The sequence below is a fragment of the Pelodiscus sinensis genome, chromosome 4, assembly GCF_049634645.1.
Source record: "Pelodiscus sinensis isolate JC-2024 chromosome 4, ASM4963464v1, whole genome shotgun sequence".
Lineage (NCBI taxonomy): Eukaryota > Metazoa > Chordata > Testudines > Trionychidae > Pelodiscus > Pelodiscus sinensis.
In genome coordinates this window covers 129,791,003-130,077,585 of record NC_134714.1, presented here as the reverse complement: position 1 = coordinate 130,077,585, position 286,583 = coordinate 129,791,003, and the positions used below count along the sequence as shown (strand labels likewise).

At 47.3% G+C, this 286,583-nt stretch overlaps 5 protein-coding genes and 2 long non-coding RNA genes across 24 annotated transcripts; 3 read left to right on the top strand and 4 right to left on the bottom strand.

The window, feature by feature from the left end:
• Positions 1 to 16,686: 16,686 nt before the first annotated feature.
• LOC142829368 (uncharacterized) lies at positions 16,687 to 73,756 on the bottom strand. Of its 8 annotated transcripts, XM_075929085.1 has the most exons (11): positions 64,583 to 73,063; positions 43,936 to 57,201; positions 38,524 to 38,605; positions 37,850 to 37,876; positions 35,572 to 35,607; positions 33,923 to 33,973; positions 32,094 to 32,183; positions 30,239 to 30,322; positions 28,687 to 28,749; positions 25,470 to 25,697; positions 17,860 to 24,070 (listed from the first exon to the last, which is right to left on the bottom strand). In XM_075929085.1, exons 2-11 carry the CDS (start codon positions 44,124 to 44,126, stop codon positions 24,056 to 24,058), a joined length of 867 nt encoding a protein of 288 aa, XP_075785200.1. In that variant the 5' UTR covers positions 44,127 to 57,201; positions 64,583 to 73,063; the 3' UTR covers positions 17,860 to 24,055. The 8 variants fall into 8 exon arrangements, with proteins under 8 accessions (XP_075785205.1, XP_075785200.1, XP_075785206.1 ...); XM_075929090.1 differs by lacking the exons at positions 17,860 to 24,070; positions 25,470 to 25,697 and adding an exon at positions 16,687 to 17,846 and having other exon boundaries at positions 64,583 to 73,756; XM_075929091.1 differs by lacking the exon at positions 25,470 to 25,697.
• Positions 73,757 to 94,472: 20,716 nt separating this feature from the next.
• LOC106731849 (uncharacterized) lies at positions 94,473 to 111,255 on the bottom strand. Of its 4 annotated transcripts, XM_075928943.1 has the most exons (6): positions 111,145 to 111,255; positions 102,940 to 110,406; positions 101,711 to 101,811; positions 100,369 to 100,486; positions 94,749 to 99,324; positions 94,473 to 94,655 (listed from the first exon to the last, which is right to left on the bottom strand). In XM_075928943.1, the coding sequence occupies exon 2, from the start codon at positions 110,401 to 110,403 to the stop codon at positions 108,067 to 108,069; it is 2,337 nt and encodes a 778-aa protein (XP_075785058.1). In that variant the 5' UTR covers positions 110,404 to 110,406; positions 111,145 to 111,255; the 3' UTR covers positions 94,473 to 94,655; positions 94,749 to 99,324; positions 100,369 to 100,486; positions 101,711 to 101,811; positions 102,940 to 108,066. The 4 variants fall into 4 exon arrangements, with proteins under 4 accessions (XP_075785058.1, XP_075785057.1, XP_075785056.1 ...); XM_075928942.1 differs by having other exon boundaries at positions 100,369 to 101,811; XM_075928941.1 differs by having other exon boundaries at positions 94,749 to 100,486.
• Positions 111,256 to 115,721: 4,466 nt separating this feature from the next.
• Positions 115,722 to 127,078, top strand: LOC102449119 (uncharacterized). Of its 4 annotated transcripts, none has more exons than XM_075928983.1 (5): positions 115,722 to 116,062; positions 116,578 to 118,286; positions 119,242 to 119,464; positions 122,525 to 122,572; positions 126,420 to 127,078. In XM_075928983.1, the coding sequence occupies exons 2-5, from the start codon at positions 117,462 to 117,464 to the stop codon at positions 127,076 to 127,078; spliced, it is 1,755 nt and encodes a 584-aa protein (XP_075785098.1). In that variant the 5' UTR covers positions 115,722 to 116,062; positions 116,578 to 117,461. The 4 variants fall into 4 exon arrangements, with proteins under 4 accessions (XP_075785098.1, XP_075785097.1, XP_075785096.1 ...); XM_075928982.1 differs by having other exon boundaries at positions 115,725 to 116,062; positions 117,354 to 118,286; positions 126,417 to 127,078; XM_075928981.1 differs by having other exon boundaries at positions 115,725 to 116,062; positions 117,201 to 118,286; positions 126,417 to 127,078.
• Positions 122,138 to 133,726, bottom strand: LOC142829381 (uncharacterized). The gene is made up of 3 exons (XR_012903765.1): positions 133,520 to 133,726; positions 126,389 to 128,462; positions 122,138 to 124,272 (listed from the first exon to the last, which is right to left on the bottom strand). It is a non-coding gene; the product is annotated as an uncharacterized LOC142829381 (long non-coding RNA).
• On the top strand, positions 132,001 to 142,178 carry LOC142829359 (uncharacterized). The gene is made up of 4 exons (XM_075928970.1): positions 132,001 to 132,137; positions 133,720 to 133,802; positions 137,596 to 137,693; positions 138,486 to 142,178. The coding sequence occupies exons 1-4, from the start codon at positions 132,129 to 132,131 to the stop codon at positions 140,189 to 140,191; spliced, it is 1,896 nt and encodes a 631-aa protein (XP_075785085.1). The 5' UTR covers positions 132,001 to 132,128; the 3' UTR covers positions 140,192 to 142,178.
• Positions 142,179 to 145,398: 3,220 nt separating this feature from the next.
• On the bottom strand, positions 145,399 to 272,867 carry LOC102448644 (E3 ubiquitin-protein ligase rnf213-alpha-like). Of its 5 annotated transcripts, none has more exons than XM_075928853.1 (72): positions 272,742 to 272,867; positions 269,372 to 269,505; positions 267,133 to 267,217; positions 266,489 to 266,625; positions 264,251 to 264,347; positions 261,961 to 262,038; positions 260,708 to 260,779; positions 260,177 to 260,286; positions 257,855 to 258,034; positions 252,930 to 252,996; positions 250,445 to 250,484; positions 248,386 to 248,565; positions 246,164 to 246,384; positions 244,405 to 244,658; positions 242,942 to 243,162; positions 237,852 to 238,046; positions 234,076 to 234,274; positions 232,327 to 232,400; positions 230,078 to 230,273; positions 226,384 to 226,506; positions 226,155 to 226,253; positions 219,937 to 220,065; positions 218,912 to 219,116; positions 217,672 to 217,851; positions 215,908 to 216,039; positions 213,307 to 213,890; positions 211,765 to 211,930; positions 210,523 to 210,740; positions 208,329 to 208,466; positions 207,198 to 207,389; positions 203,735 to 205,205; positions 202,027 to 202,220; positions 201,242 to 201,397; positions 196,538 to 200,170; positions 192,215 to 192,348; positions 192,005 to 192,100; positions 187,458 to 187,573; positions 185,858 to 185,989; positions 184,502 to 184,566; positions 182,978 to 183,128; positions 181,274 to 181,415; positions 180,263 to 180,436; positions 178,163 to 178,296; positions 176,480 to 176,637; positions 175,667 to 175,870; positions 174,376 to 174,569; positions 173,257 to 173,377; positions 172,232 to 172,332; positions 170,727 to 170,900; positions 170,444 to 170,619; positions 170,061 to 170,157; positions 169,853 to 169,967; positions 168,410 to 168,596; positions 166,908 to 167,113; positions 165,390 to 165,491; positions 164,747 to 164,962; positions 164,381 to 164,462; positions 163,699 to 163,733; positions 162,978 to 163,072; positions 161,270 to 161,420; positions 160,939 to 161,104; positions 159,805 to 159,896; positions 158,549 to 158,797; positions 157,959 to 158,100; positions 156,579 to 156,662; positions 155,611 to 155,779; positions 154,281 to 154,476; positions 152,972 to 153,049; positions 152,251 to 152,451; positions 151,174 to 151,263; positions 149,743 to 149,903; positions 145,399 to 148,170 (listed from the first exon to the last, which is right to left on the bottom strand). In XM_075928853.1, exons 1-72 carry the CDS (start codon positions 272,845 to 272,847, stop codon positions 148,002 to 148,004), a joined length of 15,621 nt encoding a protein of 5,206 aa, XP_075784968.1. In that variant the 5' UTR covers positions 272,848 to 272,867; the 3' UTR covers positions 145,399 to 148,001. The 5 variants fall into 5 exon arrangements, with proteins under 5 accessions (XP_075784968.1, XP_075784970.1, XP_075784969.1 ...); XM_075928855.1 differs by having other exon boundaries at positions 252,930 to 252,993; XM_075928854.1 differs by having other exon boundaries at positions 257,855 to 258,031.
• Positions 258,712 to 272,974, top strand: LOC142829387 (uncharacterized). The gene is made up of 2 exons (XR_012903773.1): positions 258,712 to 258,804; positions 272,646 to 272,974. It is a non-coding gene; the product is annotated as an uncharacterized LOC142829387 (long non-coding RNA).
• Positions 272,975 to 286,583: the final 13,609 nt, after the last annotated feature.

Genomic DNA, 286,583 nt, shown 5'->3' with positions numbered 1-286,583 from the left:
GCCCTATGAAATGCATTCCCACCAGATCCCAGGGCTCACTGACCTTTAAGAAGAGGTACAGGTGACAGACATATGGTAGGGCTACAGCAAGAAATCACTAATAAGCAATACCCACCAACGTGACAATATCTATGTAACCTCAGGAATCACGGCCCAATTTTTTATGAATGGGATTTGGATTAATTTGTTAGTTAGCCTGTAAGAATTGTCTTAGGAGAATCTGTTCTTGTAACTTTTTTTGGAACTTTTTAAAAACAAAAACCTGTAACTGAAACCTCATTTTACACTTTGCACTGCCTTAACTCTGTTTAAAGTAAATGTGTGTGTGTCTCTGTACAAGCGTGAATGTGGATTTGCATGTAAATAAACAGCCCCTGAAGCCAGCCTGTCTGGAGACCAGCTGCCAGCACCTCCTTGATGGCTGAAGAACAATGCAATTGAGCCCAGCAAAAGAACCCACCCAGGAAAGAGACAAAAGCTCCATCAAGAAAGTCCCTTTGTGCTGTTAACTGGTGACTCATGGTCAAACCAGGCCCTGGGGCAGCTGAACAGCACAAGACCTATGGACTAACTGAAACAGTGTTTCTTAACCAGTGGCACAAGTACCCTTAGGGGTACTCGGGGGAAGTCTGGGGGTGGTGTGGGTTGGTACGTAAGTCAATAAAATACAACTGAAATTTGGAGCAAACTGAATTTTTGTTTTAAGTTTTACAATGCTTTATTATTTTTCTACTTTTTACACCCCAACATTTCATCACCCACCTGGCTGCGATTAAGCTGTTTAAACAAATGTGTTGCAATGGTAGAAAAAAATTGTGTGGGTCTGAAAACTGTAGATACTGGGGGTACTTATGTTTTTTTGAAAAAAGGGTACTTTATAAAAAAAATGTTGAGAAACACTGAACTAAAACATATAAAAAGCTGGGTGCAAAACTATAGAATTGGGTCTTTCAGTTCTGCAGTCATTCTCCAGGAGCATCAGAGTGCAGGGATACTGCTCAACTTCCCTCCTCATGTCTAGGCCGCCTGGTCGGTGGACTAGCAGGAGCAACTGAGGCTGGTAAAGACCCCATCTGTAGAAGTGGATATGTGAGTGTGTGTGTAGCAGGTAACGTTAGTAGTTAGGGATAGTAACTGAGTTCTGCCTTCACAATAACTATGGCATGTTGCCGTATCCTCCTAACAAGATTCTGCTAGTTCTATAGGTAGAACAATATCTCGGCTCTCACTTATTAAAGGTCTCATGTGTAGTGAGCAGAGAACCCACGAAGGTGCTTTCCACAATCCATCAGAGTCTCATTTCTAATTTTTAAAAAGAGAATGAAAAGATACAAAGAAGCAAACAAGCGAAAATGAAATCCGGGAATGGAGGTAGGAAAAGTGACACTAGAATAAACCTGCAGAAATATGCCATGCCAGGGCATGGACCAGCGTGCCGTTTACACGTACTGCACTCACTAGAGTAAATTCAAGGCCTTGCCGGGTAATTTTTTTTTTAAACAAGAGAGAGAAACAATTATCTTCGACTCTCTCTTTTCAAGATTTGCTTTGTAAGGAAGTGAGCAACGCTGATCACACATATTTGCAGTCTGCCCTAAAAACATTCCCAAGGCACTGACAGTGGAAAGAAAGCTTCAGAGGGGTAGCTGGATTAGTCTGTAACTGCAAACATCTTAAAAAACAACGAATAGTCTAGCAGCTCCTTAAAGAATAACAAAACATGTAGATGGGCTCATGAATTTTCTTGGGAACAACTCTCTTTATCAGAAGCCTGGAGTATTAACAGTCCTGATCCAGGAATACATGAGGGAAGTTCATGAATCCATCTGCATGTTTTGTTTTTAAAGTGGAAAGAAAATTAGTGAAAGCAATTTTAGAAGGCAGAGCAGATGTCTAAGCATCCAAATTTTACCTGTATGCTTTTCAAGAAGGCTAGCAGATTTGATTCCTCTCCCACTTCCTGGCACTCTGGACACTGCTTCATCTGGTTTGGATGAAACAACATGAACATTCGTCTATAAAAAAATATTATTGCAAGGGAAGGGAGTTCACATTTCCGCACTAGATGTATCAATATCGTTCTTGTCACTGTTATTTTCATGTGTGCCTTTCAAGTTCATGCTGAAACAAAATTCAGGACTATGCAGCGCTTTAAAGACTAACAAGATGGTTTATTAGGGGATGAGCCTTCGAGGGCCAGACCCACTTCCTTTAAAGATCTGATTTGAGGAAGTGGGTCTGGCCCACGAAGGCTCATCCCCTAATAAACCATCTTGTTAGTCTTTAAAGTGCTGCATAGTCCTGTCTTTTGTTTCAGCAAGACCAGACTACCACGGCGACATCTCTATTACTATTTCAAGTTCATGACGTCACATACCCACGTGGAGATGTCCTGAGTCATGCCCGGCCAATAGTATCTGGAGGTCAGCCCAAACATCGTGTTTGCTGCTCCTTGGTGTCCAACCTCCTTGGTGATATGGTGCTGCTCAAAGAGCTGTCGGGCTCGAGTCACGGTTTGCACAACTCTCACCTTCCTTCCTTTGGCACAATAGAAAAGTGTCCCCTCTGCTGAGCAGAGATGGAGAGGAGACGAGGACATCAAATATTATCCTTATGCAGTTATCAGTTATCACAGAGTTCTTAGAAAGCATTTGCATATAAAGATATTTGGAGGGGTCATCTCCGCTTGAGGGGAGGAAGGGTGAATTTCACTACAGGGTTTTAGTCTGAAATGATTTTTTTTTTCCAAAAACAAGAAATCACTGCGCAATGAACAGACATGAATGGTTGTGGCTGTCTGTAGGATAAACTGGCTAACACACTTGACTTAAGTTAAATCATAGGAGGTTTGGTAACATAGTACCTCTATTATGTAGCAAGGAGATGTTATTGTTATGGCAAGATTTTGCCAAACTTGGGCCCTTTGAAGGTTTGGTTTACACTCAAAAAAAATCCCAGCCTTAGGGGGAGATGAGGACCCTTTCTTATACGGTGGAGATTTCACTGTAGTCCCTGTGTTATTACAAGAGAATAAGAAGTACTGCTTGCCTTCCAAAGAGAAGTTGGCAGAAAACTGGTGCAGCTTACGTCTCTGCGTTTTATTCTTTCCCTCAGGATAGCTGTTGTTCTTCTTATAGGCCAAACGTGGGCAATTTTTTCCTCAAAAGATTTTTCTGAGTATAGTTCACAGAAGAAAACATTTCACACTGTTAACATTTACATAATTGCCAACATAAGTATCTACCCCTGTAGCCATCAGACTCCATTCTGATTTGTGACTTGTGACGTGCAGATAGAGTTGCCAGGTATCCAGTTTTTAACTGAACAGTCCAGTATTTGAGCTTTCTGTTTGGGGAAAAAACTGAGAAACTATGTGGGTATGTCTACACTACCACCCTAGTTCGAACTAGGGTGGTAATGTAGGCAACCGGAGTTGCAAATAAAGCCCGGGATTTGAATTTCCCAGGCTTCATTTGCATATTGCCAGGCGCCGCCATTTTTAAATGTCCGCTAGTGCAAACTCCGTGCCCCGCAGCACGGACTAGGTAGTTCAGAATAGGCTTTTTATTCTGAACTACCTAGTCCGTGCCGCGTGTAGCCGCGGGGCACGGAGTCCGCACTAGTGGACATTTAAAAATGGCGGCGCCTGGAAATTCAAATTCCGGGCTTTATTTGCAAACTAGTTTGAACTAGGATGGTAGTGTAGACATACCCTAATTGAGTAAATAGAACTGTCCAGTATTTTCTCAATCAGATGTAATGTCGATTGTGATTTAATGTCAAGTGTGTCCAGTATTTTTGTTGAAACCATCTGGCAACCCTAAGTGCAGACATACAATCACGGAAAGCTAAACTCAGCAATGCAGGCTTTGTAAGTGAGTCATCATCCGTGACTGAAGTACACTGGAGCTACTTGGACAAGGTTGAAGGATCTGTGGCTTACAAAATCTGTAATGAAATCAAATTTCATTTGAAAGACACATGGCCCATCTATAAGATTTTAACCATGTAAAGTCCTAGTAACTCAGCACAGGAAATGTAACAGACCAAAAAACTGAATTTGAAAAAAGCACAAGAGGGGGCATTTGAAGAGAATGTGAGATAAATTTTAAAACAATACAAGCCGTATAGAAACCCTCTCCTTACCCGCCATACTGATGTTTGTTACAGTGATTCTGTGTGTGCACCGGGGACAGTTTGCGGCCGGGGAGACTTCTGTAATTCTGAAGAATCTGAAATAAACAAATCCATACTAATGGCACCTTTCACAGGCACAAGCAAACATTTAAACTTCTAAAATAATTCATACATTTTGTGAGGGCCCTCGACTATCACACACTCAGGCAGGACTCCCTGAAATCTCGGGGGGAGGGGGTCAAGATTTCTAGTGAAGGGTGCAAAGTCTTGAAGGAGAAGCGGTTGTGGCAGGATAATCCTCTCCCTGGATCATGGGAAGAGGAGCCCCGAGAGGTATTACTGAGGTAAGAAGCATGGTCAGCAGGGCACCATGTGGCCCCCCAGCCTGCCTGGATCCAGACCCCAAGGCTCAGGACTCCCCTCCCCACTGCACCCTCTGGGATCTGGTGCTGGTTCTCCAGCCCAGCCCCCTCCCTCCCAAGGGGCACCGACTCCCCACTGCAGGAGAGGGCAGAGCTTCGCCCTGCAGGCCAGAGTCAGACAAGCCAGGCTCCGATTCAAGGCATGGATGGGGGAGGAAACTACTTCTGCCCCCTCCCTCCTGTCCAGACCCTCCACCACTCTGCTCCTGCATCCTGCCTCCCACCCAGCCAGCTTTTGGACTCAGACTCACCGCCCCCTTCCTGCGGGGCCAGCCCAACCATGAGGTAAACTGAGGCAGTCACCTCAGGTGCCAGATTGGAAAGGGGGGAGAGAGGAGGGCCCACTAGGACCCAGAGTGTAGAAAATTGGGTCTGCTGCTGGTGCATGTGTGTTCTCTCTGCTCTAGACGCACAGAGATGGTGGGGTGCTGTGCTGGACGAAGGAGGCCACAAGAGACATAACAGGCAGAAGAAAAGGGGGCTTGGGGGTGTCTTTTGAGCTCCCCGTCTCAGGTGCCAAAATGTTGCGGGCTGGCTCTGCACTCCTGCACCCTCCCCTCCTGTCCAGATCACACACCCGCCCCTCCATACATCAAACCCCTCATTTCTGGCCTCACCCCAAAGTACAGTGGGAAGGGGGGGGGGACAAAAATCTATCTGCCTAGTCCTCCCCAGGCTCTGGGGTGCGAGGCGAATGGGGGGAATGTGTCTTTCTGCTTCTCAGTCAGGAGCCATGGCAGTGAGGTTTCTTGTTTCTCACTGTTGCATGGCCCCATGTTTGTGGGTTCCCACCCCAGACACTGAAAAATGAACCTAGTGCCCAGGATGCTTAGAGCTCAAACATCACAAGTGACACTTTAGCTTTACAACAAGCTGCAGCATCACCACGCCACCCGTTGGAGAACACTAGGCAAAAGCAGCAGATAGGACCCGGCCCACCTTTCGGTGTTCTCAGGACTTTTCAGAAAGCTGTCGCCACCGTTCAGTTCCAGAGTGAACGTCTGAGGGTTTATATTAAAGTTCCTGCACTGCTGAGTAGGCCCTGCCGTTTGCTGGTATAGAAACACCGACTGACCCCCAAACACAGACCAGAGCGCACTGCCCTGGGAACAGCACTTGCAACCCTTAGGAATTCATTTCAACACAAGCTAGTGGGGTGAGTCTGCCCCCCTGCTTCACACACATGTGCCCCCCCCCCTTTGTTATTCCTGCACATTCTGAGCGAGGTTCTGAGGTAACACAAAAATGACCCTTCTCGATGTCGGTGCACAGGTCAGCACCTTGCTCTCTGGGCTTGTCTTAGAGACAGTGTCTGGACTCCTTTCCCTCACTGCCGCAACGCAAGTGCCTTGTGCTCGGGGCCTTGTTACTGCAGAAACGCCCACCTGACTGCAGGGCAGGAAAAAATTCTTTTTCTTGCAGTGAGGAAAATACCCAGGACTGTATGATGCGAGCAGAACATTCCCCACACACCTGGCTCCTTCCCTCTTGGGAACAGCACCACCTCCTCCTCCTCCTCCTTCCCTTCACAATGTCCCCATTGCTGCCACCTCAGGCTGCCCCACAGTAGAGACCTTCCTGCTCCTGAGGGGGAAGAACCATATGTTGATAGGTGTGGTAAGACACCTAAACATTTCCTACCTAGAGACTCAGTAGCCTCCATGACTAAGGCTGCGTCTACACTGGCATGATTTTGCGCAAATACTTTTAATGGAAGAGTTTTTCCGTTAAACGTATTTGCGCAAGAGAGTGTCTACACTCCCATGTGCTTTTGCACAAGAGATGTGCTTTTGCACAAAATATCTGTGCCAGTGTAGACGCTTTCTTGCGCAAGAAAGCTCCAATGGCCATTTTAGTCATCGGGCTTTCTTGCGCAAGAAATTAACGTTGCTGTCTACACTGGCCTCTCGCGCAAGAGGGCTTATCCCTGAGCGGGAGCATCATAGTATTTGCACAAGAAGCACTGATTTTGTACATTACAACATCAGTGTTCTTGTGCAAATACTGGCGGCCAGTGTAGACAGGTGACAAGATTTTGCGCAAAAGCGAATCTTGCCAGTGTAGACGCAGCCTAAGTGAATAAACAAGGGAGCTTCCGTAACAATAGCTATGTATGCAAACCACACAGAGACCCCAGAAAAAAGAAGAAAAAGCAACCTGCTAACCCCTACTTCTAGAAGTTTGTACAGTATGGCCAGCCCTGCTTTCAGCCCATGTGCAGAGGTAAGGTTGGCAGTGAAGTCCAGCCACCCCTTTTCCCGCACCTTCCAACAACCCAGCTCCCATAGAAAAGTAGCTGGAGACCCAGAGTTTAGTCTGCAGGATTTCCTGGCTGAAAATCTCAAGACTGAGCTCTGAGTCTCCAGCTACTTTTCAACTTTCCATATTCAAGTCCCCAAATAAACGAAATCATTGTATTTTATTCATTAGTGGTCTACAGTCTTATGAAGACATACGTTATCTCATTTCTACAACAGCTACTTCATAACCTTCACCTCCCCCCTTCTCCCAAGGAGCGATCGCTCCACTAGGGACTTCATCCTCACAGTTACAAACAGAAGCAAACAGCCAAAAGTAAACTCGGAACAGTTCAGCCCACATAAAACAAAGCAGAAAGAAACTCAGGGATCCCAAAAGCTTTAGTCTCTTTGGTCACCAAATTAGCACCGTGTAGTGAATTGAATCATCTTCTCTGTACCTCCTCCAGTAACCCACAATGGGAATCCAGCCAGACTCTTCCTCCCCTGTGGGTCACTCACCAGTCAGCTGACTGATTGGCCAGTCACTCAGTAAAGGCCTGAGCATGTGGATGTAAAGAAAACCCTGCTCCAAGAAAACACAAAACGCTGAGAACAGGACAGAAACAACGCTCTCCCCATGGCTCAGGAAAGAAAAGCTGGAGGATCACACCAGGTGGGGAGGTTCAGAGGGGTAGCTCTGTTTCTTTTTTCATTTTTCCAATTACAGACTGAGTCCTGCAGCACCTGAGAGACCAACAAAACACGCCAATGGGATCATGGGCTTTTGTGGGCACAGCCCATTCGCTCAGGCTCCCACCTACGCGCTCTGTCAGTCTCTACGGTGCTGCAAGACTCTTTGTGGTTTCAAGTCTTTACTGGCTGCGGAAGGCGGCTCAGCTCAGAGCCTGCAAGGCAAAGACGTGATTTCCCCTCCCCGTTTGGCTCCAGTCAGCATTGCCCACCTGCCCTGTTTGAGGGGCAGCATCACTCACCGGCTGCGGGAGAGGGACCCCCGCCTGCTCTGTTCAGTGGCTCCCAGGACACACAAGCCTTCGGATCTGCTCGCCCTGGAGTCTGATCCCAGCCGCAGGGTGCAGGGAGCCCTGGAGCAGCTTCTCAACTACCCCACCCAGTTCCAGAAGGCTCTGGGTGTGGACAGCTAAACCCGCCTGGCAACACTGACCCGGACACGACTCACCTCCCCCCTCCTCCCAAAGAGCCACCCTCCCCCGGGCTATGGGGGCAGGGACAGTCGTCAGGGAGGAGAAACCATCCCCTGTAGGACCCCTCCAGCATCTGCCCAGCACTGTGGCCAGGGGAGAGGCTGCAGGTGAGGGGCAGGGAACGCTTGGGGGTAACAGAAGGCTGCAGCCAGGCCAAGGACACCTGCTGCCCCCGAAAGGCTGGGAGCAGAGAGGCCCCTAGAGAGCCCGGAGTCCCTCAGTCCTTCCTAAAAGCGTCCTGACTTGGCAGGGAGGGATTTCCCTGCATCTGGTCTCCAGTCCCTGCACCTTAGCAGGGCCTGGCTGCTGGACAGGAGCCGCTCTGCACCCTCAGCAGGGGGCTGATCCCATGGGGGTCATCAGTGCCCCCCCTCCTGTGCCACCATCAGCACCTCCCCCCATGGACTTAACCCCCACCCCTCATTTGGCCCCACAGCTCCCCCTGCCTCCAGCAGCTTGACCAGTTTCCGATTCGCCCCCTTTGGCCCTGGCAGGAAGCCACAGAACCTGATCCAGCAGCTGGTGCAGGTGTCGGTCACTGAGCCTGGCACTGGGAGCAGCTTCTGCCCCCTGGAGCCTGTAGCAACAGCAGCAAAGGGTCCAGCCATGGATCAGTGTGATGGGAGAGACCCAATGGAAGCCCAGCTCCCTGTCCCCCCCCCCCCCCGCACAGACCCCTCCCTCTTCCCAGCTCGGCATCGCCCTAAGACCCTCAGCATAGGCCTGCATCCCCAGCCCCCTAGCACAGAACCCTCCCTGCCCCCACTCATCAGGGTTCCCTTCCTGTCCCCCAGGTGCCTCCCCCCCACATACTCCCCTACGGGTGTGGCTGCTCAGCTGTCTGTTGCTCAGCCCCATTGGAGGGAGGGGGACACAGGTGGGGCAGGCAGCCTGTGGGGTCAGGAGCCTGGTAGCGGTGACCCAAAGGCAGCCCTAGCCCAGCCCTGCAGGACCTCGGGGCGAAGGAGCCGCTGAGCTTAGGGCTTAGCAAGAGCTGGTCTCACCCTCCCCACTCTGTCACAAGCATCAGGGCAGGACTGGGGTAGGCTCAGCACTTGTGTGGCTGCTCTGGCTGAGAGGCCACACACAGTGGATGGGGCAGGGGAGAATTGTCCTGGCCTGCTAAGGTTGCCAGACGGGTTCCCAAAAAAATACTGAAGACACAGGCGAAAAATGTGTCGAACAAAAGAAAAAGAAACCCGCACTGAAGAACACACATCCTTTATTTAATACTTAACAATCACCAGTCTGCAATGATAAACAATCAGCAGTCTACATCCTCTTTCACAACGACTGGGGCTCCCCTGCCTGGCTTCTGCACACAACCACAGGCTCCCAGCTGGGAGGCAGGGCCAGAGTGGTGCTGGGAGCCTGTGGTTGCAAACAGACGCTGGGCGAGGGGAGTGACTGGGAGTCCCGGCCACTCTCCCACCCGGCTTCCAAATGGTGCCCAGCTGGAAAAATCACAAAATACTGGACATTGCATGTGTCTGGTATTTTCTGATTTTTTTACCGGACTGTCCAGTAGAATACCGGACACCTGGCAACCCTATGCCCTGCATAGCCATCAGCACCGGGGCAGCAGACAGCAGCACCCCCAGCTGCATATGGCTATGCAGGGCATAGGGTTGCCAGGTGCCAGGCACCTCTGTCCACAGCTGCTGCTTCTTGTCCATCGCCAGCAGCCCCCTGACCCTAAGGGACTCGGGGCCTGCACTGAAAATATTTTTGAGAGAAACTAGAAACTTTGAGTTAACAATCAGGAGAGGTTCCCCCCACTATCAAATCAGGGCCGTGCTGCTGTTCCAGGGAGAGTCGGGCTCAGGTGCAGCCCTGAGTGGACTGTGCTAGGAAGGGTCAGAGGGGATCCCAGCAGGGCAGGTCTCTGTGGCAGAGGGGTCTGACAGGAGGACACGGCTGGTTGAACTATAAAGTTGCCACCAACTCCCAGAGGTGGGGGGGTTCCTGGGGTAACTGAAAATGAACCCCCCCCCCGATCCTTCTGGAAACAGGAGTGTCATGGGAAGGGCCAGACTCAGCACCTGTGTGGGAGAGACCAGGAAGAGCCTTCAAAAGCTAAGGTAGGGCCAGGGGTGCCTAAGAGGGAAAAAGCCCAGAGAGGAAACAGCCATTTCCCACCTAGCCCCTCCTCCCGCAGCCAGAACAGCTCCCCAGACCTTCAGGGTGGGGAGGGCCCTGCCACCGGGGACAGTGCCCAGGGCAGGGGGAGGGGTGGTGGAACTGCAGCCCAAAGGATCCTGGCGCGAGGGAGCTGGGTTATGGGGCAGGAGGGGGCAGATTAGGGGCCTGGCTGTGTTGAGTCAATTTCTGCTCCACCCTCTCCTAGTAAAATCCAGGTTGGCACCACCAGGCAGAAGGCTGGAGGTTCCCAAGTGGGGGGGGGGGGGGGGGGGGCGGAGTTACGGGCATGACCATTAACGTTTATTCATCACTAATTGAACGGACAGAAAGTGAGACAGGCCATTTCCTCTCCTGCCTCCCATTCGTCTTCTGACAGGTCTGCGGCCCCTGCCTCAGGCTCCCTGCCGGCAGGAGGCGGTGGCGAGGAGGCCCCACGTTCAGCTCTCCTCCTAGCTCGCCGCAGTTGCTGCTGCTTTTGTGCTTCAGCCATGTTCTTGAGAGCCAGGGCAACGTCCGCCGCCCTGCTCAAGGTCATCCGCCGCATGTAGTCCTGGTAGAAGTGTTCATCTGGCAGCGTGTAAATTACTCGCTCCTCAGACTTACGGGGCGCCTTGGACTTGGGGGGTTCCTCAGACTTGGGTGGCTCTTCGGACTTGGAAGTAAACAGAAAAGGCTGGATTGACGAAGGGAAGTTGCACCAGACAAGCCCACCTGAGAGCTCCTGTTACTTAGTGCACTTACCGTACCGTCCTCTTCCTCTTGATGTGGGAACCATGGGTCAGTGCCATACAGGAGTCGAAAGGGAGTCATTTGTGTGGCCGGGTGTGCGTGAAATCGCAAATAATACAAAATGGGATTGAGACATTGATCCCACTCGTGCCCAGTCTCAGCAGTGATCCTCTGCAAGGCCCTGCAACAAACGGCGGGAAGGAATGGTCAAGAAAAAAAAAAAAAGTCAACGCCCAAGACGGGCTCAATGGAATTCAGGAGAAAGCTACCACAGACTGGATGTGGCAGGGATTATTTTGCATGGCTCCCAGGGTACAGTAGAAAGACTTGCAAGGTAAAGTCAGTTGCCTTTCAAGATTTAGAAGCCACTTGCAGATTCTGGCACTGTGCATTTGCCTTGCCTTCAGCCCTGTCCGTCCCCCACCCCTATGGTACATCTAGACCAGTGGTCTCCAACCTTTTTATACCCAAGATCACTTTTAAATGACAGACCAAGCCAAGAGCTACTGCCCCGCCCCTTCCTTGAAGCCCCGCCCTCTCTATTCTCCTCCTCTCCATCACTTGCTATCCCCAATCCTTATACTGCTACTTTAAAAAAAAATTCCCACCATTCCTCACAGCTACTCACCTGTGCTGTTGCTTGGTGAGTAGCTGCTCCTCAAATGAGGAAATCTAATGTAAATGTACTGCGCAGGCGCGCAGTTCAGAGAGGGCTCAAGAGCTACTCTTAGAGCCTCCGAGATCTACCGGTAGATCGCGATCTACTGGTTGGTGACCACGGATCTAGACTGGGAGTTTTTCGGGATAGATACTTCTGCTATCCCCAAAATACTCCATGTCTGCTCTTCTGATTTTTTTTGAGGAAGAGCAGATGTGCTCTTCTGGAAGCCCTGTCTTCCTTGCTCCACAAGGAAGAAGGGATCTTCCAAAAGAGGAGGTTTTTCTGAAATTTGACACAGCCTAGATGGGCCAAATTTTAGAAAGCATCTTCTGACAAAAAAAAGTAGTAAGCAAATTACAGAGCACAATATGCACACCTGTTTCCAAAAAACCATCATAATGTAGACATAGCTGTAACATTACCTTTGGATGAATGTGCAAGTGCTCCGAGCAAAGTCATTGTTTAGTGGGTGAAGTGGGCGGGTAAAGATCTGTTCTACGTTCCATGCTTTGAATAGACCCACCTTAAGCTGAAAAAAAAAAAAGTTACACTATCAATTTCTTTGGACAGGTCTGTATGTATGTTCCTGCCTCTATTTGCCATTGATTTTACATACAATTATTGTAGTTCACTATCCAATCTTTAAGCATTACTACCTGGAGGAATACGTTGGGGATATTTTGGCAGGAAATGACACCCTACTCATCTACATCGTAGCAATCCAGATGCGATGAGCAACTCCAGTGTTTGCAAGAACAGGGTGGTTTCCGAAAAAACGTGTCACCCATAACTTACATTAAAAAACCTCACAAGAACAAGGAAGCCCATGTTCATGATCAGCTATGCAGGACCTGGTGGCAGGGTTGAAGAAATAGGACAAATAACTGCAGAAACAATTCTTTACCTTGATATTGAATTCAGGGCTGCGATCTGTCAGTATCTGTGCTGTACATGCATATAAAAGAAGAAAATCACGTATTTTCTTTCCCACTACCAAGGGGGACTTAGTTTTCAGTGGAATTGTCTCCACCCATCTTGAGACATAATCCGTGGCGGTCAGTATGTAGCGGTGTCCCTTCTTCGTCACTGGCAGTGGTCCTATTAAGTGCATTCCCACCAGAGCCAAGTGCCGATTCACCTATATGAAGGGTTACAGGCATACTTTAGTGCTCTCCTATTGAATGGTCTTAATGCCCATGTGTGGTAAGCAGAGGAAACAGCTGTAATGTGTTTACAGCTGTAATCTCATTTCCTTTAAATACAACGAAACAAAAAACACAGAAAAAAGACAAAACAAGAAATACAAGAATGGGGGCAGGAAAAGTGATGCAAGAATTAATTCTGCAAGACTCTGCCACACTGCACTCCAGTGTGCCACTCACACCGCACTTGCTGCAAAGCCTCAGTGTGCAGCAATCATACAAATAAATCATGATAAACAATTCTGACTCTTTCAAAGATTTTTGTATTGCGATGTACTCAAGGCAGCCTTGAGATCGTGTGGATGCTGAGTACCCTAAGAACTTTCTGAATGTACTGACAGTGGAAAGAAAGGAAGTAAAAGAAATTTCAGAGGATACGGAGCAGATGTCTTGGAGTCCAAAGTTTACCTGTATGCTTTTCAAGAAGGCTAGCAGATTTGATTCCTCTCCCACTTCCTGGCACTGTGGACACTGCTTCACCTGGTTTGGCGGAACAATATTAAACATTTGTCTATTAAAAAATATCACTGCAAGGGAAGGGAGTTCACATTTCCACACTAGATGCATCAATATTGTTCCTGTTATTTTCATTTTAGTTTCATGACATCACATACCCAAGTGGAGATGTCCGTAGTCATGGTTGGCCAATAGTATTTGGAGATCAGTGCAGCCCTCATGGTTGCTGCTTCTTGGTGTCCACCCTCTGGACTGACATGATACTTCTCAAAGAGATCTAGGGCTTGATTCACAGTGTGCACAACCGTAACCTTCCTTCCTTTTGCATAAAAGGAAAGAGTCCCTGCTGCTGACCAGAGAAGATGAAGAGATGAGGACATCAAATGTTACGCTAAAGCAGTTATCAGGTATTTTCAAAGTCAGACTGGTTATAAGGAATTTGTGTATCAAAGAGATCTGTATGGGGAATGGGTCATCTCAGCATGGGGACCAACACAAGGGACCAATTTCTTTACGGGGTTATCATTACATATTAATGTCTTTTATTTAAAAAAAAAATATCAGAAATCATTGAGCAATAAATAGACAACGACCCATGTTTGTAAACTACCCTGCATAACGTACTTGATTTCTCAAGTTAAATCATAGAATTTTGGGTAATATTTATACTCCTCATCATGTCATGGAGCCTCTATATGTAGCAAGGAGATTTTCTGGGAAATGTAGGGAACAATAGAGAACCTAACCCAAGGCCCACTGAAGGTTTGGCTCACGCTCAGAATAATCACTTTTTTTGGGTGGGGTAAGGAGAGGGAGAGAAAAAAAATCAAAACTATTCCTTATTAAGAAAAGTCCATTATAATCCCTGTCTTAGTTCACAGAAAAACAAATATTGCTTGCCTTCTAAAGAAAAGTTGGCAGAAAACTGGCGCAGGTTACGTCTCTGTGTTTTATTCATTCCTTTAGGATAGGTGTTATTCCTCTTATAGGCCAAAACATGAGCCATGTTTTCTTTGAAAGATGTCTCTGTATTGTTCACAGAAGAAAAACATAGCATTTACATAATTGCAAAAGTGAAGTATTTACCCCTGAACAATCAGACTCCATTCATAAGTGACCAAAGTAATTTGGAGCTATGTGCACAAGGTTGAAGGATATGGGGCTTACAAAAAACTGTCTGTACTTGATCAAGCAGATCAAATGTGATTTGAAATAATTTAATTCTGATAGTGCAAAGAAAACACAAGAAAAAACCAATTGAATAAAAAAAGCATGGACAGGGATATTTGAAAATTCTGACCAATATGTTCAAAAAATATGTATTTAGAACCCCATTTCTTACCTGCCATACTGAGATGTATTGCAGTAATTTTCCCCCACTACAGCTTTTTTTGAGGGAGAAAAATGGTCTTCTGTAATTCTGAAGAATCTGAAACAAACAAATCCCTATAAAAATATACTATCATGGGAACCTAGGTGGTAAGACTTCTAGGGAAGGATGCTGAGTGCTGATAAGAGGCTAATGACCATCTCACTGGAGAATGGGAAGGAGAGACTTCTGAGGTGATTACCAGGAGGTAAGTAAGCAGTCAGCACGGCTAATTTTTTATGAGTGCACCAAACTTATCACATACAAAAACGTTATGCTCATTCAGGAGGCTGATTCCGCAATCATCACAAATGACACTTAAGTGTTATAACCAGCTGCTGCATCACCACAATGCCTGCTGGAAAACACTAATAAAAAACATTCTGTGGGAAGAGAGGGCCCAATGTTTCCAAGCCTTTTAGAAAGCATTCTACACAACTCTCAGGGCTATTGTATGTAAAACCCTGCGTGAAAGGCTGAGAATTTCTATGCTAGGTCCTACTTTGCACTGCAAAAGGACTCAGTACAGCGATTAGGTAAAGAACCACTGAATTCCTTTGAATCCAAGCTAGGGGGTAAGTGTGTCCCTGTGTTTCACACACGCCCCTGGCTAGAGCAAAGTTTCAGCATCCTAATGACCCTTCTGCACCACATCTTAGCCCATGAGCGTTCCTGTCTTGTTTTGGAGACAGTCTCTGGACGCTTTCCCCCTCATTGCTACAGTACAAGCACCTTGTGCTCAGGGGCTGTTATTGCAGAACAGCTCCAACAGCCCTGTGACTGCCAGATGGGGAAAAACCCTCAACTTTCTGTGAGCAGCGAGGAAACGGCCCGTGTCTGCGTGTGAGCAGAACAGCCCCCTACAGCAGAGACCTCCCTGGGGTGGGAAGAACCTTAAAGTCCTGGCAGCTGGAGGAGCCGGTGTCGGGCGCTGGCCGGGCCTGTGCCTGGAAGAGCCCAGCCCGGGATTCCAATGGGAGCAGGTGGTCCTGAGAGAGGGGACATAGAAGAGCCCCCGCTGCCCTCCCCCGCGCAGCACCCACAGCAGGTGGCTCAGCCCATCGGGGTCACCGAACCCCCGCCAGCACCAGCGCCTGCCCCATGGACGTGACCCCGCCTGCTGCACCCGCCCCCCTTGCCTCCAGCTGCGTGAGCAGCCCCGGCTGCCCGCCCCCCCATCACGGATCCCTCCCCCTCGACTCCCCCCATCACGGACCCCCTCCCGCTCCCAGTCTGCCCAGGGCTGGGCGCGGTGCTGCTGCCCCTCGACTCGGTCTTGCGCTCGGCTCCCGACGCCTGAGCGCAGAGCTGGGGGGGGGGGGAGCCTGGAGGGAGCGACCCCCCCGTCACGGTACCCAGCCCGCAGCGCGCTCGGGGGAAGGAGCCGCGGGTCCCGGAGCACGGTGCCCGGCCCGAGGGCGTCCCACTTGCCCGCGCCCCCTCACTTGCCCCCCTCACCTGCCCGTCATCTGTCCCCCCCCTCACCTGCCCCACGCTCCCACCTGCCCCGCGTCTCTCGCCTGCCCGGGCTGCTGCACGTGGCTGGGGGGGACGCGCCCAGCACCTGGCTCCTTATCCCGTAGCTGGGTGGGGTCGGGAGCTGCCCCGCCCCCAGCCCAGGGGCCTCAGGGGTGGGGCTCCCCCCACCAGTGTTGCTGTGAGATGGGGGGAGGGGCTGAACACCCATCAACTTTTTAGGGGGAGGATGAGAAACTTCTAGGGCTGCAGATCAGGCGCGGGTCCCCTCCCCCCCGCAGCTATAGGGGGGTCCCCTCAGGGCGCCTCTCTGGTCAGATGGGGGGGTCACTCTTGGGGGTGCCTTGGCCAATAGGCGCTGCCCTTGCTGCTGGCCTGGGGGGAGGAAAAGGGAACAGAGGCAGGCGGGGCGGGGGAGGAAGGTCCCCAGTTACTTGCAAAGTGACACCCTAGGTGGGTCTGACAGCCCCCGGCCAGTTCCCGGCCAGTTTTACCTGCTGTAACGCCCAGGAGCAGGGCCCCGGCCCTGGCAGCGATTTGGGAGCCTTTACTGATGCTCCCATCACACACAGTTGGGTGTCAGCCTGGGCCCTGGGGGGCTGGAGGCTGAAAAATCAGTCAAGCTGCGCACCAGTGAGATGCCACGCCCCCCATCTTTGTAGCTCCTGACTGACCAGACACTCTCCACATTCCCCTCCCACCCTGAGCCTGGGGGGACCCAGGCTAGTAGATTTTGTGAGCTCCAGCCCCATAGCGGGGCAATGTGTGTGTGTGTGTGGGGGGGGGGAAGCACCACTATGGACTCCCCAATGCTTGGGGAGGGGGCCCTGAATCTCATCCAGCCAAGCAGAAGGTTGCATATAGCCCCCCAGGCCTGAGGTTCCCCACCCCTTGCCTAGAGCCTGGTGCATTTGTGTCAGGCGGATAAACATGCTTATTTTGGGACCAGCTGTGCCTGTGTGTTTTCTTGATTGAATTTTTGGTGCATATTGAGCAAAAGACACAACCCTCATTGTAACTCTTTTTTTGTGACACGGTTAAACAAGTGGTGGTACAGGCTGCTGACTCCTAATTGGTTGGAGAACCAAGAAGGCATAATTTGTGTAAATGGCATAATTTGGAGATGTCCATTTAATTCCTGTGACACTGTTTCCATAAGACCGGCCCTAGTGGACACTGGACAGGGGCTGACATTGGCCAGTTCTATGGGCTCCCGTCTCCTTGTGCTGGCTGGGAGCCGGGCTGCACCAAGGCTCCCCAAGAATTGGGAACTGCCCAATGGGAAGCCAAGAGCCCAGGGAGGAGCTGTCCGTCTCCTGATGGGGAGCAGAAACTGGGGAGCTGGGGTGCAGCCCAGGGAGAAGCTGGGAACCCAGGCAACAGCCCGGCTTGCAGCAGGCAGCCCGAGCAGCACCTGACGTCTCTGTGGGAAGTGGGGAGCTGGGAGCAAGAAGCCGGGGGGCAGACCAGCTGTTAGTGGGGAGCTGCTCACAAAGCTGAGATGAAGAGTCACACTTCTTGGAGGTGGATGCCTGGCTGGATACAAGAAACAAACCAGTGGGGACGGAGGTGGGGCACTAAGGTGCACTGGGGAGCTATATGGTCTTCCAGACACTGTCTTCCACCACCGGGCCCTCACTGTGCTGGAGGAGGATTCAAGGAATTTGCATCCGAAAGGAGCTGGAGCACCCTCGGATTGCTCTGTCTCCACTCCAGACAAGAAGCTCTTTCACTCTTTGGGCGCGCCCCTGCTCAGTCTGGGATGGGCTCTGCTGGGGTAAGTGGTCAGCTGTGAAAACAGATAACAGTCCCTGAGACAGGGCTGTGCCTTCTGCTTCCGACCCGATCCCAGGGGTGCAGGACCCGATCCCAGGGGTGCCCATAACGTCAGCTCAGGGACTGAGAGGTGACGGACCAAACCCCATGACCAGTGCAGGGAGACCTGTTGTCGCCAGAAGGGTGGAGAAAGGAGATGGCCAACAATCAGAGACAACAGGCCCTAGGACAGGGGTCAGGGGCTGCTGACCCACAGAAAAATCAGTCAGGGGCTGCACACAACTGAGAAGCAAAAAACCCACAAACCAAACACCCCTCACTGAGGCGGCCCCCGACTGAGAAGCAGAGACACTCGCCACATTCCCTGCACACAGCGGGGCCTGGGGGAGCTGGGCTAGTAGATTTTTGTGGCCCCCCCAGACTTTGGGATAGGGCCAAAAATGAGGAGTTCAGCGTGTGGGAGGCAGCTGCTGAGAAGCAGGCTGGGGCTGTGGGGGCTGGTGGATTTGGGAGGGTGCAGGAATGGGCTGAGGGGGAGCTAAGGTGCGGGAGTAGGGAGGGGGTGCAGCAGAAGGCTGGAGGTGAGGGGGCTGCAGGATGAGCACAGCAGCACTGGCTCTCCAATGCTGGGGGTGAGTCTGAGCCTTGGGGGCTGGATCCAGGCAAGCCGGGGCTGGATGCGGCCCCTGGGCTATAGCTTCCTCACCGGTCCTAGATGGAGCAGGGCCTCACTGAGCTGAATTCAGGGCAGGCATAGAGACCAGCAGCTGGCTGTACCCAGCCTGGGCCAGACCTCCTCATCCGCTCTGTGCAGGCCAACCCAGATCCTCTGGCGCCCCTGGGAGCTCCCCCTGAGCCTTGCATAGTGATGTAGCCTCCCACCTCCCCAGCCACATGAGGCTACTGGGTTCTTCTCCTTTCACAAGTCACATATGCAGGAGCAAGGGGTCCTAGATCACCCTGGGGACAGATACTCTCAATTAGAACGTCACTCCCCCCCAAAGCTTATCTTAAAATTTTCCTGATCCTGGAAGGAGTTAAAAGGCATCACTCGGGCTCCTCCAGTTTCTAAGGGATATAAGCACATAAGAGCGTCCGTACTGGGTCAGACCAAAGGTCCATCCAGCCCAGTATCCTGTCTGCCTACGGTGGCCACTGCCAGGTGCCCCAGAGGGAGTGAACAGCACAAGCAATCATCAAGTGATCCCTCCCGTCACCCATTGCCAGCCTCTGACAAACAGAGGATAGGCGCTCCATTCCTTCCCAGCCTGGCTAATAAGTTTTGACAGACCTAACACGCCATGGTCTAGACTGGCGTGATTTTGCGGAAATACTTTTAATGGAAAAGTTTTTCTGTTAAAAGTATTTCTGCAAAAAAACGTCTAGATTCGCACAGATGCTTTTGTGCAAAAAGTGCTTTTCCGCAAAAGCATCCGTGCCCAGTATAGACGCGCTTTTGCACAAGAAAGCTCTGATGACCATTTTAGCCATCGGGTTTTCTTGCGCAAAAAATTAAGGTGCCGGTCTACTCTGGCCCTCTTGCGCAAGTATTCTTGCGCAAGAGGGCTTATCCATGAGCGGGAGCGTCAAAGTATTTTCACAAGAAGCACTGAATTCTTACATTAGAACGTCAGTGCTCTTGCACAAATTCAAGCGGCCAGTGTAGACAGCCGGCAAGTTTTTGCGCAAAAGCACCTGCTTTTGCGCAAAATCTTGCCAGTCTAGACGCACCCCATGAATTTATCTAATTCTCAACTAAATTAATGTTTCACACAAAGAGATCAGTAAAAATAAATAATAAAGCAACCCAGAGAGCGAATAAAACTACAAACAAATGACACCAGTGAAACTATGTAGGGAATAATTCTGGACACTCTGGGTGCAGGTGAAAACAAGCAGAGGATTTTTTGTAACCTGGTGAGGACTACATTGAATTATATAGGCAGCAGATGGGTGGAGTGGAAGCAATTTCATAGGGTCTAGCAGCAAGACGAATGCGCACATAATAAATTATGAAGGTTCACAATATCTCTGCCCATTGCCAGTTAAGCATCTTATCACTAATGCAGGTAGTCATTGCTAACAAGCTGAATGAGCCAACATAAACAAAGACATGTTAATAGCAACTTTGTCTGCTGGAAATATGCTGGATCTACTACTGGGGTGATAATGCCTTGAGTAGCACGGTCCTTGGGATCCAAACTTATTATCTAGGAATAAAGCAGACAGCGAAAACAACTCCCAAGTGGTTTGTTTTGGTGCCATCCAGGGCCTTATCAGAGAGAGACCCTCTTGGAATATGGTTGCCAGGGTGACCAGGGTCACGGTAGCTGTTTATGCTGTATATTCTCAGGCCTCAATTTTAGGATTTGAATGACAGATCTCAGCAAGATACCATCGACTGCCTCAGTTTACCGCTACAGAATACAAAGGGGAAATAAAACAAGTGGGCAAGTTGCAATTGTGGCAGCCGTGTTTATACAAATGAAGCGGGGAAAATTTAAATCCCCGCTTCATTTGCAATTGCGACGTGTCTAATCTGCATCCCTTTTCCAGAAAAGGGGTGCAGTGTAGACACAGCCGTGGTGGGTTATGTGTATTTTACATGAGTATTTAGGACCCACAATCTGTGCAAATGCAACAGAGCCCTGTAGGAAAAGGCAAAGTTTTCCTGGTTTAACACAGTGCTTCCTTCACCAACTTAAAGAATCAGAGGAAGCTCATTAAATTTTCACACACACACACACACACACACACACTTTGGGGGTTACATTCCTGCTTCAAAGAGCTTGCATATAAAGTCTTCCTCCTACAAAGCATGACACTAAACCTAGTGTTCTTAGCAGTGACTGAAGTGCCCTGCGGAGCCAGAACTACATAGATCACAAAGAGCCGGCGTCTGGCCTTAATGGGTTTCATTCCTGTCCCCAAACAAATTCTAACCCCTCATGGAAACCACTTGTCTGGCTGGATTCCAAGTGATTTCCACTAAGTTTTAGACATTGATTGGGAAGAGGCATCTCCCTGGCCAGGCCACTGCAGGCCCTGCCCTGGGCTCAGACAGGACAGGCTGAAATACCAGAGTTTGAATTCCTTTTAAAAAACAAAAGTTATTCTCCAGCCAGGACCTGTCTCTCTCCTCCCAGGCCCCCACACCTCCCCTAGGGCTCCCAGGGAACCCCTCTCCCCTCTGCCTGTCCTCCCAGCGCTGCTGGAGCTGGGACTTTCAGTGTCCTTCACCCCCCAAGCAGCCCAGCTGGGGCTGAAATGGAGTCAGAGGCTCCTCTGCCTGCCAGCTGCCACTATAACGGGGACTTTCACCGCACTCAGAGCTATTTGTGAGCAGGATAAATTTTGTTCTGTGCACCAAGGCCTGTGCAGCTGTGCCCCGCCAATAGAAACACAAGTTGTTGGCCCTGGGCGCTGCAGGAGCTCTGCCAATCAGCTGGGCAGCATTCGACTCTCTCCTTGACACCTGCCCAAGCACTCAGCTTACAGTGAACGCCGGTGCCTCCTGTCCTCTGCTGGGTGCGGACTGGGATCCCCGTGTGAAGTCACCTGCGCACGACTGAGCAGCACAGCCACAGCCTCCGTCTGTTCAGGCAGGGGGGCTGTTCACACCCCTCCATGCTCTGCAGCGGGACACACCACGGCGGTCGGGCCTCCAAGCAGCACCAAGGGCTGTGACAGTCCTTCGCACGGCGACTCATCCGTGCAAGGCTTCACCCGTGTGACACGATTCCAAAGGGTTTCAGTGCCAGCTCAGAGGTGCAGCAGGCCCCTCCCAGGGGTTTTGTGCATTGCACTTTCCACTGGGAGCAGCTGTGCCCAGCGATGGCTCCGAACCCGGTTAGGATCCCTTCTAGGTGGGCCCAGGGCCAGACAGAGACCCAGCCTGGTTGAGAATGGAATGTGTGAGGCTGCATCGCCACCTAGTGGCTGCAGGAGAGATTACTCCCTTTGGGCCTATGTGCTCACCTGTACACTGGCCCACTCTTCACCTTCCACGCCTGATAACTCCTTTTATTTGGCACTGTCTCTCATTGCATCATTTCTAAGGTGAGGTTGCAAGCTCTTTGCGGGAGGAAGAGGATGTTACTCACCTTGGTGCAATAATGATGGTTCTTCAAGATGTGTGTCCCTTTGAGTGCTCCACTGTAGGTGTTGGGCTGGTCCTGGTGCCGCAGAGCGGAGATTTGTTAGCAGTGGCCTATGCTAAAAGTTATTGTGAGTAATCACAGGTGGCAAGAGGATCGAAGGAAGGCTTTGTTAAAGCTTCCAAAACTAGGTCGAGGTTCCACGATTTGGGAGGTTTTCTGTACTGTGGAAAAAGGTTCGCTAGGCCTTTCATAAGCCTCCTAATGATTGGGCGGATAAAAATCAAATAGCTATCTATGGGAGGTTGGAAGGCTGTGATTGTGGCTAGATGTACTTTAATTGAAGAAAGTGTGAGGCCAGTGTGTTTGAGATGAAGGATAGAGTCCAGGATGTGATGGATGGGGATGGATAATGGATCAAACTCATTGTCTGTACAGCAGGAGTGGAATCGGCACCATTTGTGAATGTAGGTGGATCGAGTCGTGGATCGTTTGCTATGTATCAGAATGCGCTTAACTTCCTAGGAGCAGGTTATCTCTGTTTGGTGGAGCCAACTATGAGCCATGCCATGATACTGAGGTGGTCGGGCTGAGGATGCACCAAGGTTCCTTGGGCCTGTGTCAACAGATCGTGGTGCTTGGGGAAGCGATATGTAGGGTACGGTGACATGTGGAACAGGTAAGGGAGCCATGTTTGATGTGGCCAGAAGGGGGCTATGAGTACCACTGTCCCTGACTATTTTCTCCAAGACTCTCGGAAGTAGAGGAATCGGAGGAAAGGCGAACAGGAGACGATGACTCCAATTGAATAGAAAGTTGTCCCCCAGAGACCCCGGTCCTATGCCTGCTCTGGAACAGTAGTAACAGCACTTCGCGTTGTGATGTGTGGCGAAGAGGTCTATATTGGGGAGTCCCCATCGCGAGAAGAGCGCTCACAACACATTGTGAGATAGTTCCCATTTGTGTTGTGTTAAGAAATGCCTGCTGAGGGCATCAGCCATGATGTTGTCCTTGCCAAAGAGGTATGTCACCATGATCAGGATGTCATGGTGGATACACCAGTTCCACAGTCAAAATGCTTCTGCACAGAGGGAATGGGATTGGGCCCCTCCCTGTCTGTTTATATAGAACACCGTTGTCATATTGTCAGTGAGTATGTGGATGACACACCCACAAATAAGAGTAATGGAGGGCTTGCAAGCATTGAATACAGTTCTCAACTCGAGGAAGTTGATATGCAGTAGGGTCTCTTGTGTGGACCATCTCCACTGGATGCAACAGTCTTGGAGGTGAGCACCCCATCCCACTAGGGATGCATCTGTGGTAATTTCCATAGTATCAGAGGGGTAGCCGTGTTACTCATGGAACTTTTTGCCAGGGATATAGAGAAGCAAAAATTATAACAAAAAAGAACTAGTCAAGTTCGTAGAGTATAGGTCCTTTAATGGCTATGAGCCAGGTTGGGGATGGATGGAACACCATGCTCTGACTGTTCCTAGCCTCTGTTTGCCAGAGACTGGGAATGAGCGACGGGATGAATCAACAATTCCCTGTTCTCGTCATTACCTCTGGGACATCTGGCATTGGCCACTGTCAGAAAACAGGTCACTGGGCTAGATGGAACTTTGGTGTGACCCAACATGGCCGTTCTTACATCAAAATTAATTATAACAATTAAAAAGTTTTGCTAAGTCTCGAGATAGTGGTGATGTGAGATAATGACCCGGCAAATGATGCATTTTGAAAATATTGCCCAGTAGGAAATGAGTATTTATAAAAGTTTCCCAGTCTAGAATTCTGGAGCAAAGTCACTAAAACATAATCCAACAAACAAATGTTCTGGCTGCTGTTGTTTGTTGCGCTACTGCTCACTCTACCGCTCTGTCCCCAACGGGCCTGCACTGTCACCTTCTGCCGCCACCTGCCACTGTGACCTCTGCAAGTCGGTCTCTTGAGGTTTCAAACAGCTCTCAGTGATTTCGACTCTCAGAGGGGGAACCTCACCGTGAGGGCAGGCTGGGCTGTCTCTTCTACAGGAACGCTGTCCCACAACCGGTCTAAGCACGTAGACCCGATTATCAGTGATCTCAGCTCTAAGGGTCACTTCAAGAACTCTCAGTGGAGCCTAGTCAATTCTTCTCTAAAAAGGGGAGAGAAGCAGGTCAAATAGTGCTGGACACAGGTAGAGTCCAAACCACCAAGCAAAACACCTGAGCTCCCCCCCTCTTCTCACCTAGCACTGGCACCCAAATCTCCTGCTTAGGCTGTGCAGTTCAGTTGAGGGTGACCAGTGCTCATTCATAATGGAAAAAGTGCTGGGGCTCAGGCAAATTTGTTACTTTCATATCTGATGTGGAGGCCTCAGGGCAAATCCTAGCACCCATCATGGATGGAGATAGCCTGCCTGAGGAAGGCTAAGTCCATTTCTGCTGCCCTTTACTCATGCAATAAGAACAACTTTTCAAGATCCTCATAGTTAACATTTTTATTAGAGCTCATGTGAAAAATGTAACTAAAGTGACTTGTAGCCCAACCCCAGCCAAAATCGATCTGTTGGACAGCACAGCTGTCTGCTGGGTACCTAGGCAGAGTAGGTATGTTCTTGCAAATACTGTCTGCTCCCAAATGCTTTTCAGCCACCCCCGGCTCATCACAAGCTGTCAGGGAACGCATTCAGATCTTGCTTATAAATCATCATTTGAAATTATGAGGTAGACCAATATAGCTGAAACAAATGGGCCAACATCGCTATAAATAACAGCTGTAAGAGTAAACTCAGCCAGGTTCAGACTTTCTAAAACCTTCCTGTGTTCTCAGGTTCAAGTATTTTCTCACTTACTGTGCATGCTTTTAAAGTGCATGTGAATGGTTCAAATTCCATTCCAGTTTCCAACCAATGACTAACTTGGCAACACTGCCTGTAATGGGGAAGGGAGGGAGCGGTGTTGGGGAAAATCAAGGGAGTGTACTTTCTCCCTCAGGCCCAGCCAAAGAGACTGCGGGGCCCAACATAGTTGGTAGCACCACATGCCCAGCCAGGGCAGCAAACAGATGGCCAGGCTGCCCACAGTGGAGGGCCCTGAAGGCATGGGCCTGAGGCAATGCCTTGCTCATCTTATCCTCAGGGCAGGCCTGCCCCCCTTGGGGGTGTGTTGGGAAATCCCTGGTGATTAGCATGCCCCTGACTCATTCACCACATTTCCCACTTTCAGCCTGGCCTCCCCTCCTCCACCACCAAAACAAGGAGGGAATAAATGTCTGTAAAGCCTTCACTCCCCGGCTGTGTGCCCTGTAAGCTGAGTGTCTGTGAAATTCCACAGGAGAATTTCAGGTACCACCCAGCTGATTAACAGAGCATCCATAGCAACTCACAGCATGTTTCTACTGGTGGTGCACATCTGCAAATGCCTCAGTGCACAGAAAATTTATTCTGCACATGGATAGAAAAAAATAGGAGGACCACTGTTCTCTGGTATACAAATGTTTCCCCTTCTCCTGTAACCTGACTCATAGGAATTTCCTGCATCAAGGAGGTATACCAAAGCAGTGCGTATGAATAATTTGACTTTTTTCTTCTTCATTTCAAGAACATTCCTCTTTTTCTCAAGTCGATTCCTCTTCTTTTCAGTCTCATTCCTCATATTTATGAGCTCTTCTTTAGATCCAGTCTTTATTAGATCCTTCTGAATCTTCAACTTCTTGTTTATTTCTTTCAGGTCCTTCTGGAGCTTAGCCTTTTCTCTAGTCAGTTGTTCAATGACATAGAGCTGTGTGCAATGAAATCAGTAACAAATTCTACTTTACAGCAGGCCAGCCAGAACCAAGTTTCATTATACACCTACCCTTTAGTTTTTCTATAGTAAGAGAATATTAAGGTTCCTAAGTCAAGCACTCGAGGATGTGACAAAAGGAAATGGCTAACCCACCCTCCCCCTCCAAAAAACAAAACAAACAAATGAAAAAAAACCAACCCCAAAACAAAACCCAACCCAACCCTTTATTCACACAGAGCAAAGGTTTCCTGTTGGTATCTCACACCCTTGTAAAATGCTGAGTTCAGCAAAACTCTAATGTCTGAAAGCCCAGAAATACAGTCTCTGGGAATTATGTACATGAGCGTCAGCTGCACTCACTGTATTAGCTATAGCTATATTAATGGTGGAGGTTTGATTGTAAAATGAAGTGATCTGGGAATAGTTTGAGGTGCATCATAAAGCTGCGACTGTGATAAAAGGGCAGCTGGGTTTGAGTCCCATCACGTACGCCAGTGTTTCCCAACTTTTTTTGGCCAAGGAACCCCTTTAGAATTTCAAGGAACCCCAGCCAGGAAAATTGGTCAAGCAAAAAAAAAAAAAAAAAAAAAAAGTGATAACTGTCTCTTTAATGCGGAGGAGTTCCAAGTTCTCGCGGAACCCTTACTTTCGCTTCGCGGAACCCTGGGGTTCCATGGAGCACTATTTGGGAAACACTGATGTACGCTATCAAAGGAAAGACCCCTACAGTAGAAATTTAAAATGCTTTGCTATTGAGCCACAGACTTGGGAAGCCCAAGTGAAAGATTGTTCAAGTTGGCGATCCAGTCTGGAGCCAGACACAAAACAAAACAAAAAGACAACGTAAAAAATGGATGATCAGCCATCAGTACCAGGAAAACATCTTTTGATGCACTTGGTGTGATAAAAATCTGTTTGTCTAGAATTGGCTTTTATAATAATCAAAGAGCTGCAAGATACAACTGTGACCCCCCGTCTGCAATACCAAATGTCTGTGCATACATGTGTGGGTTGTGGCAGTGGCAGGGCCCTGGGGTCTTATTGCCATGGGTGTGGTCAGTTGTGAGGTGGGAGATATCAGAGCAGTCTGTGGCTTTAATGATGGGTATAGTAAAGTACATGTTTGGGTGATACCCTGTAGGGAAGGGGATATAAAAGGACACAAAGTGGTTGGTAAATTTTAAATGTGTGATAATGCGTTGCGTAAGTACAGGCAGTCCCCGGGTTACATGGATCCGACTTACATCGGATCCCTACTTACAAACGGGGTGAGGCAACCCCGCACTAGCTGCTTCCCCCCAGCAGACCAGGGAGACACAAAGCTAGCGCCCCCCCGCCAGCAGACCAGGGAGACGCGGAGCGGCTTTTCTCAGCAGATACCTCAGCTTGAGAATAAAGGACTGAGGGAAGTGAGGTGTGGGAGAATAAAACTGAGCTCTGGAGAAATGTTTGGCTAGAGTTTCCCCTACAATATGTACCAGTTCCGACTTACATACAAATTCAACTTAAGAACAAACCTACAGTCCCTATCTTGTACGTAACCCGGGGACTGCCTGTAGGATCAATGTTTGAGTACAAGGCAGATGCAGGCAGCACCATTCCATTACACTGTATAGGCAGACTGAGTGTGGATGCTATGGGTGTACTGAGGCATCACTCAAAGAGGGCAGACTCAAGGTTATGTGGACCTTATCTTAATTCTTTTTCCCGGTTTTCAGACATTTGAGTTTTGCAGAATGGGACAGTCTAGAAAGCCACATACAACGGCTGAGCAATTTTAACTCTGCATTAATGATGGTTTTTCCCCCATTTAATTTCCTAGATTTTCATACAGAAAGAAATTTTGGGGACCGAAGTTCATGGTCACTTAAACAGCTGTAGTCCTCACTTAGGTTTGCAGGTGATATGCTACTGTGCCTAGGTAATAAACAAAAGCTGTAGCTTTTTGTTGTGCTTTTCATCAGTAGGTCTCAAAGAACTTGACACCCCCCCCCATTTTACAGATGGAAAACTGAGGTACAGAGAGATGAAATGACTTGTCCAGGGGTCACCCGACAGGCCAGTGGCAGAGCTATGAATAAGTGTAGTCCAGACGTGGGCAATAATTTTTTGCAGAGGCCACTTCAAAAAATTTTGAAGTGACCCCAGGCTGCATTGGAAGGGGCAGGGCCTCAAAAGGAAGGAGGCGGAGCCAGGATTATTTGGGCTTCCTCATCCCCAGACCATGATTGAGCCAGGATCTGGGGAAGCCCTGCTCACTGGACAGTGAGCTTGGAGCAGGCAGGCTGGGTGCAGGCCGTGGGAACACACGGCTGAGATGGGGTGAGAAGCTGAGAACGACCAGGCTTGGCACATGTAAGAAACACTTCCTGGGGGGAGGGGAGACGGGGACACCCACTGACATGAATGGGGGGCTCACACAACTCAGAGCTATTTCTTCAGGCTGTTCATCTCCATGGGCAACTCTCTTTCGGCTGAGACCATCTCACTGAGATGAATGAGCCTTAACCCCTCGCTGAACCCTCAACTTCAAAGTTTGAAAATGACCTCAACAGCAGTCATGCCCCCTCGGACACAGGCCCTGCCTGCACCCTGAGCTACACCCTCCTGGGACACAACCACTAGCTACAGCCTGGCCTGAACCCGGAGAAGTTTAGCACACTCGCCTGCGAGGTGGCAAACCCCAAACTGGGATTTAGGCACCTACATCAGGGGTTCAGGCACCTAGCTTTGTGGACCTGGGTCTGTCCCCCAACCAATTTTTTTTTTATTTTTTGTTCAGATTGCCCCTGCCTAGCAAAAGGGAAATGGCGGATTTCCCCACTGGCGACACTCACTGATCCTACCCGGGTGGCTGTCACAGAGGAGGGTGACACAGAGAGCTCCATTCCCTGAGCTGTTTACTTCTCCCCTCTCAGTTGCTTCTTCCCCCCAGTCTTTCACTGTCCATTCACATCTCAGATAGACAGATACTCGTACTAACCCAGGTGCCTGGTGTTGGCAGCGTCACCTCTTCAGTCTTCTTCAAGGTCTCATCCGCTATTTTCTGAGTGGAAACAAAACGTAAGACAATGTTACAACATTATGCACACAGGCCAGATTTCCTAAGGGCTGGGGTTTCAAGTGCTCCAGATCCACAGGAAGAGCCAGGCTCCCTAGACAGCTCGGGTCTTAATCTGTGTGAGCTCCCCTGACATTCTGGCCCATGGTGCCTGGACTTACAGCAGAAATGGGGACCCTGCCTCTTCCCACTCCGCCCCTTTTCCCAAGCTCCCACCCCCGCAGTTTGGCCCCCTCCACACCTCTTCCCGCCTCTCCTCCACTCCCACCCCAACTCTTTACCCACGTTGCCATGCCCAAGTGATGTGGCCCAGGGGACTAGCGTAGGCCTGGTGCTGGCAGCAGAGATCAGACTCCCCCCCTCCACTTACTGGTGGGTGGGAAGCCGAGTGATCTGGTCAGCCAGCTCCAGGACCCAGGCTCCCAGCTGTATTGCTCCACTTTCCACCACAAGGGAATGAGATCCCTGCTGCTGGCACCAGGCCCTCTGCTAATCCCCTGGGTCATGTCATGCAGGGGAAAGGGTTCGGGATAAAGGGTGGAATTGCTCTGTGCATTATCCACAGTGGGAAGTGGCACAACACTGCTGGGAGCCGGCTTCCTGCCACCTTTTTGTTGGGGGGTGGGGGGGCGGGCATGTTACCCCTGTATATGTGCCATGTGCTAAATATTGGGGAGTTTTTTCGGCTAGTAATGTCTGTTTTGGTTGCACCTGCACCCAGAATGCCCTCCCCCCACCTGTGGGCAGTAAGGGCAGGGTGGGCTAGGCCTTCAGTTACTAGCCCAATCCAGGATCCCAGAGCTACAGGATTCCCTGGCAGTGCTGGAAGGAGTGAGGGTTGTCAGATCAGTGTGCACAATACATCTCTAGGATCCACAATTACTGTACGATAAGTCCCCATTCTTTCTCTTTCAAGTCACTGTCTACAAGGATCCCACTTCTGGTGACCAGCCAACAGCTACCTCCTGGCTTGGAGGCGGGAGTGAAGAGACCAATATTATCTCACTGTTTCCTTCTGCTCTCCGTCTGGCTTTCTGCATCTGTTCTCTCTTGTCTCACACTTAAATTGGAACCTCTTTGGGGCAGGGATTGTCTTTGTTTTGTTTTTGCACAGAACCTAGCATAACGGAATCTTAGTCCATGCCTGGGGCTCTTAGGTGTTACTAAATTACACTTAAATAGCAATAATTATGGCAATTATAATAATGTAATATCTAGTCTCTAAGAATGACCAGAATCAAATATTGCGGATGAATATTTTAAATCTTTATAGCCAACTATATAGAATCCTATGAGGTCATTGGTGGTTGTTTTCTCTCAGAATTATGATAGTGGAAATTCCTTGTGCATTAGCCAATTATAATAAAAATTAACACATAGTGATTATGCAAATCCCCAACCACACTCTTGCAGTGAGAGAAGCTGGGACAGTGCAACCTCAGCGTAATGTGAGATATAATAGACACATACTAACCTGACTCTGGCAGAGCAGATACAATATTCTAAGCTCCTTCACTACTTTTGCTTCTTGTTTGCTGACAGTTTCATTAACCTGTGACTGAAAGACAAAGACAAAGATGTGCAATTCCATTGTTTATTGTCATCAATTTCAATTATTAATATGTTGAATAGGACTGGTCCCATACAGACCCAGGGGGAACACCATTGGTTACCATTCTCCATTCTGAAAATTGACCATTTGTTCCTAACTTTTATTTCCTGTCTTTTAATCATGTATTTGTCCATGAGAGGACCTTCCCTCTTATCCTATGACAGCGTATTTTGCTTAAGAGCCTTTGGTGAGGAACCTTGTCAATGACTTTCTGGAAATCTAAGTCCACTTTTAGGAGGATTTTTCTCTCAAACAGAAACCCGTCTGTATTTGGGAAGAGAAGCCCTGTCTGTGATTTCACTCACTAGCCACAATCTCTACCCTCCTACCATTCCAAAAGGTGACCAGAAACAGGGGACACCGTTCCACTGTGTCATAGCTGACTTTAGTGCCAGGATATAGGACAGGGGGAAAGTAACAGCAATAGAAAGTTTGCGAACTAGGAAGTGAATACTTAGGGAGATTCAATCCCTGCTTGCAGTGGGGGCCTGGGTATGGTAGCTGAAGCCAGGCTGGGAAGGGGAAATATAGTGAACAGGTCAGGGATGTGGGGGAGCAGGGGGAGGGGTGATGTGCCTAAGCAGGACTGATGTTGCCCTGGTAGTGGGGTGGGCTGTCTGACTATGCAAATTGCAGGACCTGATTTGGCGGCATTTGTCACTAATGTCACTGCTGCTGCTGCTGCTGCTGCTGCTGGGGAGACTTTTAGCAGCTCACTCCCAGGCCTTGTTCCTCAGGTCGCAGCTGTTTCAGCTGCCACTCATTCCTGGCAGCGTCTTTGTGTCAATGCTGCAGCTGCGGCTGCTGCTGCTGTTACTGCAGCTGAGGCAGCGTCTCTGCAGCGTTCAGGAGTTTGCCCCCGCAGGGCTCTTCTCAGCAGTCTACGCTCTTTCCAGCAGCTTCTCTGAGCACCCCCCAGCTGCCCGCCTAGACTGCAGAGTCCCCCCCATACACAGATTGAGCTCTCTACCGCTGCCGCCACACGCTCGCCTTATCAAGGGAGCCGTTTGAGGAGGCCAGGGGTGGGGGTGTTGCAGCAGCCATGCGTACCAGGACGCCACTTGCTTTTCTTCCCATTCCCCTGACTATTGCAGAGCAAGGAGAAAGTACAGAGGTTTCATGAATTACTCCTCTGTCCCCTCTCTTCACCAGCCAGGAGTAAGAGGCCTGCACAGAAGCTCCCTGATAGGGGAACAGGAAGAAAAGCAAGTATCCCAGGACGTGTGGCTGCTTCCCCCTCTCTCCGCTTCTTAAAATGGCACCCTTGATCTTCATACAGCTGCCACAGGAAAGCAGGCTGTCACAACTTGTTGTGAGCTGAAACCCACTAGTACAGTGGCTCTTAGCCATTCCAGACAACTGTACCCTTTCCAGAGTCTGATTTCTCTTGTGTACCCCAAGCATCACCTTGTGTAAAAACAACTTGCTCACAAAATCAGACACAAAAATACATAAGTGTTATAGTGCACTATTGTGGAGAAGTTGATGACTTTTACTTTTGCCCTGTCATTCTGAAATAAATCACAACCCCCCAGGTTGAGAAACACTGATACGGTACCTAGAGCCATACAAAAAAGTCATCGTTTGTACTGGCCTCACTAGTGATTTTATGCAGCTGGTGTAAAACCAGGTAAATATCTCAATGAGTTGCTGCTCCCCTGGAAGATCTCTGTGTACTCCTAGTGGAACATACGTGCCAGGGTGAGAAAGCTCTTACCTCGTCCTCTTGATCCTCATCACACACACTCCCTTTTGTATTGAAATTCTGTTGTGGGACTAACAGCGCTGTCCCCAGTGATACCACAGTCTGAGATGAAAGAAAAAAATATTAGAGTGAATCAGAAAACCACATGAACAGTGTCCTGAGCTATCATCAGCATGAACACTGACGTACTGTCCTCTTTACAGCCCCAGACCATGAAAAGCAAAAGTGGCAGCACCTCCAGCTTCCCCCCCTACACACACACACACCTGACTAACCTGCCTCACACCTGCTCAGGAGAGAGAATAATGAGGGCGCAGAACTCCACAGCCATTCATCATTAGCCTATCTACTGAGAATGCCAACAAGAAAGGTGGGGCCAGTTTTTCAAAACAGCTCAACTCCCCTTTAGTTACATGTGGAATCCAGCCAAAATAAGATTGATGGAAGTGAGTCTCATCATGAGATAAAGACAATGATACCACTGGATGTGATGTCAAAGGCTCTGATGACACAGGAAATAATGACACTACACCTGACAGGATGAAGTATTAGGGTGAAACATTTGCAATGTTGTTTTATTGGGTACAGCATCATTTTTTGTTATATTGTACCTGGTGACCAAAACTACAATCCTAATAGTTCCCTTATCACTGGGGCTTTCAGACAATTAAATAAATCAATCATAGTTATTAATGAGATTAATAAAATAGTCACATTTATCACAGTTCTAATCTTACTGTTAAACAATATTAGAAAACTAATTTACATTTATTGTTAATATTTTGGGAAGTTTTTCTACATTTTCAAATATAATAATTTCAATTACAATGCAGAATGCAAAGTGTAGAGCTCCCTTTTATAACTTTTATTACAATTATTTTCACTGTAAAAAATACTGCACATTCCACAAGTTGAAATATGAAAGCATATGAATATTTAGCAATCTGACATAAATACGTCGCTACACTGGCTACAATAGTGCCATGAGAATGCCTAGTCTCACTTTCTGGTGACACTGTAAATAATAAACAGGCAGCATTATCTCTGGTAAATGTAAAGAAAAGTGTTTCTTTCAGCGATTGGCTGAACAAGTGATAGAACTGAGTGGACTTGTAGGCACTAAAGTTTTACTCTGTTTTATTTTGGAATGCAGTCATGTAAAAGCATTAATTCTACTTTTGTAACTGGCACTTTCATGATAAAAAGATTGCACTACAGGACGTGAATGAAGTAAATTGAAAAATAATATTTGTTAATGTTTTTACAGAGCAAATATTTGTAACAAAAATAATATTTGTATTCTGTGCTGTAATGGAAACCAATATATTTGAAAATTTAGAAAAATATCTACAATACTGATAATACATTTAGTTTGGTATTGGTCATAAACTGCCAGGAATGGGACATGCTTACATCAATACCAGATGTCTCAAGCTCATCCCAACTGAAGAAATGGGATTTGCCCACAAAAGCTCATAATACTTTATGTTTATTAGTCTCTAAGGGCATGTCTAGACTACATGGCTCCGTCGATGGAGCCATGTAGATGAGTTTACTAGACATAGGAAAATGAAGCGCGATTTAAATCACCACTTCATTTATATCAAAATGGCCACCGTGCTGTGCCAATCAGCTGTTTGGTGGCACAGCACAGTAGTCTGGATGCTCTGCGGTCGACAACAGAAGCCTTTGTCGACCGCTCCGTTATGCCTCATGGAATGAGGTTTACCGGAGCAGTCGACAAAGGCTTCAGTTCTCTCCCTTAGGCTGGAAACTGCCTCTTCCTGATGCATCCCTTTCCCCCTTCTGTAGCTCCGCACACGCTCCTGCTCAGCACTCACCAGTAGGAGAATTTTTCTTCTCTTCTCTTTCTTCTTCAGGGTTCCTCCTGCCTAAAGGAAATGGGAAGGAAGAACTGAGGAGAGGTGATACACGACTCTATGGAAAATCCAGGCATTAGTGAGGTCTGTACTAAGACAGAATAGCAATGTAGGAAAAAAAATATTGATCTTCAGAATAATACCTCCTCCTCCTTGCCCTTTCATGCAAAACCCCCCCACTTCTTTCACCCTTAGGCACTGCTGCTTCCATCTATGCCGCATGTCCTGGCTGTGCATTTCCAGACATTGCTATATGGGACTGTATTAAGTGTCAGCTGGTGTGTGAATTTCAGGGCCAGGCGACAGCATTTTGGCACCTGAGGCGGGGAGCTCAAATGACGCCCCCATATGCGCATATGCACCAGCAGCAGACACAATTTTCTACACTTTGGGGCCTAGTGGGGCCACGCCCCAGTCTGGCACTTGAGGCAGCCACCTCAGTTAGCCTCATGGTAAGGCCAGCCCTGGTGAATTTACTGCGTTTAGCTACGCTTATACTTAAACTTCTGCAGTGACACCTCTGCAGTGCTGTCGTTGTGTCGCTTCTGTGTGGTCACACTCCACAATGGGAAGCGTGGGGAGGATCGCTGTGGTAAATTCCAGTAGGCAGTATCTAGGTCTATGCTAGAATTCTTCTGGCAACCTGGCAGTATCTTCACTGGGGGTGAAGTCAGCTCAACTACATCACTCAAGGAGAGAGATTTTTAACACCCCTGAATGACTTAACAGGATCCGCTCAGTATTTAAGTGTCACTCTTTGACTTTAGGATCATTTCTACATCCTGCGCCTGTAGTTTACTCTGAGCTGAGTTCTGTTCCTGTGACGTGGGCAAACTAGGTGCCAGCTCATGTGAAAGCCCCGGGCCCATTCGCCTGTGTACAAAGGGATTGTTAAATGGATCGGAATGTATTTGGTGTTTAAACTTTATGATACCCACGGCTTAGTCCAAGCACTGGTTTTACTGAGCTTGTCGCAATGTAATAGCAAATATTGACATTGCGTATTTCCCAGAAATAAAATGGCCTAGCATACGAGAAGAAGCCTTGTGTTATGAAAATGAATAACTTTGATGGAAAAGTTTTTTCTTCAAAATTTTTGTCATCATGTTTGTGAGGATTAGCAATGACAGACTCTAAACACAGGCCTCTCCTTATCTGTCACTTAAAGAGCCCAAGTGGGTGGTGACCCTGTCAGCTTGTTTTCTGCGAGAAGTATATGTGACGGGTTCGGTCATTGGGACCCTGTGGGGACTGTCATAGAATCATAGAACCATAGAGCTAGAAGAGACCTCAGAAGATCATCAAGTCCAGCCCCCTGCTCGAGGCAGGACCAATCCCAACTAAATCAACTTGATGTGCTGAAATACCACTGAGTCCACCTACCTGCCCTCCCGGGCACCCCTCAACTCGGCCTTGTTGAGTCAGGCCCTCCAGCCTCAATTCAAAATCTTTCAGAATATTGTATTTGAACACACCTTACTTAAGGCCTAGTTTTTTCCTGTGTTCAGGGGTGCACACAAGAAACACTATTTTGGGGCATCTCTTTGGGCTGGGGCCTGATAATTGGGGCATTAGTAAAGTAGAATTTATAACTTTGATGTTTTACGTACCTTTCCATGTTGTGTCGAAACACTTACTAGTTTTGTCTGTAGAGGAAAAATTAATGGAGATGGGTATATGGTAATGAAACAGGGTTAAAAGCAAAGGGAGTGACTACCTCCTAACTCTGTGCTGTAGACCATCAAGTCATAGTTGGGGTTAGTTTCCTTTGTCCTTTGGACCTGTACCTTCACATTGAGAGGACCAGTGATTTTCAAAAAGGACTTAATAGAAAGCAGCAAGAGGAAAGGAACAATGCCAAAGGCCACTTCATTTCATGTGCCTCTCGCCTTCTTTATCCCATTTAGACCCTGCTGCTTTCCAGAGCTTCCCATGTCTGGTTTTGCCACATGTACCTCAACTGGCGAATTTAATGGGTTTATATAATTTGGCTTTGGGGTAACGTAAATCACTCAAAATCACTGCTGTGTCCCCACAGCCATAATTCCATAATAGGAAAATGTTTGGTCTGAGAAGTGCCTTAGTTTCTTAACTAAAATCTCATTCATGCTCACTAGATCAGAAATAAAACGGGAATGTGACCATATGATGTTTCTAATCATTTGAAGATTTGAAGTTGTGACCAATAAAGAAAAGTGGCTTTTGAGCATGGGTGTAGGTGCAAAATGCTTCTCTTTAAACAAGTGAATGAAAAGACAAACATTGTACGTAAGGTTTTTATAGAAACGCACATGCCTTTTAAAAATTGTGTTAGCTTGATTTTTAAAGTTTGACCTGAAAAAAATTGTTCTAAAACATATTACTCATAAACCGGAAACAAAACCTTAGAATTATACAGTTTATACAAAATACACCCAAGCCAACGCAAAAGAAAAAAACAGATTATGTAAACCAGCTGATAACATTTTTACTAGAGAGGAGGAGAAGGCAATTTCAATGCTCTGGTTCTTGCCTAACTTTTTTTTTTTTAAATCTAATGCCATTAAACCAAGTCCATTTTTAACAAGCAAACTAGTGACTCACTAACCAAAAGGAGCTTGCTGTAGCTTTCTTTATTTACAAAATTCATGTCAATTTAGCAGACAAACGTATTCGGTTTTAGTTTTGTATCAGGAATTGAATGACTTCCCTTTACATACAGTCTTTAGCCTTTTTCTTTCACAATGGCAGAAAGATCCTTATGGGTATGTCTACACTACCCCCCTAGTTCGAACTAGGGGGATAATGTAGTCATCCGGAGTTGCAAATGAAGCCCGGGATTTGAATTTCCCGGGCTTCATTTGCATGAAGCCGGCCGGCGCCATTTTTAAATGCCAGCTAGTTCGGACTATCCTTGCTATTCCGAACTAGCTGTACACCACGTGGCACGAGGTGTACAGCTAGTTCGTAATAGCAAGGCTAGTCTGAACTAGCCGGCATTTAAAAATGGCGCCAGCCGGCTTCATGCAAATGAAGCCCGGGAAATTCAAATCCCGGGCTTCATTTGCAACTCCGGATGACTACATTACCCCCCTAGTTCGAACTAGGGGGGTAGTGTAGACATACCCTCTGAGTGTATGTCCTGTGCTTAAGAGCAGAGCACACACTACTGGGAATGGGTTGGCAGACGCCTAACTGTAAGCAGGGGCATGGTCCGGCTATTGTGGAGACTCCTGGGAGTGGCTGGCAAGTACCTGTCGTCCCTGAGTGGAAGGAAGGGCATTCGGGCACTGCCCCCACAATACCCACTGGCTGCAGTCCATGGCCAATAGGAGCTGAGAAATTGGCACTTGGGCTGCACGCAGAGACACCAGCCCCGCCCCCGCCCCCCCTTGCCTGGGGGTCCGAAGGGAGGGGGGTGTTGGCCACTTCCCAGAGCACTGCAGGACCAGGCAGGCAGGTACCGGGAGCCCGACTTAGCTCTATGGTGCTGCTGGACTGTTAGTGCTTAAAATCTCCTGGCTTGGCTTCAGTGGTAGGCAGGTGAAGAAGAGCGGAGAAAGGTTCCTTCAGAGACACTCCCACGGTGTTTGGTAGGGATGTGAGCTCCCACCCAGCTCCCTGCAGCCCAGGGCTTCTCCTGGTGGGGGAGCTGACTCCCAGGCCTGCCAGGGGTGTCAGTGGGAGCAGGTCCCAGCTGGCTGCTCTGGGGAAAGGTCGGGTTGAGGGCTATAGGGAGACCCCTGTAGTGGGGTGATGAGAGACCCAGGAAGGCAGAGGCAGGAGCCTGGGGCTGAAGGCGAATAGGAGAGCCTCAGCGTGTACCCAGCAGCCTCTCCTAGTTCTGCCTGCACCTCTTCCCCTCTCCCCCCCCAATAACACAATCCCAGCCCAGGCTCCGGTACGTACCTGTGATACAGCCTGAGATAAGTCTTCCTGCAAGGCAAAAGAAAGGACAAAGGACACAGTTATACACACAGTAACTGCAATTATAGCGGCCCCTGGACACCCCCCTCCTCTATTCATTCCCCCCTTCTCTCTATCCTCCAACACAAACCCTCTCTCTATTTGCTCTTCCCCAAAGTATTGTCCCGCTCTCTGCTTCTCCCTGTCCCTCTCTGTGCCCCCTTCTCCTCCTCCATTCCCTCTGCCCTCTCCCTGAGCACCCTCCCGTTCCTTCTGCCCCCTCCCTGATGCCTCCCCACCCTCTAGTTCTTTCTTAACCCCAGATCCTCTCCGTGTCTATACTATCTGTTTCCTCCCCCCCCCCCCATCATCCAATTCACTTCACAGGTGAAGACCAGCAGAGCAGGTTCCTTCTGAGACACTGACGCTGGGTTTGGTAGCAGGGCTGTGAGCTCCCACCTGGCTTCCTGCAGCACAGTCTGTTCCCTCCTCTCTCCCTTACTTCCCTCTCCTCCTCTACCCTCCCGCCTTTCCCCGTGTTCCCTTTTCTCCCTTCCTGCGCTGTCTCTTTCTCCTGGTCTTGCTTCCAATTCCCCTTGCCCCTCCTCCATCTCCTTCTCTTCCCCCTTTAGTCCCCTCCCCGCACTATTTGAGATCAAACCAAACTAGGGAAATACCGGCAGCGTGTGACTGGCCTCTGAAACTCTTTCTTCTCCCACCAAACCTGCAGCGGCAGAGTCCTGCTGTGCGCTGCCCATCCTAGGAGAGAACGGAGAGGAGGGGGAGGGTGTAACTCTCCGTCTGTTAATCTGCTCATTGACCTATGAACCTCAGTCAGTATCTGCTGGTGCAGTCACTGCCCGCCCAGGCAGGCAGAGCCTTGGGCACTGGAGAGACGTACAGCCCCCATCCCATGTCCTACTGGAATCGCACACGCCCAGCAGGGCTGATGTGTCAGCCATTGGACTCAGCCCCCATGTGCATCTCCCCATCACTGCTCCTACCCTGCCTCACCCCACAGGCTTTCGGACTCTCCCACACCCAGCAGGGCTGGCATGTTGGATGCAGGCCCCGTGTTTCCCCATCTCCCATAGCAGCCCTGCGGCCATCTTGCACTTCCCACAGGGGTGCAGCCAGGCAGCAGGGATATCCAGAGACTCATCCCCCTGGCTGGACCAATGGGCACTCATGTGGTAAGAGGGAAGGCAGGAGACTAGCTCTTTGACCGCTCTCAGTGACCCTGACTGGTTCTCAGCCTCCATGGAGCTTCCAGCTGCATCGGTGCCTTTCCCAAAAGCTGCAGGGGAACAGGCTGTGGGTCGCATTTCATGACCATTTTATTGGCTTTAACTTGTGTTTTAAAATCATTGCACAAAAGGAAGTCGGCTACGCAAGCCTACGTTGAAGCACGACATCTCCATCCTTCTTGGGTTCCTCTTGTAATTTTGCGCAACTCAGCTCACGAACTTCTCAAAGACAGTGTGTTTGTCTTGTGGCTTCTTGTGTGTCGGGTGCTTCCAGTCCTTCAGTCAGGCCTGTCCCTGCAGCACCCCCTCCCAAGTATCCCAGGCCACTCCCCTGCGTAGGCCCCATCGCACCCCATCTTTGCTCTCTCCCACCCCATCCTGCCCCTGCTCCACTGCTTCCCCAGGACCTGCCCTTTCCTTGTTCCGCTCTCTTGCCCCCTTCCCTGAGGAATGCAAGTCATGGGATCCAGAGCAGCCAAGCAACTTACTCTGCCCTCTGCTAGCACTAGAGTGCTCTGCTTTCTGCTGCCGTGGAGTGCAGCCAGCTGGGAGAGGACAGAGGCATAGGCTGTCTGGCTGCTCCGGATCCCTCCATCACAGTGAGTGCATGGCAGCTGCTCTGTGCCAGGCATTCGTAATTCTGTGGGTCCCTCCCATCTATAGGATGGCTGAGACAGCTGCCTCAGGGTCTGGCCCAAACTGTCTTATGGGCGGGATAGCTCTGCCTTCAGCTGACATGCTCATTCATTCATTCACGTGATCCGCAGAGGGTAACGTCTTTCAGAACTCAAAATTCTATTCAGTGATCATAAAGAACACTGACTGTAGACACGCGGGATGAATTCCTACTTTCTTTCATCCCAGGAGATCTAGCACAAAGACTGGGGCAAGCCACTAGTGATGCTAGCAAAGAAGTTGAAATCAAATCTTCATTCATTCGGTGCATGACATTCTACCCATATTCAAATTCTCTATTCTGTCCTGATTGCATGGCAGACTCACAGCTGGTAGGGCCTCCTTCCCCATAACTGTTGGTGTTTTGTAAGACTGGCATTTGTAAAAACTACCCAGAAATTCAGTACAATCCAGAAATCTCTACTGTAGATTTATAAGAATCAAGCCTGGGTACTTTCCCAAATGGCTTAACCAACACTTAGTGTCCTCATCACTTAAGTATCCAAGATAAGTGCTCTCATTAGTCAACTCCTGCACTGAGATCTTTACTTCCTCCAGTACGTTCCCAACAGATATCTCGCTGATTGATCCAAGTGTAGCTTCTAGTGCTAGACAAAGATCTATTACTGTTGTAGCAGAGGCCTGGATGCCATTGTTTAATGACTCCAGTGTTTGCAACAGTAGATTTGCAAGAAAGAAAATGGCGATTGTATGCTCAGAACATAGTAATAAAAGTAGTTTACCGGGCTTACTACTTAGTTCTGTCCCAACTTAGTAGATACTTTCCAAAGCCAGTAAGAATGGTTGCAGTAATGCTTTGACAAGAGACAAGGATTGCTCATGAAAAAGCTAAAGGGTATTCCCAGTTTGGACTCATTTGAACTTCAGATCCAGAGCATCTTCTGTTTTTTTCTAAAACGTTCAGTTTTTGGACTCTTTGTGGGGGAAAAGTGTATGATAAAGTCACACAATGTATGGCTTTTTTAACGTCTTCGGAAGATTCTGCAGCTCACACTACTGCTAGCTGAGTAAATCATAGAAACACAGGACTGGAAGAGACTTTGAGAGGTCTTCTCATCCAGTCCCCTGCACTCACGGCAGAATTAAGTATTATCTAGCCCATTCCTCATAGGCATTTGTCTAACTGGCTCTTAAAAGCCTCAAGTGACAGAGATTCCACAGCCTCCCTAGGCAATTTATCCCAGGGCTTAACCACCTGGCTGGGGAAGTTTTTCCTAATGTCAACTTCAGCCTCCCTAGCTGCAATTTAAGCCCATTGCTGTTTGTGGTAGAGGGGTAGCTCTCATCACTGCTGCGCCACCTGTTGGCCATCCTGGGAATTAGCTCACGTCAATCAGCAGGGCGCGCTCCTCCAGTGGTGCCATTACTCCCGCTCTGCTTCTAATGGCATTGGAAGCTCCTCTTGTGCCTTCCCCTGGCCATGGCCTTCCCAACACCTGTCTCTGGCTTAGCCCCTCCCTTTGGGGCTAGCATGGGCCCTGAAAGTCCTGTATGAGCACTCGCTTCTGAGATGCCCTGGCTTCCCATAGGCCCAGCACACCCATTGCCTTCCTGTTCCTTTCCTGGGGGACGGGACTTTCTTGGACTCCTCTGTTTTCCTATTTTCCAGGTGGGGCATCCATTCCCCATCCTGGATGGGGCATTTCCGCCTGAAGTGTTCCTGTTGCCCACATGCAAAACGCTGTCTCTGGCCAGACACTGGCCTCCAGTCCCCGATGCTTGGCATGTGCTGTCTACAGCCTCTCTCTTGCAGCAGCTCAAACGGCCACCAATGCTGCTTGGTGAGACGGGACACGCAGGTTTTCCAGTTGTCTGAGCCCATGGTCTTCACCCTCACCGTTTCTCAGTCTCTCTAGTAGCCAAAAGTTCACCCAATATTTTAGATTCCCCTCGTATTGGGGTGACTGTGTACCTGCCTTCTCCACCATATGTAACAGGGTCGGTTTCACGTCTGCAATGCCTCCTGCTGAGCATTCTGGGAATTAGCTCACATGAATCAACAAGGCCAGCCACTCTGCCCCTGTGCCACTCCTACCAGCTGCCCTGCTAGCCGTGCTGCTCCTCGCCTGCCAGCCGGCCACTTGTGCGCCTCCTCGCCAGACACCCTGCTGCCCATACCGCTCTTCTCCAACCACTCCTCGCCAGCTGCCCTGCTGCTAATGCCGCTCCTCTCCAGTCACTCCTAACTCCACCAAAGGGCGTGCAACTCCTCTCAGCCTGGCATCTTCTGCACATTTTATAATCATACTCTCCACTCAGTAATTAAAGGAAACATTGAATAGCACTGGACACAGGAAAAACCTTGGTGGCACCCTACTAGGTACATTCTTCCAGTTTGACTTTCTAATCTTTCTAGACATAACTAGTCTGAGTATGATCTTTAAACCAGTTGGGCTCCTACTTAACAGTAATTTATCCCAGACCATGCTTCCCTAGCTTGTTTACAACAGTATGTGGCACTGTCAAAAAGTTTATTAAAATCAAGATAAGTCACAATTACTGCTTTACTGCATCCATTCGGCCAGTAATCCTATCAACAAAGGAAAAGAGGCTGGGTGTGTATGATTTGTTCTTGCCAACTCTGCCGTATAGTCCTTTGATCCTCTAGGTGCCCATGTTTTGTCCAATCCAACTCTGAGTCCCAGGCAGTGAAGTTCCTGACTCTTCCCCTAAAAAGATCATTCCACAACCTCATCAAACTTACCTCGTTTAGAGTAAATAATAGTGCTAATGCGTAACTACTCTTCTCGGTCAGATCTGATTGACTACACACCTTAGTTAACACATCGCTACCTCTGGTTTCTATTACTATCTTAAATCAAGTCATACTTTCAAAAGCCTTACACAAGGAAATTCACTATTAAAAGTAAACCCCATAATCTTTACCTTTTCCTTCCAACAGTTCAAAGGGCGGCAGGTCCAAGAGCAAGGGGCATGGGCAGGCTGGTCAGAAACCAAATCTTGTGGGCTGGTGAGATTCCCTGCCTGTGCAGAGCTTTATAAAACAGGGTATGTTCATTCGGCCAATGGCAATGCACAAATTATAATCAACTGGCCTACCAAGTGTTGCTTTCAAAGGAACAGTGATCTGATTGCCGGGTGCTACTAGAAAAGGGAGGAGTCCAACACCCAGAATACTCCTACAGAGGACTCTGCTCTGGGAGTGCCCATTTCTCCCAGCTATCATAGATGGGCCACTCCTAGCTTCGGGTGATTCTGCTTCCAAATAGTCACAGTTTCTGTAAGTGTGAACAAGTCTTATTTTTCAGGGAAAGCCTGACTGCTCTGTTAATCAGTAGCAGAGTGGATGATGACGGAGGGCGATTGAGAGGAAAACACATCTGCCGTTTCCAGGTAGGAACACGCAGCCTTACTAGAGACGCACCAACCTCTTTACACTTCATCATCAGTTGGAGCCATGGGGACAATTCAGAAATGCAGCTGCCTGGGGATTTCAGATGGGGCCTCCCTTTGCCGTCTAGTCTCTTAGGCCGTGTCCAGACTCAGGGGTTTTTTCGGGAAAAGTAGCCTTTTCCCGAAAAAACTTCCCCTGCGTCCAGACTCAAGCCGCGTTCTTTCGAAATTATTTCAAAAGAACGCGGCTTTTCTTTCGATGGCGGTAAACCTCGTTTCACGAGGAAGAACGCCTTCTTTCGAAAGAAGAACTTTCGAAAGAAGGCGTTCTTCAATGTAAATAGGGCTTCTTCAAAAGAGAGCATCCAGACTCGCTGGGTGCTCTCTTTCGAAAAAGCGGATTGCTCTTTCGAAAGATCCGCCTGCAGTCTAGACGCGATCTTTCGAAAGAGGCTCTTTCGAAAGATGCTTTCGAAAGAGCCTCTTTCGAAAGAAGCCTGCAGTCTAGACATAGCCCCACAGGAGAAATTCAAAGTTGTTCTAGTCTTCTGAGGCCAGAGAGTCTCACCCAGGTTACCACAGATTGAGGTTTCAGGAGCTCCCACTTATCTAGCTATTAAATCAGAAATAGGGGGCATTAATAGGGGGCAATGCAGGGGGGGGGAGGGAGCACGCCTGCACCATCTGTTCCCAATTGGCCTCTCAACTCTTTCTTAAATAGCGAAGTGTTTAAGTCATTCTGAAGTATATTCACAACCAACACATAACCAGCCACCACCTGCCCATACTCACCAGCCACAACAGCAAGTACCAGCGCTGGCTGGAAACGGGGCAGGAGGGAGCCTACTGGCCAAGAGGAGGCACACAGCAGGGTCTTCTCTGATGGACCAGCAGGGGAAGTGGCCAGCCTCACACATTGCTGCTTTGCCTGACCACCAGCCTTGCACCTCCACCCCCATCATTAGCCATCTAACCCCCACCATTTGCTGTTGGTAGGTGGGTGGGCGGCTGGCAAGCAAGGGTCTGGCCAGCAGCAGGACCGTTGGGTTTAGTAAGATGAGGGCCTAAAACCAAAGCTTAGGTAGCACAGGCCTGGTCTGAGGCCTGAGGCCTAGCTAACAATGGACAACACTTGGCTAATACAAGCTGTGAACAAGAGGCAGGCCTGTAGAGTGTAAAACACTAATTGGTAATAGGCCCAGGTGTAAACCTGTAATTGGTACTAGGAACCGACTGTAAAACAGTGTGTACTGTCAGGTAAGATTATGTACTGGGCATAAGTTAAAAGCACATTCCAAAGGGCGGCAGCACCAGCTCGTTAAAAAAAAGACCTTGGTATCCACAGATACCGACCAAGTTCAGGAAAGGGTCTGAAACATAGAATCATAGAATCCTAGGACTGGAAGAGACGTCAGGAGGCCATTGAGTCCAACCCCCTACCCAATGCAGGACCAACCCCAACTCAATCATCCCAGCCAGGGCTTTGTCAAGCAGGGACTTAAAAACCTCTAGGGATGGAGATTCCACCCCCATCACAGTGCTTCACCACCCTTCTAGGGAAATAGTTTTTCCTCATATCCAATCTAGACCTCCCCCACTGTAATTTGAAACCACTGCTCCTTGTTCTGCCCTCCATCACTACTGAGAACAGCCTCTCTCCATCCTCTTTGGAACCTCCTTTCAGGAAGGTGAAGGCTACTATCAAATCTACCCTCGTTCTTCTCTTCTGCAGACTAAATAAGACCAAATCCCTCAGCCTCTCCTTGTAGGTCATGTGCTCCAGCTCCCTAATCATTTTGATCACCCTCCGCTGGACCCTCTCCAATGCATCCACATCCTTTCCATAGCGGGGGGGCCAGAACTGGACACAATACTCCAGATGTGGCCTAACCAGAGCCGAATAAAGGGGAATAATCACTTCTCTAGATCTGCTGGCAATGCTCCTCCTAATGCACCCTAATACGCCATTAGCCTTCTTGGCTACAAGAGCATATGGTTAACTCATATCCAGCTTCTCATCCTCTGTAATCTCCAGGTCCTTTTCTGCTGAACTGTTACTTAATCAGTCAGTCCCCAGCCTGTAACAATGCTTGGGATTCTTCTGTCCCAAGTGCAGGACTCTGCACTTGTCCTTGTTGAACCTCATCAGCAGGGCTTGACAAACAGCGGTGAAATCCGCTCGCCAGCTCCACACTGCGTATGCAGGCAGCCTTCTGGTTATCACCATCCACAGAACAGAAAACCCTTCAGGTAAATCCTGACACAACAAAGGGAAGGTATAGACAGAAAGTATGGGACAATTTGCCCGTTTTAAAGTAAGGACACCTGCAGGAGGACTTAAATACAGGACTGTCCCTTTAAAAACAGAACATCTGGGCACCCTAGTGCTGCAGGCTTTAGCACATGAGTGCAGGCTGAGGGAGGCAGACAGAGCACAGCACAGTTTGAGAGGCTGCTTGTGGCCACAAGCCTGCCCCAGCCAGTGCCGGCACCTCCATAATTCCCCCCTCACACTGCTGTGTCTGCAGCCCACGCAGGCTTGGGACAATGCTGGGTCAGGGAGGTCCATACCACAAGCAGGGATTACTACCTGCTACAGTCAAATGGACCCTGGGCATTCGCCTACCCCAGTTCAGCTGCCACCCTTGTGTTCATATTGTACCAGAAAAAGCGAGAGGACACCAGAGGGACAGGGGACAACTGCAGCTAGTGACTCACAAACTGCTCTGGTGGCAATAAACATAGTTTGCATGTTTGCACTGTTGTCTGCTTCCTCTCTTCCCACGCAACTGGGTGGACACCTTATGCAAGGGTTCCCATACGCAGACGTGACTGAACACCTGCCTCTCTTCTGACATCGCACACGGGGAAACAGCTTCCACTGATTATGCATTTACTTCTCTGTTATCTAAGGTGAATGTCCCGTCTCCCTCCTGAGCTTTTATACCACACAATAGACATCCTAATCTACTCAGGATAAAGCTCAAAAGCTTCTAGGAATTTTTGTGGTCTATTTCTTGCAAATTGTTCAGCCTTCACTTTCGTGTCTGTCCCCCGTGTTTTAGAGTGAATGGTTAGAATGTCATTCTTGGTATAAAAAACAGGACTATGTAGCACTTTAAAGACTAACAAGATGGTTTATTAGGTGATGATCTTTCGTGGGCCAGACCCACTTCCTCAGATCAAATAGTGGAAGAAAATTGTCACAACTGTGAAAGTAGAAAGAATTATACTGTTAGAGAAAGATGAATTATGCTGTAATAATTGAATAAGTTGAAGGAACACTGTTTGTCTCTGAACAGGAAGAAGAAAATGTATGTTAATGTTGTTTGTAGGTATGCAGATCAGAGTGCTAGCCAGGTGGGCCTGAGATAATAGGAAAAGGAACATTAGGTGTTAGGCAGAAAGTAATTGAGATAACCAGGGAGATATGGACAGGAGATTGCTGTGTGCTTAATGTGGAAATGAAGATACTCGACTAGCCTCACACTAATCATGTGAAGTTTTGCCCCTCTTTTAATCCTGTTAACTTGGCTTTCCTTTGACTGTATAAATCAAGGAGTTTGAAACTTGTGGGGTACTCACATTTTCTGGGTGCATTTAGCAGAGCGGTTTTGCTAATAAACAGAGCGGTCTGACAAATCTGTGAGTTCTGTCTGACTTTGACACAACCATATATACCAAAGGATACAATTAAAAAAAAATGAACACATATGAAAAGGACAAATCAAATTTCAGAACAGAAGAGGGATGGGGGGGGAGGTAAATGTCTGTGAGCTAATGATATTAAAGGTGATAATTGGGGAAGCTATCTTTGTAATGGGTAAGATAATTAGAGTCTTTATTCAAACTTAAGTGTAAAGTGTCGAATTTGAGCATGAATGACAGTTCAGAGGATTCTCTTTCAAGTGTAGTCTTAAAAGGCCTTTGAATCAGGATGCAGGTAATCAAGTTGTTGAGACAATGTCCTTTCTTTTTGAAATGGCAAGAAACTGTTTTTTCTTTGTGATCCTGTCTAATATTATCTGTTTTGTGGGCATTGATCCTTTGGCGAAGTGTCTGAGACGTTTGTCCAATGTACATAGCAGACGGACACTTTCGGCACATGATCGCATTTACAGTGGGCACATGCGAAGTCTGGCACCTTGCATGAAATAGGTGCATTCGGACAGTAGTCCTAGGCGGTGGTCACTGGGAAATTTTGCAGTCCCTGGACCATGGACTCATTTGCTAGAAAGCGAGTCCTGGGAAGGGAAGCCCTCGCCACTATTGAGTCCAAGTTAGCACCTATGAACTCTATAACTGGGGTAGGAGCAGGGCCGGCCGGAGTCCTTTTGGTGCCCCAGGCCCAGGCACGCGGTGCTGCCCCTGGGTGCTAGGCAAATGTGTGGGCCCGCCCCCCCCCCCCCGGGACACATGGGCCTGCCCCCCCGGGTCGGATGGTGCATGCGTGGCCCAGAAATGGCTGCTGGCGTGCAGCCCGGGGCCCGCCCCCAGGGCACACAGCGCATGCGCTGCCCAGCCTGGCCTGGCTACTGTTGCTGGTGTGCGCGCCAGGCCATGCAGGGCCCCGCGGCCGTAGGGGGAAGGGCGCTGGTGCCTGGTGTTGTGGGCGCAGCGCCGGGCGCGTGGCGCCTGATGGCAGCTGTAAGGGACACCGCGCGCCCCTTACAACTGCCATCAGGCACCCCCCATCGGTTGGTGCCCCGGGTAGCTGCCCAGCTTGTCCATGCCTCAGTCCAGCCCTGGGTAGGAGTTAGAGTTGATTTGGCCATGTTTAGGAGTAAGCCTAGCTCCCCAGAGATTCCAAACCACAGTGATGCACCCACACCTGATCTTTGGATCGTCCTCTCAGGAGCCAGTCGTCCAGATAGGGGAACTCTTGGATGCCCCTTGCGAGCGGGCCAGTGAGGTTCCAGGCACATATGCTGCTGGTGGCTGGTCCGGTGGAGCCCTGTTTCCCGATGGTCTCGGGGACGCCTGACCTGGGGGGAGTGACTGTGCCGACGTAGGAGATCAAGTCAGAGGAGTCACCAATGGAGGGGCCTGAGGTCCTGAGATGACTGACCCCGACTTCGAAGGTCCCACGCCCTGGCTCTGGTGGTAGGCCCCGGGGGTCCAGAAAGGCCACTGACTAGGTGATTGTGGAGGCCAGGACTGTTGCATCACTGGTACCAGAACCAGCTGTGCCCAGTGCTATTGTCGGTGGTGGGCAGAGGCGCTGGGGTGCCACAATCAGTGCTAAGAGTGGGACTGGTGCCGGGAGCGGGGTCTGGAGCCCCTTGACGACCAAGTTGACTCTGCCTCCGAGTCAGTTGAGTATTCTGAAGTCAACCAGGGTGGGGATGTCGAGTTCTCTGCCAATGTTGCTGTCTCCGGAGCATGTTGAGCCATTGACTCGTGTTTCCCGCGGTGCCAGGAGAGAGACGGGGGTGGCATGGCTGTGCCCGGAGTCAGTAAGCTGTGGCTGGGAGTGGGAGCCACGGAGCTGGGTGCTGTGGTCGGTGCTGACGAGGGGCATCGTGTCAGTGCCGACTGGTGCCGTATCCCAGGTTGTGTCCCGTGCCGGGGTTGAGGCAGCCACCAGTGCAGAGTTTGCTGCCGGAGCTGCAGACTGCACCGAGTGGTGTTTTCTGGCCTCTTGGACTACACTGTTGGGTGCCCTCAATGTTGTCCAGTGCTGGCTGCTCCCCTGACCCCAACGGGGGTCGGTGCTTGGGGAGGTGAAGGGGATGACTCAATCAAGTCTCTGGCCACCTCGAAGGCCTCCAGAGTGGAGGGTTCTGGAAAGTCCCCCAGTGGGCGAGGCTCCCAGTGCAGGGATAAACATCTGCCCAACTATGATGGTCCGGGCTCGGCGCTCAATGGTGCCCCGTGCCCCACTGAAGGGCTCATGGAGGGCATGCGCAGTGGAGGCAATCTGTTAGACCTCTTCTTCAGCGGTACCGGGGACTGTGACTGGTGCCAAGGCCTGCGCAGTGCTGGGGAGGCGAGAGATTGTGCCGACACCTCCTGCACCAAGGCCAGTGAGCTCTGGGATGCCAGTACCGGATCCAACACCAGTGCCTGTCTTAGGGCTGCCTCCACGAGGATAATTGTGAGGCACGATTCTCTCTCCCGCTTGGTGCGTGGCTTGAATGCCTTGCAAATCTTGCAAGCCTGTGAAAGGTGAGCCTCTCCCAGGCACTTCAGCCAGGATGAGTGTGGCTTTCCGCAGGGCATAGGCCGGAAGCACTTCTTGCAAGGCTTAAATCCTTGCTTAAAGGCTTAAATCCTTGCAGTCTGGGAATGCCGCAGCAGCAAATGAAACACAAATAATTACTCTAACAACTCTTAACAGCTAATTAACTGATAACAAGGACAACAAAGGAACAACTCAAGTACTAGAAAGGTGCTTGCTAAGAAAGAGCTGAGGAATGCTCCAACGACAGTCATGGAGGTAAGAAGGAACTGAGAGGGTGATAGGCCAGCAGGGGTATATATCGGCTAGTATACAGGCACCACTCCAGGGGGCTCCCTGCTAGCTTGACGGGTACCGCTGAGGAAAAAATCTCCGACAATGCGTTCACGCTGCACACACACATCTACATGGAATGGACATGAGCAATCACTTAAAGAAGAATTAACCTTCTTAATGAAGACTGAAGCAAACTAGGCATTAAACACCTCCCAGTCCTGTTCATGATTAGCTCTCCTTCCCTGGTCCACACTGCATACATGTCTATATAACTGTATCACTCAGGTCTATGGGTTCTCCACATACCAAGAGACCTAGTTATACCACCTCTCTCCAGGTATAGGCAGCTCTATGTTGGACAAAGGGCTTCTCCCACCCATACAGCTACCACCTCTCAAGTAGGTGGAGTAATTATGCCAGTGCAAGGTGGTCTCCTCTTGGTGTAGTAATGTCTTCACTAAGTACTTCAGCACAGTGTACTGTGGAACTCCTTGCCAGGGGATGTTGTGAAGTCCAAAAATATAACTGGGTTAAAAAAATAGCTAGATAAGTCTATTTAGGGCAGGTTTATTAATGGTTATTAGCCAAGTTTGGCAGGGACACAGCCCCATGCTCTGGGCATCCCTAACCCAGCTGGGACTGGATGACGGGGGCAGATGACCTAAACTCTGTGCACTCAGACCTGTAGTATCTTGCTCCATGTGGGCTGGAAATAGAAACATGCAGCTTGAGCCAGCCCACACCATGGCTTCCTGAGAAACAGCAAGCATCCAGCCACCCAGACCGTCCCCATGTCAAGGGCCACAACATGGTGAGAAAGCAGCCCATGACAGTCCAGCCTCCAGCTTTTGCTGTAGGTGGAGAGTTCACTCTGGCTGCTCACCTGCGTGGGGGAAAGGGTCACTACACAGCTGTGTCTACATTGGCACCCCTTTCCAGAAAAGGGATGCTAATGTAGACTTCGGAATAGCAAAATACGCGGGGGATTTAAATATCCCCCGCGGCATTTGCATTAACATGGCTGCCGCTTTTTTCCGGCTTGGGGATAAGCCAGAGAAAAGCGGCAGTCTAGACGTGATTCTCCGGAAAATAAGCCCTTTTCCGGAGGATCTTTTGTTCCTACTTTCAAGGATTTAAATCAATATTTAAATCCCCCGCGGATTTTGCTATTCCGAAGTCTACATTAGCATCCCTTTTCCGGAAAGGGGTGCCAATGTAGACACAGCCTGAGAGGCCAACAGCAGTTCTGCCAGGCCACGTGCCAGCTCCCCATGGCCCGAAGTTTCACGAGCCCCCAGAGCAGATTTCTAATCAGCACAGCTCAGCCTCTCCATAAGCAATGTCCAAACCCTGCAGGTCTCCAGATCTGCTCTGAGCTAAACTAGTTTCTTATCTACCTCACCAAGCAGGAAACCAGCTGTAGACCAAGGTAGCAGGGGGAGGGGAGAATGAATTATGAATCAGTTGCAGGAAGTTGCCTTGTTGGGAAAACTGGTTTTAGGTTTCTAATGCTCATAAATTTTACAAGATAGATACGTAAATAAATGAAACGCAAGAGCCCCAGAAGAAAGCAACACCACCCCTTGTCAGAGGGCAGGCTTAGAGATTGTGGGAGAAGCGCTCAAGGCACTGAAACATATCCTTCTCTTCTGCATTTGGGACTATGGATGTGAAATTAATGGGTAGCAGGTTTAAAACTAATAAAAGAAAGTTCTTCTTCACACAGCGTGTAGTCAACCTGTGGAACTCCTTGCCAGAGGAGGCTGTGAAAGCTAGGACTATAACAGAGTTTAAAGAGAAGCTAGATAATTTCATGGAGGTTAGGTCCATAAAAGGCTATTAGCCAGGGGATAGAAATGGTGTCCCTGGCCTCTGTTTGTCAGAGGCTGGAGAAGGGTAGCAGGAGACAAATCGCTTGATCACTGTCTTCGGTCCACCCTCTCTGGGGCACCTGGGTACTGGCTACTGTCGGCAGACAGGTTACTGGGCTAGATGGACGTTGGTCTGACCCAGTATGGCCGTTCTTATGTTCTTATGACTATTCTAGAAATTCTGAGTCTGTGTCCTTTCTCCACCCTTGCAGACTAACCGACTGGAAAGTGGACACGTGCTAATACTGTACAGAAAACTCACTCCTGTTTAGAGAAAAGCAAGGAAGAAATTCTAGCCAGAGACAAGCAAGAGGCTTAACAAGAGGCCAGAAAAGCAATAAGTGGACTGGCAAGAGGGGAGGGGGGGGGGTTAGGACCATGTATGACCCCACCAGCACCAATCGCTTTGCAGACACTCAATGTCATTCGCAGCTGTCGGTTTCTGTTTGTAGCCCAAGGTCCAGTGTGCTTTAGCAGCAGCCCTGGGAACTACAAGTTGTGGACTTCATACTGCGGCATGTTGGGAGAACTTCCTGGTTTCTGCCAGGATGTGCCCTCTGCCCCCAGCAGGGTCTCAGCAGGGATGGTGCTAGAAGCAGCACACAGGTTGTGTGCTGAGAGAAGGGGCTGCTGAACTGTTTTCCTCTTCTATGTTTTTTTTACAGAATACAGCCTGTTCCTGGTGGTTTGTCTGAGTGGGTCTTGTCTGAGGTGCGCACACACAATACACAATGCTGAACACACCAAGCAGCCTCAGGCCTAGCCTCCCACAGTGGTGTAAGAAGTCGCAAGGCTTCCCCTGTGCTGAATAACCTCACACTGGGCTAGCCAACAGGAGGGGTTACCTGTTCTTCATCCTGTCTTTTGCTAGGGAGATTGTCATGCATTTAGGGTGAGAATGTTCCAGCCACAGCCCTTGTAGGCTACTCGGGATGTTGGTGCCCAAACCCATGTGTGCCCAAAGTGGGATGTGAGCTTGGCTGCCTCTGTGTGGGAATAGCAAATGGAAATAAAACACAAAGGCCTTACAGGGGCAAAGAGGGCCGTATAGGTGTCCATATTTGGGAGATACTCCACTCTTTGTAGCTCATCCCATCTCTTTGGCCTTGTGTGGGCTCTAGCCATTGAACTGACAGGACCCAGCCATGGCAGGATTTCAAAAGGCTCTGTAAACTGCTGTCTGGTGATCAACTTTGCACAGGGCTTTCGTGGTCAATGTGTGGCCTTTATCTTACCTCCATCTTAACATTAACACCCATGAAATTTCTCCCAGTACTTCCACACTGTTACCTGTGTGAGATGCCTGTATCTCTCTGGGAAAGCTCTGGTCCTCTCTCAGCTGTTGCTCCCATGCAGCAGAGTATTCTAGTAGATGAACATAATTTGTTGGGGCAAAGTCAACATGGTTTCTGTAAAGGGAAATCATGCCCTACTAATCTACTAGAGTTTGTTGAGGGGGAGTCAACAAGAATGTGGATAAGGCGGATCCAGTAGATAAAGTGTTCTTAGATTTCCAGAAAGCCTTTGACAAGGTCCCTCACCAAAGGCTCTTAAGTAAAGTAAGTTGTCATGGGATAAGAGGGAAGGTCCTCTCATGGATTGATAACCAGTTAAAAGACAGGAAACAAAGGGTAGAAATAAGTGGTCAGTTTTCAGAATGGAGAGAGGTAACTAGTGGTGTCCCCAAGGGTCCCTACTGGGATCAATCCTATTCACCCTATTTATAAATGATCTGGAGAAAGGGGTAAACAGTGAGGTGGCAAAATTTGCAGATGATATAAACTGCTCAAGATAGTTAAGACCAAAGCAGACTGTGAAGAGCTTCAAAAAGATCTCACCAAACTAAGTGACTGAGCAACAAAAGAGCAAATGAAATTCAGTGTTGACAAGTGTAAAGTAATACATATTGGAAAAAATAATCTCAAGTATACAAACAATATGATGGGAACTAATTTAGCTATAACTACTCAAGAGAGAGATTGTGGTCACTTAGGATCGTTCTCTGAAAACATCCACTCAATGTGAAGCGGCAGTCAAAAAAGCAAACAGAACGTTAGGAATCATTTAAAAAGGGATAGAGAATAAGCAGAGAATATCTTATTGCCTTTGTATAAAACCATGGTATGCCGACATCCTGAACACTGCATCCAGATGTGGTCGCATCACCTCAAAAAAGATAAATTGGCATTGAGAAAAGGGCAACAAAAATGATTAAGGGTTTGGAATGGGTCCCATATGAAGAGAGATTTCTAAGATTTTTCAGCTTAGAAAAGAGGAGACTAAGGATATGATAGAGGTCTATAAAATCATGACTAGTGTGGGAAAAGCGAATAAGGAAAACTAGAAGTCACCAAATGAAACTGATAGGCAACAGGTTTAAAACAAACAAAAGGAAGTTTTTCTTCATGCATCACACAGCCAACCTGTGGAACTCCTTGCCAAAGGATGTTGTGAAGACTAGGGCTTTAACATGGTTCAAAAAAGAGCTAGATAAATTCATGGAGGTTAGGTCCCTCAATGGCTGTTAGCCAGGATGGGTAGGAATGGTGTCCCTGGGCTTTGTTTGTGATGATTACTTGTTCTGTTTACTCCCTGGGTATGTCTAGACTACATGGCTCTGTCAACAAAGCCATGTAGATGAGTTTACTAGACATAGCCCACAGAACTTTGGCTCCCACCAGCCTTGGTTATACTTCAGAGTGAACCCCAACACTCTCCCAGTCTGGATTCTCCCAACTTTATTTATGTCCTGTACTGCCCAGCCCTTTCCTGAACCCAGAATGAACAAAGAGCAAAAGTAGCATTTTTATAACATTTACACTGCACACTCCTTATGGCGAGGTATGTACACTACATTCTGTACACATTCCTAGCACGGGTACAAATAGCAGACATTGCTTAGGTAAGTTACGGGTTAATTCTTAGGGTACGTATTGTACAGAGCTCGAATCTCTACACGTCCAAGCAGTGCTCCCTCCTCTACCCTAGTTTTAGCAAAGTAGTTTTACCCTAATTTTAGCCCCGACTCCAGTGCTGGGACAGCTGGTGGTGGCCCCTCTGATGTGCCCGGGTTAGGGCCCTTAGCTCCCAGCTCGCTGCCCTCTGGGCTGGCGTGGACCACCCTGCCCCCCAGGATTCAGTCGAGGGCGGGGAAGTAGGGGCAGGTATCAGTCCCTGCTGTGGTGCCGCCCCTGGTGGCCCTAGTGTAGCCTGCCGCAGCTCCTTGACTTTGAGGTGCACCTGCTTCTGGGTGCACTTGTGTCCCTTGCAGGCCATGGTGGCTGCTATGCAGCAGTAGACGGCCGCATTCCTCTGCCTAGTGCGGAGATCATGGACATTAGGGGCCTCCCCCCAAACCTCAATGAGGTTCATGATCTCCGCACTAGTCCACGAGGGCGCATGCTGTCTACCGCCCCTGACTGGCCCTGGGTGCTGGAGGACTGGGTGCGGGACGGCTGGCTGCCACTGTCTGCCATTGTGCGGCCACTGGATGAGGGTCTGCAGCTGCTGGCAGGCTTGGCTCTGGCACGTGCCCAGTGGCCAGACTCTACCCCTTTAAGGGCCCCGGGGCTGGGGGAGAGGAGAAGAGTTTTCCTGGTTGTGCCCAGAGTGGCCACAAGGGGAAACTGGGAAGGGCTGGAAGCCCCCTATTTTGAATTAAGTGTCTACACAGCACTTAATTCGAAATAGCTATTTCAAATTTGGCATTATTCCTCTTAGAATGAGGTTTACCAAAATCGAAATAAGCGCTCTGCTATTTTGAATTAAATTCAGAATAGCGGTTTGCATGTGCAGACGCTATTGAAGTTAATTCCAAATAACTGCTGTTATTTCGAATTAACTTTGCAGTTAATACCCTTAGGGATCTGGGGCAAATCTGTCAGGGATGGTACTTGGTCCTGCTGTGAGGGCAGGGGACTGGACTCGATGACCTCTCGAGGTCCCTTCAGTTCTATGAGAGAGAGGTTTTCAGGAGCTGATCTCATTTGCATGGGCACACCCACCCTGCCTAGGTGCTCAGCATGATGGGATTGCTTGCCCAAATGATCACTTTTGGATGGTGTTGGATCTCCAGTTTCCTTCTTATTGGGACAGCAATAATAAAGGGATGTTATCCTTGCTGTGTGAATCCAAGGTAACAAAGCTATACTTGGCATACCCTAATGGAGGGTCTCAGCTTCCACTAGATGACACTTACTAGGCAGGGGACATGCAAGAAGACTGCCCATTGTTTACCAGCAATGAGGATCCCCCATTACCAGCTGAAATCAGTGGGTGTTGTGTTAAGTAGTGGGCCCTGAAGACATGTTAGTGCATGGATGGCTGGTGCTGAGGAGTAGCCAGCAGGGTGGCTGGCAGAGAGGGCTGGTACAGAGCTCCACAGAGAGGCACTGCAATCAGCCAGTGTCTGAGCAGTGGAGTATATAAGGTGCCTCCTTATCTCCCCTTTCCACCCAGTATGGGAGGTGAGCTCTGCAGATAAACCTTGGAACTCTATGGCTGCACTGACCAAGAACAACAATTACACATGGGGTGCAGGGAAGGGAAGGACTTTTGGGGTCACTGAACTTAACCACCTGAGGGGAAAAAGACTCTGCCCAACTTACCTGGGAGTGGGTCTGTTAGTCATGGTTTATGTTTCTGAACATTAACAGAGGAGTTTCCCTAAATAATGCTGAATTATTTCCTCCTTTTATTAAAAGGCTTTTACTACTCTGCGTTGCTGTGTTTGCGAGAGGAGAAACCTTGCCCAGGGTGTGGTGTGTAATTGTCCCAGGCTGCTGGGTGGGGACTCAACCCAGTTTTGTGTTGTATGGTTGAAAAAGAACCCTCTGGATACCAAACCTGTTGTTTCTGCCAGCTCTGCTTGTTTAACTGTCCAGCTGCTACATATGGCAGGGGACAGCCATTGTGCAAAGAGAACTAAGAATGTTTTTAAACAGCCAAAAAGAAAAAAAGGTACAGAGAAGAGAAAAACATCTCTCTGTATGAAAACTGTTACTGGCTAAAAGGGAGAAACTCTGCCCTGGGCGCTTGCCACAAACCAGACCTCCTTGGCTAAACCAATCAGAAGTTTTTGTTAATTAAGAGGCCTCTTGGAGAATCACATTTCATAGGATACTAAAATAGATTAGCATTTCCCTAAGTAACTCTCAAGGCCAACATATGATTTTTGGGTCTCTACACAGCCCAAGCACCTGCACCCTGTCCATCTGTGAGTCTTTTTGTGCAAGAACTCCTCCTAAACGGTAAGAGCTAGAACCACCACATTTGGAAGGCAGTTTCCACTTCTCCTACATTAAAGCAAGGTTGGGGTTTGGCTGTGTCAAGGAAATGGAAAGTGCTGGGAAGGGGACTGTTTTCCATAACACGGAGAGGAAAGGACACAGAGAAGAGGGGTATAATGGGAGGGGCACAGAGGAGGGACGTGATACTGAGAGCGGCCACTGGGGGCAGCTGCATGACCAAGACAGTTCCTGACAGGGCTGGGACTCTGCCATCTTGCCTGCCACCAGACTCTTGCCCCAACACCCTCCCCTATCCGAGCGTTTGACCACAACACTTGGGGGGAGGAGTGGGGAGTAGAGTAGACCTCTGCCAGCCAGTACGGGGAGAGGAAGCCCTTTCCTGAGACCCTCCTCACCCCCCACAACCCTCAGTCTCACCCTTAGCTTTGCAAACATATCCATCCATGTCGTAGAATCATAGAATACTAGGACTGGAAGGGACCTCTAGAGGTCATCGAGTCCAGTCCCCTGCCCTCACAGCAGGACCAAATACTGTCTATACCATCCCTGATAGACATTTATCTAACCTACTCTTAAATATCTCCAGAGATGGAGATTCCACAACCATCCTGGGCAATTTATTCCAGTGTTTGACCACCCTGACAGTTAGAAACTTTTTCCTAATGTCCAACCTAAACCTCCCTTGCTGCAGTTTAAGCCCATTGCTTCTTGTCCTATCCTCAGAGGCCAAGATGAACAAGTTTTCTCCCTCCTCCTTATGACACCATTTTAGGGTATGTCTACACTACAGCGCTAGTTCGAACTAACTTAGTTCGAATTAGTTAATTCGAACTAAGCTAATTCGAACTAACGCGTCTAGAACTAAAAACTAGTTCGAATTAGCGTTTTGCTAATTTGAACTAGCAAGTCCACATTGAGTGGACTCTGAACAGGGCTTAAGGATAGCTGGAAGCAGTGCCGACAGGACATCAGAGGAGGACTTAGAGCGTGGAGATGCTGTCTCAGGCTAGCCGAGGGCTGCGCTTAAAGGGTCCCGACCCCCACCCCGGACAGACAGTTCTAAGGGGTGCCCCGCTTGCAAAGCAGTCCTGGCTTGGATTGCCCAGAGTACCCACACTGGGCACATCACACCACTCGGCCATCAGACCGGCTGCACTTGCCGCAGGCTGCCATCTGGGGAGAAGGGGCAATCGGGGGGGCTGCAGGAGAGCTTCCACCCCAGAAGCCCGCAGAGCCAGCCCAGTCCTCCCCATCGGGGGCTCATACCCCATTCCTCCCTCACCTCCTTCCACTTACCCTTCCCTAGCCCCCCTTCTTATTGATGTACAAAATAAAGATAACGTTTCTTCCAACATTGACTCTGTCTTTATTGAACAAAACTGGGGGAGACTGGGAAAAGGAGGTGGGAGAGGGGAAGAGAAAGGCTGGGAGAGGGGAGGGCAACTAACATGATCAGGGGTTGGGAACAGGTCCCAGATGAAGAGAGGCTACAGAGACTGGAACTGTTCAGCTTAGACAAGAGGAGACGGAGGTGGGACAGGATAGAGGTCTCTAAAAGCAGGGGTTGGGTGGAGAGGGTGCATTCAGAAAAGTTCTTCATGAGTTCCCATAAAGAAGGACTAGAGGACACCAAAGGAAAGGAATGGGTAGCAGGCTTGAAACTAGTAAGAGAAAGTTCCTCTTCACAAAGCAAATAGTTAACCTGCGGAACTCCTTGCTGCAGGAGGCTGTGAAGGCTGGAACTAGAACAGAGTTGAAAGGGAAGTGAGATCAAGTCATGGAGGTTGGGTCCATGGAGTAGTCTTAGCCAGGGGGTAGGAGTGGTGTCCCTGCCCAAAGTTTGTGGAAGGCTGGAGAGGGATGGCACGAGACAAATGGCTTGGTCACTGTCTTCGGTCCATCCCCTCCAGGGTCCCTAGGGTTGGCCGCTGTCGGCAGACAGGCTACTGGGCTAGATGGACCTTTGGTATGACCCAGGACGGCCATTGTAAGCTCAGGGTCGGGGGTCTCAGTGGACCCCCTTGATTTTCATGCACACCTGCTCCTGGGTGGCCAGGCTGGCAGCTCTCCTGCCCTAGACGGCCACTTTCCTGTGCCTAGTGCGGAGATCGTGGACGAGGTCCACGATGTCCGCACTAGCCCAGGAAGGTGCCCGCCTCTTGCGGTCCAGGGCAAGCTCCCGGGAGCTGCCAGCCTGGTCCCGGGAAGAGGGGGTGGGCTGGGGGACATCGGGTGGGTGGCTCTGTGCCGTGCCAGGTGCAGGGTCTGCTGGCTGGGTGCTGGCAGGCTTGCACCTGGCACGGGCACCGTAGCCAGCCCGTGCCCCTTTAAGGGGTCCGGGGCCGGGAGGGGGCATAGAGTTTCCCTGGTGTTGGCCAGAGTGGCCACCAGGGAAACCTGGGGAGGGCTAGCCTCCCACTACTTCGAATTAAGGGGCTCCACAGCCCTTAATTCGAACTAGCTAGTTCGAACTAGGCTTAATCCTCGTAAAATGAGGTTTACCTAGTTCGAACTAAGGGCTCCGTTAGTTCGAATTAAGTTCAAACTAACGGAGCGCTAGTGTAGCGCCTAGGAAAGTTAGTTCGAACTAACAGATGTTAGTTCGAACTAACTTTGTAGTGTAGACATACCCTTAGATACCTGAAAACTGCTATCATGTCCCCCCTCAATCTTCTCAAACAAACCCAATTCCTTCAGCCTTCCCTCATAGGTCATGTTCACTAGACCTTTCATCATTCTCGTTGCTCTTCTCTGGACCCTCTCCAATTTTTCCACATCTTTCTTGAAATGCGGTGCCCAGAACTGGACACAATACTCCAATTGAAGCCTAACCAGTGCAGAGTAGAGCGGAAGAATGACTTCTCGTGTCTTGCTCACAACACACCTGTTAATACATACCAGAATCATGTTTGCTTTCTTTGCAACAGCATCACACTGCTGACTCATATTTAGCTTGTGGCCCACTATAACCCGTAGATCCCTTTCTGCCATACTCCTTCCCAGACTGTCGCTTCCCATTCTGTATGTGCGAAACTGATTGTTCCTTCCTAAGTGGAGCACTTTGCATTTATCTTTATTGAACTTCATCCTATTTATCTCAGACCATTTCTCCAATTTGTCTAGGTCATTTTGAATTATGACCCTATCCTCCAGATTAGTTGCAATCCATCCCAGCTTGGTATCATCTGCAAACTTAATAAGCGTACTTTCTATGCCAATATCTAAATTGTTGATGAAGATATTGAACAGAGCCAGTCCCAAAACAGACCCCTGCAGAATCCCACTTGTTATGGCTTTCCAGCAGGATTGTGAACCATTAATAACTACTCTTTGAGTAAGGTTATCCAGCCAGTTATGCACCCACCTTATAGTAGCCCCATCTAAGTTGTATTTACCTAGTTTATTGATAAAAATATCATGCGAGACCGTGTCAAATGCCTTACTAAAGTCTTAGGTATACCACATCCACTGCTTCTCCCTTATCCACAAGACTCATTATCCTATTAAAGAAAGCTATCAGATTGGTTTGACATGATTTGTTCTTTACAGATCCATGCTGGCTGTTCCCTATCACCTTGCCACTTTCCAAGTGTTTACAGATGATTTCCTTAATTACTTGCTCCATTATCTTCCCTGGCACAGAAGTTAAACTAACTGGTCTGTAGTTTCCTGGGTTGTTCTTATTTCCCTTTTTATAGATGGGCACTATTTTTGCCCTTTTCCAGTCCTCTGGAATCTCTCCTGTCTCCCATGATTTTCCAAAGATGATAGCTAGAGGCCCAGATACCTCCTCTATCAGCTCCTTGAGTATTCTAGGATGCATTTCATCAGGCCCTGGTGACTTGCAGGCATCTAACTTTTCTAGGTGATTTTTAACTTGATCTTTTTTTATTTTACCTTCTAAAATTACCCTCTTTCCACAAGCATTCACTATGTTAGGCATTCCTACAGACTTCTAGGTAAAGACCGAAACAAAGAAGTCATTTAGCATCTCTGCCAAGTTTCCTGTTACTGTTTCTCCCTCTTCACTGACCAGTGGGCCTACCCTCTCCTTGGTCTTCCTCTTGCTTCTAATGTATTTATAAAACGTCTTCTTGTTTCCCTTTATTCCCATAGCTAGTTTGAGCTCATTCTGTGCCTTTGCCTTTCTAATCTTGCCCCGGCATCCCTGTGCTGTTTGCCTATATTCATCCTTTGTAATTTGTCCTACTTTCCATTTTTTATATGACTCCTTTTTTATTTTTAGATCATTCAAGATCTCGTGGTTAAGCCACGGCAGCTTGGCTTGGACTCCATTTTGTGGATAGATACCATCCTGAATGGGTCAGAGGATAATAAGGACTCCATTGTGGTAGCCCTTCACTATGGACTTTGGCAAGTCCTGAAAGGCTGGAAAAGGGAAGAAGGCTCTGGAAGAATCCAGAGCTTCAGAACTTTTACACCACTGAGTCTATCGAAGGGCACTGCATTACAGCAACCATGACTGAATCACAGAATCATAGAACCATAGAACTGGAAGAGACCTCAGAAGGTCATCAAGTCCAGCCCCCTGCTCTAGGCAGGACCAATTCCAACTAAATCAACCCGACCAGGGCTTTGTCAAGCTGAGACTTAAACACCTCTAGGGATGGAGACTCCACTACTTTCCTAGGTAACCCATTCCAGTGCTTCACCACCCTCCTAGTGAAATAATTTTTCCTAATATCCAGCTTGGACTTCTCCCACCACAACTTGAGACCATTGCTCCTTGTTCTGCCATCTGTCACTACTGAGAACAGCCTCTCTCCATCCTCTTTGGAACCCCCCTTCAGGAAGTTGAAGGCTGCTATCAAATTCCCCCTCACTCTTCGCTTCTGCAGACTAAACAGACCCAAGTCCCTCAGCCTCTCCTCGTAGGTCATATGCTTCAGCCCCCTAATCATTTTGGTTGCCCTCCGCTGGACCCTCTCCAATGCGTCCATATCATTTTTGTAGTGGGGGCCCAGAAATGGACACAGTACTCCAGATGTGGCCTCACCAAAGCCAAATAAAGGGGAATAATGACATCTCTGGATCTGCTGGCAATGCTCCTCTTAATGCAACCTAATATGCCATTAGCCTTCTTGGCTACAAGGGCCCACTGTTGACTCATATCCAGCTTCTCATCCACTGTAACCCCCAGGTAAGGCAGCCAGTGAATAATCACTTGGTGTGGGCATCGAGGATCATCAATACTAGCATCACTTACCTGAAGGACTGATCCTGAGCCACAACACCTGTGCTGATTCCATGTTCCTCCTGTCCAAGCTACATTGGTGCAGTAGGTCTGGAGCTCATCCACGGTCATGTTCCAGTTAGCAGCAGCAGCTGTCCATCTTCAGCTTGCCTTTGCTATCAGGACCTGCAAGTATGAAACGGTTTAGATACCCAGAATGTCACTAAGGATGGGAGCCAGGCTTCATGCCTGCCTGGTTGAACCACTGAAGAGTTTATTATTTGATTATCTTTTCTCCTGGGTTACCCTGCTTGCTGTATACTTCCTTCAGTAAATCATGGCTTGTTTTGCACCTTATTCTGGGTTAAGTTTTTACTCACCTGAGGGAGCGGGGTCAGGCTCTAACTTACCAGATGATTAGATCCCAGAAGCTGGGGATGAATCATCATTCTTCTTGGCACTTATTATAACATTCTCAGTGCAACATGGCAACAGGTAGGAAGTGGCCTTTTCTCTTTTGAGCAGAGGGTGAAGCAAAAATGTATATTTTAATATTGGTTATAAGATTGTAAGTATGATGCATAATGATTTGATGTAATGACTTGCTTATAAGTTCTCTTTCTCTGTCTCTCATGATTAGATAATGTTACTGCAAGGCCTTGCTTCCTGTTAGTATTGCAAATTAAGTTGTACTCCTAGTAACTATTGATCTTTTTTCCACATTCACCACAATGATGGAGTCTCCCCTGTGTGGATTCTCTGGTGCAGAGTGAGACCTTTTGGATTACTGAACATTTTCCCACACTCAGTGCACTGAAGGGGAACCCCAGCACAATGGATTCCTTGGTGTCTCCTGAGGCTTTGAAGGAGACTAAATTTTTTCCCACACACAGCACAGCAATGGGGCTGCTCCCCAGTGTGAATCCTTTGATGTCTGATGAGATGATCTCATAGGCCAAATTGTTTCCCCATGCTCATGGCACAGGAAGAGTTTCTCTCCGCTGTGGATCTTCTGGTGTCTAGTAAGATTTGATGTGAGCTTGAAGCCTTTCCCACACTGGTCACAGCGATGGGGTCTCTTCTCTGAGTGGATTGTCTGGTGATTACAAAAGGCTGACGAATCCATGAATCTCTTTCCGCACTCGGTGCAGGCAGAGGGTCACTCTCCTGAGTGGACTCTCTTGTGGATGGTAAGAGCTGAGATGTAGAAGAATCTCTTTCCACACTCAGCACAGCAATAGGGTCTCTCTCCTGTATGCATTCTCTCATGGGCAGTGAGGAGTGAAAACTGGGTGAATATCTTCCCACACACAGAACAGGGATGGGCCCTCTCCTTTCTGTGGACTTTCCCGTGTGCTTTGAGTGCTTCCTTTTTCCTAAAGCTCTCCCCACACTCGCTACAGTGATACAGATTCTGTCTCCTATGAACTGTCCAGTGGTGGCTTATCAGGTCCCCCTGCACCTTGAATTCTTCCTGGCAGGTACGGCAGGTATACAAGCTCTTTCTGGGCTCACCTTGTCCCGCTGTAGGAGGCTTTAGATGTGACCTGGATTGCCTCTGATAGCTGCCTTGGGTTGCTGGCTCCTTCCTGGTCAGGTTCTTCCCCTGCCTTTGTGGCCCACACTGCCTCTTGTGGTGTCTTCTCTGCTCAGATTTCTGGGCATGGCTCTCTCCTGATGTCCCTGGGAAAGGTCTGGGTGACTCCAGATTACCAGGCCCCTCCTCAGCAGTTTGCCCCTTAGCTCTCCTCAGGGTCCTTGCCCCTGCTTGGCAGAGAAGAGAATCCAGATGTTATTGTCTGTGCCGCTGACAAAAGGAAACCATGAATAGTCCCAGCAAGGGGTTGTGCCTGAGGCATCCCCACATCTCTCCCATCAGAGCAGGGCAGGCCCTCGGTATTTTGACACCAAACTCCTCAAAGCCCCAGTGCTGGGCAGCAGGTCAATGTCCCGCAGGCCTTGTTACTACTCCCCCAAGTTAAAGAATGTGAGAGTCAGCTCCCATGATTCGCTCCCTACTCTGAGGACCATCTCCGCTGGGAGAACAGCATCGCCACAGACTCTCTCCAGAGAGACCTGCATAGAGCACCCCCACTGGGATAGGGGCCAATGGCACAGGGGCAGGGAGGAAGGGACTGGAGGACTCTGCCTAAGTCAGGCCCTATCAAGGTCTGGATCGAGGTGTACAGATAGTTCGGAATGGCTTGCTAGTCTGAACTATCTAGCCCGTGCCGCGTGTAGTCGCGCGGCACGGGGTTCGAACAAGCCGGCATTTAAAAATGGCGCCGGCCGGCTTATGCAAATAAAGCTCGGGAAATTCAAATCCCGGGCTTCATTTGCACGTTCGGTATGCATACATTACCCCGCTAGTTCGCACTAGCGGGGTAGTGTAGACATACCCTCAGTAATCAGATATGATTGACTAGTGCAATAGTCAAACTTGGAGCTGGGACGGGAGTGCCTGGAAGTGACAAAATACTTCTCCAAGCACCCCTAGTCCGGTGATGCAGGAATACAAGCTGTCCTCACTATAAGTCCAAGATATGTTTAAAAAAAAACTTGGACTTATAGGGAAACAGCTTAAAGTGGGGGGTTCCCCCCCTCCCATGACTAACTTCCATTTGAGCAATTTTTTTCCACATGACTTAAGTGAGGGGAATGGAGGGACTTATAATGAATTGGTTCCTACAAGCATAAATGACTTTAGTGTGGAATGGATGTATACCGGGGTGACATAGCGGGGATGGCCTGTATGCCATTGCTAGAGGAGAAACTCCAAATATTAGACCCCTTTCAACTTTGTTTCTCATTTGACAGTAGCTACAGCACTGTCTTGTGGTGTTGTCTTGCCTTTTTATACATGACATCAGCCAGGCAGGACAGGAACGCATGGTCAGGACAACCTCAGAGACCTCTGTGGCTTTGCTTCAGGGAGTCTCCTTCCTGAAATCTCTCTTTGAGGACTCTGACGGGGATGAGTATTTAGGGGCCATACTGGGCAAGCCGTTCACCATGAGCTCCCAGTGGGATGCTGTGGTAAAGAAGGTTAGGCCAGCCTTAGATATATGAATCAAGCTGTGAGTAGGATGGGGAGGTGACACACAGCATCAGTGAAACTGAGACTGGAATAGTGCATCTAGTTTAGGTGTTTACCTTTGAAAAAGATGTTGAAAAACTGGAGATGGGACAGTAAAAGTCACCACATGTTTTAAGAGCTGGAAAAAAAGCCTTCCAGTGAGTCTTGGCAAAAGCTCAACTTGATTAGTTGATAAAGTTGGAGTCCTTTCATGGAGAGACACTATTAATCCAGCAGAGAAAGCACCCGCAGGCTGGAAACTGCAAAGAGATCTATTCCTAGAAATTCTTTGAAATAAGGCACAAATAGTCACCACCATCCGGGGGATTCCCCACTAGAAGAAATGCCCAAGAGCAGGGGTGGATTCTGCATCTCTTGATATCTTGTAATGAAAACTAGATGTTTCTCTGGAATGTGATTGGTCAGCAACTAGCTCCTGTGCCATGCAGGAGGACTGTGATATGCAGACGGTCAGATGAGCTGGTCTAATGGTCCCTTCTGGATCCAAAGTCTCCTAATTGATGTGTAGCTGAATGTAGTATAAGAACATAAGAACAGCCATACTGGGTCAGACCAAAGGTCCATGCAGACCAGTAGCCTGTCTGTTGACAGTGGCCAATACCAGATGCCCCAGAGGGAGGGAATTCATAAGGTAATCCTCATGTGATCCCTCCCCTGTCACCCACCTCCAGAGAAAGAGGCGCTAGGGATACTGTTCCAACCCATCCTGGCTAATAGCCATTGATGGATCTATTCTCCATGAATTTATCTAGTTCTTTTTTGAATCCTGATAAAATCCTAGCCTTCACCACATCCTCTGGCAAGGAGTTCCAGAGGCTGACTGTGAAAGCAGCATGGGGAACAAGCCTCTGGTGTTTTACCCTGTATTTTGATGGATTTCCAGAATCAATAGTAATTGGGTGGGGTGATCCACAAGGAGCAGCTCAAACATCCAAAGGGGCTGGCCATAAGCAAGACATTAGCCCTGCAGGAGAGAGGTAGGTGTTGCAGTGACATCACAAAGGCCTTTAGCAAGACCTCGACGTATTGGGCAATGATGGTGGTGACCTCACAGAGAGTCCATGACATCAGCCAGGCAGGACAGAGATGCATGGTCAGGACAACCTCAGAGACCCCTGTGGCTTTGCTTCAGGGAGTCTCCTTCTTGAGGTCTCTCTGAGGACAGAGAGAACATTCTGGTTCATGAACATGAGTGCTTGGAGGAACCTCTGTCAAGTTTTCTCCTTCTCTTTGCCTGGTTTGACTAGAAAACAGACATCCCTGTGGAGAAGGTAAGAGCCTCTGAAGGTCTGGAATCTGTTCAGTCTGATCCACTTGGTGCCAGTTGAATTCTAGGCAAGGAGAACACTAGAACTCTAGATTGAGGTGGCAGAATTTGATTTCCTACTTAGGACTTCCTGCCTTAGAATCACCTGGAAAATGGGGGTTTCTCTATTTGCTTTCTTTTTTCCTTCCTCCTTCCCTCATTACTCTTCTTTTCTTGCCTCTGTCCTCAGGACCAGACGGAGGCATGGGTGAGTCGGGCAGCTGCCCAGGACGCCAACCGATGAGGGGCGCCTGATGCCAGCTGTAAGGGGCATCCCTTACAGCTGCCATCAGGAGCCGCGCACCCAGCTCCCGCAGCACCGGCCCCACAGCATCAGTCAGCAGCGCCCTCCCCCCCATGGCTGCGGGGCCCTGTACGGCCTGGTGTGCAGGCCATAATTTGGGCCCTTGCAGAAAAAATAATGCATTAAATTGGATGGCTAAATTAGCCCGCACAAATTTAACCAGTGATGACATGCTAGTCGTCCTCAGGGAGTGCTTACTTCCTGAGGATTTTATAGCATTTCCTGCAGATCTGGCTAATTCTATCAACCCTGACTTTAATGCTATGTACAAAGCTTTGTACAATGTTTTTTATCCTAATGATGACATTAGAGGCCATTACTATTCAGATAAACAAAGAGAAGGGGAGCGTCTGGAATTGTATTTTATCCGGAAAGAATTACTCCAATGTTTAGCTGGTCTTGGAGCAGGAATTGATGGGAATGTACATGACACTCCAGAGTTTAGGAAGTCACTCTTCCAAGAACTCCTTCCATCAATTAAAGCGGCTTTAAGTGGGTTGAGCTATGAAAGCACACCGCTGGATGTAATGAAAGATAGAATCAGAGAAGTTTTTGACTGGCAGCTCCAGGCGGGACTAATTAAAGTGTCAGTACCACCAAGGAAAATTTCTGAAGTAAAAGATATCAAGCCTCCAATACCTGCAAGAAGAAGAATTCCTCCTCCACCACCCTCAAGCTTCAACTTCAGGTCGGTTTGTCCCAAGACAAAGTGTACACCAACAACCTTCACAGATACCATTCCAACCTACTAAGATCTTTAGAGGGAAGCGAGAAGAACTGGCTGCTACTAGACAAGTCTTAGCCAATAGATTAGCTTATCATCTCCCATGGGAGAAGGTTAAAATGATGGATATTGATCAGATTTTCTGAGAGATTCCAAGGACAAGTTGCTATGGCGATGGGCAGCCTTCAGAATGTTCAGGTGCCACCTACAAGTAATCTGAACCCTCTATACTGATGGAGCCAAAGCTGGCCTCAGCCCCTGCATGAAATTGCTAGAATAGACTATGATGCATTTGGAAGACCTACTGTTCTAGTAGAATTAAAAGGCCAGTTCGGGGCAACTAGGCAAAGGATGCTAGTGGATACAGGGGCGTCCACAGGCATTATATGCACAAAAACCTTTCCTATGACCAAGAAATCTAAGTACATTTATTCCAAAACTTTACAATCTTATAACGGGAAGAAATCAACAATTCCTTTTGCTTCTGACATCAAGTGCCGGATTGGAATGATGGTAGCCAATATATCTATCGGGTTGCAAGATTTAGATGGCATCGGCATTATGGGAATTGACATGATGAAAGAACTCGGAATCATCGATTTGCCAAATCAACAAGTTCTTCGGGCGAAAAGACATGATGCAGATGCTACGACAGTTGTTTCGAATGTGTATCGCCTAGGTGCAATAAAGGCAAGTGAAGAACTGCAAATGCCTTCCTGGGAGGATGACATCCGAGAAGCAATTAGCGATCATCTAGCAGTGTTTGCTAAACACAAGCAGAGTTGTGGAAAAACTTCGGAAGTCGTAGATGTTCCTGGTCCTGACCCGAAGCCTATGAAACAGTATAGGTACCCAGTGGAAGCAGAGAATGGCATAGAAGAAACTATTAACAATCTAGTTTCGCAAGGAGTCCTCATTAAGACACAAAGTCCATGTAACTCCCCAATTTGGCCAGTCATCAAAGCCGATGGAAAGACCTGGAGACTAACAGTGGACTACCGGGGCGTGAACAAGGTAACCCCGAGGATGGCTCCTGTAGTGGCCAAGTTCCCAGAAATAATGGCCCAGATTGCCGAAGGTGCCAGATGGTTCTCAGTCTTAGATATTTCCAACGCGTTCTTTTCAATACCAATTGCCTCCTCTGCTTGGCATAAGTTCGCATTCGCATTCAGAGACCAGCAGTACACCTTTACTAGGCTTCCTCAGGGATTCCACAACTCGCCTACAGTGTGTCACCGCATCATCAGAAAGGTTCTCAAAGATATCTCATATTCTAACCACGTGATATCCTATGTCGATGATATTTTAATTGTGACCAAAGATAGGCAAACACATCTCAAGGTGCTAGAAGAAGTATTGAAAGCTTTAAAGCAAGCTGGATTTTTGATTAATCCGCAGAAAGCACAGCTTGTGAAACAACAGGTTGATTATCTTGGCGTACATCTCAGTCAAGAAGGAAGGAGACCTGACCAAGCGAGGGTAGAACTGATATCAAAATTACCTGCCCCTACAGATGTACACAGCCTTCGTTCGTTTCTAGGCCTTACCGGATTCTGTAGAGACTTCATTGAAGAATTCGGTAAGAATGCCAGACCACTCTATAAATGACTGAATAAAAGACAAGAGTGGAACTGGGGCCTGGAACAGCAACAAGCTTTTCAATACCTGCGCACAGCTTTGATGAGAGCACCAGCATTGGCCTATCCCAATCCAGATAAGGAGTATTATTTTACCCTTACAACAGGCAAAGAAGCAATAGGTGCGGTTCTTCTTCAACATCAAGGTACATCTCTCAAGTCAGTAGCCTATGGCTCCTGAACACTATCCGGTGTAGAGAAACAATACTCATCTTGTGAAAAGGAAGTGTTGGCGTTGACATGGGCGCTAATCCATTGGGAATATCTCATTGGAAAAACCCCCATTGTCTTAAGAACCAGTCATAGCCCAGTAAGTTACATCATATCAGGCCAAGCTAACAACGGTAGAGTTAGTCACCCAAGGCTGGCGAGATGGACTCTAGCCTTGATGAACCACAACATCAAGATTGAGCCCACTAAGTCACAGTCATTGGTTCCTACAAGTCTCTCAGTACCAATTGGTCCTGACCAATGACACTAATGTCCAATACCAGATCAAGTGGAAACGACAATTAAATCCCCATTTGAACTATTATCCAAATATGAAGATGTGAAGAATAGAGCTACTCATAACATCTGGGTAGTTGACGGCAGTTGTTACCGCCGTGAAGGCAGTGTAGTTACAGGTGCTGCAGCACTCCATGCGTATATTGAACGAAAGATTCAGAAGCCTGTGTCTTTGCCATCGGCACAAGCCGCAGAGATTATTGCAGTCATCCTGGCGCTGGAGAACACTAATACAGATAAAGATCTAGCTATCTGTACTGACTCCGACTCGGTGCTATGGTCGTTTATCGACTGGATGGTCATCTGAAAACAACAAGATATATGCACCAATGACAGCCGACCCGTAAAGTATGCTCAGTTACTTAATTATGCTTGGAGTCTTGCTGAGACAAGGAAAGGGAAAACCTATCTCTTTAAAGTTTGAGCACATAGAAAGGACCATCAAGAGATTTCCTTGCTCAACAATCAAGTGGACCAGTTAGCTAAGCAAGCTGCCACCTTGGATAAGAGGTTATCATGGAAATTACCACCGCAGTATGATGAAATCCATGCTGTTAAAGTCGTTCCACCGCTAAAAGATACTCTAGATATTGTTAATGTACAGAACTCGGACAGAGAGCTTATGAAATTGTTGGATAAAAAGCAATGTAAGAACTTTGTAATCGAGAGAAATCTACAAGGACCCATAATGGCTCAAGAAGTCATTGATGGCCAAAACATAGGAATACCCCTTCTAGTGATGCCAACTGTTTTAAGACCTGACTTAATCGAACTAGTGCATGCACAGGGTCATTTTGGCCTGGAGAAGACCATCTCCCGTATTAAATCAGTGGCTTGGTGGCCTCAGATGACAGCAAATACTGAACATTATATTAACAGTTGTTTAAGGTGTGCTCAAAACAATCCCAAACCTGTTAATAATCAGATTCCAATGAAACATCAGTCTATTGATGGACCTTGGAGAAGATTACAAATTGATTTCATCGGACCGTTACCAAGGACAGGAAAGGGAAATGAATATTGCTTGGTGATCATCGATCCTTTCACCAAGTGGACTGAGGCCATCTCCACGAGAAACTGCACGGCCAAAACAACGGCTCGTGTGTTGTTGAACGAAATATTCTCAAGATACGGTTTACCATCAGTCGTAGATAGTGACTAAGGGTCATATTTCACAGCTGAAATCATAAAACAACTATGTGTCGCGCTAGGAGTTAAACAGCGTTTTCATATTGCAGGACATTCACAGTCATCGGGACTGGTGAAGCCTTCCAACTGTGTCTTGAAAACTGCTTTAAGAAAGGTTGTAGAAGCCTCCAGAAAGCAGTGGGATATACATCTCCCACTTATTCTGATGGCTATAAGATCAACGGTAGGGTCACACAGTTATACGCCCTACGAAGTTCTCTTCTGCAGGCCAATGAAAACACCTGAGATTTGGTGGGTCGAAGGAGGGATGCCACCCGAAGGTTTTCATCCTCGAATAAAAATAGCAGAATATCTGAGGCAGTTATTAGAAACGCTGTATAACATCCAACAGTCAGTGGCTGTCACATTAAACAGCAACATGCAGAAGATGGATAGAAGACTGGCGGAAGAACTTAAATTTCATGAATGGAGTGTCAGAGATAAAGTCCTGTACCGACACTTCAGTGAAAAGAGCCACCCGTTAAGTCCAAGATGGATGGGACCTTGTTACATCATCAACAAGGCAGGCCCAACTGTGTACCAAATAGAAATTCCAACTAAAAAGAACCAGAAGATTGTAAAATGGTTCCACTCCAGTCAATTAAAAGAGTGGAAGGGGAAGTAAATAGGAGAGCCCATAGATAGCTAGGAGGGGTAAAACATCAAACTATCAAAGAAAACTACTAACTCAGTATCTTGTTATGTTTTGCAGGGCGAAACAACAATGGCAGCAGTATTGTATCATGTATTATGAGATATTAGCATTAGCCAGTTCATGGACCGTTATATTAGGCAGTGATAAACCTTACACTGAGGCATTGGTATTAGGGCAAGATGAGGTGTGGAGATGTCGTACTGGGGATATTCCTTTAAAATATTGGAATATCAAGACAACTGCCCAAGATGAGTCTCCTTTAGATCGTTATGTCTGGACAGAAATGTCATCTGCAAATCCCATCTTTAACATAAAACGCATCGAGACCTTTAACTTTCAACCAAATGATGAAAGATGGCAAGATAGAGTACCAGTGATACTGGTGTACGCTCCCCAACGTATCACTCTCAGGGTTATTCAGGACCATAGGCGTTGTCACCTAGAAATCTGAGATGAGAGTGAGGGTAACGTTATAGCCTATTTTGTCAAGCACTATGATACGACCAAGTGGCTTGAAATTAATGTCTCAGGTTGGTTAAACGCCACGGTTTATACTAAGAGGGGAAGGCGCTGATGGGCTTTTACAGGCGAAAATTTATGTGCCGACAACAGGACAACTAGGTGTCTGACCGCTTGTACAAAAATACTGTCTGGTTGGTCAGGACCTGCTTGTATTTACATGGACATGCTGTACACTCCAATAATCAGAAAGGGGCAAAATCAAGTGACATGGGTTATAAAATTATATCATGGCCATAATGTCACAAACAACTTTCCAGCAGTAGTGACATCCCCCAGTGGAGTGGTTACAAACATCTTCCTAGGTTGTGACAAAAATTCAAGGTCCGAGGTATTGCACCATTATGAAAGGTCCCCTAGTTGTGAGGAGAATCCACAACCTGCGACATTTGTCTGTGTGGGCTATTTCGTTGCAAACATCACAGAATCTGGCACCTGGGGGGTATCGAGTATTTTTGGCATAAAATATTATGTCAAAATGCTGGTAGCAGAACCTCCCCAGGAGTATGAGATGGGTCCATACGTAATAAAAACTAACATTGCCAGACAAGTGTTGATTGAGCCAAAATATCAAATAAAATGGATACATGTACCCTTGCAAGTTACTACCGTTAGTATAAAACCATCCTGTCAAAAGTTTGTAAAACCTCTGATGGATGGGTGGGAAATGTGGTTGTTACAGATTTGCCTCCTCCAAAACATCTCGTATTCGAGGCAGACGTGATCTAGCAGGTAAAGTGCTGGGCGGTCTTGGTACCGGCCTAGGCACAGTATCTACTATAGATAACGCAAGATTGGCTAAAAACCTTGCCAAAGTTGCCTTAGAGGCACAAGATATGGTCCACCCAATAGAGGAATCAATCCAGGGATTAGATAAAGTCCAGCTCAACGTAGCAGAGCTGCTACCAATGTGGATAAGATCTCAGGAAGAGGATCATTTAAAATTGATCCAAGCCATGCAGGGTATCCAAAATGAAACTGCGTTGGCCTTGGCTTGTGTCCAAATTCAAAACATACTTCTAGAATTAGTCTGAAATATAATACGTGAAGCACTCACAGGCCGTCCTCCTCTTGAGATTGCCGCACTGGTCAAGAACATGTTCTCTCCATTTGAACAGGAGAATCCGGATTGATGGACCATGTTACATTCACAGTTTGATCCGTATTGAGTACCTTACATCTGATGATGTTAACAATTATAGATGCCCGTAAAGAATTAATATTCCCACTAGCCACTCTGGATATGTTTGTCAACGGCTTGATACTCATGCCAACATTGGATCGAGCATGGGCATACGAAACCAGTGAAGGTACCTTTGCTACAGTTAATATGCAAGCATGCTTTGAACATCCGAAAATGGGCTATACCTGCACGACCGGTTTATGGGATCAGGGTAACTTGTACCTAAATTCGTACGAGGGAGAGTGTACTTATGAACTCTGCCCAATACCACTAGAAAACAATATTACGGTAGTAATTCAAGTGGATCAATCATGCTTCTATATTCGCAGTCTATGCCGTAAATGCACAGTCAACAGGTTCTATACTGTGAAAATGCCTAAAAGAACGAATCTGTGTCTGTGTAAAGTATTTGAAATCAAGGGCTGTGATGTTAATCTAAAAATGACAGAGACCTCTTATCAAGAGATTACGGCCAGGTATGCCATTATTAAGACGGTGACCCCAATCTCTTTGGGTCCGAGTTTGGAAGCAATAAAATCCATGATGATCCACTCCAATTTGAAAAATATCATCAACAATATTCATAATGTCAGCGAGAGGGTACATGTAGTGGTTCAACACGCTGCAAACAAAATTAACATTGGCAAACGGATGCAATCCAAAACCACATGGTGGCAGACATTATTTGGCAACATCTTTGGCGACATTTCTAAAATCAGTATGGCGTCTCTGCTAACTAACCCCCTGGGCATTTTATATATCGTTGTGGCGTTATTGATCATATATATATATTGGTACTTACTATCTACATCTGCTGTCCACACCAAAGGTCTGCACCTATCTTTGCATTCAATCCAGTGTGATCGATGGACATCTACGTTTCTCCTCCGACGTGCATCGAGGAGGGGAAATGTTACAAATTATGCAGTGATTGAATGCTTATATAATGTATCATCATGCTTATACCAATGTATCATCTGTAACAATGAGCATAATGTATAACTTGGTCTAAATTGTCATCGTTGTATCTATCATGCATTGCTGTATCATGGCATGTCTTGTAATGTAACTGTCAATCATTCTCAGAAACCATTAGTGCCTAGTCACCTGGCACGTAGTGTCCAACTGACTGTATAAATTTGAAGGTGTATGAATATTCATCAAATGACTGTTGCTCATGAATATGTAATTTCCAAAGTGTGTCATCCAATCATTTTAAACTTATGTAAATAGGCATTCCATCTCCACCAATCATTTCAAACCTGAGCCTGCATGAATATGCATAAGCCTAATCTTTATAAGACCGAGCAATGCCCGTTTCTGTTGTTGTGTCGGGCTGCTGTAGCGTCGGGTTCTAGGTTAAGGTGTGTGTGAGACATCTAGTCTTAGTCCTAGGTACCTAAAGAGTGAATGCATTAATTTAAACTTCCAGGTGGACTCAATTGTGCAGCCTCAGCAAACATTTTTTTTTAAATTTTTGGAGGGGGGTTGTATGTAAAATATTTCACAGTATCAAGTTTCCTTAGCCGCAGCATATCAGCTAGGGAACAGCTGCCTTTTCTAAGTATTGGGATGCACTGTGCCTTGAAGAACATCACCCTGGGAAGCCTGTACTGAGCTGTTGGAGGGGGACGTGACTCCTGCCCTCCCTATTTTTCCAGCTACCATAGCTGGCTCACTATTTGGAGTAACTGTTATCCTTATGTTATGCCCCTCCCTATCCTTGGTTTTCCTGTCACTGTCTGGCAGCACCTTATCCCTGTTCTCAACCCCAGCTCCTGCCCTGTCCCTGATTTTGCCCATTGGGCCTCTCTCCTTCTCCCACCTCCAGCTGTTGTGGACAGTGTGAGGGCAGTGACTTCAGATTTTACTGAGCCTGATCAGGAGCAGGACAGTAGCAAATTGGGCAGCAGCAGTTTGAGACAGTTTGCTTTCCAAGGCTCACAACTCCTCCCTCTCCTGAATGGAGCTGGGGCAGTGTAAGAGTAGCCTCAAACTGAGCCCATAGTCCCAGCCTGGTGGCAGCTAGGTGTTGAGCTGCAGCAGCATCACCATGGCCTGGGCAGGCAGGGAGCTGGGCCCAAACACGGTGGGCAGGGGGGTCAGGAATGGGCCTGTCTCTGCTGAGTGGGGGCAGGGAGCTGTGGTTACAGATGGGTTCCTGCTCGCCCATCACACAGTAAAATCTGTGTTGGAGCTTTTGCTGCAGGCTAGACATATACAGCAGGCCTTGCAAGAGCAGGGGTGGGAAAGCCCCAGCTGGAATAAGGTCCCCCTTCCCCCAGGTTTCCCATTCCAGGAACTCTGCATCTTCTATTCCAGTTATCAGTAGAGCAAGAGTTGCAGCTCTCCGTGAAAAAGGAGGAGCAGGACCAGCAAGCCCCAAACCAGAGGAGGGGGCAGGAAAAGCAGGGACCATTGGGGAGTTACTGAGATGGGCAGCACCAGGATGGGTCAAGCGGGAATCACAGGAGCCAGGCATACTGCATGGGGATGACACCCACATAAAGATGCTGTGTCAACACTTTAAACAGTTCCATTACCAGGAGGCCGAGGGTCCCCAAGAGGCTTACAGATGCTTCCAGGCGCTCTGCCATTGCTGGCTGGAGCCGCACAGCTACACCAAGGAGCAGATCCTGGAGCAGTTCCTGACCATCTTGTCAGAGGAAATGCAGAGCTGGGTCTGGGAATATGACTTCTTCTGAAAGAGAACATCTACACAACAAAAGCATATTGAAAAAGCGATTTGCTTTTTTGAAAGATAGTGTCTACACTGAATGGATGCTATCTCACATTTAAACTTTGATTGCTATGGACAGAGTGACCACCAGACAACCTGTGGTTTTTCCTCTTTCCTCTTCTTTCTAAAGTACTTCCTCTTCCTCGTCCACACACACCTTTTTCCGAAAGAGCTCATTCGGAAAGACTTCTTCCTCACAGAAAGAGGTTTACCGAGATTGGAAAAATCCCTCTGTTCTTTCCATTTTTTCCCCAAAAGAACATGATTGCAGTGTGGGATGAAATGTGAAATTTTTTCAGAAAAATGGCTGTTTTTCAAAAAAAACTCTGCAGTGTAGACATACTTTTGGTGAGGGATGGGGCTCGGAAAGGGAGACAAGATGTGCTATATCTGTGCAAGGGATTAGGATAAGCCCATTTCTGTAGAGACAGTTCCTCGCCTCTGCCCTCCCCCTGACTGCCCAGCCGTATGGAAACTTCTCAGGATGGGGAGGACACACCACTCCTAAGCACTTGATGAATGTTTTGTGCCATTTCCCATCTCAGGTCTGACTATCCGCAGAGGGTGCCAGCCACAGCACCACACTGACATGTTTGACTTGTCTCCAGGTCATGGTGCATGTGAAGGTTGAGGATATAACCTCAGAAAAGATGTTAGCCCCTCGGACAGTATGGGAATCCCATGGCTCCCAACTTGGAGCAGCTGCAGCCCCATCCTGAGTGTGCATCCCATGAGAAGATGGGGTAGAATAAACACTCAAGATCCCAGTACAAACTGCCTGTGTCCCCAAAGAAGAGTACTGGCCCCTCCAGGAAATGGATATGACTATAGGGTACAACAGGGTAGTTGTGGGGGGATGCTGAAGGGACAGCTGTGAAGGGAATGCCCAAGGCTGGAGGGGAGGGAAATAGTGGCCTTCTGTCCCTGCCATGGAGCCTTTACTGTTTTTGGGTGTTTCCAACCCCTTACTTTGGTTCCCCTCTAAAGGGGCATGCAGCATCTCCTACAGGGTCTTTGTTCATCGAAGTGCTGGGTGCTCTTTCCTGAGGGAGGGAACTTCATATTCTTGAGGCAGATGCTCTCCTGCTTGTTAGGGTTACTTCTGGCCCAGGGTTGAGTGACTTGTGAATAAAAATGTTTCTGAGATGCAAAAGCTGGTTCAAGCCCAGAACACTCCTGATGAGAACATAAGAACGGCTGTACTGGGTCAGACCAAAGGTCCATCTAGCCCAGTATCCTGCCTGCCGACAGTAGCCAGCACCAGGTGCCCCAGAGAAAAACTGGGATAAAACACAAAACTCCTGGATTAAATTACTCGAGAACAAAAGTATTGGTGAGTAAATGTGTGAAAAGGAATAAAATGATGAAGATTGGCTGGGAGCCTTTCATCTTGGGAGCCTTTCATCTTTGGGTTATCAGTGCAACATCAACCAGACCTAGTCAGCAGCACCTGTCGTTGGTGTGCAAGGCTATGCATGACATGGGGAGGAAGGTGTCCAGACATTTGCTAGTGGGCAGGTATCTCTGTCGGCTCCCAAACACTAATATCCCGTTGCTGGGTTCAGTAGAGACTGAAACCTCCTCTCACTCCTCGGGGCGGCGTGATGAGCCAGTCACAGCTGGGGCAGCCCAGGAAAGAGCCCATGGCCAAGGGGGAATTTAGACACCAGCAGTGAGTGAGTCACTAACAGCCCAGGACAGATAACCAGCCCTGCCCCTATACGGGCCAGACACCCCCCAGCTGCTCCAGGCACAGGGAAGGGCTAAAGTAGGACATGTCAGCCCCCCCCGCGCTGCCAGTCTCCAGCGTAGCCCCCTCCCCAGCATGGCCCCCAGCCACAGGGCCTGCGCTTTGATGTGGAACCCCAGCCCCATGGCCCCCCCTTCCCTTAGTGTGTGTGGGGTGGGATTTGTGCCCCAGAGGCAGCCACTGCTGAGGGCGTTGCTGCCCCTCCCTGTCTGAGGGGAAGGGGGAACAACCAACTGCCACTCTGGGCTTGGAAAAACCATTCATGGGGTGGGGGGGGGGGAATTATCCTGAGGCTCAGGATTTTTATCCCCCAGATAATGTGATGGGAGGGTTTTTTAATTCTAAAATTACTGACAGGAAAAAGAATTACCCAAATTAACCCCCCCCCCCCCACATATTTTAACAATTTTCCTAACCAGAGAAATGGTTACTTCCGGGGGGGGGGGAGGGGGGGGAGAGATTGGGAGCAGCCAGCTGATGGGATAAACCACTTGGTAATAGAGGGGGGAAGAGGGTGTTATAAGTGCTCAGCTTTGAAGTTTCATTTTTGTTTCCTGGTCACTGTAAAGCCTTTTTTTGTCTCTTAATGAAGGGGGACATTTTACTAAAACACCAGATTTGGGAATTGTGTCTAATGCCCCCTTCCCCCACCGAATCAGTGAGAATGGGTCCTTCCATTGAGGCAGTTATGGCAGTTGGGGGGGGGGGGGAGTGTAGCAGTTATTTCTAAGGGCTACTTTACTCCCCTTAGTCTGGGGCTATTCAGGGGCAGCTGCCTCCCCAAGCTACTGCTGAAATGCCCCTTTATTCTGTCTTGGAAATTCACAGACTGCAACACCTGCCCCCCCCACCAACATGTCAGACACCCTACGACATTGTCGGGGACTCGAACCCGGCCGGCCTCTGTTCGTTGTCTGACCGCAAAGAGACAGGCAACACCAGCAAGATCCAATCACAAGCTCTTTATTGAATGGTGCACACAACAATAGAGAGCGGCCCGTCTCCAAAGAGAACCAGCCACGATTTCATTAATGGATAGGCTTGTATAGACAGTTCTGTCACATCATAGACTATTTGCCCAAGCAACCCACCCTCCTTTATCGGTTAGAAACTTTTAGTATCCATGCATACCTGGCCAACTATACATCATGGCCTTAAGCAATTCATAATGCATCAGCAATTTCTTATCAGCCCAAAAGACAGGTACTGGGCAGCAAGGAGACAGTTTGTTATGGCCAAAGGAGAACATAAACAGGGAGTTTGGAACAAACAGGAGGAGAGCAGAAACAGGGAGTCTCCTTATCAGTTCTCAAAACAAACTGTTCCTCATCACAGCAGGTACAAAAATGCAGCTTCTTACTTATCTCATTTTGCAACTTGAGCAAGCGTGTAGGGTGCATCTCTGCTTGAACCTATCTCCAGTTCTGTCCAGGGACTACCCAGAAACCTTTGTTACATCTGCTTTAGCATAACTGCACTAAGCCTAATTTTCTAGGGCCTAATAACATGAGTAGCAAATAATTCCATCCGATTGTTGGTCCCATGATTAATGGCCCCACAGTTAAAAACCAAGGAGTGTCACTGGTCAGAAATTAAAACTGGTCCAGCCATGGGCCACCACTGTCTGACTCATTGGCAGGATTGCAGGATGTTCCTTCTCTTGGACAGGGAGAGGCAAAAAAGCATCCTTTAAAAAGTGGAAGTTAAAGCCTGTTAAGGGAAATAGAAAAGAGCAAAAACTCTGGCAAATAGAATGTAAAAATTAGGGAGGCCAAAAAAAGAATTTGGAGGCTAGTCAAAGAATAATCCCTAGCAAAAAAGATAGGAAACAGCTCTGCAGTATGTGGAATAAAAAAAATTCCAATTCCATTTCTGAGAATGAGCTTGTATTTGCTTACACAAAATAAATAAAAGGTACATCTCACTGAGAGTGAGGTGGGTGCTCAAACGCACAGGCCTGACAGTAAAAGTCAGATGTACTACCAGCTGCACTATCCAGGCTCTGCAGCACACATCCCAATAGCAAAATATTCATCTGTGCAATCAGTTCTCAGGCTGGGTGCTGGTCTTGAGGCCCATTTCTTTGCACAGATCAATGGACAGCCTATTTCAGATGGCTGTGTAACCCCCAAGGAGATTACTTAGATTCCTGGGGCCTTGTCTGCTGGCAGCTCAGGGAGAGGCACTCTGAGTTTGCCTTGGCTCCCCCTCCCTCCCAGGGCCAGAGTCTGCTCGGCAACCCATAGGAAATGAGATGCCCCTCCCAGGGAGTTCAGGAGGGGAAAGAGGAGCCATTGTTTGAGGAGTCTGGACCCAGCCAGGGCAAGGGGAGGGCTGGCTGTGTGGGAGCTAGTAAGCCCCAGGCCTGCATGCAGGGTTCCCCCTGAGAACTAGCCTCTAGGGACCTGAAGGCAGCTGGGTTTTATGTCTCCACTGTTGATTCCCAGTTTGTGGAGTTTGCTGGGAGGTTTCTCCAGCCAGGCTGAGTTGGCTCTCCGGCTCCCTGGGTGAGACCAGTCACCACATGGTCAGCTCTGCTCTAGCGGTGAGTTCAGGGCTGCTGCCTGCTATGTGGGGATGATTAGGTCCAGTACAGCCCAAAGGACTCACAAATGGGAGAAGGCAGCACATCCCTCCACAGGTTTAAATATGCTTCAGGTAATAAAATCCCCAAACAAATTCCCTGACTTACTAGCTAAAAATTGGTGCACTCACACACTCCATGAATGAGCCTCAGGTTGAGAGATGACTCAGTCTCTGCAGAGGGGCTGCTCTCTTCTGGCAGGGATCTTCTTCAGGCAGGAGTCAGGCTGCTTCAGTCCCAGAATTTCCCCTCACCACAAAGGGGTGCAGGGCTCAAGGTGCAGGCCCCACAACTGCACCAAAATTCAAACTATAACCTCCTATCCCAGCATTCAGACCCACACAGCAGGCAGCAGCCCTGAACTGGCAGATCAAGCCCAGCTGACCATGTGACTGGTCTCACCCAGGGAGCCTGAGAGCCAACTCAGCCTGGCTGGGGAAGCCTCCCAGCAAACTCCACAAACTGGGAATCAACAGTGGAGACATAAAACCCAGCTGAGGGATCCTGCCATCAGGTCCCTAGAGGCTAGTTCTCAGGGGGAACCCTGCATGCAGGCCTGGGGGTTACTAGCTCCCCACACAGCCAGCCTTCCCCTTGCCCTGGCTGGCTCCAGACTCCCCTCAACAATGGCCTCTCCTTCCCCCTGGGAGGGGCATCTCGCTTCCTATGGGTTGCTGGGCAGACTCTGGCCCTGGTAGGGAGGGGGAGCCAAGGCAAACTCAGAGCCTCTCCCTGAGCTGCCAGCAGACAAGGCCCCGGGAATCTAAGTAATCTCCCTGGGGGTTACAGCTGCATACAGGGTTGGCACAAGGAAAGTTGGTGGGATATGGCTTGTGACTCCATGACAGGGACATCTTTGTGCTATCCAGCACCCTCATCCCCCAGGAACCAGCCAGATCTTGGCTGCTCCTCACCTGCAAATGACAATGATCTTAGCAAGTCACACACCTTTTCCTGGCCACAGGAGAGTCAACTGTCTCACTGGGCCCCTGGCCAAGGGATGGGGAGCCCAGCTCCATGGTTCCGGAAGTGTCAGGGAATCGGACAGGGCAGGACTGGGGCATCCAGCCCTCAGTGCCACCCAGATTGTGTCATTCCTCCCCGCACCAGTGCCATCTGGAACGCACTGCCCAACGGTCGGCAGTGTGACAAGTGGGGTTCTGGAAGTGATTTAAAGGGGCCGGGGACCTGGCCATTCCTGATATCACAATAATGGTGGTAGCTGGAAGCCATAGGCCCCTTTGAATTGCTGAGCCCTGGGACAGTTGCTCACTTCCCTCCATTGATTAGCCTGCATTGGTCATGACGGGGCAGAGCTGTAAAAACCCATCCAACATCAGGTACCTTTATAACATGCCCAAAAGATGGCTTCTACTCATTACTTTTACAACATATTCCCTACATGCTATAGAACATTAACACCGCAGGATTGACTTCTCCATTCTACTTGATGGGAAGGGATCTGACAACATATTGTTTCTACTGAGATTCATATTGTATCAGAACCAAAGAAATAAAAAAACCAAACAAACCTCATATATCTTTAATACATCAAACTTGTTGACATACAACTCAATTCAGCCATGTGTATCATTTCTGAAACTCTCCAACCAACTCATCTTCCATGATTTATAGATATAAACCACATCGCTCATCCTTACATCAGATTAATATTGGCAAGCAGCTTAGGAAGGTACCTGCTAACCCAAGCTTGGCCTTGCTTAACTTTCGTCACGACACTGTGATCGAGGCTGCCGTGGAGGGATGCCAACCCCCCCTTCCTCTGGGTTGCCCTGGAGTTTTCAGGAATTAGAGGTTAATCTTTAAAAATTATATCATAAAATGAAAACTCCAGGAATATATCCAACCAAAACTGGCCACTTCACTGCCATGAACATGACAGTGGAGTCTCTGTGGAGTATTGTTTGGAACCAATCAGTTCCTCATCACAGACTCTACTGCTTGCCTATGACCTGCCACATCACCACTGGATTCTTCTTATCTGATTCTGGACTGGGCAAGGCCTATCTGCAGACAACCACCACTGTTGGAGTCTTTGAGATAATCCAAGCTGCAGCTGTGGCACAGATCAAACAATGATAATACTTTCCCTACTGATCAAATTCAGTGGTAGTCCCTGATAATAACATTCTTAGTGGCCAAATGGAGCTGCTTGGCTCAGCAAATATACAAATACTAAAGCAGTAAATACTGACTCTGAATAGAGATCTAACAACTTCTTTATATGTAAAGATTCATTTCTGTGCTAGGTGAACTACAAGGATAAAGCAATTTGTTATTGTGACACTAAATTGAAGGATTACTGAATCTTATATAAATTGTAAACTTGTGCTTCCTGATATTAAAGGCTTGGTTTCCAAGTCCAGGTCTAAATGGTAGAAGTTTATTCCTACCGAAGATGAGAGATGATGATCATCTGTGAATGTTACTGTGGGAACACAACCAGGACATATTATCTACAGTCGCCCATCAGAATAATTCATCTTGCTACCAACTACTGTTGTACTTAAAAGAAGTATTCGGGATCTTTTTCAGAGGGATAAGGCAACACACCACATTTATTTATCACACATAGAATAATCAATACTTGTATCATATGCATATGATACATCACACTCATGCACTCACACACACACAAACACACTCCATCTTGTTGTTACCAAAAGTTGCTCCCCCTAACTGCATTGGCCAGGTGAGTTAGATGGGGGAGGGGGTGGAGCCGGGCTTCTGCGGATCCGGATGGATGCTCCCATGTTGACAAGACGAAAACCTGGGGTCCCTCTGCAAGATGCCTCCTATTTATCCCTCTCATGCAGCCAATTAGTCATCAACTGGCCTTTCTTAATGCTGCTTCAAAGAGAGTTCTTCCAAGGGCAGGCACTTGCTGCTTGACTTCCAAGGCATCTGTATGTCCAGTCTTCTTAATGAGCTCACTTTGCAGGTATTGTCTTGGATCTGGCTCCGGCTCCCAGACCTTCTCCACCCTTGCAACTGCTGCTGGAGGTGCTCACCTTTCATTCTCCATTCACACCTCAGTCATTTCAAACAGGGCAATCAAGGAAAGGGGAGAGCTCAAAAGACATTTTTTTTTCCTTACAAGATCTATATATCTTAATACAAAGTTATAGGAGAAATGTTAGAGATTCTATAAGAACACATAAAGATGTATCTAAAAGGACAAGATCTTAATACAAAATATAATATTACAGGGATTTATCCACACCACTATAAAAACCATGAACTGAGCAAGAGGGACTAACATGTTGTCCATCCATTTAGGATAGTCATGATACTTCCCATATGTAAATGTGATTTGTATTTAATTAGCTGGGGAAACATTAAATACTAGACTACATTTTAAACAAGACCCACTGGAAAAGAGATAAAAGAAAATGTATAATCTCTGCTTTATTTCAAACCAGAGACCTGTCATATGTTAGACCAGTGGTCCAACCTTTTTACACCCAAGATCACTTTTTAAATCTCAGAACAGGCGAAGATCTACCGCCCCACCCCTTCCTTGAAGCCCCGCCCTCTCTATTCTCCTCCTGTCCATCACTTGCTATCCCCAGCTGTTACTTACACACTCTGATAAACAGTTTATTTTTAAATTATGCAATACATACAATTAAAATCGTGTTTATAGTTATGAAATAAATGGTCTTTTATTCATGCTATTTAAATCTAAAATGAAACATTTATAATTATACATTTTGTGGGGACAGAGTTCTGCGGCTGGGGGTAGGGGAGAGGGAACAGGGTGCTGGGAGGGCAGAGGACAGGGTTCTGCAGCAGGGGACAGGGTGCCAGTGGGGACAGAGTTCAGGGAGTGGGGACGGGAATGGGGACAGAGTTCTGTAGCTAGGGACAGGGGAGTGGGGACAGCATTCTGTGGCTATGGAGTGGGGGCTGGGGAGTGGGGTGCCAGTGGAGGCAGAGAGTCCCCTGCATATCTCCCCCCCCCCCCAGGGAAACCAGGGCATGCCTGCCCTGGGGCTGACCCCCCCGGTCTTGGGTCTCCATTTTTATTTAATGTCAGAAAAGACTTTTGTTGCAAATTTTTTGATTTGATCTCCCCTTCTCATATTACATGGTTTCTTTTCTTTCAAAGAAGGATGTGTGGTTGGCTGCTAAACTGTATCACTGATTACCCTACCATACAGCAAAACCCCTTAAACATAGGGGCAATGTCTACACTGGCATGATTTTGTGCAAATACTTTTTAACGCAAAAACTCTTGCGTTAGAGTATTTGCGCAAGAGAGCATCTATACTGGCATGTGCCTTTGCGCAAAATATTTGCTTTTGCACAAAAGCATCTGTGCCAGTGTAGATGCTCTCTTGCGCAAGAAAACTCCGATGGTCATTTTAGCCATCGGGCTTTCTTGCACAAGAAATTGATGTTACCTGTCTATACTGGCCTCTTGCGCAAGAGGACTCATCCCTGAGTGGGAGCGTCAGAGTAGTTGCGCAAGAAGCGCTGATTTCACAAATTAGAACGTCAGTGTTCTTGTGCAAATACTCGGACAGGTAAGCAAGATTTTGCGCAAAAGCAAGTGCTTTTGTGCAAAATCTTGTCAAAGTAGACAGCCTTGGATTGTAGTTTGCTCTGTCTCTGAAACATTACACTCCTCACAAAACCATCTGTGACTTCTCTTTAAGACTCTTTGAAAATTCACCCTGGCTGAGCTCTCCCGATATGAAATGGGGTTTGGATTATTTTGTGTGTGTGTTAGAGTAAGTCTACTCTGCAACACTATTTCAGAATAACTAGCACTATTCTGAAATAACTTAGTCCGCATCTATACAGCGGACAGTTATTTCGAAATAGTGTCAAAATATTATCAAGCTGGAGGACTTCTTACTCCAACTTCTGTAACCCTCATTGTATGAGGAATAAGGGAAGTCAGAGAAAGTGTTCTGTTTCAAAGTAAGTGCTGTGTAGACACTCTATTTCGAAATAAAGTATTTTGAAATAAGCTATGCAATTGATGTAGCTCAATTTGCATAGCTTATTTCAAGATAACCCCGGCAGTGTAGACACACCTTTAGTTACACCAGAAATAGAAATCCAAAAGTGCTCCACAGTTTAGTGGTGCATTTGAATGATTTTTCCCCCCATAGGGGGCATTGCCCTCAGCTTCCATTTGGCCCCAGGTGGGAGACTGGCTGGCTCAGGGCACCAGGGAGTGTGACATGGAGGCATTCCTCTCTAGGGGATGCCAGCTTTAATCTATCCTTAGGGCAAGTGATTTGCAGGCTGAGCAGAGTGGGGAGTAGACAGAGAAGCTTTCTTTTCCGGGAGGCGGGGAGGGAGGGAGTTGTCGAGTCACTATTCAACAATTCAATAAGCATTTGCTTATCGGGTAATCGACTAGGCACTTGCATCTCTAGGCTGCAGATACTCTAGAAATCAAGGACGGGGCTCCTTCGGTGTAGTTGGGTGCAGGATGGTGGAGGGGACTATAGTGGGGTGCTCAGAAGTGGTTGGGGCAGAGTGACGGAGGGAGCAGTAGTGGCAGGCACAGGAGCAAGGTGGTGGAGGGGACAGTACTGGAGGACACAGCCTTATTCAAATCTTCAAGCTCTTCCAATTCCCCATTGGTGTCCACGTCCCCTGCTTGTCTGCAGGTCTGCTGGAAGTCGAGGACGGGGCTCCCTCTGTATTTATCGGGCGTATCGCACACAGGGCTGCGGGGATCGTTCTCAGTCAGCAGCCCATCTGCCCGCTGCTCCTGCCTGTAGACACTGAATTCATTATCAGAGATCCAGCCCTGCAGATAGGCCAGGTCACAGTCACAGCGCCAGGGATTCCCTGCCAGGAAGACATAGGGGAACATGTGCTCCTCTGGGAAGAAGCCACTGGGCAGAGTGCGAAGCTGGTTTCCTGACAGTCGCAGCGTCTCCAGTTCCAGCCCAGCCAACAGCCCCTGTGGCAGCTCCTCCAGGGTGTTATCGGACAGATCCAGGTCCTGCAATTTAGCCAGGCCCTCAAAGATCTCTTCTGGCAGTGTCTGCAGCCGGTTCCCCCGTAGATTCAGTTCCTTCAGCCGCTTCACATCCCGGAAGTGCCCTGGCGCCAGCTGTGTAATATTGTTGTGAGCCAGGGCCAGGTGGGTGAGAGCAGGCAGGCCCCGTAGTGAGGGTAGCACCTCCAGCGCATTGTGGGACAGGACTAGCTCCTGCAGCAAAGGCATGGGGGTCCCAGTTTGCAGTGCGCTCAGCCCGTTGTATGACAGGTCCAGGTCAATCAGCTCAGGGAGGTGCTGGAAGGAGGCAGTGGAGACGGATGAAAGGAGGTTTTTGCTGAGCAGCAGGATGCTGGTGTTCTTGGGCAAGGGAAGAGGCACTTCCCTGTGCCCTTGCCCGGAGCAGTTGACCTCCAGTCGGTCCTTGATCTTATTAATCCCAGACGGGCACAGCTCCCCCAGACCCACAGCGCCAGCCACGGAGAGCAGGCTCAGGAGGGCAAGGAGGGTTGGGGTGGGGCACGGCATGGTCTGCAGGGGAGGTCAAGAGCAGGCTCAGGACAGACATCACAGGACATTTCTACACTACAGCGACCATGTGAACACTGACTGTGGCTTATGACCCCTCAGGCTGGAGTGCTGAGACAACTCCTGGAGGATGTACCTGCCTGGGGCCCACAATGGTCCCATCCACAGTAACCCAGCTAGTACTGGACCCAGAGCTGTGTTCCCTGAGCAGGTCCTAGCTCTAATAACATGAATTCCTCAGAGCAGTCTGTCCCAGCACCTGCAGCCTGGCTATACTGGGGACCATCTACACTAACCCAGATGATATTGCAATAATGTCAGAGAGCTGCCATTGGCACTACTTCCAAGGAATTGATTCCCTCACACCTCCAGGCTGGACAAACCTCAAAAGGTTTGGATCAATCCCTGTAATTACCCTTCTACCGAATTCATCATCTTCCACTCTCCTTATATCAGGGGCAGCTGGGCCATCCAGGAGTCACCATTTGCCCCCCCCCCCCCCCCCCCATGTAGTTAAAACTTCCAGACACAACCTGCCTGTGTCCCCTGGCCTTGTTTCCACCAGCTCCTCCAGTGCCAGCTACATGAGGGGAGAATGATTAAAGCATTTTGCATTGAGTGCCTTCAGCAATGGCTGAGTGCTCACTGTACATCCAGCCCCGTGTGGCCCACTCCAGAGGTAGCACATCCCTGTATCAACAACCACCCCACCCCCAAAGCTCCCTGTTCAAATTGCTGCCCCACCCAGGATATGGCTGCATCTCACTGATGCTTAGCAGGACTCACTTGAGCTCTCTACTGGACTTACCAGTGTCACCCACACTCCTAGCTGTGGACTGAGAGTTAGCTCTGGGGGGCAGCTTTTCCTAATGTGCTGATTCATTAGTATAAACAGCCTCCATCACCCAGTGGAGAAGCAGCCTTGTCCCGGCTCTGGGTGGGGGATCCCAGCTCTACAGCTTCTCAGTTTAGCATCTCAGCAGCTTATGGGGGTTATTATTATTAACTATGGAAGGAGTGACTGGGGTCTGGGCAAGGAGATAAATGGGGGCAGGAAGGGATTGTCCTTTGTCATCCTTGCCACTCAGTTCCTCTAGCAAAGCCATATGTCCCATAGGGCTGTTAGTAGCCCACACAGTCTGGTAGCTGCAGCCCTGTGTGTGATTCCACTTGGAGGAAATAGCTAATCCTTAGACATGGGTCTGGCTCTCATAAATGGGTGATGAGCCTGGCACATATTGAAAGGTAAGAGGCTCAGGCTCCCCAGGTTTTAGAACACACAAAGAAGGGAAGAATATGGGGCTGACTGGACCTGATCTCCTGGGGTATGTCTAGATACATGGCTCCATCGACAGAGCCATGTAAACTAGTTGGCCTGACATAGTCAGTGAAGCAGGGATTTAAATAATCCCCACTTCATTAAAATAAAAATAGCCGTCACACTGTGCTGACAGTCAGCTGATCCAGCATAGCGTGGCAGTCTAGACATGGATCGGTCAACAAGGGAAGCCTTTGTCGACCGCTCCCTTACGCCTTGTGAAATGAGGTTTACAGGAGCGGTCAACAAAGGCTTCCCTTGTTGACCGATCCGCGTCTAGACTGCCGCGCTGTGCCGGATCAGCTGACTGTCAGCACAGCGCGACGGCCATTTTTATTTTAATGAAGTGGGGATTATTTAAATCCCCGCTTCACTGACTATGTCGGGCCAACTAGTTTACATGGCTCCATCGATGGAGCCATATAGTCTAGACCAGCATTTCCCAAACTATGGGCCGCGGCCTAGTACCAGGCCGCAGGAAAAAAATACCGGGCCTCAGCATGGCTGGTGGCTGCCAGCAGGGCCAGCCTTAGGCCAATTTGGGCCCCGCGCCCCTGAACCTGGAAGTGCCGGCGAGTTACAGAGCCGGGGGCCCTGCTCCACCGATACATGGAGCTGCGTCTCTCCCCCAGCTCTGCCTGGAGCGGGCCCGGGCCCCTGTGCCAGCCCCCCTGCGCGTCCTCCCACCCCACCCCCAGAGCGTACCCATCATACGCGGCTCCTCCTCACCGCCTGCTGCTGCCCATGTGCGGCGTTGCACGTGGGCACGAAGGACACCCGGGTGTGACGTGACGTCACGGCCCGGGATTTTAAAAGTCTTCGGAGGCATGTGGTGGGGCCACGCTGGCTCCGGTGGCCTCCGGCCCCGCAATGTGGAAGGCGGAAGGCAGAAGGTAGGGAACGGGATTGGGTGGAAGCAGCAGTGGCAGCGGCGGGCTTGCGGAGGGGGAGGAGTGGAAGGAGAAGGGGCTTGGGAGGGGAAGGCACCAAGGGACAGGGTGCAGGAGAGAGACACAAATGCCAGGGGGCCAAGTGCAGACAACGAGGAAAAGGGTAGAAGGGGCGGTGTCAGTGGGAGGGGGGACAAGGTGATGCTGGGAGAGGAGAGGAGAAGGGCATTGGGGGCTGGAGGAGGTGGTGCTGGGAGAAGGCTTGAAAGAAGGGGTGGACGTGAGAAAGGTGAGGCTGGAGCAAGTCATGTGTGAAGGCACAGAGGGGCAGGAGGGGATGGGGCAGAGAGTGCTGAGGGGGAGGGTATCAGGGAAAGAGAGGGCAAAGGGGGCAGGGGCAGTAACGGAATGGGGAGACACCAGGAGGGTGCAGGGCTAAGGGAAGGTGCAGGTGCCAGGGGATTCTGGGGTGAGGAGGAGGGGAGAGCTAGCCAGCGGAAGCAGCACTGGACAGGGGAATCGGGGCAGGCTGGGGAGATTGGGGGGCCGATGGAAGCAGGGCTGCCGGGGGGTGCGAGGTTGGGGGCAGGGAGCTGGCCGGGGAAGGGTGGGGGGAGAGAAGAAGTGGCCACTGGAAGGAGGGCTGGATGCGGGCAGCGGGGCTGACCAAGGGAGATTGGGAGGAGAAGGGGGGGACCTGGCTGCCCGGGAGGGGGTTGGGGGAAGTGGGGCTGGCCAGAGGCACAGCGGGGGGAGCAGGGGGAGGAATGAATCTGCCTGCGGGGAGTGGGACTGACCCGGCCATATGTAGATCTTGGGACACTGTTCCCCCTGTTTCCCCCTCCCTCCCACAAAGCACAAAGCATGAATTAGTCCGGCCTGGGGATTCTATTGTGCCCCCCACACACACCCCTTGCGTAGGTGCGAACTGTCTGGCTGGTAGACACACTCATGCAGCCTGAGCACATTTACCAGCCAGGCAGTTCGAAACTACAAACTGATACATCTAGTAATAATACAACTTACCTAATGAGAAAATACAAGATGTGTTCTTTGTCTAGTATTTTCTGTTTGTTTTTTATGTGTTTATATTTTTGGGCTGCAAAAAGCAATATTGGAAAAAAAAAAAAAAGGGTTCCAACTAAAGTAAAAAGTTTGGGAAACCCTGGTCTAACCAGATTTCTGTCTGTCTTACAGTCATAAGAACGGCCATACTGGGTCAGACCAAAGGTCCTTCTAGCCCAGTATCCCGTCTGCCGACAGTGGCCAGCACCAGGTGCCCCAGAGAGGGTGGACTGAAGACAATGATCAAGCGATTTGTCTCCTGCCATCTTTCTCCAGCCTCTGACAAACAGAGGCCAAGGACACCATTTTATCCCCTGGCTAACAGCCTTTTATGGACCTAACCTCCATGAAATTATCTAGCTTCTCTTTAAACTCTGTTATAGTCCTAGCCTTCACAGCCTCCTCTGGCAAGGAGTTCTTCAAGTTGACTACACGCTGTATGAAGAAGTACTTTTTTATTAGTTTTAAACCTGCTACCCATTAATTTCATTTGGTGTCCTCTAGTTCTTCTATTTAGGGAACTAATAAATAACTTTTCTTTATTGGCCCTCTCCACACCACTCATGATTTTACTGACCTCTATCATATCCCCCCTAAGTCTCCTCTTTTCTAAACTGAAAAGTCCCAGTTGCTTTAACCCATCTTCATATGGGACCCATTCCAAACCCCTAATCATTTTAGTTGCCCTTTTCTGAACCCTTTCCAAGGCCAAAATATCTTTTTTGAGGTGAGGAGACCACATCTGTATACAGTATTCAAGATGTGGGCGTACCATAGTTTTATACAGGGGCAGTAAGATATTCTGGGTCTTATTTTCCATCCCTTTCCTAATAATTCCTAACATTTTATTTGCCTTTTTGACCACCACTTCACACTGCGTGGAATTTCAGAGAACTGTCCATGATAATTCCAAGATCTTTCCTGATTTGTCGTAGCCAAATTAGCCCCCATCATACTGTATATATAGTTGGGGTTATTTTTCCCCGATGTGCATTACTTTACATTTATCCACATTAAATTTCGTTTGCCATTTTGTTGCCCAATCACCCAGTTTGGTGAGATCTTCTTGGAGTCCCTCACAGTCTGCTTCTGTCTTGACTATCCTAAACAGTTTTGTATCATCTGCAAACTTTACTACCTCACTGCTTACCCCTTTCTCCAGATCGTTTATGAATAAATTGAACAGGATTGGTCCTAGGACTGACCCTTGGGGGACACCACTAGTTACCCCTCTCCAATCTGAAAATTTACCATTTATTCCTACCCTTTGTTTCCTGTCTTTTAACCAGTTCTCAGTCCAAGAAAGGACCTTCCCTCTTATCCCATGGCCATGTAATTTACACAAGAGCCTTTGGTGAGGGACCTCGTCAAAGGCTTTCTGAAAATCCAAGTATACTATATCTACTGAATCCCCCTTATCCGCATATTTGTTAACCCCTTCAAAGAACTCTAATAGATTAGTAAGACATGATTTCCCTTTACAGAAACCATGTTGACTTTTGTCCAACAAATTATTTTCTTCTACATGCTTCACAATTTTATTCTTCACTATTGTTTCGACTAATTTGCCCGGTACTGAAGTTAGACTTACCGGTCTGTAATTGCCAGGATTGCCTCTAGAGCCCTTTTTAAATATTGGTGTCACGTTGGCTACCTTCCAGTCATTAGGTACGGAAGCCGATTTAAAGGATAGGCTACAAACCACAGATAATAGCTCAGCAATTTCCCATTTAGAACCCTTGGATGAATGCCATCCAGTCCCGGAGATTTGTTAACATTATGTTTTTCTATTTGTTCCAAAACCTCCTCTAATGACACTTGAATCCGGGACAGTTCCCTCAGATTCATCACCTACAAAGGACAGTGCAGGTTCGGGAAGCTCCCCAACGTCCTCAGCCATGAAGACTGAAGCAAAGGAATCATTTAGTTTCTCTGCAATGGCTTTATCATCCTTGATTGCACCTTTTATAGCTCGATCATCTAGGGGACCCACAGGTTTTTTAGCAGGCTTCCTGCTTCTAATGTACTTAAAAAACATTGTTATTTCTTTTTGAGGTTTTGGCTAGCTGTTCCTCAAAAATCTTTTTTTGCTTTTCTTATTACATTTTTACACTTGATTAGACAGTGTTTATGTTCCTTTCTATTTCTCTCACTAGGATTGGACTTCCACTTCTTGAAAGATCCCTTTTTGTCCCTCACTGCTTCATTTACATGGTGGTTAAGCCATGGTGACACTTTTTTAGGTCTCTTGCTATGTTTTTTAATTTGGGGGGTATACATTTAAGTTGGGCCTCTATTATGGTGTCTTTAAAAAGTTTCCATGCAGCTTTCAGGGATTTGGCTGTAGTCACTGTGCCTTTTAATTTCTGTTTAACTAACCTCCTCATTTTTGTGTAATTCCCCTTTTTGAAATTAAGTGCCAGTGTGCTGGACTGCTGAGGTGTTCTTCCCACCACAGGAATGTTGAATATTATATTATGGTCACTATTCCCAAGCAGTCCTGTAACGGTTATTTCCTGGACCTGATCCTGTACTCCACTCAGAACTAAATCGAGAATTGCCTCTCCCCTTGTGGGTTCCTGCACCAGTTGCTCCAAGAAGCAGTCATTTAAGCCATTGAGAAATTTTCTCTCTGCTTCTTTTCCTTAGGTGACATTTATCCAGTCAGTATGGGGGTAATTAAAATCCCCCATTATTATAGAGTTCTCTATTTTGATAGCCTCTCTAATCTCCCTCAGCATTTCAATGTCAGTATCGCTGTCCTGGTCAGGTGGTCGGTAATATATCCCTACTGCTAATTTCTTATTATTGGAGCATGGAATTACTATCCATAGCAATTCTATGGAACATGTTGATTCACTTAATATTTTTATTTCATTTGACTCTACACGATCTTTCACATACAGTGCCACTCCGCCACCCACCCGGCCTGCTCGATCCTTTCCATATATTTTATATCCTGGTATGATTGTGTCCCACAGATTTTCCTCATTCCACCAGGTTTCAGTGATGCCTATTATATCAATCTCCTCATTTAATACAAGGTACTCTAGTTCACCCATCTTATTAGTCAGACTCCTAGCATTTGTGTACAAGCACTTTAAAAATTTGCCACTGCTTATTTGTCTGTCCTTCCCGGATGCATTGGATTCCTTTGTATGCGGTTGTTTGTCTGCTCTGGCCCATGGTTTGCCCTCTCCCCTCCTCTCTTTCTGACTACAGCTTAGAGAATCTCTATCAATGGATTCTCCTCTAAGAGAAGTCTCCCTCCGATTTACGTGCATCTCCGCATCAATCGGTCTTCCCCCATCTCTTAGTTTAAAAACTGATCTACGGCCTTTTTAAAGTTTAGCGCCAGCAGTCTGGTTCCACCCTGGTTTAGGTGAAGCCCATCCTTCCTGTATAGGCTCCCCCTCTCCCAAAAGTGTCCCCAGTTCCTAATAAATCTAAACACCTCTTCCCTACACCATCGTCTCATCCACACATTGAGACTCTGAAGCTCTGCCTGCCTACCTGACCCTGCGCATGGAACTGGAAGCATTTCCAAGAATGCCACCATAGAAGTCCTGGATTTCAGTCTCTTTCCTAGCAGCCTAAATTTGGCCTCCAGGACATCTCTCCTACCCTTCCCTACGTCATTGGTACCGACATGTACCACAACCACCGGCTCCTTCCCAGCTCTACACATAAGTCTATCTAGATGCCTTGAGAGATCCACAACCTTCGCACCAGGCAGGCAAGTGACCATACGGTTCTCCTGGTCATCACAAACCCAACTATCTAGGTTTCTAACGATCGAATCACCCACTACTAACACCTGCCTTTTCCTAACTGGCATTCCCTCCCCCTCAGAGGTATCCTCAGTGCGAGAGGATACCGCAACATCCTCTGGGAGGAGGGTCCCAACTACTGGACGGTTTCCCTCTGCTCCCATTGAATGCTCTGTTCCCTTGAGACTTTCATCCTCCTTAAGAGCACTGGGGCTCTCAGACTGGAGGTGGGACAGTACGACAGTGTCCCAGAAAGTCTCATCAACATAGCTCTCTACCTCCCTTAGCTCCTCCAGTTCAGCCACCCTGGCCTCCAAAGCCCGAACTCGGTCTCTGAGGGTCAGGAGCTCTTTGCAACGGGTGCACACATACGCCACCCGCCCACAGGGCAGGTAAACATACATGTTACACTCGACACAATAAATAGGATAGCCCCTGCTCTGCTGCTGGGCTTCTGTCTCCATTTTTCTAATGAATAAGTTTAAGTGTAAACTGGGATTCTTTTTAAACCTCTGAAATATAGATTATTCTAAGAGTTATGTTTTAAAGAAGGTCAGAAGTCACTAATGCCCTCTAACCTCCCCCTCCAAACTCTCCTGTTAGCTGTTCCTGGTCGCTGAGTCACAGGCTTATATAGCTCTGGTAGCCCCTCCCCCTGACTGAGGCACAGCCAATTGACAGAGGCTTCTAGATTTCAAACCTTTTAGAAGCTCAAACAAACAAACAAACCAAACAAAAACTCAGCACACAGCAAATAACTCCCCCCCACACAAACACACACTTCAGACAGCTACTTACCACAAGTGTCCTGTTTTTACTCCTCTTTTACCTGGAGAACTCCCTCTCCAAACTCTCCTGTTAGCTGTGCCTGGACACAAGTTCCCTGGTCGCTGAGTCACAGGCTTATATAGCTCTGGTAGCCCCTCCCTTTGACTGAGGCTCAGCCAATTAACAGAGGCTTCAAGATTTCAAGCCTTTTAGAAGCTCCTTCAAACAAACAAACAAACAAACCAAACAGAAGCTCAGCACACAGCAAATAACTCCCCCACACACAAACACACATTCCAGACAGCCACTTACCACAAGGGTCCTGTTTTTACTCCTCTTTTACCTGGAGAACTCCCTCTCCAAACTCTCCTGTTAGCTGTCCATTATCCAATCCATACTCCTTAACTTGCTGGCAAGAATATTGTGGGTGACCATATCAAAAGCTTTGCTAAAGCTGGCACTGGAGCTTTTGGGAGGACCAGAAACAACTTATTTGAATATTCATCATTTGATTAATGAATATGCAAATATGCAAATGAACATTACTGGTCCTCCAAAAGTTTGTGAATGGATTTACTGGTCCCCGTGTCAAAAAGTTTGGGAACCCCTGGTCTAGACATACCCCTGCTGCTATTCTCTCCCACTTCCTCTGCCACTCCCCCTCTATATTTCCTGTGGAAGAAAACAAGCCTTCACTCTGCGTTGTTTTTAAGCAACAAGTAGCCAGAGGCAGTTTTATTACGAGCTGCAGCAAGGGAAAAACTGATTCGGACGGAGGAGAGGCCCCCCCCCTTCCGAGGCAGAGCTTCGAATACAAGCAATTATGAAGCAGTTTATATTCTGTCTCTCAGATATAATAACAATAACAATTAGTCTCCTTCCCATTACAAACACCAATGGCTAACAGTTATTTAGTTCCACCCAGATGCTCCTTATCTCAAGGTCCTGCCAGAATCAGCATTCTATCCTTATCTTCCTATGGAGGCAAGAGGCAAAGGCAGCGTCTAATTACAGATCTTGTGTTGTCAGGCCACAGACTTAGCCTGACTCTTGCTCTTTTGTTAACAAGACCAAGATGGCTGCACACAAATTCCCTTATTCCCTTTTCCTGCCTCCACAATCCCCCCTTTTGTGCATACAGCACAATTACCTTTCTAAACCTTTATTTTCATTAAACATTACATAATTAGTACAAACATAAAAGCTATTTCTATTACTACATCTTTTACAACAACAATCAAATATGAAACTTTTAACAAGCAAAAGCAATATAATCATTAGTATCCCTAATATAATTCTATGATGGGGCTGTTCTATAATTGTAGTAACATAACACAACATATCATAATTAGTACCCAAATTAGGGAGGGCAGGTATGTGCTGATGGTACCTGTCCATAAGCACAGAGTCCAGATCAAAAGGAGAAACCCAAACTACTCCTACAAGTTTTTCCTTGGCAATATACAATACTTCGCTTCTTTCACCAAGGTCAGTTCTTAATGTCTTTTTGTAGTCAGAAATCTTTGGGCTTTGACGGTGTCAGAGGAGAGGACTTTTCCTCTTTTTTTTTCTTGAAACAATCGTGGTTCAGCATCATGCAGGGGAGAGGTTACCAGCACATCACCCTGTAATATTTTGGTTCTTCTGGTGTCCAGCAGGTGGGAAAGCAGGACCAGAAGAGAGAGGCTTATCAGCAATCGGGGTAGGATCATTTCGAGATGGAGGGATCTTTTTGCAATGAGAAGCATTGGCCAACAGTCAGTTCTTGGCACATCACAGCGGTGTTGGTGGTTAGCAAAACTTGGTAAAGGTCTTTCTAGAGCAGTCTTTCGCTGATGGACATAAGAGTCTCTATTCTCTGAGCTAAAAGCTAGCTAGATCCTTTGGAACTAAGGTTATTTCCTAGGAATAAAGCAAACCGTAAAAACAATCCCGCGCGGTTGTTTGGTACTGGCCTTATCAAAGTGAGGCCCTCTGGAATGTGGTTGCCAGGGGAACCAGGGTCATAGTAACTGCTGTACTGTATGCTTCTCAGGCTGACCTAATTATTTGAGTTTGTCAGTTCTCAGCAAGATACCATGGACTGCCTCAGTTTACTCCTATAGTTCCTTTCTCTTGACTTTAGGGTTCTCCTTAACCCACCAGGTTAAATACAACAATTTAAGGGGGTTTAATTTACTCTGGAAGTACCAGTACAGCACCAGCACTATTATAAATGTTATAATCGAAACTTCCCACATAATTTGGCAAACACTATTCAAATCTATCCCTAAGATATTTCGTTGCCTTACTGGCGCTGCTCATGATTATAGGTTTGACTTCTACTGCCTGGTTGAGTGCTGCAGAGGTAGGTGTTTGGCATGGTCCACGGTGTTTCCTTATCTGTGTGTACCTCAGACGGCCAGCTCCGATATATCTTTGGGCATTGGTCACCAACTATTCGATCTTTGCCTGCAGGGCCAATAAAAACCCTCCTCTAGGTATTTACTTCCGCCATGCCACTCAGGATCTCATGTTAGGTTACCCATCACTGCCGAAGTACGATAGAGCCGCATTCCATTAACGGTCAGGATCATCCGGCGAGGGGCTGTTATGCACACAGACGGATATGTAGAGGGGCAGGATGGAGTGATCTGTCTGGGTAGTCAAACACCAGTAGGTACAAAAACCAGCTCGATGTTTTTGTTTCTCTGAGACAACCACATCAAACCTAGACAGATTCATCATGATGTTAAATGGGCAGGTACATAAAATTTCCTTATCAAAGTAGGTGCAACAATCCTTTGGTACAGGGAGGCTCCCACACCTTCAGAATAAGCAATGTCTTCGACTCTATCTATATGCTCTTGCTTTGGTACAGGCAGGGAGGTTACCATTCTGATCTGATCCGAGTGAGGAATCCCCAGAGGGGCCAAAAACAAATGGTTATACTATGGCCTGTCTAGGTGGGCCTTTGGGTCCTCATGGATTCTCTACTTCTTCACTCCCATGGGTAGGCATGGGAGAGATGGGGACTCACCACCATAAGGGCTGGGTGGTCAAAGCTATCTTACTCTTCAATACTGGCCTTCTAATTTCTTTAATTTAGTTCTATTAATTAACAATCCAATTAGTCTCTGGTCCAAATATCTGGTTAAGTCTAGTGAAGTGGACACAGAGCTGGACAGATCCTTCAAACTATTTAGGATCACTTGATTAGCTTGGCTGGTGTCTAGGCCTTTACGGGCACTGGATATTACTGCATCTACCAGCCTGGATTCTCATACAATTTCTGGGCTGTTACATAAGTGTTGCTGACAGGGTTTCTAGGCCTAAACTAATCTGCGATTGTATCTGCTAAGCCTTGTCGTTGCCTAATCAGGCACTTGCCAATTTGATTAGCCAGTATAGCACACAGCTGGTCTATACCAGTGTGGAAAATCACCAAGGTAAGGACCAGTGACAGTTGTCCTGTTTTTGGGACAGGGGTCTGTTCAGGGCATGATGCACAATCAGGAGGCTCTATTTTGTCCTTAAGGACCTGGTTAGTAATATCTAAGTGAGGTCAAGTTAGGGTATGTCTACACTACCCCCCTAGTTCGAACTAGGGGGGTAATGCAGTCATTCAGAGTTGCAAATGAAGCCCGGGAATGAGGCGTACAGCTAGTTCGGAATAGGAAGCCTAATCCGAACTAGCTAGTCCATGTAGCCGCGCGGCACGGGGTCCGAACTAGCCGGCATTTAAAAATGGTGCCGGCCGGCATCATGCAAATGAAGCCCGGGAAATTCAAATCCCGGGCTTCATTTGCAACTCCGAATGACTACATTACCCTCCCTAGTTCGAACTAGGGGGGTAGTGTAGACATACCCTTAGCAATGGCCATTGTTTAACAAATGATAGCCATGCCTCAGGGGTTACCTTTGTTTGGGCTTTAAGTGGTAAGCCCCAGTGGGAGTCAGTAGGTCTAACTTCAGTGGCCTGATGTTAGTGTTTAGCTTCTTTCTCACAATATTCCATACAAACTTTAACTCAGAGGACTGTGTATTCTTTGTCCTCGTAGTGTTCATGTTGTTACAACAAAATAACTATGTGTGAATGAGGGGTGGCCCAAGGCCTTGTATTCTCTATTGCTATTAGCGTGTATTTGTTCTATGTATGTGACTTGAAGGAGGTTACGTTGACTAGAGTCACTGTTTCTCTTATAGGACCAAGCATGGTTCACAGATGTTTAATTGTTAACCCATGCAATTCCATAATTCTTGAGGCCTTTTGAGGCATCAGGCACCAATGAGTAGCAGGGCAAGTAGCTGTTATTGCAATGGTGAGGTTACTAGTTTCCTCATTGTTGTGGGCATCTTTACATAAATATCCTACTTGCCCATGTTGTTTCTTATTATCTCTGGCTAAACCACTTTTATGGTTGGTGTGCAAATCTGAAGAAGCTAAATATTTAATTTGTGTAGCCATTAAAGAAAAACCAATCTGGTGGGGGAGAGGGCTGGTACCCCACTCCCAGTCCTTCTGTTCACGTGATGCACTCCTTGCTTCTTTCCAGTTCTTTTTTTCTTTACCTGTGGAGACATTGTTAACATTCTCCTAGCCTAAACAATTGCTAAACTATTATCCTTTCACTGAATTTTAAAGTTGCTAATTGACTAAGTTTAGAGTTGCCAATTGATTGGGCCTAATTATTAATTTTGTTGGTTTAAATTAATGCTTCTGCTTTACTCAAATGATCATTTCATTAAAACAATATCCTGCACACAACAATATTTGCAATACGTATTACAATTAAGACACACAAGACAAACTTGGACAGAACACAAACTTTTTTGTCATGACACAGAACCATGTTTTTTGTTGTTGTTTGTTGTTTTTCTTCAGCTGGCACCGGCACTTTCTGATGATCTGAAAGACAAGAAAACATTTCTACCCCCGTCGGGGTGGCCCATTATAACTTAAAATATTGCCTAAGATCTGCTAGGGGAACCGGTTACAGCTAGTTCCTTACCACTTCCATAGGCGAGTGAGCTGCAACTTTCCGAGAACAAGGGCGCTTCATCGGTACTTGTGACCTTCCACTCCCTTGAATTACCTCTGAGCTGCTAGCCCTCCCTAACAGTAGCATGCCTCAGATTCCCTCTTGTACTACAGATTAGGCTTAATGTGTGAAGCTATAATGCTTTTCCTTAGCACAAGGTGTTGGTTGGTCAGTTACTGTTCTAGCAAGCAAAAAGCTTTTATTTTCCTGAAAAGAATCATATGTACAATGTTACAGGCTTATTTATGAGGGACAGTTGGTAAACTAAATCTACACACTCTAAAGAAGGGGTCTGCTGGGTCTAGAGTGTTAGACCTTATCAGCAGCTCATGAAATAAGGGGAGTCGTCACTCTGTCACATATCCGCTCAGTATCGAGGTTCGGCTGACCCCCTTTGCGTTCAGAACTCCCTCGTGGGAGAGCCCTGGTGCAGCTGGAATCAGTTTACTTCTCAGAGACCTGGGCAGCGGCATTCACACTCCACTCATTACATTCACACTCAGCATGCTTTTCACACAGAAATTTTCCTACTTTTAGATACATCTCTCTTTATGGACCTTGTCCATATTTGGGGCAGCAAACAACACTGTTCCCTCCAGAGGCGGCAAACAACACGTTTCCCCCCAGAACCACAGCAGTTCCTAGCCCTGCATGAACCTAGCTGCTTTATGTCCTGACGCAATACAATTTTCTTCCCGTTCCCGGGGCGGCACCACCAAAACCACAGCAGTTCCCAGCACTGCATAAACTTAGGTCTACTCGGGGGTAACAAAACAACCTCCCCGGAACCGCTTTGCGTCTGACCTTGTTGCAGATTCAAGAAGTTCAGATGGCGTGAGCCCACAAGAAGCAGACGACCCTACAGGCAGTCCTCCTCCACACCCCAGTAGAGATTTCAAAAGGTCTCTTACCTCTTGTTTGGTGCCATGAGGGTGAAGGGGGACGGTCTGCAGCCACTGTCACTGTCTTCAATCGGGCGTTGCCATCTGAGTCACGGTACCAAATTGTGGAAGAAAACAAGCCTTCACTCTGTGTTGTGTTTAAGCAACAAGTAGCCAGAGGCAGTTTTATTATGAGCTGCAGCAAGGGAAAAACTGGTTCGGACAGGGGGGATCCCCCCCCTTCCGAGGCAGATCTTCGAATACAAGCAATTATGAAGCAGTTTATATACTGTCTATTAGATATAATAACAATAACAATTAGTCTCCTTCCCATTACAAACACCAATGGCTAACAGTTATTTAGTTCCACCCAGATGCTCCTTATCTCAAGATCCCTGCCAGAATCAGCATTCTATCCCTATCTTCCTATGGAGGCAAGAGGCAAAGGCAGCGTCTAATTACAGATCTCGCGTTGTCAGGCCACAGACTTAGCCTGACTCTTGCTCTCTTGTTAACAAGACCAAGATGGCTGCACACAAATTCCCTTATTCCCTTTTCCTGCCTTCCCTGTGTCCTTCCTCCCCACCTGAGCCCCCCCCCGCAAACTTTCTCCCCACCTCATCCTCATTTATCCCCCTTCCCACAATACCCACTCCCCTCGGTGTAACCCCAAAAGTCTCTCTTCTATTCCCCTCACTCCTCTACCCTAAAATGCCACCAGCCTCAGATCCCTGCTCAGCACAGACAGACCCCTCTCTGACTGCCCCCTGCCCACCCTCCCACATAACCAAGCTCTTTGGCTCCACTCAGGATAGACAGCCCCTCACTCTGTTGCAAAGAGTGGGGTGCATTTGGGTCCTTACCTATTGTTAGATGTTAGAAATAGTTTAAGTAATCATGTAATCACAACAAATCTCAATGGTGCTCCTGGCCCCACTTTCGGGGAGCCCCCTGCCACCGCCACTGAATTTATTTTTAAATTTTATAGGGTTCACCAGGAGGGCACACCTGAACCATCTGCCTTTCCTGGTGGGTATTCCTGCAAGAGGTGCACATGTGGCCCCTTTATGAAAACCATGCACTGAACCTTAAATTTAGACAGAGAGGTCAAGCAAAGGGCCTTGTGGTCCTGACCATTTTCACTGTATTTTTATTTATCTTTCTGGTTTGCTCCCTCTTTCTTCCTGTGTCTGGATGGTCACTTCATTTTACTCCACCAACTGTCTTGAAATCAAAGTCTCCACTTCTGAAAATGTGGATACTTAGCCTGTGAGTTCTGTGGAGGCGGTGTCCTTATCAGTGTCACAGCCCCTAGCTGTACCGTTCCTGGGGCTCCTCAGAGCGCTACTCGAATACAAATAATAATACTTACAAAAAAACACTGTACAAGCCTGTTACATAGGCTCCAAAATGCTGGCTTGTACGCACAGCCTTAACTTGGTTCTCTTTGGGTGTGGGATGAGGCAAGGAGTCCTATGGAATAAACAGCATGTGATCAGGTACCACACTGAAGAGTGCACCGTCATGACTACCTGGGCTGCCTCTGCCTGGGCTCCCTATGAAAGCCTACTCCAGTTGGATTCAACCATGATAAAACTTGTAATATGCTCAAGCCAAATGAGTCCTGTTCCACCCACAGAGCTACCGGTTTCACTAGCTGTCATGGCTCCTTCCCCACTCTGGCATGATAAATGCAGAAGTGGGGGCCAGCAAGTGTACCCCAAAGCCTTATCTATCAGGCTTTGGTATAAAACTTCCCCCAAAATCTTAAAACCTGGATCTTGGGAATAAAACTTCCGCTGCCACCACCCAAATGTTGATAAAGAAATCAGGGGAAAGATCATTTGGGAAATCTCACCCCTAAAATAAAAATCAGGGCACACAATTAACCACTGCCAGGTTAATAAAAAGAAAAGAAAGAACTTTTATTATTACAATAATATTCCTGTTGCAAGCATAATGACTAGATAGGAAGGTAACAAAATATACTCATGGGCTGTGTCTACACTGCACCCCCTTTCCGGAAAAGGGATGCAGATTAGACACTTTGGAATAGGCAAATCCGCGGGGGATTTAAACATCCCCCGCGGCATTTGCATTAACATGGCTGCCGCTTTTTTCCGGCTTGGGGATAAGCCGGAGAAAAGCGCCAGTCTAGACGTGATTCTCCGGAAAATAAGCCCTTTTCCGGAGGATCTCTTATTCCTACTTCATCTAGACGTGGAATAAGCGCCAGTCTAGACTTCGTAGGAATAAGAGATCCTCCGGAAAAGGGCTTATTTTCCGGAGAATCACGTCTAGACTGGCGCTTTTCTCCGGCTTATCCCCAAGCCGGAAAAAAGTGGCAGCCATGTTAATGCAAATGCCGCGGGGGATGTTTAAATCCCCCGCGGATTTGCCTATTCCAAAGTGTCTAATCTGCATCCCTTTTCTGGAAAGGGGGTGCAGTGTAGACACAGCCATGGAGAAACTCCATGGGCCTAGAACTTAGTTACAAAGAAAAGCCAAAACATCTTTTAAACAGTGCCAGACCTCAGATCCCATACCCAACCCTTAAAACAATAAAGCCTAAAGAAACTACCTAAACTTTACCCTACTTACAGAAAATGAAGAATGGTGTCTTGGAGAGAGAGAGAGAGAGAGAGAGAGAGATATGCTTGTCCCTCTCTGTAGCTGCAGAGAACACACCCAGAGAGACAAAAGGGGAAAGGAAAAAACCCAAATTCCTTTGTCCCAGTTTGAAAGTCCCACCTACATTCCTACTGGTCACTCCACCTGGCTAGGTGTAGTTAACCCCTTAAACCCCAGGCTACTGGCTAACCCTCATAATCATGACACTAGCAGCAACACTCCCAGCCCAGACACTCCGCAAGCTTGCAGATTCAGCCCCTCTGAATGTTTGATGCTACTGAAAAGCGCTGCCATGGGGCACAGATTCAGGGGCTCCGTAACAATTTTAATGGTGGGGGTGCCGCTAAACCAAACTGTAAGTGCTGTATATCATGGAAACCACTTCAAGTTGGGGGTGCTGCGCGATTCCAATTGGCGGATTCCCTCTAGCAGAGCTGCTGCCCCAATCCTCAGCGCCCCACGCTGCCAATGGGAGGAGAGTTACTTCGACTCTCCGAGCAAGGGCAGAGCAGGAGCTAGCGTCTGAGGGCAGGGCCCCGCTCCCACAATGCCACACTCTGCCTCCCAGCTCCTCCACCCAGGCTCGACTCCACGGTGACAGACTCCCTAGGACCTCCCGAGAATCAGACTCGATCCACGAGGCGCTTCTGCACCTTGTTCTGTTCCCGTGGCAGGGATCATCAGTCCTGCCAGATTCCGATCGGCCTCTGAGCGTGCCCCTCCCTCCAGCAGTCAGCAATAGCAAGGGGAAGTGAGAGTGAAAGCGGAGGAGGCAGGAAGAAACAATTTAACGGTTCCAGGATGTGCCTGCGGGAAGGGAAAATCTCAGGGTTACATCTAGACACGCCCCGAGGGCTGATCGTCCAATTTGAAGAGTTCTTGCTGATACCAGGTAGTGGGCAGAAGATCTCCCGGGGATTGTGGTGGTCAAAATCACAAACCCTAAGAGGCTCCTAGCTAGCCAGCCATGCTATTTCTTGATCAGCCAAAAGATGATATCTGACAATGGTCTGTGAGCACGCCCACTTTTGTCAGTCTCAGGGAGTGACCCCAGAGCTGCTGCAGCTGCTCAGAGGGAATAATTATTCTCCTCACCTCGCCACTTCCCCATGTAACAGCTCCCAAGATCACTCAGATTTGTACACATCAGACCTGTTCAACAAACACAAGCCCAGGGCTGGGTTACTCCCAGACTTTGCTGCGAAGGAGGCTTTGCTGATTTGTGCTGTGAGGTTTGTCCTGAGGGCAATGCGTGTGGTTCAAACTGTACTCAAGAGGGCAAAACTCTGGCAAGTTTCTCCAATGCCAGGGATAGTGTCAGAGAGGTTAGAGATTAAGGGCATCGTTTCACAGCAGGGACTGAAACGGGGATGTTTATTTCTCTTGATGTTGTTATTTAGAGAAACCGGTATTTTTAAAACAAACACAAAAAAAAACCCCAAGATTAAGAAGTCATGAAATTGTCTTTGATCAGCCAAAAACATTTGCTGCCACCTTATTTTGCTTCAGTAAGTAAAAAATCCAGACTGGCCTGTTCTCCCAACTAGCCCAGTGGACTGGAGTAGCTGGCAGCTGCAGCTCAGGATACAGGTGTGTCAGCAGAGTGAGGTGTGTGGAAGAATCCAGCTTTTGAATGTGTCTGAATTTCCCTGAAAGGCACTAGACTGAGAGCAGGGGAAGGTGGCTCTAGCTCTGGACCAGAGCTCAACAGAGTAAGGTTTACATAGAGGGACATTTTAGGTCTAATTCATAAAGTGCTCAGTCACCAGTAGGCATGAGCACAAAGTACTGTCTTGGAGAAGAAGGGAACATTCCCACATGAATGGGAAGCCCGCTCTTGTGCAGCAGAGGTCTGAGGGGTAGGAAATTTGTGTCCAGATTACCCCCACACTGGGCTAATCAAAACAAACATTTTCAGAAGATGGTAGAGATTGAAAGCACATGCCTTGCCACTGGCCTGTATTTCCCACATTGCTTGAGGTGTGTAGATCCTTAAAACAAGAGTGAAGCAGCCACCTGTTCTGCCTGTGTCTGTGCTGGGATTGAAGCCACTTCTCCATCAGCAGGTGCTGCATGAGCAGTCTGCCCTAGCATGGGCTACCTATTCATCGCATCAGTCCTTTCACTAGCAGTGCTGTTCAAGGCAGGAGGCCCCCTGAGAGAAATACCCTTGAATAACCTTTCCTCTGCCCTGGAAAGATGTTTAAAATTGCATTTCACTCTTTGAGAAATAAATGATTCTGTCTGAGAACAGAGAAGAGAAACTGAGTGCATCCCTTTTCACTATCAATGTGCAGACTGGCAGCCTGTTGCTTCCTTTTCCTGATGTTTTGATGCCATCATGTAGTTATTTCATGGCACTCCCTTTTATTAAAAAATGGTGGGGGTTTTTACAGAAATGATCATTTCCCTTTAGAAACACAGAAGCCCTTTATTTAATTTACAAAAGTAAAAAAAAAAATCTTTCTTCTGATGCCACAGGTTAGAAGAGAGGCTGAAACACATACACACAGAATGGTACAACTTCCAAACTACAGACAGAGCCCAGGGTGGTACGTCACTTTGAGAGAGAACAATGCTTTTCTTTTTCTCCCAGGCAAAAGGAGGTGGTTTGGGGTTGGGGTAGTTTAAACATAGACAAAGATATTTTAGAGGATTTCTCCATTTCCCCCCAGAATTATCCCTAGGAAAATAGATAGGAAATAGCTCTGCATTATGTGGAATACAAAAATATCCAATTCCATTCCTTAGCGGGTGCTTGTATCTGCTTTAACAAAACAAAGAAAAGGAACATCCTATTGGGGGTGAGTTTAAACCCACAGGCTTGATAGTAAAAGTTGCATGAGCTACCAGCTGCATTAACCAGGCTCCACAGCACCTATCCCTTTCTAATGCTAAAGGCCTAAGGTTCATTGCGGACAAAGGGAATCAGTTCTCTTCAACATGGCCAGTTTTCCCCCTCTCACGTTAGCCAAGAACACTCTTGGGGTTTTATAAATTAATTTATATTTCAAATCATGCCAAATTGTGTTCACCCTCCAGGTCATTCACAGATGCTTTACTGGGCCACTGTTGTTAATTTTCTTAGCCACTGGCTCCCTGGGGAGAGTCACTGTTACCGATGGTTCATCCCAGGAGACTGGAGTGTAATCACTTCTCACACTGAGTGCTGGTCTGAGTCCTTCACCCTCATTCCTTAGGTTATGGTGCCACCACCTGGTCATTTCATGTCCCTCTTGGATTTTACAGAAAAATACCATTTTCCATGTACAGATCAATGCACAGCCTATTTCAGATGGCTGCCCACAGGGCTGCTGCAAGGGATGTTGTTGGGAGGTGGCTGATGTCTCCATGACAGGGACATCTTTGTCCTATCCAGCACCCTCATCCCCCAGCAATACCCCTTAAAAGCCTGGACTGTAATTTATTCTGGCTCTGAAACTGTAAGGCAGGAAAAACAAAGGAAAACATTACACTCCTCACATCTTCACAAAACCATCTATAATTTCTCTTTAAGACTCTTTGAAAATCCACCCTGGGCTGAGCTCTCCCTATATGAAATGGGGTTTGAATTCATTTGTGTGTGTTAGTTACAGAAGAAATAGAAATTAGAAACTGCTCCAGTCCCAGTTTAGTGCATCTGGAAGATTTCCTCTCTACAGGGCACTAATCTTAGCTCCCATCAGACTGTCTGGCTCAGGGCACTGGCGAGTGTATCACAGAGACTTTCCTTTCTAGGGGATGCCAGCTTTGATCTAGCCTTAGAGCAAGTGATTTGCAAGCTGAGAGGGGTTGGGAGTAGGACACAGGGTCCTTTTTTTCTGGAGGACACCAGTTCCAATCCAGCTACAGATTGGCTGTCTCAGAGGGCTGCAAGATGGGACATTTCCCCTTTAGGCAGCTCTGGCACTCATATGATCCCAGAGTGGGGATCTAGCCAGATCAGGGTGGTGGGGATTGGGATATGGGTATTTTTTCACTCTAGAGCAGGGCTACTCAACATTCGGCCTACGGCCCATTTGTTTGCTGCCTGAGGTCTGGTTTGGGTTCATGCGGGGCTCAACATGCGGCTCACAGGTGGGATCCTTTGAACATGGCCTTCTCTGGGAACATGCTCTAAAATGGCGTGGCATCTCCCAAGTGGGGTGAGCATTGAAAGGAAGTGCCGAGAATGCCGGTGCATTGTGGGAAGTGCTGGCTGCTTAGCCTTGTGGACAGAGCCTGAGAGGTGCTGACTGGCTCACATTGGTCATATTTGGATCCAGTACCATGGCTTAAGGCTTAAACTTGGTGTTCATGCCCGTCAGTGTGAAAGAAGCTATTTGCACATATTTGCATGTATATTTGCATTATATGCAACCTCACTTAAGTTACAGCCCTCAGCATGTGCTGCAAGTATTATTGTGGCCTCTGGGGCTTTCAAAATTGAGTAGCCCTGCTCTAGAGCTTGCTGTTTCTGATCCGCCTAGAAATAGGATATGGGGCCTTTGCCATTTAGGAGGTGCCAGTTCCAATTGATAAACTAAGCACTGTTAGTTACCTCTGGCAAGAACTGCAAGCGGCCCCAGTGTTTTTGAACCGTGACCTATTTTAAATGCACCCAGGGAAAATCTTTATTCTGTGATCAGCCAATGGAACTGCCTGCCACAGGATTCAAGACAGGCTAGATATGTGAAGCATAAGAACAACGAGAGACCCCATATAGAACAGAGGAAATATCTACAGGGCTCTGCCAGGCCAGAAGCCAAGCCCAAATTGCCCTATTTTGGTGGGGGAGGGAAGAAACTGCTTTTCTGGACAATTTTTCCAGACCTAGCCTCCCAAACAGATGTATGCATTGGGGAGATAGAAGGGCTCATTGGTCTGAAGGGGGAGGGATACCTGGGAGTCAGGACTCCTGGGTTCTACATGGGTTAAGGGAGCATCCCAGCTACTGCAGCAGTGGGCGGAGTCTTGTCCCTGGTGCAGGTGAGGTCACAGCAATGGAACTGGAACTAGAACCCAGGCGTCCTGGCAAGAGGCACCCCCTGTCCTATCCCAAAAGGACCTTCCTCCCCAGGACTGGCATTAGAACTCAGGTATCCTGCCCCCTTGCCCTTAGAGGGTGCTGGTTGCATATCTGACCCTGACAGCCCCAATAGCTGCTTCCCCCCTGTCTAGGCTGTAGGCAGAAGGGGCCCGCCAGGGGCCCAGCCCCACCACACTCAGCAGCCTCTTGGTAACACGTCGGAAGGAGGGTACAGGGGGGTCATGGTGGATCTGCAGCTCCTTGGTGGTGCAGAAGGTCTGGGGCTCAGTGGGGCTCTTGAAGTTGCTGAAATGCATCATGGGGGGAATTGCCTGCTCCTCCTTTCTCAGCAGCTGGTACCGCACTAGCTTTGCCCCTGGCGGGGTCCTCGCAGCTGGGCGATACCAGCTCAGACATACCCAGCCCATCCAGCCCACAAGAGCCAGCGAGGGCAGCAGCAGCAGTAGCAAGGAGGCAAGGTAGAGCAACAGGTGCAGCAGACAGCAATGGGCTAGCACCCACTGGCCCCACTGTGGGCCCTGCCTCCCCTGCTGACGCCCAGCCATGGGCAACACTAGGGGTGGGGTGGGGCATGTGCAGAGGGGGGGATCCCCCATGAGACGGGGTGGCTGGTGGCAGGGGGTGATTTGCAGAGGGCTGGTATGAACAGGGGATGAGGGCATAGGAGTGGTGGTGGGAGTCATGGGGGTGCTTGAGGGCCAAGGGGGTGCTGGGGATGCAGATTCTGGGGCAGTGGGGGGCAGGTTGGTGGTGGGGGCTGTAGTGAGGAGCTCAGAGGTGGTTGGGGGCAGAGTGGTGGAGGGGGCAGTAGTGGCAGGCACAGGTGTAGTTGGAAGCAGGGTAGTAGAGGGGGCCGTAGTGGCAGGCACAGGTGTAGTTGGGAGTAGGGTGGTAGAGGGGGCCGTAGTGGCAGGCACAGGTGTAGTTGGGGGCAGAGTGGTGGAGGGGGCAGTAGTGGCAGGCACAGGTGTAGTTGGGAGCAGAGTGGAGGAGGGGGCAGCAGTGGCAGGCACAGGTGTAGTTGGGAGCAGAGTGGAGGAGGGGGCAGCAGTGGCAGGCACAGGTGTAGTTGGGAGTAGGGTGGTAGAGGGGGCCGTAGTGGCAGGCACAGGTGTAGTTGGGAGTAGGGTGGTGGAGGGGGCCGTAGTGGCAGGCACAGGTGTAGTTGGGAGTAGGGTGGTAGAGGGGGCCGTAGTGGCAGGCACAGGTGTAGTTGGGAGTAGGGTGGTAGGGGGGGCCGTAGTGGCAGGCACAGGTGTAGTTGGGGGCAGAGTGGTGGAGGGGGCAGTAGTGGCAGGCACAGGTGTAGTTGGGAGCAGAGTGGAGGAGGGGGCAGCAGTGGCAGGCACAGGTGTAGTTGGGAGCAGGGTGGTGGAGGGGGCCATAGTGGGGGGCTCAAAAGTGGTTGGGAGCAGAGTGGTGGAGGGGGCTATAGTGGAGGACACAGGGTCTCCCTCCTCTATCGTTGTCTCAGCCGTATTCAAATCTTCAAGCTCTTCCAATTCCCCATTGGTGTCCACGTCCCCTGCTTGTCTGCAGGTCTGCTGGAAGTCGAGGACGGGGCTCCCTCTGTATTTATCGGGCGTATCGCACACAGGGCTGCGGGGATCGATCTCAGTCAGCAGCCTATCTGCCCGCTGCTCCTGCCTGTAGACACTGAATTCATTATCAGAGATCCAGCCCTGCAGATAGGCCAGGTCACAGTCACAGCGCCAGGGATTCCCTGCCAGGAAGACATAGGGGAACATGTGCTCCTCTGGGAAGAAGCCACTGGGCAGAGTGCGAAGCTGGTTTCCTGACAGTCGCAGCGTCTCCAGTTCCAGCCCAGCCAACAGCCCCTGTGGCAGCTCCTCCAGGGTGTTATCGGACAGATCCAGGTCCCGCAATTTAGCCAGGCCCTCAAAGATCTCTTCTGGCAGTGTCCGCAGCCGGTTCCCCTGTAGATTCAGTTCCTTCAGCAGCTTCACATCCCGGAAGTGCCCTGGCGCCAGCTGTGTAATATTGTTGTGAGCCAGGGCCAGGTGGGTGAGAGCAGGCAGGCCCTGTAGTGAGGGCAGCAGCTCCAGTGCATTGTGGGACAGAATTAGCTCCTGCAGCAAAGGCATGGGGGTCCCAGTTTGCAGTGCGCTCAGCCCGTTGTATGACAGATCCAGGTCAATCAGCTCAGGGAGGTGCTGGAAGGAGGCAGTGGAGACGGATGCCAGGTGGTTGGTGCTGAGCAGCAGGATGCTGGTGTTCTTGGGCAGGGAAAGAGGCACTCCCCTGAGCCCCTGCCCGGAGCAGTTGACCTCCAGTCGGTCCTTGATCTTATTAATCTCAGACGGGCACAGCTCCCCCAGACCCACAGCGCCAGCCACGGAGAGCAGGCTCAGGAGGGCAAGGAGGGTTGGGGTGGGGTACGGCATGGTCTGCAGGGGAGGTCAAGAGCAGGCTCAGGGCATAGACATCACAGGGCATTTCTACACTCACCAGTTCAGACTGCAACACTACAGCGACCATGTGAACATGGACTGTGGCTTATGACCCCTCAGGCTGGAGTGCTGAGAGGCAACTCCCAGGGGGATGTACCTGCCTGGGGCCCACAATGGTCCCATCCACAGTAACCCAGCTAGTGCTGGATCCAGGGTTGGGTCCCCTGAGCTGGTCCTAGCTCTAATAACATGAGTTCTCTAGTTCCCTGGGGCACTCTGAACCAATACCTGCACCCTGGTCATAGTGGGGACCATCCACACTAACCCAGCTGATGCTGCAACAATGTCAGGGACCTGCCATCGGCACCACTTCCAAGGAGTTGTTTCCCCCACACCTCCAGGCTGGACTAATCTCAAAAGGTTTGGATCAATCCCTATAATTTCCCTTCCACCCAATCCTGTATCTTCTGCTCTCCTGATATCTGGGGCAGTTGTGCCATCCATGAGTCACTGTTTCCCTCCTCCCCCCTTGTAGTTAAAACTTCCAGACACAACCCCCCTGTGTCCCCTGGCCTTGCTTCCATCAGATCCCTCGGTATATCCAGCCCCTGTGTGCCCCATTCCAGAGGTGGCACATCCCTGTATAAGCAACTGTCTTGCCTCCAAAGTTCCCTTTACAAATTGCTGCCCCACCTAAGATGTGGCTGCATCTCACTGATACTAAGCTAGACTCACCTGAGGTCTCTGCTGGACTTTCTCTCCCTCCAGTGTCACCCACACTCCCAGCTGTGGACTGAGCGTTTGCGCTGAGGGCAGCTTTTCCTACTGTGCTGACTGCATTAGTCCAATTCCCATATCAGCCTGCACAGCTGCAGGGGTGGTTTCCGGTGACATCAATCAGAGACACTGCCCTCCTTCCCCTGTTCTTACACTCAAGGCATTAAAAGCCCCCTCTGATACACTCTCTAAGGGTACATCTACACTACAGAGGAAGATCAAAGCTGCCACTGTTGATCTTCCAGGGTTCAAATTAGTGGTTGAGTTAAGACAGCTAATTCAAGGTGAGGGGGTGCTCCTGGTGATGCCAGTAACCCTCATTTCATGATGAATAAGGAATGTCTAAGGAATCATTTTCTTCCTTTGTCTTCCTGCAATGTAGACAGTACAAGTTAAGCTACTTCAACTTCAGCTACGCAATTAATGTAGCTGAAGTTGAGTATCTTAATTCAACACTGTCCTGTAGTGTAGACAGACCATAAGCTACTAGTACACCCTAGAAGCTGTATCTGAGACCTGGGTGAGGGATCCCAGTACAAATAGCTGGTCCACTCCAGAAGGGGGTGGCTAATGCAGGCAAATGATGATTGCACAAGTATCTTCACTGCACCACTGGGCAAGAGCTAGTTTTATAAACATCCTTTGTGCCCTTCCCCAGAGGTGGCTGCATCTAGATGCCTAGATTCCAAGGCCAGAAGGAACCATTGTGATCATTTAGTTTGACCTCCTCTATTACACTGGCCAGAGAATTGCCCCAAAACTATAAATTGTCAGTGATGGAGAATCCAGCATGGTCCTTGAAAAACTGTTCCAGTTGTTAATCGCTCTCGCCATTAAAATTCCAGGCCTTATTTCCAGTCTGAATGTGTCTAGCTTCCACTTCTAACCAGTGGCTCATGTTGTACGTTTCTGTGCTAAATTGAAGAGCCTGTTATCAAATAGTTGCTCCTCATATAGATACTTCTATGCTACGTCTACACTGCAGGCTTCTTGCGCAAGAACTGTTTTTCTCAGCAAAAATTATTGCACAAGAGCGTGTCCACACTGCCATGTGCTTTTGCACAAGAGATGTGCGTTTGCACAAGAGCATCCATGGCAATGTGGACGCTCTCTTGGTCATTTCAGCCTGTTGCCCATCCACACTGCCTTCTTGCACAAGAGCTCTTGTGTAAGAGGGCTTAGTCCTAGAGGGGAGAGGAATAACTCCTGCATAAGAAGCCTTCTGTTCCGATGCTTTACTGTAAATTTACTTGTGCAAGAATACGCATGCAGTGTAGACACCCCACAAGTTTTTGCACAAGAATGGCCATTCTTGCGCAGGAAGCCTGCAGTGTAGACGTAGTTCAAGAGATAATCAAGTTACCCCATGACTGTCTCTGTTTGTCTCTGGGTGTAAAGGAAGGGATCTCTCTCTAAATATTGTTGGCCACCCACAGCAAAGGCAGCTGTCTTTCAGTATAGAGGCATTCCCTTATAAAATAGCCCTTTTTCCCTATAGATCCAGCTTCCAGCCCCTGTCATCGCCAGGAGTGGGAGCCCAATATAAACAGCTTCCACCACCCAGTGGAGAAGCAGCCTCGTCTCAGCTCTGGGTGGGGGATCCCAGCTCTATAGCTTCTCAGTATGGCATAGATTAACTGCATCAGGAGCTTATGGGGGTTGTTATTATTAACTACGGAAGGAGTGACTGGGGTCTGGGCAAGGAGATAAATGGGGGCAGGAAGGGATTGTCCTTTGTCATCCTTGCCACTCAGTTCCTCTAGCAAAGCCATATGTCCCATGTCCCATAGGGCTGTTAGAAGCCCACACAGTCTGGGGGCTACAGTCCTGGAGTCTTGTGTGTGATTCCACTGGGATTAACTATCTCCTCCCCCTTAGACTGCTCTATGGCCTGTCAGTGCTGTGAAGTTTTGGGAGCAGGGGTTAGGGAATCAGTGGTCAGCTGGGACTCCCTGACTCCAAACTCCACATGGAGGGATAGGGTGAGGGGCTATGTGAAGGAGTGCATGGATGTGGGTCAGGCTTTTATAAATGGGTGAGGATCCTGGCCCACATTGAAAGGTGAGAGGCTCAGACTCCCCAGGTCTTAGCAAACACTCAGAAGGGGAGATTATGGGGCTGACTTGACTTGAACTCCAGCTGCTATTCTACCACAGTTTCCCTGCCGCTCACCCCTTATTCTCCTTTCCCTGTGTAATTCCCCCTCACTAGAGCCCCCCAAACGTTCTCCCCACCTAATCCTCATGTATCCCCATTCCCACAGTACCCACTCCCCTCAGTGTAGCCCCAAAAGGCTCTCTCCTCTCTCCCCCTCATTCCTAAAATGTTCTTCCACAGCAGGCGTTCACATCTATTTTTTTATTTACCAAAATACTTTGATTACTCAATAAAATAGAGTACCTCTCAATAAAATAATACAAATCCTGGGCAGTGATAGATTTTTTTCTCCAACTTTTTCCAGATTTCTGCCATAGGTAGAACTTAAAAGGCCAGGGGGATGGTTGGGTCCAGTTTAAAAGCTTACGGCGTTTGGATTATCCTACTGCAATTAAATGTATAGGCTATAAACGCTGTCTGTATATTCTCAGTGTACTGTATTTGATGTGTTAGCCAAGACATAGTGACATACCTCCTGCAAGAACCAAACTCCTTGGCTGAGAAAGATTAATAAAATGGAGACTATTCAGCTTGGAAAGGAGATGACTAAAAGGGGATGTGACAGGGGTCAATAAAATCATGCATGGTGTGGAGAAAGTAAATAAGGAAGTGTTGATTAATCCTTCTCATAACACAAGAACTAGGGGGTTACCAAATGAAATTAATAGGCAGCATGTTTAAAACAAATAAAATAAAGTAGTACTACATACATTTCATAGTCAGCCTGTGGAACTCCTTCCAGAGGATGTTGTGATGACCAAGGCAATAACAGGGTTCAGAAAAGCTAGATAAATTTATGGAGTATAGGTCCATCAATGGCTATTAGCCAAGATGGGTAGGGACAGTGACCCTATCTTCTGTTTGCCAGAAACTGGGAATGGGCAACAGGGGGTGGATTACTTGTTCAGTTCTGTACCTGGCACTGGCCATTGTTGGAAGACAGAATACTGAGCTAAATGGGCCTTTGGTCTGACTCAGTATCACTGTTCTTATGTTACTACGTTCATAATGGTCTGGACAACCTGGAGAAATGGTCAAAAGTAAATAGGATGAAATACAATAAGCTACTCCATTTAAGAAGGACAAAATGGGAAATGACTGTCAAGGAGTACTGTGGAAGAGCATCTGGCAATCATAGTGGATCACGAGCTAAATAGGAGTCAACAGTGTAACTCTATTGCAAAAAAATAAAAATAAATAAATAAATAAAAAGGATTCTGAAATGTATTAGCAGGAGTGCTGTAAATAAAACACGAGAAGGAATTCTTCTGCTCCGGAGTATTGTGTTCAATTTTGAGCCCGATATTTCAGGAAGGATGTGGACAAACTGAATAGAATCCAGAGAAGAGCAACATGAATCAGGTCTAGAAAACATGACCTATGAGGGTAGATTGAATTGAAACAGATCACACAAAAGCCCAGGAGAAACTGGTAACTGTGTTAGCAGAGCAGGGGGTGGATGCTGGGTAGTAAATAAGGCAAGGATATTATTGAGCAGCTATCCACTCAGTGAACACAGCCCACCCTGTGCTCTAAATAAGGCAGAGGTCCAGTGGAAAAGACATTATGTGATTATGTAATTAAAGACTGTAATCATAATGCATACACACTAGGGAACTGAAATAAGACTGCAGCAGCAACCTTAGTTCTAGTATTTCCAAATCTTTTAGGGTTTGACGTTGCACTTCTAACATTCCTTTAACATAATTTATTTGGATGTAATGTAGAAATGCCTAGAACTCCAAGATCAGCGCCCCACTGTGCTGGGCACTGCACAGACACACAGTCACTGAGAACTGCACCTCGTTTTGTCAGGTGTCAGAGAACCTCCCTTTCTGGAAGAGTTTACACATTCAATAGATTTGATAGATATTGAATGGGAGGGGAAACAGAGGCACAGAGAGGAAATGAGAAAGTCAGTAGGAACAGATGCCAGGTTTCCTGGATTTTTGTCTAGCTCCCATACCCCTCCTCTGTCCAATTGCCTCTTCTGCACCTCTCAGTCTCTCTCAGCCTCAGTTCTCCATTGCGTGTTTTAGATGATGCAGGCCAGATTAGATAAGAGATCACTCCTGGCTTTCGAATCCACACATCTGTAGATGTTCTCCCTCCAACCCTTTGCCTGTGCAGACTACACCCAGTCCAGCACAGGAGGAATTGCCTCTCTGTGTGTCTGCACCGCAGAAAGTGCAGTCGGTGGGTTAAATGTCTCCGGGCCAGACTGTTGCGGGAAAGTCTGGTCCAGGGAGGTTCGTGCAGCTCTCACCTCTCTGTATCACAGTGGCTGTGCGAACAGGAGGCTGCCGCTGTCGCCGCGGGGCGGGGGACGAGGGAGGGCTTGAAAGCTGAGCGGGGAGCGCTGGCAATTCAATAGTCCCCCCCATGATCCAATCCCAATTAGGGGCTGGCCGGCAAGGCAGGGGAGGGATTCGCCGGGACTGACAGCAAACCCAGCCAGTCCTGGTTTTGCAGAGGTGGGATTAACCCTTCTCCAGGATCCTTGTCACTTCCTAGGTAGGACCAGCCTCTCAGCATCGTCTAGGGCTCCCCCACTCAGGGATCCCCCCCCCCACTGCCCCAGCTCCGCAGCACATGGGCATCTGTCGGCTCCAGGGGACCCCCAGACACGGGGAGAGGGGGACTCAGCATTTGCTGGACACGCAGAGGGAACAGGGAGTCGGAGTTGCTGGACCAGAAGAGCAAGAGCCCCCGACCCCAGGTATGTCCCCACTGCAGAAACCGCAAGGGAAAAGGGATCCCTAATTCCCCCTGCCCTTATCCATCCCCACCCAGGATGTGTGGGGGGAGGGGCATTCTCTTTGCAGCTCCTGCTGAGACCTGAGGAACACAAAGCTCCCACCTCAAGAGGGGGGCGGGGGGGAGCTGTCTGTACCTTGGGGCAGGGAAGTGAGGGAATAGCGGGGGGGGGGGGGGGTCCTGGAGAGACTTGCCTGTGCTGAGTGAGAGCAGTGAGTTGGGAGTACAGGTTGTGACATTAGCTCTCACTACAGTTACTGCAGGAGACTCTGGTGGTGACCCTTCTATTTAGGTCACCAGACATTTTTAATGACAAAAAAAAAAATTCTTGCAACTTTTTCTTTAAGGAATTCCCATTCCTCAGCTCTCTGCAGCAGCTGGAGAAATGCCTCTTCCTTTCCCCGGGAAATTTGGTTCAGGTTTGGCTGAGTTGTAAGATGCTACCAATCACCAATTCCTGTCTCTTTTGTTTCTCAGGAAAACAGCAGCAGCTTGGCAAAAGAATCGCTTTATAAGACTGGGCTGTCAATGACCCAGTAGCAGCGGACACTGGACTGGGAATATCTGGGAGCTGCTAGAGCAGCTGTAGCATAAAGCTGGGGTGGGCTGGGCTGCCTTCATCCCCATGGTCTGACACGTGGCTCATAGCCCTTGTGGTGCTCCCAGAGAGTGGCACAAGCATCTCACTTCTTGGAGTGGGTGAAGAACACCAGGACCGGCAGGGCTCCCACTCTATCAAGCACTTTCAAACCTGGGGGTTCACTCCCAACTCTGGGATAGCAGCATTCTCCAGCTGCTGGTTAAACACAGAATGGTCTGTAGCTCAGGCAGTAATAATCTGTTGTTTCCCTCCCTCCTCCCCCATTGAGGGTTTGAACTCTACTTATTACACTTGTTTTTTTGTTGTTGTGGTGGGGTTATTTTTACACTTTTTAAAGGAAAAATACTTAGGAATTACATGCCAAAAACTCTGCTAAAAGGACATTATTTACATAGCTAAGTTAAGCACACACAAGTTAGTAAATAACAGTTTCACATTTGCCTGCTTTGCCCATAGGCATTAATTTAATTTGATAGTTATATACTATTTTTTTCCACAGGACACGTTTAGGGCACCAGATGGATGCCCAAGCAGGCAGAGTTATTGTTGAAGGGGCCACCATAAATCTTGGAATCTGCTAACATGGAAGTGCCTGGCTTTGCCAGCTCAATAGCATACTTGCAACATGTTTCATATGGATCTTTTGCTGCAGGGTGTGCAGGAGGCTGGATGCTCCCAACAGGTCCCATACATGATTATTGAGACTGGCATCTGAGAGTGCAGGTCCTAGCTGGAAGTGCAGCCACTCCTGAGACAGACCATGGCCACAGAACTGGGTACAAGTGTGGATTTGGGTCTCCAATTACAGGTGCCTTTAGAGCAAGTTGTGCAGCCCCCAGTAAAAAGGGAGGAACAGGACCCAGCAGGCCCCGAGCCAGGGCAGGGAGGGGAGCGTGGAGAGAACCTTCCCTTTGTTGTCTGTTCTGGGACTATCGGAGAGTTACTGAGATGGGCGGCTCCACAACAGTCCAGGCCTGAGAGGCAGGATGAGCCGCCCCAGCGCTGGGAAGTCCAGTGGCAGGAGGTGCTGCAGGCCCTATGGACCCCTCCTGAAGTTGTGCCGACCCCGGTAACACTACAGTTGCCTGAGCTGGCTCCCGGGGATGATATTGAGACCTATCTGGCCAACTTTGAGCATGTGGCTAATGCCTGCCAGTGGCCGAGAGGAGAGTGGGTAACACGACTCGTGCCGGCACTCAATGGAAAAGCTCGACAGGCCTATAGCAGCCTGGAGGCTAGAGACAGCAGAGACTATGGGAAGGTGAAAGCTGCTATTCTACAAGGGGAGGATATCCGTCTGGAGACACGGCGCCGGCGCTTCAGGCAATTTCACTACCAGGAGGCTGATGGTCCCCGAGCGGCTTACAGCCGCCTCCAGGAACTCTGCCATTGCTGGCTGGAGCCACACAGCCGCACCAAGGAACAGATCCTGGAACTGCTGATCCTGGAGCAATTCCTGACCATCCTGCCAGAGGAAATGCAGAGATGGGTCTGGGAGCGTGGCCCTGAGACCTGTGCCCAGGCAGTGGCTCTGGCAGAGGGGTTCCAGGTGGGGCAGCAAGAGGCTGGATTATGGGAGCAGCAGGTAAGAATGTTTTAATGTGATAATCTCAGTGGAGACTGTTGTATCTGCAGGGGCAGGGGGAGTGCTAGCTGGAGTTAGCAGCTGGCACTGTAGGGACTCAGGGCTGTAAGGGTTTATGAGCTAGAGGGGAAAAGGGATCAGTCATACCTTTGGAAGGAGAAGATTAAGATACTTCTCAGTATCACAGAGAAATTGAACTGGGATCTTTTATTTGGCCCTTCTTCTATTACATGAATATGGGGATAGAAAGCTGCTAGGCATAAAGCAAAATGTAAAACTTGAACAGGAAGTCACTTCAGGTCCATTTCCACCCAATGCTATAAGCCATGTGAGGCCTAGAAGGGAGCAGCATACAACAAATGGATTGGATATAGTTATGGATAGGAAGACTTTTCAGGATTATACTACCATATATTCAACTTCACTTCCCTCATCTGACCTCTAGATACTGGGAATCAGGAAGGCTCTTTCCTGGGGACAAGATGTTCCTGTAATAATGGGGTCCTTACATCTTTTTCTCAAGTATCTGGTGCTAGCTGCCGTCAGAGATGAAATACTGGGCTAGATGGACCACTGGTCTCATTCAGTCTGGCAGCTCTTGGGCTCCTAATTGCACAAGCCTCTGACAATCTGTTTGTCTGGCCTAGCAGAACCTGCCTGTGTGGCTGTCACTTTGTACAGCTTATTATTATTATAATTAATTTGCTATTTGATGTGATTCCTCAGGCACTGCACAGGGTGTGTTCAAGGGGCATCCTTTTTCTTATGGGCTTATGTTGGTGTGAGGATGTCTGTTTTGTTAGGTGCCCTCCACTGAGCCCAGAAATGGGTCTGTGGTTCCTTCCCCCATCTCTGTGTCTCTGGAGGATGTTCCCTGCAGTCTCCCCCCTCAGATCCCTCTGTCCCCAGCGGGTTCCAGAGACTAGCTACACTGTGATGTTTGGCTCATCCACAGGTCACGGTGCGTGTAAAGGTTGAGGAAGTGACTTCGGAGAAGATGGCTTCCCCTGAGATATTATGGGATGCTCCCGGCTCCCAGCTAGAGCAGCCACAGCCTCGTTCCGAATGTATATCCCAGGATGAGGCGGGACGAGCTGAGATCCCAGGAAACCAGTATGAACCACTCCGTGTTCCTAAAGAGGAGCCCCAGATCCTCCAAGAAATGGGTACTAAGCCAGGTATGAGGCAGGCTCTGGGGCACTGAAGGGGCAGCAGAGGGGTGAGCCCCAGGGCTGGACATTTGAGAAGATTTGGGGAGGACTGATTTGCCTGGGGGTGCGAGCGATGGAATATGAAATCCCGCTGCCACTTCCAGTGTGGGAGAGAAATAGAGGGGGTTCTCAGAATACACAGTGAAGTTTATAGAAATACAATTTTCAAAACAGTGTGTTTTTCCTTTTTCTGTCCAAATATTAATGGAAAAATATAAACAAAAGATTTCTAACTGAAAAATGTCACTGATATTTTTTTCATTAAAAATAAAGGGGAAAGCAGAAAGTTTTGAATAAAGCGAAACTGTTAATTTTCTTTTAACATTTTTCACATATACCCCTCCCCAAAACATGTTTGGCCAGCAGCATCCTTAACATTATGCAGTTGGGACAAAGATAGATGGAAGTTTATAAGAACAAGTTCCTGTCAGGGATCAGTTAGGATATTGAATCCTGCCTCTGTACCAAAAGGTTCTGTGGTAGTTGGGAGAGGGGAAGGGCAGTTATTTGGCAGTTGGGCGATGAGGCTGGAAGATTCCGTGACAGTTGGGAGAGGGCAGCAGCGGGGGAAGGGACATTGCTTAACAGTGGAATGATGAGGGTGGAAGGTTCCGTGGCAGTTGGGAGAGGGCAGCAGCGGGGGAAGGGACATTGCTTAACAGTGGGATGATGAGGGTGGAAGGTTCCGTGGCAGTTGGGAGAGGGGAAGGGCACTTGTTTGGCAGTTGGGCGATGAGGCTGGAAGGTTCCGTGACAGTTGGGAGAGGGGAAGGGCAGTTGTTTGGCAGTTGGTCAATGAGGCTGGAAGGTTCCGTGGCAGTTGGGAGAGGGCAGCAGCGGGGGAAGGGACATTGCTTAACAGTGGGATGATGAGGGTGGAAGGTTCCGTGGCAGTTGGGAGAGGGCAGCAGCGGGGGAAGGGACATTGCTTAACAGTGGGATGATGAGGGTGGAAGGTTCCGTGGCAGTTGGGAGAGGGGAAGGGCACTTGTTTGGCAGTTGGGCGATGAGGCTGGAAGGTTCCGTGACAGTTGGGAGAGGGCAGCAGCGGAGGAAGGGACATTGCTTGCCAGTTGGGTGATGAGGCTAGATTAGAAGGTTCTGTGTCAGAGAGGGTTGCCAACTTTCCCAACTAGATGGACCAGACACCATTGCCGCAAATGGTTATGATCTATCCAGCCAAGAAAATTGGCAACCCTGATAACAGGAGAGGGCATCCATGGGGAAACAACAGCAACAACAATCAAAATGGAACCTGAATAACAAAATGAAGGAACTAAAACTGCTGGTGACAGAGGTGAAATGAGATATTTTAGGGATAACAGAAACATGATGGACTAGTAGTCATGACTGGAGTATAGGGATTGAAGGGTATGTGCTATTCAGGAAAGACAGAAATAAAGGCAAAAGTGATGGAATAGCATTGTGTGCTAGTGATGAGGTACACTGTAAAGAAATTAGAAGCGATAGAGTGGATAGAAAAGTCAGTTTGGGCCAAAACTGATTTGGGAAAGAAGGCTTCTAAAGATTCCCCTAGGATAGTGCTTGGGGTGTGCTACAGACCCCATGATCTGATTTGGTTATGGACAGAAACCTCTTTAATGGTTTTAAATACACAAATAAATAAATAAACAAACAGATAAATACATTGTGTGATCGTGGGAGACTTCCACTTCACAGAACTAGATTAAAGGCTGGTGGATCCGACCCACATGCTCAGGCTCTAACTGATCGTCATATATGAGACTATGAAGGATTTTTCCTCCTGATCAGATTGGCAGAGATTCTGGGAGTTTTTTTGCCTTGTTTTTGTATCCGGTCACTTGCAAGTTATAAGTAGTGTAAAGTAGTGTAAATGGTAAATTTCTCTGTAGCTTGAAGTCTTTAAGCCATGATTTGAGGACTTCAGTAACTCAGCCAGGGATTATGGGTCTATGACAGGAGAGGGAAGGCAGGGAAGGGGGGAAGTGGTCTTCAGTGTATAGGAGGGCAGACTAGATGATCATGATGGTCCCTTCTGACCTTAAAGTCTCTGAGGGGTTTTCTATAGATATTAAAAAATTAGAGAGAAATGGCAAAATCTGAAGGGAAAATTTAAGATTTTTCCATCAATAACTGATGATTAGAGGGAAAAGGCTGGAAACCAGTCCCCTAATCTCCCATCTCCCCATGAAGATTAATCAATAGCTAGGAAGTTCCTACCATGCTTTGGCAGTGACATTGATATGGGCAACAAGGAGCCCTGTGCTTTGAGAGATGTTTATTTGGGGGGAGGTGAGGGATGCATTGAAGAATCATAGAAATGTAGGGCTGGAAAGGGCCTTAAAAATTCTGGAAAGTTCTGTGGCAGTTGGCAGGGGCAAGCAGAGAGGGATGGGCAAGTTAGGGGTTAGGGTGGAGAGTTAGGATGAGTTGGGTTGTTGGGGTGGGGGTAGCAGCTAAAATGGATTAAGCAGCCGGAGCACCCAGGCCCATTAAATCACTGCCAGAGCCCTCAGCAGTGCACTCCAGGTGGAGCTGAAAGACTGGCGGGGGAAGCTAGCCCCAAGCCCTGCCCCTTACAACACAAGCCCCACCCCACAGAACTAAGCCCCCGTCCCCCTTTTCTATCAAGACTTAATAATTAGACAATGAGGGAAAGTTGAGGAGATTTTAGGCTCAATATTTGATTAAGGAAAAAACATCAAAAGCCTGAGAGCTTTATATCACTATTCAAAATTGAGAGAGGAAAAGGTTAAATCCTGAGGGAGAAGCAATTGCTCAAACCAAACTCCCAGAGGTGACCACAGCTTCTGACATTGGAAGCTAAGCCTCCAACATGCTGACCAGAGATTTACAAGCAAAAAGACTCAATGCAGGAATCATTGGGTGAAAGCCTCTGGCCTGGGTTATGCAAGATGACAGACTACTAGATAATCATAACAGTCCCTCCCAGCCTTAAAATCAATTAAGCTATAATTTGTCCTCATGCATGGACATTATGATACATTCTTTAATTATATTATTACATACTGTTTTTTCCCACAGGTTCCCAGCTCCATTCAGAGCACTTGATGGATGGAGCTCACAGGATAGGTAGGCTATTTAATATTTCTTTTTAAACTTCCTTCAGAGTGTGGCATCACTGCCTGTCATCAAAGCCCTGTACTGAATAGAGAATTATTAATTTCAGCATGGACGTTTCTATGCTGCTTTTATCATACATCTTGGTTCTTTACAAACATGAATTAAGTTCTCTTCTCTACACCCTTCTGAGGTGACATGGCATTACCCTTACTTTACATCTATGGAATGAAGGCCAAAGTTGTCAAAAAGTCTCTACCAATTTTGGATTTCCAATCTGAGATTCCCAGGCCCAGAGTATTTAGCATTTTTATCGCACTTGCTGTGATGCAAGAGTAGCTATTGACCTCAGTTGCAGATGACAGTGACAGCAGGCAATAATTACTAACTGACAATAAACACAAAGATTCTAAAAATTAAAGCTTTAAAACAGTTAGAACACTAATCATCAACATGTATCATAATATACAAAGTAAATATTCTTAAACCAATCTCTAGTAAGTTCTCAAGCAGCATTTTTCTGTCTACCTGTACATTTTGGTTATTCATTGATGAATATATATTTTAGGTGGTTTATATATGTATGATGAAATCAACCTTTACCGACATTTACCAATAAAAATGTAATAGTTGCAAGCTTAATCATAATGCAAACACACAGGGTAACCAGTTTAAACTTGTACAACCAATCTATATTCTGGCATTTCCTAACATCAGAGTGTTGGATTCTGCAGTCTTAATGTTCTTTAAAGATAGTTTTTGGGATGCAATTTCTTATGCTTTTTTAGAAACTTAAAAATTGAAATGCTTTCATATGGAACTATATTAAAACTCCCCCCCCCCCCCCCCAGGTTGTCAGAAGTATTGTGATCCTTAGATCCACAGTGCTGTTCTTTATCACATAAGCTAATGGAGTAACTGGTATATTAGAACGATGTTTTCTTTTATGTGGACACACCATTAGAGGTGGAAGGAGACATACACTTTTCCAATGGATTTTACAACTGTGTCCTGACTGTACAAGAATGTTGAGACTCTAGAAAAACAGGCTCAATTCTAGATTCTGAAGGGGAGTGTGTTCTAGTGGTTACAAAATCTTCTGCTTATGTACATCACCAACCTCACTTTGTCTCATCCCTAGGGCCTTTTCCTACCCCTACCCCTGTACTTTTCCCTTCTTCACCCCTCTGAATTTGAGTCAGGATGTTTCCTCCTTTTCATTTGTGCTGGCTGAGTGCAGCAGGGAGTCATTGAGTGAACAGGAGAGAACAGGTCCCTGATCTAAATTCTGGAGCCTTCCCTAATCCAGACTTTGACAGCCAGGTGACGCAATTGCAGGAAAATCTTGTATGATCCTTTGAGTCACAGAACAAAGTGTGTTGAGTTACTCTGTGGGGGTGGCACATGAGCAGTAGGGTCACTTGGAGGAGCTGGGGTAAGAGCAGACAGAACCTTGGGAGAATTTATCTGCCAAACTCTTTAACAGCTCTCTACCAAGCATGCTGAGATTTTTCAAAGGTCTGTGACTTCACCAGTTCTGTGTGGATTTCATAGCAATAATAAAAGATACATTCTTGATTCCAGGGGTGAACCATCTTGTCAATGTAAGGAGGTAAATCTTGCTTCCCCACTCCCTGCATACCCTTTATCTTCAAGGTCAAGTATTCAGTCAGTCTGCAGAATTTTTTGACTTCACGTAAGGGGTCACAACCCTGAAAAGATTAAGAAAAGCTAATCTAGACCTTCTCAACAATATGGCGGGAAGAACATTTTTAATGGCGAATAGAACACTGTATTTCCCCCTAAATTCATGCTCAGAAATGGTTGAACTCATCTGGCAAAACATAAAATCAATCAATCAATCAGCCTGAGATGGAAATTTTCAGAAACAGTTATTTGGAAAAAGTTCTGAGAAACTAAAACAGGGTATTATAATGGGAATAGTCGGGCAATCTTAACATTAGGCAATACTGGGCCTTTCTTAATCCATGAGAAGCATAATAAGTAAACATAGTCCATGTGTGCCTACATGGGGAGGAAATTTCTGACACAGAGATTCTAATCTAGTAAATAAGGCAAAGTCATAATCAGAATGGGCTTTTTGGACACCTACATTAATATTATACAATAAAAAAACTGAGGTGCTCTGATATTATAGTAATGGGGCCAGATGAGTAGGGTTTCTTCTCACAGGGTTTGTTCTGAAGCAGCTGATTCTGCCTCTTGGGTTACATCTATACTATAGCCCTATATACTCTGAGATTGATCCACCAGCAGTCAATCCAATGGATCTCGTGAAGACCTACCAAATTGACTGCAGATCACTCTCCTGTTTACACTCCTGTCATCTGAAGAAGTGAGTTGTAGCCACAAAAGCGCATGATATCATCTACATGTTTTGTAAGTCTTTCAGGTGCTACTTTAGACTTTTTGTTGTTTTTTAAGAAGAGTAAAGAAAGTCAATGGGAGAGTTTCTCCTCTTAACTCCACCATGGTGTAAACCCTTCAGCAACTCGACGTAAGGTACTTCGACTCCAGCTATATTAAAGAATAATGGATGTAGGGAGTGGAATCCAATTATCTTGGAAGTGAGGGAAAGATTTAGGCTCATGGGGTGCCAGCCAAAGTCCCTTGGAAATATATTCTAGAACTTAACCACCTTTATAGTTAAAGAGTTTCTGAATAGCTAACCTAAATTCTCCTTCATGCAGATTAAGCCCGTTACTTGTTTTCCATGTCCACTGAAGGTAGGACAAGAATTGATCACAGTTCTCTTTATATGTCATCTAATTCCGCTCTTTCTTCTTTTCTCAAAAGTAAACATGACCAGTTCTTTAACCTTTCCTCAAAGGTCTGGTTTTCTAACCTCTTTATCATGTTCTTTGCCCTTTTCTGGACTCTTTTCAATTTGTCCACATCATTTCTAATGTGTGGTGCCTAGAAATGGACACAGTATCCCGCTAAGGCCTCCCAGTGCTGAGTAGAGCAGGACAGTTACTTTCAGTGTCTTACATACAAAACTCCTGTTGATGCAGTCCAGAATAACACTAGCTTTTTTGCAATTTCACTGCATTGTTCATTTGTGTTCAATTTGTCATCCTTTATAACCCCCACATTCCTTTCAGCAGTGCTACTACCTAGCCAGTTATTCCCTGTTTTGTAGTTATGCATCTGATTATTGCTTCCCTAACAAAGTATTTTGTACTTATCTTTATTGAATTTCATCTTGTTGAATTCAGACCAATTCTCCAATTTATTAAGGTTGTTTCAATTTTAAGTCTGTCCACCAAAGTGCTTGTAACCCCTCCCAACTTGGTGCCATCTGCCAATTTTATAAGCATACTTTCCCCTCTATTTCCAAGTTAGTCCTCAGAGGAAGTCAATCACCCACTGAGTTTTTGAATAGCTGAATCACCCCCTTCTCTTTGGAAAAGGGTCCATATGTGTGCAGTACAAAGAAGGGAATGAATGAGACTGAGAGTTTGGCTCTAATTGTCAGATCTTGTTAGCAGTTACAGTCCCCTTCACAAAATCGCTAACCTCAAGTGTTTAAAAATCATGGGTTAACCTCCGCCCCCTTCCCCAAATCAAGCGAGCTGCTTAAGAACATGTTTTTTAGAAATTACTAATACCTTCTGGGTTCTGTTAGCTCTAAATCCAGAAGGTGAACAATTAGGGGGTTCATATTTTCCAGCTTTTCTCCTCAAACAGTAGGGCTAGAAATTGGCTCACTTAAAAATGAAGATTTCCCAATAATCACATAATTACAGAAACTGTTTTGAGAGCAAATATCATGAAAGTTGGCAACACCTGTCCTCCCCAACTCACCTCTGGATTCTCTCTTCTCTCATTCCAGCAGATGACATGGTGCTGAGCACAAGTCCCCGGCTGGAAGAGACAGAGATGGCAGAGCTACGCAGGGTGTCCCAGGGAAGATACAAAGGAAAGGCATTCCGGACTCAGCGCAGGGTGGGGAGGCAGAATGGGAGCTCCATGGGGAAGAGGCAGGTGGAGCCAGCCCCTCTTCTGCCAGACTTGGGAAAGCCAGAAGCTCAGCCCAGGCCTTTCAAATGTGCTGAGTGTGGGAAAACTTTTTGCCGCAGCTCTGACCTGCTGAGACACAAGCGAATCCACCGGGGGGACCGTCCCCACCACTGCACTGAATGCGGGAAAAGCTTTGTCCGGAACTCCCACCTCCTGATCCATCAGGTGATCCACCGTGGTGAACGGCCCTTCACATGCAGCGAGTGTGGAAAGAGCTTCAGTCAGAGCTCCACCCTAACAAGACACCAGCAGATCCACACAGGCGAAAAACCCCACCGCTGCCACCAGTGTGGCAAAAGCTTCGGGCGCAATTCCAACCTGACAAGGCACCAGAGACTCCATGAGGCCGAGAGGGTTTACCGGTGTGCGGGATGCGGGGAAGCCTTCCGCAGCAGGGGGCTGCTCATTTCTCACCAGCGATGCAGCAAGAAGGAGAGACCAGAAGCTTGCAGAAAGCGCACAGTGCCGGCTTAGTTGGAGACAAAAGGGCAGGGTTTGCTATAACTATGGGTTGTGATACAGCTGGGGGTTCCCAGTACATGTCAGATGGGGATGGCCCCAGCTCCACAACTTAACATCAGTATTGCAATGCAGAGATGATGGCACTATGGCATTGTTCTCCCTGATAGGGAAGGAGAAACATTACCCATCTCCAAAAACTACTCTGTCTGTTTCACCAGAGCATTTTTCTTCTATCCAACTCCAGACCCGTCTTTCTAATCATATGCACTGCCCACTCCCTCTCTCCCCCCATCCACTGCTCCTTATACAAACCATCCCTCTATCAATCTAACCATCTCTCCCCATACATCTCTCCTCTTTACTTGTCTGACTATCCAACCCCTAACAAACTGCAGGCATTCTCCTGCCCTGAGTCTCCTTCTGGTCATTCTGCCACATGTGTAGATGAAGCAGACTACAAACTTGGATAAGAGTCTAGCCCAGTGCACCAAAGGGACTGTGGTGGGATTTGTAAGAGCTTTGGTTTGCTAAGGGCTTCTACAACTGAGTAGGTTTCTGGAGGTTGACTGGTGGCAGACTTACTTTATGACTGCAGTTATTTATAGTACAGTCGTGCTTGAAAGGCCCCATGGAGACTGGGAACCTGTCATGTGAGGTCCTGCGAAGGCATATCTATCTAAGGGACATATGGCCCCTTCTGCCCCCACTGCCCCCACTGAGTGCTTTGTGTGGTGCAAGATATCAGGGCTTGGCCATGCTGAGCAGTGCACAAGCACATAACAACCAAGGGCTGCAAAGTACACAGTGAATGAGCTCTTGGTTCTGTTGCTCCTGAGACATACTGTGGCCAAGATGAAGGCCTCATTGTTCCTGATGCTGTAATGACACACAGCAACTGAGTTGAGCCCCCTTGCTGCATAGACCCACAGTGAGACACAGTTCCTGCTCAACAGAGCTCACTGCCTCAATAAACAGAGTGGGCCATAGAGAGCATTCGCCCAAGGTTATTTAGCAGTTCCTTGGCTGAGCCAAGAACAGAACTCAGGTCTCCAGTATCCCACCTAGTGCCTGATCTTCTAGGCCACTAGGCCTTTCACTTTGGATGATATTTATCAGCAGGTTGGTGTGGAAAAAGCTGGCGGGGTGGGTAGAGTCTAGCTGTCAGGAAGAGACAAGGAAAACAACGTTCATACATTGGGAAAATAAATGTAATAGTTCGGAATACTCACAGACACCCCTCCTGGGAAATCCCACTTGTCTGATGGTTTGGTCAATGCCCCCAACACTCCTGATTGGCTGCATAAAAACTGTGACAATCTATAACAAGGACATAAACAAACCTGAATGCAGACTCCGAGGAGGAGGGCTGAGCTTTACACAGCTGTATTTTCACTTCCTGTGCAAGGAAAGCAAGGTTAGTACAAACCCTAGAGGTATCCTTCCCCAGACAGACCATGTTGGAACACCTGCTGCATAGGAGTCACGAAGTGATGGCCTCCAAGCTGTCTTGTTTTTCTTACTCAAAATATCCAGCAGTTACTGATATCTGTGGCAAACTCAAATGTAATAACTGCAGTTACCATCTGTGAGCCTCATAGCACTTTACAAGGAGTTTTGTTGTCCTTGTTCTTCTGAAAGGGAAATGACTTGCACAAGCTCATGGTCAAAAGCTAGGACTCCCTGATCCTACTAGAACACACTGCCTATCTCAAGTCAGTGATCGATGCCAATAATCCTGAGTCCTAGTCCAGTGCTCTGGGACTTACCTCTTCTTAGAGCAGGGATGGAACCCAGCTATCCTAGCTTGCCCCTTCTTCCTCTGTTCTCACCCACTAGATTCTGCTGCCTGCCTTGAGCCACAAGTAGAAACTACTTGTGGTCTATAAGGTGCCACAGGACTCCTCGCCGCTTAAGTAGAAACTAGGAGTCCTAACTCACTTGGGGTATGTCTACACAGCAACATTATTTTGAAATAACTAGTGTTATTTTGAAATAACTTAGTCCGCATCTACACAGCAGGCAGTTATTTCAAAATAATGTCGAAATGCTGCCAAGCTAGAGGCCTTCTTACTCCAACTCCTGTAACCCTCAGGCTGTGTCTACACTGGCCACTTATTCCAGAAAATCAGCCGCTTTTCCGGAATAACTTGTCAGCTGTCTACACTGGCCCCTTGAATTTCCGGAAAAGCACTGATGATCTACTGTAAAATCATCAGTGCTTTTCCGGAAAAACTATGCTGCTCCCGTTCGTGCAAAAGTCCTTTTCCGGAAAACTGTTCCGGAAAAGGGCCAGTGTAGACAGCACAGTAGTGTTTTCTGCAAAAAAAGCCCTGATCGCAAAAATGACGATCGGGGCTTTTTTGTGGAAAAGTGCGTCTACATTGGCACGGACGCTTTTCCAGAAAAAGTGCTTTTCTGGAAAAGCATCCTGCCAATGTAGACGCGCTATTTCCGGAAATACTTGTAACCGAAAACTGTTCCGTTTTAAGCATTTCCGGAAAAGGGTGCCAGTGTAGACATAGCCCCATTGTATGAGGAGTAGGGAAAGTCAGAGGAAGAATGCTCTATTTCAAAATAAGTGCTGTGTAGATGCTCCCAATTTCAAAATAAGCTATGCAATTGACGTAGCTCAATTTGCATAGCTTATTTCAAGTTAAGCCCTGCTTTGTGGACACACCCTTAGACAAGGAAAAAGAAACCAGCAGATCAGTATTAGGGACACACAAAAGCAAAACATTCAACTGATACCTAGATATTTATTTCAAAGCATGGGTTCAAATTCCACTTGAGATATGTTGGAGTTGTCACTACTCCACATGTTAGAATTTCTGGGTTTTTTATTTCAACTTTCTAAAAAAATCTAGGAAACTTTGTATCCTCCAGCTACTCTTCAAAACTGTATTAAATGTATTTTCTTAAAGTTGCAAAGTCAAGCATTCAGAAATTGAGAAATATGAGAATTAAGGTTGTCCATGCAACCTTAACTCTGCTCCAATAAGGGAAAAAGTATGTGATGCAATTAGTATGTTATTAATATAAAAATGAATGTTGATTAACAAGTAGGTCTGATAAAAATATGTTTTAAGGAATGATGTCAATTTTTTGGTTTCATATTTGAAACTGCTCTAATTTAATTGGATTTTTTTTGCAATTTATTACAAATTCTTTACCTTTTAAAAAAATTACTGAAATTAGTATCAGAGGAGTAGCTGTGTTAGCGTGTACCCACAAGAACAACAACTTTAACAGATTTATTTGGGTATAAGGGTTAGTGGGTTTTTAAAAGCCCATGAAAGCTTATGCCCAAATAAACCTGTTAGTCTTTAAGGTGCCTTAGGACTCATTATTATTACTGAATTCATTTGTTTATTAAATGCCTGGTTTTTTTTAATAAAGTGGTTTTGATAAAAATATTGAAATAATTTAAAAATTAAATACATGGAATTGAAAAACACATAAAATTGTGTTTTTCACCAAAAATAATTATTTTGGTAGCATCAGTTTTTCATAAAATATTTAGTATTTCCCAAGGCAATTTCTAACAAAAAAAGGCTTTTACTTAAAAACATCTGAACTATTATTATTGGTTTTATTTAACGTTTATATTGTGGTAATTCCTAAAACTCTCGATCACATTGGACTCCGTTATAATGATTATTTATTAGTTGCATTTGCACTAGGTGCTGTAAAGGCAGATGATAAATGACGTTCCATGTCCAGGAAATATAAATGAGACGAGAGCGCCTTGGAGAGATTGCATTTTAATGCATACGCAGAAAAGGGCAGAGTTAACATTCCGGGAACCTTAACTCTGGCATTTCCTAATTTTTCTGTATATGACTTTGCAGTCTTAAGACCATAGTTTTAATGTGTGTTATCCGAGACATTTGATATGGTCCCATTTCACCAAAGTAAATCTTTAATGTATTTATCTACACAACACTCTTTTGAAGTAGGGAGCTATTCTCATTTTTCCAGATGGAGGTCAAATATACAGCATAAACTTTTGCTGGTATAGTAACACCAGTTATAGTGCACTTAAAAAAAATCTATACTCGCAAAAGGCCTTGTCTAGGCACAATTATACTGACATAAAAATGTGTGTCAATTAAGCTCATTTCACTCATAAAACCAATGCAACAGTTATATCAGTGAACACTTTTTTATCATAGACTAGGTCTAAGTTACTTGTACAAGGTCTGGTAGGGAGTCCATCTGAAGAAATGGGCTGTGCCCACAAAAGCTCATGATCCCATCTACATGTTTTGTCTATAAAGTGCTACTAGACTCTTTGTTGTTTTTTTTCCATAACACAGTAGAGATTTGAACCAAGATCTCTCTAGGTCTTAGGCTAGTGGTTAACTACATAGCATGTGCATCTAGAAACTAAAAACAGGCAGGTCCCTACCTCGGTTAATGACCAGCCAAGATAATATTTTGGAATAGAGGAACTGTGTCCCAGAGGCGAGATGTAGAGGTTTTGAGACTTTGCTATTGAAGGTGCAATGACACAGGGAATGACTGAGCTCAGTCTAATTAGGCTTGCTTTGTTTTGGCAGGTGTTCATTAAATTCAGCCAGACAGCAAGACTAACAAGCTGCCTGCAAGGGCTCACAGAGAAGCCACTGCAGCGATTCAGCCTGGGGACTGCGTGCAGAAGGCACTGGCTGCTTGTAGGGCAGAAATGCCGAGCGGCTCTCGCTCCTGTTGTGCGGGACAATCCCTGCCCGGCGGCGTTTACACGGCGCGTAGGGCAGACACAAAGGAGCGGGAGGGAAGCGGAGGCACAAAGAGGGGAAGTGACACGTCCAGAGTCACACGGCGGGGCTGCAGCCCAGGGGCTGAGCGGGAGGGGCCCGCCTCGCGCAGGGGTGCTGGGAGCCCGTCGCGTGCGGGCCCGGGCCGGGGCAGCCCCGCGCTGCCTGCTCCCCGGGGGCCGGCGGGCGGGCCAATGGCGTGAGCCGGGGGGAGGAGCCTCCCCCCGCGGCCCCTTCCTGCCTCCCCGCATTGTCCGGGGCGTTTAACCCCTCGCGGGCTGCGGCGCCGCGAGCCCGGGGGGGCCATGGAGAAGGTGGGTCCCGCGCGCTCCGGGCCGGGGGGGGGACGGGCCGGGGACTCGCACCCGGACGGCAGCGCCCGGCGCAGCGGGGACCCCCCCCCCGCAGCAAGGGGCGGCCCGGGGGGGGGCTGCTCCAGGCCGCCCCCGTCTCTGGGGCTGCCCCGCGGCTCGGCGGGCGGGCGGGGCGCTCGGGCCGGGGCGGGCGGGCCGCGGGGCCGGGCGCGGGCGGACAAAGGGGCCGGGCCGGGCCGTGCGGCCTGCGGGGGCGTCCCGGGCCCTTCTCCCCGCCCCGCAGCGGCGTCTGCGCGCAGCCGGCGAGATGGGCCCTGGAGCCCCCCCCCGGGCCTGCTGCGGTGTTACACCCGTGGGGGGGGGTGTGTGTGTGTGTGTGTGTGTGTGCCCCCCCTCCCCGTGTGTGTGTGTGTGCCCCCCCCGTGGGGGTGTGTGTGTGTGTGTGAGAGAGAGAGAGAGCTGTGCCCCCCCCGTGGGGGTGTGTGTGAGCTGTGCCCCCCCGTGGGGGTGTGTGTGAGCTGTGCCCCCCCGTGTGTGTGTGTGAGCTGTGCCCCCCCGTGTGTGTGTGAGCTGTGCCCCCCTCCCTGTGTGTGTGTGCTGTGCCCCCCCTCCCCGTGTGTGTGGTGCCCTAAAGGCCCATATGTGTTACCCGTGTGTGTGTGCGCACGCGTGCTGTGCCCTAAGGACCCGTGGGGGGGTGTGTGCGCTGTGCCCTAAAGGCCCATATGTGTTACCCGTGTGTGTGTGCGCACGCGTGCTGTGCCCTAAGGACCCGTGGGGGGGGGGGTGCGCTGTGCCCTCAAGGCCCGTGTGTGTAAGAGAGGGTGATGTACCTCCTGGATCCCAGTGAGTATCTGTCTATGCTGTGCCCCAAGACGTGTTTGTGATTTATGCCCTGGACCCAGCATGTTTCTGTGACAGACCCCTGGGATGCGTGTGCACATATGCCTGTGTGAGCATGTGTCCGTGCATGCGTGCTTCACGCACACACCCCACACTGGATTCAGTGTGTGCGTGAGAGTGTTTGGGATGTCAGTGTGATTTACCTCGGGATCCTTGTGTATATGTGGAATTTACTAAAGGGATGTGGGTGTGCACGCACGTGTGTGAAATATTGTGTGTTTGTACGCAGGCCTGTGTCACTTATCCCCAGGACTTCAGTGTGTGTGTGATTTACCCTGGGACCTCTGTGTGTGTCTATATCCATGCACCTGTGATGTACTCTGAACCCCAGCGTGCGTGTAGGTTATCCCAGAATGTGTGTGTGTTCCTTCCATATTGGAGGAAGGGTCTGTGTGTATGTGTGTGATTGTAATATTAATTTTGATGAAGAAATATAGCATTGAACATGACATTCGAAAGAAAAAGATTGTGATATTTACCGTGGTCCCTGTGTGTGCGTGTTCGCTGTGGGACAGGCACCTGCAGTGTGTGGCCTTTTCCAGCACAGAGGCTCTTGGGAGCTGGGAACAACTCCTTTCTTGCTCTGAGGAGCTGGCTCAGTGGGATGGCTCTGCCCGGCTGTCCCCTTCCAGTAGGCTGTTGTGAATACCTCCACACTCCTGCCTCTCTCCTGTCCTAGGTGGAGTCTGTGACGTACCCTGAGTTTCTGGTTGATGCTGAAAGCAATGGCCCCTTTCCACTGGAGGACCCCAGCGAGGAGAGGTAATGGCCCAAGCCCAGGTCATGTGCCCTTACAGGATTAAGCACGTGATGTACTTACGGTGCTGCCAAGCTGGCGTGGGGGGGCTGAGATATAGGCCTGGGGCTGTAGCGATTTGGATTCAGTTCCTGCTGCCGCATGCTTTCTGGGTGACCTCATGGACTCTGTCTGGGCTGGACAGTGTCTCTAGCAGTGAAACGGGGGAATGGATTCAGCAGGGGCATGATAAGTCCGTATTGGAGCAGTGATTCAAAGTCTGTGCCGTGCTAGCAGCAACAGAACCCTGATCTCGCTTAGGGTCTCTTGGTATCATGGTGGTATCAGCAGTAATACCTGGGTGCTACACCGACAGGCAGTGGAAGTCCCTACGCTCAAGCACTTACAGTCTAAATGGAGACACCAGGCACATAGTGACGTACAGTGACATGCAAGCAAAATGCTAGGGCCAGGGGGACTCTGTTAATTGTTCTCAATGGGAGCTGCTTGGAAATTTAACCACTGACTTATGCACCCACAATGTAATACAGGCCTCTTCACACAACCTGCTTGTGCTCCATTATTAGCAGGGAACAGAGGCGTCTGTCCCTGCAGGAGATGATCCTCTGACGGAAAATACAATTGCAACATGAATCATAAACTAAACACAAAAATCGCTGTGGTAGCCGGCACAAGGATGGGTGGGAGTGGTAGAGACACAGTGGGGACACAGAGCCACCTGAGTTGCTTGGTAATCTGGGCTCATTTGAATAGTGTATGTTGGAACCCAGCTGTCGTACCTCGATGCCTTCCTACTTCTGTACCTTCGGTGGTCTGGACTGTCAGTGTCAGCGTCGTCCGGTCAGGGTCGTCCTGGCACGCTCCTGGCAGGACCTCTACTCTGTCAGTGATGATAAACTTTCGGCTGCGTGCGTAACAATCGGTACTCCCTTTATCTAGAGTGTTAGACCCCGTGCACTTGGGTCAACACAGGAGATCTCTGAGAGGCCCCGGAAACGACAGATGCAGGCAAGGTTTGAAATCAGTCGAGCAGGTTTATTGTCAAATGCGAATCTCTACCAGTTGGTAACAGAGATCAGTACAATGTTACACCACTGGGCGCTATGGCCTGCGTTGACAAGGTACCAACACCGGGCAGGCCTATTGCCATATATCAGATATTAGCAGCAGTTAGTCAAAGTTAAGCTACTCTGCATTCTGTAAGTTTAGGCAATGACACCTGCCGTTCAGGCGCCTAGTGTGCCCCCCTCCCCAAGGTCGGCCGGAGAGCACCCTCTGCGGTGTCCTTTTATAGACAGGTACAAACAACTTACATCATTTCTTTACATACCAGGTTGCCACCCTCTTGCCTAGATACTACCCCTCACCTTACGGAAGGGGGGCTTGTTTACTATCCTTCATGCTGTCAGTCTTGACCCGGTCCTGAACCTGGGCCGGTATGTGCATTAGTTTTTGGGGAGTCTTGTACCAAGACATTTCTTATTAAGATGTTCCGTTACTCCCCTTTGGCTTACAGTTTGTATCCAGTGCCTCCCTGTGTCCTTCCATGCTCAATCTAACGTACACAATTATCAATAGGGTCTCTTTCTTGGCTCCTGTGTGTTACTGAACCAAAATCTTGCTCACTGGATTGCAGGCCTATTTCTGTTTTCATGTTACAGGCCTCTATTCAGGCCTGCTGCCTCCATGTTACTGACCCTTAACTTACTACACCAGCCAAGTGCAGGGTCCCACAGCTGGGCAGGAAGGATGTGGGTCTTACATCCAGGCTGGGAGCCATTATCCTGGAGAGCAGTGGCTCTAGAAAGGATAGGTCAAAACATCTGGACTCGGCGATCCCGGTGCGATACTGGGAAGGCAAACTTGATCTTTGGCTATGTAGGCAGGGGGGTATGAAGACTTCCTGCCTATGGCATTGGTGAGCAGTATTCCCTGTAAGATGAGCGCTTGGGTGAGATTCCAGTGCCGCTCAGCTGATCAGTAGAGTGCCCACAGCCGCCAGCTTGTGTTTCTCAGTGCACATCATAAAATTTATTCCACAAGTGGATGGAAAAAAATTAGAGGGAACATTATTGGTGAGACCCCTATTGGATATGGGACCCACACTTCCGAAGCTGAGAAACTGTGGCTCAGAAAAGAGCCACAAGAGTGATTCACCAGAATATCTGTTGCCGATGAAGAGACTGACGGCGCTTGATGTTTTCAGTTTACTCAGAGAAGGTTAAGAAGTGACATGATCCCAGTCTGTGAGCACCAACATGAGTAGGGGATTGCTGAGAGCAGAGGGGTCTTTAATCTCCAGGAAAAGGCTGAGCTAGATCCACTGGCTGGGGGCTGAAAGGAGACCAATTCAGGCTGGAAATAAAGAGCCCATATTTACCAGGGAGGAGAATTAACTGTTGGAAGAGCTCTGCTAGGGATGGGCTGAATTCTCCCTCACCAGGAGCCTTGTCAGTGGAGATGGGGTGTCTCTTTCCCAAAGCTCCACTCTAGCTCAGCCAGGAGTTACTGGGCCAGAGGTAGGAATCTTGGGGGGAGATTCTCTGGCCTGCTTTAGGCAGGTGGCCAGGTTGGATGGGCACAATGGGCCCTGCTAAATTTACGAATCTCTAAACAGTGGCGCTTCTTGCATCACCTTCTGCCAGGAGAGACTGGGCTAGCCAGACCATGGTGCTGAGCCAATCCGGTAATCCCCATGGGCTGTAGCGGGGCCAGTTTATTTGCATTCACTCACCATTGTTGCCAGGACTGGTGATTTTTTTTTTTTTTTTAACCACAAGCTTTGTGATTTTTAACTGTTTTATTCTCCCTAAAAACCCCTGCAACTGTGTCGGTGGGAGACTCATACTTTTATGTTGGCGAGAGGATATTTCCAGCCCTTGTGGTTGGGGAAGGAGGAGTAAATCCCATAAGTGCATGAAAATAATTTAATTTTTAAGATGCTCTGACACGAGAGCGGCCTGGCTTAGCATTTTTTAACTCTTTGGGTTGGCAAAATTATTTGGCGCCAACAGCTTGTTCCTCCCCATTTTCCCTGTCCCGCTCTCTGCAATTTGTTCCTTGTTCCAGCGCCGCAGGCTGTGTGGGTACCATGCAGAGAGGCGAGTTAATGTCGCCTGGTTTGGAGTGTGCATTGGAAGAGCCATATTCTCTTCAATCATTTTTAACTTCAGGGCCAGGCCAAAGCGGCCTCCCACCTGAGGGGTCAAATGCTCGTCGTAAGGCACTCGCTGCTAAGTGCTTAGTCTGCTCCCTGCCCCCCCATCCTGTGTAGACCGAAGCCTTCTATTTGTGCTGATGGAGCCTCTCAGCATCAGCATTCAGCTGATGCAAATCTTGGTAGTTGACGGAATCTTGGTAGTTTACATGGGAGATTTGCACCGGGCTGGAATTGCTGCTTCATTCCCAATGTAGCTAAAATCCGAGACGCGGTGGAAAGGTTCTAATCTACATGTGTAGGCCCTGGTCATGTGATCTGACCCTCATCCCTGTGTAGTGGGATGGGGGTTCTGAAGGGTGGGACCGGCTTCCAGACCCACCCTCCGGGGCTATAGAATAGTCGACTAACCAATAGGAATTCATGAGGTTAATCGACTATTCAGTTAACTGATATTTAACATCCCTAGCCCTGTGACGGGGGTTTCCAGGCCTGAGCTGGCTCCGTTTATGGCTCGCAATAAAAATGTCTCAGCTTTGTCAGCTGATTCCTGGGGTCCCAGTGGGGAGCAGCGTGGACCTGGGATCCGGTACCTTGCCCGTGCTAATGGCCGTCTCCTGTCGTCTCTCCCCACGCACAAGCTTCCCGTTGGCGCACTCGGCGGAGTTCTCGTGGATGGAGCGAGAGGAGGATCTGTGTGACTCCGATGAGCGGGAGGAGCTGAGAGTTGTCCTGACAGGTGAGGAATCCTGGAAGGGAACTTTCAGGGGGAGTAGGACAGTAGGGAGTTGCCAGACTGGATCAGTGCCTGGGTCTGTCTAGCCCAGTCTTCCGTCTCCAGCGGATCTTGCAGGGAAGCTGGGAGAACCTGCAGTTGCAGATTGGGGCTAATCTGCTGCCACGTTAGATCCCATCTTGGTTTCTGACAAAGATCGGCTCATGGCATCAGCATTAAGTAGCTCTGGTTGTTCCTGTGCAGCTCCCAGACAGCCCATCCTGCTAAGCTCTCGGCCTGGGCTACGTCTGGTAGCAGAGTTCCACGAGCTATCGATACACCACGTGGAGAACGTTCAGCCTTTGTGATTTCCACTTCCACTGCACAGCCCCTTGTTCTTCACTGAGTGTTTGGCAGTAGCTGCCAGCCCCCAGGGAGCCAGCGAGCCCGGGGTCTGCATCTCCTGAGCATCAAAAATCTTCTGAGCTGGGGCTTTCATTTCAATTTTCATAACAGAAAATGGAAGTTTGCCTGGGGCAGATGGCAAGTTTGCAGAAACGGTTATTTTCCGTCAGAAAAATCATTGTGGCGGACTACTCCTGACCCATCCTAGACGTCTCTTCCTCCAGCTCCGCGCCAGCTCAGCCAGGGGTTACTAGGCCAGAGGCGGGAATCGCTAGGGGGCTAGGCAGGGGGCTGTTCTGGCCTTGACCGCTGTGACTCCCAGTACAGAGCCCTCCCTCCCCATGGGACCCCTCCTCCCCTGGGTGTGACTGACCTGTGTCTGGTTGCCTCTCTCCCTTTGCCTTCCGCCAGATGACGGGGTCCTGAGTGAGGACGAGGAGGCTGACGATGTGCCAGAGCAGGAGGACGAAGATGGGGATGCAGAAGGGCCGTTCTCAGCCCGCTCCGAAGGGGACGACTCCTGCGGGAGCTCCGAGAGGCCCCAGGGGCGGTGGGGCGGTGCGGGGGCGGGCGAGCAGGCCTGCGGTGCGGAGGACAAGCCGTTTCGGTGCTCCGAGTGCGGCAAGGGGTTCGCCCAGAGCTCCAACCTGATCAAACACCAGCGGGTGCACACTGGGGAGCGGCCCTACCGCTGCCACCAGTGCGGCAAGGCCTTCACCTGGAGCTCGTCGCTACTGGAGCACCAGAAATCCCATGCGGGCGAAAAGCCCCACAGCTGCCCCGAGTGCGGGAAGAAGTTCAGTCGCGGCTCCACCCTGCTGGAGCACCAGCGCATCCACACCGGCGAGAAGCCCTTCCGCTGCCACCAGTGCGGCGCCCGCTTCAGCCAGAGCTCCACCCTGGTGCACCACCAGCGCACCCACACCGGGGAGCGGCCCTACCGCTGCGACGAGTGCGGGCGCAGCTTCGGCCGCAAGTCCACCCTGGTGACCCACCGGCGGACCCACACCGGGGAGAAGCCCTACCACTGCCTGGAGTGCGGGCGCAGCTTCGTGGTCAGCTCCGACCTGGCCAAGCACCAGCGCACCCACACCGGCGGCCAAGGCCCCTACCGCTGCGGGGAATGCGGGGAGGGGTTTGGCTGGAGCGCGGCCCTGGCTGCCCACCGAGCCAGCCAACACGGCGCCGAGAAGCCCTACCGGTGTGCCGAGTGCGGGGAGGCTTTCCACCAGAACGCCACGCTGCTGGTGCACCAGCGCACCCACGCCGGCGACGAGGCCTTCACCTGCTCCGACTGCGGGGAGTGCTTCCTGGAGAGCGCCAAGCTGGCCCGGCACCGGCGCACCCGGCACTGTGCCGACGGGGAGGAGAAGCCTTTCAAGTGCTCGGCGTGCGGCAAGGGCTATGCCCAGAGTGCCGGCCTGCGGCACCACCAGCGGGAGCAGCCCTTCCGCTGCCCGCAGTGCGGCCAGAGCTTCTTGTGGAGCTGCCGGCTGGCTGAGCACCGCCGCAGCTGCCGCTTGGCGGAGAAGCCCTACAAGTGCCCCGAGTGCGGCAAGAGTTTCGGCCAGAGCTCCAAGCTGCTGCGGCACCAGGTGACCCACACCGGCGAGAAGCCCTACAAGTGCCCCGAGTGCGGCAAGATCTTCAGCCAGAGCTCCAACCTGGCAGAGCACCGGCGCACCCATGCCGGCCAGAAGCTGCACCGCTGCAGCATCTGCGGCAAGAGCTTCGCCCTGGGCTCCTACCTGGCCAAGCACCAGATCACCCACACCGGGGAGCGGCCCTACCGCTGCACCGAGTGTGGCAAGGGCTTCCGCCAGAGCTCCAACCTGATCCAGCACCAGCGCACCCACACGGGCGAGCGCCCCTACACCTGCCCGCAGTGCGGCAAGAGCTTCTGCCAGAACTCCCACCTCATCAAACACCGGCGCACCCACACCGGGGAGCGCCCCTACCGCTGCCCCCAGTGCGGCAAGAGTTTCCGCCAGAGCGCCAACCTGCTGGAGCACCAGAACACCCACACCGGCGAGCGCCCCTACCAGTGCGGCCAGTGCGGCAAGAGCTTCTGCTGGAGCTCGGCCTTCAGCAAGCACCAGAGGACGCATCTCAGCTAGGGGAGCTGTGCTGGGACCTACCTGAGCTGTGGGGGGACCCTGTGTTGGGACGCTCTGGGCCTGCCTGAGCTGGAAGACCCCCCACATATGGGAACAGTAAGCCCCATCTCCAGATATGGACCCCCTATGGGGACTCCCAGGAGCCAGGGCAACACTGGGACCCCTCCCTGCTTCCCCCTCCTACTCCCAAGCTAGGGGGCCCAGTATGGGGACCATCAGGACATCCCATGGGCATGTTGGAGAGCCCACCCTGTCTTGCATCAGGGTGGCCCTGGCTGGTCCCGCTCATGGGGGATGCAGGATCCAGCTATGGCACATGGAGGCAGATTGAGATCTAGGCCCCATTGTACTGGGTGCTGCATAGACAGATCGTGACCGAGATCAAGGCCCGTTGGGCCGGGTGTTGCACAGGCAGACAGTGAGTTCAGGCCCCTTTCACGCCTGTTACTGAACAGTCAGTGACCCTCCCTGATTTACATGTACTGCTGTCCACTGCCTGTCCATCCAATGCAGGACGGCCGCTCGTGGGGTATTGGCCCAGTCCTGTTTGCACACCCCAGCGAGCTGAGATTTCACTGTCTCTGTTGGGTGATCATTGTGCAACCCTTATATTTAGCAGATCTCTGATGACACTGAAACTAAACTTGTTTTGCTGACTCTGCTGCAGTTTTGTTATTGAGGGGGAGGGGGAGAGGAGAAACTACTCTGCGGTCTGATGTGACTAAGATGAGAGGCAACTCTTCAATAATTTTGTTAACCACAGGGTGGAAGGTGAGGTGGGGCTGTTGGTCAGAAAGGAGCAGAGAGACAGGAAAGTAGGGGTGGGGAGAAATGGACACTTTCCACAAATTCCAACCCACGATGGGCTCGGGAAAGCAGCAAAGACTGAGAGCGTCTCCCTGTATTCAGAAGGTTGTAGAAGGACATGAGCCCTTTAAGCTCAGAGGAGGGAGATTTATTTCTTTTTGGAAACCCATCACATTCCTGATCGATGTGCCCTCCTGGCCCCTTGCTGTTTTTGGCCACCTGACTGTCCATCTTTGTCTTTTTGCAAAACTGGCTTGTAGCCTCCACCGATTCCTCAGGACTCTCCCATGCAACATGTCGTCAAATCGTGGAACAACCTGTCGCAAGCTGCTGCTCACGCTGAGAACTTAGCCAGTGTCTATGTGGCTAACAAGACCAGTATGCTAGTGAATGATAAAGAAGCGGGTTTAGACGGGATATTAAACCTCACGTTCCAGGGTTTAAGATCATCTCTAGCTATTAGAATGAGACATTCATAAGCATAATTACCTCACCTAGGGGGGGGTTTCACACCACCTTCTGCAGCATCTGGTGCTAGCCAGTGCCTGAGGCAGGACCCTGAGCTAAATGAATCCCAGGTTTGAGACAGTCCCCATTTGGAAAGCACTCCCATCACTAATGCGCAGTTACAATGAGAGCATCCTGGCTCGACAGAACAACAGAACAGCTACGTGTGGGGATGGTATTTGCTCCTTCTGCTCTCAGCCAGGCATGCAGAAAACTTCACTGTAAACGTGACCCACTTTCCAGGAAAAGCTCTTTTCTAACATGATCATCTTTGCGATCAGACCAGAAACTTGGCACCCAGGACTCGTGGGTTCCCTCCCTAGCCCATCCCCTCTCCATGTCCATCTGGGCTAGCAGGGACTCCTCTATGGATAAAGAGTTTTGAGCTCGGCGAGCAATCCCTGCATTAATGCAGAGCGTGATGGCGACAGACTCTCTCATGTGTGTCTTGCAAGTGATTTTACCAAAGCCGTTCGGGGTGCTCTCGGGAATGACAGACCAGTGAGCCCTACCTCTCCGTATCGGATATATCTGGTGGAAATGCTAAACACAAATAGAATTACCAAACAGCTAGGAGATAGTGATATTTGCTAGTGTCTAACCAGGACGCCGCGCCTCACTAACCTGTTAGAATTCTTTGAGTGTAAAATAAATACAATAGTGACTAAAGGCACAGCAGTGTGCATGTTGTTTCTTTGAACGGCCCACAGGCTTTGGCTCAGGTATTGCATGAGGGGCTCTCACGGAGCATGGGAGGAGCAGTCGTGGAACAGCAACAAACAAGAGGGGGAAATGGTCTTTTTTTAATGCTGCGAAAAAGGCCAGAGGCAGATGTCACATGGTTCTGGAATTAGTGGGTAGAAAAGGGTTGGGGACAAAATGGGGAGATCAGACATAGGGTTTATTGAGCTGGGTCAGGATTGCAAGTATCAGTCGTGCTGTAAAGGACTGTTCACAAAGGAAAGTCTGACAGTATGTCAAAGTGCATTCAGTCAGTCCCCTCTGGCCACGCCTTCCTTCTCGCCGCCTGTGTCCTGGTTGTGGGGTCTGCATTACCCTGCTGTGCCAGTTTGAAATTTGGTCTCCCATGTACCTGGGGCATTAATTGCCTTGAAGATCAGAGCCAAACCCAAACATTAAAAAAAAAACCATCTCAAGGCCAGACACTCTACCCCCAGTAATTCCTGCTTCCAGCTCAAAACCTGGCGGGACTGGAGTGGAGCTTTGAGGGAGACACTCCCCATCTGCACTGATGTTCAGATTTTCGAATCAGTGTGACCCTGTGCGTGTGCACACAGCTGCTGAGGGCAGTGCACTCTCCCCTTCGAGTGGCAATTGGCCCACATGGTGGCTGCTAAAACCTGCAGCAGTCTGGGTTAACGGAAGTGTTAACTCAGGGCAAAGAGGCTTGTGCTCTAAGATGCAGAGGCTCATGCCCACAGTGACAGTGGTCGTTTACAAAAGAAAAGGGTTTGAGGAGGAAAGTTTTATGCTGTATCCAAATCCAAGGGCATCCTGCCTGACGGGCCAGGAAAGGATAACGAGACCAAGGACCCCAGCGTTCCTGCGCCCCAGGCTTGGGTTTCTGCTGCATTTGAAAATGTTACCTCCTCTTACCCCTCACTCGGCTCCTCTCTGCTGAGGAGAGCAGGGCTCGCTGGTAAATCTGGTTGGCGCTCTTTGGAGGACACTGCTAGCAACCACTAGCTGCCACAGCCTCTCTGGAATGCTGGGTCCTGTGGTCTCCAACTTGGGAAGGAGACACTGAGGCAAAGTCACTGGGCCTAGGCATTCCCTGGTGAACTGGTCTTTGGAGTCCTAAAAGTTCATTCCCAGCATCATTGAAACCCCAGAAGGACCCAGCTCGGGCTGGCAGGCCTCAGTTCTCTCTTCTGCCAGTGCCTGCCTCAGGATGCGCCTAAGCTGGGAGGCGAGGTAGATACGCTGCAGGGTAGGGAGAGGGTCCAGAGTGACCTACACACATTGGAGGGATCTTCCTCGTCCCCTCAGCTTAGTGTCGGCTGCAAACCTGCTGAGGCCACAGTCCAGTCCCTCTGCCAGATGGTCAGTGAGGATGTTCAACAAACTCGGCCCCAGCGCTGACCTCTTTATACCTGCTGCCAACTAGACATTGAGACCTTCCTTGATCACCACCGTTGAGCCCAATGACTGAGCCAGCGTTATCCCCTTTGTAGTGCGCAGGGCTGAGCTAAGGACCCAGGTGAGCTAAGGACCCTGGCACAGGCTAGACCTTTTGTTGTCTTAACCCCATCTCTTAGTAATTGCTGGTCTAGATCCCCCAGGACTCTAACATCTGTGGGTTTAACCCTTAATGCTCTCAGTAGGGGAAGTGGAGTTCAGCCGTAGCCCTGGGGAGTAGCAGGATTCAGTCTTTTTGGTGTGGTGGGGGAGACCCCTCCCAGTGCAGAGAAAGGGAGCACCCAGAGGAACCCCCCCTCCCCAAAAGGGCCCCATGGCAGTAGGGGAACCACGTTGCAGTTCTGCTCCAAGTAGTGCTTGTGCTCTGTAGCCAGCTCACACTGGGGTCAGCAGAAGCCCCTCCTGTTAGGGTCTGTCCGTTCTGGAAGGTGACGAGGAGACGGTCCCATCTCTCACCCAGGGTGCACAGCCCATGATGGTTTGATATAAACAATTTTTTTTTCCAGACAGAAACTGAAAATTTTGCCAGAAGCCAAGAATCTTTCTGGCCACCAAAATAGTAACTTTTCAGGTGAAAGGACAGGCAGATTTTGTAAGGAGAGTAGATCTTTTTCTTTACGCTGAAACCCGTTTGCCTTCAGAATAAACATTGCAGTGGGTCCTTTTCAACCAGCCCAATTTGCCTGTGTCTTCTATAGCCCCTGACTTGTAATCCTGCAATGTCACCAGCAGGGGGCACAACTGGGGAGGTTGCTTTCGCTCGCTGAACTAAATTTTGTTGGTTAAGTTTCAGCAGCAAGCCGGCTGACGATAACACAGTATCATTAAGTGATGTAGGACTAGTCCCCGCGGTGCTTCTGCTGTGTGAAGGGTGACTAATACCCCTCGGTCATGGCTTTTGTCAACCACTCATATTGTAATGGGTTCAGTCAAAGATCCTCTTGAGTGTGTCACTTGATGTGCTACAGATACCATGGAGGCCACCTGCCTGCTGTCTGGGGCACCCCGCCACCCTGACCTGCTGAGGCAGAACCTCTGGACTCCACCAGGTATGGCACAGAGTTGGAATCACTGCCCTCAGTAGGGTAACACAGACACACTGGCTACGTCTAGACTGGCATGATTTTCCGAAAATGCTTTTAACTGAAAAGTTTTCCTTTAAAAGCATTTTCGGAAAAGCGCGTCTAGATTGGCAGGATGCTTTTCCGCAAAAGCTTTTTGCGGAAAAGCGTCTGTGGCCAATCTAGACACGCTTTTCTGCAAAAAAGCCCCAATCGCCATTTTCGCGATTGGGGCTTTTTTGCGGAAAACAGTACTGTGCTGTCTACACTGGCCCTTTTGCGCTAAAGTCTTTTGGAAAAAGACTTTTGCCCGAAGGGGAGCAGCATAGTATTTCCGGAAAAGCACTGACAATCTTACATGAGATCATCAGTGCTTTTCCGGAAATTCAAGCGGCCAATGTAGACAGCTGGCAAGTTTTTCCGCAAAAGCAGATGATTTTTGCGGAAAAACTTGCCAGTCTAGACACAGCCTGAGATCAGAACAGCTCTGGGAAGGCTCAGTCAAAGGGGGACTTGGCCCAGCACACAATGGGCCCAAAGCCCCAGATAAATCTGCTTTACTCTGTATAGAGTTTAATACAGAGCAAGCTCATAACTTGTTTGCCACCTGTGTCAATGAGAAATATGCTCAGCTATCATCCCACCCACCCCAGATAATTATTTACACTGGGCTTATTAATGAACAGAAGTGATTTTATTAAATATAAGAAGTAGGAGCTAAGTGGTTGCAAGCAACAGCAGACAGAGCAAAGAAAGTTACTAAGCAAAATAAAACAAAACAGGCCAGCTAAACCTAATACATTAAGAGAACTTGTTACAAATCATAATTTCTCACCCCAGTTTTTATTTCAGTAAAGGGTTTCTCAGGACAGAGGAATCCTTTCTGGCCTGGATCCAAGCAGTTCTCTACCTCTCATTACAGTCCTTTCGTTTCCAAGTATTTTCAAGTACCCTTTCAGGGTGGTGTGGCAGTCCCTAAAGCCAGCTGAAGAGTCATTGTTTACTTCCCTTCCTTTATATAGAATTTCCATAGGGCAGGAAGCCTTTGATTCCCTAACACCTCCGTGGAAAGGTACAAATTCAAGCTGGATTCCAGCATCAGGCAACATGGACACGTCTTTGTAGCACATCTGGAGGAAGACGGTTCTCCTCCCACTCGGTTGTCTTTTACTAATGGGCTACAAGCTCTGTGTCTGGCTTCTTCATTGTTCCTCTTGGGCTGGAAGTAGGCTTTTCCCACCATGAACACATTGGTAATAAATCTACAGTCACTATTCCTAATTTCAGATACAATAATGATACACGCAGACACATCCAGGGGATCACAAGCTTTCCAGTGAGAGATTACATGTAGCATTTTGCATAAAGCATATTCATGTTAGGCACATTCCCATTCATAAGCATAGTTCCATAAGGACTAATGAGTCCAACATCACACATCTCATTACAGACCTTCATTAAGATGCTCTCATAGTGCAAAAAAATAACAGTAACATATTCAAACATGCCGGAGTCACTGAGGAGCTTCTGTGCCATTTTCAAAAACAGCGGAGGTTTTGAAGAGCCTAAACCAGGTGGATACTCCCCTGGACAGGGTGAGCTTTTTGACCTCTTTTCACTAACAAGGCAGTCTTCTTTAAAAACAACACAGTCTGGTAGCACTTTATAGATTAACAAAACATGTTGGCTGCGTCTAGACTGGCATGATTTTCCGCAAATGCTTTTAACGGAAAAGTTTTCCGTTAAAAGCATTTTCGGAACAGAGTGTCTAGATTGGCACGGACACTTTTCCGCAAAAAAGCCCCAATCGCTATTTTCGCGATTGGGGCTTTTTTGCGGAAAACAAATCTGAGCTGTCTACACTGGCCCTTTTGCACAAAAGCTTTGTGCAAAAGGGACTTCTGCCTGAACAGGAGCAGAACAGTATTTCCACAAGAAGCACTGATTTCTTACAGTAGGAAGTCAGTGTTCTTGCAGAAATTCAAGCAGCCGGTGTAGACAGTTGGCAAGTTTTTCCGGAAAAGCGGCTGATTTTCCGGAAAAACTGGACAGTCTAGACACAGCCATAGATGGTATCGTGAGCTTTCATGGGCACAGCCCACTTCTTCAGATGCAGAAATTAGTCTTTAAAGTGCTACCAGACAATCTGTTGGTTTTTTAAAGTTTATCCTGTACAGACTAACTTAGCTACCCCTCTGAAGTTCTTTAAAAAACACACACACACAAAACCCAGACTCAGTTCACACACAGGTCACATTGATTGAACTAACAGGCTGCTAAACAGATTTAAGCATTCCTTATGTAAACACTCTAGAGGGCATATCTACACTACAAACTTAGGTTGACTTCAGTTAGGTCAACCTAAGGCTATCTCAGCCATTAAATAGCCTGTTGGCATCCACACTATCCTGCTTCTGGCAGGGTGACAGCTGGAGTGTGGGGCAATGAGTGCCATGTGGAGCTGACAACTGGAGCTCCCTCATCCCATGGCTGACAGCTACCCGGGGATGTAAGTAACACAGTGTCTGCATGGACTCTGCATCACCCTAACTGCATTGACCTGCTATGCCTCTCGTGGAGGTGGAGTTATTAGATTGGTGGAATGGGAGACTTACAACTTTAGTGTGCAGATGCACATCGGAAGCTGCCTTACGTCATCCTGACGCCATATTGCAGACCAGGCCTCAGATTTTGGTTTAAAAGGGATTAAATGTGATTTTTTTGTATATCTAATTTAAGCTGATTCAGGTTTGACCCTGTCCACACGAGAAACTTGCAGTGATGTCATTTTTAAACTGCTTATGTTAAATTGGTTTCAATTCCTGTGTGGACAGCTTTAGTCCAGGTTAAGGCTAACAAACTGGATTAAGATAAACAGAAATAAGCCACTGAAATGGAATTTTCATCCTCTGTGGTTCAACCATTGGCAGGAGGGAGACAGCTGGCGTAATGCCTAAAGGTGGGTTATATAGATAAGGCTTAAAAAGCAGCTCTGAGAAATTGTTTCTTTCATTGAAATTCACCAACTTGCAGAGAGCAATGCGCATGGCAACATTAGCACAGCTGGTCACGCCCATAACATCTCAAACTCATGTCTCCCAGCCAGGGCACCACTTCAATCCGACTGACGGCTTGTTTTCATTCAGGTGATACCCAGGCCTAGTGATGCGATGAGATTCACTTCTCAAGGAAACACCTCTCCCTAAAGCACTGTGGATTCTACAGTAGATGCAGCAACTTATTTTGGAATCCACAGGAAACAGTTCATAGACCCTTCACTCTTGAACGTACGAGTGGGCGAAGGTTTTGCTGATCAGCACGGCAGTTTTCCACACTGAAATGACGTTCTCCAGCGTAAGGTCTTGGCTCTCAGCGCTGGTCAGTTTCTCAATGTGAATCTCTTTTCCCTCATTTTCTAAATATTCTTTAAAGGTCTCCACTATCCTGTTCATAAAAGAAAAGAAGACTGTAAATGGATAGGACGCTGGTTCGCAAAGACTAAGGCCAGGTCTACACTGACAGAGAAAATCAATGCAAGATACACAACTCCAACTACATGTTTTGAACATAGTTTGCATCAATTTTCTGGGGTGGCCCCACAGCGGGAGGATGATGGGAGAAACTCTCTGGAGTCAAGAGGTCTTTTACCAGACCTTCTAAATTGAATGCAAGAAGATCGACTGGAGTGTCGATCTTCCTGGAAGTATAGATGTGGCCTTAGTGTCAAGTCTGACAGACACACCCAGTTCCTTCAGCTCCCTTTGCACACTGCTCATCACTTAGCTGAAATAAAGGGAGGTATTTTTCTGCAGAAAGTTTTGACTTTTTGGTATGTACAATGAGGCTTCCCATCCCTGAATAATTTGTTTTTTCAGCAAATAAGAAGTAAACATTTTCAACTCAATGCTGCTGAAAAGTGTCCCCAAACTGTTGGTTTTCTAAACTAGAGTTTTTGAGGAAGGTAGGTGCTTCCCGAGAAAATGTACATTTAGTCTAAAGTTAAATTTGTCATTAAAAAAAGCCCAATGTGTATAGTTTCTAAAGTCTCAGTGAATATTCAAGAGGTGTCAGACAAGAGGTAACATTTCCTCCCATCAATTTTTAAGCAAAATGGTGTGTACTTAAACAGAGGTGGGTGAAATTATCCAGTATTGGACATAATTCTGAGGAAGAAAACAAGGCATTAAGAGTCCATAAGGAACAGAAGATATCAAAACTCCATCTCTTACCTAAAGAATGAGATTTAATATCCCTGCTGGAATTTTTATAATTAACAAAGGATATTCTTGTTACCCATAGAAATGCCTAACCATTGTTTAAGTCTCACTAATTTCTCAGCCTCACTGACCTCCTGCAGCAGTGAGTTCCACAGGCTACTCACAAGCCATAAGAAAAACTATTTCCTTTGACCAGATTTGAATTTCCCACCTTTCAATTTCATTGAACATCATCTTGTTCTTGTGTGATGGAACAGGAAGAGTGAATGCCCCCGACCTTACTCCTGTCGACCGGTCAGTATTTTACAGACCATTAGCAAATTTCCTCTTTTCCCAGGTAAAAATCCCACTTTGTTCAGTCTCTCTTCACAGCGGCTTCTTCACACACCTGATCACTCTCATTGCTCTTCTCAGAGCCCTTCTAGTTCTGCAGGGTGAGAAGCCTGAGACTCTCTAGCCTAGACTAGCATCAGCTGCATATTATCTGATTTGAGAGGACCTGGGAATCCATGGACAGTGACCTTTTACATGCCACATGATTTGATCTTTCCCTTTTAATGCAGCACACAAGTCATATGCAGGTGATTTTAAAATTAATTATTTTGCCACCTACATTTGCCTTTAGCTTTTTACCTGCGTTACTCAAAACAGACAAACCACCTACCCACCACAGGAAATAATTGCTAAAGGGGTGCGGCCTGCCCCAAACAACAAGTAAAAAAATTTTTTTTTCATCTGGAGCTAAATGTTCATTGAGGGGCCCTTGGCATCTGCACAGATACGAGAACGAGGCTGTTACCCCCAAGAGCTTTCATAGCTTTCCAGCGACACGGTGATCATTTCGTGCAGCTCAATGACAAAGGACTCCATATTGACAGTGGATAACGCGGTTGTTAGCTCCGACCTCTGCTTCTCACTCAGCTCAGTGTGGTACTTCTTGTCGAGCAGGAAGAAGGGATCCTGAAATGAGAAGCACAGTGAGTGGGGCCGCTGCAGGGTGCTACAGATGCGGCGGGATGCCCCAGGCACAGGGCAGCTGAGGATGGGCCTAAGGGAAGAGATCCCTCATTTGGCTCAGAGTAGGTGTAGCCCAGTGACACGGGGATGGTCCTAGGGCGGGAGGGAGGACGTGGCTCTGCATGTGACCTCAGGCCAGCGCTGTAATCCCTGTGGCCGGAAAAGCTGTGATCACTTTTGTTGGCCAGTAAGTGCTGGGATAACGTCTGTCCAGCCAGCTCACATTTTCCATCCTGGTATCGCAATGCTTGCAGCACACTGTGCCAAGAGAACATTGGACTGTAGAGCTGTTTCTAGCAGTTACCTGGCCTGAACCGGTCTGGGTCTTTGTTGTAACCTGTCAGCCAGCCCGTCCGTATGACTTGCTGCCGTGCGTAACTGGGAGAACAGCTTCTGCGGAAAGTGACTTTAACAGCTGCAGCACAAGGTGGCTTCATAAAGACTGGTACAGTACAGGGTGAACCTCTCCAGCCTGGCAACATCTGTCGTCCTGCTGGACCACACATATTGACGGACAAGAAAGCTCCAGCTAGACAGATTCAGCAGCACAGCCCAGGTCCGTCTGGCGGTTCGGAGTGCAGCCCCAGCCAGGCCAGCAGTGGTGGGACCACAGACTTGGCTGGGCTGGAGGCAGTGGGACCAGTGGCAGAAGCAGAGCAGGACTGAAAGGCGGGGGGGGGGGGGGGGGAGCTTTGACCTCCCCATGTCCAGCAAACTCCATGGTTTATGACCACTCAGGTCCTGAGGGTGCAGGACTAGGGAGAACCCACCTGCATGGAGCCTTTCTTCCAGTACTATGCTAGTGCTGGTAGCCACATGGGGCCCAGGATATCAGAGACACGGTGGGAGAGGTGATTGTTTTTACTGGACCAACTCCTGTTGCTCAAAGAGACAGGCTTTCAAACCACACAGCTCTTCTTCCCGTCTGGGCAAGACCAGCAGACGTCTCTCTATACTCTGAGTTGCGGTTACCAACAAACCCATCTGATCTCCGGGACGTGTTCCCTAACGAACCAAGACGTGGGCAAGCAGCCGACTGCAATTCATTGAGAGTATTGCAGCTATCGGGTCCCGTCCGGCCCAGCCCAGCCTCCTGCCTAACCCAGGCCAGAGAGTCTCCTCAAAGATTGCTCCCTCTGGCCCAGTAACTCCTGGCTGAGCTGGAGACCCAGCCCCGTTCCAGGCACTCCCTGGGGCACGTTTCCTCCATTACCTGGTTCATTTCTACAAGAAGCGCCGACCTCTTTGCTGACAGGATCTGCCACAGAGACAGGACGTGCTTCAGCTGGGTTTGGGGGACAACCTGGGATGGAACAACACAGAGAGGGATTTACCCAGAAAAGCCCTGACACAGAGACATAAATCCTCATTGCAGAAGTGAGCACATTCTGTGTTCATTTTGCAGCTGCCTCGCTGCTGCCAGAGTTTTAAAGAATGTCAGATTACCGAGCTGGTGGGAGTCACTGGCCAAACACTGGGAGCCAGAGTTTGCTGAAGTGCAAAAGCAGCTTTTAACAGCAATTTGCAGGCAGAGAGAGACTATTTCCTGTTTCAATTTAGTCAACTAGTTCAGTGCAGTGAGCAGTTCACTGAGTAGAACTCTGTGGCCAAGCTCTGGGTTGAAAAGTTGGGATCCTGCTGGTACCTGGCAGGCATTTTCAGAGACTGGCCATGCAGATTATTAATTAGCATCATTTATTAGTATTGTAGTCGTGTCTAGAGGCAGCCAGCACAAGGGGCTAAGATATAACAAAGAAAACGAATCCCTGTAAATAAATGCAGGGTAATTTTTTCAGAAGCACCTAAGTGCGTTAGGAATCTTCCGTTTTCAAAAGTGACCTGGTCTTGAGGGGGAAGTGGAGAGCTGAAAAACATGGGGAGCTAGGAGGTGGGTGAGCAGACTTCCCGCAGAATGTTTCATTTTAATCAACTTGGCCATCTCTATTCTATTCTATACAGGAGGGTTGGTCAGAGAATGGGTTTTCTTCCACGGATTATTTCAATTAAATGTTTGGTAAGAATTTCAACCTTTTCTAAAAAATCAGACAATTGATTTATTTCTCTGTCCAAAGTTTTCCATTTTGGATGAAATCCAAAAGTTCTCATTTCTTAGAAGGAGAGCTGAAATTTTCCATGGAAAGCAAAAATATTCAGTTAGCGAAAACCCCTCCTTTTTCTCAGCAGTCTAAAAACAATCCTACTGCATATTCATCTATGGTTAAAAGCATGAAAACAAAAAGTGTGTGTTCACTTTCATTGCTGTGCATTCAAAACCAAGTTACTCTCTTACTGGTAAGTCTCTGAACTGCTTTGCATGAGCCTCCATCTTCAGCTCGGTTCTGACATACTCCGTCAGGCGCTGCTCTGGGTCCCCTCCTGTCACGGCCAGGAACTCTGCAGCCACTTTCAGGGTGGAGAGGGCTCTGGAAATGTCACTCACTGACCTGGCATCTTCCATAATGCGTCTCATCAGACTCACGCTCAGGGGCTCCTATGGAGAGCAGCAGGAGACAAAAGGCTCTCTGGGATTCCCACAGCCAGTTCCCATTACACTCAGTAGCATGCAAGTGTGCTAGGCAACTTTGAAAATACGCAGCCTTGGGTGTTTCCACCCTGCCCCTGTATGATCCAAGCCAGCTCTCAGTGCCACCCAGACTGCACCATGCAGGGCTCAGGCAGCAATTTAAAGGCCCAAAGCCCCAAGTCCTTCTAAATCACCAGGTCCTGGGGCCCTCTGTTGGTGCCCTGCTCATGGGCTTGATCCTGGCCTAGTCTACAGCTGCTTCGTGCTGTTCCAACATCTCATGCTGAGCACCCAAACCCTGGAGGCACTGAAACACAAGTGGATTATTAGAGTGTTGCTCTTAATGAGCGTGTGGATATCATATAGGTTTGGATATTTACTCAACCTTCTGACTCTGTAGTGGCTGTGAAAGCCTTTTACAGTGCGAGGGAGGGAGAGAAAGATTTTGGAGCTGGGGGCGGGGACCCAACATTGTTTTTTATCTTACCTGGTGCAGTTGATCTTTAACCTTAAGTTTTGTGGAGTGTAGAGTTTTCACATTGTTCAGTGTGATGGATGGAGTTGTCTGAGAAAGAAAACATAGCTAGGTTATAACGCATTTTTCAATTAAAAAAACCTGAAGCCACACCAAGAATTAGAGTATAATTTTCAAATGTGTCTAAGGGATTTAGGAGCCAAAGGCCCATTTTGAAAAGTGGCTCTGGTTCTTAGGGCCAGATTTTTAAAGGTGCCTGGTGTGATCTTTAAAAATCACAGATTGAAACCAATGGAAGTTCAGGCTAAAGTATTCAGAACTGCCTAAGTGACTTAGGAATGTGAGTCCAAATGTCACAGATGATTTAGTAACTTGGGTGCCTAAATCATATTGTTTTTCAGGGGGACTCAAGCATCTAATCCTGCTCCAGTGCTTTTGAAAATTCCACTAGGCCCTCTGGGTGCCTAAGTACTTTCAAAATCTGGCCCTAGGAGCCCAAGTCTCACTGCAAATCAGAGGGATTTAGGCACCTAAGCTGAGCTGGGGGGGAGGGGAATATTTTTCCTGTCCTGTGAGAATTTGAAAGTTCAAACAATTCTCTCTTCCAAATCAAGATGGGAACTCAAAATCTTATACATTTTCAGTCAGAAAACCTGAAATAAATGTGGTTTGAGTCAATTGAAATGTTATGTTTTGATAATTTAAAAGAAATATTTAATTCTGGTTTTGACCTTTTTAAAAATTAAACTACAATTTCACACTCAGTTGTTCCAAACCAGCAGGTGAAATGAGGAAAAATGATGTTCTGATATTTGCAAAACACTTCTCCAGTTTTCTTTTTTTTCTTAATGAACAATTTGTCAAAATCAGCATGTTCCCACAGGTTTTGATTTTGACGAACTGATATTTTCCAACAATACTATGTCAACAAATTCACAACCAGCTCTTCTCCCAAGTGCCTAAATCGCTTTTCAAAAACAGGTCCTAGGCTCCAAAGTCATGCAGACACACTTGAATTTTTTAACCTAACCTAACTGATTTGCCAGTGCATAACTCGCAATTTACACCAGTATCACCCCACTGCAGGGAGCTAAACAGGCATAAATCTGGAGTAAGATGACAGTAAATCAGGTCTTTCACTTCCCACTGCTATTTCTACCTATCCCTCCTGATTAGATTGTGATCTGTACCGATTTTTGCTCGGCTGGGGATGACTCCACACAGGTGCCAGATCACTGAGTTACAAGCAGTGAAGGTGAAATTCTGGCTGTGCTGCAGGCTGTGGCAAAACACCGACTCCATGGTGTCACCCTGAACTCACCTGGACTTTCACAACGGGCTTCCCACTGATGAAGCGGTGAATCACTTGTCTCTGCAGCGTCAGGAAGTTGAAGTAGGTGGTCTTGGTTCCATCCTCCTCTAGCACATACTGGAAGTTCAACAGCGCCATGGTGACCAAGTCGCTCTCGGTAACACTTAATACAGAGGAAGGCTTCACCTCCTCTGCTGAAACAGACCTGGAAAACAGGACAGGACAACATTATTCCCATTTTACAGATGGGAAAACTGAGACAAGGTGAAAGGAAACTGACTTGCCCAATCCCACCCAACAGAACCATGGTTAGAATCTGGCTCTTCAATGGAGCAAAGGACTGTTTTATACCAATGGAAGGGAGATGGAGGCTCAGGATTGAGGTTTCAAGATGAATTGTGGATTTATGGGTGTGAGGAAGTGGGGGGTTTTGGAGGTTCAAAGGGGGGTGTTACATACAGGGGGCCTCAGTGCCCAACAGTTACTGATTTAATGTGACAAGGGGGGGGGAGTTTGTTGTTTCAGAGAACAGCCCAAAGTTGGAGCCGTGGTGTCTGGTATCCTGGTGGCCCCGACCCTGCTTGGAGGACACAGCCAGTTCTGGCCAGAGGACAGACAATAGGCTGCAGAGAGGGACCCGGCATCCAAACCCAGCTGACCTCAGCGAGGGGAGAACATTGGACGGAGGAGAGGAGGTGGAGAAAAGGGGCCCGGGAGACCCTCTTACCTGGGGAGAAGACAATGGATGGGGGAGGGGCTGTTGCTGGGGTTTTTTGGAGGCTCTGCTGGAAGACTGGGTGGTTTTTTGGGGGGACCGAGGGCAGAGCAGGCAGAGCTCAGCTAGCTCAGGGGAAGCTAATGTGTGTTCTGAGGGCCCAGGCCTACTGGCCTGAGAGACCCGTTGCTGTGTTCAAAGCTCAATAAACCCTTCTGTTTTGTGCTGGCTGCTGGTTGCTCTGGTCTAGAGAACAGGGGGGCGCTATTCCCTCTGGGAGTGGCGGCCCCGGGGGTCCAGAGAGAGGGGACCCCCCCAAGGGGGCTCACGGCAGAGGCAGGCAGCTGAAGGCCATGAGAGGCACCGTCCCGGGGACGGATCCCCCAGGTGAGAGTGGGCCCCCCAAGAGAGGGTCACCGCACTGGAGTGGACTCCCTGAGAAAGGGCTGTCTCACTGCCACTGGAGTGGAGTGGGCTCCCCGAGAAGGGGCTACCGCACTGGAGGGTGGGGGTCCCTCCAGGAGCTGAGGGGCCGAGTGTGGGCATGACCTGTGAGCAGTGACAACGGGTAACTAAAGTTACTTCATCGATGTGATTCCCTCGGGGGTGAGGGATGAAGGATACCTTTGCTTCTCCTTAGTGAGCTTGGCAGCTGTGTCAATGCAGCTGTTCTGCAGCTGTATTAAGAACTTGGTGACCATGGAAATGATGGATGGAGTGGTTGGTAGGAGGTCCAGGATGGCAGTGTCAGCGCTGATCTCCTTGCTCTGCAGTTCCTCAGGGATGCTGATTTCTGTAACAAAGCAGAGAGTCCTTTACACCCGGGGCGTGAAACTAAGGAACCAGGTGTCCAATGGCTTCGGTAGAACTCGGCTGGGGAAGGAAACGTGTTTCACAAAATAATTCTCCAAATTAGAAAAAAATGAAAAGTTCCCCCAAGTCTAGGGAGTAATTTCCACTTGGGGCAGCGCTCAGCAGCGAATGTAACAGAGCGATGGGATTATTCCTGCCCTTTCAGGACACACTCCCTTCCTCACCCAGGGCTGTGTTCTTTCTGAGCTGTGGACATTGTAAGCAGCCCCAGTCAAGTCACTGGGACGACTGGGAGTGGGTTACAGCTGTTCCGGTCTGCACAGGATAGGGGTTACTTTGGGAACAGCTGGGAATCAGGCTATCACTCTGGTGCAGACTCAGCTTCGTTGCTATTAGAGAGCTGGTTTGGTATGTGATAGATTGAGAGCTGCACGGATACAAATGTCTGCTCATGGACGCAGATATCTGCAGACAGACATTGGTATCCGCTGATCCGCAGGGCTCTATCCCAAGAAACATTGTGATCAGCCCCGACTCAGCCAAGGTGTCTCCTGTCTGGGGTTGCACAGCCGTACTGGCAGTGGGGTTGGGTGCGGTACAGCTGCACGGCTGAGAAGAGCTGCCAGCATAGCAGAGGGAGCAGAGCCCTGAGGAACAATGGATACCGATGTCTATCTGTGGATACCCGCATCGGCAGAGAGAGATTTGTATCAGCGCAGGAGTCTAGTGATAGAAAAATACTTAGAAAGGAAAGTAAAACAACAGGAAAGTCAAAATACCTGAGCTCTGGGGGCTTGACCTTAAATTGCTCCACACTTTCCGAACAGTCTGCACGGCCCTCTCAAAAGCCAAACGCTGATCATCTAACGTCGGAAGGGAAGACGGCATTTATCAGCAGAGGTTTTCCATGGAAAAAAATGTGTTTCCCTCTTGCACAAATACCCCTCAGAGAAAAAGACTGGCTGAAATTGTAATTGGCCTTGTGACATCAAAGAAGATTTATCTCCACATGTGGGGTAGCATTTTGAAAAGCACTTAAGCTTCTTGAGAGCCTAAGATTGATTTTTGAGAGACTTAGGCTCTGATGGCTAGAGCCACAAAGGGGTTTAGGGACCTAACTGCCATTTTGTGCACCCGAACAACAAATTTAAATATTTATAATCACCACTTAACTCTGAAGTTACTTAAACTCCTACTGGTAAAGGCCCCAGCATGTCCACCCCATCCCTCCGTGAGCTCCCAGAGAGGCTGGAATGCCGCCATTTGTCGTTTGGTTGGTTGGTTGTTGTTCAGGACGTGCTGGATGAACCCCTGCCAGGTTTACTCGACCCTGGACTTGGCGACCTCCTGAGGTCCCATCTAGCCTGGTATGTCTCTGATTCTCCACCTATCGCAGAAGCCCCACCCAGCAGGCATTCTCAGAAGCCAGCTTCCAAGGCAGGCCCTGCCCAAGGCAGAGGAAACCGGGGTGGTGCCCTTGTACCAGCGGTTTGAGCTCTCACCCTAGTTGTGGGAGACCTGCACACAAACCCCCGTCTGTCTTACACAGATCCAGGACTAGAACCCAGGGTCCCAAGAGATGCAGGAGAGCGGCCCAACTACCAGGCTGTTGGGTACACTGGGCCAAGCCCTCAACCTCTCCTGTGGAACATGCTCCACTTTATATAAACTACTTCAATACTCACAGGAGCAAGGGGTCTAGAGCCTGGCTCTGCCAAGCGAGTGCCCTAAACACCAGGCTACAAAGCCCCTCTCTCTTCCTGGCCCAGTCTGTGAAAGTGTCAATCTGTGGCTTGCTTGATAGGATCAAGGCCCGGGCTACCCTTGCAGCACGTGGCTGGTGTAGAATATCCCGTACCAGTAAAGTCTCCCGCTGGGGATGCAGCTTACAGCAGCAAAACTGTGCTAGATAAGTCCTTGGGCTTCATCACTGCTGCTCAGGAAATAGGGTTGGACTGATGCTGGGGTGCACTGCGGCTTCCGGGGACTGTCCCCACAGTGCAGAGCTGCCACACAGCTGGCAGGTCTGGCTGCGAGGAGATCCCTGTGGTACTGGGGGCTCCGACGGAATGAGGAGTGGGGGATCTGGCCCCACTGACTGTAGCAGAACTCTGCTGAGGGTGGATTTTGGGCCCGAGCCCCAGAAGCCTGACGTGTACCTGTGAGGCAGTCGCGCTCCAGGAACGCTCGCACGGAAAGCCTTTTGCCTTCATGGATCTCGCCGGTTTGGAAACAGCGGATCAGAGTGCGCTGCAGAGTGAGAATGTCGGGCAGGTGCCGAACATGTCGGATGTGCTGGTGCTGCAGGAGAAAAGGAAGCGCCTCTTTAGCATGGGGCGGGGCACTATGGCAAAACCTGGGGGACAGGCTCACAAATTGCTCTTGCAACAAACGCTGTTCCCAGCAAGCTGAGTGCCCAGGGCTCAAGGATCAGGGACTTTGTAAACAAGACAAACGGCAGTAAGGAAAGTACCAGACTCCATCCACGTCTGCTTCCAATTGAAACAGCCACCAGACCCCAAACTTTGACTGGGCCATTGGTACATGTGTGGGTGTGCACACATGGGTGTATGCATGTGGGGGGGTGCACTCAAAGGTATGCGTGTGTGGGGATGGGTGTGCACATGTGGGTGTATATATGTGTATACACGCGCGGAGGGGTGTGCATGTAGGTGTATGCATGTGTGTGCACATGCTTCCAACCCATGTGGTGTTTGTGTGTGCACATTCATTAAGATAATCCCAGCACCTTGGACAGCAGTTCCAGGAGCACAGGGAACTGGTTTGCAACATTGTCTTGCTGCACCAGATGGGTCAGGCGCTGGACTGTCATCCGCTGTTCAAACCGCCACATGCAGGGCATGCTGATCAGCCCACTGCTCTGCTGGGGGCTGACAGGCAGGGACTGGCCGTAGGCTACTTTCAGGAGAAGGCTGGAACCATGAGGTCCCTCCTCGATCATCTGCTGCTTTGCAGAAGCAAGTTTCTGCTCCAGCACCTGTGGAAGCGAGAGGCCGGTCAGGAATCGAGTCTTGTTACAGGAGGGGCCAGCTCTCCCCGTGGGCCTGAGAGGCAGCACTGATGGGGTGGGGCTAAGGCACTCGATTAGAGATCTGGGTTCAGTTCGTGGCTCTGCCACTGACTCCCGGAGCGATCTCAGAGAAGCTGTTTCACAACCCTGCATCCCTACTTCTCACCTGCAAAAAGGGGACAATAATCTTGCCTTTGTCTGTGTCGACTGGGGGCTGTACAGGGCAGTGACTGACTTTCACAGAGTCTGTGCAGTGCCTGGCATGACAGAGTGGGGTGAGTGTGTCTGTGCAGCACCCGCTAAGGCTGATGGATGCTCCCTAAAAGATGTGGGCACTGCCACCCAAACCATGGTTCCACCCGTCTACTCTAGGCCCCGCCTCTGCACTGCCCATCCCCCCAAGACCCCACCCCCTCCACTCTCTCTCCTCTGTCGCTTGCCCTTATGGGGGGGTATAAAGTGATGGGGCCGTGCCCCACTCTCATCCCCCGCTCTCCCTGCCTCCAGCACACAGGGGCTCTTCCTGTGTGTCTCTATGCAGTGCTGAGCACAACAGCCCGTGATCCTGGTTTCAGCCCTACTGGACTCTTACTAACAATAATGAAAAGCCAGGAGAACTCCGAGAAAAGCCGAGCGGCAGGCAGTGTAATACTAGGTTACAGACATGCAGGGATTTCCTCTCTAGTATGCTGAACACGGTGGACTGGTTGTTGCTGGAAAAATGAGCCAGGCTTAATATAGTCTATGCTGTTCTGCCAGGGTCTTATAACATGCCCATCACCGGGGCATCTGAGCACCGAGGGATTGTTGAGGGCAAAACAAGGACCATTTAGAAATATTTTCTGTGACTTCTTGTTTCAGATGGTGGCATGGACCTGCGAGGTGGGTCTTTGCTGGCTCTCTCTTATTCTGGGTGAACAACTGGCTATATGTGTGATATATTTATCATGTACAGAAAACAGGCCCTCACGTACCTGGAAGAAGGGCTGAGTTACAGCTTTGAAGCCATTTTCCCACAAGATTCTGTCTTCTTTTTCACGCATAAACTTAATCGCCATGTTTGCGTCTGTAAGAAATGCACCGTTACACACCAACTTTCACCATGCAACATACTATAATGAGCAGCTCTAAAGCTGAGCAGTTGCAGGAAATATTGTTGTTCATTGGTAGCACAATGAATCACGGGTGTGACCAGGCAACTGGATTCCTGAGTTATAAGACACAGGAGGACATTAAAATATTAGCCAGTTAAAAATCAGGGTACTGGGCGGTTTGCAGAATCTTAGACCAGAAGACAGTGTTGTGGTCATCTGCTGTGACCCCCTGTGGAACGCTGGCCACGGAGCCTCACCAGTGATTTCTACACCATGCTCGTCCCCTTGCCCTGAGCTACTGCACATCTGTTAGAGACACCAAGTCTGACGGGCAAGAGTCCAAGTGAGAGAACCCACCTGATCCCAGTGTGAGTTATCCTGTTGGGCCATTCCCACCCCAGCTGGTAAACTTTTTGGACCTAATTTTAGTCTTTGTGTTGCTTTGTCAAAAATACAGCAGTAAACAGAAAACACAAATTAAAAACCAGAAAACAAAAAAAACCCAACAGCTGCTATACCAGGGGTGGGCAAACTTTTTTCTCCTGAGGGCCACATTGGGTTCAGAAATTGTATGGAGGGCGGGGTACTGAAGGATGGGGGAAGCTGTGCCTCCCCAAACAGCCAGGCATGGTCCAGCCTCTACCCCCATCTAACCCCCCCCTCCCTCCTCGACCTCCTGTCCAATCCCCACTCCGCTCCCCACTCCCTGACCATCCCTGAGGGACCCCCTGTACCCCAACCCTTACCACTCCCCTGGGACCTCCTGCCTTACTCCCCTTCTTCCTGTCCCCTGCTGACTCCACCGCCCAGAGCAGAGGGCTGGCAGTGCAGAAACTGTGCCACCCAGGTGCTGGGGGAGCTGAGGCTGGGGGAGGGGGAGGGGGAAAAGAAAGGGAAGGGCCAGGAACTAGCCTCCCCAGGCAGGAGCTCAGGGGTGGGACTCAAGATCTGGCAAGCCAGAGTGGCCCATGGGCCATAGTTTGCCCCCATGCTCCAAAACGAGGCGTTTCTGACCGGCTGTGCTGTCAAGGACGTGTCTGAGGAACAGGTGGACTGTCATTGTTGCATCGTCTATGTTCTGACTGAGCGACTCGGCCAGGAACTGGATGTCTTTCCCCAGGTGGTCACAGAAGAACTTTTCGGCATCCTGGGGCTTCACTTTCATTAGCTCCAAAATGGACTAGAAGGCAAAGAATTTCCATGGCTTAGCTCCATGGGAGCATTTCTCCTCTGACAGGTACAGACACCTCCATAAAGACCATATGTGACTTAGCCAAAGCCTGCTAGAGGTGTACGGCATGGAGCAGTTAGGACAGACATTGTGCAGGGACATTGGCTTTCCTACCTGTCTGTCTGTAAGAGTCCCCAGGAGCATGGCAGAATGGAGCAGCACCCTGGCCATGCAGACTGAGGCTGCAGGCAAGTCCCTCTCCGGCTCGTTGTTCCGCGAGGTCGGACTCCCCAGCACGTAGCCTGTCTCCGTTTTATCCTTCGTGCTGTAGTAAGAGACCACAACTTATCTGAGAGTCACAGCGGTCAGACTTTCCCCCACATTTCAAAATGGGCCCCTCATTTCTAGACAGATGTGGAGAAATTGGAGAACGTTCAGAGAAAAGCAACGAGAATGATGAAAGGTCTAGAGACCAGGAGCTTTGAGGGAAGACTGAAAAGAACTCGGCTTGTTTAATTTGGAAAGGAGAAAACAGAGAGGGGACATGATAGAGGTTTTCAAGTATCTAAAAGGGAGTTATAAGGACAGGAAGAAAAATTGTTCTCCTTGGCCTCTGAGGATAGGACAAGCAGCAATGGGCTTAAACTGCAGCAAGGGAGGTTTAGGTTGGACATTAGGAAAATGTTTCTACCTCTCAGGGTGGTTAAACACTGGAATAAATTGCCTAGGGAGGTTGTGGAATCTCCATCACTGGAGATATTTAAGAGCAGGTTAGACAGACACCTGTCAGGTATGATCTAGATCAGTGGTCTCCAACACGGTGCCCGTGGGCGCCATGGCGCCCGCTGGGGCATTTATGTGCGCCCGCCGAAAAACATCTGGGCTGGCCCCGCCCCCGGCGCGCGGCACATGCGCAGTGCCAGCCCTGGGCTCAGGGTGCATGGGCGGCCCCTGCCCCGGGCATACGGCACATGCGTGGTGCCAGCCCCGGGCATGTGGTGCAAGGGCAGCCCCTGCGCCGGGCATGCGGCACATGCAAGGTGCCGGCCCTGGGCTCAGGGCACATGAGTGGCCCCCTACCCTGGGTGCGCGGCACATGCACAGTACCGGCCCTGGGCTTAGGGCGCGTGGGCGGCCCCTACCCCCGGCGCACGATACATGTGCAGTGCCGGTCCCGGGCGCAGGGCGCGTGGGCAGCCCCTACCCCCGGCGCACGATACATGTGCAGTGCCGGTCCTGGGCGCAGGGCGCGTGGGCGGCCCCTACCCCCGGTGCACGATACATGTGCAGTGCCGGTCCCGGGCGCAGGGCGCGTGGGCGGCCCCTACCCCCGGCGCACGATACATGTGCAGTGCCGGTCCCGGGCGCAGGGCGCGTGGGCAGCCCCTACCCCCGGCGCACGATACATGTGCAGTGCCGGTCCTGGGTGCAGGGCGCGTGGGCAGCCCCTGCCCCGGGCTTGTGGTGCATGCATGGCCCCACTTCCAGAAGCGCGGCGCATGAGTGGCCCCACCCCCGGACACCTGGCATGTGAGCAGCCCTGCCCCCAGACGCTCGGCAGCCACAAAAGGTTGGGGACCACTGATCTAGATGGTGCTTGGTCCTGCCTTGAGGGCAGGGGACTGGACTCAACCTCTCAAAGTCCCTCCCAGTTCTAGGATTCTATGATTGTATGATTCCCACAATACCTGTATTTATTTGGTGTTTTACCCAACCCAGTTCATAACTACAGTGCGTGTGGGATCACACTGGGGTGGGGAAAAGGACTGGAAACCCGCACCTATAGTTCCCCCAGTAAACAACGTCCAGACAGCTGTGTGGGGTTCACTTGACACAGTCTCATTCGTTCCTTTTCCGTACCACTCAATGATTTTAAACTTACATGTCTACTTGCTCAAATCCCTCCACGGGTTTGTAACTGATCCCACCGACCTCGGAGCCGCACAGGCATCTGTTAACTTCCACAGGCCGTCCGCACTGTTGTCACAGGAATAATATCAGCGTTAGACACTTGTTAAAGAGCCAGCAAGGCAACAGCTGTAGCATGGTTTGCGCTACTGCCAGCCGGACAGCATCGCTCTGGGCAGCTTAGCAAGTAACAGACTTTGCACAAACCACTGGTGGCAGAAATGTTCAGAGCAAGGAACAGGAGAGAGGGCAAGCGTGCAACACAACGGCCTTGTGAGCAGGATCACATTTCTCTGAATAGCTGGGTGGAGTTAGGGCTTGTCGTGCGGGGGAAGTCGGGTGTGAATATACACGCACCAAATGTCTGTGGAGCCTGCTCCTGTGTGTTAAAAGTACTACTGAATCAACACAGCTATGATGAAACCCTGGTACCACAGACTAGCTTGGATGCACAGCAGTGACAATCTCCGGCCCAGACATCAGGCCAGCCCTGCGGTGGAGGTTTAGGTGCAATGGGAGTGCATGTTTCTATGTAGGGAGATGGGGTTTGGAGTCAGTGTGGGCCTCTGGAGCCATGTCTCAGCAGCAATCGCCCTGCCCTGAGAAGTCCCACACGTATGTCACAGAGACACAGAGACACAGCAAGAGGCTGAGGATAAACCCACAGCCAGCAGCAGCTATGAAGAGATACTTACATTTTCAATGCGCCAGATCTGCCCGCACTGGCATCCTGTGGGAGAGGGAATCAGACCCATCAGCTACCGGCACAGTCACAAACCCAGCAGTCCCAAACCTCAGCTGGGGGGACCGCCATAGCTCCACAGACACCTATGGAGCGACGCCCGATTCGCCCCTGCTGGGATCTGACCCCCAGGGACCTGGCCCCAAATTTCCTGCTTGTAAAAAATGATCTTGTTAAAGAACATTCTACACCCGATTTCTGGCCAGTCGGAAAGGACCTGCCTGGAGGGACAGAGCTGGCTTGAAGCTAGGATGTAAGAGTGTAACTATTCAGACAGTTAACTGAAAAGCACCATTACGGTTACTCGCCCGCTCCTAGCCCTGCTCCCGGGGAGCTCTGTGCTGAGGGCTCTGCAGTGTAAAGCTTATACTGCAGAGCCTGCAGGCGGCTCAGCCAGTTCCCTGGGTACAGGGCCAGGAGCCAGCTGATCGCATAAGCCAGCTCCTGGCACACATTGGCTCCAGCTGCCAGCCCCACTCTAGAGAAGCCAGCTGTGCTACTCTGGAGTATAAGCTTAATACTGTGAGGCCCGCAGTGTGTTTAAGCGAGTAATTACTAGGATTTTCCACAGTTATATTTTTAACTGGTTTTTACAGCCAGGGAGAATAGCGCTATAAAGTTTTTCTGAGACTTACTCCAGAGTTTCTCTTCACTAGTGATTTTCCAATTCGTCACGTCAAAGAGCACGTCGCTCGGCATGGTGGGAAGGTAGGTCCCCTTGTAAACAAACCAGAGTTAGGCACCTTTACTACAGCACCGGGGCAGAGCGGAATGAGGGGGTTGTGGCTAGAGTGGGGTGGGCAATCATTTTCACAGGGGGGCCACTTCATGAATTTACAGGGGCAGATCATAAGTTCTCTCTACCCCAAAAGCAGCTGGACAGACAGAAATGGCCCCCGGTGGGTGCTCGGTCTTGGCAGGTGGTGCAAAGGGGGTAGGGAACGGACTTCACAGAGCGGCAAGGGCTGAGGAGGGATGTGCTCTCTCTGCTTCAGATTCACCTGGACAGCACTGGGCTGGAAGCAGATGGCTCTGAAGAGCTCGGTGAGCGGGTTCTGGGACAGGGCCAGCGTGAGAGCCGTGTGCAGCACCACTTCCAGCAAGGCTGCGTTTTCGTGGCTGCCAACATCACTCATGAGCTTTTCCAATTTGTTCTCCTCGGATTCTTCTGAGGGTGGCGGTGCCTGCAGGAGCCTCTCCATGTGCTTTGTGATGATCTACCGGCAAGCAAATAGAACAGAGGGTCTGATGGGCTCCACTTCGCCCATTTCACTCCAGCAGGCCAGCCTGATCTTTGGCGCGTTTCATTATCAGGGTGAGATTCACCCCTGTGCAGAGGAGCCAGCCCAAGGCAAAGGTGAGGTGTGAGGTGACTGCTCAGAGCATACAAGCCTGCAAAGAGATCTGCTTTGTTCTATGCCTGGTTCTAAATAACAGGAGAGTCACAGCACCCCACCTGACCCGGTGTCTGGGCAGCTCAGACCTTAAAGGCACATTCCCTATAACTGTCAGACACGAATTAAGTCCCATTCAGGTGCTATGTGGCAGATCCTAAGCAGGTGCAAATACTGTGGCTCCCTGCACTGGGGTGAATTTGACCCAGACAGAATCACCGAGCCATGTCCTATTAAAATAGACACTCACTGTTAGCTGCTGGGCTCCTTCGGAGTCTGTGTTCTTAATGTGGCCTCTTGCCCTGTCTAGAGTCACGAGCATCAGCAGAGTATTGGAGCCGATTTGCATGTCCTAGGGAAAGAAACACTTTTGTTATAAAGAAGCTGTTTATGTCATAGGCTATGTCTATACACAAAGGTAAGTCGGAAAAAGATACGCAAATTGCAAATGACAATTTGTGTATCTTTTTCTGCTTTTCTGTCAGAAGAGACTTTTCCGAAATTCGGCACGTCTACATGGCACCAAATTTCGGAAAAGCCTCCTCTTTCGAACCATCCCTTCTTCCTCGTAAAACAAGGTTTACAGGGATGCCGAAAGAACGCATCCGCTTTTCTGAAAAACATTTTTGGAAAAGCGGATGCGTTCCTTGGATATGGCATTGCTTTTTTGGGATACTGCCGGCATCCCGGAAAAGTGCTGCAGTCTAAACATAGCCTTAGTTAAGGCTTGTCGTTTTACATCAAGAGGGAGCTAAAGAATCCCGTCAGAGCAGTTTCATTGGAAGGCTAATAAATGTTTTTCATGTGTTTTATTATTGATTATTATTATGTATTGTTTCATAATTTATTATGGCAGTGTCTAGACTGGGGCCCGTAGTGCCAGATGCTGCACAGACACGGTGACTGACATCAGTCTGTGACTGACATCACTGAGCGACATAGTTCTGGCAAACAAATCCCCACGTAGACAGAGTTATGTCAGCAAGCGGGAGACCCTTTCCAAGAGATGTCACTACCACCTGTCGGGGAGGTGGATTAACTACACCAGCATAGAGTATCTTCATTAAAGCGCTGCAGTGGGGCCAGTGCTGGGTTTTAAGTATAAACCTGCCCACAGTAACGGAGACCAGTGTCTCATTGTGTGAGGCACCGCACAGACATGTACCGAGAGACAGTCCCTGCCACAAAGAGCTCTCAGTCTAACTAATTCTGCAAGTAAAACCCTAAGCGCAGCAAGACTGTCTCCCAAACTCTGTGGCTGTGTCTACATTGGCAAGATTCAAAATCTTGCCACCTGTCTATACTGGCCGTGAGTATTTGCGCAAGAACACTGACTTTGTAATGTACAAAATCAGTGGCTCTTGTGCAAATATTCTGATGCTCCCGCTCAGGGATAAGCCCTCTTGCGCAAGAATACAACGTTAATTGCTTGCAGAAGAAAGCCCGATGGCTAAAATGACCATCAGAGCTTTCTTGCGCAAGAGAGCATCTACACTGGCATGGATGCTTTTGTGCTAAAGCACATCTCTTGCGCAAAGGCACAAGCTTTTCCGTTAAAAGTGTGAAAGAGTCAGACAAAAGTATTTGCGCAAAATCATGCCAGTGTAGATTCAGCCTGTGGGTTAGTGCAGTTTTTGCTCACCAAGGACAAAATTGCTCTCAGATGAATACAGATGTTCTTAAATTAACCATCCCCTTGAAAAAAGGTGCAAACCATTCACACTACTTCTCTAAACATAAAATTCTGTTGCCTTTGGAAGCTGTTTACCTGTGAAGTCTCAATTCCTCTGGGTAAAATCCACTGCTCTCGCCGAAGAATCTTCTGCATCATGTTCAGCCCATAGAAATTACAAAGATTTCTAATAAGGAATATTTGAGGCCACGGCGTCCGGGCTTTTTCAACCAGATTTTTCATGGAATTCACAAGCTGGACCTGTTTCTCTGCAATTTCAGCGCTGGCCCCTGTATTCTCCTCTGCAGTTGCAAAGCAGAGATCTGTGTTAGCCCCAAACCAATGCAACATAGCTGCCTCTCACCACCATTGTTCTGACCACACACTCAATGACATCCTGGCTGTAGAGTTACCATAATATTTAAAATAAAAGTGGAGAAAAAGGAGAAGGTCAAGAAAGAAGGGTTAATGTAAGGACTGAAGTGAAGATTTACAGAGGCAAAATGCAATAGCACCTCCCAGTGGAAAATTGCTTCATGGATAAAATTCCTCCTGTAGGACTAAATGGGGCCACCATTACTTTTGTGGGAACAGTGAGTTTGGTCTGATAGAGCCAACAGCATTTAGAGAGGTCAGACACTTGTATAGAGTCATTGATTTTAAGGTCAAAAGGGCACTTTGTGTCCAGCCTCCCACATAATCCTGTAAACCAAGAGTGGATGTTTTCTAAAAGCTCTGACCAAGGAATTATCTTAGGGTATGTCTACACTTGCAGCCTAATTTGAAATAGGGCTGCAAATGTAGGCATTCGAAATTGCAAATCAAGCCTGGGATTTAAATATCCCATGATTGATTTGCATCTTCCTGGCTGGGCGTCATTTTTTGAAATTGACAAGCCCGGAATAACTGCCCGCGTCTACACGTGGCAATGAAACAGACGTTCGAAATAAAGCCCTATTTCGAAATACCTGTTATTCCTCCTGCAATGAAGTTTAACAGGTATTTTGAAATAGGGCTTTATTTCGAATGCTCATTTCACTTCCGCATGTAGACGCAGGCAGTTATTCCGGGCTTGTCAATTTCAAAAAGTGGTGCCCAGCCGGGAAGATGCAAATCAATCATGGGATATTTAAATCCTGGGCTTGAGTTGCAATTTCAAATGCCTATTTTTGCAGCCCTATTTCAAATTAGGCTGCAAGTGTAGACATACCCTTCGAGAGCTTCTCTGGCCTGTGCTCTGCTGGACATCAGACTGAGAAAAACGAACTGAAATAATAAAGTTAAAACAAAAGGTAAAAGTCAAAATGAAACTAAATGAAAAAGAAACAAATAAAATAAAATATTCCATTTCAAATTTTCAAATTTCTGTTGAAAATTCCATCAAAATGTTTATCCAAAAGTTCCCACAAAACATTTCTGCTCGTATGCAACAGCATTTCTAACGGAAAACTGGTTCAGCTGAAAATGTTTCCATCAGCCCTAGAAATTACTCAGAAAAAACCCAACCTTTGGAGCAAACAACACAGAGCTATATGGGTTTCTTCCCACTCTTCCCTGTTGTCCAGCATGACTGGAAGACAATTAGAAACTCCACTTACCACCCAGCAGCTCTGTGCCGCCAAGCACGGCTGCGACGTTACTGATGGCGAGACGGAGCTTGGCAATCATCTGCAGGTTTTCAATGCTGGTGGTGGTAGCGGAGCTGGGAGCAGACAGATCGGCAGTGGAGAGGAACTGCTCTGAATTCTGCCTGGCATCTTCTTGAAAGGAGGAATACATAGAATCCTGTTCAAGAGAGAGAGTTTTTGTTAAATGTACAGTAGTGAACAGACCGTTCTTTTGTGTAAAGGGGATGCAGTCCATTGGGCAGGTTTTTTAGTGACTCAACTGCCCCTTCCCCTGCCCCCAACCATACATTAACCTTATTGGCTACAAAAAAGAAATTTATTCTGGTCATTTTGAAACACTGATTAAAAATAACATTGTAAAACCTCCTGTCTCTCTCCCCTGACCCTTCTCCCCACCTTAGGTTCTATCCCTCCACATCTTCTGCCCCTCTCTGTCCCTTCCCCTCTCCTTGCTTCCTAGCTTCTAAGACCCTATGGGTAAAATTTTCAAAAGGACTGTAGTGATTTAGAAGTTGAAAGTCACTAAATGTTTATGGGACTTGGGTTCCTAAGTGACTTAGGCACTGGTGAAAATTTCCTCCTAAGTCTCTTTGAAACTCAGTGAGATTTAAGCTCCTAAATACCAAAATTATTTCTGAAAACAGGAGAACTGGCTATTAATGGTGTGTTTCTCCTTTTCTGAGTGCCCAGTGTGAGATACCTGGGACTGACATGTTTGTCATGGCTAAAGCTGAGGCCTACGGGAGCTGTGCTGTGAACGTACAAAATGCTCAGTGCGCTGACAGTCAGGCCCTAAGGATCAAAAATTGGGCACCCAAAATTAGTGGAACTTTTGACAATTTGTTGGGAATGTCTCTGCATCTTGGTTCATCTAATCTCAGAGGAGTGTCTTGAAGATGAATTTGTTCATATGTGAAGCATGCGGATACCCTAATGAGTTAATGCTTCTGTATTCAGGGCAGGGTTCGGATGGTGTGCAGAGAATAAGGTGGGGCCACACAGGTTTGTACAGCACTGAGCACAATGGGATTGTGGTCTAGGATTAGTCTTTTAGGTGCTACATTAATATAAATAAATAAAGAAGAAATATATTGACTATTCCTTCATTGATTGAGGCAGGGTCTTGATGGAGAAAAGAGCATGTGACTATGTAACTGCAGACTCAATCACAATGCACCTGCCAGAGCACATGGTGAACAAGTGAAGATTATACAGGTAACCTTAATTTTTGCTCTTCCTAATACTGGAGTACTTGACATTGCAACCTTAAACATTCTTTTAATGAAATTATTATTGATGTCATTTTGTGTACACACAAAAGTAACAATGAATCATGCGGCACCTAATAGATTTATTTGGGCCTAAGCTTTCTAGGGCAAAGACCCACTTTCTTACCCCACTGGTGTGACTCACCTCAAAGCAGCGCACGACCATGAAATAGAAATCATCACGGCTGCTTTGATTTAAGGTTAGCATTTCCTCCATCCTGGAGAGATAGCCTTCCAGGTGCTCCTTCACATCGGCCAGTCTAGGAGGGAATGGACATCCCTTAGAAAACTATGTATACCCAGCGTAGATCTGGGAGTGAAATATAATTAATCTAGGAAGTACTGGAGCCTACCTGCAACGGAGCAGCATTTTCAAAAGGGAAGACTTGACAGTAGGACTCGGATCCATGCACTCTTCAAAGGGTGACAAGTCGCTTGTTGGCTTGTACACTTCAACCAAAGAGTAGAATGGATTAATTTTTTTTTCTGAGCATGAGACCAGACCCCAGCTGGTGTGAATCAGCTGCAGCTATACTGAAGACAATGACCCAAATCCACAGCAGGTGTCATTGGGCCCTAAATGCTCCAAAACCAGAAGACAAATAACCCCCCCTCATATTTATTGTTTGACTTGTTATCTCATGATTTTAAAGTCACCCTCATGTGTTTGGGGGCCTGACTCAGGATATCTGAACAACTGGGACCGAGCCGTTCCTGTGTGACACATATCACTCACCCTTTCTAACCTCCTGATGGTCTGGGTTAGATGGTTTGCAGGCCACAAATTTAATCAGCTGTTCGATGATCTCTGCAGATGGGGGGATTTGGTCCCCAAAACAGTAGCTACCGACAAACTCCACAAAGAACGAGTTGCACTTTCTCCTGAATTTGTTGTGACTTGCAACTGCCTCCCTAGAGGGAGAAAAAGATTTTTTTTAAAATGTCACTATTTTAACACACATCACAGACAGAATCAGGATGGCTGAAGCTAAATAAATATTGTGGTGACCGCACAATACCTGGTGATCTGGGAGGCGGTGGGTGTGTAATTCTCGGGGATGCTCTCCTTGCAGATCTTGCACTGCCTGATGTTCCACTCCAGAATGCACTGGGTGCAGAAAATGTGACCACAGGGCAGCTCAGCTGGGTCAGTGATCTCCTTCTGGCAGCTTTTGCACTCGTTCACACCCTTCCTGAAAGACACAGCAAAAGCAAGATGCAATTCACAGGGTCTGATTCTCCAGACAGACGGAGAGGGAAGAAGGAAGGACAGACATGCAGAGCTGGACCCAAGCTCCATGGCAATTTACCTAACTGATTGTCAGAGGGTGGCTGGCTCCTTTAAGTGAAGCAGATGCTATTGGCTCTGCCAGAAGAGGTGCTTCCAGTTTGGCCAATTAAAAGGCAGAGCAGCCCTTGGGGCTCCAAAGGATGAGGGAGGAGCAGGGACAGAGAAGACCCTGAAGGAAATGGGAGGAGGCTCCTGGGGAAAGGCTGAAGGCAGAGGAAGCAGACAGGTTCACTGGCTGACCTCCCAGGCCTGAGCGCCAGAGCCAGAGGGCTGAAGGCCAGGGGAGCAGTGGAGGGGCTTACCCACTGACATCACCACCCAGCAAAGGTGGGGAAAGGCAGCATAAAAGGAGGAGTGATGGGTGCTTCCCAGTGAGGACTCTCTCCCAGCAGAAAGGCTGGGGGAGTAGGGGTGGGGTTTGCCTCTGGGAAGAGCAGGACCCCATTCCACCCAGAAGGCTGCCATGGCTTTCCTGATAGAAGGAGTGGGGAACCCTTTTCTGGTTGGGGACTACACACCAGTGAGAAGCAAAACAACAAACCGGGCACCTCCCTGGCCTGGCTCCCAACAAAGAGAAAACCCCTCACTGGCTTGGCTTGAAGGTTGCTGGTGCTCAAGATCCAACCCCAGGATGCGGGGAGGGTGTCAAGGCTCAGGGCTGCTGACACTTGCGGTCCAGTCCCTGAGGTGGGATCACCGAGGCTCACTGGGGCCAGATCCCAGTAAGCTGGGGGCTAGATAAGCCCATGCGCCAGGTGGTAGAAGGACAGGAGAGGACTGACAAAGCCCCGGTGTGGTGTAAGACACCAGAGATTGGTGCTATCTGATGTCATGGGATTATAGGGGCTAGATGTGCTGCAAGCTATGGATGATTTTTTGGGATTCTTGTTTTGGCTTCTTTGCATGAGATTTTTAAAATAAATTGGCCCCAAGGAGGAATGTTTTTGAGGGACGGGAGCCTGTTGAGGAGTCCAAGGGGCCCAACAGAAGTGCCACACCATAGGAGGGTGCTTAGGGGAGGGGGAATCATTCCCACCCATGGTACAGAAGGCAAAATGTTTGCGTATATTTGGGCAGAGCACTGAGTGATGAGTTAGGCATGCCACAGTACCAAAAATATTGCCAGGAGATAAACTAACTTGCAAACATAATTAACAGACACATTGCTTGACAAAAATGCCCTTGTTGAAAATTTACCCACAAAGATCATTTTTGCTTGATTGCTCGACTTACACAAGATAAATGGTGGCAGCGTTGTTGTTGCATCTCTTCAGCACTTTTGTCACAACTTCGAAAATCTTTGCTGGTTTATGGTCTTCAATTTTGACCAGTAACTACAGAAAATAAAGCACAGTCAGTTTCTTTACATTCTATATGACAAAAGAAGTGTTAAAAAAATTACATTCAGAAAAGCAAGAATTCAAAATTTAGGATATTCCAGAATCAAGATTGCCCATTCAACCTTAACTCTTCCCCCACATGCATCTGAAGACGTGGGTCTTTGCCCACGAAAGCTTATGTTCCAACACTTCCGTTAGTCTATAAGGTGCCACAGGACTCCTCGTCGCTTTTGCAGATTCAGACTAACATGACTACCCCTCTGATACTCTGCCCCTTTAGTGCATGCAGCCTCTAGCATTGTATAACATCACACAGGAAATCTGTGGGAGAGCACAGACTAGATTCCAGGTCTCCTGAGTCTCAGCCCAGAGCCTTAAGCATTCTCCTCATTCACTGTTCATCTTGTGCATAGGAGGAGGCAGGAGTCTGAGAAAATACATGGCACATGATCATGTAATTAAAGTCTGTACCATAGCGCAGAAACACCAGGGCTGAATTAAGGATGCAAAGGTTTTCAGAGGGACCTGAACCCTAACTTTGCAAACTTGGGTTCCCAACATTATGCACACATATCCATTGCTGAGCACATCAGCTGAGGAAGACTGGTCAAAGCCTATTGTTTTGTCAATAACCCAGTTTTCCATCAACAAAAACTTTAATGAACTTTGTCTGTGTTCTTCAAAAAAACCTCTGTTTTTGTGAGAAAACTAAAATCTTGAAGCATGGAAATAGTATTTTACACGGCAATAGCCACATATTTGGTATAATCTATTACCAAAAATATTAAAAATCAAAACATTTTATGTGAAAAATTTCTCCCAGATGTCCTCCTTCCTAACACTGCTGGGGCCTTGGGCCATAGCCTCTCATTCCATGCACACTCAGAAAAGCAAGGAGGTGCTCTTTTATAAACCTACATTCCAGAGAAAGACAAACTGCTTCATAACAAGCTTTAGCAGTTTCTCGTCCATGTTCGTTTCATCGTGTAGCAGGTGATCGATGAGCAGATAGACAATGTTGGTGCAATTCCACTGGTGTCTGGAAAAGAAACAGAACTGCTTTCTCTGCTGGGAAAAATAATTCTTCCCCACATCTCTGGACAAATCTAGCCACCCGGATATAGGAACTGAGCATGTAAACAGGTCCCTTGGCTCACAAAAACCCCAGCATCTGATGGCTTGCAGTCAGGGCTGCTGAAGGCAAATTACAAAAAGAAGGGGAAGGGAATACAAGAGGAATCAAAGGAGGAAAATGTTTTGTGCTTTCCTCTGCTACCCGTGTAAAGTGAGTAAAGCCTCCATGGAATTATGGGCCAGGCCGAATTTCTGAGGGGATTTGCTCTTCCTTGGTTGACAGAACAAGCTCTGAAGAAAGAGCCATGAAGGAGTAACAGCTGAGGTTTTAAAAGGAACATGAACTGGAAGGGACAACATGGGGCATGAAGTCTAGTCTCTGCTGCCACTGGCAAACCCGTCAGATAATCCTGTTCATAAACGTATCAAGCTTCATCTTCCAACGAGTTAGGGTGTTTGCCCTTCCCTCTCCCCCGCTCCTTTTAGGGCTCTTCTAGAACCTTCCTCCCTCTGATAACTTGAAACCTTCTCATTTCCAGTCTAAATTCAGCCATGTTCAGTTTATCCCCTTTTTTCTTGTGCCAGCACTGTCCATTTGCTTCAATAGCTCTTTGCCCTCCCTGGTGAGTATTTCCCGCTCCATGGAAAAGGATGACTTTTCATTGAAAAAACAAAGTGCAAAATATTTGCAGTAACTGAAGTTTTGGGTAAAAAAATATGTAATTTTTTTTTATAATTTCCATATGGAAACTGCTGGAAAATGTTTAAATTTCAAGGTTTTCAAGATAAATTTGGAAAATTCTAAGGAAATCGGACACTGTCTGAAAAAAAAAAGTTTAAAGGAAAACCCGTCTCTTTGCTTGGGGAAAAAAGTTTTCAGAGAAAGGTTTTGAGTATTGCATATTTTTTTAAAGTTTATATTCTTTAAAATACATGATTTTGAGGGGGGGTGCTACCACTTACAATACGCTTTTCAATAATTCCCCTTTGTTTTGGTAAAATCTCATCTGGTAATCGTCCAACATGATCAGCTCCAGCGTGTGCTTAATGCATTTGATCCTCTTCAGCCAGCTCAGGCAGGCGTTGAACGGCAGAAGCACCTTCTCTGTGGGCTGCAGCTGCTTCAGGAGGATGCTCACAGCATCAAGAGCTACAAACTGAATTGATATTTAAAAACAAATGAGGTGAGGTTTCAGGACTAGCCCTTGTGATACAGGATGGGGGGGGGGGCAACGGAAGTAAAATGACAGGGCAGGACTATCGCTTGCGGAAGTGTTGCAGCAACAGAACTGGAGTAGGTTATGAAGGAATGACGTGTGTACGCACACACACGGTCATCAGCAGGGACTGAGCTCTGGTGGTTAAGCATCAGCGGCGAAGGCCCCGACCATCTGAACTGAAGAGATAACCCTATTAATGGCAAGACAGGAGCAGCAGCTGAGACAGTCAGAGCGTGCCAGCATGTTACATAGCCAGCTGCCTTGGATTTAACCTGGTTTGGCTTGTTATTATGGACAGGTCTGTGGCCGGTATAAGTCATTTTTAAAGAGCTTTTTTTTTTTAAACTCACTCCTTAGTTTTCTCTTTGTTAAGCTAAATAGGTTGAGCTCCTTGAGTCTGTCACTATGAGGCAGGTTCTGAATCCTGTCATCATTCTTGCAGCTCTTCTCTGAACCCCTCTCCAGTTTATCAGTATCCCTCTGGAAATGTGAGTACCAGAACCGGACACAAGATTCCAGCTGCAGGCACACCAGTGCCAAATACAGAGGTAATGGGACCTTCTTACTCCTACTGCAGATTCCCCAGGATCGTGTTAGCCCACCGCTTGGCACTGGGAGCTCATGGTCAGCTAATTAACCACCCATGACTCTCAGATCTTATTCGGAATCCCTGTCTCCTAGATTAGAGTCCCCGCTCCTGTAAGTATGAGGGGTATAGTCCTTGTTCCCCTCCATATATATTTAGCCTTATTCAAATGCATTTGGTTTTCTTGCACCTAGCTTACCAAGTGACCTAGATCACTTAACATCAGTGACTGTTCTCATCATTTTTTACCACTCTCCCAATTTTGGGGTCAGCTGCAAACTTTATCAGTGATGATTTTGTGTTTTCTTCCAAAACATCAATAAAAATGTCCTATAGCGTAGGTCCAAAAGGCAGTGATCATGGGATCCAGCTGAAACACACCCTTTCGATGATGACTCCTCATTTACAATCAGAGGTTGAAACTTTTTTTTAATAGAACCTTGCTCACCATTTTAGTTGTGTCTTCATTATAAACTTTCTGCAGCTCATTGGCTAAAGTCTCCTCGTTCTTTACTAAGTCAATGAACAGCTGGTAATTCTCTTGTAGGTAGAAATATTCAATGTGCAGCCAGATCACTGAAAATCTCACATCCTCATTTGCCAAAAAGGCGCAGAGCCGTTGTGCACCAGTTATGAGAACATTTGACAAAATCTGGTGACAAAATAAAAACTTTTATTATTTCTACTCATCATCAACTACAAGGCTAGTGGCTGACCCATAGAATTAAATTCTCAGTTGTTGCCGTGCTTAACAAAAGATGTATGAAATTTTCATCAACACTGATTCTAACGCCAGTCAAAAAATGTTGAAGTGCAGTTGTGAGCACTTTGAAATAATGTAAGAGCAAGAACAGTATTTCAGTAAAGTGGGTTTATCGAAAAAACAGAGCTGGACAGGAAATGGTTGTATCTTTGTGAGAAAATTTTGACTGTTAAAAATCAAACACCAAAAACTTTTGTCCATAAAACTCAGGTTCCATCTTTTTTATTTAAAAAAAGGTACAAAAATTGAGATTTTTTTTGACGATATCGGACACTTTCTGCGTCTTCTGGTCCACTGATTCCAACTGTGCTACAGTTGATTAACCCCCACAGGGATCTGCCTCCATGGACTCAAATTCAGTGAGGGCCAATTTACACCACTTAGAGATCTGGCCCTATTTTTTTTTTTCGTGAAAAAGTCTAATTTACCTACTGCACCATTGGTAATCCACCCATCCTGACGGTATTTAAATGTGCCTTTCTGCAGATACCCATTTACCTCATAAACCTGGACATCTTGCCCCGGGAAAGCCATTCTCACAAAATCACTGGTGTAACGCTGAACCATTTCTGAACTATTGCCATCTGGCATTGGCATATTCAAAACAGAGCTTTGAAACATCTCAGCAGAGTCCACAGTAGGGTCCTTTGGATAATCTAGAATGTCACAGAAAGAAGAGAGGCTTATTCAATGATAGCAAATCATTATCAATAGTGTTTGTTAATTACTAATATCCAGTGACTGGAGAGCAAGTACAAGTATGGAGGGAATACGAGAGACTGTTTTTCTCCATTATAAATGTCTTCTTGTTAGAATTATGATGCAGTGTTCTAGGTCATTCTAGTTGGGTGGGGGAGGTTCTAGGTCATTCTAGCAGGGTGAGTAAGTTGAGCAATAGTGACTCCTCTTTCAAGGAATGAAGCACTGGGATTGCAAAGGACAAGAAGGCTCAGACAGTCCAACAGAGAAATCTTCAGTGAGGAACTCTTCTCCCACCAGCAAGAATCCTTTAAGCAGCATTAGATTAAGCACAGAACTCCACTGATCTGCAAGTCTGAGACCCAGTCTGAGAGACCTAGATCCCCAGATCTATCGACAGCATCCTTTCTCCAGTCACCGATTTCCAGGATACAGTCCACCATCTGGTAAGAGTGACCTATGCTCTTTGATCCTTCCATTTGTCTGAGTTAAAACTAGAGCTGGCCAGAAAGTGGATTTCTATTACATGAAAAAAAAAATAAGATTTTGCATTTTTTTAAATCATGACAAAAAGCCAAATTCTCAAAAATTTTCACAAAAATTGAGTTATATTTTGGGTCAATGAAAATTATTAATTTTACTACACTTAAAATGGTTTCTTCTGATTTTACCATTTTGTACTTCATTTTTCATATATAAACTTTAAAACAATATCCTTTGGAAACAAACAAAATAGAAATCGTTATCCTGAAAAAGTTGAAATGAGATATTTAGACATTTTCTAAACAGTTTTCCCCAATTTGTTATCTAACAAAATTTCATCTAACACAACAGCATTTCATGAAACATTTCAGTTTTCTCAAACTTTTCTGGCTCCAAACTGTTTTGAATTAAATTTTTGAAGAAAATTTAGTTAAGCGCACAACCAGGATTTCAAGTTAAGAAGACTCCACCACATCCATAGGTAAGCTGTGCCAATGGTTAATTTCCCTCCCTGTTAAAAATGTATGACTTCTTTCCTGTGTGAATTTGTCTCCCTTCAGCTCCCAACAAGGGTATCTCATTCTGCTTCTCTCTGCTAGTTTAAGAACTCTTTATGGCCAGGGGTATTCTAGATGTGGCTGGAATACCTTAATCTGAGCTTGACACCATCTTCACAGTGGGAGGATAATAGGAGAAACCCCTCACTTTGGCTTTCCTTACTCCTTGTGACTGTGAGGAGTACCGGCACCAACTGGGGGCTGCCCTCAGTGTTTGATTTATCTGGTCTTTACTAGACCTGCTAAATCGAATGCCAGAAGATCAATCTCCAGTGCAGCAAGTGGAGATGAGGCCTATGATATGAAATCTCCCTCCCCATGTAGCTCTTCTGTAAATGTAAACCTGATCTTGATTTACTCTGGAAAAAGCAAGAAGAGCAATGGGTCCTGTATTGTCTTCCACTGCAGTTAATTTTAATAGATGTAGCAAGTGTGAAATTACCTTTCACCCGATGGATTGTCGCCCATATCTCGTCCAGACGAGCTTTCAGAACCCAGCTGAATGGAAAGCGACACAGCACGGAAATGCTGGGGTCTTCACTCATTGATAACACAGAAATCTTAGTGTCAGGGGCCCTTGAGTGTTTAAAAACAAGCATATAATATAAAAATTATACAAAGTCTGGGTTGGAAGAGACCTCAGGAGTCATCTAGTCCAAATCCCTGCCCAAAGCAGGACCAACCCCCACTAAATCAACCCAGCCAGGGCTTTGTCAATCCAAGACTTAAAAACCTCTAGGGATGGAGATTCTACCACCTCCCTAGGGAACCCATCCCAGTGCTTCACCACCCTCCTAGGGAAATAGTTTTTCCTAATATCCAACCTAGACCTCCCCCACTGCAACTATGCCGTACCATTGTGATATCAGAGATAACTCAATGAATCACCACCCATGCTTTATAACTAATTTGTATGAAACAATTTCATTGGTTGTACAAGGGAAACAGCACAGATGGTAGAATATTTGGCCCAAATGTCACACCCAGGAGACAGCACTGGCTTTCAGCTACTTGTTCTTCATAATAGTCTGAGACAGGAGTCCCTGCCCATATTTACTGGGATTGACCATTTATATTTCAGCTGGAATTTCCAAAAATATTCTTTCATAGAAACAGGTAGAAAAGCATGCTTAGAAAAATTACAGGCAGAATAATTTACATCACCAACTGCACTCATTTCAATATCAAGCAGTCTGAATACACCTGAAAACAATCAAGTAATTAGGTATTAAGAATGACTAGCACTATGGAGCCCCTACGACTGGAAGCTACGGCTAGGAATGCCGACATTGCCAGAGTAGATCAGCAAGGAGGTATGTCTAGCCCAGCCTGCTGTGTGTGACAGTGCCCAGCACCAGATGATGCCAAGGAAGGTACCAGGAACCTGCGGTAGCAGGTGAAAATAACCTGCCCCCATTTCAGGTGTCATCTTGGTCTCTGATAGTTAGAGACTGCCTTAAGCTAGACAAACTCAGAAATAAAGCATAGATGTTTAACTGTAAAGGGCTGTTTACCCAGAGGATGCTCCCATCACTTGAAACTACAAACCAGAGAGGAGTTATGAGATTCTCTGGTCTGCATTATATGGGGCAGACTAAATAATCCTAACAGAGAGATTTCTAGCTAACTAAAATCCTATAGGGACACACACACAGGAAATGGAAGGAGGAACATGTCACCAAAGAAGAGTGTGTGGAAACAGCACAGGAGTTCAGTGACAAAATCAGGAAAGCCAAGGCAAGGAATGAGTTACAACAACCAAGAGATGCTAGCGACATCAGACAGAAGAAAGGGCTGGGGATGGTGTGGGTGTGCTGCTCAATGGAGAAGATGAGCTGGTGATGGATGATAAGAAAGCGAAAGACACTCACACCTACTTTGTTTTAGTCCTCACTCAAAAATTACCATGTGACTGGGTCAGTTTCAAGAAACTTCCTGATTTGAACAATTTTTGGGAAAAAAAATCAAGCCCATTAAAACATCCTGTTTTAATATTTTTGATTAAAAAAATCAGCTTTTTTAATTTGAAATTGCTTTTCATTTAGCATTTTTAGTTAATTTATATTAAAAAGACTTTTTTTAAAATATCAAAATCTAAATTAAATTTTATGATGGAGCCAAGATTGTTTTCAGACTACAGGCCCTCCTCGCTATAAGTCCAAGGTATGTTCCAAAAAACTTGGACTTAAAGCAAAACAACTTGAAGTGAGAAGTTTTTTTTCTCGTGGCTGACTTCCATTTGTGCAAATTGGGAGGAGGGTATTTGTTTGAGGTTTTTTTGCACAACTTAAGAGCGGGGAACAGGAGGACTTATACGGCATCAGTTCCTACAAGAGTCAATAAATGGCTCTGGTGTGGAACGGATGTATACTGAGGTGACTTGTAGTGGAGCTGCCCTGTTTGTCAAAATGTTCAGGATTTCAATTTTTCATCCCAATTCAGGATGGGGAGGGAAGTGGAGCTGAAATCTCAAAAACCCTTTGTAGGAAAGGGAAACTGATTTCCATTCAGATCTAATTGTGAGAGTTAATTGGTTTCTTACTTGCTAGTATACTTAATCTTCAGAAATGTTTCGTCTTTAAACATCTGGAGCCAGAGATCAGAAACAAGAGTTTCTTGAGAGATGTGATCCAAGTTGTTGTTTGCATCAGTGACTGCTAGAATTTGGGCAAACATGTTTGCTACAATGTCTTCCAAATGAATCCAGATTGCATGCCTTAAAAACAAGGACAAATAATGTCTTATAAAATAATTCCTTCAATGTTCCACCTCCAACCGTTCCATTCTGTGTGCTAGTAAAAAGAGGATTGCTTTGCAAGGCTGGGTCCTAAGATATACATCAAGCAATCATAATAAAGCATCCACACAGGACAAAACATGGACCAAATTTAGCATTGGCAGGGTGATGTCTCTAAAGCAGGTTCAAAGTCAGCTGTCTCCAGTGGCCGAATACCATACATGTGAATTTCCCAAACTCTAAAGTAAAGGTTCAACACATTTCCTACAGCTGATCAATATTGTTCTGTTACATACTACGGATGTTAAAGATTAGTCGACTATTTGATAAGCATTTGCCCCCCCCCCCCCCCGGGGTCTCTCATGCATTTCAAAGCAGGCACACCATGTGCAGCCCAGAGTCAGCAGTACTTCCTGCTGACCCCAGGCTGTACACAGAGGGCTCTTGTAAATTTCAAAGGAAGAACATGGAAGTGCCTATGGATTAGTCTATATAAATTCCATTAACTAGTCTACTAGTCAATTAACCACATTTTAACATCCTTATTACAAACAAGACCTTTTAAGTTACCGGAATCCCTAGAATCACTTAAGATTTTGTTGCCAACACTGTGATTAATTAGGATATTTAAAACATAGGCTAATTTTGTAAATAGATTCTTAAACTACCCATATCATGGTTATAGCTGATTCTTTTACAGAAGTGCTAAGTGACATGATAAAAGTGTGCCACTTCCCTTTGGTATTCCAAAAAATGGAGCTATTTGAAATTCAAATGGCCAACAGGATGCAACTCTACAAGAACGTACAACATTACCTGAATGAAGTGCCTTCAAGTATAAACTCGCTAGACAGAGCTTGACGGAAAATCCATTCTCTAGGCTTATGGCTCACTGCCTCTCGTTCTTGTAGAAGGTGACAAATTCTCCTTTTCAACCCTTCCATAAAATGATGAGCAACTAGCCATAAAAGAAAAATAAATCATTGTATCGCACAGTAGGGCTGGTCCATACTTTCTTAATAGCAAATTGTATTTTTAACATGAAAAGTGGGGCAGAATATTTCTGCTTGCCTCAATTTTTTTATTTTTTGTCAGAAAACCCCAAACCTTGACATTTTTCAGCCAAAAATAAAACAAATGCAGCAGTTTGGAGCCAAAATGTTCTTGGTTTTCAGGTGTTAGGTTTCTGGACAAAAAGTTGAAATGTTTTCCAAGCAGCTCCTCAAAAAACATTTCTTATTGGTCTTCTGTGAAACACTTCCTTTGGCCTAGGCAATCTGACCTTCCCACTGGAATTAAGAGTCTCTTAGACAAAGGATGCAAGGAAAAAAGTGAGATGTAACAGCTGAAGGTTGCATTTGGCCTGTACCTGGGGACAGAAATCTGGCTGAAACATCTGGATCACTGTAACATGCTCTCAACACAGAACAGGCTGCAGACTCAGCTGGGAGCAGTTAAGCACTTTCTGTGATGACAAACCCCTGAGTGGTAATTGCTGGGCTGATGGCAATGAGCAGGAATGGGGAGGATATAAAGGGGAGGAAGAGGAAGTGGGCGGAAGAGCTCAGAGACTGAGCCGTGCAGAGGCGAGAAGCTGTGTAGAAGTCTCCTCTTAGTATCCCTGCATCATGTTGTGTTTGCTGGAGAACTGAGGAATAAGGGAAACAGCCTGGGCCTGTTCGTGTTTTAGGGACCATGGAAACAAGCTACACAGAAAAGCATACTGGGTAGCTGAAGCAGTACCCGGTGACATGAACCCTATCGCTCCATTCTCCTCTATGGGCCAGGCAACCCAGCCAAATGGCATCTCTCACGATGCAACATGGTGTCTCCACTTTCTGATGCACTCTGATATATAATGGGATTCCTACTGTCACAGTGTATCATGGGAAATGTAGTCCAGCTGGGAACCCAGACCACAGAAGAGAATGGGGGTATGATGTAACCACTACTGCTTTCATATGATATTTTAGTAGCACTTCCAAATTGAAAAGTTTTGAGTTTGGCTGGTTGGTTATTCGTTTTTCAGATGACAAGTCAGTATTTTCCAAGAAAAACACACTTTTCACAGAAAAATTGTTTTGTGAAAAACACAATTTCCCATTGAAATTTTTCACAGTAAATGTTTGACAAGTTAAGTGGCTCCTTCAGTTTTAGTAACGAAGACAAAATCAATCAGACAAGCACCTTCCATTTACTTTGTTTGACATATTCACACATTAGTTTGTTTAAAGCTGGATCACATTTAATTACTAAGAACGACTGCACAATTGTCTTGAATTACTGTGTAGAACAAAACAACTGTTGACAGCACAGCAGCATGAAAGACCTCACCACACTCATTTTTCATTTTCATTTGATCTCTACATGGGATTTTCTTTTTTTTAACCTTGGCATCCAGAGCTGTGAAGGAATCCAGAAATCCACTGCCCTAGCAGATTGGACCACTAATCCATCCAGTTGGTTCTTGAAACATCTTGTAACATGCAGCCACATGCAAACACTTTTGCTTATACTCACATATATTGTTGCTCTGAGAGGGGAAAAGTGCATCACAGAGAATCTGTATCCTTTTTGTAGCTCGCTGGCTGTTGATCTCCTTATCCTCCAGCTGGATCACAGCTTTCTGGACACTTTGTTTGATAATGAATTCAGCGTCCATCAGTTGCATCTGGAAAAAAATTTGCCAGGGAAAATGGTTAAAGGTCTAGAAACCATAAACTATGAAGGAAGGCTGAAAGAACTGAGCTTAAGTCTGGAAGAGGGAAGACTGATGCTATGTCTACACTGCTGGGGGAGGGTTTCGGAAAAAGACACACAAATTGCAAACCACAATTTGCATACCTTTTTCCGCTTCTTTTTTTGGAAAAGAATTTTCCAACATTTGGCCTGTCTACACTGGGCTAAATGTCGGAAAACCCCTTTTTTCGGAACATCCCTACTTCCTCATAAAACAAGATTTACAGGGATGCCAAAAAACCCGCGTGTCTGCTCTTCCAAAAAAATTTGTGTTCCTTGGATGCAGCAGAGTTCTTCTGAGATACCTCCAGTATCCTGGAAAACCACTGCAGCATAGACATATCCTGAGAGGGGACATGATAGTAGTTTTCAAACATCTAAAAGGGTGTTACGAGAAAGAGGGGGAAAATTGTTCTCCTGGGCCTCTGAGGATAGGACAAGAAGCAATGGGCTTAACCTGCAGCAAGGGAGGTTTAGGTTGGACATTAGGAAAAACTTCCTACCTGTCAGGATCATTAAACACTGGAATAAATTGCCTAGGGAGGTTGTGGAATCTCCATCTCTGGAGATATTTAAGAGCAGGTTAGACAGACACCCGTCAAGGATGATTTAGATGGTGCTTGGTCCTGCCGTGAGGGCAGGGGACTGGACTCTATGACTTCTTGAGGTCCCTTCCAGTTCTAGTATCTATGATTCTATTGGGGACAATGGGCAAATGGGAATGGAGAGATTATTTGACTGACTCAGGGACATGAAGGAAATCAGTAGCAAAACAAGGAAATTCACGCAGGTCTCCCAAGTCCTAGGCTATTGCCCAAACTAATAGACCATCCTTCCTCTTCATTTTTATGGCTCACAGGAGCTGTTCCCTGGGAAACTCTGCAGCTGTTTGGGGAAACATGTGGAAGCATGCGCAGCATTTCGGGGCTGCCATTCCTGTAATGCTCACATAGCCCTCTCTCTGCAGTATCTAAGCACCTCACAAACACCAATGACTTTATCTCCATGAGGCTGGCCACACTATTCCCCCTTCCAGTCACAGGCGGGGGGCTGAGGCCCAAAGACATTTGATGCCTTTCTCCAGGACACATAGGAAGTCAGTGACAGAGTCAGAAATGGAACCCAGACCTCCTGAAACTTATGCCTAGTGCCTCCCATATCGCCTCTAAAACACCACACACGTTTCCCTGCAACCTTTCTACTCTTGGCCAGTGGACCTCCCCAATTTGGATCTGTTCTATTTGTAAAGCTGACACGGGATTTGATAGTACTCACTTATGCAGGCAAGATATATAAGAAACGTACTTTTTCCTCTGGGAAGTCAATGGCTTTTTCAGCATCTTCAAGAACATCCGAATCCTCTGGACAACCTTGGGTGGTGAAAAATTGCACATTATTTATCTATTGCATTGAACCAGATACACCACAGAACAAATGAATGGAGCGGGGTGGAAAATGGGAGAATGGATCCATTGCAAAGTTTGAACATGCTAGCAGAAGGGTCACATAGACGGTTACTGGCTGTGGTTGTAAGCCTGTAAGTGTATTCAACTCTACAATCTATCTACATATTTTAGAAATGTGCATCTCTTTGTCTGTCCATCTGTCAGTCTCTTTGTTCAAGAACTCCTCCTAAACGGTAAGAGCTAGTACCACCAAATTTGGGATGCAGCCTCCTCTTCTCCTACCTTAAAGCAAGGCCAGGGTCTGGTTCTATGAGGAAAACAGGAAGTGCTGGGAATGGGACTATTTTCCATGATATGAAAGGGAGGAGGCAGAGAGAGGAGGGATGTGAGGGTCACAGTCAGCACTGGTGACAGTGAGCATAGGGGAGAGCTATACTGCAGAGTGACCACTGGCGGCACCTGAACCACCAAGAGAGTGGGCATTGGGGCTGGAGATCCACCATCTTGCTTGCCACCAGACCTGAATAAGTACAGCCCTTTGCCCAGGAGACAGCCTCCACCAGTTCCCCTCATCCCAAGAAGGAGAAAGCCTCTGCTGGGGCTTATCATGGTGGCTACACACAGTTGCAACAAATCTTATAGAATATATGTCATGTAAGGCATCAAGGTACAATCTGTTCGACATGATTATGCAGCTTGTATGCGGGTATCATCTTTGCATCCCAAGTTATGAATATTGAATATATACCCGGATTTTTAAAAAAATATGCAAATGGAAGTCAGCCACGGGAAAAAAAATTCCCCACTTCAAGTTGTTTTGCTATAAGTCCAAGTTTTTTGGAACGTACCTTGGACTTGTAGCAAGGACGGCCTGTATTTCTCGGTTGTGACCCACTGAGGCACAGCCCGTTCAAAGGGTGGGCCCAGTGTGACAGCACTGTTTCTGCCACAGTAAACCCAGTTCTGTGTCTGATTCCTGTGCAAGTGGATCCAGGGGCCAGATGACCCAGGCAGGAGCATTACGGGATTCTCTCCCCTCTCTCACTTCTCTGTGTGTGGGTCTGTAGCTTAACTCAAAACTGTGCCCTAAAAGGGAGCATGGATGAAACCCAGCTCCATGTGCACAGTGGTTTTACAGTGCACTCTGACGTAAGTAAACCTCAATCCTCCAATGGTACAACCCTGTCTGGGACAGGGAAATGGCAGAAGGCAAAGCAACACCCAGAGAGGGGTTGAAGAACAAGGAGTTGGTTACTTGTGTTGCTGCCCTGTTGCTGGGTGCTGTGCACGAACATCTCAGCCACTGTCAGTTTGGAGAGCTGTCCCAGATTGGCTGGGAAGGTCTCAGGTGGCAGTAGGTCATCCAAGTGAACAGCGTGCCATTCGTCTGGGGAGGCAGAATGAGAATACAGCAGAAAATGTCACTGAGTCACAGAGTTTAAGGCCAGAAGGGGCCACTAGATCATCAGTTTGACCTCCTATATAACACATCCCATTAAACCGCACCAAGTAACCCCTGCATAAAACCTAATAATGTGAGTAGTCTGGGTCTGAAGACATCAAGGGATGCAGAATCCACCACTTCCCTTGGTAGTTTGTTCTAGCAGTTAAGTCTCTCACTGTGTTTTCTCCAGCCTTCCCATCGTTTTTGTGATGCTTCTCTGCAGCTTCACCAATTTTGTAGCATCCTTTTAAAAATTTAAATATCACACTTGGATGCAATATTCGAGCGTTTGCCTCACCGATACCAGACAGAGGGAAAATCATGTTGTGACTGCTACTCACTACTCCTGTTTATACACGCAAGCATTGCATTAATTCTTGTCGCTAAAGCACGACACTATGAGCTTCCATTGAGCTGCTATGACCACTACAACCCCTTGATCCTTGCAGAGTCACTGCTTTCCAGTGTCATATGCTCCCCCCACTCTGTGGGCATGCGGCTTTCATCATGTGGGGAAAAGCTCACTTTCTGGAACATCCAGCACCACCAGCCTTTCCTGACGTGCGCTCTCAAGCAGAGCCACAGATACTTTTGTTTTGATTTTTTTACGTTTGTGACATTTTTCATCAGAACTTCAAATGCTGATGAAAAACGGGTGGGGAATTGCCAACAAAGAGAACATTTTCCTTGGAAAAATTATTGTTATTGTTGAATTCCAGGTTTTGGTTGAATTTTGACAGCTCTCCCTCCTGTGACTTAGGAACACGCATGTTCCACTGAAACAAAATCTGTGTTTCTAAATCACTTTGGCCCCGATATTTAAAAATGATTGAATTGTTGCTGTGCTCAGGCTTCTAAATCAGGTAGGAGTTGCAATGCTATGTCTCAATTTCAAAAGTGATTTGAACACCTAAGGCTATACTGCAGCACTATTTCAGGGTACCTCGGTATCCCAAAATAGCTATCCCACGTCTTAACAGCAAGCCTGTTATTCCGAAATGGAACATGCTCGCTATTCCGATGTCCTTGAAAACCTCATTCCACAAGGAGTAAGGGACATTTCAGAATAGCGGGTTATTTTGAAATTTGGCACTTTACGAAATAAACTGTTTCAAAATAAGATACACAATTTGCATAGCTCAAACTGCATATCTTATTTTGAGCTATGGTGCAGTATAGATGCATCCTAAGAGCCTAAACACCATTGATAGTCAATAGGGCATTGGCTTCTAAGTGCCTAAATCACTTTTGAAAATGGGAATTAAAAAATCTGGATCTGACATGCTACAGAAAATGCCAAACCTACAACAGTGATTAAGACAGTTAACGACTGTTAAAATTATTCAAATGCTAATGATCCCTCTTGCTTTCCTCTTCTTTCAAGTCTTTCCAAATAAAGACATATTCTTACTAGCACTGAATGCCAGGTAGCTGCAGCCCCCAAGGATCCTTGGGACTTTGGTTATGATGACGACATGGGATGGACCGATGGTTTCAGGTTTCCTTCTCTCATCCACAATACAGTACCTGAAAACACAGCAGAAATAAGATTCAGAGCTTCATGGATCTTCAGGTCAGTAGGGACCATCCTAACCAGCTAGTTTGACCTCCTGCAGAGCACAGGAAAAGGAACCTCATGTAAGTGATTCCTGCATCTGGCCTAATAGCTTCTTGTGAGAGTTAGAGTGGAGCTTTTAGAAAGAAACACCCAGCCCTGATTTACAGACTCCCAGAGATGGAGAAGTCACCACATCCCTAGGGGAGCTGTTCCAACAGTTATGTCTAGAAATCCTTCCAAATTCACAGGAGTATAGAATGGGGGTCATGGTATTGCCATGCGCTGCCTTCAGAGCTGAGTGGCTCAGACTGAAAGCTGTTGGCCAATGGCCTGGCTCTGAAGGCAGCAGAGCAGAAGTCAGGGTGGCTGCCACCCTCACATCTGCACTGCTGCTGGCAGGATGGTGCTGCCACCCTCACATCTGCACTGCTGCTGGCAGGGAGCGCCTCTGCCCTCAGAGCTGGGTTCCCCAGCTCTGAAGGCAGCACCATTACCAGCAGTAAGGGCGGCAATACCACCCTGCCCCTACAATACCCTTCTGACCCCCTCCCCCATTTAGGGTGTGTCTAGACTACATGCCTCCATCGACGGAGGCATGTAGATTAGCCAGATCGGCAGAGGGAAATGAAGCCGCGATTAAAATAATCGCGGCTTCATTTAAATTTAAATGGCTGCCCCGCTCTGCCGATCAGCTGTTTGTCGGCAGACCAGGGCAGTCTGGACGCGACGCGCCGACAAAGAAGCCTTTCTTGATCGGCACAGGTAAACCTGGTTTCACGAGGCATACCTGTGCCGATCAAGAAAGGCTTCTTTATCGACGCGTCGCGTCCAGACTGCCCCGATCTGCCGACAAACAGCTGATCGGCAGAGCGGGGCAGCCATTTCAATTTAAATGAAGCCGCAATTATTTTAATCGTGGCTTCATTTCCCTCTGCCGATCTGGCTAATCTACATGCCTCCGTCGACGGAGGCATGTAGTTTAGACGTACCCTTAGAGTTAAGACCCCTACAGTAACAACACTGAGAAATTGCAGATTTAAATATCTGAAATAATTCAGTGTACTATTTTAAAAATCCTATGACTGTGAAATTGACCAAAATGGACTGTGAATTTGGTAGCGCCCTCATTATTGTCTCTCCCTGTCAACAATTTGCACCTTAGTTCAAGTCTGAATGGGTATGTCTACACTACAGAGTTAGTTCGAACTAACTTTCATAGGTGCTACACTAGCGCTCCGCTAGTTTGAACTTAATTCGAACTAGCGGAGCGCTTAGTTCGAACTAGGAAAACCTCATTTTACGAGGATTAAGCCTAGTTCGAACTTACTAGTTCGAACTAAGGGCTGTGTAGACCCTTAATTCGAACTAGTGGGAGGCTAGCCCTCCCCAGCTTTCCCTGGTGGCCACTCTGGCCAACACCAGGGAAACTCGTCTGCCCCCCTTCCGGCCCCGGAGCCCTTAAAGGGGCACGGGCTGGCTACGGTGCCTGTGCCAGGTGCAAGCCTGCCAGTACCCAGCCAGCAGACCCTGCACCTGGCACGCATCGAGCCACCCACCCGATGCCCCCCAGCCCTCCCCCTCTTCCCGGGACCAGGCTGGCGGCTCCCGGGAGCTTGCCCGGGACCGCAAGAGGCGGGCACCCACCTGGTCTAGAGCGGACATTGTGGACCTTGTCCACGATCTCCGCACTAGGCACAGGAAAGTGGCAGTCTAGGGCAGGAGAGCTGCCAGCCTGGCCACCCAGGAGCAGGTGTGCATGAAAATCAAGGGGATCCACTGAGACCCCCGACCCTGAGCCCTGAGCTTACAATGGCCGTCCTGGGTCAGACCAAAGGTCCATCTAGCTCAGTAGCCTGTCTGCCGACAGCGGCCAACCCTAGGGACCCTGGAGGGGATGGTCTGAAGACAGTGACCAAGCCATTTGTCTCGTGCCATCCCTCTCCAGCCTTCCACAAACCTTGGGCAGGGACACCACTCCTACCCCCTGGCTAATAGCACTCCATGGACCCAACCTCCATGACTTGATCTCATGTCCCTTTAAACTCTGTTCTAGTTCTAGCCTTCACAGCCTCCTGCAGCAAGGAGTTCCACAGGTTGACTCTTTGCTTTGTGAAGAACAACTTTCTGTTACTAGTTTGAAGCCTGCTACCCATTCCTTTCCTTTGGTGTCCTCTAGTCCTTCTTTATGGGAACTAATGAAGAACTTTTCTGTATGCACCCTCTCCACCCCACTCATGCTTTTAGAGACCTCTATCCTGTCCCCCCTCCGTCTCCTCTTTTCTAAGCTGAAAAGTCCCAGTCTCTTTAGCCTCTCTTTATATGGGACCTGTTCCCAACCCCTGATCATTTTAGTTGCCCTCCCCTCTCCCAGCCTCTCTCTTCCCCTCTCCCACCTCTTTTTCCCAGTCTCCCCCAGTTTTGTTCAATAAAGACAGATTCCATTTTTGAACACAATTGTCCTTTATTTTGTACATCAAGAAAAGGGGCTAGGGAAGGGTAAGTGGAAGGAGGTGAGGGAGGAATGGGGTACGAGCCCCTGATGGGGAGGACTGGGCTGGCTCTGCGGGCTTCTGGGGGTGGAAGCTCTCCTGCAGCCCCCCAATTGCCCCCTCTCCCCAGATGGCAGCCTGCGGCAAGTGCAGCTGGTCTGATGGCCGAGTGCTGTGATGTGCCCAGTGTGGGCACTCAGGGCACTCCAAGCCAGGACTGCTTTGCAAGTGGGGCACCCCTGAGAACTGTCTGTCCGGGGTGGGGGTCGGGACCCTTTAAGCGCAGCCCTCGGCTAGCCTGAGACAGCAGCTCCACGCTCTAAGTCCTCCTCTGATGCCCTCCCGGCACTGCTTCCAGCCATCCTTAAGCCCGGTTCAGGGTCCACTTAATGTGGACATGCTAGTTCGAATTAGCAAAATGCTAATTCGAACTAGTTTTTAGTTCTAGACGCGTTAGTTCGAATTAGCTTAGTTCGAATTAACTTAGCTTAGTTCGAATTAACTAAGTTAGTTCGAATTAGCGCTGTAGTGTAGACGTACCCAATTTGCCTCATTTCAGCCCTGAGAAAATGGATCTTATTCTGCCTTTTTTGCTTGCAGGATTCTCCTCCCCATGTAGGTCCCTTTGGCCATGATCAAGCCATAAGACATATTATCTGTCTCTACATCCATCTCTTCCCTCTGGGTGAAACCCTGATATCTTGAAGTCAATGGCAGAGCTCCCTTTGACTTCAATAAAGACAGGATTTCACCTTGTGTCCATTCACCACCGTAACTTCTGAGAGTAAGGCTGTGTCTGCACGGCAACACTGCAGCTGCACTGATGTAGCATTTCAGTGTAGACACTCACTATAGCAACAGGAGAGGTTCGCCTGTTGCTGTAGGTCATATGCCTTCCCATGAGGCAGTAGCTAGGCCAACAGAAGCATTCTTCCAGCAACCCAGGACAGTCTACACTGGGGCTTCAGTTGGTTAAACTACATCCCATAGGGTGTAAGTTTCTCACCTTTAAGTGTTGTGTCTAAGATGATCTAAGTTTTAGACCAGCCTTGAGCAAGATTTTTGTGCCTGATTTAGCTATTGTGAAGATTGAGGGGAACTGCAACACAAATAATTCCTGAGCCTGCTTTTGATTTCTTGCCATGACACGGGGTGAACCCAGCACACTCAGCCACCCCTGCTCTTCGCTATGGGCAAGAGCTGATGCAAACAGGTGATTTTTCTCCAAGCCCTGGCTCCCAAAACAATTGGATTATCGGAGAATCTGATTTTGTTTAATGCTGGGTTCCATCAGCAGGGAGATCTACAAGACAGGTTTGACCGCCACAGCCAGGACTCCGTAGCCTGGCAACATCTGTGGTCCAGCATCCCTGTGAATGCTCCCAGGCTGGAGCACTCACTGGGAAAAGCCAGGCCCAGCACTCAGCACCTCCTCCCCTGCCCTCCCAGACCTTCCGGAGTGCTGCACATCACTCATCTGAGGCACTCGCACTCAACAAGGGTGGGAGGAGAGCCGGGACAGGGGGCACTCGGGGGCAGAGGCAGAGTGGCTGTGGAGACCCATGGCCGGGGGTTAGGAGTGCAGCCCTGTGGGGCTCCACACCCACCCTGCCTCTTACCCCGAACTTACCCCCATCCTTCCCACTTGGTCAATACCAGCCCTTCTGCGGCTGTTAGAGAGGAGTCCGGCAGGTGAGGGCAGCAGAGGGGCTGGCACTGACCTGCTCTGGTCCAGCAGATTCCCTGATCAGGACCAGTCAGGTCCCAAGAGTGCTGGGCCAAGGAGGTGCAACCTGTAGCACAGAAGCACCATGGTTATTTTATAGGGCCCGGATTCAACAAACCACTTAAGCCCAGGCTTAACTCCACTGCTGTCTTGGGCCCTGATACATGACAAGAAAAGCTGCTTACTTTGCACAGGCAAGAAGCCTCTTGCTGGTCTGTGGCTCCTCAAAGTTGAACTGGACAAAAAGCAGCTTCTCTTCTGTTGCTTCTCTGAAAAACTTACTGCACGTGATGAAAAAAAAAATCTCTTTAAAGAAGTCACATGGGAGACATGGAAAAAACCACATACAAGATTAAAGAACAACAACAAAAGTAGGACCAAAAGCACTTTGTTACCTCAGTTCCTGGCGGAACGCATGTTCTGTGTCAAACTGGCTTAGGAAAAGACAGCGGATTTTAGTTTGGAGGTTCAGTCTCTTTCTCACCACTTCCAAATCTCTCTGGTTCAGGAGTTTTGCATGTGTGGACACCTATGAAAAAGACGACAATTTAGGCAAGATTTTTGTGCCTGATTTTACTACAGGTTGAACGTCTCTGATCCAGAACTCTCTCATCCAGAAATATCTGTCATCTGGAATGATTTTATACATGTCCACTTTTCACGAGTGTGGTCAACTTGCCCATGGGCCCATAAAGTTTGTTTACAGCCACCAGTCCTGGCTCTCAGTGCTCTGTGCTGTTATTTAGCTCTAAGGGTATGTCTACACTACAAAGTTAATTCAAACTAACAGACGTTAGTTCGAATTAACTTTGATAGGTGCTACACATGCAAACCGCTAGTTCGAACTTAATTCGAACTAGCGGTGCGCTTAATTCGAACTAGGTAAACCTCATTCCACGAGGACTAGCGCTTAGTTCGAATTAACTAGTTCGAATTAAGGGCTGTGTAGCCACTTAATTCGAACTAGTGGGAGGCTAGCCCTCCCCAGCTTTCCCTGGTGGCCACTCTGGCCAACACCAGGGAAACTCTTCTGCCCCCCTCCTGGTCCCGGAGCCCTTAAAGGGGCACGGGCTGGCTACGGTGCCCGTGCCAGGTGCAAGCCTGCCAGCACCCAGCCAGCAGACCCTGCATCTGGCACGGCTCGAGCCAGCCACCCGCTGCCACCCAGCCCTCCGCCTCTTCCCGGGACCAGGCTGGCGGCTCCCGGGAGCCTGCCCAGGTCCGCAAGAGGCGGGCGCCCACCTGGTCTAGTGCGGACATTGTGGACCTCATCCATGACCTCCGCACTAGGCACAGGAAAGTGGCCGTCTAGGGCAGGAGAGCTGCCAGCCTGGCCACCCAGGAGCAGGTGTGCATGAAAATCAGGGTGGTCCAGTGAGACCCCCGACCCTGAGCCCTGAGCTTAGAATGGCCGTACTGGGTCAGACCAAAGGTCCATCTAGCCCAGTAGCCTGTCTGCCGACAGTGGCCAACACTAAGGACCCTGGAGGGGATGGACTGAAACAATGACCAAGCCATTTGTCTCGTGCCATCCATCTCCAGCCTTCCACAAACAGAGGCCAGGGACACCATTTCTACCCCCTGGCTAATAGCACTCTATGGACCCAACCTCCATGACTTTATCTCACTTCTCTTTAAACTCTGTTCTAGTTGTAGCCTTCACAGCCTCCTGCAGCAAGGAGTTCCACAGGTTGACTCTTTGCTTTGTGAAGAACTTTCTGTTATTAGTTTGAAGCTTGCTACCCATTCATTTCATTTGGTGTCCTCTAGTCCTTCTATTATGGGAACTAATGATGAACTTTTCTTTATGCACCCTCTCCACACCACTCATGCTTTTATAGACCTCTATCATATCCCCCCTCAGTCTCCTCTTTTCTAAGCTGAAAAGTCCCAGTCTCTTTAGCCTCTCTTCATATGGGAACTGTTCCAAACCCCTGATCATTTTAGTTGCCCTCCCCTCTCCCGCCCTCTCTCCTCCCCTCTCCCACCTCCTTTTCCCAGTGTCCCCAAGTTCTGTTCAATAAAGAGAGTTTCTATTTTTGAACATACTTGTCCTTTATTTTGTACATCAGGAAGGGGGGCTAGGGAGGGGTAAGTGGAAGGAGGTGAGGGAGGAATGGGGTACGAGCCCCCGATGGGGAGGACTGGAGTGGCTCTGCGGGCTCCTCGGGGTGGAAGCTCTCCTGCAGCCCCTCGATTGATCCCCCCGGATGGCAGCCTGCGGCAAGTGTAGCCAGGCTGATGGCCGAGTGCTGTGATGTGCCGAGTGTGGGCACTCAGGGCACTCCAAGCCAGGACTGCTTTGCAAGCGGGGAACCCCTGAGAACTGTCTGTCCGGGGTGGGGGTTGGGACCCTTTAAGCACAGCCCTCGGCTAGCCTGAGACAGCAGCTCCATGCTCTAAGTCCCATTCTGATGCCCTGCCGGCACTGCTTCCGGCCATCCTTAACCCCGGTTCAGGGTCCACTCAGTGTGGACATGCTAGTTCAAATTAGCAAAACGCTAATTCGAACTAGTTTTTAAGTCTAGCTGCGCTAATTCGAATTAGCTTAGTTCGAATTAACTAATTCGAACTAAGTAAGTTCAAATTAGTGCTGTAGTGTAGACATACTCTAATTTACCCCTCGATGTCCTCTAACAGACCAGGAAGCTGTGCAAGTGTTGGTGATGCTGCTAGATAATATCGACCTCCCATGGTCCAGAAAATTCTCTCATTCGGAACCCATCAGGTCCCAAGGGTGCTGGACTAGAGACGTTCAATCTGTACTGTAAAGTTATAGGGAAACTGCAACACCTCTAATTCCTTGACAGGACGTTTGAATGGCTGCCCAATAGGACTGATATAAAAATGTTTTTTACTCCCTCTCGTGGGAAATGTTGACTTTTTGTTGAAGAAACAAAGCCACAAACCACCCCATTTTCCTCAGCACAGCACTTCCTAGCACTGCTCTGGGGCATTGGACTCAGCACTGCGTGAGAGGGCAGAATGTGCCCTATAGGGCCCCCAGCCCACTCCCTACAGCACAGCACCCGCTAGCTCCCTCAACTGGGGCACTGGAGTAAGCACAGATTGGGAGAAGAGGGAGCCCTGTTGTGAAACACGCCCCCTCCAGAGTCTTGCCATCTGGATTGTGATAAGACCACTCTTTGGGGCTGCAACACCAAACATTCGTGGATCAGAAGAGTTTCCTTGCAATGGCCACAATAATAATGACTCTCGCAGACTTCAACAGGCTGTGGGCCAATGAAAAAGGCTGGAGGGGGCAGGTTGGGATAGCTGGGTAAGATGCACATGCTGCTCAGCATATAGGCACTTAGCAAAAACCTACCTATTGTGACAGACCCAGGGCAACTGGATATAATGGTTTGGGGGCAGGCAGACATGCCGGGAGCTGGGTGAATGGTTTTCTGTTTCCCGAGAGAACTGCCAGAGACTGCTCCCATGTAATCAAGCCAGGCAGGCACCTGAGGCTAATTAAGAGCTTGCCTGAGGAAGCAGGCTAATCAGGCACCTGCAGCCAATGAAAGCCTGCTGCACTACTTGAAAAGGTTTCCCCTCATGTAAGGGAGGGGGAAGGAGAAGAGAAGGACTGAGAGGAGGAAATGTGCTGCTGGGAAACTGAGACCTGAAAAAGGAAAGAGTGTTGGTGCTGAAGCAGGAAAGAGTCAGTCAGGTACCGGGGAGAAGGTACTAAGTGCGCGTTTGGGAAAGTGGCCCAGAGAAAAAGCTGCTGTACTGGAGCTAGAGGAAAAGCCTCGTCAGATGCCGCTACCAAGAATCTCTGGGCTGGAATCCAGAATAGTGGGCAAGCCTGGGTTCCTCCAACCCTCCCCACACGATTAAAAAGTTTGCTCCTGGAAAGGGAGGCCAGGACTATGGATGAGTTTCACCCCAATCCATTTGTACACTGCCTAGAATAATGGGGCTCCAGACTAGGGATTTAAGTAACTACTCGACTACCTGATAAGCAAATGCTGCCCCCTCCCCCGCTACCTCTATCAGAGATAGGCAGCAAGGTGGGGGGAGCACAAGCCGGTGTTGGGGGGAGCCAGCTTAAAAGCCCGTTCCCTGCTCCCCAAGCACCATCTCTGTGTGGGTCAGGGGAGGCAGGGGGCCATGAGGAAATGGTGTGAGCAGGGACTGAAACAGTCCTGCTCATGCCGGTCTCACTGCTGCTCCTCTCCCTTTGCAATGTACAAGAACTGCCCACGGCTCTTGTACATTGCAAAGGAAGAGGCACAGAGGGGTACCCGTGTGAGCGGGGACTGCTTTGCTCCCCATCCCCACCCCCGGCACGGGTTCCCGCTGCCTCATGCCCTTTGAAACATACAAGAGCTGCAGGCGATTCCTGTGCATTTCAAAGGCACAGAGGCAGAGGCAACTCACTTCCTCTCTTCCTTTGAAATATCCAAGGGAGAGGTGCAGTGGGATAGTGAGTGCCCCCTTTATAGACTAATTGAGTAGTCAATGGAAATTCCATCGACTACTCAATTAGCTGATTAATCGAAATTTAGCATCCCTACTCCACTCATGACTGAGGTGTATCTGTGCTACCTCAACACAAAGGATAAATCATAATCTTTAGCAGTCTTAGTCTAAAGCTGTATTTTCAGGGCGCTGCGCACCAACAGCTAGGATGGAAATCAGCTGGTGTTCTGGTTGCCCGACACCTCTGAGAATCAAGCCCATTGTAACAAACTTGAAATAAATCACCTCACCTCCAAGAACAGTTCACATGACTCTTGATTCACCGCCCCCCTCAGAATGTCAACCAGCCCATTGTGCTTCTGCTTCCCGAAGTACAGCTCCTGAATCTGCTCTGCATCCTCCAGCGGAGAATATTTGAGACGTAGGATGGAGTCGGGGGTTGCGCACTCAAGGAGTTTGCTTTTAGAAGCTGCGAGGATTGACTCGCCATTGGACAGGATGGTTCCCTGAAGGCCGCTCACTGAGCACTGCAGAACGACGGTGGCAGAAGTGTCATCACTGAAACCAATGAAAACATCCCGTTCCCGGGGAGCCATGTCTGCCAGCCTTGTGCAGCAGAAATCCGTGTTCTCGATAGTGACAAACATCCTGGCCCATTCGTCTAGTTCCTTCCTCAGCTCATTCTGCTCCCAGTGTAGGATGGTGTTCATATCCAAGCAGTGCTTCTCCAGCCTGTTCAACAGCGGGGTGGGGAATTGCGTGTAAACCACATTCTTCTCCTCAATCACTATCAATCTAAACTCCTCCTTCACACGGCATTTCACCCTGTGAGTCCCCAGGCCAAGGTCGACGTAATAGCTTCCACCTAACTTGACGAAGCATTGGTTCAGCGCATCGTAAAGGCTCTCGTACAGGTTGTGAACATTTAAGAGAATGACAGACCTCCCTGTCTCCATGCAGATTTTCACTCTGTTAACGGACCGGCATACCTGGGAATATTCTTCATCCCGTGGGAAACCCGAGCCAAAGATAATGTCACAGTTCTCTATGTCCATCAGCTTGTTCATCTGTAGAATCTGGAAAGCTGCATGGTTTGTTGTTAATAGCAACAAGTATCTAGATACAAACCCTGTCTGTTTCTTGTCTAAATTTTCCTTTAACAAATTAACAGTATGGCTGGTTTCCAAGTAGGGAGGCAGAGATATGGGTGAGTACTGTTTGAATACCTCTAAAGGATTCAGATCTTTTGATCCTCCAAAGTTTCTCAGAATTGCTTTTGCAACAAGCTTTTCTTCTTGGGAGATGCTTTTCCTGTCCTTGGCGTAGGACAGTATCATTTTGATGAGGCCATAAAAGTCACGCAGCCCAAAAAATTCCATGGGTTGTTTATTCAATACCTCACAATAGAACTCAGCCAGAAAGGGGAACAAATGCTCAATCTTGGTCATGTGCCGTTCATCGGCACAGATCCCTTTGGCCGTCTTCACCAGCTCTTCTTTGTTGAGGTCAGTACGGAACACGAGGAGGCCTCGGTTCATTTTAGCAGGGTCCAGGGCCCAGTTCGAAATGCCAACAAAGCCCACTTTTTTGTACGGTTCTGGTTTTTCATCATCAACGCAACCATCTTCAAGGAGAGGGTGCAGTGTCTTCAGAGGCATCTCCGGTGAGTCTTCTGCAAGGCCTATCTCATCCAGGATGACCACTGAGGCAAACTCCTCCAGTTTCTGATCCCTCTGGAACTGTGCACATTGTTTGAAAGTGGAGATGATTCCTTCTGGCTTGGAATGAGGGCTGCACTGGAATGACACCAGCTGGACTTGCTTGCACCGCTTGAACAAGTCTGTTTTGGACAATCTGCCCTGCATTGCATCAGCAGCTATGGTTTTGGACAGGGATTTGGAGCTACCTGGCTTCCCTACGAGGAAGAGCGGCACTCTCAGGTCCATGCATATGACCATCATGAAGATGTTTTCCCTTAGGGCATCGTTCCGTGCTGTGGTCTTGGGGACAGAGAGGTTATCCAGGAACACCTCTTGGCAAAGTACAATCTCTAGCTGAAGCAGGGATTCAGGCATAGAGAAGCATGTCGCTACCTCTTTCAGATAATCTTGGCGCTTCTCGAGAGATACATAATAGCAAACTCCAACTGCAAGAACCAGGGATCTTTGGGCTTCGTTTAATGCAAATAACTGATCTTTCTCAAACCCCCTGGCAAGGGCATGAATGGATGGGTCACAGTCCTCGGAACATTGAGCCTTTCTCTTCTTTTCATCGATAAGAGGAAAAAGCAGATCTCGTAACTTATAAAACCACAGCAGCACCCCCATGCAGCGCTCTATGTCCCGGAGACTGGCGATTCTGCATTCCTCTTTCTTATCTCTTAAAAACTTCTGGGAGGTGGAAATGACGGAGGTGAAAATATCCATGTTCTCTTCGGGAAGAATGTCTTTCACGATGGATTTCACAATCTGTCTGATGTACAGACTCTGTGTCTTTTCGTTTAGTTCCCCAAAGTCCCACACAAGAGGCAACATGCTCGGTGGAAGAGGCTGCACCCGATACACCAGCTGCCTCAAAGGGATGTAGCCCAACTTTTCTAAGGTGTCTTCACTCCGAACTCTGTATCCTAAGCCGGCTTTCTCTAGCTTCTCAATGGTTTCCTTGGTGTGTCTTTTGTAAGGGTTACAAGCAGCCACAACTTTCAAGCGAGTGGTGGAGATTGGCTCTCCATTCACACTCTGGTCACACAACACCTCTTTAATTGCAAACACAGCTTCGGTGGTGTTGGCTTCGTCAAAGAAGAGCACTGTGTCCATGTTGTGCTTCTCTTCATTGATGCGTGCCAGCTCGATGGCTTCCTTGACTTTCTGGTGGATGATTTTGGAGCTGGTGCCCCCATGAACACGCACCAGCCTCATATTCTCAACTTCCCTCCCTGCTCTTTGCAAGCTGCACATGAACTGCACCAACTTGGTCTTCCCACAGCCCGTTTCGCCCATGACGATCACAGGGATCCCACACTGGAACCTGAGGTGAATGGCCAGCATTTTCATGGTGTTGTCCAGGGTCAATTGGTAAGTTTCATCTGGGTCTTGGTAGGTTTCATCTGGGCCTTGGGAGCTTCTCACACCAAACACGTTGTGGAGTGTTTCTAGCTGCTTTTGTCTGGACAGATCTTCAAACTTCTTATTGAAAGGGACTCCCTGAGCCTCAAGGATCTGCTTTAAACCTTGGTCAATAACCCTCTCTTCTAGCACAGCCTGAGAATGTGCATCCACAGCATCAAAACTCTGATTGATGTGGAAACCCAAGAACTCCATGGAATGGTTGTCAGCATGGAAGATGATATAGGGGTGAGACTCTTGCTCCCACTTGCGTCGTAACTGGTACCCTCTCAATACACTATCCTCCATTTTGTCATCTTCACTGGGTGAGCTTTCATCTGCCATGACCAGGGAAGGCAAAGCAAAGTCCTTGGACATGGTGATCATAAATTTTATCACAAACTTTTTAAAACCTTTAAATCCCTCTTCCAATAAGTCTTTGCTGCAGAACACTGAGTTTTCACACTTCATCAGCTGGAGGTTTAGGAAGCGTGTGAAGTTGCTGAGCTCAGTCCAGGAAGGGTTTTTTCTCCCACAGGAATCTAACAAGAGCCTCAAACACTCTTCCTTTGTCCCTTCAACACTCCCTGGAGTGAAACAAAAGCTGTCCAGATCTCCCCCTTGCTGGTATCTACTGATGTACTGATATGACCGTTGGAAGGCATCAGCCCTGAATATGTCATTGTCTAGCAGCTGTTGTTCCATTTCAGCAGGAGCTGCAGAACTGTTATTTTTAAGCATCTCTTGTACTTCCATTGGTGTTAGGCATTTCACAGCTGGCAGGAGATCTACAAATCCCTTCTCCATTTCGCTGGTCATCTAAAAGCCAAATGACAAGGGGTTAGAGATGTATAAACACTGAAGTTACCTAAACTGAAAAAAATCCTCTACCAATTGACACCAATATTATTCACGGGGACATGGCTTAGTAAGTAGAGCAGAAACAAATTGGGATAAGGTAGGATCATGTTACTCAAATCATTCATTGATACAGCCAAAACTTCGATTCTGCGTAAAAGCGATACTCTAAACAAGCTAAGTACCAATCTTGGGGCCTGATCGTCCACTGGTCCGTACCAGTGTTCCCTCTAAGCTGTGTGGCAGCAGAGCTTCATGGGTGATTAATCAGCCCCGCCCAGTCAGTGAGCTCCATGCACAGAGCCCTGAGCCTCTGACTGGGCAAGGCTGATTAATCAGCTGTGGGGCTCTGTGTTGCCGTGCAGCTTAGAGGGAACTCTGGTTCGTATCTTCTGTTGTCATTTGTACATTATTAGATAAGAATGGCAGCAGCATATAAATATAACTAGCTTCACATGATTCAAAGCAGGTTCCTTAACTTTAACATACAACATGGCCAACCTAATGCTCCTCTGGATACTGACTAGAGTTGGCAAAATTTTTTTGACTGAAAAAATTTCCCAACAGAAAACGTGGTTTCATTGAAATGATCCACTGGAAAGGGCTGATTTTGATTACATTTTTCAATTTTCTATTAAAAAAACAAAAACTTTTTTAGTTTTGAATCACACATCAAAAATTGTTTTGATGTGGTAATATTAAAATGAAAAAAAATCATATTAACATATCTGAATGCTTTCTTTTGATCAAAAATGTTGCCATTTTTCATTCTGTTCTTTCAGAATTGTAACTTTTCAGAACTTTCCAAAGTTAGGATGAAAAGTTGAAACAGCAGATTGGAAGTTTCCTTTTCCAAGTAGCCCTAGTACCAACAACGTGTTTTCTCTATGTTTGGACAGTACCATACTGGTTGAAGATTTGTAGTTCCATCAAGGCCTTCTTCCTTTGAATTTTAACATGCTGCTATCACACGCACATTGCTACGTTCCAAAGAAAACCTGCCATTCATTGTGCATATCGCTTGGTGAGTACCTCTTGTTTTCGTGTGCTGCTTATGCCTTTTCCTCTCACCAGGTATTCAATCAAATAAAGGTGGGACTCTCGGCACTTCCAGACCATGCCATCGGGGCTTTGGATGTGTCTGAGAATGCACAACTCAACCAGAAACTTGTAAAGACCTTTCGAGACCTGTCAAGAAAGATGCAGGATTGGGTCAGTTTTGCTTCATAGAAATGTCAACTACTCACTGCCTCCCGTTGTTAGTAAACTTTCTGAGTTACTGAAGACCCAATAAATCAACAAGAGAGAAGAGATGCTCCATGAAAGTACGACTCAGGCAGAACCTCAGCTCATGGGAAACAGGCGTAGCTCCACTGACTTCAAGCATACTACACTGATTTACAGCAGTCAAGGATTTAACCCATTGTATGGTTGCCCTGCTGATGTGACAGTAAATGCTGGGCTGTCACAGACAATAGAGATAATGGAAATCCAAAGAGGTTTGCTGGCATGGTGAAAGGGTATCAGGTGCTGAGACACTGCCCAGCGATGCAGAATTAAAATATACTGTGAGCATCATCTTCTTCTGTTGTCACTAGTGGATGGGAAGCATCTGGTATGTGGTAGAGCTTTGGGAAAGAAAATTACATTTTTGTGCCACCCCTGTTTACAATTTAACTCTTTGTTACAGAAACTGGGACTAACTACTTTCCAGAACTGACAATCTACTACCGGACACTGAAGTCACGCTCCAAACGGGAAAATCCATCCTCTCTGTATATCATGCCATGGAGACTGAGCTCAGACAAGACACTTACCACAGGGGTTACATCAATGTGGAAGATCCTGGGCCTTGGCTCCGTTGGTTTCTGTTCCAGTGAACGAAGCTCCTCCAGGAGAAATCCAAAATCTATTTCTGACTCCGTCAGCCTAATGGTTTTGTGGCTCAGCCCTTCATTCTCTGGTCGGGTTTGGGCTTGTCTGATGGTATTTGCTACAAATAAAGATTTCCCTGAAATGAGAGAAAAGTCCACAATTCAATTTCAACAGTGCTCAGCCTTCTCATATTCCGCCTTTATGTTTCCAGTTCGGCACCTGAAACACAGAAGGCCAGATTCCCAGCTGGTGTCAATCAGATGTAGACCCAGAGGCATCAATTGACACCGCTTGGGGATTTGGTCCATCAGCCACAGATCCATTGGCATCAAAGGGCCAGATCCACAACTGACATCAATCAGCCATTGCTCCCCTGGCATCAAGGGGCCAGATCTCCAACTAGTGTAAGTGGACATAAGTCACGTGGAGTCAATGGTGAATGGGTGTAGCGCCATTGGCATCACTAGAGCTACGCTCATGCACACAGGCAGAAGATCTGGCCTTTTTGTGTCATTTTTCTTTAGCTGGGGAGCTAAAGGAAGCTGCTACCCTGGAGAAATGGCACCTTTGCTCCATAGGTCAGGCCTGGCACAACTTGCTGTACCTCCAGCTTTCCAAATGGCAAAGGCCTAGTGACAGTGGTGCTGGTTCAGGTTCTGAATCCCCACCCTTTTACTCAAGAGCATAAAGAACTAAAACTGAGGGCAGATCATCAACTCCGTTCTGACAGAGATTCCCGTCAGCCACCTCCTGTGCTACCCCTGAAGCTCCAGAGCCAAGAGACTATTTGACTAATGGTGTCTAAAAATACTCAGGAGCTTCACAGGGAAATGTGCCCATGGCTACACCTCCAGCTAGACCAGAGATGGGCAAAAGGGCCTCCATGGGCCAGATTCAGCCTGCCAAGTGGGTTGATCCAGCCCACAGAGGCCCCACCATTCCCCCGCCAGTTTCCTCTGCCCTGCCAGGAGCACATAGCACTTTGAAGTGCCGTGTGCTCCTGGCAGGGCAGAAAGAGACTTCACATGCTCCCCCGCCCCCAAGCCCTGATTGGCCTTAGGGGTGGGAGGAGCATGCGAAGTTTCCTCTGCCCTACCCCTGCCCCTTCAAAGTGCTGCACGCTCCTCACAGGGTGGGAGGAGGCTTTGCATGCTCCCCTGCCCCCAAGCCAATCAGGACTTGGGGGCGGGGCAGCGCGTGAAGTCTCCTCCTGCCCTGCCAGAAGTGCGGGGCACTTCAAAGTGCTACATGCTCCTAGCAGGGCAGAGGAAACTTTGTGCACTTCCCCTGCCCCCAGACCCCAAGCCTCTTCCCACCATGCTAGGGGCATGGGTGCTTAGTGGGAAGGCGGAGAAAAAGGGGCTTCCCCACCCCCAGACCAATCATGGTCTGGGGGTGGGGAAGCCCGGAAGCATCCTGGCCCTGCCTCTTCTGTTTTAGGCCTTGGGTGGCCCACCCCTGAGCTAGACCTTGACCCCGCTATGTTAGCCATGGGTCTCTCTATTCACAGTGGGGCACTGCCAGAGGAGCTGGGACAGGGAAGATGGATTCTGCTCCATCTCACAGGCCCTAAGGGTCAGAACCTAGTCCTTAATCTGAATTCCGTTCATACTCATCAGGGCAAGTGATTCGATCTCAACTGAAACCTACCCATGCCAGCTCGCTCAGAAAATACAAACTTCAAGTTCTGCTGAAAGGGTTCTCCAAAGACTTGAGCAACAGGTGCCACCCCACTGGGCACTCTCAGATGCGTCTTCAGGTATTTCTGAATTTCTACTTCCGAATCACAGGAAAGGGAGACTTTGTATGTGTCGAAGGCCGTCATAACATAGGAACTGTGAGCTTTGGCATCACAGAAGATAATAAACCTGTAATCGGCAATGCTGGACGACTGCACAAAGTGGAAGAAGAGGGACTCCAGCCGTTTGGAGACTCTGTAAACTAATTTTTCTGCGCCAAGCAAGCAGTAGATCTTTTTGTGCTTGGAATCTGGGGAAAGAGCTCTCCTCACAATCAGCTCAATGTCTTCTTCCTCTGTGTCGGAGGTACAGACCAGCACCTCATCATACGTTGGAAGAGGTGCCCCCTCGGAGTGCCTGTAGACCGTTAGCAAGGAGACTAACATCTGCTCCTCTTTACATGCCACAAGGTAAGGCTTTCCTGGCTCCAAACCTACTGGTAAATTCCTCTCAATGAGGGCGGTTTCAGGAGATGTCAGGTGTTTCAGCATTTCGCCGAAAACATCCAGGCTGATGTACTTGTCCGACACCAGTCCAGTGAGCTTGCTGCAGTAAGCGTTCCACAGCAAGTCCACCTTGGCGTGGATAGATGGCAAACTCTCAAAAGAAGTGGCCAGTTCATCTTTTGCAAGGCTTTGGAAAGCAGATGGATCTACGTCTCTGTTCCTGTTCTTAAACTTCATGGAGGTCTGCAAAAAGGCTTCTCTCTGCTTGTCATACAATTCGCTCAGGTCTTCAATCTTTTCTGCTTCATCGGCATAATCCAAGGCGAATTCCATGAGCATTTGTTCTGTAATGGCTGCATTTGGCAGGTGAAATTGTAGAGCTGCCTTGCCCACTGATTCGTTATACCCAGACTCAACCAGGCCTTGGATGAGCTGAGGGAATTTAACAATGTAGTCATTCCAGGACACCGCCTGATCATCTCTCTCGGCAATATCAACTGATTCTGCAGGAGTTTCAAGTGCTCTTCTTAATGCCTCTCTGACATCCCTTTCTGTGACATCATGCTTGAAAACAGAAAGCATATTGAGAACCTGTGGCTCTGTGTCTCCTTCATGCAGTTGAGCTAACTTGCTACACAAGTAGAAGAGCTGGCGTGCAGTGAACATGTTCAGGTGGCTGTAAGTGTTCCTTTGAGTCTCTAGATATTTCTTCCACTCTACCAGGCAATGCTCCATGACTTTGCACATGCCGTCTAACTCTTCCAGGATGGGCTTGTTGCTCTGAACAAGGATCCCGGCTATTCCAAACTCAGCGTAGATTGTTACTCTGTGTTCGGGGTCACAATAAACTTCAGCTTTCCAATCGATGAAAAGGATATTGCCAACACTGAGAAGTTGCAAGTAGAGCTTCCCAACCATTTCAATTTTTTCCAGGATCTGGGTCAAATACACAATGGAAAAGCAGAATGTATAGAACACAGCTTGTTTTCAAAATCATTGAGGCACCATGCTTGTTATACTTTCTTTTGAAGAGCTTTACAACTTGACCTGGGTAATCTGAATAATTGATTAAGTGGGGATTCACCTTGGGACTCTCTCTTTTTACATCAGATAACCAGAACTCGGACATGAAAAGAACCTGCTTTCTGTAGAATATTTTGATTTTTCATAAAAATACTTAGTATCTGGATATCACAATATTTGTATTTTGCTAGCCTTCTATAGTGCCTCATGGGAGTGGTAGTTTGGTCATTGTCTCCTGCTCCCATTCTTCTCCATGGGCTGGGCTCCTCACTGGGGGTATGTCTAGACCACATGCCTCTGATGACAGAGGCATGTAGATTAGGCTACCCAGCATAGGAAAATGAAGCGGCGATTTAAATAATCGCCACTTCATTTAAATTAAAATGGCTGCCGCGCTGTGCTGATCAACTGTTTGGCGGCACAGCGCAGTAGTCCAGACACTCCGTGGTCAACTTCAAAGGCATTTGTCGACTGCCCTGGTAAACCTCATCCCACGAGGCATACCGGGGCGGTCGACAAATGCCTTTGATGTCGACCATGGAGCGTCCAGACTACCGCACTGTGCCGCCAAACAGCTGATTGGCACAGCGCGGCAGCCATTTTAATTTAAATGAAGCGGCGATTATTTGAATCACCGCTTCATTTTCCTATGCCGGGTAGCCTAATCTACATGCCTCTGTAGTCTAGACATACCCTGGGTAGCCAGCTTCCATGATGCAACTATTTCTCCTTGCCATGGGTAGAGACCATACTGCATCATGGGAGACGAAGGCCAGCAAGGGAGCCAAGCCTATAGAGAAGAATGGGAATATGAGACACTCTAACAACAACTCCCATGAGACAGTTGCAGTGGCAGTTTGACACAGACGATCATCTAATGGTTTGGGCAATAGCCTAAGACTTAATAGATCCAGGCTCAATTCCCTGGTGTCCCTCAGACTTTCACTGTGACCATAGTCAAGTCATTCAGTCTCTAAGCTCCCCTCTGCCCAATGGGGGAAACTGTCCTTCCTCAAAGGAGAGTGGTCCAGATAAAAATATGGTAAACAATGTGAGTTGAAAGACCTACTGATTAAACATACTGTCATATTTTAGACTCAAAACAGTTGAGTTTTCAGCTGGAAATTTTTGGTTTTAGAATTTTCACCCAAAAGTCAAACTTTTCCCTGAACATTTTCAATGAAAACAATTCTCCCTCCTGTTTTTGTTGAAAATTTCCATAGGGAAAATTGTTTTTCTACCTCCTCCACTCAAGAATCTCGGCCGATCTCAACACAGCATGACTATGCTTCTCACATAGCCAAGAGCCTATCTTTTTAGGGCCAAACTTTGGTAGATGCTGAGCATAGACTATACAACTGAGTTAGTGACAACTAGGGCTGGCATCAGACTTCACCAGGCCCTCATCAATGTGGGGGCCCCTCAGGCTCCTGCCCCTCCCCCCTGTAAGAGGGGGAACATCAGAAGGAAGGAGGCACAGCTAGGACAGGAACCCTCAGCACCACCCTGAGTGCAATATGAAGAGCTCCAGCAGTGATTTAAAGGGCCCAAGGCTCTGATCCTTTTAAATCACCGGGTGCCAGAGCAACTGTCCCCTTTGCTCGCCCTATGACAACTGGGAGAAGAAACATTTGGGTTGAAGTTTTTTCATGAAAAAAATCAGGTCAACAAAAAAAAATCTTTTATGGATTCCTGTCAAATTCATCCAATTCTTTTGGTCAATCCCCTCACAGAAAAACCCCAAAAGTCAATTCCTCACAAATTGAAACATTTTGTTTAGATATTTCCTGCTATTTTCTATTCATTGCCACAATGTCTAACGGTTTAAAAGAAAAAAAAGTTGGTATGGTCGGGATGGCGGGAGAAGGCTCAGATGAATGTGTTAATGCACAGATTGGGGTTTACCTCTAGGAATCTGTTCACCTCTTCTCTCCCCTGCTCAGCCTTTGTGGCTATCAGCATGAGCTTGTTTTGCAGCTCAGTCAGCTGAGCCAGGCTGTATGTTCTAGACTCCATCTTGTCTTGCTGATCTCCTTGAGCAGCCTTTTCAGTGATATCCCCTGGCAGTTGCAGTGAAATGCAAGTATCGAGAGACGGCTGGAGGGAGAACAGAGTTAAGAAAGATAAATGCTGCAGTGCCATAATTCTGTGGGACCAACATGTGCACCCATCAAAGCCAATATAAAGCATTTCAGAATCTGTTATTCTGCAAGGGTTTTAATCTTAGATATTTACTCATTTCATCTTATCAGTGCAAGACAGTAAAGGGGGAAGAATCATTCTAGATCTCAGAAGGTATTATGTACAAAGAACCAAATATATGCAAAAGTAATGGATTATTTGAGGTTCTTTGATTTTTTTGGGATCAATCTGAAACATCTTAAAGGAGCCTGATTTTTAGCACTATCCAAGCCCGCTATTTCAGATTGAACATTCAAAATCAATAGTCACTTCTGATAAGCATGGCCAGATTCCAACTCTTAGGTCTCGGGCTTCTAGTATGAACCAGGCCTGAATGGAGGAAAAGAATGATGCTTAGTCCGTAGAGTCAGTGACTTGTGATTTTGGGGGCCCAATCTGTCCCCTTCTAAAGGAAGCTGATTTTCAGGCAGTGCTGAGCTCCTGTTATGTTCTCAGCACACACAGAGAAATTAAGTAAATAAATACTCTTGATGGACATTTGCATCATGACACTATTTTTATTTCTGACTATTCAGGACAATAGCACACGAGGCTCCTATGACTGAAAGAGAGTGAGAGAAAACAGGCTGCTCTTTAAGGCAGAGAGGCACGACTCACTCCACCTTGTTCCAGGCTGGCTCTTTCCAGACTGACTCCAATTACAGGCTTCCCTATAGCCTGCAAGCAGGATGAGGAGACTTCTCAAATGTAAAGGGACAGCCTCCCATGTTGGCAGCGCTTTCCTTTATCCTACATCCCCAACTCTTCAAAACTAAGCCTCTCTCAGGTCAAATTGGGCAGCCAAAGACACCTTGAAAAATGTGAGCCCTTGTATAGAACGCGGATGAACTTTACCTTGAATTTCTGAGGTGTGGAGATGACAAAAATCCCTTTGCCATTGATGGCCCTGGCCTGAGACATTGAGGAGCGCTCCACAGAGCCATGACAATCATGGACCATTTGCAGCCACTCTCTGTTGTGACAGGAATCTTTCTATTAAAATAAATCAGTGTATTAGTTCCAGAGGAAGGAATACAGCTAAACACCAGAACACTACAGTATCACTTGCTGAGATACCGATAGTCCCCCAGTTCCTGTGGTATTTGCTCCCCCTGCAGCCTCCCTGAGAGAAAGTATTAACAACATTCCCATCTGCAAAGACGGACAAGGAGGAGGCGGCATGCAGGCACTCTAAAAAGCAGAAATGATAGATTGGTACATTTTGGTCACGGGGCCAGTGGAATACTGAGGTAACATTATATATAACTATTAGACTCCTCTTTTTCCTTCACCTCAGCTTAGCTCTCTGCCAGAGTTTTCTCTTTTCAGTATTTATAATTTTTAAAAAAGGGTTACACCACCTTAAAGCTACCATTCTCCTAGTGTGAACACAGGTAAATTGATGAAATTGTGCTTATGCAAGCCTAGTTACTCCCGTATTGGAAGAGGAATGAGCTATACTGGCGTAGAGCACTAGTATAATCATGTCCACGCTAACGGCTGCCCTGAGGCCTTCTCTTCACTACCTGGAAGAACAGCGGCGTTCCAATTGATCTTCCGGAGTTTGATTTAGCAAGTTTAGTTAAGTCTTAATAAATTGAACTCTCAGGTGTTCCCAGCAGCATCTGGTAGTCCTGGTCTTGCAAGGAGTAAGAGTTAGGGAAGCTGATGGGAACATTTGCTTCCTTCGGCCTCCTACTGTGGGGATGCCACCAAGCTCGGCTTAAGGTAAGCCAACTCCAGCTATATAGAATACGTAGCAGGAGTTGCATTCCTTAAGTCAAGCTGCCAGGTCTAGTGTAGACATGGCCTGAGTTAACTATTTTGGTAAAAAAATAATCACACCTATGACAAACAATTATACAGAACAAAAACTGTGTGGAGAGCCAGGGTACCATTTTGAAGGGACCAAATACATTACTGCCATTTTCAAATGTAAGCACTTAGAACTAAAGCTGAATGAATAATTGTTTTTTTTTTCTGGTTAAAAGAGAAGGGAGGGGCAGCAAACTGAAAAATCCAAATAAAAAAACGTAGTTACGTGCAAACCAAAATTGAATTTTTTGTTTTTCTCACTGTGACAATATGTACCCAGGTCTCCACTCACTATGCAGATCAGTTTTTCTAACCCTTTTGTCATTTTGCTGCTGTCCTCTGGAATTCTCCAATTTGTCCATCTCTCTCCTAAAGGGCGCCCAGGACTGGACACAGTACTCCAGGTGAGACCTCACCAGTGCCAAGTAGAGCAAAACAATGACCTCCCGTGTCTCACAATACAACTCTCCTGTTAATACACCCCCAAAAGATACTAGCTTTTTTTGCTACTGCCTCAATGGTTGACTCACACTCAGTTTGTGATTCACTATAACGCCTACATCCTTTCCAGCAGTACTACTGTATTGCTAGTTATTCCCAGTTTTGTAGATGCACATTTGATTCTTCCTACCTAAAAGTGTAGTTCTTTGCACTTCTCTTGACTGAATTTTATCTTATGGATGTCAGACCAATTCTCCAATGTGTCAAGGTCATTTTGAATGCTAACCCTATCCTCCAAAGTCCTTAAAACCTCTTCCAGCTTGGTATCCTCTGTACATTTTAACTCCGTTATCAAAGTCATTATTGAAAATATTGAACAGTACTGAACCCACAGGACCCCATTAGAGACATCCTCCTACTATGACACTGGACCACTGATAACTACTTTGGGGGCATGGTCTTTCAATCCGTTATGCACCCATCTTGTAATAATTTCATCTAGATTTCATCTGAAGTTACTTGTTCTAAAATTCCATGAAGAACAAATGTAACGTTAACAGGCAGAACCAAGCCTGGGACCTCTGGAGCTTAGTGCATGAGCCTCTACAGCTTGAGCTAAAAGCCAGCTGCCTCACAGCTAAGGCTGTAGAAGACTTTCTCTCTGTAAGTGGCTTAAGTGCCACTAGATAGGACAGTGCACCACACCCAGAAGGTACCTGGGTTACATCAACTCAAATCACAATGTACCTTTAAGACATTTATTTTGAGGGGAAAAAACCCAAGCAAAACTTACTAGCTTCTTTGGAAGGTTATTGTCATTTGCTACAGCATCTCTGATGGGACTCAGAGCTGAGGAAAAAGCATCAAACCCTGATTCAGCAGTCAAGTCGAATAAGATGGGAACAGAGGCAGACACAGCATCCCTGAAGAACCTCACTTTGTCAATGTCCATGTCATTTTCTCCTGCAGAAATGGATGCCAGCTCCACAAATGTAGGAAGTTCCGTTTTGTCTGCAAGAAGAAAAATCCAACAATGAATGTAAATCAAACCAAATACAAACATTCAAGAATCTACAGTGTTAATCAAAAGTTACAAAGTCTTAGCCCTCCAATGCTGAAAAATCCCTATTGATGCTCCCTTTGGACATGCCAATTAAATTAAATGAATAAAATCTCAAATCTAAGAGTGGTCAGAAATTTTCCATCAACACTTTTTTTTTAAATAAAGGCATTTTGACTAAATACCTTTTTTTAATGGAAAGTCTCCACTTTCCTTGGCGTTTTTAGATTTCTGTTTGGAAAAACAAACTCAGGGATTTTTTTCTTTTTTTTAGATTTTTGGCAGTTTTCAGCCAAAAATCAAGATGTTTCCCAATTTTTGAAGTTGATATTTATTTTACCTGATGGGGAAAAAAACTCATCATTTTTCAAATATCACTAGTTATTTCCACCAACTGTACAGGAACCTTCTCTGGCAATTCACCACTTAATGTGCTTATTACAAGTGCAACATTTTCCTATTAACTTTACAAAGCGCCCTGTTACTAGACATCTGATGACATATGTGGGAGAAAAATATTTTGCTTGTTTCATAACTCCCTACACTAAACCCATGCTGGTCCTAACTGTTCTTCACTATATGCATAAATGTGCAGTGGACACCCTGTGGCCATGCATTCCACAGTCTCATCTCACTCTCCTTTACTAAAAAAAGAAGTAAATTGCTGCAGAAATGTCTTGATTTTTTTCTAGTTACAGTCACAGAAATATTGAATAGAACCCTTATGAGAAAACAAAACTGCAAAATTATCTTTAACATAATCTGATCTTTAGAAAGACCATGAAAAACCAAATAGGGGATTTTCAGCATTATTGTTTAACTGTTACAATTCATGCATATGAACACTTACCATGTGCAATTACAATAAAAAACGTATCTCCGACCCACAATATGACATATGAACTCAAGCAAGTAAGGATTACATCATTGGCTCTCAGTTCTTACTTAGCTTATAAATACTGGAATAAAGTTCACCTTTTATGACGTTTGTGATCCAAGTAGTAAAGTCTTTCTTTGAACACTCAAGAAGTTCCTTTAAGAAGTCAAGCACACCCTCAGGGATGTTACTCAGAGTATCTTTAACCTTTGCAATATCATCGGTCATATAACCAAGAGTCTTATCCTTGAAGTCTTCATCTTCCTGTTAAAATGCAGAATAAGGAACTGTGTTTCTTAGCCCAGAAATGAAACAAATATTTGTTTTAATTAACTAACTTACTGTTTATGTTGCACTAGGAGCTGTACAAATACAGAGAAAAAGACTCTCCTTGCCCCCCAAACATTATTAATGAAGAGTTAAGGTCACTCAGTGTTGCTTTGCACCCTTGCCAAACTGCAATGTGAACCTCTGAAAACCATGAAATCCAAAATTAAAGTCCATGTCACTCCCACTACACTGTTTTGATTCTGCTCCCTCAAGCTGGCAATAGTTAATAATATAATCCTGTGGGGGTCTAAAACGGTCTGTCAAACATGATTGGATTTACTGTTGTGGATGTTTAGGACTGGTCTACACACAAACAGGCATTGGTTTTATTCAGTGGTTCCCAACATCTGGTCTGGAGACCCCTGGTGGTCCATGACAGTACTGCAGGGGGTCCATGTAAAGTTTAAAAGGATCAAGCCAACACAGTGGACCCGATCCTTACTTTTATTTTTCTTTTATTTTCCTTGATCCTTGAAATTTTAATAGATTGAATATGCTCGAAAGGTTGGGAGCCACTTGTTTAACTAAATCAGGTTCTTAGAGCTGATTTAAGTATAGGGGCGGAAGTCTATGTGTGGACAGACTTATTTTGAAATAAAAATGGTGAAAACTGAGTTAGCTAAAGTGACTTTTGAATTGATTCATTCATGTCCAAGAACAGGACTCTGTGCCAAATTAACAGAATTGGTTCCAACTCATACTCCTTCTTATTAGTATGACTAAAATCATTGCAAATATGCCTTCGGCATTGAACACCAAAGAGCGTTCCCAGCTGTGAATCCCCAGTTGACATAGGTGCCTCCATGCTGCTCTCATTTACGCACCTATCTGAGAGAGGGACAGGGACAGACACACCCCTGTGGTAGACATCTTTCATTGGCTACTCAAGGTAGCTTCCCATTTATAAGAGCCTTTCTCTCGCCACTCGTTATATAAGGAGACTAAGCATTTAACTCAGGCTATGGGGATTGTGCTGTTGTTTCTGTAATTTTCTAGGCTCCTATAATTTAAGTAGTTTTGTGAATCTAGGACTGAAAGTCTGTGCAACATCTAGCCTTGATCTCTGTCACTGTCCAGCCTGTGCCCGGCTTGAGAGGGCTCTGATCTCAGGTAAGGGCATCTAGTAGCTACATGCTATAAAAATAATTGAAAAATAAATCTTGCTTATGCCATTTTTAGATCCCGGGAAGAACTCCACTGTTTTCCAGGCTTTTGCCTGATTAACTGAGATCAAAATGAGTTGATGTGTCAAAGGAGCCTGCATTTGTCTAACCCATGACTCTAATGGTATTTATGAGAGTCGTACATACATATTTGGTGAGGTCATCAAGGAGCTGAAAATCTCCACCAAACCCCAGGTTCTGCCGTAGCTCATCTATCATTTTGGCTGTCTTCACCACCGTGGAGAGTTTCAAGTAGTTATTAATCTTAACCACCGCAGCCTGGACCCACTCAGACCTGCTGCCAGGTTCTCCCTCGCTCCGCCCCATGATTTTAAATTCCTCTCTGAGTATCTCTTCATCCATTAGCAGATTTCCAAAATGTCTCTCAATGTCACCAAGGCGGATGGAAAAATCTTTAAGGGTCAGATAAGTGTCTCGAAAATCAGTCAGGGCTGGGATGTAAATGTTCTCCTGTACGTCATCCAGAGAAAGAAGAGTTTTATCTGGGAAACTGGCCTTGGCAAGTTCCGCTTTCAGCTTCCACAGTTTCCGGAAGAATTGGCTTTCCTGTAGGGTATGAACTTTTCTAACCATGCTGTCGTATTTAGCGAGCGGGTGCGACTGCAGACTCTCACTTTTCTCCTTTCCACAACAGGAATATGTCTTCACCAACATCTGATCCTTCATGCTCTGTCTCATGGCAACACCTCGTTTCATGGCACCTATGTCAACTAAATAGTGTGGGGGACAAAGATTAATTAACACGTAATTAACAGATTCCAGAAAGAATCACTGAGATTATCTGGTCTGACCATCTGGATAACACAGGCCACAGGACCTCCCAAAATAATCCTGTGGGAACTAGAGCAGGTCTTGTAGAAAAATGTTTGCCCTTTAAATGGCCATGGCAACTAGATTTTATATGGTCTCCGAAGGGAAGCTATGTCAGTCTGTAACTTTAAAAACAACAAATAGTCCTGTGGCACCTTAGAGACTAACAAAAATATAGAGAATCGTGAGGTTTCGTGGCTAAAAACCACTTCAGACAGATTGGAGAGCACTGGTTTCACAGGACTACTACTTTTTAGATTTTATATGAACATTCATAATTCACAGAGCCTTTCAAAATAATAATGTGGTTATTTAGGATAGCAGCTAAGTGTTTGTGTAGCAGAATCACAGGGGTAGGATACTAAATATTAGGAATGTAATTAAAGACAGAGCTAGACTGAAAGAATGCTAAAGTTGCAAAATCAGGCATTCAAATATCAGGAAATTCGTAGGGTCACAAAGACAATCTTCTAAATGTGACCCATGTGTAACAACTGCCCCAACATCTTCCTGAGTCTGCAGAGAGCCTGTGACAATCATCTTGAATGGAGGAACTGCCCCAAGTGTAACCCCTTCACAAAGGAAAATTCTCAGTCTAGCGTTAAAGTGGATTCATGGAATGAACCAAGGATTATTCTGATCTTCCTATCCAGCCTCCAGCATAACCCAGGCCACAGAATTTTCCTTAGTGACTCCTGCCTCTGGCCTAGTAATGCCTGTCTGAGCTAGAGTGGAGCTTTGGGGAAGAGACGCCCCATCTCTACAGACAAGCTGGCAGTGATGGAGAATCCACCCCACCCGCAGGGGAGTTGTTCCAATGATGATTTCCCCTGCCTGGTAAATACTGGCCCTTTATTCCCAGTCTGAATTTGTCTCCCTTCAGTTCCCAGCCAGTGGCTCTGGCTTTGATTTTGTCTGGAGGGAGGTTAAAGAACCTTCCACTCCCAGCAATTCCTTCCTTGTGTTGGTCCTCATAGACCAGGATCACATCATGGCTTCACCTTCTCTTGGATACACCAAGTAGGCTGAGCTCCCTTGTTACTCTTCTGAAACCTTTCAGGTGGGCAATGCCCCTTTGGAAGTACTGACTTCAGAACTAGACACAGAATATCCAGTAACGGCCTCCCCAGTGCCCTATACCGAGGTAATATCATCTCCCTGTTCCTACTCCACGTCCCCTGCTCATACAATCCAGGACTGTATTTGCCCTTTTAGCCACAGAATGGTACTGGGAGCTCAGGTTTAGTTGAGTTCCATCCAGGGATATCTGTAGGATTTATACAGGACTATGTAGCACTTTAAAGACTAACAAGATGGTTTATTAGACAATGAGCTTTCGTGGGCCAGACCCACTTCCTCAGATCAAAAAATGTATTTTGCCTTACTATGAAACTGGAGCCCCTATGCCGGATCGCAGATGGCGGGGGAATGACTTTTTAGAGTTGTGATTTTATAATCTTCAGTTACACACAAATGAAATATTTTAAAGCAGATTTTAAACTAAGGTCCTGTCAACTAACACAGTCAATTAAGAAACTGGCAGGATGTACCTGGAGCTGGAAAATGCCTGTGAAATGGCGTAATTGCCTCCAGAATGGCTTTCACAGGTTTGATGTGCTGCTAATCACTCTGGGCTTAGTCACTTTTATGTTAACTAGATCCTCTCCCAGAGGAAGCAGAGTTGCAGAGGAGGGATAGGAGCAGGTGTTTAGGTAGACACTTTAGACCCAGTGGTGCCCTAAATTTTTGGGTGCCCTACATTACTGTGCATTTTGCGTGTGGGTACGGATGGCTCTGTTTCCATCAGGACACCAACCCCTCTCTAGTGCCACTGCTTAGCAGGATACAGTCCCCCCATCCAGTAAGCATGTTAAGAAATTCCATCGTGTACTGCAAGAGAACAGAACAAGACGGTACCATTTATGATGTCCATGATGCAGGCGCACAGACACAGAAATGCTAGTCTTTGTTCTCTCTGTTTTTTCAGCTGCTCATACTCCTTTCTTCTGACAGCCAGCACTTCCGTTATATATGGAGAGAAAGACGGGTCTGAAAAAGAAACACTAAAGATTTTTAAGACAATCGTTGCATTATGGGGAAGTTGCCCTGAATTTCATTGATACAGCAGCAAATATCTGCCTTTGCAAAGAGCCTCAGATAAGAGTACTGAGAAATGTGAGTGGGGTTTATTTTGTGAGAAGAGCTTGGCAGAGATCTTTTGTCCCTCAACTTTTTACTAACCAGACAAAAGTTCTGCAAGCAGCATGAGGCATCAGAGCTCCTGATATAATCAGCATAAACAGCTACAACGGAATATTGTAAATGTTTTGCATGCAACTGAGTTTGTAAAATAAATGGTAAGGGTGCTGCTAATACCCAACTGCTACCAGATGTACATTAAGGAGGGAGTATTTTAATTTAAAATTCAGTCCATCACATTTAACACAATTGTTTTTAATTACCCCACCCATGATATTTTAACACTCCACTTCTGAATAATTTATTCATTATTAACTAGAAGATTTGCTCAGATCCTTAATTCAACTGAGATTTTAAAAAAAATAAAAGGAAAAAAGTACATGCTTTATTTAAATTATTGTATTTTTCAAAAATACAGTGTTATTTTGATGAATTTAATTTTTATTTCAGATTTCTTTTTAAAAGGGGTTATTAAAACTTTTCTATTTAATTTGTTAGTCATTTTTTAAATGGAAATTACATCAAGTGTATTTTTCTTAATCCCTATAAACTGTTATCATTCACTATGTTTTAACAAATAAGAATCATATTCAGTGTAATCTCCAATAACCTTGTCTCCAAGTTTTCAAACCGTAAGCATTGATTTTGCTGTGCCAAAACAGAGCGCTACTCCAAATTTCACCATTTTATCTCTTCACTGTAAGATTTATTGAAAAGCAATCCTATTTCATGTCCATCCTATTTTTCTGGCTCATCTTGCTTCAGTCTCTTTCACCATTTACTCAATTATGTCAATTTTGAGGACTGTACTTGTTTTGGTGATTCTGTCTCCTTTCTGTTTGGTTTTATGAGAAGTAGTCCCATCCAGGCACATCCCATTTTCCTGGCACAACCAAATCCTTACTTAGCTTTAAGTTAGGAGAAGAGAAAGCTGTATACTGAATTTGGTGATGCTAGCTCTTAGGGTGAGTCTACACAGCCAGTTTTAACTTGAAATAAGCTATGCAAATTGAGCAACGTGAATTGCGTAGCTTATTTCAAAATAGCTTATTTCAAAATTGGGAGCATCTACACAGCACTTATTTTGAAATAGAGCACTCTCCCTGTGACTTCCCTTACTCCTCATATAATGAGAGTTACAGGAGTAAGAAGTCCTCCCGTATGACAATATTTCAACATTATTTCGAAATAACTGCCTGCTGTGTAGACATAGTTATTTTAAAATAATGCTAGTTATTTTGAAATAATGTTGCTGTGTAGACATACCCTTACTGTTCAGGAGGAGATCTTGAGCAAAACAGACAAACTCTCTAAAATACATAATTGATCATTATAATTGATAATTGGTTTTATGGTCTATAGAAATTGTAGCAAAGTATTATTTTGCATTTTATATTCAGTTTTCTTTTCTGATGATGTCTCATAAAAATAATATGCTTAAGGTAATTTTTGGGGGATAAAAGTATGAATCTGCAAACTCACCAGTGAGTTTTATCATCTCAGAAAATGCACATGTGTGATCAAGAATGTCAGGTAGCATGTTGAATGGGATGTCTCCAGAAAATAAACTGTGACCCACAAAGGAGAACAACTCGTACACTTTGGAAAGCAGCAGATGTGCATCTTTACTGATTAGACTTTGAACCTTGGGCTTCGATTGTTCTGCAAAATACAAAAAAATTTAGTGAGATACTGGGAACAATTTCAGAATATGCACTAGGGTTTCCTTCTCTGTTTTAACAATGAACCACAGAATAGGTTATCTGTTTTTACTTCCTTAACTTCATTGGGATAATTTAGCTGCAATAAACTGGACGTATAATAGATGTACCAGTTTTCCATAAGTGGTAGGTGAAGAGAAGGCTAGGAGAGACAAGCCCCAAGCCCTGCCCCCAGCTCTGGCATTTCTGTCCAGCCCCGTCCACAGGAGCCAAGCCCGCCTCCCATCCCAGCACCATGGGGAGGTGAGGCAGCGCACAACCCCAGCCTCCTTGGTCCCAATACCACAGGGAGGAATGGTGGCATGTGACCCCAGCCCTGGCCCTGAAAGAGGATGAAAGTGGGCACTTTGAGGCAGCAACATTCCACCTCCAGTATGCCCACAGTAGGCGTTCTGGGGGTGGAAAAAGGTTGAGGCTAGACTGGCAGTTTGAGAAGACAATGCCACCCCCTGACTATTATACCTGCTTCCTCTAAATGTTCATACCAAAAAAAAAAAAAAAAAAATAGCAGAGGAATCGTTTTGAGAAGACCTGACATTGATTTTTTAAAAACTTTTGGTGACTCAAAAAGTTGAAAAAAAAATAATTTCATGGCAAAACCATGAACAAAAACAGTTGTTTCAAACTCACAAACTGAAACGTTTTTTAAAAAGATCAAAAGAAAACATTTCAAATTTTTTCCTTGTCCTACCCCACCAATCTCTCCTCCCAACACCAAACAATTTGGTGAAATTGACACAAATTCATAAAATGTTTAGCTGTTGCTGAATCTGAATGTTTTGCAGCCTAAAAAAGTTGTTCCTGAAAAATTTTACCCAGCTTTAGTCCCAAGTCTCCCAGGGCCAGATGTTCAAAAATATTTAACGCACCTACATCTACAGACAGGTCCTTATTGGGATTGGAACCCCATCAACTCCTTTTCAACCTTAACCTAGTTATGATCCCAAAAAGCTGAAACCATTCTGAGGTCCCTAGCACAAAACATCCATATAGAAACTCACGGACAGCCGAGATAATATCATAGCCCATGGAGGAAGTGAGTAGCCATTTGAGAACATTGGCTGTGTTCATTTCAAACTGGTTAGTATTCTCTAACTGCTTCAGTTCTTCTGTCCACATATTTTCAATGATAATAGATAGAATTTGTGCACGAATTGGCTTGCTCGTCTTTGAAAATTTTGGAAGAATTTCTTTCAGTGATGACTTCTGTAAGAAAGAGTATTTTCTAACTACATAGGTAGAGACATTTTACAGAGGAACAGAAAGAAAGAGAGAGAGAGGGAGAGAAAGAGATAGCTTAAAAGTATCCCTCTTTTTCTGCCAAGATTTGTCTGTAACATGTCATAACTAGAGCTCGGGGAATAATGGATTTTTGGGTTTAGGGGCCCTTTTGTTTATTAAATTTCTTGTTGATTTTAAAACTCAGAAAATTCCATTTTGAATCAAACCAAATTTATCTGGGTGACTCCACATTTAATTTTTAAATGGCTTTGTGATTTAACTCAATCGAATCATTTTAGTTAACCTGAACAGGCATTGGTTTTGAGTTTTTCATTTTGATGTGGCTATTTTGGCGTGGGATGGTTTGTTTATTTGTCATGAATGTTTTTGTTTAAATTGTCCAGATTTCAAAATGAGCTCCTGGTTTAAAATTAAAAGTCGCAATTTATTTGAAAAGTCAAAATGATTTTTTCAGTGTTTCCCTAAAACAATTTGTTGCAACCTAAAATTCTGAATTTCTGGAGCTCCAAAAAATAGATTTGGGGTAAACAAATAAAAACAATTCTTTGCCACCCCAAATTGTTCAGCTCTACTTATGCACCTATTACTAATTTAGTAACCTTTTATAATCAATTAGTACGTGTTCCCCTCATATAAAGAGTAACCAATGGTATAATAAACATGCACAAAGCCATCCAGCATGACAGAGCGGGGAACAGAGCTCAGAATTTCCTGGCTTTTAGCCCCTCTGTTCAATTAGCATCAGGCAGTCCCTATACAGGAGGAATGAGAGACTCCTCTATACCTTGGTTTTTGTCAGCTCTCGGATACTTTGAATGATGTGTTGCGAAAAGCAGTTTTCCAGTTCTGTATCTCGGTACTTGACAATGTTAATGAAAATCACGTAATGATCAAACAGGTGCTTAGAGTTCACCTAGGATGAAGGAAATATATGTTATGCAAACATCAGGAAAACGTTTCTTAACGTACCAGAAGAATGAAAAAGGAACATAAGAACAGCCACTCTGAGTCAAACCAGTACTACTCCTGAGGGAATTCTGAGCCAAAAAAATTAAAAATTCTGCACATGATATTTTAAAATTCTGCAAATTTTACCTGTCAAAATAACACTACATAATCCAACCTGTTTCTGTTATTTGGGCAATGTATTTCAAAATACCTATCAAGAAGTACCTCTGTAATAATACAAAAAAGCAGTCATGTAGCACTTTAAAGACTAACAAAATAGTTTATGAGGTGATAAGCTTTCATGAGGCAGACCCCCTTCTTCAGATCATATTCTGAAAGTGATTAGGCATGACCATTTTATAACAGAGGGACACAATGAAAGTAAAAAAAAATTACAAATTGACAATTCAACTACATAGTGGGAGCAAAGAGGGGAAGTGACAAGGAAGGAGGAAATTGCTTATTGTAAGGGTCAATTAAGTGTTTAATCTAAGGTCACGAATATCAAAAGGTGAGGAGGTGATCTTTGTAATGTGTAAGAAAATTATCATCTCAATGAAGGTCCATTCACAACGTGTCGAATTTTAGCATAAATAAAAGTTCTGAGGTCAACCTTTGTAATCTGGTGTTAAAGTCTCTTTGTTGTAAGATGCATGTTGTGAGGTCTTTAAGAGAATGACCAATTTGATTGAAATGCTGGCTGACAGGTTTGTGTGTGTGGAGATTTTTGATGTCTGATCTGTGAGCATTAATTTTTTGGCTAAGTGACTCACCAGTTTGTTCAATATACATTGCAGAGGGGCATAGTTGGCACATAATGGCATATATCACATTGCTGGATATACAGGAATATGAGCCCTTGATCATATAACTGACATGGTTAGGTACAGTGTTGGTGTCTCCAGAGTAAATATGCAGACAAAGCTGGCAACAGGGTTTGTTGCAAGAGAAAGTTCCAGGGTTAGTTTTATTGTGGTATGCCCTGTAGTTGTTAGTGAGAATCTTTCTGAGATTAGGTGGTTGTCTATAGGGGTATGTCTACATTAGCTCATTAATTCGAGCTAGGTAGGCAAATGAGGCGACCAGAGTTGCAAATGAAGCCCGGGATTTAAATATCCTGGGCTTTATTTGCATGTTCCTGTCTGGTCGCCATTTTGAAATTTCACTAGCCCGAATCCACTGCCCCATGGCTACACATTGCAGTGAAACGTCAATTCGAACTAAGTCCTTAGTTTGAATTAACTGCTACTCCTCATTCCATGAATTAACGAGCTAGTGTAGACATACCCTAAGAGAGTACAGGTCTGTCACCCAGAGCCTCTCGGAGTGTAACATCATATTCCAGTATAGGTTGTAGGTTACTGATAATGCGTTGGAGAGGTTTGAGTTGGGGGCTATAGATGATGACAAGTGGTGTTCTATTGTTGATTTTCTTGGACCTATCTGGAAGTAGCTGGGTATTCGTCTGACCCTTTCAATCTGTTTTTTCACTTCCCATGGTGGGTAGTTGAGTTTTACGAATGCTTGGTAGAGATCTTGAAGTTTTTGGTCTCTGTCAGTGGGATTAGAGCAGATGCGGTTGTACCTAAGGGCTTGACCATAGATGATGGATCGTATGGTGTGTCCTGGATGGGAGCTGGAGGCATGTAAGTAAGTGTAGCAGTCAGTGGGCTTCCTGTAGAGAGTGATATTGATTTTGCCATCAGTAATTTGTACTGTGGTGTCCAGCAAAAGGGATCTCTCGTGTCGAATGGTCTAGGTTGAGATTGATAGTGGGGTGCAGATTGTTAAAATGTCTGTGGAATTTGTCCAGTATTTCTAGATCATGGGTCCAAATGATAAAGATGCCATAGATTTAGTGTAAGTAAAGGAGGTGTAATAGGGGACAAGAATTGAGGAAACGTTGTTCTAAGTCAGCCATAAAGATGTTAGCATACTGCATGGTCATGCGGATACCCATACCTGTGCTGCTGATCTGGACGTATAAATTGTCCCCAGAGTGGAAATAATTGTGGGTAAGAACAAAATTACAAAGATCTGCCACCAGATTTTCCATGGCAACATCTGGGATAGTGTTTCTGATCGCTTGTAGTCCATCTTCATGTGGAATATTGGTGTAAGGAGCTTCTACAACCATGGCGGCAAGGATGGTGTTATCAGAGTTCCAATTCCAGGAGTTGAGAGTTAAAGAAGCCCTACAACAACCCACTTCCTGTTTTTCTGCCTTCTCCCTTGCACAGAACCCATCTGGGTGACCAGACACCAAAAATTCCTCCGATCCAGCTCCCAGACAAAACACTGACACCCTCTTTCCCACCAGAGTTCAGCTGTAGAGTCCCCCTTGCCAATACCCACAGCTGCACATCCCAGAGCCCAGCTATGGCCCCTGGAGTCACCAACCCTCTATGCCTCAAGGCAAAGGGATCCAGAGGGACAACCAGCCTAATGATCATTGCCAGGCCAGTGTGGAGTTTCCCATATACCGCTATCTCCTTCCCTCAGGGCAGGCTGAGAACTGCAGCAGGAAAAGGAAGTTACTCACTTCATGCAGTAACGACTGTTCTTCGAGATGTGTCCCCCCATGGGTTCTCCACTGTAAGTGATGGGTCGCACAGAGCTGCAGAATGGAGCCCTGCAAAGCAGTTTCCCCTTGAGCCACGCATGCACACGAGACGTCTCGCACTGCTCCAGCCCAAGCGTGTAGCTTGCATGGTTCAACCTCTCCCTTTCAGTTCCTTGTCTACACCTGAGTAACGAGACTCCAAGCAGAGGGGAGGAAGGGAGGGTCGTTGAGGACCCACAGAGACACACATCTCGAAGAACAGTCATTACTGCACGAAGTGAGTAACTCCCTTTTCTTCTTCGAGTGATGTCCCCATGAGTGCTCCACTGTAGGTGTCTATATAGCAATATCCAATATGGATGGAGGGAGCCGGAGTCACTGTTTGGCAGTGGACAAAACTGCGGTAGCCACTGCTGAATCAAAAGCAAGTTGAGGCAGTATGGCATAATGTTTAGAGAAAGTGTGGTCTTATGACCATGTCACAGCTCGATAAATGTCTATTAGCGGGATGTTGTTCAAGAAGGCTGTGGAAGCCGCTGTAGCCCAATTAAAATGTGCTCTTGGTGGGCGTTGCAATGGTTTGTTGGTATGACTCTTAACTATGCATGTCGATATTCACTTTGAGATATGCCAGGATGAACAGGATGCGCCTCTTGAGCATTCTGGATGCAAATAAAAAGTCTTTGAGATATCCGAAATGCTTGTGTTCTGTCCAGAAAGAAAGCCAATGCTCGTCGGATATCGAGAAGGGCAGCATCTCGCAGTGAGGTGTGTGGCTTCAGGAAAAAGGAAGGTAGCACAATGAGTTCATTCACCTATTGTGGAATGGTGTACAGACTTTTGGTAAGAATGCTGGCTGAGGTCTCAGCATGACTGTCTTCCGTTAAAAACATGTATGGGGGTTTGGCCATAAGGGTCCCAAATTCCCCAACTCTCCTTACTGAAGTAACAGCTAGTAGAAAACAGACCTTCATAAAGAAGAAGAGTAGTTCAACAGTGCGATGGTTCAAAGGGGGTCCTGGTCAAACAATCCAAAACAAGATTCAGGTCCCATAAAGGAGGTTGGGTCCTGTGAAGTAGGAATACGTTGTGGAGGCCCTTAAGGAACCTTTTGGTGGTAGGATGTTGGAATACAGAGAAACCATCCGCTGGGGTCTGAAAGGCTGTTATTGCAGAAAGGTAGACCCTTGGAGACAAGAGTGAAAGCCCCAATGTCTTAAGATTTAGGACGTAATCTAGGATAATGTTCAGTGGGGACATCTGCAGTTCTACCTTGTTCCCTGGCACCACTGAGAGAAGCAGGCCCACTTCTGTAGGTAAGTTTTCCATGTAAATGGTCTCCTGCTATAAAGGAGAATGTCTTTCACCCCTTGAGAACATTGTTCTTCTAATTCTGTGAACCACAGAGTAGCCACGCCTGGAGGTGGAGAGTACTGGGTTGTGGATGCAACAACTTCCCATAGTTCTGGGACAGAAGGTCGCATTGGCATGGCAGCGAGTAAGGAGACTGAACTGCTATCCTGTGTAGGTATGGATACCAGGTCTGGCACGACCAGGATGGGGCTATGAGACTAACACCCATGGGGATATCGTTCAAAGAAGAACCCTCTAACTCCTTCCCCCTCTCTATAACTGTGTCTTCTATGTGCAAGCTGGGCCCAGCAGCCCCTGGTGGCAGTCAGCAAAACTGCAATCTATTTTGGGGGGAGGAAGGCAATTCTGTGCAAAACTAATTAATTTCTGCAAAATTCTGCATTGCACAGTGGTGCAGAATTCTTCCAGGCATCCAATGGTTCATTTACCCCAGCATCATGTTGTGATGGTGTGGTCCTCAAGGCCTTCTGTTGGAAGCCTTGTGGTCCTGCTACAGACAAGGCAATAGAGAAGTCCTCCAACCAGGCTAGAGCAGCAGCAGAGGAAACAGCCAATCAAAGGCCAGGAGGGCCCTATAAAAAGACCTGGGTAACAGACCTCAAGGTGGGCAGCCTGGGAGGCTGGCTGCCTAAGAAAGCAGTAGCACCACAGACAGTTCACTGTGGTGATCTTAGTGAAGACTGGACTATGATGGGATTCTGACATGAAGCCCTGAGATAAGGGCAAAGATGTTGCCTCTAGGAAGGAAGCCCTGGGGCACCACTCTCTTCCAGCGTGGGGAACAGACTGAGGGACACTATAGCAGCACTGAGATGGGCCCCTGTTAGATGTGTACACCTGAAAGAGTTTGTGTTCTCTGCACACAGGGGAGAGGGGGGAGTGTCTCAGCCAGAGAGCTGAGTCACCAGAGACTTTTAAACCAGAAAGTGCAGTTAGCCAATGGGGCGCTTAATCACTCCGATCACAACATCCCTCTCTGTGGCATTTTCTCCACTCTATGTCTACACAGCAAAGTTATTTTGAAATAACTTTCCTAGCATCTACACAAGCCAACTGCTATTTCAAAATTAATTTGAAATAGTGGAGAGCTTATTTCGAAATTGGTAAACCTCATTCCACAAGGAATAGCACCAATTTCAAAATTACTATTTCGAAATAAGCGCTGTGTAGACGCTTATTTCGAAATAGGGGGCCTCCAGCCCTTCCTAGGGTGACCTGCGAGCCACCCTGACCACAAGGAAACTTCTGACCTGATGCCCTGCCAGAACCAGTTCTGGCTGACCTTAAATGCGATTCAGCATCCAATCAGTGTGGACTCAAAAAGATATTTCAAAATGCATTTTGTGTGTAGACGCATTATTTCAAAATAAGATATTTCAAAAAACGCTGTAATGTAGACATACCCCATCATATCAAGCACACAGTACTTGTCTGCACTGCTGGTATGCTCCCTGCCTCTCATCTTTCTTCTTCTAAACATTTCCTTAAACATAGCAGATGCTATGATGCCTATAGCATCATAATGGATCAGTATCATTTGGTTTGCTGATAATTCAAAAAAAAATCAGGAACAATATCGGTTTGGGAGGGGGTCAAACATTTCATTTTACATTTCATTTTGATTCCAAGCTTTTTAACTATTTTTTAAAAAAATAAAATCAAAGGATATTCCTAAGTAAAAAGTGACATTTCAAAAGTCAATGACATTTGATGAATGCCAAAACAAAATGTTGGGGTGGGTTCTATTTGGTTTTGTTTCCAACTCACCAAAACAATTTAGTGAAATCATCACAAGTTTGCAAAATGGTTTTGATGACACTTAATTAGCTTTTTTAGGTAAAAAAGTTTTGTCCAAAAATGTTCCTAACTCTACTTTCAAGGACCTTCACTGCTGTTCCTAACTCTGTCTCACCTCTTTTACACTCCACCTCCCTCTAAATCTCTCCTTAAAAACAACTGATGCTGTGGGTGGTCACTCATCGAACTGGTTTGCTGCTACTGTTCTTTATTCCTCCCATAATAATCACTGGTGCTTTACACTTTCCCGTCTGTCTGTGTCTGCATTTAAGTTCTCTGAGGCCAAGACCATCTTTCTGATTTGTCATTAGTCAACTCACCTTTTTTATCCACTTCAAAAACAAAAATGTAATAAGTTTTCGCCAGTCACAGGTCCACTCATCACAAAATAGCCTAGCGGCAGAGAGCTGCTGCCATCTCTAGGAACAGAACAAACCTGTTAGTTGACTATTTTTAAAAGCAACAATAACAACAAAAAACAGTTTCACTGGTGAGGGGGGAGTTGTTGCATTTTGTTTGTTTGTTTGTTTGTTTTTGTTTTTTACTCACATCAATATCATGAAAAAAGGCTTTTTCCTGGTCATGTGGTTTGGGCAATAATTCCATGATCCATGATTCTGCTACAATCATAAATTCCTTGAGTCCACTCGTCTTCTTAAAGTTCTGAAAATCCTTGGAGATAAAACGGAGCAAGTCACAGAAGAGACAAACTCAGCTTTTTGTCTCCTTTATAGACAGTAAATGAAAAACAATTCACCAATTTCAAGATTCACTGTTATTCCATATCCTAAATATCAGGTCATTAGAACATTTGGTTGTGCAGAACTCATTATCAGATGGCTAGGGAAATGACAAATTTAAGTAGCTCTGGAAGCTAAAAGAGAAAATAAAGAAAACCAAGAGACAAATAGGCCATATTTAAGTGATTCACTGAGCACTTTTTTTAGGGTTCCCATCTTGTGCCTCAAAATCTAAATTTCATTGAAAATAAAGTAATTCATCTAAGGCCTTATAAGCTCTAACAAAACTTTCAAATTGTGAACAAAGGGTGTTCCTCTGATTCATAGATTCAAAGGTTAGAAGGATCCATTGTCCCGCAAATAACTCCTGTTTGAACCAGAGAATATATTTCTAAACAATCCAAAACTTGATTTAGCAAAAACAGTGAGGAGTCCTGTGGAATCTTAAAGACTAACTAATTTGTTTGGGCATAAGCTTTCGTAGGCTGGAGCCCACTTTTCAGTTTGGAAAAGAGACAACTAAGGAAGGATATGATAGAAATCTATAAAACTGCATGAAGAAAGTGAGTGAAGATGTGTTATTATACCACAAGAACCAAGGGTCACCCAATGCAGAACTTGATGCCAGAGGATATCATGAAGGCAAAAAATATAATTGTTTTTTTAAAAGAATTAGCTAAGTTAATGCAGAAGAGGTCCATCAATGGCTATTAGCCAATGATGGTCATGGAAAGTAATTCATGCTCTAGGTGTTCCTAAACCTCTGACTGCTAGATGAAGGGACTGGATAACAGGAGGAACCACTTGATGACTGCCCGTTCTGTTAATTCCTTTTGAAGCACCTGGCCCTGGCCATGGTCAGCAGACAGGATACTGGGCTAGATCAACCATTGCTCTGACACAGTATGACTGCTCTTACATTTTTAATTTCATCTCATTTTGGAGTCAGACATGGGAGGTGTGACGGGGCAGCACCGCCCTGCACTCAAGCCCAGGGAATTCACCTGGCCCAGTGGGCTGAGAAGGCCCGACCCCTGCAGGCTTGCTGGGCATGCTCCCAGTGCAGCCCAGGTATAAAGGGCTGCAGAACTGCTCAGTTGGGGCTGACCTCTGAAGGAGGAGGAGCTAGGCCATGACCGCCCAAGTCCACCCACTGCAGCCCGAAAGAGGGATGCTGGGCTGGCTGATCTCGCCTCTGCCAGGCCCAGGCTGAACCTGACCCCAACGCCGGAGCCACCATACAGCCTCCCTGAACACAGGCGCTGCACCCGCTGCTGCTGCACCAGACGCCAGGTGAGTCGGGCAGCAATAGCAGTGGTTCCCCACCTGGCGTCTGGTGCAGCAGCAGCGGGTGCAGCGCCTGTGTTCAGGGAGGCTGTATGGTGGCTCCGGCGTTGGGGTCAGGTTCAGCCTGGGCCTGGCAGAGGCGAGATCAGCCAGCCCAGCATCCCTCTTTCGGGCTGCAGTGGGTGGACTTGGGCGGTCATGGCCTAGCTCCTCCTCCTTCAGAGGTCAGCCCCAACTGAGCGAACCACTGCTATTGCTGCCCGACTCACGCCAACAGGTGGGACCGCTGCCAGCTGTGGGAAGGGGGTAGGAAGTGCCACAGGGTGGGGGACTGGAAAACGCCCGGCGGGCTCAGCGAGTTTCGGGAAGGACTCCCCGCCGAGCCAATGGTGGGAGCCACCTGCCACTGATTGGGCCCTTACCCCTGCTTCCCAGCTCCCTGGAGGGTGGAGAATCCTGTAAGGACTAGGCTGCAAGGCCTGCATCTAAAAGACTTGGCCAGGAGGCCGTATTTCCGCTTAGACGGGGGGATTAGACTTGAGAGTTGGCCAGGAGGCTGTATTTCCCCTAAGACGGGGGGGGGGGGGGCAGATTGGACTTGGAGCCTTGGCCAAGAGGAGGTATTTCCCCGAAGACAGGGGCATTAGACTTTCAGGCTTGACCAGGAAGCCATATGGGACCTTAAGACTTGGCCAGAGGGCCATATTTCCCCGCAGATAGGGGCAGGCTATTTTGGAGACCAGACATATGCCCCGGATCGGAGCAGGGCCTCCTGGAATGGGGGGTGACCCATGACAGGAGGTGTTTACTTCATGGGTGAAAGTTGGGGAAGGTTCATTCCCTTCATCCTGCCCCCCATTTGAAGTCTGTCTCTAACACATACATATGTAAAAATTAAAACTTCTTTGAGCCTGGACTCAGTGCAGAAAACAAACTAGGCAATTGTTTCCCAGAGCCAGATGAGTAAAGTTGGGTGCCAGGAGTGGGCCTGTGCAATGGATTGTGCCCCTTTCCTTCCAGCAACTGAACTGCAAACATCAGAGCCAGAGGGGCCAATGCTCTGCTCTGGCTGAGACATGTTCGGTGTAAGTCCAAAAACCGGTGGTGGCAAACTGGCACGGAAACAATTTTTGGAGTGGGGGTGCTGAGCTGCACCCCCTTTTATCTCTGTGTGCACCCCCCACAGCCTCTTAGAGCTGGGGCTGGCAGCTGGCACCCTGCATGCAGGACGTGGTGGCAGAGCCAATAGTCAAGTGGATCCCAGAGCTGGCCGCTGAGCACGGGCATGGGGAAGGCAGCCAAGTGGGACCCAAGGCCTGAAGTGGAGCCCTGGGAAAACAGCAGGCCTGGCAGCCAGGAGCATATGGCTGGGATGCCCAAAACTTGGGTTGCTGCAGCACTCTCTGCACCCCTACTGCCCGAAGGTTGCTTTAAACAAACAAATCCCTGTTCCTGAGGGGCAGTGCTTGAGAGTGTTTGAGACCATCACTGCTTTGTTCTTAGTTAGCAAAGTGGGGGTGGCGTGCTCTGAGAGAAGCGATGCCTATGATCACAGCTGAACCTCCATTGAGGGGCAGGGCTTCCCACACCATCAGGTCTATAAAGGCAGGCAACCTGCCAGCCAGAGGCACAGGAGCCTCTTTGAAAGGGAACAAAAACCAGGGGAGTTTGGGGACCTGACTGGCTGGTGAGTCTCATCCCCACGCTCATGGTCTAATGTGCTACCATATTTGAGGTCAGGAAGGAATTTCCCCTCAGGTCACAATGACAAAAGCCCTGGGACTTTTTTTCCCTTTCTCTGCAGCATGGGGCATGTGGTCATTTGCTGGCTGGAAGTCAATGGAGCTGTGATAATTTACACCAGATGAAGATTTGGCCCACTGATGCCCACTGGGAAATTGTATAACAAGATTCCACCAGCGCTAGCACTGTTTTGCCAGCGGGTGTGCCCTGCTGTAGACACAGCTTTGGAGGATTCTGGCATGTTTGCCACACTTTCATCAATTATCCTACTCTGACCAGTTTTAGCTGAGAAGGCTAATGCGGGTTTGCTGCCATGTCACGTGTGACACCTTAGTGACAATTCCTAGTGTCACCAATGGGCATTTTTGGCACAGCAAACTTTGTGGCTGCTAACAAAGCTACAAGCTTCCTGAAAGAAAACTTAGAACATTTAGAGAAAATTCCTCATCAATAGCTTAAAATGTTAATTTTACCTTTTTGGTTTGCAGTAAACCTTCTGTACCAGAGAACAATCCAAAAATCTGCAGAGAGGTCATCGCTGGGGTGAACGGTATTTTCTTTGGGTGTCTCAAGCAAGTTGTGACCAAAACGAAGGTTAAATTAAGGCACTGCAAGATATCGTTCAACTCCTTTGGCTGCAGAACACTCTCTGCTTTTCCTGTCAGAGGTCTGTGGGTTACAGCAAAGGAAGCAGTTTCGAAAAGCCCACTCTTCAGTCATTTTTGACATTTTAACTTTAAAACGTCATTTAAAAATTAATAAAAATCTGGGACAACTAGTAGGCTAGCCAAGTGCTGCACAGACGCATAGTGACAGAGATCAGAGCCTCGTTGTGCTTGGCACTGCCCAGACATACAGTGAGAGACCGTCCCTGCCTCTTCAGAGTCATCGTCCAAACACACAAAGGAAAGACGGCTTACTGAAGGAGAAGTGGGGCCCAGAGAGACTGAGGGTATGTCTACACTACCCCGCTAGTTTGAACTAGTGGGGGTAATGTAGTCATCCGCAGTTGCAAATGAAGCCCGGGATTTGAATTTCCCGGGCTTCATTTGCATGAAGCTTGCCGGCGCCATTTTTAAATGCCGGCTAGTTCGAACCCCGTGCCGCGCAGCTACACGCGGCACGGAGTAGCTAGTTCGGATTAGGCTTCCTAATCCAAACTAGCTGTACTCCTCGTTCCACTTCCTAATCCGAACTAGCTACTCTGTGCCGTGTGTAGCCGCGCGGCACGGGGTTCAAACTAACCGGCATTTAAAAATGGCGCCGGCCGGCTTCATGCAAATGAAGCCCGGGAAATTCAAATCCCGGGCTTCATTTGCAACTGCGGATGACTACATTACCCCCACTAGTTCGAACTAGCGGGGTAGTGTAGACATACCCTAAGTGATTTGCCCACCTGGATAAACACATCAGTGACTGTGAGGTGCCCAGACATGAAAGCAACGGGGCCAGTTTCGTACATGAGTTAGAGAGAGGTCAGTTGGGGTCAGAGGTAAGTCAATGCCTCTGTCTCTGAGGGCCTAGTGTGAGTCATTCAGGACCTGGTTGAGTGCCAAGTTACACACAGCTCCTATAGCCATGATCCTCTGCTCCTACTAGCAAGTGCTCAGAATAATGCAGCAGGCCCGCCAACAGGGGGCGGGAAGAGAAAGGGGGCACTTGCCCCAGAGCCTGGTGATTTAAAGGGGCCCGGGGCTCCCAGCTGCCACCACTGCTACTGCAGCCAAAGCCCCAGACCCCTTGGCTCTCTGCCAGAGCACTGCAAGGCTATGAAGGGAGGGGAACCCAGTGCTGTGGTCAGGGCAGAGCTGAGGGCTGGCTGCCTCAGCCTCTCCCCTCTCATTCAAGGCCTCCCAAGCCAAGCGCTGAGCTGGCTTCCCCCACACCTTTCCCAGAGGCCCACCTAAGCTGTCAGCGCCCCGATGGTGGGCGGGGGTCAGCGAATGCTAAGGATTATGGGATGTCTCAGATCACACCTCACAGCAGTGTAGGACCACAATCAAACACAAAAGCAGCAGAGAGCAGTCAGGGTCCTGTCTGAATCCTCACCTCCTGGCCCCTCATAGAATCATAGAATAATAGGACTGGAAGGGACCTCGAGAGGTCATCGAGTCCAGCCCCCCGCTCTCAAGGCAGGATCAAGCTCCGTCTACACCATCCCTGACAGATGTCTATCTAACCTGTTCTTAAATATCTCCAGAGAGGGAGATTCCACCACCTCCCTTGGCAATTTATTCCAATATTTGACCACCCTGACAGTTAGGAATTTTTTCCTGATGTCCAATCTAAACCTCCCCTGCTGCACTTTAAGCCCATTACTCCTTGTCCTGTCCTCAGAAACCAAGAGGAACAAATTTTCGCCTTCCTCCTTGTGACACCCTTTTAGATATTTGAAAACCGCTATCATGTCCCCCCTTAATCTTCTTAAGGGGTGTCTCACAGGGATCAGTGGATCACAGTTCTGTTGGGCCCAGAGGCACCTGCAGGCCCAGGAGCTGGGTCCAAAATTCCTATGGAGCAGTAACTAATCAGTCCCTGTTTGGAGCAGGCTTAGGGACTGCCAAGTGCTGGGGACTTTCAGGAAATTGTCTACTAGGCCCCACCACACCAGCTCCATGGGCAGCAAGGCACCATCACCTCCTCCTGCTTCTCCCCAGGATGCCAGTAGCTGCTTTCTATCTCCTTGATACCTTGTGAAGAAATGTGGGTGTAAAATAGTCACCTGGTACCAAGCCAAGCCTTTGTCCTTCTGGCAATGTCCTCCAAAACTAGATTGACATCCATTTCCTGAGAGGGCTGAAAGAGTGAATAACATGGAAATGAGTCAATGTTAGAACTCATCAAAAATTAAATTTCTTTTCCAGAGACAGAGAGACACAAAGAAACAAAGAAAGACAGACTGATTTCAGGTGAAAACATTTTTTAGAAAAGGAAAAACAAAATAGACTTTTGTTGAAAACCCAAATTTTCTTGAAAAACAGTTTCATTTTCAATGAGCCTTCGTCACTTTTGTCCTCCTGGACTTTGCACATTGTGAGTCACACCTAAAGATTAAGACTGGTTTGGAAAAAGTGAAAAAAGAAGAGTTATTTAATCCTTCCCATAATCCAAAAACTAAGGGTCACTAAATGAAATTGATAGGCAGCAGCTTTAAAACAAACAAAAAGAAGTACTTCTTCACACAACGCACAGTCAGCCTGTGGAACTCCTTCCCAGAAGATGTTGTGAAGTCCAAGATTATAACCTAAATGGGTGTCTGTCAGGATGGGCAGGAATGGTCTCCCTAACCTCTGTTTGTCAGAGGACAGGAATGGGCAACAGGGGATGACTCATTTAATGATGGCCTCTTCTGTTCATGCCTTGTGAAACACCTGGCATTGGACACTGTCAGAAGACAGGATACTGGGCTCCATGGACCTTTGGAGCTGTTCCTATGTTCTTATCATGTCCCCCGTGTTCAAAATATTCACCAGGAATCCTGATCCAGCTGCCATTGAAATCAGTGGCCATATTTTCATTACACTGGTGTGACAGCACCGCTCCAAGCCTGATTATGTTTACTGGTGGGAATTGAGCCCAGTGTTCTTCAGTTAGACAAGCTGTGATGGAAATGATCAGGTTGGGAGACCAGCAACAAAGCCTAAGCAAAGCCTTTCACTAAGGCCTTGCTGGAAATTACTAGGGTTTTCCTTCAGCATTTTTTCCAATGGAAAGTTGGGGTTTTGACTCAATGATATTTTCACCCAACGTGTCTGCTTTTAATTCTAACTGTGCATCAAGAAGCAATACACACATCCCTAACATATGGGATTCTGGCCATTTTGTGATGAAAAAAATTTGGGGCTCAGTGGATGAAAACTCGAAAAAAACAGTATTTGGGGGTTTGGTTTTTGAATGAACAGTCACATTTTCTTATAAGAATTTTGATTAAATTATTTTTTCATGTTTTTGTCTAAATTTTCAGGTCTAATATGTAAATATAACAGGTTAGGTTCCCCACCCATATCCCTCTCATCACTCACTCTCCTACAATTCCTAGATTCAATTCCAGTGGGGCTGATGGCCTCGCCAAGCCCCTGAGCAAAGAAGGGGAGCCTGCTCCGTGCCCCTGGCAGGGTAAGGGCCTCAGGTAGAAGGAGCGGGACTAGGGCTAGGCAGCCCTTAGCGCCACATGAACTGCAATGCTCCTCCTCCCCATCCCCCACTCCTCAGTGTTGCCCAGAGCACACCGTGCAGTGTTCCAGCAACAGTTTAAAGGGTCTCCGTTGCTCTTCCCCTCACTGGCAGGCCTGGTCTATCCCAGTGCCCCTTAGATCCCTGTCCCCCAGTATTTGACCCCTTCTTTTATTTTGTTTTAAGTGAAATTTGTCAGAGGAAAAACAAAGGTTTTCTGACCAGCTAGAAAATATGCCTTAGGAAATGAAGATGAATGTGAGGGAGCCGCATTAATGTGCGTGTCTGTGAACTTTACCTTTATTTCTTGACCCTTTGCTAGGCAATGGATGATCCGCTGGTAGATGCTGCTCAAGAGAAGTTGCACAGGCATCTCAACGTGAGGAACAGGCTCTCGACAAAAATTCTTCAGGGCAAGCATCTCAGTGACTTTCTCTGCCAGGGGAGCACAGCTCCCAATGAAGGCCTGATGGGCTTTTATCATCGCCAGAACAGTCCTGTACAAGTGGGATAGAGCTGTATGTTAATAAACGTCTGCACTTGGGAAGGGACTGGCTATGGGGTTTTTTTTTAATTACACTATCGTGATCCAGGAGGACGAGTCATCCTCTCCTCAACGCCATTGCTTTCTAGTGGCTCACAAAGGAAAACAAACATTGGGCCGACAATGAATTGGGCCTCTTCAGGAGGGATGGTGACCTGCACTGTTCTGTGCTATAGCTGCTTGAACTCAATGCTCTTTATGTCAGTCACTTGTAAGACAGCACGTTCCGTTTTCTATATGTCTACAATGTAATATTTCAGTAGTTACACAACTACTGAGTAAACACCAAAGTGGGTCTTGGTGAATTCATCAGCCTGTGAATTGGTTAAGAATAACTACTTGAGAAACACTAAAGTAAAAGTAGACCTGAAAACAGAGCTGTCCCATCCACTGGAGGGGTCCGAGTAATTGCCCCAGGCACTTTAGGGGGTACTGCACTTCAGGAGGACACGGGGCTTGGGTGATGCAGGGGCCAGCAGCAATGCCGCTAGCTCCTGCTCTGCTCTGTCTCAGGGGACATGGGGCCTGGGAGCTGTGGAGGCCAGTGGCAGGGGTGGGAAGAGATGTGCTAAAGCAGGAGCAGAAACAGTCAGGGTAGGGACAGAGCAGGAGCAGAGCAGGGACAGAAAGAGGCAAGGCAGGGCACACGGTGGAAGGGGGAGTTGTCCCAGGTCCCACACCCAGCTAGGAATGTCCATGCCTGAAAAGGAACCTAGTATTAAAAATATTGATTAACAGATTCATAAATTCTAAGGCTGGAAGGCCCAATGTGATTATTGAGTCTGAGCTCCCATATAACACAGACCACAGGACCTCCTTGAAATAATTCCTTTTTTTAATTAAGCACATGGTTTAGAAAAACATCCTGTCCTGATTTATAAATTGCCACTGGTTGAGAATCCACCACAGCTCTTGATACATTTTTCCAGTGATTAAATACCTTTACTATTCAAAATGTATGCTACTTCTAGTCTGACATTGTCTTGCTTCAGCATCCAGCCATTGGATCTTGTTATACTTTTGGACTGGTCTATGCTACCACGGTAAATCGATAAAAACTTGTGCAACTTCCATTACGTGAATAGCATAACTGAAGTCAATGTTGTTAGATCCACTTACCATAGGGGCTGCACTGCACTGTATCAGTGGGAGAGCATCACCCATCGACTTCTCTTACACTTCTCGGGTAGGTGGAGTATTCTTCCATCAATTTAGTGGGTCTCCACCAGACTCACTAAATCGACAATCACTGCATTGATTGCAGCAGTGCCAAGCAAGTGTAGACATAACCTTTCTCTGCTAGACTGGAGAGTCCCCAAATCTCAAATTATTGCTCTCCATGCAGATATTTATGTAGACTGTGATCAAGTCACCTCAGATCCTCCTCTTTGTTAAGATAAATAGATTGAACTCCTGGAATCTCTCATTATAAGGCCTTTACAATCCTTTAATAATTCTTCTGGCTCTTTTTTGAACCGTCCTGAATTTCTCAAAATTAATAATCTAACACTCTCTGGACTGAATCAAAAGGGTTATTCTATTGAAACTCCACTCCAATATTGGCAAATTTCTTCTACTAGATTTCAGCTCTAAAATCCAAAATCATCAAATGCATAACATAGATGCTCCTTGGCCCCTTTCTCTGCCAAACCTTAACAGTGACTTCATAGTTCTTATGACTTAATGACCTTCGACATGATCAGTTGTAGTTATATCAACAACTCATTGTAGTAGTTCAGGACAATGAGACAGTAAAGTCAGGCTTCACTGGTGTGGCATTCTGCTCCGTCAGTGATGATAAACATTCAGCTGAGTGTATATTCATATGCTCCCTCATATTGCAGGTAGCTAGCACAATAGACTTCATGAGAGCCCCCACAGACCACAGACTCAGATAAGGTACAAAGGCACCTGAGTCAGGTTTATTGTTGAACGGAGTACACTAATAGGTGTTGGCAGCCAGATGGCCTACGAGCCCCTATGTATTTGTACCCGGGACAATAGATGCAGCTCAATCTATAGTATGGATTTCACTACTGTCCCCAGGCCAGCCAAAGTGTAAAGTGAGGTTAACCCCAACATTTACAGACAGAAATGAACAAACTATGATACACACTCTACGGATCATCTTACGCGTTAATGACACACTTGATACCTCCCCTTGTACTTTCCTCCAAAGCATTCACTACCCAGCGTTATGCTTTCATTCTTGTTGTTTCCAACTATTTTATCATGTTCTCAGCTGGTTGTCCTGTATAGTCCTGACAGAATGTGTTTACATGCTTATTGTGCTTTTAGCAGTGCTGGCAGTTCTAGTGCCGAGAGACACTGACTTTCAGACAAACATTTGCTTTTGACATAGCTGGTCTGTTATAATAGTGTAAGTCTTGTTCACTTTGGTTCAAGCACCAGTCCCATGCTTCAAACTCTTTCTTTCTCCTACATCAGTGGTCCCCAATGTGGTGCCCGTGTGTGCCATGGCACCTGCTGGGGCACTTTTGTGCACCCACCAACTGACCAGGGCCAGCCCAACCCATTCTTACACCCTGGGCCCCGGGCGCACGTGCCACCCCGGCCTTGGGCACATGGCGCACATGAGGCCCTGCCCCCGGGTACCCAGCAGCCCCAAAAGGTTGGGGACACTGTCCTACACCCATCATATCTAACTTGCACATGGCCCATGTGTCTGTGAAACTCTGCTGAACTGAAAAAAAAAGAGAGACAATTGACCAGGGATGATTATTTTCTTTCTCATTATTCTCTCTGTCAATTCATGATTCAACATGCAAATAGAGCTCAGAGTTACAAATTTGCTCTTTTTTTCCTGTTAATCTGAATTCTACCACAGTCTGAACCGTGGCATGACTACTTCTGCTTTCTTTACTACTGTTTTTTTTAAAAGTCAATGAATTAAATAAACTCAGAAAATATAAATACAGAAGGAGCCCAGGGTCTGTCTAGACTACTGGGTTTTGTCAACAAAAGTTGCCTTTTTGACAAAACTATACCTGCGTCTACACTACCACCACATTCTGTCGAAAAAGGAGAGCAGTCTAGATAATAAACCCAAGCTCTTATGCAGTACTTTTCATCTGTAGATCTCTGACTAGAAATAAGGTGTAGATGTTTAACTGTGAAATTATCTGTTGGAACCATTTACCAAGGGTTATGGTGGATTCTCCATCAATGACAATTTTTTAAATCAGCTCCAGTTCAAACAGGCATTAATCAGGGAAGTCCTGTGGCCTATGTTATACATGAGTTTGTTATACAGTGGCCTTTCCTGACCCTGGTCTCTATGAATCAGACTGCTTTGCAAGAGAGTCCCCATCATTTCCTCATGTTCCAGGTGTTCTGGGATTCAGGCTAGTAGCTCTAACCACCAGGCCACACAGTCTTCTTTGGTACAGCTCCACTTGGTGCCAGCAAACCAAGTGTTTCCAAATCATTATGCCACAAACAGCAATATTCAATTTTACTAGACAAAAGAATGACTATGTTCTTTCATTTTATTTCTCTTGCAGACTCACGCTTGCTTCTCTTCATCCTTCCTCAGCTGATCGAAAGGCAGTGACTGTACTTCTTGTGAAGTTAAAGGGTCCCCAGCCTGTTCGAAGGCTTCCCTTTGAACTGCGTACAGCAAAGGAAGCAGCCAGATCCAACAGGTGCTCTTAGAGTCTTTGGAGACTTGGATGCAAACATGCTTCAGAGCTGAAACACACCTCCTGGAAGGGCAGGGATGCAAAATGTTAAGCAAACAAACAATTCCTTGAGTTCAGACAAACCGAATCCCCAATTACCTCAGTGCGGCTCTTAACCAGCTTGAGCTTCAGATGTGAGCTGAATGGCTGGACAGCAGGGCAAAGTTGTACATGTGCCTGTACAAATAGGGACCCAGGGCTAAGTTGTTCTGAGTAGCGTATGAATAATTGGTGGTTTTATTCCAAAATATTGGAGGGGAAAAAGCTTTGGTTCAGACTGAACCACATCAGAAAAATAAAAAAAAAAATCAACAAATCTGAAAAGCCCATTTGGAGTCAAACAAAACCTGGCGCTCAACCCCACACAGCTTGTTCTGAAGCATGTTAAAGTGCTAGTCACAAAACAGTCAAGGGAAAACATGCTGCCTTTTTATAGCCTTTAATCCAGTGGTGAAGGCTGTCACCTGTGAGGCAAGGGACCCACATTTTCATCCTCGCTCTGGAACAGGGATGTAAAGCATTAGTCTTATCTGTTAACCCACCCTAACCATCAGCTTCCAGGCTGGTCCATCAGCCCCAGGGATGGAAACCCTGGGCTCCCCCAGTGACAGCCCCTCCCCCCCGGTTCATAACTCCTTTCCAGACCCTCTTGCACCCGTCTTCCAGGCCAGAATCCTCTCTTGCACCCATACCCTTCCCTGACCCTGCACCCTAAGTCCCTACCCTGGGTCTCAACCCCCTCCTCTGCCCAAACTCCCTCTCCTGTACCCCACACTAGGGTTGCCAGATAGTTTCACCGAAAATACCAGGCCACAAAAAAAAAAAGCACCAAGAAAAAGTTGTCAAGAAAAAAAAAAAGAAAACAGGAAAGGGGGGGGCACAGAAAAAGTTGTTGAGCAACCTTCCATTGGGCACCAAGTTGGGCCCCAGCAAAAGGAGAAAATACCAGACATTTTAGATGTCTGGTATTTTCACTATTTGTTTACCAGACAGAAGGCGCAAATACCAGGTTGTCCAGTTCAATACTGGACACCTGGCAACCCTACCCCACACCATGGGTGTGCAGTATGTGAGGTGGGGGTAGGCCCAGTCTTTCCAAACCGCCAGCCTGGCCCCGCCCACAATCCGCCCACAGAATGCCTATCAGTGCTCCTGGTCAGGGAGGCTGGAGCAACATGCCACCTGCCATTCACATGCTCTGGGGCTAGGGAGGCTGGAGACGTTCACACCCACCCACTCTCCTCTCTGTGGTGGGAGAGGCAGGGACACAGGTTGGCTCCTGTGTGGGGTGGGGCCTCAGTAGAAGGAGGAGTGGGGCTAGGAGTGGGGTTGGAGGGCTTGCCAACTGTCCCCCCCCCCCATCAAAAATGATTGCCCACCCCTGTTCTACAGTCTGGTGGTTAAGACACTCATGAATGATGAGGGAAAGCTGAAACCAAGTCCCCTGATCCAATTCTTCCTGTTATAACAGGGGTTTAGCATGAGAAATTTTTCCTCAAGGCTTACCCAGCTATGACATTTTGAAACCAATTTTCTTGGAATCAACCTTTAGGGTATGTCTAGACTGCAAGCTTCTTTTGAAAGAAGCTTTTCCAGAAATGATTTTTCGAAAGAAGTTTTTTCAAAAGAGCATCCACACAGCAAAAGCACAGCAAAAAAGCAACCTGCTTTTTCGAAAGATAGCATTCATATTGACTGGACACTATCCTGCATTTAAGCTTTTGATTACAACGGATGGAATGGACACTACTGCACCTCTGCTTTTTCCTTTCTTCAAAAGAATTCCCTCTTCCGATTCCACACACACCTTTTTCCGCAAGAGCTCTCTCGGAAAAGGCATTCTTCCTCTTAGAAAGAGGTTTACCAATGTCAGAAAAAAACCTTTTGTTCCTTTGATTTTTTTCCCCAAAAGAATGTGATTACAGTGTGGATGTAAGCAAAGTTTGTTTTTCAGAAAAACAGATGTTTTTCCGAAAAAAACTCCTGCAGTCTAGATGCACCCTTACCCTCAAAATGACATCTGAAGTTAAAATGTCAATTCAAAAAGAAAATTTTGTTTCCACTTGACTTTTTAAAGGGGAAAGTGTCACTTCAAACTGTAAAGACATTTTGTTTCCATCCAAAAACACTAATGTTTTCCCTTGTGACATTCCCTAATTGAAATTTTTCAGAACTTTTTGTTGCATGAAATTTTCCAGATGTAAATTTATTGTCCCATGTTTTCTGACAATACGATTTGTGGTAGCTTGAGATCTGGCAGATGTCTCTCCACTCACACCTATATGTCCATCTTGCTGGTATTCAATGGGCATTCTACAAATCACAGGGTAAAGAATCCTGCACCTAAAAACTATCCCAGAAAACTAAGGTTTGGGTGTTTGTGTGTCAGTCACCTTCCTGCAGATGGGGCATCCCTGCCAGAGTTTTCATTGATCTGGGGGTAGTACCACTAATAGCCAACTCATAGGCATTGACTCTGTGGGTGCTCTACTGACAGCCAACTACTCTTACCCACCTCCCAATCAACTGCTCCCCCTTTCTCCCAGTGCCTCTGCTACCACAGAGCAGTGGCTGGGCAGCATGCAGGAGATGCTGGGAGGGAGGGGAAGAAGCAGGGATGGGGTGCAGCCTGTAGAGGAGGGGCAGGGGTGAGGTCTTGGGGGAAGGAATAATATAGGAGCAGGGCCAGGGTGGGAAAAGATGAGGTAGGGTGGGTGGGGGCTTGAGGAAGGGGGTGGAGTTGGAGCGGTTCTGGGGCTGAGTGAGGTTTGAGCATGCCTGGGGAAAATTAGAAGTTATTTCCTATGAACCAACTTGAGACCTCTTCCTTGGAAGCACTAGCCCTGTTCCCATTGGCTCTAGGACTGTCAGATCTGATGGCTAGCCTGTGTTTCCACCTGTCTAGCATTAGAGAAGGACTGGCACTCTCATTATCTGCCACCCAGCTGCCCCTAAATTTGATCTTAGCCTTTGGGATCACTGTCTTTAGGTACTACTGCAATACAAATAATAAAGCCATAGTAATTGTCACCCTAGGGTTAACTTGGAAAAGGGTTTCCATGCTGCGCCCCTATTATATATAATGAAATCCATAAAAAGCATCTTTGGAAAATCATGAGAGACAGGAGAGATTCCAGAAGACTGGAAAAGGGCAAATATAGTGCCCATTTATAAAAAGGGAAATAAGAACAACTCAGGAAACTACAGACCAGTTAGTTTAACTTCTGTGCCAGGGAAGATAATGGAGCAAGTAATTAAGGAAATCATCTGTAAACACTTGGAAGGTGGCAAGGTGATAGGGAACAGCCAGCATGGATTTGTAAAGAATAAATCATGTCCAACCAATCTGATAGCTTTCTTTGATAGGATAACGAGTCTTGTGGATAAGGGAGAAGCGGTGGATGTGGTATACCAAGACTTTAGTAAGGCGTTTGATACGGTTTACATGATATTCTTATCAATAAACCAGGCAAATACGACTTAGATGGGGTGCATAACTGGCTGGATAACCGTACTCAAAGAGTAGTTATTAATGGTTCACAATCCTGTTGGAAAGGTATAACTAGTGGGGTTCCGCAGGGGTCCGTTTTGGGACCCACTCTGTTCAATATCTTCATCAACGATTTAGATAGTGGCATAGAAAGTACGCTTATTAAGTTTGCAGATGATACCAAGCTAGGAGGGGTTGCGACTGCTCTGGAGGATAGGGTCATAATTCAAAATGATCTGGACATATTGGAGAAATGGTCTGAGGTAAACAGGATGAAGTTTAACAAAGACAAATGCAAAGTGCTCCACTTAGGAAGGAACAATCAGTTTCACACGTACAGAATGGGAAGCAACTGTCTAGGAAGGAGTACAGCAGAAAGGGATCTAGGGGTTATAGTGGACCATAAGCTAAGTATGAGTCAGCAGTGTGATGCTGTTGCAAAAAAAGCAAACATGATTCTGGGATGTATTAACAGGTGTGTTGTGAGTAAGACACAAGAAGTCATTCTTCCACTCTACTCTGCGCCGGTTAGGCCTCAGCTGGAGTATTGTGTCCAGTTCTGGGCACCGCATTTCAAAAAAGATGTGGAGAAATTGGAGAGGGTCCAGAGAAGAGCAACAAGAATGATTAAAGGTCTAGAGAACATGACCTATGAAGGAAGGCTGAAAGAATTGGGTTTGTTTAGTTTAGAAAAGACAAGATTGAGGGGGGACATGATAGCAGTTTTCAGGTATGTAAAAGGGTGTCACAAGGAGGAGGGAGAAAAATTGTTCTCCTTGGCCTTGAGGATAGGACGAGAAGCAATGGGCTTAAACTGCAGCAAGGGAGGTTTAGGTTGGACATTAGGAAAAAGTTCCTAACTGTCAGGGTAGTCAAACACTGGAATAAATTGCCAAGGGAGGTTGTGGAATCCCCATCTCTGGAGATATTTAAGAGTAGGTTAGATAAATGTCTATCAGGGATGGTCTAGACAGTATTTGGTCCTGCCATGGGGACAAGAGACTGGACTCGATGACCTCTCGAGGTCCCTTCCAGTCCTAGTGGCAAGGAGTCCTGTGGCACCTTATAGACTAACTGAAGTGTAGGGGCATACGCTTTCATGGGCAAAGACCCACTTCGTCAGATCTACGAAGTGGGTCTTTGCCCACGAATGCTTATGCCCCTACACTTCAGTTAGTCTATAAGGTGCCACAGGACTCCTCGCTGCTTTTGCAGATCCAGACTAACACGGCTACCCCTCTGATACTTCCAGTCCTAGTATTTTATGATTCTATGAAAAATAAGGTCTCCTACTTTTTGATTTGTGTGCATCGCAAACATTGCAAACATGTCAATACACAGCTTTTAAAAGGCAGAAACTGTCACTTTTAAAACCACAGACAGAGTTCAGGTGAATGCATGTGGGGGAGGGGAGTTAGAGAGATGTTACCTTTTTCTTTCTTCATTCAGATTTGAGAATTTGCCATTCTGCATGTCCACATTTTGGGCCAATTGTTCAATTTTGCTTTTGGCCGCTGGGCTTAAATAGATACTGTGGTGAAATACTGTGTATAGTGCAAAGAGGAGAACATCCATCACTGAAATCGTAGTCTGCGGAAATCTGACGTTTTTGAGCACATTTTCAATGAATGTGCCGATGTAATCAAAGACCTAGACAAACAAAGTAATAATGTTTTGCATTGTACTAGAAGCATCAGCAGGTACATCCTTAGAGAGTATAGGTCTGGGACAGTCCCCTCCTCCTTTGCTCCATGCCCTACCACTTCTTGTCCCTGCTTGCTCCTTCTCCTCCTGACTCTACCCTTTCTCCAACGCCCTCTCCCACAAGTGATACTGGGAGCTGGTGGTGTGGATCAGGCTGGAGCCAGGTCACCCCCGTTCACAACACCACTGTTAAGTGCAGGAATGGACTCAACCCCTAGTGCCAGTGCCGAGCCCCCCTGCTAATCCGCCAGGTCACCCTTCACCCCACACTCTCACATCCCCCTGCAGCACAGTGCAGATGGTCTTAACAAGGACATTAATGATCTTACCCATTCCAAAGATAGCGTCCCCAATTATCACCTCTAATATCATTAGCTCACAGACATTTACCTCCCCCCTCATCCTCTTTCTGTTCTGAAATTTGATTTGTCCTTTTCATATGTGTTCATTTTTTTGATTGTATCCTTTGGTATATATGGCCATGCCAATTTTCTTCCACTATTTGATCTGAGGAAGTGGGTCTGGCCCACGAAAGCTCATCGCCTAATAAAGCATCTTGTTAGTCTTTAAAGTGCTACATAATCCTGTTTTTTGTTTCAGCTACACCAGACTAACACGGCTACATTTCTATCACTAGAGTAGAAAAGGGCATGGTTCATTTAAATTCATGGAGGAGACACTAACCCTGTGACATTTACATTCACCACGACCGCTCCATGACTTTTGGCAAACACCATAACACATCTGCAGCCCTTGCCATGATGCATGAAATTTTGCCAAATCTAAAGCCAACCTTTCACAGACGCAGCTTGTAGGTCCCAGCGTCTGAGAACAGACTCTGGAAATCAGCTCCAAGAGCTGGCAAAATGATCCCGGGGCAGCCCAATCCAGCTCCAATGAAAGCAGATAGGAGTCCTGCAACTTCAACAGGAGTTACAGTGGGTCATTGGGATCTCCTCCACAGCCCACAGAGTCTATTGAAAAACTCCTATAACTCCAATGGACTTCAGAGCAGGCCCCAAGACTGGAGAGGGAAAGAACAGCAAATCTAACACTGAGTTCTGAATGCATCTCTGAGGATTGTCATGCACCATGTGGACACAGAGTTACCTCCAGAGAAGTTCACTGGGGGCCCTTCCAGCCACCGCGGCTCTGTGGTGGGATAAGAGCTGGGATTTGATCACTCACCTTTAACACATCAGTGTCAGTGTCACAATCATTTACTTTTCGCACTGCATCCCCAATGGTGCTGGTTTGGAAGCACTCCTTGTAGCAGTTGAGCTTCCTTTCCACATCCCCAAAGCCCTTCCGGTGAGAAAGGTCTCGGAGAAGCTCCTCCTCCAGGAACTGCAGGATCAGGTTGCTAGCCATCTCCTTGGATTTTCCCATTGGTACAGAGCCAAACTGGGACTGGCAGAGGCCATCAAACTGGGTCCACACCCCTAGGGAGAAAGAAACATTTGTCAAGCTTCAGATAAATGCCTGGGGCCCTTCAAACTTGCCCGGGGACAGAGTGCAGGAGCAAGCAGTGCACAGTCTATCACTGAATTAACCTTTTCATTTGCCACTTTATAGAGCTGCATGTGCCATGCAGTTAATAGATTCTGAGGCTGGCAGCATCCTCTGTGCCCATCCAGCTCAGCTTCCTGCCAACCCCAGGCTGGAGAATCTTCCCTGTGATTCTTGCCTGTGGCCTAGTAACTCCTGGCTGAGCAACAGTGATGTTTTGAGAAAGGGAAACCATACCCCCTCTAGGGGAGCTCGCCCAGGGGCTCGTTCACCCCCCTGGTAAACACAGGCCCCTAATTCCCCCTGAATTAGTCTCCCACAAACTCCCAGCCACTGGATCCTGCTCTGCCGTTCTTTGTGAAACCAAATCACCCTCTCCTCTCAGAAATCTTTTCCCCACATAGACACTTGTAGACCAGTAACGTGTCACCTCTGAGCCTTCTCTTGGAGAAACAAAATAGATCAGGACCCTTCAATCTCTCCCTCTAAGGCAGCTTTTCCCAGAGCTCAGATTGTTCTCATAGCTCTGCTCTGAGCCCTCTCCACTTGGTCAAACTCCTTTTGGAAGCACAGAGCCCAGGACAGAACAGTGCAGATGCCACAGGTGGACCTGGAGTCTAGAGGAGATGGCCAGGCCATAGCTGCTTCTCCTTCCCAGGTCCCAGCTCCCATTGTGGGACTAACACAGGGAAGGGAGTTAGCTGCAGCTCAGGAAGTTGTCAATTCATGGATTGCCAGGCCAAAAGGGCCTGCTGTGATCCTTGAGTTTGATCTCCTGTATAACACAAGCCAGACAACTTCTTCAAAATATTCCTAAACCTGTGACCCCTACCCCTTCTAGAAAAATGCTTACCCAAAGGATTGGGCAGTGGTGCAGATGGGCTGGGCCGGGACCAGTATGCCACACCAGCAAGTTATTTTTAGTTGGTACAGCATATCAGAGAGACTCCCCCAGCCATCCCTAGTCCAAACTCCGGCTGACACATCTCTGTGTCCAGGGCTGGGGACAAAAGCCCCATTTTCCAACCTGTTCTAATGATTAATGTTGTAGAAACTCCTGAAAGCACCACTCATTACTGACCATGACCCCACTGCATTAGGCACTGTAATATTCATTGGGTATATTATGGTAGTGCCTAGGAACCCTAATAATGGAGCAAGACCCCATTGTGCTAGGTGCTGTACAAACACAGAATCGTCAGTCCCCTGCTCCAAAGAGCTGACAATCTCAGGAACGCCCAGCAATGGCCACGAAGACTCTGAGCTAGAACGCTCCCTGCAGACTGGCCAGCTGCCCAAGTCGCTGTGGCTGTCAATCAGCCATGATTCCTTGGAAGCCAATGTTGTCACAATCAGATACACTTGTACTTAGACTTGGAGAATCTGCCAGTCGGCAACTCCCATCATCTTTTACCACTCTGCAAAACGTGAGTCTTACCTTCAGTTTTCATGGCTGATACGGGCACAGTGAGAACTCGATGGAAGTCAGCCTTTTCATTTTGTCGATCTGATTTATAAATATGCTCTAATCTAATTTCTCTAATTTCGCTGTAGGTGTCCACAACCCCATATTTATAATAGATAGGTTGTTTGCTTTGTAGATCCAAAACAGGGACTGTTACTTGGCCAACGATTAGTAGCCCCTTGTCAGTGTCAAACCTAGGAAATTAAAACAATACGGAAACACTGTAAATATGGCCAGTGCCTTCAGCCTCCCCTGCCTGTTTGTCATGTTGCAAAAAATAGCACAGATCAAGATGGCTGCCTGCTGCCATTACCCTGGTAATCCTCCATGTCACGTCACTGGAGGAAGGGGTAAAATGGGGGCAGGAAGGAGCACAGCAGAGGGGTGGAAAGATATGGGGTGGGGATGGAGAAGGGGTGGGACTTGGGGAAAGGGGCAGAGTGGTGGGGTAGGGGTGTGAAGAGGTGGGGTGAGGCCTGGGATGGGGGTCTGTCCAAGGCCCTGCTCATGCACCCCCAAAGGGACAGCCCTGGTGATCACCACAGCCATATTTGCATTTCCAAACACACCTACGAAAGAGGTGGAGTAGGCTGAAGGGACTGGCTGGAGGACATGCTCTAAGAGAACAAACATGTCAGATAAGAACTTAGGAGGGAGAAGTTCGGACACACACACCCCATACCAGCTCCCTACCTCTTAGAAAAATGGAATAAGCAAAATAATGTACAAATGGTCAAAAATCCACCATGTTTGAAACCTTGTGACAAACGTGAAGGCCCAGTCCCCACTGTCTGCCCCAAGGCTTCTCTGAGCGAGTCCCTGATCCCAAGGCCTGTTTTGTGCCAATCCTGGAGGCATTTGGAGCAACCCAAATAATTATTTTATTTCTGCTTTTTTACATCTGTCTTTCTTCAGCTGCTGCTGTTTCTTTCTTATGTGGTCTCCCTCTTTCACTGGTAGGGTTGTTTGGGCACTTAGGCCAAAAACCTTCCTTATTCACCCTGTGCAAGGTGGCTGAAATATAGCGCTTAAGGGTCAAGCTGTTAGAATTATCCCACACTAATTCCTAGATATCAAAGCCCATCAGCCCAACTTCCCGTATAACCCAGACCAGAGACTCTTGCCCAGCAATTCCTGCATCAGGCCAAGAAACTTCTGGGTGAGCTAAAGCAAAGCTTTGAGAAAGAGACGCTGCATCTCCATCAACAGAGGCGGAGTGATGGAGAATCCACCTAACTCCTATGTAGTTGCATCAATTTCCCCTCGAACCATCAGTATTTCCTGGACTCTGGCTTTCCTGGCACATTGAACATGTGGCCTCGATTAGCCCACCTGAGCCAAAGCTGTCAGAAAGGAAGCACCTCAGTTTGGGGAGAAGTGGGGCTGACATGAGGCACCTTGGACCCAAGGGAGCCCACAACCTCCAGGGAGGAGAAGTTGGTTCCACACTCCCTGAAAGACCCTGTGCAGACCAGGACTTTAACAGGGTTCAAAAATGAACTAGATACATTCATAGAGGTTAAGTCCATCAATGGCTATTAGCCAGGATGGGTAGGAATGGTGTTCCTGGCCTCTGTTTGTCAGAGGCTGGGAATAGATGACAGGAGAGGGACCACTTGATGATTATTTGTTTCTATTCACTCCCTCTGGGGCATCTGGTATTGGCCACTGCTGTCAGACAGGTTACTGAGCTAGATGGACCTTTGGTCTGTCTCAGTATGACCATTCTTGTGTTCTTATGTAAAGGACAGTGCTTCAAGTAAAAGTGGTCAGGCCGGGGGCAACCAGCCGAGGAACGCCCCCCTCAGAGTTGCCCAGAGCACATGACACAGCACTCTGACAGCAGCTTAAAGGGCCCATTCTACCTTAATGGGGTTATAGCTGTCCCGGACCCCATCTCTGGACTCTTGCTGCCCTCCTGTGGTCATTCTACAGTAGAACTATTCCTGCTATCAGACCCCTCCTTTCCATTTTCCAGGCACATCCCATTGTCCTAACCTTGCTTTAAGTTATAATAAGAGGAAGCTGCATACTCAATTTGGTGGCCTTAACTTAGAAGGTGGTTTTGAATAAACAGACTCACAGACAGACACACAAACTCTTTCAAATATATAGTAAATTATCACAGTCTGCCTCCTTCTCCCTGAAAGCTCATATGACCCCGTCAGTGAAATCCAACTCTGGCATCGTTGTACCTTTTTTTCATCCTAGCTATTTCTTGGTATCTCCCAGGACTAAGGTAAGCTGCCACAACCATCTTTTTTAACTCTTCATAACACACACATTTTTTAGACCATACGGCAACAAACTCCAGAGTCATCATGTCCTCCACTGGGCAGCTTGTGCTTGAAAAATATGGATTCGCCAATAAAATACTAGAGAAAAAAAACAAAAAAAACCCATAAGATCATCTCTGTGACATGTTCCATGCAGACCCTGGACATAAAATCTCTCAACATCTAGGCCCCCCACTCTCCTCATCTTGTCCTAAGTAGAGGAGAGATGGTTCGGAGTAAGGCAGGGAAGTAGGACTTCCAGGTCTCCTGTCCACAGTAAGCAACCTTGGTCTATCTTCTTGTGAGAGCACAAAGCAGGTGGAAAAGGCTAGCAGCTAGGTGTGGGACCATGTCCTACCTATTCTGCACTCAGGGTACACAGCAGTAAATGACTATTCAAGGGGTAAGGCCGGAGCAACTCACACAGTGAACGCAGCTGAATGGCAGATTGGCTCTTGGGCTATGCCTAGACTGCATCCCTCTGCCGGCAGAGGGATGCAAATCAAGCACTTTGGAAGTGCAAATGAGCCCAGGATTTAAATATCCCAGGCTTCATTTGCATACTCATGCTCCAGTGCTGTGCTAATTGCGCGCCATTTAGAAAGTGAAAGTAAAGCGTAGCTGCAGTTCTGCCATGGGGAGCTTTTTTGGCACATCCCATACTCCTCAGCATAATCCAGGCCAAAGAAGCTCCCCCAGCCATTCATGCCTCTAACCCAAAAACAACTGCCTCATCTCCACTGTCCGACTCCCAATGAGGGCGAATTCACCCAGTGCCTAGGACACCTGATCCAATAATTCATTCCTCTCTCTGCTGAAAAAGGGGCCCTTATTCCCAGCCTCAATATGTCTCCTTTCATCAACCAGCCAGTGGGTCTGGTTTTGTCTTTGAATTCAGGGGTGAAAGTAATTTATATTTCTTACAGGTACTGTCGTATTGCAACTTGTCAAGAAGGGGCCCTCACAGCAGGGAGGGAGTTATGATAGGACAGTACTTATATGAAATTTAAGTGTGGAGTGTGGGGGACACAGGGAAGGGGGTTAGAGTGGGGGCGGGCTCAGCGCAGGGGCTTGAGGTGGGGGATGCAGGAGTCAGAGTTGAGGGTTCAGGGCAGCGAGTTGGAGTGTGTGTGTAGAAGGGATGTGGGGGGGAATCAGGGACCAGCAAGCCCTCGGTGCTTCCCAGAGCATGCCATGTACCGCTACGGCAGAAGTTTAAAGGGCCCTGGGCTCCAGCTGCCACCACTGCCACAGTAGTAGCAACAGCAGTCAGGAGCTCCGGGCTTTTTTGTATCACTAGACCTCAAAGCAGTTGCCCCTTTTGCCTCTCCCATTGGCAATCCATGAGTGAACATTTATGTTACAGTAGCACCCAGCCACCTCAGCTAGGGTTTGGGGTGCCAATGTGCAGCCTGCTGCACCAAAGGAAGGCAGACAGGCCATGTCTATGCAGCTGTCATGAGGTGTGATGGCAGCTCGGATAGGTGTACCCAAGCTAGTTCTGCTATAGCTAGCATAAGGGTGAGATCAGTGCTGGCTCAAGTAACAATAGCAGCATGGAGAGCACTCACTAAGGGCTTGTTACCAGTACGCCAGGTATTGATGTTGCAGCGATCAATCCACCAGCTGTTGATTCATCATGTCTGATGACACAATAAATCAATCTCTGAGCACCTTCCCATCAACACTGGTACTCCACCAAGACAAGAGAAGTAGCTGGCGTCAATAGGAGAGCAGCTCCCTCTGCCCCCGACCTTACCGCACACAAGTTGCTGCGCTAAATACATCAGCTTCACCTAGCTGAAGTGACACAGATTGGGTCAACGGCAGGGGTTTGTGTACACTAGGCCTACATGGCTCTTGACTCTTAGGCTTCCTTGATTTTCCAGAAAATCCCTGCTACAGCATCTGCTTCTTTTACTCGCTTCTATGCACTGAGTCTGCTTCACAACATCCATTTCTGAACCATGCCACAAACCTGCGCTCAGATGTCGAGGCTTCTTCGTTTCCCTTAGGATCTGCAATTTTTATAAAGTAAAGAGCTTTCAGTTAAATTCGTAAAGGCTGAGGAAAATTTGCACATGCTGAAAACAAAGAAAATGAACTTCAAATGTATACATTTACAGCTCAGAAGTTGCCCATTCATTAAAAAAATGAGGACTGGCCACAGATGGAAGCGTCTCAGAAGACTTTGCTACACCTTAGCTCATTCTCAGTCAGTAGAATGCATTTGCCATCTGCTGCTCCAACCAGCCTGTTACCTCTTCACCCAACTCCATTTCTTTAGCTACTGGACTATCCACCTCTGAATGAGAGGTCCCCTTTGTGCCTGATCCACAGAGGATAGGAGCCTGTTGTGGCCCCATTCATGCAGAGTTGGTTCTTTAGCTCAAGCCATAGCACCATGTGCTTTTAGCTCTGGAAGGCTCTGGTTACATCCCTGATGTATTGGGCGTCACATTTGCAGCAGTTAAAGTTTTCTTTCTTACGGTAAAATTGAAAGAAAAAAAAGTCCCATTAAAATATTTTGTTCCAACTCTCAGCTAACACCGAAGTCCATTTGGGGAGCAGATGAACAGAGCAGGGGTCACTGTGAGAAAGGCGCAGTCTGGAAGAAGAGATCCCATTGCTCCATCATGGTAGGCACAGGCACCCCAAGAGAAGACATGGAAAGGATCTCTTAGTTCTGAACCTCTCGGTACAGCATGATTGAGATGCCTACCCACACCACATGTGAGTCCACTGGAGACCAACGCTGTCTTGCCTCGTAACAGAGATCCCCTCCCTATGGGCGCCAGTTGCAAGGCTCCATATTAATGGATGTCCATGTAAGAACCAGGCTACAGCCATATGTCTGTGAATAGCTTCCTGGGTCTCCAAGCAGGAATGTTTCAGTTCAGCAGACTTTAGGGGAGAACAGGGCAGATTTTTAATAACAGATCTGAATGCCAGCAGGGTGCAGACCCCAGGTAATGGAGAACCAATCACCTGCTCTAAGTGAATTGTTCCATGAGTCCCATCTCTGTTAAACCTTGGCCTCTTATTTTCAGGCTGTGTTCTTCTCGCTTCAGCTCCCAGCCATTGGGTCATGTCCTGCCTAGATCTACTACATCAGGGCTACTCAACTTTGGAAGCCCCGGGGGCCACAATGATACTCACATGCCAAGGACTGCAACTTCAGTGTGGTTGCACATACATGCAAATATATATGCAAATAGCTTCTTTTACACTGACAGACATGAATACGAAGACTAAGGCAAGATGACACAACACATGGGCCCCATTTAAGTCAGTTCTGCTGATATTAATAAAATGCAGTACTTACCCGATTTCCACGCATATGACATCGCTTTTAATGGGAAATGACAGTCCAGGAATTTAACTACCAAAATGCATATCAACAGAAATCCATTATAGTGACTACTTTTTTGTTTTGGCTCCCACCCATGGGCTGTGTGTTCAGCCCCATGGAAACCCAAACTGCACCACCGGCCACAAAGGGGACACGGGCTGCATATGGCCCACGGGCCATGTGTTGTGTAGCCTTGTACTAGATTTAAGAGACATCCACTATCAGAAATCGCCTTCCCAGGTAGGTATTCGTAGCTCATGAGATCAAGTCACCTGTTAACCTTCGTTGGGATGAACCAAATAGACTGAACTTCTGAATCTCTCACTACAAGGTTTTTTTTTTCCAGATCCTGAATCATTCTTGCAGCTTTTTTTCTGAAATGTTAACAGCTGGCTACCACCAGTGTGGACACCAGAACTGAACACAGCCCTGATCTACGCTACAAAATTACTTTGGTAGAAGTCGGTGATTAGAGGTATCAATAATCCCTGCCTCTGTGGGACAGAGGTACGCTGACCTAAGCATGTAGATAGAGTACAGGAGAGTTCCCACCAACATAGCTATCGCCTCTGGCAGAGGTGGCTTTATTAAGTAGATGGCAGGGCTCTCTCCTGTCACTTCCCTAGAAGCAGTACATTTGTGGGGCCGACCTGCCCACAGTCTGTAGTAGTAATCTCCTTAATGCCATAAGCAGAAGTAGCACCTTCTCGCTTCTCCTACTTGACTGTCCACCGTTTCTATCTCCAGGGATCGCATTGCACCTTTGGCTCACCATCACACAGGGAGTTCCTGTTCAGCAGGTTTCCACAGGACCTCTATGTCCTTCCTGGGCAGAGCCCTTCCTTTCAAGGATACAGCCCTGCATGCGTGCCCTGTGGTCTTGATTCCTGGACCTTGCCCCTGGGCTGTCTGAAAATACATGTTCCCATGGGCCCAGCTGATCTTGAATGCTGTGTGGAATATTCCACCCCCAGCAATCCCCACCGCCCACTGATTGGTGAGTCATCTTCAGCAGGGACTCTCTTTCCTTCTGGGTCACTGAGAATGACCTCAAAGAGCTGTGGGCCAAGGACACATGGACAAGCTCATGCTGAAATAACAGAATGGTTACCTGCTGCACGGCGTTTCCCCTTCTGCTCCACAGGCTCCCCTCTCACTGCACTGCCAGGGAACGGCTTCTTTGAAAAGGAAGTTTTAAAACAGACCCATTAGAGCACCAGAGTGGATACCTTTTAACATCAGCCTGGCCCTATGATGTAACTGAGACTGAAGGAACGCATTAGCCTTGCTCTGTGCCTCAATGCAGCAGGGAATGCATGCCTGCAAGGAGCATCATCTCTGCATTAACTGAAAAGGAGACACACAAACGACCCAGTAAAAAGAGTGTCTTAGGGATCTGGCTTTCATTGTGGGGCTGGAGGGCAGGGCTTGAATCCTGAAGAAGCCCTGAGGGTAAAAGTTATGGGACTCTTAATTTATAAAATTCTGACTGGGTTGGAGAAAGGAGATTGGTCACATCTATTCTCCCCATCCCATCATACAGGAACAGAGGAACACACAGGGAACCTGCAAGGGGGAACATTCAAAACTGATTTAAAAAATACTTTTTCACACAGTAAGTGATTAGTCTGTGGAACTCACTGCCACAGGAATTAAGCCAATTTCTTGCTATCAGAGACAAGGAAGAACTTGAGCACTCGGGGAGAGATTATCCCACATATCCCCTGGGATGCTACGGGGGGCTTTTAGTAGTTCCTATGAAGTAGCTGGTGCTGGAAATTGTCAGAGACTGGGCTAGATGGAGCTTGGGTCAGAATCTATCTGGCAGTTTGTATGCTCCTAAATTATAGGATAGTTCCTGGGGGTTGTTGTGGACAAAAAAGAGGAAATGTCTTCTTTGCCAGAGGCACTTAGAGAATAGCTGGTGCAAATTTAATTCTATTATATATTGTGCCTCCATCTGAAGTACCTGCTGATGTTTTCATTATCTTTTTAAAAGTCCAATTGTTCTTTGAATCTCTCTAAGCCTTTGGCTACAGTGATAGATTGTTGCAGAGAGTTCCACCGGCTAATTACACCGTGTGTGATTAAGTATTTCCTTTGCTTAGTTCTGAATTGCTCACGTTCAGTGTCATGGAATGTTGTCTTGTTCTTTTGTTGGGAGGCATGGAAAAGAGAAGGGATCAATCTCGCTTTTCTTAATCACTCAGAGCAGGCTTTTATCCCATGCCCTCTTATCCATTTCCCTGCTAAAGGAACCAGTCCAGACATTTCAAGCTCTCTTCATAGGAGTGCATTTCCTGGCCCTTGATCATCCCCATCACCCTCCTGTGAACCTCTGTGAGGCCAGGTCTACACTATAAACTTACATCAGTATAACTGAGTCATTCAGGGATGTGAAAATTTATATCCAGCCTCTGGTGTGGACTGCACTAAGTCAACAGGAGACTTCTCCCATCCATGTAGCCACAGCGCATCTCACAGAAATGGACTGGCTGAGCTAATAGGAGAAGCTCTCCTGTTCGCATAGTAGCATCTTCACACTCGTGTGACTGTGCCACCACTGTATTTTGTGTAGATCTGCCCTAATTCTGCAATATCCCATATCAAATGGGTTGTCCCAGCACTATACACAGGATCCAGGTGGGGCCACTGCTCTGATTTATACAAAGGCATCAGAACATTCCCTGTAAAATTCTTCATCTTGATTTTCTTCACAAGCTTCTGCAAAATTTTTCTCCCTTCCTGCTTAGCCCCCTTTCCAGATATTTACTTAATAATTTAAACCACAATTTCCTCCTACAATCCCTTCTGACATCTCCAGAGTTAAGCTATGGCCACATTGTGAATTGTGTCTCTTGCACTTTACACAGCAATATGGAGAATCCCTTCCCCCTTCCCCCTCCCCCTGGACATAGCTGAGCTCAAAGGGTATGTCTACACTACCCCGCTAGTTCGAACTAGCGGGGTAATGTAGGCATACCGCACTTGCAATGAAGCCCGGGATTTGAATTTCCCGGGCTTCATCTGCATAAGCGGGGCGCCGCCATTTTTAAAACCCCGCTCGTTCGAACCCCGTGCAGCGCGGCTACACGGGGCACGAACTAGGTAGTTTGAACTAGGCTTCCTAGTTCGAACTACCGTTACTCCTCGTGGAATGAGGAGTAACGGTAGTTCGAACTAGGAAGCCTAGTTCGAACTACCTAGTTCGTGCCCCGTGTAGCCGCGCTGCACGGGGTTCGAACGAGCGGGGTTTTAAAAATGGCGGCGCCCCGCTTATGCAAATGAAGCCCGGGAAATTCAAATCCCGGGCTTCATTTGCAAGTGCGGTATGCCTACATTACCCTCCTAGTTCGAACTAGGAGGGTAATGTAGACATACCCAAAGAGAGCTGGGAAAGTTTTCTACGGAAACATTTGTCAGATAAAATATGCAGATTCAATTATGCCAAAACATTTAGCAAATTCATGTAGATTTTACCATGTTTTTCAATTGAAAAACACTTCATATATAAAATATTGTTTCATTTTCATATATTCAACACAAAAATGTTTCAATTTTTTAATTTTACTTCTGAAATTGCCTTAATTTTTTTAACAAATAAAATCCATTTTTAAATGCTTAAAATGCAAATGAAACAAAGCGTTAAGTACAACCCGCAACGGCAATGTTTTCAACTTTTTGATTCACCCCAAAATTTGAAAAATGTTGATTTTGGTTTGACACAAAACAATTGTTTTTCAATTTTTCAGAATTTCCAGGGAACCAGAAAAAAAAAACCATATTCACTCCCCATGAACTGTGTTCACTGAACGTGCAAAGACAAGGTCCAGCAACATGCACATGGCTGTTCCAGGTGGTCCCTGGCAGCTTCTAAAACACAGAACATAGGGAGCGGCTCTGTTAGGTGGGAGAAAAAATAAGGCTGCAGAAGGGTAATCCTATTACACTCTTTGTACTATTGTTCATTCAAGGGTTAATGCTATTGTACGTCATTGTATTAACTGGATGTATATATCAGTGGTCCCCAACGCAGTGCCCGCAGGCGCCATGACACTCACTGGGGCACTTATGTGCACCCGCCGAGTGATCAGGGCCTGGCAGCCCCGCCCCATGGCACCTGGCAGCCCCAAAAGGTTGGGGACCAATGGTATATATTGTAAACCTGTAAAAACAAAGAATCAGGAAAGGTAAAATTTGTGTTTGATCAAAAGACCCTAGCAGTGATGGTTTGCAGTGAAGGATTATATCCTTGCAGACATCATACTTCAAGGAGGGGATTGTTAAGGGTAAAATCCTAAAAGGTTAAATGTCCAATTTGTAATGTATGTTTGGTTTGTGATGTGCTCCTGTTAAAATCAAAATGGAACAACAGTCATCCATTTTGTAAATCAAAATGGGAGATAAGCCGCCTGCCCCAGGTCCGTCGGACCATGATTTTCCCGCTTTCTGGCAGAAAAGAGGTAAACAAGTTCCAGTCCAAACTGGATTTACCTCAGAAGCACATCCTACAGGGTCTCCCTAGCAGGGGCAGATGCTGCGGGGTCTCCCTAGCAGGGGTTTACCGCTTTAGACAGCACAAAAGGCCGACAGCTGAATAATTCAGGGCTGCCCATCCTAGAGGCAGGGGGCACAGAGGGGTTTCCCTACAGGTCATCAGACTCTGTGGCAAGAGAGCTGCTGTAGCCATAGGAAAACTCCATCACTAGCCACCCTGACCTTCAGCGAGGAAGGGGACTCCTCAGTGTTCCTCTGTCACAGCTCTCAGTGAGCTGAGAGGTTGAGGTCCTGAGCGACCCTCTGGGAACCATCACAAAAGTTGCTATAAACTTTTGTTATACTTACCGTGCAATGGGGGCTGATTACTGTACCATTCAGTATTTGTTTCTTATTATTATTACCCCTTGAATACCCTCTTTTGTAAATTTACCCCTAATAGATTGGGTATTGTTCAGTTCACATAAACTGGGCCCTTTGATTAATTAAAACACGCCACCAAACGATAGATGCTGGCTGTCACAGGACTCGAACAGAGGGTCTAGTATTGTTAGGGGACCCCTCTGCAGCCTTATCTTTTCTCCCAGCTAACAGCTCACATACTAGTTGACGCAATGGGCACCAACTAGTAGATCAGGCTCTATTGGTAGATCTTTGAGCCACTTGACAGGTAATGATCCTAACTGGTTTGGCCAAGAGGCTATCAAGGGCTGGCACTTCAGCTGCCCCTCTTCCCACTGCTGCACATCTGCTGCCCTTTGCCTTGGAGTTGTCCCCTAAGGAGCCTCCTGCTTGCTGCGCAGAGCAAGGGAGGGTGAGGAAGGTGCTGATGTCAAGGTGCCCCCCTTCCCCCCTGTATCCTATCTCCATAGAGCAGAGGGGGAGCACAACAGGACTTGCGATGGAGTTAGCTGGCTGCTTTTGGGAGTGGTGCAGGGCCAGGACAGGGGTGAACCTGTCTTAGCCCCACTGCACCACCACCCAGGAGCCACCTGAGGTAAACAGTGCCCAGTTGGAGCCCACATCCTGAAACCCTATCCTAGTCATGAATTCCCTCCAGCAACCCAACCCCCTGCCCCAGCTCTGAGTACCCCTGTATCCAAATGCCCTCCCAGATGCCTGCCCCTAGAACTCCCTCTTACATCCTAACTGCATTGCCCAGGTTCAGCTCAGAGCCCCTCTCACACTTAATCTAAGACCACAGTCTGCACCCCAGCCCTCTGCCCCAGCCTGGTGAAAGTGAGGGAGAATGGGGGAAGGAGGGAGGACAGAATGAGTAGGGATGGAGCCTCGGAAAAGGGGTCCAAAGGCGGCCCAGCAAGGGCATTTGGGTTTGAGGTAGATCTTGGATTGCACTTAAATTCAAAAAGCTTAAAAAGGCTGGAGACCCCTGAGTTAAAGGGATGCTACCTTATGCACTAGAAATGGTCTGTTTAACTTTTCTTTGTTGTCTTTCTTTTAGACAAGATCCAATCCATGACAGAACTTAGCTTCTTTATTTACCAGATTATTGAAATTTTATATAGATTTCCCATTTACCTGTGGCTTAGAGGCTTCATATGGTTGATTTGAATGTTTATCACCCCGTGTCTTTTTCACTTCCTTTGGCTGGGAAGCAGAGCCTCTAAGGAGGTCTGTCTCCTTCTTTGGTGACTCCGGATGATGCTCAGAGAGCTGCTGAATTCTGGTTTCTTCTCCCAGCGATGGCACAGACCTCTTCTTAGGGGATACATGATTTTATTAAAGGATGTAACCTTTCCACTGGGCTATGATGCTTACTACAGTCATCACAACTTTGTCACAACTAGATGACCGCAATCCAAGGTGTTTTTCATGGAGTTACAATTTAAGAATCCTCGTAATTTGAGCTGGGCACATTTCATAGAGCAATAACGTGTTTGCCAAAAACCACATTTTAGAAGCAACAGAACTTTCAAATAATTAGATCAATCTAAAATTTGGCTGGTGAAAAAAATGGAGAAAGAATTTGAAGACCTTGAAATAGTTCATTTCTGGCTATTTGAAAACAAACCATTTCAACTTTTCACCAGGGCACGTTGCAGTTTGACTGCTTTGAAATAAAGCGCTTTGAGATTTCCTTTCCAAATGGTGATCTGTTTTGAAATGTAGCTAATTAAAAAAAATTAAACACACCCTACCCCAGCCCAAAATGAAATGAAGACTCCTTCCACTCAACATTCATTTTCTTCAAATTTTTTTTGGTTCATCGCAAACATGAGGGGAAAAAATCAGGTTTTTGCTCAGTTCTGCTCTTAAAGTCAAGACAAAGCAGATGGTGATACTCCATGCATCACAGATAGGCCCCTATGACCAGGCTCCAAGGTCAGCACTGGTTTCTGATTGGCCGTGCAGTTTGAGAGGTTAGTTGTGTCCCAGAAAGCCTTAAATGGCTGGAGACCATCCAGATGAAAATTCTGCTTTCTCCCCATGGGATACCGCTATAGCTATGACCAGCAAAGGCATCTGAGGTAGGAGGCCCCTGATTTAATAGACAGGATATTTTCTGCAAGGAATTCATAACCTTGCAACTCACTGCATGGCTCCAGATCCATTGGCTGTCAGGGATTATAAAACTTGGCTGTTTTCTTGGCCTGCTTGATCTTCTCTAGCTAAGCCAGGAATAATAGAGTTGGAGGCAGAAATGACTAAGAGAGATTCTTTGGCTGGGTTTATGCCAGAGGCAAGACTAGATGGGCACATTGGAAATGGATGAGCTTGTGAATTGTGAGTTACTGGTTTCTCACATGAAGGCTTCAGGTATCAAAGGGACTTTTATTATGTTGTACAGTGTCTTTGGGTGGTAGTACTTGGGGATTCTACAACTATTAAAACCTATAGTCAGAGATAAATACGCTTTGCAAAAATGGGCCCTAATTTTCAGAAGTAGACATTTAATATTTGGGGACCAGAATGTTTGACTGACCCACTCGGATATGTCTATACTGCACACAGAAACCAGACTTTGAATCAGGTTTAAGCCTAATCCCCCTTCCGTTCACACAACATCAGACCAACTCAGATAAGGCAGCATTCCAGACTCTGCTAGGAGATGGATCAAAACCTGAATCCCACCATGTCTCAGCTCTAAGCCCTGTCATATGCAAGTCAAGCCACAGAGCCAAGTCAGAAAGTCTGTGTTGTGCAGTATGGACATTTTTGCATGGTCATGTGAGACCCAGGCCCAGCAACTGTAAATACAGGTTTGAAATGTAGTGCCAATGTGCTGCTTCGTTTCACCAAAAACCTCCCAATCTTCCATCAAAACACCATTTAATGGAAATATTCTGAGCATCACTAGCTGAAAGAAATAATCACAAATAACAGCACATGTTGGCGCAGATTCATTAATCTAGAGCCTTTTACCATTTAAAATGAAAACAATTTAAAAGGCTCAATTCTAGAGTGTGCTCTGGATTCCCTCCATGTAGGGGCTCTCTTAAGAGCAGCTGAATAACTCTCCCTTCCCAGCCCGCTGGCCCACAGGCCTCTCTCTGAGTAAGGGGATACCAGTGCAGCATCCCCATGAGAGAATCTGGGCCCAGGTTTGTAAACAACCCAGCCCTTCAGCATTCACTTGAGGGAAACAGTAAGTGGTGTCGTATTCATCCCTGGCATGAGGTTGGGTGTGGTTCTCTGGCCTGAGTTATCAGACTTAGGTGATCAAAATAGTCCCTGTGATTTTAGAGCCCCTTGGCCTAAAGTACAAATGTTTGCTGGCCAGACATGAACTAGAACTTGCTCGAGGGTACTACTCTGTGGCACCAGCCAAGCCGGCCTGCAGTCTAATTGCTGGAATGACTACACGCAACTGATGCTGATTGGGTTAAATAAAATACCCACCTTGTCCGCTACTCCACTGGCATGGCTCTGTGGCTGGGATCCAGACCCCAGCTCCCCTGCTGAACTCAGCGGATGTATTTCGGCTTGGTGCAGTCCTGAAGTTCTCCGCTCTGGATGCAAACACAAACAAGTGAAGATCATTGATTTTTACACATCCCAGCATCCTTCACACAGGCCTGGCGCCCCTCCTGTCCTGAGATGGCCTGCAGCACACTGCGAGTGAGGGACCCGATAGGTTTTCTAACGTTCTGACAGGACGTTCTCTGATTGGCTACTTGCTCCAACCCTCCCCTCCTCACATTCTCTTCACCTGTTTCATTACACAACTGCCCCACTTACCCTCTTATCCCCTGCCCTGTCCCAACCCAGCCTCCCTTCCCTCCCATGTCCCCTCTCACGTCTCCTTTCTGTCCATGTACCTGGCCCCCTCCTAACTCAACCTTCTGGAAAACTGAAAATTGTTTGCCACCACCCCTTCCCACAAGTCCCCTTCTCTGCCCCCTCTTTCCACCCCCTCCCCTGACTGCTCACCTTGCGCGGGCTCATGCTGCGAGGCTATAACATTGCAGGGCATGGGGTCAGGCTCGGACTGAATTCTGGGCTCTGAGACCAGACAAAGAAGGTGGGTTTAGAGATCCAGGCTCCGGCAGCTACCTTGCAATTTTTAGTCCCACAGCCTGAGTTGGCTGACCCAGCAGGGCCATCCCGAGACATTCTGGTGCCTTATCCAGCCTAGGAGGGGGGCACATTCAAGGCTGTTGGGGCAGCAGTTGCAGGGGGCAGGCCCAGAGATGCAGCGGGCAGGAGCAAAGCAGAGAGGTGGAAGTCCTCGAGCTCACACTCACTGGCGGCAGTGGGAAGTGGGGTGACCTGGGCCAGCCCACTCTGATCCCCCAGCTCTCAGATGCGTCCCTCAGGGGAAGAAGCTTGGGGAAAGGGAGGGGAATTGCCCCCGACATGCACTGGTAGCAGCGGGGAGTGGAGCAACATGGCTGGGAGCCAGGGGTGTGGAGGAGGCTGGTACTCTGCCGCTGCACTTCCAGTCACTGCTGCTGAGTGCAAGGGGTGGCCCAACCCCTACTGCCAGCACCAGGCCCCCACTAATCCCCTAAGCCATGTCACTAGGGGAAGGGATGGAGTGGGGGCAGGGTGTGGATGGAGTGGAAGGGTGTCTTGGGCGCTGCAAACCTCCCCCAGGGATGGCCCTACTGAGTGCAACCCATGGAGGGGGGTCAGCAAGAGGATGGGACTAGCAAAGCCCAGCATTGCCACATGCAGCTGCCTGGGCCACCATGGAATTTGGGACAATTTGGTGCCCCCATATTTCCTGGTGCCCTACATGGGTGCATATTTTGCATATGGGTAGGCACAGCCTTGCAACCCAGCCTCTGAACTTGGTGCCGGGGGTTTTGAACACAGCATAGTGGTTACCTCAGGCTGCGTCCATGCGCTAGTCTCTAGTGATCCACCCCCACGTTTCTTCCCTACCATTCACCATGAAGTCTCTGAAAGCCACGGTGGCCTGTCTCATGGGAGAGCAGTCACGCTACAGAATAACAACAGAGCCCTGCAAGGGTAGCTAAAGAACCTCTGGTGTCCCTGGAGCTCGGCTCACTCACACTGCTTGTTCTCCACTTCCTGTGCCAGATGCAAGTGGGATTCATCTGGCAGCTCTGCACAGGGGATCTCCCGGCTGGCCAGCATGGGCCAGGCTCCACTGTATTGAGTGGCACAAAGTGTCCAGGACAAGAGAGTAGAAGCTGAGCCATTATGTGGGGTTTTACCTTGGCATGAAGATGATGCAGTTTGCTCTTCTGTCTGGATATCCATTGCTTCTTCGGGAGCCTCTCCGGCTTCACCATCTGAAAGGCAGGGGAAGGCAGCGTTACTGAGATGATCATGGGAAGGGCTTAAGCAAAAAATGAAAGGGGCTAGTGGAGGATTCTCCCCAACTGAGCCATTTTCAATCCATGGAGTAAGCCTCAATATACTTATCTCCTGGGGGCCAGAGCAGCTTAGATGGTAAGAGTCACCACTGAATGCTACACCTGATTTGGCCATTGAATGACCTACGGCACGTCACTTCACTTTCCTATGCCTCAGTTTTCCCACCTGTAAAATGGGGATGATGGTACTGACCTCTGTGGAGCTGGCAAGACAGTTCACTTGCCCCTCCCTGCTACTTTGCACAACCCTGACTGGAAGGGGGGTTTGCCAGCCAAACACGGCGGCTACGTCTACACTGGCATGATTTTCCGAAAATGCTTTTAACGGAAAAGTTTTCCATTCAAAGCATTTTCAGAAAACCACGTCTAGATTGGCAGGATGCTTTTCCGCAAAAGCACTTTTTGCGGAAAAGCGTCTGTGGCCAATCTAGATGCACTTTTCCGCAAAAAAGCCCCAATCGCCATTTTCACGATCGGGGCTTTTTTGCGGAAAACAGTACTGTGCTGTTTACACTGGTCCTTTTGCGCAAAAGCCTTTCGGAAAAAGACTTTTGCCCGAACGGGAGCAACATAGTATTTCCGGAAAAGCACTGACGATCTTACATGAGATCGTCAGTGCTTTTCCGGAAGTTCAAGCGGCCAGTGTAGACAGCCGGCAAGTTTTTCCACAAAAGCAGATGATTTTGCAGAAAACCTTGCCAGTCTAGACACAGCCACAGTGTTAACTCTGACCCTTGGGAGGGTTTGAGTGGATAAGCAGGTGGGGATCAAGATGACAGACCAGCTTGGAATTAGAAAAGAACACAAAGAAGCAGCAAGAGCTTGAAGCTATGTCAGAGAGGGAGCTTGTTGGAGGAAAATCAGCTGCTTACAAAAGGGATGCTTGTAAACTCAGACAGGAGCTAAGGCCATGTGACCAATACAGCAGGGGGAGCAAATCAGCTGGTGGGGAGTGGGACTGACCTGGCTATATGCGGCTCTCGGGGCACTGCCTCCCTTCTCCCCCCCCCCCCCCCCCACAAAGCACGAGTGAGTCCTGCCCAGGAATTCTACTGTGCCCCCCCCCCCCTTCCTCAAGTAGTTGTGAACTGTCTGGCTGGTAGACACACTCATGCAGCCTGAGCATATTTACCAGCCAGGCAGTTCGCAACTACAAACTGATACATCTAGTAATAATAAAACTTACCTAATGAGAAAATACCAGATATGTTCTATGTCTGGTATTTTCTCAGTTTGTTTTTTATGTGTTTATATTTTTGGGCTGCAAAAAACAGTACGGAAAAAAAAGGGTTCGAACTAAAGTAAATGTTTGGGAAACCCTGGTCTAACCAGCTTTCTGTCTGTCTTACAGTCCATTATCCAATCCATATTCCTTAACTTGCTGGCAAGAATATTGTGGGTGACCATATCAAAATCTGTGCTAAAGCTGGCACTGGGAGCTTTGGGAGGACCAGAAACAACTTATTTGAATATTCATAATTTGATAAATGAATATGCAAATATGCAAATTAATGTTACCAGTCCTCCAAAAGTTCATGAATGGATTTACTGGTCCCTATGTCAAAAAGTATAGGAACCCCTGATTTAAGGTGTCAAGAAAACTTCTCTCTGCCTCCCCCAACCAGCAGTGTGTAATTGCTCATAGCAGAGCCTGCAGCCTTCTTCACCCTGTAGCGACATCAGTGCCCAGGTTGCTGCTGCTAACCATTCCTTGTTGCACACTCCCCTTTGTCAAGCACTTTGGGGAAGGCAGGACCGGATTAAGGGGGGGGCTAGCTGGGCAACTGCCCAGGGCATTTCCTATGGGGGGCACCTGATTGAAGTGGTAAAGGGTGCCATGCGCCCCGGGGCAGGGCTGCGCATGCGCTGCACGCCTGCTGCCCGGGGTGCAAGTCGGCACTGGGGGCAGGCAGGTGATAAGAGTCAGAAGTTGTTTTAAGAGCCCTGGGTGTTAATTTTACTCCCTGTTCGGACAACACACAAGGCTAGAAGACATGCCCCTTTGGTCTGCAAAATGAATTGGTTTAACATTACAGGAGAATAGGATTGATAGGAAAGGAGTGGGTGTTTTTTTAGATCAAGAAATTCTCAACAAAGATTCTTAAACCAATTGTTTGAAGCTGGTTACCTGCGCTGTCGTCTATCATCACCCAGGAGTTGTCTGGCTGATCATCATCTTTCTTTGAGGTGGCAGGGGTGCTGTCTGAGCTGGTGTTCCCATGCCCCTTTGAAAAGGAAAGTTACAAGCTAGAAAATAATGACAGTACAGCCCAGAAAGATCTCTCCTAAGAAAGGCCAAATGTGTCCTGCTTCAGATCAGGTGTCCACGCTAGATGGCCCCTTGAGGTCCCTTCCAGCTCTAAGTTTCTGTGCTTCTCTGTCCAGCTGGTTTTTGAAATTGCTTTGTAATAATATAGTCACTTTTAGATCCATTAGTGAGTGCCTGGACAAATTAAAATGTTCCCCAACACGTTTCTGTGTGTTACCACTTCGGATATCACATTTGTGCCCATTGATCCTTTGTTGTAGAGACTGTCCCATTTGGTGGCACATGCTCACAAAACTCCCTGCTATAACTCAGGACCACAAAAGCTCATGATCCCATCTGCATGTTTTGTTAGACTCTAAGGTGCTGCAGGACTATTCGTTGTTTTTTAAGTTTTTCAGTAACAGACTAAGATGGCTACTCCTCTGTGTGCTGTAACAGGCACTCAACTGAGGTGACATTCGTGCCTATACAGAAATCTGAAGGCAAAACAATTGTCTGCACCCCTTAGGAGCTCTCTGAGACCTGGAGCTTGCAGAAACCTTGAGCAAGCTTTACCATCTGCCCCAAATAAAGGGTAATGCTTTGCTGTGTCAGGCCAGGGAGAGCCCAGACAGCATGTCACGAATCATGTGAGTGGTTGGCATTAGTGAATTAACAGTAAGTGAACTGTAAGAGGCCATACTAGGGTCCGAGTCAGTGCACCGGTGGATTGAAAAAAAGGACTGTGTGAAAAAAGACTGTGTGTGCTGAAAGAAATAAAACTGCACAAAGGAGGCAAAGTTCCCAAATAAAAGGAGTCAGCGAGGGAAGAACTCGACCAAGGACACTCCATTGCTTATCGCTCATAGCTAGGCAAGCAGAATTGGATGTTGTAAGCAGGATGATCCAAGATCGGCCGTAAGCACACCTGCAGGTGGTAAGATCATCGGACATCATCCCCACTCGAACTGTCCCTTGCCGAGGGGATATATACCATACCATTTTGCCACAGGAGCTGGAGTTCATCAATTCGGCATATTGGGATGACGCACATGTCGGACTTCTACCTCAATCAAATTAATCAACATTACCTGGGGTTTGGCCAGCCCCAGAGGGTGAGTGGTATGTGTGAATGTGTTTGTGAGAGTGTGTGTTACAACTGGATTAAGAATTAGGCTGCTAAAGTGGGTTAAGGATTAGACAGACTGTTAACTATTCAATTTAAACATTGCTTTTAACCTGCCTTTTAATTGCTAATTACTAGTTATATATATCACTTTTAAAACTGCTCCTGAATTGTAATAAAACTTGTTAAAGGTGTATTCGGGCTCTTGTGGATCTTTTGTTCTGTGACACTGATCAAATGCCCTGTCATGCAGCTTGATCAACCATAAAACAGTGCCCTCTTGTGCCCCTTTGATCTGAGGAAGTGGGTCTGGCCCACGAAAGCTCATCATCTAATAAACCATCTTGTTAGTCTTTAAAGTGCTACATAATCCTGTATTTTGTTTCTCTTGTGGCAAGCATACTGGCTCGCCTGCTGACCCAGAGGAGGAGAGGCACCCCTCCCCAACCCCTACAGGCTTACAGTCTGCATGAGTCAGACTAATGATCCACTCAGCCCTCTAGACTCTCCACCAATTGTCAGCGATAGCTCTTCGACAAGAAGGGACTCCAGTGTGGACAGCTATGGGATAACTTCCCCCAGGTCCCACCTCCTGCTCCACCTTTTCCCCTAAGGCCCTGCTTTCTCTTTGGCCTCTTTCTCAAAGTCCCACCCTCTTCTCTGCCTCTTCTCCCACCCCAAATTTAAAAATAACAGACTTCAGAGCTTATAAAATGGCACTGGACATAAAAACCGAAACCCAGCCTGTCAAAGAGAAAATTGGATGGGTGCCAACCTGCATCCATTGAGATGGGGCGACCAGAATTGAACACTCTATCCTTGGGAGGGTGTAACATTGGCACCAAAATATCCCTGTTATTCTCCATTCCATTCCTTAGACATCCTGAAATTTTGTTTTTCCCTGGGTTGGGAAACATTCTGACAACTGTGACTTGCCTCCTAAATTCTGGAGTAACTGACTGAAAACATAAATATGGAAATGACACTCCTACCTCTGTTTTTGCCTGTAGCTGGGATCCAGGTTCTGATTCCTGCGTAGACAGGACATCTTTCAAAGGTCCTGGACACAGGGGGTTTCCTTCATTTTCCTCATTTCCTTCATTTTTTTCTGGTTCTATACTGCCAGAGCCTGGTTAAACCAAATATTAATAAAAATAACATTAACATTAACAATAAACAACAAAAATAAAGTCAATCACACTTAATTCACATGATTAAAAAGAATCATGATTAAAATTAATCATGATTACTTGCAGTTTTAATCATACTGTGAAACATTAGAAAGTGAACTGAAATTTATTACATAGTTTGGGGTGTTTTCCTAAAATATGAAAATGCCATTTTTTTTCTTTTCAGGAACACTGAAATGTATTATTTCAATTGGGTCATTTTGATTAATTTGATTTTGATTTTTACATATTATTAAAACATTAAATATCACATCTACATATTATTAAATACTATACACGTGATATTAAATTTAATATTGAATATAAAAGTCAAAACATTATGAAACCAAAACATTCTGACATTTTCTTTATGAGATATTTCAGTTTGGACAAAACTGCCTGGAAACTGTTCTGTCTAAAATTTTCAACCAGCTCTAAAAAATAACACGGGGAAATTAAAAGGTTACCTGTACAAACTAGTGTGTTACCCTCTTTCTGTTCCTGTGTCTCTGCTTCTCCAATGACTAGTTCTGTATCTCTGTCCTGGCATTCCTTGAAAATGAAGTTAATCAAAGAATGAATGGGGTGACTCTTTGAACGCAGCAGAGACTTGAATAAGGCAAAATACAGTGTGTGAGTAACTGCACGAACAACTCTTCTGCTAACCAAAGGGAGAAACAGGTCAACTGACCAGAACTGCTGAGTTATAGCTAAGATTTTCAAAAAGAGGAGGCTAATATTCAGAGCCCTACAAATCCGCGGATATTTGCTTCATATCCACAGCTCATTTTTGCAGATAGGGATACAGACACAAATTTTAGGGTTAGAGTTGGTTAGGGTTAGGGTTTGCAGATATCCACTTTATATGCATGAGTATCCACATCCATCCATGGATGGAATGCAGATCTCTGCGGCTCATTTTTGTGGATTCAGAGGTGGATATCAATTTTGTATCCTTGCTGGGCTCTACTAATGCTAGCCTTGTACATCCATATTTAGGCAATTAAATTAGTGGACTGATTGTCAGATGTACTGAGCTGGAAAACGGGAGAGGTTTTTCACAGAGAAAAAGCAAATATTTGTCAAAAAGCTGCTAGGCCCGTCAAACATTCTCAGTGCAACACCTCCACAAACCAAAATCATTTTAGCCAAAATCTGTAATAATTTTGTCCCCAAATTGCCAAAAACCTACACAAGTTTGGTCAATATCTATTAAAAACTGAATATTTCTTGCAAAAAAACCAAAAGATTTTGAGGAAAGTGGACACTTTTCAGGAAATTTTGGGTTATTCAAAAACCAAATTTTCCATCAAAAAGAAAAAAAAAGTTTGGAAGGATTACCACCAGTGTTAGCCAGCAGGTCTAGTCCTGGGAGCTGCTGAGCACCGGATGCTTCTGAAAATTAGCCCATTTAGGGCCTAAGCAACGGCCCATGGAAGTCTTCATAATTTCCTTGGGACTTTAGATCAGGCCTTTATGAGGTGCTAAATAGTAGAGGGGGTTGGGAAAGTGAAGTTGGAAAAGTAGAGAGAGTTGGAAAAGTGATGACATATCCTAGATGTTTCAAAATGTCCCACAGCAAAAGAAATGAAATTACTTCAGAAAAATCAAAATGTTCCAGTTGGAATTTCTCAAAACAAAATGGAGCAGCTGGCTGCCCTGCCTCCAGGGGACTCCCTTGGCTACCACCTACATCTCAAGGGGCTCTGTGCCCTGGGAGTCCCTTGCAATCAGGAGAGTCCCCTGCTGCAGAGTGGCAAGGCCTGAGAGCACCAGATCCAGCCAGATTTCAGGGCTGCCAAGTTCAGGGTTTCTATGGCAGAAAGCCTGGAAGCCTTTGGATCTCTGTCAGTCCATCTGATGAGCTTGCCCTAAACCAACGGTGGGCAAATACCGGCCCACAGGCCAGATCCAGTTCAGCAGGGTTAGCCCCTGGTGAGCTGCTGCCACTGTATTTACCTGCACCTCCGTATTTACTTTGCAGCTCCCATGGGTGGTGAGTATAAGAGGCAGGGGAAGACACTGCCTTCCCTAACTGCCAGGCATGGCTCCACCCACACTCCGCCCTCTACTCCAGCATGGCTCCCAGGCTTCAGCCACGCTGAGTCTGGGGAAACCGGGACTGTGTGCTGCCTCTCTTCCTCATGCTCCTGGGCCGGGGAGGCCACACGGGGAGCTGGAGACCTGTCCTTGCAGTGGGGGGGATTGGCTGCAGGTGAAAGAGGCGGGGCTGCAGGGTTGCGTCCCCCAGTCCTCAGTTCTCCCACCTCCCATGGCAGCTCCCGTTGGCTGCAGATCACCATTCCTGGCCAATGGGAGCTGTAAGAAGCGATGTCCCCATCTGTGCCACTTCCCGCAACTCCCATTGGCCGGGAACAGCAATCCACAGCCAACAGGAGCTGCAAGTACCCGTACCAGGTGAGGTGCAAGTAAATATAGTGTTGTCAGCCCATCAAGGGCTAACCCTGGGGAACTGCCACAGTCTTTTTGCCCACCCCTGCCCTAAGCCCATGGATCCTGGAATGCCAGGCCCCCACCAGGCAAGCTGACAGAAAACCAGGCCAGTGTTTTGGCAAAAATTCATTGCCAAATTTCAGTTTCAACAAATCAGCAGTTTCTGACCACAAACCACTTCACTGGAAGATTCCTGACCAACCATAAAGCTAGACTCAGTTCCCACTGATCCGAAGGAAGCAAAAGGCTCACCTTGTTGGCCACTTCAGCATCTTCAGCTGGAAGCCAGTGTCCGGGTCCTGGATCTTGATCAGCAGTGGCACCTTCTGAAAGTCCTGAACTTAGAAGGCTTGGTTCATTTTTATCTAGTGTTAAAGACTGAGCTCCTGGTATGAAAAAAAAATCCAAAACAGAAAAACAGCATTCGTTCACTGAGCATAACAGCAAATTCCTAGTGTTCATTTAAATGACCATCTAAGAATGAGACTCGCTGTAGTTTCTATCACAGGAAAAGCCTTTCCCCTATTTTACTCCACTGTTGAGTAACATGAGGAAATATATTTTTTTCAGTACATTATCTCCTCAAAATAAGGTTAGTCTCTTTGCATAGATCTGCGCAGCATGAAACACAATGCGACCCAAATTCCTACTTTAAAGTAGGAATAAGATCCTCCAGAAAAGGGCGCTTTTTCCGGAGGATCGGGGCCAGTGTAGACGCTCTTTTCCGGCTTTTCTAAAAGCCGGAAAAAAGCGGCGGACGTTTTTATTTAAATGCCGCGGGGGATATTTAAATCCCCCGCGGATTTCCCTATTACAATCTCTGAAATTACCATGCCCCTTTCGGAAAAGGGGCCAGTGTAGACAAGTCCAATGTGTGTGGTGTTATTGTTAATGATAGTAATAATCATGATTAATAATAATTAAGTGGAGTGGAAAAGTCAGTAGACATTCCAACATGTAAGAATGGGTTTACAGTGGCTTCATACACATTTTCTAAATATTTTAATGCAGTTTGGGAAAATATGACATTCATAGCAATTGGTAAAGCATTGAGAACACAGAAAGCAAGTCCGAAGGAAAGAAAGACGACCATAACCTGGGTCAGAGTCTTAATTTGATAATTCTGTCAAATCGAACTGCTCTAAAAAAACAATGACGTCTGGCCACAGTGGCTATGTATACCATGTCACTTTCTAATGCTTTAATTATTTAAAGGGACATTTTCATAGGTGCAAATTACAGCTAGGGTGCTAGACTGTATCCTTCCCTCAAAATACCTTATTTCAAAATTTGGCACGGTATAGACAGCGCCAAATATTGAAATAATGTGCTATTTCAAAACATCCCTTAACCCTCATGGAACAAGAGTTACAGGGATGCCGGAATAGCGTGCTTGTTATTTCAAAAGATATTTTGAAATAACAGGTGTATGTAAAAGATGTGGAATAGCTATTTCAGGATACCTCCGGTACCCCAAAATAGCTCCACTGTCTAGACGTACACTTAGGCACCTAACATCGATGTCTTTGAAAAGCTAGCTGACAGAGAGGAAAAAACATCTTTCAACTAAGACATGTAACCCCCAAGGAGATTACCTAGATTCCTGGGGCTCTGTCTGCTGGCAGCTCTGGGAGTGCCACACTGAGTTTGCCTTGGCTCCCCCTCCCTACCAGGGGCAGAGTCTGCCCGGCAACCCATAGGAAGTGAGATGTCCCTCCCAGGGAGTTCAGGAGGGGAAAGAGGAGCCATTGTTTGAGGAGTCTGGACCCAGCCAGGGCAAGGGGAGGGCTGGCTGTGTGGGGAGCTAGTAAGCCCCAGGCCTGCATGCAGGGTTCCCCCTGAGAACTGGCCTCTAGGGACCTGAAGGCAGGATCCCTCAGCTGGGTTTTATGTCTCCACTGTTGATTCCCAGTTGTGGAGTTTGCTGGGAGGCTTCCCCAGCCAGGCTGAGTTGGCTCTCAGGCTCCCTGGGTGAGACTAGTCACCGCATGGTCAGCTCGGCTCGATCTGCTAGTTCAGGGCTGCTGCCTGCTGTGTGGGTCTGAATGCTGGGATAGGAGGTTATAGTTTGAATTTTGGTGCAGTTGTGGGGCCTGCACCTTGAGCCCTGCACCCCTTTGTGGTGAGGGGAAATTCTGGGACTGAAGCAGCCTGATTCCTGCCTGAAGAGGATGCCTGCCAGAAGAGACCAGCCCCTCTGCAGTGACTGAGTCATCTCTCAACCTGAGGCTCATTCATGGAGTGTGTGAGTGCACCATCTTTTAGTTAGTCAGTCAGGAAATTTGTTTGAGGATTTTATAACCTGCTGCATATTAAACCTGTGGAGGGATTTACCACCTTGTGAGTCCTTTGGGCTGTACTGGACCCAGTCAGCCCCACTGCTAAACCACTGCAGAGAAGAAATCTGTGGTCATAAGTCATCAAGGGCCCCAACAAAGTACGCGTACCAATGGGACACTGATCTTACAGTTGCTGGGCACCGGTGACCCTAAAAATAGTGTTTTACCCTGTTATGTTATATTTGTCTCCTGTTTAATATAATTGTGTTTATTATAGTGTATGTGTTAATGTTATTTTCTGGGAGTCTCCAACTATCTGGCAAGTACATGGGGATTCCCCTGGGGTAGAATTTTCCTCCCAAGCTGCCCTGGTGACCCTGCAAGGAAGGAGTGAGGGGGGTGGAGGCACCGCCAAATAAATCCATCGGAAAAAATAAAGTTGAGTGGGTGGCGGGATCCAGAAGAACCCAGACCTGTCCATCAAAACCTGTAAGCAGATTGGCATTGAAGAAGGTAACCAGGTGGAGGGGGCGCTACACACAGTTGCTCCTTCAGCTTAAATTATACAAGCCTGCACAGTGGAAATGAAGGTCTTTGGGTTTTTCCTCTATACCAGAAAAAAAAATCAACTCCTGTGAATCTATTTTAAAAAGATTTAAGATTAGAATGGGTCAAAAAACCTATATTGAAATGTTTAGTCAAAAGTGAAATTTTTCACAAGGAAATGAAAATGTTCAATTTTCTTACAAAACTTGTCAAAATGTTTGTTCATATTGAATCAACAGTTTATATAATTTTAGTATAAAAATGTTAGTTTATTAAAGATTTTGGAAACTGAACATTTTTCTTTAGGGGATTTACTGGTGTTTTCCTTCCCTTTTATTGCCACTGAAAGAAGGGAAGAAACGTTTAAGAGTGAGAGGCACCGAGTGTGTGGAGAAGGAACCCTCTTTTTATTTTATTTTATTTTATTTTGTTTTGTTTTGTTTTTTTCAGTTTGGAAAATAACTATAAAGCATGAGAAAGGGTTTGTCTGGGGTTTTTTTAGGGGAAAGACTTTTCACATTCCCCCCCCTCCCCACCCCACTCCTTTACAGTTAAAAAAGCATAATAAGTCTTTCCTTTCAAAAACCTTTTCCTTTACAGTTAAAAAGAGAAAATAATGAGATTTTACAAAATAACAATGCTAGGTTTCCGTTGCCTCCTGGTTTTTTACTTTTATTCAGTGTTTGTTTGGACTTTCCCAGGTTCTCTGGTGGTAAAACTTCCTGTTCTGCAAATCCAATGAGTCACTGATATTGAATGTTCAACCCACCGTTAATACACAGAATGCTTTATGTTACCTTCCGTCTGACTTTGGGACTCATCAGGGCCCTTCAGAGCTTGCTGACTTTCCAGACAGAGTGCCTCTCCTTCCAGACATTTGCTCTGACATTCTGCGCGTTCCATTATTATGGCTTATCCTAGAATGCCAACCGAAGAGCTGAATTAGCAGGGATGCATGAGACAGACACCAAAAGATCACGAGATTGGCTTTAAAAATCACGAGGCTTTATAAAAATAATATTTTGGAGTCTTTTTTTCCTTTGCCTCCTGGTTTTTGAGCCTTTTGGGGATAATGTTTCGTAGCTTTCCTTCCCGATGACGAGTAATAGAAGCTGGCTTTGTTTTTAAATGAAAGTAGTAGTAGTGCATAAACAAGCAAATAATTTTCACTAAATGCAAAACTATTCTCCTCATGAGAAAGACAGCAGAAAAAGATGGACTGTAAGGTGAGACATTACCATTGTTCCCTCTAAGCTCCTCCATCCATATGTAGATTCTTTCTATCCCTGTGTGGAATAAGTTTTATGTGCACCGAGACATGAGAATGTGCACCACTAATAGAAACACAAAACCTAGTTGAGGGCACTCTGATAATCAGCTAGGCTGTGTCTAGACTGGCCAGTTTTTCCGGAAAATCAGCCACTTTTCCGGAAAAACTTGCCAGCTGTCTACACTTGGCCGCTTGAATTTCTGCAAAAGCACTGACGATCTCATGTAAGATTGTCAGTGTTCTTGCGGAAATACTTTGCTGTTCCCATTCGGGCAAAAGTCCTTTTGCGCAAAACTTTTGCGCAAAAGGGCCAGTGTAGACAGCTCAGATTTGTTTTCCGCAAAAAAGCCCCGATTGCGAAAATGGTGATCGGAGCTTTTTTGCGGAAAAGCGCGTCTAGATTGGCACGGACGCTTTTCTGCAAAAAGTGCTTTTGAGGAAAAGCATCTGTGCCAATCTAGACACACTGTTCCAGAAATGCTTTTAACGGAAAACTTTTCAGTTAAAAGCATTTCCGGAAAATCATGCCAGTCTAGACGTAGCCCTACAGTATATAGAATTTGAAACACTGACCATCACCTGGTAATAGTTTATGTTCTTTTTCATGCAGTTAATACTCTTAATGCATTATGCACAATGCATATAGGCTCTGATCAGGCAAACACATGCACACAATTTTCAAGCTCAACATTGCATTTAATTTGTAGATGTTATTAACCCCTAGCAAATGTGAACAGAAATGTTCTTTCTTCCCACCTCCCATCCCAGCCCTCTCTTTCCTTCCCTCCTGTTCCTTTAACTTTCTGGTCTCTTGGTTTGTTTTATGCCTTTTTTAAAAAAAATCTACAATAACTTTATTCATTCACTTTCTTTTCTGTGTGGTTTTATACCTAACACTGATTGGCTCATTAAGTAGGAGGCCTGAACTTATAGTCAGCTGAAGGAAATCATGTTATTTCATATACCACCTCCTATCTGTGTCTGGGCAGTACCTAATATCATCTGGCCCAAGTCTATCCATGACACAGAATAGGTCTTACTGACATGTAATGTATCTTTATATGTTTATCACTGGGTCTGGCAGAATTTTTGTATGTAATTCCGATGGGTAATATCAATATTTTTATCTATTTAAATTTTCACTGCAAATGTATGTGCAAAATTAAATGTTTCAGAAATTTTTAAAGATTTATAAGTTTCCACATTTGTGGGAAATGGCAAAGGGTCAGAAAAGTGGTGGCTCAGACAATAATTTAATGACATAGATCTTGTTCAAAAAATTAAGCCTTATCAGCATCAAATACCAATTATCAACATATACCAGGGCAAAAAACCATTCAAAACCAGATTGCAGCATGAAATGACTGAGCTGGAATTCAAATGAAAATTTGACATCATCAGAATGGGTCTGAACAGAGATTGGGAATAGCTCCCTCATTACCACAAAACCTCATGACCTAATACGTTTGTTAGTCTCTAAGGCCACCATGAGAATGCTCGCTGTCATTACCATAATAATTTTCTACTTTAGGTATCCTCACCTTCTTATCCACATCCACCCTGGTTGAATTAGCTCTGATGTAACACTCCCATCTCTGTATCCCTGCCATCTGTTGATTTTTCTTTCCTTTCATGCAGCTGATGAAGTGGTTTTCAACTCACCAAAGGTGCTACCAGACCCCTTATTATATAGCAGAGAAATAGCCTTAAATCAAATTCCTGAGCCCCTGAGCCGTTCTCTAACCACATTCTACACTGGTGTTAAAGGTGGCACAAGGTAAAGGGCAAGGGGAGTCCACTCAAACAGCACACCAGGTATCACAGCAATGTGATATGAATACCCGTATTAGACCTGATTCTCCTCTCAGTGATTTCAGGATAAAGGCTGAGTCATTCACCGACAGCAGTGAGGCCAGCACCTGATCTCAGCTTTCCTGGAGTCAGCTGCTGACTGTAATGAAGTTGGAGCAAATTCTGATCTCAGTGACACCAGTATGATAAATCTAGCCTGACTCTCAAGTAAATGTCATTATCCCAGTTAAAAACTAATGTCAATAACAAGGAGGTCCATCTCTGTCAAGGCATAAATTAGAATTTATACCACAATGTATCGTAATTCCTGAGAATCAGCATTGAGAAAAGAACTTTCTAAAATAGCTGAAACAAAAGACAGGACCATGCAGCACTTTAAAGACTTAACAAAATGGTTTATTAGGTGATGATCTTTCGTGGGACAGACCCATTTCCTCAGATCAATATGAGGAAGTGGATCTGGCCCACGAAAGCTCATCACCTAATAAACCATCTTGTTAGTCTTTCAAGTGTTGCATAGTCCTGTCTTTTGTTTCAGTTAGACCAGAGTAACCCGGCTACATCTCTATTACTTTTCTAGAATAGGTAATCCTCCACGTCTGTCACAATCAAATGCAATTTCACCAAGACTGAAAATGTAATTGTAATTTCATCATAATATGGCACATGCAGAGGAAAGACAGGGACATCCTGACATCTCTACTCAGTCAGAAGTCCAATCACAAACCAGCTGAGTTACTCATGCAAGATTTAGTAGTTCAAAAAGTCTTAACACTCTTTTATCCTACCTTGTCTCAGATTCTGTAGCCATAAAGATTTCTGCGCATGGTGCTATCCTTACCAGGAAATAACATCTGTTTTTTGTCTTCCTATATATATTGTGTTTGAACTGCCTTCCCAACACACGTGATTTCTTTGTTCTCGGTTTCTTGTAAATGGTAGATAAATAACTCTTCGTTTTGAAAATGAAAGTAATTCAGTAAAGGGTCTAGTCTGTGCCAGAGTCGAATGCACCAGGTTTTCACATACTTCTTGATTCAAGATAAAAGTGGAGCTCAGTCTGCTGAAGTCAAGGAGGTTACAGTATAACCAATACATCCGGAAATCCTAAGAAACTGGAGTTGTCCATGTCACTAGCCATTCCAAAAAACTGTTGTTTAAATCTCTTCCTTTCCAGCCTTAACAAAGCAGCTGTAGTTGGTGCCTGAAATTAGCATCTGCACAGCCCAGATTAGATTTTGTGTCTCACTGGACAAAATGATTGGATTGAAAAGAGGCAGATTCAGGCCCCTTGAAACATTTTGAAAATGTGTGTGGAATGTATGAAATGTCTCCAGGGGAAAGGGGGGGAACACAGAATTTAAAAAAAATCCAAAAGAATTCAAATGAGGTGTTTCAATTTGTCCAAAATGAAATGTGTCAACTTTGTTATTTGAAATAGCTCTGTTATAAATCTGTGTGTTTGTTCTTCTTCGTATGGCCAGCAACCCAAAACTTAAATATTCACACAGCTTTATTCTAGACTTTCATACCAGGAGCTGTTATTGAGCAATTATGTCATTTTCCTAAAGCTCTGCTATTAATCTAAATCAGCATAGAGTAGCAAGGCACTTCTCTCTTCCCCCTTTGTCAGCCTCAGCATTTCTCCCTCTGGCAGGGGTGAAACAGAAGAATAAATCAGACCAACCCACAAATTTTTAGTCAGGGACAGTAAGAGAATGCCTGACTGGGGAGGCAGACTATGGCTAGTTCCCCTTCTGTGCTCACCCACCCCATTGTGGGTACGGGACCTTGCACCCCTAGTAGCCCCCATTGTTGCTTCTGGAGCCATAGTTGCTGATCAGCACAGCCCCAACCACCTCCAGGGTATCTGAGAGCAGAACTGGTAAAGCAGCCCCAACCACCTCCATCTTGGAGCACCGAAGCACCATGGTCCCCACCAGCCCTAGCACTCACTAAGCTGAACCTCCAGTCCAGCCCCAGCCCCGAGCTACTGCAGCGGTCCCAGGAGCACACACAGCCCCCAGCATGCCTGCCACAAACTCCAGAAGCAGCAGGAAGGGACTACTACAGGTAGAGCATGGGCTAGGCCTCAGGAGGTCCTTTGGGAAGACAATACCTTCCCCCTACCCAGGCTTTTCATTCTTAACTTGGGGGTTTTACAGTATTGAACAGGTGAGCCTCAGGGAGGCCCACACCACAAACACATAGGCTACGTCTACACTGGCACGTTCTCACACAAAAACTCTTTTGCAGAAGACTTTTGCAAAAAGTCTTCCAGAAGAGAGCATCTACACTGGCATGTGCCTTTGCACAAGATGTGCTTTTGCACAAGAACATCCATGCCAGTGTAGATGCTCTCTTGCACAAGAAAGTGCTGATGGCCATGTTAAACCTGTCTACACTGGCCTCTTGCGCAAGAACAATTGCACAAAAGGGCTTATTCTTGAGCGGGAGCATCAGAGTTCTGGCGCAAGAAGCCCTGATTTCATACATTGGAACATCAGTGTACTTGCGCAAGAACCAGTGTAGACAGGCAGCAAATTTTTACACAAGAGCAGCTGCTTTTGCGTGAGATCATGCCAGTATAGACACAGCCATACAGTTCCCTGCTCCCCCCAGAGCACTCACTTATGTCAGCTTCTGACTCTAACCCCTTCCCCCCACCCAGCGTTTACTGGGGCAGCAGCCCAAACCTTGCTTCCCCTCCCTTTCTCATTGGAAGAGGGGTTTTTAACTGTCAGCAGGGCCCCTTAATTGGACTCAGGTGTCTCTGATTAGCCTGAGGTAATCTCTCTTCAGTTCACAGGGGAAAGGGCCTTCATCATTCTACCTGCCCCAGGTCTGAAGTGGTCACATATCTTCCCCTCCACCCCCACAATGGTGTGAGACCTCTGGCAATTGCCTGGCTTGCTTAGTCTACTAAAGCTGGCCCTGGCTTTCCACCTACTACATATGCAGAGAAACATCTTTTGTGGCATGAGGGGGAACCAGGCTGCAAAGCTTTTACAGCATGGGTGGGGGCTCAAAAAGAAAAAAAGGCGGGGACACCCGTGTCACCCCTAGCTGAAGACAACTGAACTAGGTTGGCAGTATTTCCTCTGTTTACTATTGTAATGTTAAACCTTGGATGGGGGCTGCAGTTTCCTGTCAAGTTATTTCTGGTGACTGCCATTTATGGCTTCCTCTGAAAGAAAAAAGAGAGAAAAAGACATAAGCTCTGATCAAAGACACATTGAAAAGAAAAAGGTGAAATGTAAAGCAGCAAGGTTTTCCTTGTAACACCCTCCCTCATGCCCTTTCTCTTACAGAAGAGTTTTCTCTCTGGGAAACGCCCTAATTCACAGCAGTATTAACTGTCCTTTTCCGGAAAGAGAGGAGGGGAGCATCAGTTTCAGTGCTCTGGCCGGATATTGCTGCTGAGGGAGTCAGATTCTGTTCCCATTCATACAAAACAAGACCAACTGGTACTGAGGGAAAGGTCAAAAGTCAGAAAATGCCGTTTCTCTCCCTGGCACTGATGCACACTTTTAACATCATGGCTGGAAAAGCACAAGCCCGGCATTAAGGAGTCCTGTGGCACCTTAAAGACTAACAAAATTATGTGGGCCAAAGCTTTCATGCGCTAGAACCCGGGCTCTAGCCCACAAAAGCTTATGCCCAAATCCAGCCCATGAAAGCTTCGGCCCAAGTAATTTTGTTAGACTTTTAGGTGCCACAGGGCCCCTTGTTGCTTTTGCGGAGACAGACTAACACAGCTCCTTCTCTAAAAAGCCCAGCATTGTACTTTGAGTGACTTTGCTAGAAGACAAACTGTTTTCAGCTTCTTATCTGCTCAGACTTCCTGTTTGGGGAATGGTGTTTTTTCTTGATGACTCATCCACACTCTTAGTACACTGAGAGCCGAAAGGGAAGCAGATATGAAACAAGGCAACATGCCCTCACAAAGGGACAAGTGGTGAGGGAGAACTGGGGAGGGGGGTCACCAGCCGTAAGTCCCCACTCCCTTGCCCAAGCAAGGGCAAGGACAACCCTCATCTGCCCCAGGCCCTGCCTCTCCCCATCCCTGTTCATCCCTCCCTACCCTTCCTCCACTCCCTACCTCTTCACGGTTGCCCTGGGAACTAGCAGGGCTGGGGGCCTGACACGGTCAGCAGGGGTACAACACCCCTCCCCTCGCATTCACTGGAAGCGGTGGGGGGAGGCAAAGCAAGGCAGCTCCAGCTTGTTTTGCTCCCCCAGCCATGTTGCTCCGCTTCCCATCGGGGAGTGTGGGGCAGTCCTGCCCCTGAACAGCGCGCCAGGAAAGCAGAGTCGCTGGGGCCACCTTGCTCCACTTCCCCCTGCCACTGCCGGGGAGAGCAGGGGGCCAGATCCCTCCTGCGGGCACCAGCCCTTCACCCCAGTGTTCACCGGTTGCTGGCCGGCCTCTCCCGCCCACTGTTTGGGGGAAGTGACCCCTCATGTCTCCGCCCCACACCTCGCCCCTGCCCTCACACCCCAGGTGTGGGGCAGGATTTAGCAGAAGCGGTGCAGGTGGCGATGTCACGTCCTTCCCTCTGGCCTGGTCTGCCCGGGCACCTTCCAAGGGCATCACGAAGCAGGCCCGTGGCCCAGGGTGAAGTGGACTCCAGGACGAGGGATGAGGAAGCGGCCTTGATGTTGGAGTTTGCTCCTTTCAGCCACCCCAAAGCACGTCCAGAGAGGGGCTGGCAGCCTCATCCCACCATCACTGTCCAGGGCTGGACGTTTCCTCCTCTTTCTAGAACCTTCCGTCTCACCAGCCCGCCAACCCCAGCAGCCATGTTGGATTCCATGGTCAGACACTGGCCAGAGAACGTCCCCAAAATGGTTCCTAGAGCAGAGCTTTACTAAACGGCCAAACTGCATTTGAGAAATCACCCGGACCTTTGGCAAACCGTTCCAGTAGTTAATTCCCCCCTCACTGATAAACATTTGCAGGACAATGTAGCACTTTAAAGACTAACAAGATGGTTTATTAGATGATGAGCTTTCGTGGGCCAGACCCACTTCTGGCCCACGAAAGCTCATCATCTAATAAACCATCTTGTTAGTCTTTAAAGTGCTACATTGTCCTGCATTTTGCTTCAGCTACCCCAGACTAACACGGCTACATTTCTATCACTGATAAACATTTGATCCTCTTCTCAGGGCTCCTCTCCCTAGGACAATTAGGCTATGTCTACACTGGTGGGTTGTTGCGCCAGAAGTATGCAAATGAGGCTAAGCGTGGAATATCACTGAGCCTCATTTGCATTCCTAATGAGCCATCATTTTTGCAGAAGAGGCTCTTGTGCTAGAAGGCGCTGTCTACACTGCCCCTTCTTGCGCAAGAAAAACCCTCTTGCGCAACGCCATTATTCCTGAAAATAATCAGCGTAGCGGCATTGCACAAGAGGGTTTTTCTTGCGCAGGAAGGGGCAGTGTAGACAGCTCCTTCTAGCACAAGAGCCTCTTCCGCAAAAATGGCAGCTCATTAGGTATGCAAATGAGGCTCAGTGATATTCCACATTAGCCTCAATTGCATACTTCTGGCGCAACAACCCGCCAGTGTAGACATAGCCTTGGTGTTTAGCCAATCTTTCTCCCTCTTCTGCTGCCTTTTATAAACAATAGGATGGCCCAGTTCCTTTTCTGTTACTCGTTTACTGTGGGTTTCCCGTGCAGTTAGGTGTGTGGTGGCTAATTGGAGTGAGTCAAGGCCAACCCTGCCAATATGCAAAATACACAGACATGCCCCAAATGTCGTGGTGCCCTAGGAAGCTGTGTGCTACGAATGGGTGGCACCAGCTCTGACGGCCAGTCCCGTTCCCCAGCCAGCCTGCCTACGAGCAGCGCTGAGCAGGGCCATACCAAGAGTGGTGCAGAGCCTTGAACATCCCCAGTCCCTCCCTGTTCCACTCCTTTCCTATCCACACTCCACCCCTTTCTCCTTAACACTGCCCACCTCTTCCCGCCTAAGGCCAGCCCACAACATTTTGACACCTGAGGCAGGGAGCTCAAATGATGCCCCCCCCCCCCCAACACACACACACACACACACACACACACACACACACACACACACACACACACACACACACACACTGGCAGTGGGAAGCAGCAAGACCCAACCCACTCTGCTGTGCCAGCTCATAGCTGAGTTGCACCACTTCCTGCCGCTGATGAGTGTGCAACGTGGCTGGGAGTCAGCGGAAAGGGGCAGCCTGAGGTTGGGTTCTTCTACTTCCCGCCACTGCTAGTGAGTTCGAGGTTAGGCTCAACCCCTGCTGCATCCCAGCCCCGCTCCTGTCCCCAGCCAGCTCTGGGCCTGGCCCCCACAGCTCCTGTTCCCACAGTCCCTCAGCCCTGAGTACAGCTCCCCCGGTGGAAGGTTTCCCCCACCCCTCAAGGAGCACCCACTCCCACAGGGGGCTGCACAAGGCATCAAAAAGTCTAGGGACAGCCCTGCGGTGAGTGCTGCATGTGAGCAGGTTTTCTGAAGTACCACTCCAGGCAGGCCATGAGACTCAGCCCTACTTATGGAGAGCAGCGAAGGGGTTGTCCTTCAACACTGCCGCATTTTTCTGATCAAATAACTGAGCCAGGCTCAGATGGTCACTTCATTTTGGAAATTCACTGTATTACCAACTCCCTGGGGTTCAAAAAAAACCCTGAGATTAATCTAAAAATCATGAGATGTTTTAAACATAATAAAACCCCAGGACTTCGGGTTCTTTCTAATTGCCTGTTGGGGATTGAAGCTTTCAGAGGTCATCAACCTATTCTCAACAAACAAGACAGATAGAGATGTATTTATTTATTAAAAAGAATAAGCTAATAATACCATACATTCCATCAATGGATCTCAAAGCACTTTACAAAGAAGGGAAGTATAATTATCCCCACTTTACAGATGGGGAAGCTGAGGCTTAGGCAGGAAAGTAACTTGCCCAAGGCCACCCAGAAGATCAGTGGCAGAGTTGGGACTAGGAGTCTAGTGCTTTTTCCTGATGACTCCAATGCCTGGGTCTTTAATAAAAACACCAGGTGCTGTGAAACACACGATCAAATTGCAAGAGCTTTCACTCCAAAGTGAAAAATTAATGAGGCAAGTTTCATCCATTTGAAGAGAGTAGATAAATTTTAACACCTTATCTGTTCTGCTGATATGAATGAGTGACTCAGGAAGAGCTCTGAAGAAATCAACCAATTAGCAATTCTCCTTTCAAAGTGCAACACACAAAAACAGATCCAAATGCAACATTTTGGCATCACTTGGTTCTGACGCCTCTTCTCCATATTCCAATGTGGTCCCACCCAGCCATGTTTTCCACCCATACAGCTGCCTGCATAGCTCAGACTATAGATTCTCATCCATTTACTTCTGATCCATTTACTTCCAGTGGCTGCGAGAGGGGGTGTCCCAAGTAAGCATTGCACCCCCCCATACTCCTCCCATACGTACCCCATCTCCTCCGGTCCCCAATTCACTGCCCCAGCCGAGCCTGCACTCAGAACCCAACCTCTATCTTACAACCTACATCCTAAACCCTCTCCCGCACTTTGCTCCCTCCCAGAGCCTTAGGCAGGTGCCAGGGAGGGACTTGGACTCATTCCGGGCATCACCAACATTTCTACAAACCTGCTACCCCTACCCCTATTGGCAGCTGGGACCCCAGGCACAGGCCCAGGAGCAGAGCCCTGGGTAATAGCCGGGGGCACAGGGCCAGTAGCAGAGCTCTGGGTGGCAGCTGGGACCCTGGGCACAGGGCCAGCAGTAGAGCCCCGGGTAGCAGTGGGGACTCTGGGCACGGGGCCTGCAGCAGCTGGGAGCCCATGTAAAACATGGGGGAGCTGCAACATCTCCCAGCTCCTGTGCCTCCCTGCCCCACTCCTGTCCTCCTCCCGTCCCCTCCCTGCATGGGGCACTTAAACTGGACCCCCAACTTCCCAGGCCATTCCAACGCAGGGAGGCATCCGGCGGCCACCCCGTGCCCTGTGTCTGTCCTAAGGGAGCTGGGGGAAGCTCAGCAGCTGCAGCCACCAGAGGGCTCTGGTCCAGGTCCAGGCTCCTCGAGCTCAGCTCAGCTGTCCAGGGCGTGCTTCCGGCCCTGCTGCTGCATCCAGATGGGAGCTGCCAGGCAGCGGCCGCTGGCTCAAGGCTGTGGCAGGGCCCGTCAAGTGCTCGAGAGCAGGTGACAGAGGGGCAGGGGTGGGGCTCTGTGCAAAGGGCCTGCCCCAGCCCAGCCCATCTGTGGGACCCGTGCAGCTCCCTTAGCTGGGGAGGAGGGATCTGCTACCTTCATCTCCCAGCACCCCACCACTGACACACTCAGTGGCACACACATTGCTGGTGCATGGCACGCGCACGGAGGGCTGACATGCAGACCCTGACACACTTGCTTTAACACCAGTGCAGGCCAAAATGTTGGTGTATCTGTGTACGCCCACATGCTGACACACAGACACTCAGACCCCGACACACCCACCATAACACCGACACAAGCCAAGATACTGGTGTATCTTCACACACGCACATGCTGACACATATGCACACTCCAAGGAGTCCCATAGCATCTTAAAGATTAACAGATATTTGGGCATAATACATTTGTTGGCCTTCAAAGTGCCACAGGACTCCTCATTTTTTTTGTGGATACAGACTAACATGGCAACCCCCTGAGACTTGTCAATGTGCACACACCAACACTCAGACACCTACAGGCCCACTGTAACACTGGCACAGTCCAACATGCTGCTGTACCCTCACATGCACACAGCCTGACACGCTCACGCGCCATGACGCACATGTGCTCGTGTACTTATATTTAATTCTGATACCATCACACACATGCACTCAGACAGACACTCAGGCACTCGCATTCACACACACAGGCAGAGATCAATTTCCCTGTCATTTCCAGGCCTCCCCTCTATTAGCTCAGACCATTGAACTCTGCAGAGTCCATAGATGTTCATAGATGTCAAGGCCAACAGAGCCATTCAGACCCATACAGTCTGGCCTCCCGCCTAACCCAGGGCAGAGAAGCTGCCCTAGCAATTCCTGCATCTGCCCCATAACTCCAGGCTGAGCTGTACAGATCCATGTACTGCCCACAAAGCGTGCCCAGCTGTCCTCTAGCTCCCCATTTGGGTTCCATGTCCTGGGACATTCTCCAAAACCCCTAACAAGCCCCGAGTGTTTCACCAAGCAAGATTCCCAACAACTAACCTGACGTGGTCTCCTCGACGGAGGGAGGGGTGGAGTCATGTGTGCTGGGTTCTCAGGGCGCTGGGACATGATGGAGTTTCCCTCTGTTAACCAAATCAGCTGGGAGGAAAAACTTAAACAGAAAATATATGATTGATAATTGGGAATTGTTTAATAACACTCTATTTGATGCCTAAAAAGCCAAAGTCCCACAACTGAGGAAGAAAGCCACAGTGGTTAAAAAACTGATCTGGTTTAGAAAGGAAGTGAAGACAACTGTAGAAAATGGGGGAAGTTTTTAACAAATGGAAGGAGAAATTTATAGGGATGAATATAAATCAGAAGCAAGGAATTGTAGAAAACTGATTAAGGAAGCAAAGGAAAAATGCAAGGAAAAAATATCTGACCAGCAGAGTTACGGACAATAGAAGGGCTTTTAAAAGTATATTAGGAACAAAAAGAATCCTGACAATGGAATTGGTCCATAACTAGGTGAAATGGTAAAATTATGCAATAATAATGCAGAAATGCCAAGTGTTTAAGAAAAATTTCTCTTCTGAACTGGGGAAAAATAGATGATATAGTCGTCTCATTTGATAACATATTTTCCATGCCACTAGTATCTCAAGAAGAAGTTAGAACATAGTTACTAATGTCAGATATTTTATATCAAGGGGTTTGTACATAACTTGCATCCAAAAGGTTTAAAAGAGCTGGCTGAGGAGCTTGCTGGACTATTAATGTTGATTTTCAATACATCTTGGAATACTGGGAAAATTGCCGATGATTGGAAGTATTTAGAAAGGGTAAATGAGATACTGGATAATATATAGGAGTCAGTCTCGATCCTATGCAAGATAATGGAGTACCTGATATAGGACTCGATTAATAAAGAATTAAAGAATAGTAGTGTAATTAATACCAATCAACATGGATTTATGGAAAATCCTATCAAACTAACCAGATGTAATTTTTATGAGACTACAAAATTTGGTTCATTAGTGGGGTCCCACACTATATCGGTTCTTGGTGATCCGCTATCGAACATTTTTATGAATGACCTGAAAAGAAACATAAAGTCATCCATCACTGGTAAGGATTGTAGATGACACAAAAATTGGGGGAATGGTAAATAATGCAAAGAACGGCTCACTGATTCACAGCAAGCTGGATGGCTTGATAAACTGTGCTGTCACTGCTGGAAAACTGTCCTTTCTGGTGTCCAGCATTCAAGAAAGATGTTGATAAATTGTAAAGGTTTCAAAGAAGTGCTAGGAAAATGATTAAAGGAGTAGACCACCTGCCTTATAGTGATAACTCGGTGGGTAAAAATCAATTTTTTAAAATAAAAAAGATTTTTTTTATTTAGATCAGACGATTTGATAAAATACTTTTTGTGGGAAAAGCCTATGTAAAGATAGTTTTAATTAAGATAAATCATAGCTCAAAGATCTCTCATCATGGAAGAGGGATTAGAGATTCTAATTCATGTAATGTTTCAGAAAAGTTTTGTAAATGAGTTCCAATAGTTCATGGATTAGGGTCCCAATCTTATGGGATTCCAGAGGCTTCCGAATAGATTATTTAAATTAATCTTTCTATCAACTCCATGGGACACAGTGCTCAGTCTATCTAGAAGATACCATCACAGATGCTCAGTTTTGCAGTTCTCCAACTGGATTTGTGTCTCCAGAGATACGATGTTTGTTAATAACAGAAATGTTTTTAAATAGATAATGATATAGAGGTGAGAAATAATAGACCTCAACTCTTTTGTGTCTCTGCACATTTGTGATCACAGAGTCAATCCCTTACCTTTCTCTCAAAAAGGAAAATTTCCAAAAAGTTCAATAAATAGAAGTCAATATTTTAAGCTTCTCATGTTGATCTGGCTGACACAGTCAATTTAACTTTTGTTTAGAAAATATTTAATTTAAATATCTGTGTGGCGATGTCCTCTTCCTAATATAGCATGGCAAGAAAATCCTACAAATATTAATGATTAACCTGTTGAATTGGAGATAGGTATTTATGAAGTCATTGAGAGGCAAACTATTTCAATTACCTTCCGTAAATAAAATAACCAAACAATCATTCATTTTCTAATATAGCTGTAAAACTAATCTGAAAAGTTTTCAGAATAAATCACTGTTTAAAAATGGTATACTGTGTATCTTCTAAAAATGAAACCTACATTTATCTCTGAATTGTGAAGAATATGAATTAAGGTTGTGACAACCAACAAGAGTACATTTTTATGTAGAAAACCATGATTAACTCGAGTCTTCCTAATTAGTGATTTAAATCAATTTTATTTAAATCAAATCCACCCTGAGTGATAGA

Coding starts and splice junctions, on each gene's coding strand:
- LOC142829368 (XM_075929084.1), bottom strand. CDS start 44,126: ATGGTGGGGGTTAGATGGCTAATGATGGGGGTGGAGGTGCAAGGCTGG. Junction 30,323..32,093: donor ATGAGGATCAAGAGGACGAG/GTAAGAGCTTTC, acceptor TTTGTCTTTCAG/TCACAGGTTAATGAAACTGT. Junction 28,750..30,238: donor ATCTGCTCTGCCAGAGTCAG/GTTAGTATGTGT, acceptor GTTTCCACTCAG/AAAATAGCGGATGAGACCTT.
- LOC142829359 (XM_075928970.1), top strand. Junction 133,803..137,595: donor GAGGACCCCAGCGAGGAGAG/GTAATGGCCCAA, acceptor CCCACGCACAAG/CTTCCCGTTGGCGCACTCGG. Junction 137,694..138,485: donor GCTGAGAGTTGTCCTGACAG/GTGAGGAATCCT, acceptor GCCTTCCGCCAG/ATGACGGGGTCCTGAGTGAG.
- LOC106731849 (XM_075928940.1), bottom strand. CDS start 110,403: ATGCCGTACCCCACCCCAACCCTCCTTGCCCTCCTGAGCCTGCTCTCC.
- LOC102448644 (XM_075928853.1), bottom strand. CDS start 272,847: ATGGAACGCGCAGAATGTCAGAGCAAATGTCTGGAAGGAGAGGCACTC. Junction 232,401..234,075: donor CAAAGGGTCAAGAAATAAAG/GTAAAGTTCACA, acceptor TCACTCTTTCAG/CCCTCTCAGGAAATGGATGT. Junction 170,620..170,726: donor ACCGCCTCCCAGATCACCAG/GTATTGTGCGGT, acceptor TTCTCCCTCTAG/GGAGGCAGTTGCAAGTCACA.
- LOC102449119 (XM_075928982.1), top strand. CDS start 117,462: ATGGCCACAGAACTGGGTACAAGTGTGGATTTGGGTCTCCAATTACAG. Junction 118,287..119,241: donor CTGGATTATGGGAGCAGCAG/GTAAGAATGTTT, acceptor GCTCATCCACAG/GTCACGGTGCGTGTAAAGGT. Junction 119,465..122,524: donor AGAAATGGGTACTAAGCCAG/GTATGAGGCAGG, acceptor TTTTTCCCACAG/GTTCCCAGCTCCATTCAGAG.